The 264,200-nt window shown below is 39.9% G+C and overlaps 5 protein-coding genes across 9 annotated transcripts; 4 read left to right on the top strand and 1 right to left on the bottom strand.

The window, feature by feature from the left end:
- Positions 1-1,674: 1,674 nt before the first annotated feature.
- On the top strand, positions 1,675-54,621 carry RPGR (retinitis pigmentosa GTPase regulator). 3 transcript variants are annotated; one of them, XM_042788678.1, is made up of 14 exons: positions 1,675-1,849; positions 4,046-4,171; positions 10,708-10,800; positions 13,332-13,394; positions 14,953-15,111; positions 16,558-16,707; positions 33,732-33,890; positions 42,798-42,953; positions 43,497-43,621; positions 44,761-44,943; positions 45,842-46,007; positions 47,344-47,447; positions 49,276-49,341; positions 50,326-54,621. In XM_042788678.1, the coding sequence occupies exons 1-14, from the start codon at positions 1,804-1,806 to the stop codon at positions 52,720-52,722; spliced, it is 3,993 nt and encodes a 1,330-aa protein (XP_042644612.1). In that variant the 5' UTR covers positions 1,675-1,803; the 3' UTR covers positions 52,723-54,621. The 3 variants fall into 3 exon arrangements, with proteins under 3 accessions (XP_042644612.1, XP_042644611.1, XP_042644613.1); XM_042788677.1 differs by having other exon boundaries at positions 50,323-54,621; XM_042788679.1 differs by lacking the exons at positions 13,332-13,394; positions 14,953-15,111 and having other exon boundaries at positions 50,323-54,621.
- Positions 54,622-62,365: 7,744 nt separating this feature from the next.
- Positions 62,366-73,275, top strand: LOC116961524 (histone H2A.Z-specific chaperone CHZ1-like). Its single transcript, XM_042788271.1, has 8 exons — positions 62,366-62,426; positions 62,986-63,081; positions 67,254-67,348; positions 68,404-68,490; positions 68,527-68,640; positions 68,853-68,892; positions 70,159-70,247; positions 71,284-73,275. The coding sequence occupies exons 1-8, from the start codon at positions 62,366-62,368 to the stop codon at positions 71,491-71,493; spliced, it is 792 nt and encodes a 263-aa protein (XP_042644205.1). The 3' UTR covers positions 71,494-73,275.
- A 7,497-nt stretch (positions 73,276-80,772) lies between these two features.
- Positions 80,773-131,390, top strand: SRPX (sushi repeat containing protein X-linked). 2 transcript variants are annotated; one of them, XM_032992779.2, is made up of 10 exons: positions 80,773-80,940; positions 109,891-109,950; positions 116,317-116,508; positions 117,122-117,298; positions 123,452-123,578; positions 125,547-125,668; positions 126,371-126,550; positions 127,012-127,145; positions 128,455-128,576; positions 130,850-131,390. In XM_032992779.2, exons 1-10 carry the CDS (start codon positions 80,871-80,873, stop codon positions 131,028-131,030), a joined length of 1,365 nt encoding a protein of 454 aa, XP_032848670.2. In that variant the 5' UTR covers positions 80,773-80,870; the 3' UTR covers positions 131,031-131,390. The 2 variants fall into 2 exon arrangements, with proteins under 2 accessions (XP_032848670.2, XP_042644758.1); XM_042788824.1 differs by lacking the exon at positions 109,891-109,950.
- Positions 131,391-136,773: 5,383 nt separating this feature from the next.
- On the bottom strand, positions 136,774-231,305 carry SYTL5 (synaptotagmin like 5). 2 transcript variants are annotated; one of them, XM_042788990.1, is made up of 18 exons: positions 231,018-231,305; positions 205,444-205,950; positions 188,805-189,020; positions 177,023-177,138; positions 175,543-175,666; positions 173,494-173,619; positions 168,995-169,151; positions 167,272-167,401; positions 165,362-165,468; positions 160,670-160,762; positions 156,546-156,611; positions 155,402-155,580; positions 154,446-154,548; positions 152,132-152,293; positions 147,874-147,982; positions 146,231-146,366; positions 143,486-143,694; positions 136,774-142,873 (listed from the first exon to the last, which is right to left on the bottom strand). In XM_042788990.1, the coding sequence occupies exons 2-18, from the start codon at positions 205,560-205,562 to the stop codon at positions 142,731-142,733; spliced, it is 2,295 nt and encodes a 764-aa protein (XP_042644924.1). In that variant the 5' UTR covers positions 205,563-205,950; positions 231,018-231,305; the 3' UTR covers positions 136,774-142,730. The 2 variants fall into 2 exon arrangements, with proteins under 2 accessions (XP_042644924.1, XP_042644925.1); XM_042788991.1 differs by lacking the exon at positions 156,546-156,611.
- A 15,697-nt stretch (positions 231,306-247,002) lies between these two features.
- On the top strand, positions 247,003-255,665 carry DYNLT3 (dynein light chain Tctex-type 3). Its single transcript, XM_042788934.1, has 5 exons — positions 247,003-247,277; positions 248,485-248,526; positions 250,427-250,550; positions 252,271-252,348; positions 253,428-255,665. Exons 1-5 carry the CDS (start codon positions 247,248-247,250, stop codon positions 253,502-253,504), a joined length of 351 nt encoding a protein of 116 aa, XP_042644868.1. The 5' UTR covers positions 247,003-247,247; the 3' UTR covers positions 253,505-255,665.
- Positions 255,666-264,200: the final 8,535 nt, after the last annotated feature.

Raw genomic sequence — 264,200 nt, 5'->3', positions numbered from 1 at the left:
TTTTGCAGAGAGGGGCTTCAGCAGCTGGGGCACCTCTGAGGGGGAGCAGCTCCCACCCTGCTGCACCCCACCATGCCCAGAGCTGCATCTTCCAGCAGTATGTGTCTGCTTGGACACCTCGGACAACGTGGTGTAACTGGACCCCTGCCAACATCACTTCTGCTTCGTCTGCGTGCAGTGGTCGTCCAAAGCCAAAACCAAACACCCATTCTATAAACAGCCTTTTCCATCCATCCTGCAGTCAGTGGTGGTCAATGAAGACTTCAAGGAGCACGGTGGCTGGACAATCATAGACGCTGCTGGTTATTCTATCCTTTCCCTGTCATTCCTTGTTCAAAGACCTCCCTACCAGGTCAGCCATCCCACCAGCAGAGATACATTTGTCCCACTTTGTGACTCCCACCTCTCCCAACCAGATGTTAATCCTCAAACAGGATCCCACAGTCACAGAAACCAAAACCCTAATGCAGACACCTTCTTCTCATGAATCTTCCTAATCATTTCATAACCCATTTATATTCTTGGCAACCACAGTACCTGGTAACTACAACTCAGACATCACTTCACAGAACAATGTTTGTTTAGTTTTATTTTGAAGAGCTTTTGATGGATATCCTCTCACTCCACACTTAGGAGAAGCAGTTAGGGCAGAAAGCATCAGAGGGATATTGGGGTTCACAGAGATTAAATTCCTGCCTCATGTAGGGGCTAAAATCACAAATGCTTTCTGTTGACTTTTGAAAACGCAGCCACCCTTATTTGTGTGTACTTTTATGAAAACCTCATCTTATGCACCAACAATGGTATTGATTAAACTCTGCATAAAACACGGCTTAAATTGGTTATCCAGGCTGCCAGCTGCAGCCTCTACTGCAGTACATCATCCTGAAAGCAAGACTTTTTCTTTTGGCAAGGGATGACCTGGCACATCTGAAACACACAGGAAAAGCAAGAAAACAGAAATCTCTAAGTGACCACAGACTTTTTTTGAGGGAGGAAAAAGCTCCACTTGGAGTTTGGGAATGTACACTAAATATGGTTAAAAGGCTACAAGCCCCCTGACATACTCCAGTGGGGTCTGCACAACTGCCATCATCTAAGTGTCCCTGGCTGGGTGGATGATTGAACATCTTCTTATGAACCCCATCAGAAGGCTTTACATGAACATCTATCTTGGTGAAAGACAGATCATCAGAGGAAACTATTCTTTTAGGACAGCAGAATCCCCATGGTGACGAAGTTTCTGAGTTATGCTCTGTTCACCCGGCTGAGGCAGGGCAGCCTCTCCAATCACTCAGCAAAGCAAGCAGAAGTGTCAGGGGCCTCGCTCGGCTAAGCGGGGAGCTCAAGGCAGAGCCCCGGTGCCAGATGGCAGCTTCGGGAGCCGGAGGCAGGGACAGGTGGCAGAGGAGGCAGAGAGAAACGATGCCCAGGGAGATGTAGAAAAGGTGCCAGCAAAGCAAAGCTCAGCTGGAGGCGAGACTCGCAAGGGGCCTTCAAGGGAGGCGACTCTTCCCGCCTCTCAGCACCCGGGAGCCCCGGCCTGGCGTGCGGCGGCCGCTCTGTGCTCCCGCCCGCTCGGGGGCAATTTAAGATGGCGGGGCGGGAGCACCAGTCCCCGGGTGACCGACCCGCCGCCGGCCGCCAGGGGGCGCGCCCCCTCCCCGCCCGGGCCCCCTGGCGGCGGTTGGCCTCGCCGGCCGGCGCGGCGCCGCTCTCTATGGCCGTTGCCCGTGGCAGGGCCTCTGTTTACTTCCGGCAGCCCGGCGCCGCGGTGCATGGGGCGCCCGCCCGCCCGCCGCCATGGCCGAGCCCGAGCCCGCCGAGGAGGATGAGCTGCCGGTGCCCGGTGAGTGCTGCCGGTCCTTCGCAGGGCGACGGAGCTGCTGGGCCGGGATGGGGGGGAGGTGGTGGGGGGAACGGCCTCGCCTGCCCGTGTCGTGCGTCGTGGTCGTCGTCCCCCCCCCCCGCCGCGGGGGCGCTGGGCGCCATCACCGGCGCCCCAGCGGCCGCCCCCCCGCCCCGCCCCGCCCCGGCGCGCGGCCGCGGCCCCTGGTCGCTCAGCGCGGCGCTTCGCGGCCGCCCCCGGGCTGTGGGCCGCCGGCTCGGGCCGGTGTCTTACGGCGTCTGGGGAGAAATACGTCCGCTGACGTCAGAGATTAGACGGGGGCAACCTTGCTGTCGTCACCGGCATGGTGGAGTGGCTCATGTTAGGCGGGCGGGGATTTTTCAGTTAACGAGTTTTGGGCTGTGGTTTGACCCAGGGTGACTTTTAAACAGTCGTTCGGTGTCGAGACAGCAAAAACCTCATTTATGTTCTGTGGAGTTTAATTTTATGAATTGGTAGGGTTTCATTTCCAAACTGATGGCTTAGGTTTCAGTTGTGAAATAAATGAGATACAAAGGACGTCTGTGAATTAAATTGACTGCTTTTTGTATACACTGAGTTGAGAATATGCGTGTATTTTCATATTAATGCTTCTGAAAGAAAAATGAACCAGAGAGCTCTACTTTGGCACGAATGCCAAAGAGATCCCTGTAAGCATGTTCAAATAGGCAACACAGCTGGCTGGTTGGAGATTAAAATTTAAAATAGAGTTTTCAGATGCCTTTTAACATGCCTATGGTTACAGGTGTGTCTACATAACTCAGCCCTGTCAATAAAAGGCTCGAATTCGTCTGCACAAGGCTTATTTTTAATAAAACAGTGAAGGTGAAACACTTCTAGAAGGGTAGTAAATGCAATTTCATACATATCTGTTGAATCTGATCCATGAAATAACATGTCATTTGCAAATACGGGAAACTTTTGCATTAGAGAATCATTTCACAATGAAGGTCAAATTTGCAGTTTAAGAGAGAACTTTTGCTTTTGGAGCTGGGGTGCAGACTGTTGATGAGTGTTTTCATTGAAAGTAAATACACAGAGATGTTTCAATGTAACTATCAAATTATGTGTAATTTTCTAGCAACAGTGTAGTGTTACTGTGTAATCATAGTTTACATGTTAACAAAACGTCTGCAAGGAAAAGATTTGGGTTTTTCTTTGTTTTCCAAAAAATTATTATATGCCTAAAGCAAGATTTGACATTTTAAAATAGGAGGTGCTTTGCCACATTGTCTGCATGGCTTTTGGCAAATTATTTAACTTGTAAGTTCATTTATTTTCCTGTAGAATTAATGTTTTCTGTGTCAAGCCACATGCTTAACCAAGAGGTAAATAAATGGGTAACATTCTATGTTGTAAAACAACACTGCTGACACTTTTGAAAGTGAAAAGAATTGAGAAAACTAGACAGGTTACAAGGGCAGAAGAACTGTCTGGACTTTATTTTAGGGTGGGGGTTTTTTTGTTAGTTTTGTTGTTGTTGTTGTGGTTGTTGTTGTTTGTTTTGGGTTTTTTTTTGTTCATTTTTTTTTTTAGATCATGGTTTTACCATCAAAGCCAGTTGTGCCAGCCCATGTTTGGAAGGCTGAGAGTTTCTATATTAGGGGGCCATTTTTAGTGCACATGTATCTTTTCAGATGGGTGAGGAAGAGTGGTCAGTTCAGAGCTTGTCATCTCTTTACAGTGTGTGTCTGTCTCTCTCTAAACCAATTTGGAAAACCTGTTTGAATTCAAGTATAAATGTAAGTGAGAATTGTTTGTCTTGACCTGCTTTCAGGATGAGCTTTTTATTTTACTTTCTGGGGGGAAGTTATTCAGAGTTCTTTATTCTTTCTTTTACACACCTACTAGTTTTTCTTAGAGGGTAGTGATAAAGTATGTTAGCATGCTTTAAAATAAATTATTGTATCCTCAGAACACCGTATACCAGCAACGATACCTATTCTGTTGGCAATTTCATGGAGGCTAAGAAGAATCAGAAGGACTAAAATGTGAGTCCTGGTCAAACAGAATAGAAGAAAACACTTCAGCCATTTTTAAAAAAAAAGAAGATGGGAAACTAAAATGTGCAATTGAGTTAATAGGAAATTACTATTTCAAAATGTATGGGGCAAAATTTGTTTTCAGTAAAACTGACGTTATTTTTTTGTGTTTTAGAATCAGGTGCTGTTTTCACATTTGGAAAAAGCAAATTTGCGGAAGATACTCCTAGCAAGTTCTGGTTCAAAAATGACAAGCCTGTACTTATATCATGTGGAGATGAACATACAGCTATTGTTACAGGTCAGTGTTATATATTTGGACAGATTGGAAAGTTATGATTCTTATTTGAATCCTGAGGTAATAAATCAACTGAGGGTGTGGAGAGGAGAGAGGACTGTTCCGTGGGAACTGTCAGATACCTTTGAAATTAGTGTGAGGTCACTGGAGGTTTCCACAAGACGTGCCCAGGAACTGTCATGATGGAATCTGTAATAACTGAATGTATCACACAGGGTTTCAAATAGCATGACTGTTCAGCTTGAACGTTTGTTATGAATCTGACACTGTTCAGTAGGCAGTCTTAAGTATAGAGGTTTGCAACGTGGAAATAAACAGTATCTGTTGAACACAATCAACAAGTTCACTAGGAATCTGCCTGAAACAATAGATAAAATTGTATCTCTGAAATGAAGATTTGAATTACTCTTAACTGTCAACTGAAGATAACCATTGAAAGAGCAACTCAGAAAACCTCAGAAAAATCCTACTAAAATCAGAAATAAATTGCAAAAGCATTCAAAGAAGCTCAGGTGAATACAGTGAGCAGTATTAATGTTTATTTTTATTTGTTTGAAATGATGGAAACTATACTAATTGAAGAATTAGTTTAATTTATTTTACATGGAAGGGGCTACTGTTGTTGATAAGCATATGTGTCTATCGTATTGACAGTTAACTGCTGATAATAAAACTTTGTTACGAAATTTATATACATATTTTCAGGACTTTTTTATTGGAATGTATTTGTTCCTCATCAATGCCCAGCTGGTCATTGTTCATTAAATAATCTCTTGAGGGTTTCTTGCCATGTTCCCAAGCAAAGTTGAAGATGCTGAATTTTTAGAATTAACTATTCCAGGCATGATAATAAGAGTATAGATTTTATGGACTGCAGAACATCTTAAGGTGAAATTATAGAATTAATTTTTCAAGCCTGACTTCACAGAAGATTTATTATGCTTGAATAGTTTATTTTGAACAAAACTTGACCTTTTTTTTTTTATTGACCCAGTTCTATTAAATTGCCTGTTGCATAAAATTTATCAGAATGTAACCTGGGGCACTGTGACATTTTCCTTTTGAATTTTTTTTGATACGTCCTTTTGCATGTCCATACCCTGTTTGAAATAACACTAGTGTAATTCTTAGTTTTGACTAGTCAATTTAAATTGCCTCCTTGAGTTCCCCCAGCATATGCCTGTGCCAGCACTGTTACCCTAATCAGCAACAATCCCCTAATTCCCATGGCACTGTAATAGTGGCCACTTAGATAAAGCTTTTGAACAAGTCAACTTGCATAGGTTTGCATGCAGTGCCATTTCTCTACTATTTCCCCCTCTCCTCATTATTTTAATATATGCAGCATGTTTCAAAAATGTATCTGTAGCTGGCCTTTGCTGTTGTAGTGTGCAGATACATCACCAGGAAAACTTACAGATTATCAGATCTATATTTTCTCAGAGCTTTTGAGAAGGAACTGTAGAAGCACAAGTACACGGTTTCTTTGGTACCAGAAAGTTTTTGGGGACATTGTAAAGTAGAGGCAAAAGTGAGGGCAAAATACTGATCAACAACAAGCAAAGGTAGAGAAACTGCAGGATGCCTACAAAAAAGCGAAGAATGGAACCAGAAAACCTTTGTCCCTCATTTGTTCTTCACACCTGTGCATGCCCGTGTGCACCTCGCATTTCTGCTGTTAGATGGAGTTGGTTTATACGGTGGAATTACAGCCCTTGGTGAATGACACTGAACTGCAGTAACACCTGGAATAAAAGCTCCATAAGTGCCTACTGATAATGACTTTACTGAGAAGGCTACAGACCTTGTGGGAAACCAGGAGCTTCTTGAAATCCAGCTGAACCTGACCTGGAAGAGATAAAAGACAAACATCACTGAGGAAGGAAAAGTATCTCAAGCAGGTGTGTGTTAATGCATGCTTAATTTTATTTTCAGTATTTATTTACAGGTCACAAAATTTCTCCCTCCTTTTTTTTTTTCACCCCCTGGAAGAGGTAGTGGGACCTATGTATGTGGGGGACAGTGGGAATATGAGGTAGATTCAAATCTAATAGAAATATATCAGTTTTACGCTAATGTGTCTCAACAATCATAAGTAAAACAATCACCCAAACTGATACAAAACATTTCTTAAACTGATTTTGAGCAGGAGAAATAGCTACATTGAGCACTAGCTACATTGAGCACTGAATCTTGACCAAATGCAAGTGAAGAAAATGTACAGGAACTAATATTTAGCATTCAAACAAAATATTTGGAAATTTTCAAATACTAATTTAATCTAATCCAGCATCAACATTCCTGTATGACTTTTAGGAATAAAAGCCTAAAGTAAACACAAAAGCACTCTGTTCTTTGGCTTTCTTGGTCAGGAGTTGAGAGACCAAAATTTTATTTATGTACTGTGGCTATGTGATGGAATGGAAAGGACCAGTGATAGTTTCTTTCTGACTTTGAGTTGGCTTGCTGAGCTAGTTGGAGAAACATTTTCTTCTCCAGTTTTGGAGTTTGGGATTGAAATTTGTGTTTCTTTATTGCTTTGCTTTCTATCTTTAGCACAATTTTCATTAAAATGTTCAAGCAGGAATTTTTTTAAGTAGTCTTTAGTTCTTTAACACAGTCATGAGCAGTATGTCTTCCAGCATCACTTGTAATACGTTTAATAATGTTTCTTGATCCATTTCTATGTCTTTTGGCCCAAGAATACTGACAGTCCAATCCCTGCATCTTCTGTAACTTCAGGCTTTGGAAATCAATTTATTCATCTGGTTGTGAGGTGGTGTGAAGTAAGTGAAGTTCTGCATATTTTTAAGAATCTCCTCCCAATACCTTTATATTAATTTTCTTTTGTACAAAATGCTTATAATGTTCACAGCTGTTTTACTGTTTATTTGCCTTGATTAGAGTATCCTAGGCAGCTTGCCCAAATTTGATTAAAGAGATTGATCCTGTTCACAGGGGGGAATATGGTGGTGAGGGAAAACACATTTTCTGAACTCAGAACTTTGGAGAGAATTGAAGCCCCCAGTGCAAGAGGGTAGAAGGAAAGAAAGGAGTATCAAGTATAAAAGTAGGAGTAAAAAGAGGTGTGTATGGAACCGCAACACGGTAGTATACTTATAATTTTGAGTTTTCTAAGGCATTAAACATTCAATAATTTACACCAAAGAGGCCTTGGAATCTTTCCAGGTCTTTGGACACCACCTTCCTTCTGTTCTTTCTGCCTACCAAGAGGCCATCAGAACACGGCACGTTATCTTTTGCATCAGCTGCAAGGGGAAATTGAGAGATTAACACACATTTGTGTTGCTCTTTGAAATGTGTAGGAGCAAGCAACATACTGCACTGTTTTTGTCTGTGTTATGCTAAATGTCCCAAGCGTGACTGTTCCTATTGTTCAATAAAGCTTTTATTTTGAGAATATCATAACTTGCATAACAAAACTGATGTCATTCCTGTTTTTATGAGATGTATTTGAATTGTATATGAATTTTGAATGAACCATTAAGGTAGTTTGTTCTACAAAATAGCATAAATAAATGAAAAAAAATCATGGTGCCTGGCATATGCTACTCTGTCCAAAATATTACCTTCTATGTTTTTAGATACAGCTTCTCAATAGGATCTTGTAATAAATGCTTAGAGTCTGTACATTGTTTCCCCTTCATTTTCTTCCCACACTGATATAATTTGGAGAGCGGGGGGGGGGGGGGGGGGGGGCAGGGAAGGCAGCAATATGTAAAACATACCTTTAAGCACCTGTGATAGAAGTACTTTACTACCTGCTATTATCATGAAGCATGTTGAGGATTTCAGCTGGTATTTCCTAGCTGCTGAATGAATGTTTTTAGTAGCACTTCATGAAACAGGGCAACACATGACAGATGGGGCTCCCAGGAATCACAGTTGTGATAGCAGCTACTCATATGAGAAATGTGCTGGTTAGGAAGCACTCTTCCTGAAGTCTCTCACAAAACCTGTGTTCATAGAGATGTAAGCATCTCGTGGCTTCCCTCATAGCCCTGAATTAGTGTTGGTGAAATATCTGGTGGTGATAAGCCACTGCATACATACTTTGGAGAAATACTCCAGTCTTGCTCAGAATGAAGATGAAGACTGGTGTTGTAAGTATGTTTTCATCACCAAAACAGTCTGAGTAGCCTCTTTCTTTATATCCTGTTGTTTCCCTTCTGCCCAGAGTCATAATCTTATTCTGCCAGACCTGTCTTCTGCCAGCCCTTCCAGATGGCACATGGCCATAATCTCTGTATGTCAGCACAAAAGTGGAAGCAAAGAAATGAGCAATCTGAGTTTACAAAGTTCTGAAATATGATCCTTGCCTATTTGCTATTGAACTAGCTCTCACCTCAGTGCATCTGTGGTGATGAGTGGAGATAACTCAGTTTGCAATTATGAAAATAGGGCCTTTTGCATAAAAAATTCTGTCATGTTTCCTGGCCAGCTTAGTTTTCATCATGCCTGCTCCAAAACCTGATTTGCTGTACAGACCCAAAAACGTTGCTTAATTACTGTCATTTGTTTAGGTTCCTCTAGAGTGCCAATTAGTTTTCATTCACTGTCTGAATTACCTGCTTCCCAGTTTTATTTTCTGTTACACTACTAAGCGTTGGAAGCCTGAAATTATAAAGGCTGTCACTCAGTTGTAAAAGAATGTAAAAAAATTCCTCTCATCTATTCAGTTCTTTGACTTACAGAGCAAAGCCTGAGAGTTTAAAGACTGGTATAAGAAACAGCAGACTATAGGATGAAAAGCATGACCTGTTGGAATTTTGAATGGATAAAAGAGAATGTGCTTGAATTGAATTACGGCAGCTTGACATCCTATTCCCACAGGAATACTGCTGTCTTATAAAGGGAGCTAAAAAATATAAACCAAGGATACAAGGAAGCATATACCAATATAGAATGCCATTTGCTAATAAAAATTGTTTCTGTTAAGGTGTGTTTTGATCTTGGTGACAGACAGCTCTCTATGTGTTTTGACATAATTGCATTATCAAAATTGGGATGGTGATATAAATGCTATTAGTAAAACACCATGAGCGTAGACTTGACCTCAGACTTCCTTCACCCTACATTCAAAAAATTGTCAAATCTAACAATTTTATTGCAACTTTACTAACAATTTCATTGGGACTTTAGATTCTAGTTACAATTAGCTGTTGGTGGCTTGGTTTTGGGATTGGTTTTTTTTAACTATGTGGTTATATTTAAGAAAATAAATGGATTTTTTTTTTTTAACAGAGTAAGTATTTTTTGCTATATTTTAAAATTTCAATGCCATATTTCAGAGTCTCTGTAAGTCACATTCAGAATCCTCCCTGGGAACCTACACTACTGAAGTACAAACAGCTATAATATCTTGGCATTATTATGTGGAATTGCTGTTATGTGTTGAGTTCATGTGATAATTGTTGATGACTAGGGTAACAAAGTTTACTTATGTGACAGCCTTGTGATGGAGTCTAACTCACAAAGCTCTGCAGACCTTCATCAAAAGTAAACAAACTCCTTTTAAAAGTTACAAAAGGTTTTTGGTTTTGTTTTTTTGACAAATCACCTTCTACTGTTTTGCAAAGATTTCTGTTGGAACAAGGGGTTTATCTTTGGGTGTGAACTTTACAAAAGATTTACAAAAGGTAATAGTTTAAAAAATGCAATTAAGTGGAATTAATTAATTTTAAGCTATTGTCAGCAGTCGGTTTTGGCTGTCTAGTTTGTATGCATGATGACCGAAGTTTCATCTGTTCGTACACCATCCCTTTAAAAAAACACTGGTAATTCGGAATTGCAACAGTTCATTGTTTGTAATGGTCAAACCTGCAAGTTCAATGACGTCATACCAGTTTCTGAAATATGATTCTAGCATTGCTTCTGTTGAAGACTTGTAATCTAATGTTTGCATTTAGGTTTACAAAACTCCCTGACGGCACAGTGGTTTTATGCATTCCTTCTTTATGTGCTGAGTAACAAATTAACACAATTTGTGAACACATTTGAAAATTTATCAGAAACTATATTCTGTAGAAGTGCAAATTTGTAAATCATTTCAAGAGAAGACATTTAGCAGTAAAAGAAATAGCCCCCTCTAAACAAATGAAATAAGCTGAATATTATGAATTTGTTTTAATTATATAGCTGCATTATTATTTCCTGTCTTTGGGGTAAAAGATGTGGGTGCTCAGTTAAATGTGCTGTTATTTCATAAGTAGGCTTACAGATACTGAGGTTTCTGAGCTGCAGGATCTCTCCAAGAGTACAACATTTTACTTTCTGGAGAGCATTTTATCTGTGCTAGGGACTTCTTACTAGGGGTTTCTTACTTAATGCAATTATTACTTTTGTACCAAAAAACTACAAGGACATAAATTATTGTTTACACTTAAGTATTAAATTGCCTAATCTTGAACCTTACATTAAGAAGGAAGTAATAAATAGCATAGTGTGTGAATGATCATCTTGTCTTGAATGCGGTATTCAAACACTTATATAGATTCTAACTGTGCATTTTTTTTCAGGAAATGGTAAACTATACATGTTTGGCAGTAACAACTGGGGCCAATTAGGACTAGGATCAAAGAACACTGTCAGCAAACCAACATGTGTTAAAGGTTTGTTTAATTTTTATTTTTTTGTCTTTTTGAAAAGAGACTCTTGTGAAAAGGTATTTTATAAGATGCAGTTCCAAAAGAACTGATTCTGCCTTCTTTACTTGTCATGTGCAGCATATTACTGCACAAACTCATAAAGGTAGCTTAAAAGAATCCCTGGCTGATTTTCCATCAGTTCCAGATTCTGGGTCCTTTTGCATCTGAAGATTACACAGAATCCTGTCTTTTTTGAAGGCTCTCATTTTATGTAATATTTGCCTTTTCTGACAAGCCGCATCTTCATTGTGACTGCAAAGACATTAATCAGATGTGTGGTCTCTGCACTGTTGTCTGTGTGTTAGAAATCAGAGTTCCAACAACATTGTGTATCCTTTGTATCACTTTTGTCTAAGCACCTGTGTAAATGAAAAAATCTATCAGTAACTTTCTAGAAGTATTGCTACATTTTTAGCAAGTATAAGAAGTGCCCAAGGAGGCATGAATATTAATATATTTGTATGAAGCAGTAAAATAAACGCCCATATTCTTTCATGTGTTGTAAAATATGTTTTCATTGCACTGTTATCTTCTTGATCTTTCCTAGACGGTTTTATCTTATCAAACAAAACTAAGTCAATACTTTTTCCATATCCCCTTGCTTATGTCAAGTCAGATCTATCCCATTAGCACATTTCTTTTCACCCTTAAATTTATCCTCATCCTTTCTGCCAGCAGGTTGATCTGTTAGCTTTTTGTTAAAAACAAATTATCCTGCTTGTTGAAACTCTTTTTTCCATGATTTAGTTTATTCTACTGTCCTTCATCTGTTCCTCTCTCTATTTCACTTCAGAGGGAGAATGCAGCTACTCTCAGATTCCTATCTTCTGTCAGCCATGTGAGAGATTGATTCTTACCTTGTCTTAAATGGATTGGGTTTTGTTTTTACTGTCAAATTGCAATGATGAATAAAAGATGAAGAGAATATGACAGCAATTCAAACCAGGCATGGCATCCATTGAAAAAAGTCACAAGGGGGGTGTCTTTCTTCTCTTGGCAGTAGGCAGCAGGAGAAATTCTTGGAGCTTTTCTCATTAGCTTTCAGTCATCACTTGGCTTTGGGAATGGGGTTGCAAGGACACATTTCAGTTTCTGCTTGGTGCCAAATGGTTGTGGCTGCATGTTTTCTTAGAAAATATCTTCTGGGACTTGACTAGAGACTAATGAAATTGGTTATGAAAAATTGCCAGCGATGTCATAAATATAGCATGACTCATCAAATACAATTGATTAGCCTAAGTGGGAGGAAGGTTAGGGAGCACAGGCTTCTGAAGAACTGATTAAGATCATCTCTCAAATTGGAGGCAGAGTTTTGGGATATGAAGCAGCAAATTAAGATTGTAGCAAGAAGCCAACATTCCAGCCTGGAGGTAGTGGTAGGTGTCAGATAGGGTAGGCAGGAACCTGAATTTGGACAATTTATGTTTGTGTCTGTGTGATAGACCAGAGAGAGTTCATGGTTAAAAAGATAGATTTATTTGGTGACTTGGTAGAAGGTACTTTAATCTGAATGTTACAGAGCTGATGAAAGTTGATTTGGAAGGAGTGAGAAAAGGTTTGTGACAGGGATGATAGTTGTTGGCTTTGTCATCAACTAGTGCAGTGGAAAAGCAATTAAAGATATGTTATGTAAAAATAATGCTGTTTTAAGAGAGTTGTATAGGGCACATGAACATGGCTGAGAGAAGATAAATTGTTGGCAGTGACCAGGGATTGGAGAGAGGATGGAAAAGTTGGTGAGATTTTTTTTCCTCTGTTTCTGGAGTGCACTTGGTATGGGAGAAAAGGCACGTCTATGTTTTTTCTCTTTCCCACCAAAATAACTCTTGAATCCCCGTGCATACATTTCTAGTCTTTTACAGTGACCAGACTGCAGAAAAGTACGTGCAGTGGGTGGGTAGTGATTGAGCTGAAATTGAGACAGGATGGTATATGCAAAAATTTTAGGCACTAGTCCAGATAGGACTGGCCTTAGCAAATTGAGTTTAGTGATCAGTAAGAGGAGAGTGCAGAGCAAAAGTCTAGCAAAAAAGGTAGCTGTGCATAACAAAGGAAGATAGGGATGATAAGACAAAAGAACAGCATGATTTTAAAGATTTAAGATAGCTGGAAAAGCCTAAGAGGGAGTTAAGAATAGTAATGTTAATGAAAACTGAAGACAGCTTTAAGCATGCATTTTGTCCTGCAACTGGATATGTTCGTCGAGGCATATCCCAAAAATGGTAATTTTGGGGGAACGTGGCATTGTGATGAAGTAGCCATCATCAAGTTAACCAGAGTGTCAGTTATAAGTTTTTAAGGTCTATATCTGTTTTCTTTTTCTGGGGCAATCTTCATTTAGTAAGTCATGTGCTAGATTCAAACAAATCTTGTAATCATTCTTTTGGTAAAAATAAAAAATCAGAGCTTCTGCTACAGCACAGAACATTTTGTTGTTGAACCAGCTATCAGCTTGTTTATAACTTTTCCCCCCCTCCTTTGGCTTTAATTCATAGCTTTAAAACCAGAAAAAACAAAACTTGCTGTTTGTGGAAGAAACCACACTTTAGTTTACACAGGTATGTAACCTATATTATATACATATTAAAGGTAGATTTCTTCCTTTGCTTTCATGAAAAATTACATTAGGAACCCCAGGAGTGTTGAGAAAGGAAAAATAAACAAAAATGGGACTGTTAAAACTTCGGGTTTTGATATCCAGTTCTTTGAATGTTTGACTTATTCTGGGCCAATGCATTTATAAAATAATGTTATATAGGAGTTTTCTATCAATAGACAGATTAAAATATTTCTTGCTGGCATTTGAGGTGTGGTTAACAATTATCAATATTTAATTTAAGCCCTGTAAAGGTATATTAGTATTTTTTATGGATCTGTACTCAAATTTACCTTTGACAAGTAATTTATCTTTGTTAGTGTGAAGTTATATGCTTGACTAAATGTAGTAGAACTGAATGTTTCACGTCTTCAAATTTTGTCGCATTTTGGTTAGACAAAATAGTCTGCCATTTCGCTGATAAGTTGCTTTATTAAGCTATAAATAAAGAAACTGTAGATTTAAACTAAAAAATAAATTTTTAGAGAGACAGTATACAGAGAATTGATGCAAATTCTTGTCATGTTTCTAAAATTTATGTAATGGAATAGGCATCTTTGTGGTTGCAATTCTTTAGCTTGTTGTAATGTTATAAAGAGGATTGTTTGATTATTAGGAGGTTTATAAATGTGGAGACCCTGAGCATTGTAAATAAGACTATTAGAGTAAACCAGAACATTTTAATAACAGTTGAGTATGCAAGACTGCACCAGGTAAATATTAGTCACTTTTAGTGTACACGCTGGCTAGATAATTTGTGGCCATTTATATAGCAAGGACCATTTATAAATTGCATGTTGGTTGCTTATCACGTTTGTGTCTGGATTTGTGTTATTAATGGGCCTTATCTTCTTCATCATAGATGAGCACTTTAGATGTGAAACATAATAAAATTAAAAATGTAGATCTTAAAGTTCTCTTAAGTTGAAGATATTAATCATCAGCTTTAACTTAAAGATTTTAAAACTAAAGACATAGTTAAAGTGATTTAAAAATTAAAATGAGTAAAATATTTCTAATAAAAACCTAAGCAAAAATCTATTTCGTTCACAGTACTCAAAACTATGAAATTATGCATCTCTTTAATTTATGTACTAATACGACTTCAGTTTTCTTGCCTGTGACATCATTCACCATCTTCCTCCTGTTGTATACATTATTTGGGGAAAAAGCTTTTTCTGGCTGCCAGGGCTGCTAGTAGTAATTTTCTCAGACCTCTTGCAGAACTTCAAATTATATTTACTTTTTATATCAGTCTCCAGAATGATGGGAAACACAGTCAACCTAAGTACATATAAGGCCTTTATAAAGTTTTGATCCAAGCCTGTGCAGGAAAGGCTCCTGGCTAGCTACAACAGAAACTGCAGATATCAACTTGAGGATATTTCAGGGCAGTAGAACCCAACTTTTCTGTAATGTTTTTCCATCGAAAATTAAATCACTTGCTCCAGTTTCTCTGAGTTTTTACACTGATGAGAATGTCTTCATTCTGTGTATTACATGTGCTTTTCTGTATGCAGAAAAAGGAAATGTGTATGCTGCTGGAGGTAACAGTGAAGGTCAGTTGGGATTAGGTGACACAGAGGAAAGGACCACATTTCATTTAATTAGTTTTTTTACCAACCAGCACAAGATCAAACAGCTAGCAGCTGGATCATACACCTCAGCAGCAGTAACTGGTAAGAGCAACTGCTAATAAATCTATTTATGCGTGTCCAGCATGGTGTTCCAGGGAAACATTTATTCCATCATTCTGTCTGAATATGTGGGTGTATTTTCTATGCCTCCTGTCTTCTTCCCTAGTAATTGTAGTCATTTTTTGATAGCCAGTTGCCTATTTCAACACAATCTGGTAAGGTATGGCAGTACCGTTAAATTCCTACAATTTTTGTGGACGTAGACCTTTTCCATGAACAATGTCCTGCAATGGGAGCTCAACCTGTATTAGTTTAGTAGGAATCCTTACAAAAGAGAGACAGTATAAATACCCTCAAAATGGGGAAAATCTTCAGTTCATTTCCAGGGAAGTCAGCTACAAAATATGAATCTTATGAAAAATAAATTCCTCTAATTCCACTTCTTACTGAAGTTGTTTTGGTCTACTGGTGCAGGCTACACAGCTGTGTCATTGCTGAGAGAGACCTAACCTATGACTGATTTCTCCAATGGCAAAATTACACAATTGCAACGTGTTGAAATACATACAGTTATAATACTTTCAGCCATTGGATGGGTCCTTTGTTACCCTATAATGTGATTTCTCAAGTTTTGCTGTAAAGAAGCTCTTTCTGGACATGTCTAGGACAAGTTTTTGAGGCTGTCATTTCAGAATGTGACAGAGAGCATAAGAGTGTATGAGAGAGATGCTAGTCTGCTCGTTTGGTTTGTATTTTTTTGTGGAAATTGCTAACATTCTTCTGAGATTTGTAAGTCAGCTTTGAATTATTCACAACTTACTTCCCACCAATAAAAAATAGGTAGAGAGAAGACCTCATCTCTTCTAGAAAAATCTAGAGATTTTTCATGTTGTTCACTACCTTTTGTTTGTTTGTTTTTTTACTGCTGCCATTGGTCTATGTGTCAACAGAGCCTGGTCTTAATAAACCTGAAACAGCTATTGTGATAGTTTAAGGAAAACAAAATGAAGCTGGGCAATATAATAATCTGTGAAGAGAACTAAAGATAAGGCAAGAATAAGTGGGATGTGTACCAAAGTGAGAACAGAGAATAAGTTTAGAAGAATGAGAAAGTGACTTGCTACTAGAAATGAGAAGACGCCTTAAATTCACCATAATGTTTTCATACTGACTGCTGCAACTGAACTGTCTTACACACTCAATCTTTCTCTTTTTGAAGGAATGTTTTTGCATATTACTTTTCCTGTTGCTATTTATGGTCTAGCATCAGTTGATGACTAAGTGTTCTGTGTCACTTTTGAAAAGCTTAAGGAATACCCTCTTACTTCTGACTGTTTTGTTGTGTTGTGCTAAATACCATTTTATGTCCCTGAGATATGACATTTAGTAGTATCATACACAGAGTTTATGAACTGCTCTTAAATGGATAAATTACCTTTTTATTAGTTTTGGTTTTAAATCTGTTAACTATGTGTGACTTCATTTTAGAGGATGGGCAGCTTTTTGTGTGGGGTGACAATTCGGAAGGTCAGATTGGCTTGGCTGATGAAGCCTGTGTCAGTGTCCCTTGTCAAGTGGATGTTGGAAAACCCGTTTCCTCTGTATCCTGTGGATATTATCACTCTGCCTTGATAACAGGTAAGAGAATAGGAATAGTGGTTGGTGGAGACAAGTCAGTGATTGTCAAATTGTTGTCTTTGTAAGGGAGCTAATGAGGGATTCATTACTTTTTAGACTAGATATGCTGTAGTTGTTAAAAACTGCCCATGTGGCAGAAAATGAACTATATAATTTTGTATCACGTAGGAAGATTTTACCAGAGACAGGTTCTCTAAAATGTGGTCCTAATTGATCTATTTGGGAAACTTCTATGTAATCTACTATATAATTGTTTGTTATTGCTGAATTAACGGTACTGTGAGAAAAAACGACAGTTAATTTTCTGCATTTGCACGTTGTTGTGCAAGAGTATATTAGAAAGAATGACTATCTTATCACATTTTATTTTCATGGAAGTTATGACAAATGTTGTGGATTAATACTGTGGTTTCTATAATTCAACTTTTTCTTAATCATTTTTTTGTAGTGATCAAATAATAATTTTCTTCAGAAATATAAATATTGAATAGCCTTACTATGTTTTGAAGAAAAATTAATCTCACTTGCTAGCAGTGCAAGATTGTTGTCAAAGTTTGGTGTTATGTCTTAAATTTTAAGTTTTGAAGTCAGTTAAACAGACAGTATACAACATGAGGGGAAGCATACACTACAGTGAGCTGGTGTCTGATCTCCAAACCAACCCATCTCTGCATTGTTTTCCACCTCTCTCTTCCCGGTGCTCTGTTGATTTCCAAAGTGATGATGCCATTCATTTTTTAATAATGCCAGTATGGGTGAATTTATCAGTCAGTATTGATGGTATTATGTATGAGCAGCCATGAATTCCTCTCAGCCATATAGATTTACATTATTAAGCTTTATAGTTTAGTCCCCTCAGAGTAATTAAAGATTTCAAAGGATCAATAGTTTTGATTGTAAAACTTTTAATGGGTAACCAGGAGCTGAGGTTACTTGATAAATGTTACTTTTCCACATATGATATCTATATACCTTTCTGAGAACATGCTATTAACAGAATGAGAGCTTCCTATGGTGAACAAATATTAATTAGGGGTAATGCTGGTAGTGTGCAATTTTCATTACAGATGCTTCATTACAGTAAGTGAAGTGCCTCTGATCAGTAGCTCAGCACCTGTTAGGAAATCTACAGATTTCTGAACTCAAAATAAATTAAAAAAAAAAGATCCTTACTTCAAGGATATAGTAAAATGTGTGTATTTCTCCTTAGAGCCAAGAGCTGAAGCTCTGACAAGACTGCAGTGGGATGTGACAAAAGCTCTTGTTAGAAGAATGGTGGAGGACAGGCATCTAAGAGCAAATAGAGAACAGTGTGTGCCAAGTGCTCTAAGAAAGTGGAAACTTTTAATGGAGGGGGATGAGAAAAAAGGATTAGGGTAGCAGCTGGGTAAGAAAAATGGAGCCTCTTAAAATATTAATAGGAAGATGAATTGGTTATCACCTGTGAAAATGGGGAGTTGTTGAACGTGTTTCTGTTTAAACAGGCCTGGGTGAGAGATGGAAAATCTTAATTTTCAGCCTTTAGTGTCTGTAAATCCTCTACAAACAGGGCTTCAGTCTATCTTGCTGAAACTACTGACACACAGATGGCCTCTTTTGTGGTAAAGGGATAAATATATATTTATTATTTTCCTTTAGGCCCTTGCTGGCAGTTTTATTTGACTGATACTTTAACTACCGTAGAAATATAGTGTTGGACATCCAGGTACTTTTACTGAATTGATCTTTTGTTGCAGTAGTGTCACTGTATATCCAGACAGTGTTTAAAAACAAAGCTTATGCATTAAATCTAACTCTACTGTAGTCACACAATTATTTTATCTGTGAAGTTAGCCATTAAATTATGAATTTGGAAGGTCTGTAAGCTAAGTACAAATGTAGTTACCTTATTTTCCTTACAGCTTAGTTAGGAAGTCAAGGCACTATGCTGTTAAAAGATTTTGTTCAAAAAAGGCAATTATTTTATTAGGATTCTTTTTTTACTAATGGAAAACACTTGCCTGTAGGACTTGCTAGACTGGCTTAGAACAGTGGTTCTCATCCTCAGTATTCTGCCTCTGAGGGGCAGAACATAGCAAACTGGATAATTATGGAATATTGGGAATATTCATATTACAGGGATAGGAGTTTTTTTATCTCAAATTACCAGTTAGTCATTGAATTATGCCTTCAAGTATGTTTCAAAGTTTGCCTAGCACAGGAAGTTTTTCATGTATCTTTACTGTATGGTATTATCTTGTATATTAGGATTTAGAGTGATTAGTGTTATTTTTAATATGTAGTTTTGGAGGAAATAGCTGGAAAAGAAAGTGGTTCTGTAATTCCAGAAATGAAATTTGAACTGTTCAGGTGAGTGTATAATCTGTATTAATTCCCACAACATCAATAAAATATACCAGAGGAACTTTTCTAGATTGTGGTTGCTGTTGCTATGGAAGAAATGGGAGAAACACTGCTAATAGAAAGATTTCAACACCTGTAATTTACCGGTTATTAGAATAGAATTACTACATTTTGACTTTTTATACATCAAATATTATACTGTCTTTAATAATCAAACATAGTTGCAGATATGGGTCCTGATACATGTCAGGCTGAACTGATGAGACTACATTTTGACTTTTTAAATGTCAAATAATATACTGTCTTTAATAATCAAACATAGTTGCAGGATGTTGGTCCTGATACATGTCAGGCTGAACTGATGAGCTTGGCACCATATGGTTCCCTTTCTTACTGTGTTATGGTTGATAAGAGCTGTATACTGTCTAAGCAAACTGTTAGGATAACATGCATATCCGTGTTAAAACTAAAAGGTTAATGAGAATACTGGAATACATAATGTGGTCACAGAGTGCCCTCTCCAGGGCAGGATGCTCATTAATAAGAGCCTATTGAGAAAAAAAAGTGGTGAAGTATGAATGCCAGCTTTTTTTTTTAAAAAAAAAAAAAACTAAAGTTGTTATTTCTTTGAAACAGCTGTTTTTAAAAAGATTTTTTTTAGTAGGTATTTGTCTTTAAGGTGTTTAAGTACTATAAAGCCAAGTGCAATGCCAATGAAAAGTAGAGTGGAATCCTGACACAAAACTTTAGTAGATAAAAGCATATTTTATGGAAATTGTATAGCATTCAATCATCTGAATTTGTACTTCAGTTCTACAACCCTCTCCTCACCCCTGAAGTTTCTCTTATCTAGTAGTTCCAAAAAGACGATTTGTCACCTTTCTTACTTTTCCTTTTTAGAATGCTTTCTTTGCAATGATAATTCGACTACTAAACGTCAGTCACCTGTATTCTACCACGTACACGTGGGCCCCACTGATGCCAAAAGTCATTGTAGAATAGAAGAACAGAATATATCCTGAACTATTTTTAATAAAAAAGTTGTGAAATTTAGACTAGACACAAGCACAGGCAATGGCTAGCTCGTTTCCATATGCAAACTAGGAAGCTTGTCTGGTTATTCCATGTTTGAAAGATGATTGTTTGCTCCCTTTTCCTCTCACTTCGCATTCCTCTCCTCTCACTCAAGAGGGGACAGTTTTACAGAAAGCATTAAGCTTGGCAAGCATATATAGCTCATTTGTCCACTGGAGGAGATGTAGAGAAGGAGAAGCCAATGTATTTAACCACTATTCTGGTGTCTACAGTAGAATTAAATTTGTGGAGCCAGAAAGGCATTCAATATATTAGACCTCCTCTGGTGTTTCCCCCACCTGAACTGTTACCGTAAGCAAGGACAACATAGATTCTCACTGAGAAGATGTCTTTTCATAGAAAGCTTTGCAGGTTCCTTGAATTCCTTTTCTTAATGTAATTGTAATTTTTTTTTTCAAGATCAGTTTTAAAGATTGTCCATTCCACAAACACTTAAATGCTCAGTATTTCAGCGTTTGAGGTGTTTTCAACCAATTTGATCTTGAATAATTTTTTTTTTTCCTTCATTTATTCAGTTGATCATAGAGTGATCCAATTCTTTTGTCTGCTTCCCTCTTTTATCACTAGCTAGGTCTCATATCTTCTCTCATCTGCAGAATGTGCATTTGCCTATAAGGGGCAAAGAGTTTTCCATTCACTTGCCCATTTCCTTTACATGCTTCTGTGACTTAAAATTTAGTGATACAGAAAATGTACCATACTAGGAAAAGTTCAACACATGAGAATGTGACTCTCATGAGAGGAGAAAATGGAATAAGCAGGTTCCATTGTCAACAGGATGTCCTTAATGCAGATGTACTGCACACATACTGTACTCAAAATTTATCTGGGTTTGACTGGATTCTTTTTATGCTCAATAGCTATTCTTCATAGTTTTTAGACTACTGTTTGCCTTAAAGGGATGTGTAATGTATTCAAAAATTGCTTTAATAAATGGTTTTATCTTTGTTAGCTGGATTATTAAGTTGAAAAAAATGTGATGAACTTGATTAGTTTGGGAAAGCAGTGGAAGCTTGGCCATTTTAATCTCTAATCCTATTAATTATGTTATAAATTGAGACCACAATGGATCATAATCCAATTATAATTTTATTAATTATAGCAAGTAGAATATGAGCAAAGACAGCGCTGGACGACAGGGGAGTCTGCGCTCCGCCAACTGCCGTACTGATCAGTTCAAACAGTTCCTTTTTTATACATTTTTACATTCGTGGTTGTCTTTGATCAGTACCCCTTCTGCTTGCACAAGTATCTGGTTTGTGTAAGCAATTGCGGTTATCTTGTCTCACGCGGTCATCTTGTCTCACAGGTTATCTTGTCTCACACAAGCGGTGTCTGGCAGCTATTTGCATAAGCAGTTTTTCTGTCTTTTGCCGCCTAACCTTTACATTGAGCTTAACATAAATTTCAATAAACAATACCCTTAGTTCATAGTTTCTTACAATCCCCCCTTTTTCTTTTATCCTATTATTGTTTATTAGATGCTACTTTCATTTTCGTCACTGCAAACAAACCTTTTTCCACAATTCCAACATTTATCATAACACTCTCAAGATAATACCTTACAATTACAATCATAGTTTTCACGTGGCATAACGCATTCACAACAATCTTTTCCACCAGGAAGCTCCTAATGGATCATCCCACCATTCTGAGTCTAACATTGAGGGTGTTTTCAGAGCACCATAGGTAAAACAGCTCTTATTCTATCTGCTATGTGCAGTTGTCGCCTTAATGTTTTTGCCATGTGTTATTTATTCCTTGCTTTGTTCAGTTAATCCAACAAGTTGTGACCAACATGCAATTTGCTACTACTGTTTCACCTGTTGGTGTTAAGCAAATTCGAGCTGTGTGCCGAACTGCACAGTCAACCATACTATCAGACACTCTGTAAACAATAATCAACAATTTATTAGCAAACAAGAACCTGAAATAATTAACTGTATAACAATCCAGCAAAGTCCCACGCGACACAATCAGAAAAAGTAAGAACCAAAGATATCAGCACTGTCCTTTGGATGTTGTCCTTCGATGTCTTGTTACCCTTACTCACGGGGCGATAGCGACAGAAAGATAGAGTCCAAGAACAACAGTCACACGCCGCGCGGTAACTCCTCTGATCAATAACATTTTCTTCTTTGAACTATAAGTCTGTTTCCATCACCTCATCACGGTTTCGAGGGCGTCTTAGTTGTCTTCGTGATCTTGGAGGATTGGGGGGAGGAGGTGATCTTCTCCGACACCAGCCACGAGACATTCCCTCGCATACCGCGATGGCAACGACAGTCACCACCAATATAATGAAAAATCCTAACAGCAGGCCGGCGCACACGGGATCGTCCCCTACTCCCATCTTCCCAAGATTGCAATCCAGCGGGATCAGTAAGATTAGTGGGATAGTCCAGCCCCAGGCTAGCGGCTTGACCGAGGAAGGTCCAAGTGCGCAATGAGCGGAAGTTTCTCTTCCACCCAGAATGCCTGTGCTGCCTAGATCTGGGCGGGCCTGGCAGTTGTTTTTGCCATCCGGGTATAGCCGAACTTTCGAGACCCTCCAACAACACATGCGCTTTGGACTGGGGGCGTGGAAATCCATTTTCCTGCTGCGTATGTGGACCCTGACTCCTGATCCCTACAGACCAGGCAGGTTCGCCACTCGCGCTCTCACTCTTGTACCTCCGATACCGCGAAAACAATGGAGCGTGCTTATGCATGGGCAGCAATTTATTGTGCAGCCTTGATGTTGGTAGCCCTCACTTTGTTTGCCTTTTTACTACATATCTTTTGCCCTTGTAAATGTTCCTCTTTCAAGTGCCCATGTAGTTGTATCTGCTTATGTAAACCACCATCTCCTTTGGTTAACCATGTCGAAAATTCTGTTATAGGTCTTTTCGGCGGTTTTGGTACTGGCTGTTTTACTTCTGTCACATCTTTTACTTGGATTCTCTTCTTCCCACTAAAAATATCTCCATCCACCCTTCTGTCTTTGGGAAAGCAAAGCCACTCTGATGTTGGACATAACAGTAAAGCACTTGCTGCACAAATTTGCCACTATTAAAGCAAACCATACCAGGATGATTAGCAGAGGTCCGGTATAACATATGCTCCCACCTCTCATGCCTATGGGGTTGCAGCCCACAGCTGAGAAAAAGGTCTTCTTGGTGGCGAGCACAGAGGTTAACCCGGTCTTGCCCTCTACTGTTTAACAAATCCGTGTGTTAAGAGTTAGTCAATTCAAGTGCAGCTCCTTTGTAGCCACTTCCTTTGTTTCTAAGCAAAGCAAAATTTTGGCACTTTCCGATAGTGTCCTCCCATCAACTCTCAGGGACATCACAAATTCTGGGGACTAACCTCTTTTTCCCCGTAAATCAAGGTTACAGTTCATGCCCCTTCCCTATACAGTTATAAGACAATTTTCTCCATCTGCAAGAAATACCACATCCGGTAACACATTTCACATTCACACAAAACCCACGCTTCATGACATCCATGCATACACTCGAGACAAGGTATTACTCAATTAGGTTGATTTTCTAGCAATGCCTAATTGACTCCAAAATGCTCATAATCTCACATGTCTGTCAGTTAATGCTCGGTAAACGCCAGCTTTTCCCTGACAGTTTTTTTTGTTTGGTTTTGTCTGTTTTTTTGTTTTTGTTTCCTTATACAGCAAGTAAGTAAATGAATAAGTAAATTTTCACAGTGTTACCTCTGAACCCAGTCAAAAACCCAGTCAAACCACTGGTTAAGAGTCATTCAATCCCCTCCTGATGAATTTACTTAGTCCTTTGAGGGTGACTTGTAGTTGGTCAGTTGATGGTACCACAGTCCACTCCTGAGGCTTTTCCACCGGTCCTTTTCCTCAGGAGGCAAGAGTCCACCCCTTTTCTTTTGTTCGGATCGCTGTCTCGGTGGTCAGCAGCACCTGAAATGGACCTTCCCACTCGGGAGTTAATGATTAATCTTTCCACACTTTTATCAATACCCAATCACCTGGTTTTACATTGTGGATATTAAAAGCCAATGGTGATATTTGAGGCAGAAGTCCTTTCTTTCTCAGTTTCATTAAAGTGTTACCAATGTTTCATTAAAGTGTTACCAATTCTTATTACATACTTTCTTACATACTGATCTCCTACTTCAGGGATGACAATATCCCTGTCATTACTCATACATAGTAATCCAAACATCATTTCATAGGGAGAAATACCCAGGTCTGTTCGTGGCTGAGTATTGATCCTTAATAAGGCCAATGGCAGGCATTTAATCCAAGACATCTGAGTCTCAATCATTAACTTAGTCAAGGTTTGTTTTGAAGTTTGATTCATTCTTTCTCCTCTTCCAGAACTCCGAGGATGCCATGGGGTGTGCCATGCCCATTCGATCCCTAAGGCTTCAGATAGCTGTTGTATATAATTTTTAAAATGAAATGTGTTCCTCCGCCCAAGTCTATTCTTTCTATTAATCCATATCTGGGGATAATGTTTTCCAGTAACACCTTGGATACCATGCTTGCCATTGCCCTTGGTGTGGGGGATTGCTTCCACCCAATGAGTTAAGTGAGCCACTAATACCAACAAATACTTCCACCTTTGTATTTAAGGTAGCTCTGTTAAGTCTACCTGGAGGCTTTGTATGGCTAGCTCCTATTCCCCAGCCACCCTTTTTTTTTTTTTTTTTATCTCATTACCTTTTTGTTCACTTTTTAACAAATCAAACATCGATCAACTAGTTGTTTAGCCACCATATATATATTCCTATACACCCATATTGTCTAAGGAAATGATCACAAAGTGATTGTGTTCCCCAATGTATTTTCTAATGTATTAATGACAGAATTTCTCATGATCTGAATTTCTCATGATCTTGTTTTGTTTAACATCTGCCTTCCATCTGCTAAAGTCCATTTTCCTTCTGAATCTTTTCCCCCCTTATTTTTAAGTATATCCTTTTCTTGTTCTGTGAAATTTGGGGCTAAATTCTCATAATCCCCTGGTATTATTACCAATAAAACTACCAATGATGATTCTGTAGCTGCTTCTCTGGCTACTTAATCTGCTAAATTATTCCCCCTTATTTCCATTGATGCTCCCCTCTGATGTCCTTTCACATGCACAATTGCAATTTCTGTGGGGAGCTTCAGGGCTTCTAAAACTTCTCTGATCAGCCGCTCGTGTACTAGCTCCTTCCCTTTTGTATTTATAAGCCCTCTTTCTTCCCATATTTTTCCAAATGTGTGGACCACTCCAAATGCATACTTTGAGTCTGTGTACACTGTCCCTTCCTTATCTCTCAAATATACCAATGTCTGTTTTAGGGCATAGAGTTCACAGACTTGTGCTGACCACCCAGCAGGTAATTTCCCCTTTTCAAACACTTCCATCTTCTGCCTCTCGATAATTACATAACCCAATATTTTTCCTTCTAGGCATCGAGAGGACCCATCAATAAATAGTTTTTCTCTATAGGGCAAAGGTTTATTTAACAGATCTTCTCTTATTTTCGTTTGATAATTTATAAAATCCAAACAGTTATGCTCTGGTTCCTAAATATCCTCCCCGATTCTCCTCCCATAATTCTAGTAATTTAACCACTAGTTTTCCTTCACCCAGCACCACACCTATTCCTAATTGCACTTGTAAATCTCTACCTAGCAAATTACATCCTACCCCTGGCATTAACAACAAATCATTAACAGCATATTGATCTTCCCCTTGTATTAACACATTCTTTATAACTGGGACCAAAAACCCCTTCACCTTTAGCCCCTACAGCCCAAGTTGTATCTTTTACATAATCTTCCTCCTGGGGTCTTAATTTCAAATTTATCAAGGGCTCTTCTGTTGGTATATCCCCCAGGAGGTAGAGTCCCTGACACCCCTAGTGATTACCACCCTCATCCTGTTGGGTTACTTCAAACACCAACAGGTCCCGTATTCTCTGGGGGCATTCTTGTTTATAATGCCCCCCCTCCCCACAATAAAAACATTCCCTTGTGATTTCCCTAGCCAGTGGTGCCTCTTGGTTCCACCTTCCCTTTCATTCCCTTGCCTGTTTCAAATTGTGATTTCCCGTCTGAGATTTCTTGTGTTTATTTCTAACAGTTTCTTGTGCAGTTATCATAATTTTAGCTTTAGTTTTAGCCTTTTCTTCATCCTTCCTAATATCTACTTTCTGTGCTTCTCTCAGGAGTTCCTCCAGACACTTATTATAATGACCTAGAGTCACTCATATCTCTCCTCCGCTCTTGTTCATTCTGATTCCACTGCAGAGGGGTTACAGGGAGTTTCCTTTCCCCGGGTATCCCCTGCTGATTTTCTCTCTCCCATATCCACATTCCAACCGTTCTGATCATCTGTCTTTCCTCAGGAGAGAAAAAAAAATTCCCGTAATCGACTGCATCTCCTCCCATGTATATATATACTGGGTCCCAAAAATTGATCAATCTTCTCTGACAGCCCCACAGGGTCCTCTAAAAACCTCCTAAATTCATTCTTATACGCCCTCACTTCTACCTTAGTGAGCGGCACATCCACAAATCCCATCCCCCCTTGAATTCCTGCCGCTGGGACTTCCCCGCAAGGGATTAACCCTAGCCGCCCCGTGCTCCCTTAAACGATTTCCCTTAAATCATGTATGAGCCGATATTTCCCATTTGGTTTCTTTACAGGCAGAATGGGGGTGTTAAAGGGTGACATACAAGGCTCTAAGATTCCTTGTGCTAATAATCGATCAATTTCTGGTTTTAATCCTCTCCGTCCGTCTAGGGAAATGGGATATTGCTTTACCCTCACAGGTATGTGGGGTTCAGAAACTTGGATTTTAATCGGTGGGATTTCCAGTCTACTAATTGTGTCCGGAGAGTACCAGACATCGGGGTTAATTTGTTTTTGCTCATCCACGGTCAAAGGATAAGTAGACACTGTTAGCTCTTGATTTTTCACTTTAATTTCTAATTGTAATTCAACAATTAAATCTCGTCCTAGCAGATTAAATTCTGCTTCAGGGACGAGCAAGAGTTCACCCATTCCAAATTTATTTTCAGTTTCGAATACCACATTTTTGATTTTGTTTACTTTAAATGGTTCTCCTTTTGCCCCAATTACTTGTACTTTTTCCGGGGAAATTTTACATCCCTCAGGTATTTGTTTAATAGTCGATTTTTCAGCCCCAGTGTCTACTAAAAAGGTGAACTCTTGTTTATGGGGACCTATTTTTAATTTTATCAAGGGCTCATGATGACTCCGGTCCCCTAAGATATAGAGCCCCTGGCTCTCCTATTCCGTTTTCAATATTTCCTCATCCCTGATCCTTTCTCTGCAATTCTTCTTTATATGTCCCTTCTTTCCACAGTAAAAACAACATCTCTGTTCCTTCTTTACTACTACGTTCCCTTGTTTCGTTCCAGCAGATCTGTGTTTACCAGTTCGTCCTTTACGATCCTCTCTGACCGCTGCTACCATCATTTTTACTTGTCGCTTGCTGCTCTCTTTCTCTCACCTTACATAGACTTTCTGAGCTTCTCTCAATAATTCATCCAACCCTCTATTCTGCCAGTCTTCTAACTTTTCAATCTTCTTTCTGATATCTTCCCATGATTTTGCCACAAACTGAGTTTTGAGGAGTGCTTGCCCTAAAGGGTCGTCTGGATTTACCCCAGAATACAGCTGAAGGGCTTTCCTCAGTCGTTCCAGCCACTCAGTAGGGCTCTCATCTTTCTTTTGCATTTCATTAAATGCTTTATTAATATTCTGGCCACAGGGTACTGCTTCTCTAATTCCCTGAATTACTATAGTTCTCAGGTCCTGCATATGAGTTCTATGCACCGGATCCTGATTATCTCTATTAGGTCTTTGGAGTGGCCATTTAATATCCGCTTGAGGTCCCTGGGCATGTTGAGCATCCCACAGTCTCATTCCTGCTCGTCTAATCATATCTCTTTCCTCGGTAGTAAATAATTGACCAAGGATAGATTGCATCTCATCCCAAGTATAAAGGTTTGGTCCAAAAAATTGATTTAATCTTTCTGCCACTCCGAGTGGGTCCTCAATTAAGTTTCCCATCTCGGTTCTTTTAAAATCTCGTAGGTCAGCCGAGTTTAGGGGTACGGAAATATATCCGATCACGGGTTGAGGTCCCCCCATGGGTATTTCCCTTAGGGGGTACATCTGAGCTGCCCCTTTTTGGCTTCTAGTTACACGTCTAGGAGGAGGGGGAGACTCTTGTTCCGACTCCGGTGGGGGAGTGGGCGCTCTGGGGACCTCTGGAGGGGCTGTGGGAGCAGGAGGGGAAATGTAAGGAGGGGGGGTTAGAAGGGTTTCGTCTAACCCTTCCTTCTTTTTCTTTTGTTTAGTTTATTTCATTCAGCGGGTAAAGTCTAGCTCCCAGTCTTTTTAGCCACACTCCCGCATACTGACTTTCTTCCGGGTTAAGGGGTTTTTTATTATAAACCCAGAGATTTAATTGTTGCCTTATCCAATCTTCTTCTGACCCGCAGACTGGCCAAAAGACATTTTTAGAAATCTTCTTCCCTCCCCATATCTTAGTACAATATTCTATCATTTTCTGCTTATCTTTCCCTAGTGTTCCAGGGAAATATCTCCAATTGTCTAAGATATATGCCAGAGGGGTATTCTTAGGTACAGTGGGTACCCTTCCCATGGGAGTCGAAGGCTTGCTGCCCTTCGCCCCCATCTTCTGGATTATCCACAAACACACACTCACTTGCTCCCCTTGTTCCTGGCCCAGTCCCTCGCGGGAAATGGGAAACGCAGTACTTAAGGGTCCGCACTCGCTTGGTTCAGTATATCGAACCTCTCATTCGTTATAATCCAGGAAACCCAATCCCGCCCGAACGGTAAACCCGCGAACAAATTCGCAATATACTTACGCATCCTGCGTCTTCGTCCGGACTCCCGTGCACAGAATTTTTATGGGATTTTACCGGTTTCTCCTTTGCTCATTATTCTAGAATTTAGGTTCGTCGGTAAGGATGGGGTGGGCTATCAGTCGCGGGGCCGCGGATTGCCGCGGGGCGCCTCCCCGGAGGACAGAAGCCCACCGTTCCTTATCCGAGTCACGGCACCATGAAATTGTTATAAATTGAGACCACAATGGATCATAATCCAATTATAATTTTATTAATTATAGCAAGTAGAATATGAGCAAAGACAGCGCTGGACGACAGGGGAGTCTGCGCTCCGCCAACTGCCGTACTGATCAGTTCAAACAGTTCCTTTTTTATACATTTTTACATTCGTGGTTGTCTTTGATCAGTACCCCTTCTGCTTGCACAAGTATCTGGTTTGTGTAAGCAATTGCGGTTATCTTGTCTCACGCGGTCATCTTGTCTCACAGGTTATCTTGTCTCACACAAGCGGTGTCTGGCAGCTATTTGCATAAGCAGTTTTTCTGTCTTTTGCCGCCTAACCTTTACATTGAGCTTAACATAAATTTCAATAAACAATACCCTTAGTTCATAGTTTCTTACAATTAGATCATGATTGGATTAATATTTGCAGTGCAGTAGCATTTAAAAAGAAGTGCTGGTCTCCTCAAAAGGAACTGCATAAGTAAACTCCCAAGTGCTTTTGGTGGCTTATCAGCTTGTTCCTAGAAATCTATGGCAGATACAAGAGTTTTAAAACAATACTTACCTTCCAAAAAATACAGGGTTCTTTGTGTTGTTTTTTTTTTTTTTTTTTTCTTTCTTTTCATCTATAATCCCTAATAAAATCTCTTTTTGTCAATGGAACGTTTTGGTTACAGGAAACCTCACATTGCAGTTGATTTTTTTTGTTGTTAATTGGGCTACTGTTTTAGAATAGAAAATTAATACTGCTGCAAATAACTGCAATGTTTCAGCCTGTTCAGAGTATTTCTGCACATAGGTATAAGAATAGAGATCAGAATTAAAACAGCAAATCAAACTAAACAGAGAAGTCTAAACACAATCCATGGTTTAGAAATGAAACGAAATACACTTTTCTGCAGCTGAGATCATTTGCTGTTTAAAAAACATAGACATCAAAATGACTGCAAAACACCTCTTAGAAAAGAAGTGTAGAAGAATGCAACAAGGGTATTTCTACACAGATATATGCAGGTAAATGAAGTGTTATAATATTATTGGGGTAATTAGTGTGTTCAGGAAGAGAATGTCAGAATGATAGAAAAAATCAGGACAACTGGGAGGATGTGGTTACACCTCTGATGCTAATAGTTGGGAAATACAGCTGCTGTCCTGTTTCATTGTCTTGCTGAGGAGAATGTAGCTCTGTGAATAGACTGTGCGTGGCTGCTCTTAATAGCCTGAGCCCTGTGAAGCCCTGCAGGAAGCTTGAGATTGAGTAAAATGGTATTATTGTCATTCCCTAATTGCCTCGCTGTGCAGTTGGAGCATTCAGTAAAGATAAGAAGTCCGGTTGCTAGTCTTAGTGGCCCAGGAACATGATACATGACACATCTCTGCCATTGAGAGAGGCAGAAGTGATCTCAGAAAATATAGAAGCCATATAAAATAGTCTGGCATTTCTTTGACTAAGGTAGAGGATAAATTCTTAGGTCTTGTAAGCTTTACAAATAAATATTGTGACATCAAAGTTAGATTCTAAATCTTTGGTGAAAGTACTGGGTTACAACTTTATGTTGAGGCTTAGAACCAATTTTCCATTTAAAGCAGGGATTTGGCTTTTTTGAAAAAAAATCTTTTTATAGTTTTTACTCTTTGAATATATCATACATTTTTTTCAGAACTTTCAAGTTAATTGGTAAATTTATGCATTTAAATTAATTTGAAGGTGACATGTTAAAAAATGTATAACCTCTTTTTTTTTTTTTTTTTTTTTTTTTTTGTCCTGAATGAACTTTACTGTAAAATAAGAGTTGTACTTCAAATTCTCCTTATAGTCAAAATTCACTGAAAACCTATTCTCAGGCTTCCTTTGAAGAAAATAGATCATTATGGTTTTTGCTTATTGTGGACTGTCGATACCGAAGGTAACATACATCACAGATCAACATGACTGCTCCAGAATTACTTAATCTGAGAGAATGGGAGAAGAAGCACTGCTTTATTAAAAGACATAGTAGTTTAAGGCTTTTCAGACTGACTCAAAGCCCTTCTGATGGAGGGTCCTGGCAAAAGTAGTCTGTGCTGCTCTGTTCTGCACCCACGGCTGTAGTCATTGTGTAACACAAAGTAATCAAGATCCAAGTGCCACAAAGAAAAAAAAAATATACATATATATATTGCTGGCAAAAGAGTTTTCCAGGAAAAACATTTTGAATCTGGTTTATCTATTAGATTTACCAGATGACATAAATGAAAATGTATTACTAACTAGTTGTCCATAGTTATACAAAATGAAGATGCGGTTTTGCAGCCTGAAATTCTTGCTCAGTTTTTATTCATGCAAAAGGAAATTTTAAATGAGTGTATTGCCAGAGTAAAGCTCAGGCAGATTCAATAAAAAATGAAACATTTCTTACTGACACCAGTTTTTACTTTCTCATCATCAGAATTAAAAATTCAAAAAGATAAAATTCCTTTCCTGTCTTGGCTTGGTATGCCCAAGTTTTAATAAACTTCAGTTCATCTTGAATCATATCCTTCAATTTTTATTAACTTGTTTTTAATAATTTGACTGATCTCATTTGCTTTTTAGAATGCATATGTAGGTTCATTTTCTCTACATTTTTATTCATAGGTTTACTTTTAGCTATTTCATATTTCCTATTTCTTTGTAGGCTGATTTTTTTGGCCATTGCCTTTGTCCTTACATTCCAAAATTTTAAGTTGTGGCTGACAAAGTGCAAGGAAAAATCAACAAATGTAGCAGCTACTCAAGTGGAGGAATATTCACAAAAGCTAACAGAAAACTAGTAATAAGCTTGTTTTCTTATGCTCTGGCTATGTTTAATGGAGAGAGAGGTGGACTTCTCTAATCGTCAATTCTGAACACCTAAATAAGGCTACAGCTTTGAAGCTTTCTTTGAGTTTATCTGTTTTCATTGGAAAAGACCAGCATTTCCAAGGTCAACCCAACTTTCATGCTGGAGAGGAATTCATAGATTTTTAATAAAAATATTTGTGCATCATGCAATAGTAATGCCTCTAAATGCTGTAAAAGTAAATTTCTGAACACTAAATGTATCTCTCTTAAAGTAAAAGTACATTTTGTACTGAAGTACAAATCTGCATGTTTCCAAAAATATTGTAGATAGGTGCTTCTGATGACTGAGCTTTAATAATGGAGTATATGTCTGGGGTTTGTTACTATGTTGATTAATAACTGTAGCTATCTCTTTGAATTTCCTTTAGCAGGCAGCTCCTACACTAGTTTAAACATTTCTTTATCTTGGACTAGCTCCATGTGAGAGGTTTTTTTAATCCTTGTGTTTTGTTATATCCAACTGGGATTAAAACCAAACTTTTTCTTACATAATAGTTTATGATGATTTTTTTGCTAAGTAATTTCAAATTCAGATTGTGGGCCACATTTTGCGGTGAGGACACTACTTCACAGGTAATCTTTTTCAAGAGTAGAGAACACTCAGCTATTAAATTGAAGCTTTTCTGGAAGTATGGAAACATTGTCTACCTAAACCTCACTCTGACTTATTAGAATAGTTGGGGGCCCCTTAGCACAGAAACTCAGAAATGTAGATGTAAATAAATCTAAAATGTAGATAAATGTAAAAGATACAGATAAATATAGATAATTTGTAAATACAGCAATAGAAAGTATATTTTACATGTTCTCTTTTTTTAACTATGGTACAAGGATATATAGAATGTTGTACTGAATGGTAATTCAGTCTTACATAGCAGTGAAAAAGCAAAGGGAGTGATTGGAAAAGGTGAAACAAAGGAAACTTGACAGTAAAATGAATTAGTCAAATTTGGGATTGAACAGTTTTTGAACTGGATTCTTAAAAATTCTGGGCAAATGAGAAGGGTCTTCTTATATGATTATGTACCAGATCAGAAAGAAGTTAAAGGAAGCAATCTGTAAAGACCTCTCAGTAATTCTTTAATTAAGAAATTAATTCTAGTGGAGTTATTGCTATGGAACCACTGCTATATTCCTGTTGTTGGATATATATAGCACTTTTCTTGCTGTACAGACCACACACAATTTCATGTCATTTACTCTACTTTTTTATTTTTTTCTCTATATCTTACAAGAAGAAAGTGTGGATATTCCATCAAAATTCCATGTAAAATTATTTTCAGTTTTAATTGAGATTCTTACAAGCAACTTCAGTTTACATAAATACAGATTACAGGGGGAATTATAACCTCTCAAAAGCAGGACATATATGGGTTTGCTTTTCCCTTGACTAGATTCCTTGAAGGCCAAATATTGTGGTTCTCATCTTGGAGGGGACTAAAATTTAGCCTTTTCTCATCCCGTCAAAGCAGACTGCTTTGCACAGCTGTTTGGACATTATACATATATGTTCAGTTATCCCATGATGTTCATATACTTTTATATCTTACTGATGCGTGTCTGCAGCAGTCTTAACATGGCATCCTTGTTTCTGAGTGCATGCTGGAAATCCTGCTCTACTCTGTATTTTCACAGGAGATGGTGAGCTCTATACCTTTGGAGAACCTGATAATGGGAAACTGGGATTATTGCCTGAGCAGCTGAAGAACAATAGAGTCCCACAGCCTGTACTGGGAATTATGGAAAAGGTTAATAAGGTTGCTTGTGGTGGAGAACACACAGTGGTGCTGACAGGTATGCAATTTAACTAGCTTTTTTAACAGCCCTATAACTTAATTGGTAATTTCATTTGACTTCAGAGAATTTACATCCCACTGAAACGTAAGATGCTGTAGTGATCCTAACTGGCAGACCATTGTACATCAAGGAGGTAGAAATCCACATAACAGTTAACCTAAGTACAGGCCTGTACTATGCATATCCCTTGGCTACAGAATAAATTTAACCAGCTAATTTTAACAGAGGAGCGTACAGGCAACTCTTGCTTGGTACCACTGGTTGCCCCACTTACATTCCTTGCCTTTATCTAAAACTTCATCAGCAAGTTCCCATGTGAATGTCCTTTTTATTTGACAGTATAAATGATGAATAGAGTTGTTCTGCTTGTAAGAAAATCCTATAAGAGCTCAAATGACCAAAATGGGGTAACTTTCCACAGATGGGCTCTGTGTAGCATGCTGTGCCTGGCTGGAGACCTATTCAATCCCACACAGCTCAGGATTCCCAGCATCTGAAGGGATATAAGATTATTGATACTATCATCTTTTTCTTTATAGTCTTAGCTCCAATAAATAGCATTTTAAGAGATACTTTACAAAGTCTGACTGCCTTTCTAAACTGGACTTGTAACAAGCCAGCACCTTCTACTGCAACAAAGATGATGGATGTTTCTTTCCTCTGAGGAGCTTGAAAGTGGTATTGGTGTGAGGGGGAAAATTTTAGAGGAAAGATTCCGTTCTGTAGTAAATTTAAATGATCTTGAATATTTAGGAAGGTATTTAGGAAGTCACTTTTTAAGTAGCTGTCTGTTAATAGTGATGGAGATGCCCAATCTATTGGATCATAGAATCATAGAATGATTTGAAGGGACCTTAAAGATCACCTCGTTCCAACCCCCCTGCCATGGGCAGGGACACATTCCACCAGACCAGGTTGCTCAAAGCCCCGTCCAGCCTGGCCTTGAACCCTTCCAGGGAGGGGGCAGCCACAGCTTCTCTGGGAAGCCTGTGCCAGAACCACCACCCTCACATGAAATAATTTCTTCCTCATGTCTAACCTAAATCTGCCCTCTTTCACTTTAAAAGCATTACCCCTTGTCCTATCCCTACACTCCCTGATAAAGTGCCCCTCCCCACCTTTCCTGTAGCCCCCTTTAAGCACTGGAAGGCTGCTATCAGGTCTCCCCGGAGCCTTCTCTTCTCCAGGCTGAACAACCCCAACTCTCTCAGCCTGTCCTCACAGGGGAGGTGCTCCAGCCTCTTGATCATCTCCATGGCCCTAATCTGGATCCGCTTGAGCAGATCCATGTCCTTCTTATACTGGGGGCCCCAGAGCTGAACTCATTACTCCAGGTGGGCGTTTCACAAGAGTGGAGTAGAGGGGCAGAATCCCTTCCCTCAACCTGCTGGCCACACTTCTCTTGATGCAGCCCAGGACACAGTTGGGTTTCTGGGCTGCAAGCACACATTGGCAGCTCATATTCAGTTTTCCATACACCAATACCCCCAAGTCCTTCCCTGCAGGGCTGCTCTCAATCCACTCACTTGACCCATGTGCAGGACATTGCATTTGGCCTTGTTGAACTTCATGAGTTTTTCACAGGCTCACCTCTCAAGCCTGTCAAGGCCACTCTGGATGGTGTCCCTTCCCTCCAGGATCTCGACTGCACCACACAGCTTGGCGTCATCGATGAATTTGCCGAGGGTGCACTCAGTCCCACTGTTCACATCTCTGACAAAGATGTTAAACAGCACTGGTCCCAATACTGACCCCTGAGAAACACCACTCATCACTGCTCTACAGTTGGACATAGAGCCATTGACCATAACTCTCTTGAGTGTGACCATCCAGCCAATTCTTTATCCACCAAGTGGTCTATCCATCAAATCCATGTCTTCCCAATTCAGAGGCAGAGATGTCGTGTGGGACAGAGTCAGATGCTTTGCACAAGTCCAGGTAGATGACATCAGTTGCTCTTCCTTTATCCACTAACGCTGTAACCCCAATCATAGAAGGCCACCAAATTTGTCAGGCATGATTTGCCCTTTGTGAAGCCATGTTTGGTGTCACCAGTCACCCCCTTATATTCCATGTGTCCTAAAACAGTTTGCAGGAGGATCCGCTCCATGATCTTGTTGGGCACAGAGGGAAGACTGACAGGGCTGTAGTTCCCTGGGTCTTCCTTTTTTCCCTTTCTAAAAATGGGGGTTATGCAAATAATGCAAACATTTGTCTACATTTCAATGCCTTTGTCTCTCCTCTTCCAGCAACATGCAGTCTAACTCTAGCAGTATTCTATGTCATAAATAAATTTCTTTACATGAAATCAGCATTATCATTATTAGGAAAAAAATTACCATAAATTTGGGGCTAGCAAATGTATTAATCGTAGTATTATTTTATGGGTTATAAAGTGAAGTTCTGCAGAAAAAAATTATTATCATTTTTGTTTATTTTTTTAACCATAAATCTGAAGCCAGCCAGTAGATACTTTGTTTTACTGGTATTTCATGTGATAAAATTTCATTATAACAAATGACTTCTAGAGATTTAGTAGGAAGATACAGACCTGGATGACATCATCATTATAGTGAAATCTGTACAAGATCTAGAACAAAGAGACAAAATATAAATGCCGAAAAAACAATTACAGTGAAGAAAACACCATAATAAGTAATTTTCTTAGTATGTCAGATTCACTTGCCTATGGGAAGAGATTTTGTAGTAGAGAGAATATAAGAAATTCAGTGCTAACTTAGCTGACAGTTGGTGATCAAAGCATTAAGTGTGAGAAGATCCAGTTGAGTCAAGAGAAGAGGAAAATAGTATCCAAGATCCATCTGAGTCAAGAGGAGAGGAAAATAATATCCAGCAACAAAACACATTTTCCTAAAGATTAGCAGTTGTTGTGTTAAGAGTAAAAGGTCAGATGTTCTTTAATGTGATACAGCTGTGAACTTCAGTGTAAGACACTTTGAACAAAAGAGTAAAGGATGATGGGAATACTGTCTCAAGTGAAATACATTTCGTCAGGAGTGTTAACATACAGAAATTTTTCTGACTCAAAACAAAATTTGGGGAGAAAATTGGGAAAAGAGATAGATTTGGACACTGAAATAATTTAAAAGTGAGTATAGCACACTTGCATTATAGGCTTTGCACCAGAAACTTAACTTGAAATCAGTACTGAAGTGTATATTGCATCTTGAGATGAAGTGGCATGACCACAAATTGAGAATTCTCATGAGAGATATGTCTTTAAAGGGGGGTATAAGCGTTTATACTTACTGTAAGCTAATTTTCCTAAATTAAGGAAGCAGTAAAATTTTGAAGAAATACTGAATTTCGTGTATCATCTTCTGTGAAAATGGGTGTTGCTTGACTTTAGTAACACAGTACATACTGATGTGATTTTCATCTTTTCAGGGTCTTACCTTTTTTTCAGGGTGTGTCATTTCAGTCTTAAAAAAATGAGTGAGTGTCTGACTATTGTATATTCTGTTTCATTTATCTCATTTAACATAGGAATAGAATAGGATAAAATGTCATACAGAGAGACTGTTGCACATCTTGGCTCATTTCTTGTCATCAGTTCTACTTAGAGTTTATCAAATTAGAAGAAAGCATAATCCAGTTACCTTACTGAGTATAAGGCAAGTTTCTTCCTGACTGTCATACATAATTAGACTATTCCAAAGCACTTCATTTGATTTCTTTTTTATGACTGTCTTATCTATTCTATTGGCAATTTTGTATGGTAAGAATCACTGTTACTGGGTTATTAAATCAAGCTACTGTCTGGAATCTCTCCAGCAAGTATCAGAGTAAATGGTAGAAAGTATATATTAAAATAATTCTTTTCTTTTTTTTTTTTTTTTGTTCTGAAACTCCAAAATGGGAAACTCATTTTTTTTTCCCCAGAGAACAAAAAATTAAACTGTTGAGAGCAATGATTTGAAAAAAAACTCCTTAAAGGTAAAAGGTTTTAGAAATGCTGAATATTGTATTGAAAACCATCTTCTTTAGAAGTCTTATTGTTTCTTCTGCCTTTAATATTTGCGTTTTTTCTAGAGAATAAACAGCATCACAGTTGAAAATTCTATCACACAAAAGCTTTCTCTCACTGTAGCAGCACAAACTCATTCATTTCATGACAATCAGCCAGTTCAAGGAGATCATATCCTCATCCCAGATGACTTTTCTCAGAGACTAAAAAAAAATGCATCCACTACCCACACTGCTTGCAAATGCTTCCTACTGAAAATGAAAGCTGTTGGTATCGTCACTTTCAAAAGAAATATGAAAGAGCAGCAATCTCAATTTGCATACTTTTTCAATAAAAAAGTGAACTTTTTTTTAAAAAAAAACATGGAGTAATAATAACTTGTGAATCTAGAAATTGGACAAGAAGAAACAGATGATTGGGAGTGGCCTTAATATGTTCCAGTTTTTTTCAGGTGATCACAGATCCTCTGGAAACAATCCTGTCTATAAAAGGATATATTGCCTCCTTTTATTCTCTGAAAGGAAGGAAAGCAAAGATGTCTCTTCAAAGGAAAAAGTGAAGCAGTCCTTTGACAAAAGATTGTTTGACATAACAATACAGCACATTAGTGTGTTAGTATGTAAAATGTTGGATTTTTCATCTTCTGTCTCAAGGTCTTTGAAAAAGAAAAGAAAGTCAAGATACCCTTTTGAAAGAAGATGAAAAGGGTGAAAGAGATCTACCTTTTCATGACAGAACTGACTGTTCAAACATAGGATTATCTAGATTTTTCAAACTATTCTTAAGTCTGTATACTGTTAATACTGAAATCCCCAAATCCCATTACTAGCTCTGGTAGAACTGAGTATTGTGTTGGCAGCTGATTTTTACAGTAACATTTCTCAGCATAAGCTGTTTAAAAATAAAGCTATTGTAAGAGTGAATTGCCCATTGGCATAACAGTAGTAGTAATAGTAAAACTACTACTAATAATGATGTTCAAGGGAAATTAATCTATATGGAGAGATTCAAGCATACCTGTTTCTGGTTTTCTTCCATGGATTTTTGACTGTCTATAGCCTTAAATACATAGCAAAGAATTCATGAATCTCAAAAACACTCTTAGAGCTCACTCAGTTCTTTCAGCATGTGTTAAAAAAAAATCTGAAAGCTGTATAGATTTTTTGCCTAGGACTATTTTATTTATAGTGACAACAGTCATGGAGATTAAAGAACGGTTACATAATCCAGAAGACGCCTGCAAAGGTGGAAGATACACAGTTGCAGGGAAATATCTCTGTTCTTCCAAAAAAGAAAGTGTAGGAAGTAAAGGAGAAGCAGTCGCAGGACTCTGGTACTGGAGGTCACTTGGAACAGTGAAGCCATCAGCTTCTGTGCAAGCTCTGAAACCATTTCTCTTCATCCTTCAAGTGCCCTTCTCATGGGCTGCTGCTGCTGTGGCGGCAGCAGTTCCTTCCTCAAGGCCAAGACAGGACTCGTCTGTTTCTTCTGTGTGCTGCTAACACGGCCGAGCCTTTCTTTGACTCACTGATGCACTGGAGGCAGTGCTGCTTCCCTCATGCTGCTCTGGCCACATGTCTTTCTCCTCCCCTTGCACCACTCTGGTGCTGCTTTGGCCATTCCATAGGGAGACTATATCAGCAAACCCCGCCAAAACCTGGTGAGCTCAGCTGGGCTGGCTCACCTCATAGCCAGGTGGGCAGCAGAGACGATGCAAGTGGGGACTCAAGAGAGAGAATGGGGGAACAGGATCTGCCCTTTTGCTGGCAGCATGTTTTATTTGTCTCGCCCAACCATATTGTTACTGGGACTGAGGACAGTAAGAAAGTGGTGACCATGAGGCCATATCCCCTTTTGCATTCATGCTGTAGGCAAATTCATTTACAAATTTGAGTTCAGAATGGTGAAATTGACCTCTGTCATTTTATCACTAAGTCTCTGAGGTTGCTTTGCCATAGACTTCTCTTTCCATGTATTTATAAAAACAGATTGAAGAAAATACCTCACTTCTACTAAATGAGATTATTACAGAGGTTTGGCTTCACTTCTGCACCAAAGCAGTGAATCGTTTAAGAAAGGTGTAAGGTTTTTGTCTCCCTGTGTCTTGATAATTGAATAATAAGCAAATTCAGGAGGAGCAAAATTTAGGTGCCCCTGGTGTATACGGGCAGTAGAAGAAGTCATTCTTCTTATTAAGGCATTATAACCCCGTTTTGCATTGGCCCATTCTCCTCATTGTCAGGACAAACAGAAGAAAGAAAATAGTTTCCTATACAGTTAAAGTTCACACAAATAGAAAAGGTATTGACTGTTTCAAGCTAGGATTAAAGAGAATGTGAAAAAACTCCAACTCCACTCAAAATAACAATGTTAATCAGATAAAGCCATATAATTTGAAAATTACAAAATCTGCCAGTTCTCAAAGAAATGTTAAGACAAATGCAGTACTTCTAAACAGAATTTATGGAATCAGCGACCCTGAGAAAGTAATTTACTAAAATGAAGATGAGACTTTGGTTCACTTAGAGAAAGCTCCTATCTTTCAGGTGTAGTTTCTTGATTCCTATACAGAAAGTCTAAATGTTACAGCAAATTTCTTACTTGTTTTACTTTTTAAAGAGCCTAAGTGTTGCTTTCTTGCACTTAAATCACCAGCAGAGGGAGCTTTACTATTACGCTTAGTAAAAAACTCAGCTTTAAGCTTTACTCAGTATTTTTTATCTACAATCTGAAAAATTATGAGACCATTGGGCTTTTTTTAAGGTGTGAATTCATGACATCTTAATATGGAATAATTTAAAAGGAGCAGAAAGGGCAAACCCTTTCACAGAAAGAACATTTCCATACGTACTGTTACAGTATTTTATTATGGTTCCTTTGAAATTGGAATGTTCAATGTAAGTTAGTAGGTGTCCTATGGTAGTAATATGGAATCTGGTCTGTCCTCTGCTTTTTCTTTTCCTGACAGTAGTGAAGGATTAGTTTGAGAGAATGGTAACATAATTTCTTTTTAATATTTCTCCAGCTTGTGGCTGCTTTGAGAATTTGGTTGCACTATATAAACTACTTCTGCAGTACTGAAACTTTGATATTTCAGTTACCCTGTTTCATTGACACAAAGAAGTTCTCAAAAAGCAGATTCTTTGTCGATTCTTGTTCCACACATTCTGCTGTGGATGCCCACTCCTATATTGCTTTTGAAAACTGTGTGAGATTTTGGAGTTGATGGTGTTGTCCCATAAGTGGGATCGTTCACCCGGTGTGCAATATGCCAATATACACACAGAGCAGAGGTATTTTATTTATTTCATGTTTGCACAAAGATGGGTGCTAGGTGGTAATTCCACAAAGCAAGCGCGCTGCACACAGACAAGATACATATTTATACACTTAAAACTACATGAATACATGTTTGTTGTAATGACCAGTGGTTAGTTTCTTACTACTTTTTTCCTCATTGGTTAACAACATACTTCATCTCGATTTAAAGTTACAGTGTCTTTTTATTATTCTGCACAAACTCAAAGGGCGAGGGAGGACAAGTCTTTCTGGTCTTAAATTGAATCAGTGGTCACAATCTCCCCTTGCCATCTTTACCTTTCCCCCAGTTACCATAGATTTTTGCCGACTTTACGCTTCTTTGACATTTACTCAACTTCCAACACCTTCTGGGCAGGATGTTCTCTTTACCAATCTTTCAGTTCCTCCTCAAGGGCATAGTCTTCAGTAAGGCCTGCATTGTTTACACAAAGTAATCAGGCTTACATAGTAAAGCCATGACTCCCTGTCCTCCTTAGAAGGTTTAAATGTAGTATGTCTAATTCTAAATTAAATAGTGTCAGTATAACTTAGGCGCTTATCCAAACATATTATTTTACATAGGTAACGTTTATCTATGTGGCAGGGGCAGGCATGTTCTGTACCATGTTCATAACAATGATGTAGTGATATATTGCTCCCAAGTCTCAGTTCTTTCTGCTTGATGTAGAATATTTTTTGTCCTTCCCAATCTTTCCCAGGTTGTCATAACAATTTTTCAGGTACTTTAAGTAGTACTTCTCCATCTTTTCCTTTGTTCCCTGCATGCAGAAGAAAATGGAGCAGGGAATAAAATTCTAGGAAAACTTGTCCTTTTCCCCAAAAATGTTAGTCTTTGAATTTCCATTTTAAAGCATGACCTCATCAAGATTTCCAAGCTTCACAGTCTTCCCCTGTTGTGATGGAGTGCCAGGGTTGGACACACCAAGAATCTTTATTGCTTTGGAGAAGCTCTTATTCTTTTTCCTGGCACAGCAAGTCCATTAAATGGACAAAATACAAATGTGGAAAGATTATTATTCTGTCACAAGATAACACAATTATAGTGTTCTCTGTATTTAATTCTGGGCTGATTTGGTAGCTGAACAGAATACTGAAACCTATTCTGTTATTGTTCCAGTCTCTTCTTACACACAAATTAGGACTGGTTTAAAGAGGTCTAGTCTATTAAATTTAATGTCATACAGTGTACCTGCAGGTAACCAGAAATTAAGATAAGACTAATGTACTTGAAAATGCACATATATGTAAACGTTGTAATCTTGAATTAATTGCAATATGTAAACTCCCATAAATTTTTTGTTGGCTGATATTTTGTGTACATATGATCAGTGGATTATTCTGAAGTTATGTTAAAAAATGTATTGCATATTGAACCATTCAAAATTATTTTCTCTACATATTTTAGTGCTTCATTTCCTGTTTCTTATTTTGTTATTACTTGAGAAACGTAATTGATTAGTTGATACGTTTTTTAACTGATAAAACATTGCTTTTTTGATACTGATGTCATTTGATTTCCATTTGTCTAACAGAAAGCAGGCTATAATATATCTATCTCAGCATATTTGTTGTTAACTTTGTCTGTACATTTTCAGAGACAGATGTATATACTTTTGGACTTGGACAATATGGGCAGCTGGGACATGGTACTTTTATTTTTGAAACTTCAGTACCAAAGTCTGTAAAACACTTGAGGAAGCATAAAATATGTAACATTACGTGTGGGGAAAATCATACTGCTGTAATAGCAGGTATGTAAGTGAAAAATTCTGAAATGCACTTCCAGCTACTCTCTGTGATACTGTAAAAGCTTTACTTATAAAATGAGCAGTAGAAGAAGATACATGCAAACTTGCTAGTTCTAAAGGTTAAGTGAGCAAGTGAGAAAGACAGATTTGCGATATTAGGAATTTCTGTTTCATAGCCATACCATGCACAGCTCTGTACCTAGTATATCCTGGGGAATTATAACCTCGTAATTGTGCCTTGCTAACGAGTATTCTTGCTTAGAAGCCTTTATTTCTATGCAATTTCTATCTTATTATTTTGTTGGTGGTTTGGGTTTGTTTTTTTTTTTTTTTTTACAAACTGTCTAGGCTAACTCTCATGTCAGTACTTTGCCTGAAAATACATATATTTTTTGATCATATTAATCTGTTGAAAATCCAAAAATAATTGTTCAGGCTTTGCTTTTGGAAGAGAAATACTCCTTACTTACATGATCTCTTACTTTGTAATGGTTTTGTCTTGGTTTTATATTGAATCTTTTAATAACATCTTTTTTCCACATACAGAGAATGGCCTCATGTTTACTTTTGGAGATGGGCGACACGGCAAATTAGGCCTTGGAGAAGAGAATTTTACAAATCAGTTTGATCCCGCTCTGTGTTATAACTTCTTGAGGTTCACAGTCCTTTTGGTAAAACTTTTGTTCATGCTTCTCAGACATCAAAATATTTCTCTTTTTATGAAACACATTATTAGCGAGAGTTGAAATCTCATTATAGAACTATTTCTTTCTATAACATTTAATTAGTAGACAACACAAATTGAAAGAAAAAGAAAATGATACTTGCTTACCATACTTTTCATGTAGTTTAGAATGTATTTGGCTTGGACTACACATACAGGCTGCTTTTTAGGGTTTTATTCAGTAGTGTTATGCTATAGTGCTTTGATCTATAGAGCTGTGGTAGCCTATAAAATTAAGTATTTGTTGTTCTTAAGTTGTTGGCAGTAGGGGGAAAAGAATATCTGTTCTGAAAATACCACAGTGTCATCTTCTTAATTTTGATGATTTGTACAGTGGGATAGTTTAAAGCCTTAAGAAAATTTGAGGAATTGCTTTTTTGAATCCAGATGTGATGAGAAGGCAGAAATACTCTTTTCTCTTAAGGGCATTTTTTTCATCAATTTCTTGAGATGTTTTAGAAATAAATGTCAGAATTTCCAACATCAAAAATGAAAACATGACTCAGGATTGAGCAAAATTTGGGACAAAAGTCTGTTGATCACTTCTGTTTGTTTACTGGACTTAGAGCAGAACTTAAGGAGGTTTTACCAGAAGTGGTAAGGGGTTTAAAATTTTTAAAAAGTGAAAAATCTGATCTTTATGTAATTATACCTTGTCTATTGGAGGGTGTAGGGCTTGCTTTACATTTTGTAGATTTTGTGATAAATATCTAGGTTTGTATCACTGAAGCTATCAGTATTGTCCACATTTGACTTGCATCAAAATCATTATCTCAAATCTCTTGAAAATCAGTGGAAATTGCTTTTTTCCATATCAGTAATTTGATAGTCCTATCCTGTGTTCTGTTCAATGCAAATATATTGTATTTAAGTAAGAAGAAATGAACATAGATCACTAGTCATTAATAAATTGAAGTACTTTTATCTTGCTAACATCATTAGCAGCTAAATTTGTAGCAGTTTAATATCTCTTACTTTTATTATGTTTTTCTTATAATCTAAGCCCCTAGAGATGGTTGTAAGAAAATTAGATACTTGTATTGATACACACAAATTAAATAATCAGACCTTTTTTTGGTGCTGTAGGTTGCTTGTGGTGGTTGTCACATGCTAGTTTTTGCTGCTCCAAGACCTAAAGGATCTGAAGCAGTACTCCTGGAAGATATATATGAGAGCCATTTGACTGCTACTATCTCTAAAATGAGTGGAGACTCAGCACTAACAAACACCTTTCAGCTAACATCAGCACGAATGCGACGTCGAGAGAGGGTAAATTCAGAGCTGTTTAGAGTTGTCATACTTCTTTTAGGAAAGCTAAAATCACAGCATATACCCAGCAGATAAATATATCTCCTTAAAATACATGTTTAATTTTAATGTATAAAAAGAGGAGTGAATACCTACTCTGGTCCCAAAATTGATGCAGGTAGAAGATAGGTATTGGTCAGTTTTACTTGATTATTTCTATGAAAAAGACTCAAATTCATTTTCTGTTTTTTTTAAAATTCTAAAATGTACAGCCTGTTCCTTTGCATTTTTAAAAATATCTTAGAAATATTTAAAAAAAAAGAACAAGAACCTGATTCTTTTTATTTTTCCCTGAGAGTCCTTGCGTATATTAAACAAATTACTAGTTTATAAAATATCATAGGAGAAAGTTTCACAATCAGCTTAAAATGGTCCTAAGATCCTGTAGCTGCTTAAAATAGTAGTTTCTTCTCCTTTATCTCGACTACACATTACATGTGATTTCCTTGAATGGCACAACGAGTTGGATCATTTTACTTACCTGTCTGAAAGCTAACTCTATCACAAAACCACATTTATTTTCTGAAAATATGTTGTTATTGTGGATTAAATACCTCAGTGTTATTTGAGAGACTAGTATGTTCATTTTAAATAAAAATCAAAGTTATTTTTCTCCTTTGTCTGTATTTTAAGACTGCTTGATATTTTGGTGTGGAAATGACCTAAGATATCCCACTATATACCTCTCCACTTTTTAGGACTACAAATAATTAAAATATTAAAGAAATTTTGTTTTTGCTTTGTATAAGAAGTTACAACACTATATCATCAACTGAAAGAAAATAGCACTGTTAAGTATGACACATTGCTTACATTTTATTGTATTCTTATTCTTATTTTTTTTTTAAATTTGCTAAAGGAAAAGTCACCAGAACAGTTTATTCGAATGGCACGAACTTTGCCTCCCCTGGGAGAAGGCTTCTTAAAATCTTCACTGCCTGTGACTAGCAACACTAGCCCACTCTATTTTTCTGCAACAAGTCTTCCTAAAGCTAAACCTATGAAGGATAGAGAGCATGAAAAAGGTGAAGTGTTCCCACATCTTGTTGCTGTTTTCTAATAATTGTGTAGTTTGGCTCTCATCATTTATAAACAAATGCTTAGTTTGAACATGAAAGTTCAGTCTTACCTCAAGAGGGTCTGGCAGCATAGAGACATGAAAGTTGAGAAATGCATACAAGAAACTGCCTCACACTGTTCATGTTTGGAAAACATCCTTAAAGATTTAGAGGAGCACTGAGTGAAAGAAAAACAACTTCTAAGTTGTACCTATTGTTCCTCAAGCCTGTAGAAATAGGACTTCACAAAAATACCATCATGTTAGTGACCACTTTCCCCTTTTTCACAAAAAAAAGAAAAAGAATTACAGGAAAAAAAAATTATTAGGAACAATCTTAAAGATACATGAAGACCTACAAGAGACCTTGGATAAGAAAAGAGGTTCTGCTAATTCTTACAAGATCTTTATTCTTCACTTGGAAATGCAAAAGTACTCTTTACTCTCTGTAATCTAAGATAATAAGGATTTGCAATATTCTAGCTAATGCAAAAGCCAGGATAACAATGACACTGATACAGCGCTGGACTTTGCATAGATTCTCTAGAGCAGTTCTGGACTTCACCAGGGTTCCTGGGCATGTGTGATTTCCTGGGAAGAGCAATGCTGAAGAGTGCAGAATGCAGTTATTCCATGTAAAAGTTAGCTCAGAGTTATTGAACAATCAAATCCAATTTGAAAGTTATTAATTCAGTTAGAATTAAGATGATAATTTGTAAAGCTGCCAGCACGTCCATTAGCATTTCTGGTTCCAGGAAAGCAATACAGTGAAATTTGAATTGCCTTTAGAGTCTTCCGAGGCCTAAAACCTTAGGTTTTGTGCCATATGAAACTGGTCATATACTTGATGAAGTGGAGGTGCACCTGAAAATGATGTAGGTACATTTTTATGATGCTGCATTGGAGTTAAACTGACTGCCTCTCCATCCATTACACAGATAATGTGCAATGTAGGTAATACGACTGCAGGTGACTTAGTCTAATTGGTACACTATTATTAAAGAGATTATCCAAAAGAAGCTTTGTTTTGTGTAATATCTATGCTTTGAAAGTCTGCAAAAATGGTCAGAGATCTACAGTGAACTGAGGCCAGATTGCTGAACTACCTATAATGTAATACTGACAAAAAGGAGGTGGAAGTGTTTTTGTTGCGTCTTAGACTTGGGGAATGAGGAATCTCAGGACTTCAGTCCTATGTCAGTAAAATAGAAATAATCTCCATTTTACAAGAGTGTCATGTTCTGTTTGCTATGTATTGCTTGTTGCTATGGTATTTGTTTACTTCCCCCTATTTTACCTTGAAGAAAAGGATCATCAAAAAGATAAACCTGGTGAAGGCTCTGCAGAAGATTCAGATAATGAAAATAGTGACAGAAACCTTGGAGATACAACTGACATCCTAAATATGGTAATAAATTCCACTAATGAATATGTGATTCAATCTTTTTATGCAGGGGAAGAATGAAGAGGCTACGTCATCTTTCAAATTCTAGTACAGAACACCTGGCTAGCCCAGAATGTCATATGTGGCACCAAGAAGTACTGACATAATGTTAAATGCACGTGCATTTCATGTCATCATTGTCTAATGCTAAAGTTTGTTTTCATTTTCCAAGTAATGTTGTAATATGAGATTGAAGCAGTCCAAGTAGTGCAGTCCCTTCCCGTGCTTTAGCTCTGGATATCATAAAGAAAAGAAGGACACTGTATACCACGTGGTGATCTCTGTCTCTGACCTTCCTCTTCTCGATAATTTCCAAGAGAGAATTGCAGGAAATGAAGCAGAGAGCTGTCTTTTCCTGTTCTGAGAAGAGCTTTCTTAGTACAGGTGAATCATATTAAAGGGAAGACCAAAATACAGACATTTTGATTATTTAGTGATCCTCAAGCCTGTTCCTACATATTTCTTTTATTTAAAAAATATGTTCACCTCATCACTTGTACACCTTTCCAAAACATTTTGTTCTCTCAGCAGATAGGGTATGTCCTGGCCTTAACACAGTGCACTGGAAAGAGTACTGGGTTTTGTCCTTTTTTTAACTTCAGTGGAATGGAAACAAATGAGCAACAGTGGATTCGCCTCAGATTATGTTGTCAGTTATGCTTGAGAGATTGCACATTTTACAGGAATTATGTGTTTGTACTTAACAGTACTTAGTGATTTAACAATCTGTTTGTGCATACCATTTATTTAACAGTTATAAAACTTTATTTTCATTTTCAAGAAAAAAAATTTTCAGCTGTGATGCACAACGTGGCCTTCATTAATTTACTGAGGCATTATTTATAACATACTACACACTGTATGTGCTAGTCTTCCTTCTCCTTTTTGTTTTTGTACCCATCATGAGTAATTTTTTAAATGTTTATCAGAGTGAAACAGTAAGTCTTAAAAAAGTCTGTCAAGGAGACTTGTCAAAATACCAAAAAAAGTCATTGCTCTTCTTGAATCTGATTGAAAATAATCTGTTACAGCATAGTTGTTTCAATTTTTCTAAACTGTAACAACATTCATCTTATTGAGAGGTGTGACAAGAGGAGGAAAAACCTTTAGTATCATATTGATGATACAGATTCTTGGGAGTCAGAAACCAGAACTGTCCATGCTCACTGCGTTGAAAAAGGATATGGTGGTTAAAACATAAGCAGTTAACAAACAGCAGTAGAGAACGTTATCTTGTCATTTGGAGTGTATGGGAAGGGATGACCAAAATCTCATTATACTTGCCCACCTAGTAGTATTCTACAATGCCTTGCCTTTTATTATTTTGCTTTATGTTGAAGAGATAAAAGCATTAGATTCCAATGAAAATTTCTGCTATGTAATGTTTCTTTGAACATGTGCTTTCAAGGCTGTGGTATCAAACTGGATGTTAAGTTGAATTTTGTGATGGTAAGGGCATAACGTGTTATATTGGTAGCCACAACTTCATGGTGAGTGGAAGGTGGATCTAAAATGTGCTTGTGGGCTGTAAGAGAGGGCATGTAACTCTCGGTCTCTATAAACAGTGTAGGTGTTGACATCTAAGCTGGTTACCACTCTCTCTTTATTAGCAATATTTGAGGGAGTGGAAGTGAAATAGGCAAGTTGAGTGATCGGACAGATTTGTCTCAACCTTACTGTTCAATAATATTAGAATGTTCATATAATAGCTCTGATTAGTAGAACTGGGCTTTGATGCCACTTTCCCTAATAGTTATATTTATTTTTTTAATAGAGATCTTATTTTTTGCAGACACATGCAATGAAATTGAATCCCAGTGACCAGTCCTTAAAACTATCACCACTCCAAAAACAAAAGGTATGATGTTTAAAAGATCTATAATTCTTGTATTATCCTTGTACGTATTGTTTTGCTTTGAGATTTGAAAAAGCTAGGCAAATTTCATAGGTCTCCTCTTGATAATTTTCTGAATATCTATGAGGTAAAATTCTAAGAAGCTGACTGAAGCAGGCACATAGAACTCATATTCAACACAGTTTAAGATGAGATTATATAATACTTCTCCAGTTTAAGGAGCAAGAGGCTATCATATATCCTTTATAACTTAAGCTGATAACATATTTCTACTGGTTTGTTGATATTAAAACATTTTAATTGACTTTTGCGATACAGTGTAAGTAAAGATTTTATTTACAGATATTCACCATAGAGTGTATTTAAAGGATCAATAATAGAGGGTTTAATTATTGAATGAAAATACTATTATATTATGTTTCTATTTCACTCCTAAAGTGATCACAGCATTTCAGCGTTTTGGTACATTTAATTATAATTTTATTTTATATTTATAAAATTATTCTGCAGAACTTGTTAAATAAGTGTAAATTTTAAAGCAGAAAGACAACAGATATTCAAACTTATTAGAAAGAGCATAACAGTGAGTGCATCAGAAGATTTCCCAAGGGGAAGGATGGAGGAAGGTATAAGAGAACTGTGGTTCTTTCCTTCTAATTGCACAGCTTCACGCATTGCGTGTGCTTTAGCTTATGGGACATGATACAGGCTGCACAGTTCTTACAGCATTCAATCTGAGTGCTTGGATAGTGAAAAAGGCGTAGTAGCACATTTACCATCAACAGAATGTTATATTCTTCTAATATGTGCACTTTTAAATTCATTTCATATTAAATACTCTACCTCTTATGATATCTCTTAGTCCTCTCACACAAATTGTTTCTTTTCTTTTTCAGATATTTTTGTAATCTTTTTCTTTTGCTGCCATTTGTCCTTAATGCTTTCTTTATTTCTTTTTAATTTTCTGCTTCTCATTTGGAATAGAAGAACAATAAAAATGTGAAACTGAAAAGAGATGGTAAGGGTGGGCTGAAAAACAAGGATTCTGATTTCATGAAAGAGGGCTCAAAATTAGACTTCGGGTCTTTACAAAAGCAGTCTTCACTTTCAGAATCACCAGGACAAGATTTAGGAAAAAGTAGTGACTTTATAGGAAAGCCTGTGGCCAAAAAAAATACAGTCAAAGGTAAATCTGAGCATACACAATGTGTTAGTATGTTGAAAAGTGGTATTCAGCAAATTACTAAGAACAAACACAAGTTAGTGAAAAGGGGAAAAGAATGTGTGGAAAATACTGAATTTGTCAGAGGGAGTGTAATTTATAATCTTCCCACTGAAAAACAAGTTCTGACTGAAAAAACAAAGTCTTCCAATAAAAAGTCAAAAGCTGTTAAATCTAAACAATCCCTTGAAATAGATGTACTTCCTTCTGCATCTAAGGATTGGCCCCAGAGTGATTCATTAGTTGAACAAAAATACAGTCCTGTTAAAAAGCAAGGAAGCCAACAAGCAATAGAAAGTCAAAACAAAATGAAGGATATTGTTGAAAATTCTGATAAATGTGTAAGAATATTCGTCAGAGAAGAAAATAGTGAAGACCAGAGAGGGCTTAAAAAAAAGGATCAATTTTTGAAACAAATAGCTGCAACTATGTCATCATTTTCAACTGAGGAAAGTAGTAATGATCTCCCAAAATATGTACTTAAGAGTAGGGAAAAAGAAGACAACTACTATGAAGGCAGAGAGGTCCAGAAGGCAGTGAAAACAGTAGAAGTGAAAGGTTTGGACTTAGAAAAAGAACACAGTGATATTGAGGAGATGCAAGCTACAAACAGTGAGAAAGAATATGTAGAAGAGACTGGTATAAAAAGCCTGAATGAAGAAGAAACAAACTCTGAAGCTAAATCTGATGAAGATGGGCAGTTAGAAGTTAAGAATGAGGAGGAATCTAATCAGGAGAGTGAAGGCAGTGAAAAGGGTGAAAGTGAAAAAGAAAATCTAGACGAAACAGTTGACAGTGAAGGTGAACTAGGGGAGGAAGAAGAGAGTGAGGTTAAAAAAGATAGAGATGAAGTTTCAGTAGAAAGAAATGATGATGAAGAGGAAGAAGATAATGAGGAAGAAAATGAAAGAGAGGAATCACAGGCTGAAAGAGACAATGAGAATGAGGGTGCAGAAGAGATTGAAGAGATTAATCGGAAAGATAGCAAAGAGCAAGGAGATGAGGAAGGCAGGTTGTTGGAGGAAGAAGAAATGCTGAGTGAAGAAGAGGATGTGGAGGAGGACTATGCAAAAGAGGAATACACTGAAAAAGAAAAGAAGGGACAAGTTAAAAGTGAGGGAAGAGATGAGAGTGAGGAAGGAGGTGAAGATAGAGAGGGGGAGGAAGAAAAAGAGGTAGAGGCAGAAGAGGAAGGAGAAGATGAAAAGGAAAATGAAGAAGAAACCAAAGAAATGGAGAATGAAAAAGACAGAGAGGGTGAAGAGGAGGAGTTAGAAGAATCACTGGCAGAAAGGGAAGAAGAACAGGTATCCGAAGAAGAACAGGAAGAGGAGGATGCAAATAGGAGGGTTAAGGATGGGGGGGAGGATGGAGAGGAAGAAACAGAAGAGGAGGAGAATGAAGTTGAAGGGGAAAGAGAAGATGAGGAAGAGGAAGGAGCAGAGGCAGAAGGGGAGGAGGGGGAAGAAGATGAAAACAAGGAAGAAGAGGAGTGGGAAAATGAAGGAGAGGAAGGAGAAAAAGAAGAAGATGAAGAAGAGGGAGAAGGGGTGGAAGAAGATGAGGTAGCAGCGGAGGAAGAAGAAGAGGGAGAAGGAGTGGAAGAAGATGAGGGAGCAGGGGAAGAAGAAGAAGAGAGAGAAGGAGTAGAAGAAGATGAGGGAGCAGGGGAGGAAGAAGAAGAGGGAGAAGGAGTGGAAGAAGATGAGGGAGCAGGGGAAGAAGAAGAGAGAGAAGGAGTGGAAGAAGATGAGGGAGCAGGGGAGGAAGAAGAAGAGGGAGTTGAAGATGAGGGAGAAGAGGGAGTGGAGGCAGAGGAGGAAGAGGGAGAAGAGGAAAAGGGAGGAGAGGAAGAAGACAGGGAAGAGGGAGAAGAAGGGGAAGAGGGAGAGGAGGAACAAGGAGGAGGAGAGGAAGAAGGCGATGTGGGAGAGGAGGAAGAAGGAGGTGAAGAAGAAAAAGCAAAAGGTAAAAGAAAAAATTATAGTAATCAGCTTCCACAAAAGGAAAGCAAAACCAGGAAGCTGGAGAAGACACAAAGTACTACTTTACCAAACAGCTCTAAACAAAAAATGAAATCCAAACAGCATGTAGCAAATGGTTTACATAATTCAGAACTATTTTGGAACAATGTACTACCTCATTATTTAACACTAAAGTAGCATAGTCTACTGGAGATGCATTTTAAGCCTATTCAGCGAACTTTGAAACTATGGCAGATTGATTTTTATTACTTAAAAAAAATTTAATATTGTCAAAATACATTATTATGCATACACTTTAAGTGCCAATTTACTGAAAAATACTGAAGAAAAGATTTAGATTTGAGAGGCTTTTATTACAGAAATCATATAAATTGTTGATACAGTCATTTACACAATCATCTTCATCACATATGACACAGATTTTAAAAAATAATTGCTGAGGAAGCAAAATGTGTTTGCCACATTTAAATTATAATGCCATGCTCATAACATGAATTATACATTGTAACAGTGTAATCTTCTTTGCCTTTGAATCAGATTTCTTAAGATAATACATCCATTTTAGTTGCAGGATAGATTATTTGTTAATGTGCCTTATATGAAAGAAGAACCAATAAATTATCAAAGGTACATAGTTTTAAGTTTTGGTATCACTCCATATTCATTCTCCCTACTTTTTTTCTGTTCATATATTGGTAAAATATTTGAGTACTCTGCATTAATTAAAGAAAGGACAAGTTGCCAAATTTACATGGGTTGGTAGATGGGAGGTATATGGAAATGCAGGCCTGGGTAAATGGTGGCCTGGGCTTTTTCAGAGGCCTTAATGTTGTTTTTTTATTTTGGTGTGAGGACACAATTATGTACAAAAAGACAAACACAAATCTCAGAATCTGGCCTAGATTACATTAGAGTCAGAATGCATCTGTTTAGGGATAATTTTTGACTATCACATTTGGTGATTAGATATAATTAAGAATTTGAAAATATTTATTATTTATAAATCTTCATAATTATTTACTTGTTTATACTGTGCAATACAGAAAAGATTATGTATCTGCCTACAGAAGACTACACTACATTAGTCATCCAACTCTTAGGTTCTCAAGGAGGGGAATATATTTTGATGTGGTGAGAAGTGTACATATGTTTTCAGGATCAGAGCCCAAGCTTCTCCTTATCGGAGATTTGTGTTTTTCCCTCCTAAAAATCACATCTGTGATCTCCAAAGAGAGCACAATGTAATAAACCAAGAAGCCAGATGTACTAGTAGAGAAAGTGGCATGAAAGTCTGATTTCTTTTTTGAAAAATACAAAGTATGTTAATACTTCTGGAGTTCCCTTAAAATACACAAGTAAATCTTGCAAATTATTGTTGTAAAGTATTGCATTGCTGTCTGGACAATTAGTGGTCAAACTGGCAAAAGTAGGGATAGGGACTCATCATACAACATTATTACTTAAATACCGTGCTAATGGGTGGTCTGGGAAATTTTTGTAAAGAGATCTCAGTATTGGTATTATTTAGAAAAATAGGTATTTAAATCCAATTTGAAAATGAGGACAGGAGAAGAAAGGATCAAAATGAGTAAGTGTAATTCAATAAAAGTGTTAATGGAATCAATACTTCTGTTGAGATTATGAAACATTCTTAATGTTGTTTTGTAAGATACTGGCATTAAACTATCTTTGACACAGTGTCTCCAGAATTTATTTTCTAAAAAGGCTGTAGTAGATTAATAGTTTGCCAGTAGATTCGAGTCCAGTTCCATCCTTCCTACCTCAGTCACCCGTTCCATATACCCCTTCCTTGCTTATGAAGGTAAGATTGCTTTCAGTCCTGTGCTGTGCCTAACTGTAACAAAAAGTTAGTCCAGTGACTGTATTTTGTCCCTGTGAAATTTGTCTCAAGCTTTGGGATTTTCTGCGATACACTGTCTTGACATCAGCATGTATAAGTCTTTGGAAAATGGTAAGTATCCTCATATTCTGATAGAGTCGAATATTTTAACAGTTAAATGCACTTCCTGAGAAAACAGCTCTCTAACAATGGAGTCCTCGGTTATTTCACAGAAGGGCTATGTTATCACTGAGCTGCTGTGAAAATATTTGCTTTTGAAACTAAGTAGAGCTAAGCTGTGTTATTTTATTTTTCTTAGGAAAGATTAGGATGTTACTGTGACTAAACTTAGAGTAATATTGAAAAGTATCTTTATAGGCCTAAAACCATGTTTCTTGGATATGACATCTACTTACTTGTGATTCTAAAACTCAGCTTTGGAAGAAACTCAGCTGCGAAAAAAATCTGTTATTTCTTGTGAAAAGTATTTGCTAGACTGAGGGAGAAAATAGTGAGAGCACTTTGAAGCAAGTGATTTCCAATTCCACGCAGGAATGGCTCTTCATTTACTGTTTGGCTGTAGCTTTTAATCTAAATCCGTAGCCAAGTGGGGGACCATTTGTTGTTCCTCTCCTAACATGGGCTGATAGCATAAAGCTTCCCAGGAGAGTAAAGAAATCCAAGTTACAGTCATCTCCTTTTCTTTGTTTTGTCTGGATGAAAATTCATTGAATTGAGAACTGATTTTATATTTTTTTGTGGATCATTCCTGTGGTAGGGGAAAAGCAGAGCATTACTCCAGCACTTCTTAAGGGTTTTCCACAGAATTGTTACATAAATTGTACACTGTGCCAACGTTTCTGGGCTTTGGGGGGACTTTGGAACTCCATTAGCATAATGAGTGGAATTTTGTTTAGTTTGACTCTTATTGGTTTATAAAGTTTGGTACTTGTGGTTTTGTGGAAATTCAGTATGTCCTTGGTATTTATTATGGGATACAGAAAGATTTATTTGATGTACTTAAACAACATGGCAGAAGTACTCCTGAACTAGTTTTTAGTACAGAGAAAAAATTCCACAGTAGAGAGAGAAAACAATAGAAAATTGCTTAGACCAAAGGTCTATCTAGTCCAATATCTTTTTTCTACCAGTGGCAACTGGTGGATGCCTGGCAAAAAATACAAGAATAGATCAAACATGTAGTGTTACTTCTCCTGTGTAATCATTCAGTATACCACATGTATTCAGTATATTCAATAATGTGTGGTTCGGCAGATGTATCTATTATATTTAATAGCCATTTTTCTTCCATGAATTTCTTTCAATCAATTTTTAACCTATTAGGCATCCAGTACATGTTTTGGCAGACAATTCTTGGATCACTTTACAGGCTGTTGGAAGAAGTAACTCTTTTTTTTGTCTCGAATCTGTATTTTGGTACCTTCATTTGATGTCTCTGTATTCTTGTACTAGAAAAAGCATTTATTCCCTCATGATTGTCATGCAGAAAAACTGTTCAATTATGTGGCCTAAATCAAATCAATATTGAAGTGGTTTATTGATCTATTAATAGCAGTTAATCATCAATCAGCCAACTACCCATTCAAGATCAAGAGTGGCAATACAGCAAGTAACAACACTAGACATCCATAAAATGTTAATAAGCACCTGCAAATTTCTAAGCGTCCTTCTTCAGCTAATCTCAGAAGTTTTAATCCCCCTGCACACTCTCACATACATGTTCACAGAATTATATATGTACATACTGCCTTTTACACCAGGCATGATTTACAAGCACATATCCCATTTTTGGGGGGTGGACTGCAAGTTGCTCTTGCCCCATAGCTGCTGTTAGAGATGAGGATGCTCTAGATTACTTTTGAATATGCTGTAGCACAACTCTTCTGTTATGTCTGCAAAATTTCAGCAGGTAAATTTTTCCATTATATCTGAAAACATCAAACTATTAATTTGGATAATAATTTTCTTTGCATAATTGATGCTAAATAGCAAAAATCTTTTTCTCTAAACTACAGAAAATGTCTGGTTTTCATTAACACTTTTTTGTCCCGGTGTCTTATCTGGATAGGTACATGGTTATTCTTTAGAATGGGGCCTTTAGGAATCATGCAGAAAAGGGCATTTAGTTTTTGTTTCCATTGCTTTTAGCTTTTTTCCCTAGCTTTTCTTAACTTTAGCCATCTTTTAAGATAAATTTTAGCTTACTTTCTCCAAAGATGACACTATCTTGTAGATCTTACACCTCAGAATAGCAAACAGTCTTTTTATTAATTGAATTTCTGGTTTGAATCTAGTCATTTAACAAAAGTATTGTTAAATAAAGCATAGCATCTTTTTTAGCGCAATCTGAGTTTTTTCTTAGTGCATATAGGCTGTATTTATGAACTGTGAACTCACCTAAACTTCTGTGTATTGTCTTTAATTTTATGATGAGTATAATGGGAAGCATAATCAAGCTTAGAAATAACAGGATCTTCAGACAGAAGAATGTTGTCAGACCTGTAAAAAGGCAAAAAATGGGCAAAGTAAATGCAAAAGGGCAAATTCTCAACTCATTTCTAAATGTGCAATTCAAATAAATGACAGCGTTTAGTACTGTGGCATTCTATGAACAAGTGAGCAAATACTTCGCTTGCACAAATGGCAAACCTATAGTTTTGTCCTCAGTGAAGTTATGAGCATGTTCATGATCTGAAATCACTCACTGAGTTGTAATATTTTCATAATGGAGAGAGATGTTAGCTTCTGCATATTGAAAGGATTTTGGAGAGATAGCTTTGGCATCAGAATATTGCACTGCAGAGAGGTACAGAGGCTTTATTTTTCTATTGCCAAAAGAAGAAGAAAGTACACTTAATCGCTGGCCTTTTTAAGGATTTGTGATAGTGCCTATTGCTTCTTTGCTTGGCAACCTCATGCTATAATAATTTATACAAATATTAATCCCTTTATCTCAAAACATCATAGTTATGAAAATATGTATTATCAGGGCCCTGAAATATCAAGTGTAAAGATATTTACCATCCTGGCTTTTATAAATGTCCCAGTGTTGAAAAATCAGACATCACTCTTTTTCTGTCTGAGGTGGGTTGCAGGGCAGTTTCCTGGAATGTCCCAGGTTCAACATTACAGGTTTAGCGCTTTATAATTTCTCATGAATACCCCACCTTTCACACAGATTTGCATTTGTGGCTTGTGTGAAATGTAAATTTATGGTTTAATATTGAGAGTAAGAGAGAGCTAAACAAAGGTAGCTCTAAGCAGAATTTTATATTAAATAAAGCCTGTATCTGCACCTGTACCTGTATGGATACAGATCACTACTATTGAAGAGTAATATTTTCCACTCCCTGTGTACCAGTGATAATACAAGAGCCTGTGCTTCAGGGATTTCATTCTGGGAGGTCATTCATTCAACTGGGAGGTCAACAATAATGACCAATCTAATACAAGTTTGGGATTGTGAGCTACCCTGGCAGAGGCTGGTTTTCTTACAGGAAGTTTAAAATACTTTCATTCTATCCAGCATCTAGCCAAGGCACAAAATGACTCTCATAATTAGAAACACAGCAGCAGAACTGCTGCAAAATTTAATCTCTTTTACTAAGCGCTTCATTGTCATCTCTGAGTAGAAAAAGTACAAAGCAAACCTGAATGTGTCCTGTATCAAGAGTACAGAAAGATGTTAAGCTGTGCTTTAAAGCTGGCCTTCAGTAGCTGGTGTAGACCTTTCACAAGTGCCAGCATGATGCGAACAATTCCTTGGGGAAGCTGGTGGGACTTCTGTGTTACTAAGTTTTGTGTGCCTTGAAAAATCTGCCCATACAAGATGAGAATGGGTTTAAAGATTATTGATGGTTGTACAGAAGTGGCCACCTTCACATCAGAGTATTTTCAAATGGGGCATCTCCCCTGAGAGACCCAGTCTTGCAAGCTGTAGAGATTTTGGCAGTGACTCACTGGGCATCCCTTTCAGGAATGTATGGAGAACAGACCAGAGAATCTTGAAGAACCTTCCTGCGTGCTGTGGTGTTATTGGTGAAAATTTGCTTTTGCCCGTAATTTTTTTCCAAGCATTGAATAATAATCAGCATAATTAAGGCAGGATTTCAGTGAAAAGCACGTGATTTTGGAGAGACATGCAGTACTCTAAGCTATGTGGCATAATAAAAGCAAAAAGCAGTGACTGTCCTCATTCACTTGCAAATAAGTGGGAGCTGCATGACAAACTCCAGACCCTAGAACTTTTTTTCTATAAGAATCTGGAAAAAATGCACAAACTGAATCCAAGTGTGGGCGAATATTCCCAAGTTAGTTTTTCTGTGTGTCTGTTAGCATTAAGAATTCATTTTATGTAGCATAATATCTTCCAGAGACACACTAAGTTTTTGAGATAACGTCAACATATTATGATTTGAAGTTGCTCATTATATTTCATCTGTTTTGCTTAAGTACCCAGGACTTATTTTGGTATGCTATTTCCAAGTGACTGAATATTAAAGGGTATTTATGTCACTATGTAAAATAGCTCATGAGATTATACTTGAAGTAAACAGTCTCCAATTTGTTTTATGATTCTTCACAAAACACCTTAAAAATTCTTTCTAGTTTTAGAGAGTGTTTTTTTTTTTTTTCCTTTTCACCCTGGAAATTGATATTATTTATTTGTTCTTCAAAGAAAGCAACCTGTTTGGAGAAACTAAGAGTACTGTATATGGAAGCTGTAGTACATGTGAGCTATTTCAGATGTGGGTTTATCTTGGGGAATAAATAATAAAAATTTGCTCTGAATTGCTGGAGAAAAAGAATCCTTTAGATAACTATTTAAATTGATTCTGTAGTGAATAGTCAAAATCTAAAACAAACCTGGAAGTACAAATACTGTCTTTTTTAGAATGTAGTTTTGCATTAAAATTTTATACATTGGTAAGTGGTTATTTTTACTCAAAAAAGAATGCAGAGATGTATCTTTCTTCAGATATACCTACAGCAGCAAGCTGGCAACCCACAGAATAATTACACCAAAGCCAACCAAAACAATCTTTTAAGATAATGACATCAAAAAAGGCCTGTCTACTACTGTGTAATAAATGTCAATGTACTAACTCAGAATGACACCTAAAGTCTTAGTTATTAAATGTAATCAGATTAATTCTCTTGGTGCAAAATATATGCAGTGACAGCCTGTGACGAAAGGGCACAGATCAGTGTAAAGTTGTAAGTCCTTGTGTTTGGATTTTAGTAAATAAAACATATTGCGTAGCAGAAGAAGACTTAGGAAAACAACAGTGAAAAATTAGTCTGCTCAATCAGTTTCTAACATTATTTACAGCTATACATTCACTGTTTTATTCCATTTTTCTCAAAGTGACACTGTCCTGTTGGAGGATGCAACTGAAGTATCACAAATACTATTGTAGTAGTTAGTCTAACATTATTTACAGCTATATAGTCACTGTTTTATTCCATTTTTTTCAGAGTGACACTGTCCTGTTGGAGAATGCAACTGAAGTATCACAAATACTATTGTAGTAGTTAAGTCATCACATATTCAGGGTAACCAGTGTATCACTATTTGGGCATCTACTGCTTCAAAACATTTTCTTCCGTCATATTTACAAGAAGTCATAACTATCTTCAAAGTTCAATCTTTGCTTGACATGTAGCAATGGAAACTCATGCCTGACATAAAAATGGTTTCCAATTGTTTCACTGTTCTCACAGTGTACCTGAAATTATGAGCTCAGCATTGCATTAGTATTCCAGGATACTTGCGTGACAGAAGCATTAAGGGACACTTATAACTATGAGGTAATCAATGTCAAGTGCTCCTGACATAGAGTTGTACAATTAGGAAACCAGTGTAACCTAGTGAAAGTACAAATGTTAACTTTTAGACAAGTTATGGTGACAGGCTCCTCTTTTTACCGAAAATTCTTTTAAGTGTATTCAGCTGAACTTTTCTGGTTTTCTCCATGACAATACATAAGGAAAGACTAGTTTGGCTTGTTGACTGCCTTACTGGTTCTAACTGAACGAATAAGCTGTTAAATCTCTCATTTGAATACTTTCATTTGAGTACTTACGTCTCTGAATTTTGTCAGTCATCAAACTGGACAGCTTTCTTTAGTAATCATTAAAGTGAAAGATACTTCTCTAAGGTTTAGAGTAGCTGAGCTAATAATTTTTCTGTATTAATAGCTACAAAATGAAAGCCCAATCCAAATTCCTGATAACAAATGGCTAGCGCTATGTGAATTTTAAGATGTTAAGCTTTCGCTGTAACTGATAAGTAAAAAACTACAAGGTACGTATCTTAGCTTTACTAAGAGTTTTGTCAGGCACTGTTTCCAGTCACTTCACGTCAGATAACTTGAAGTCATGACAAGATCAGTATCAAAATAGTGTTACATGCCTATCCATCCATATATCTCTAACCCACAAAGGGTAATCAGATCTATTTTATTTTTTTTTCTCTCATCTGCATGTAAAATCATGGTTAATATTGTTACTTTAAATGTTATTTTAGTAGAATGTTAACACAGTGGATTTTCCCAGCATGAACAATTCAGGAGTGATACTGATGTGCACTAGTATCTTGGAGAGCAAAATATTAGCTAGTGGGGAATATGATTCCTCTACGTTTTCCACTCCAGTCCTGCATCAAAAATGAAGGATGGTCTGTAGAAATATATTTTGTAGTTGTCTTTACCAGTGCTCTACAAAGTGTTGTTCAGTCCCATGTGACAGCGTTATGCACACTGACCAACCTCCTCAGACCTGATACCCATCTACTAAGACTCTTCTACTTTCTAGTGAAAGTCCTCCTAGGTATGTATCCCATTCAGTTCTTGTATGGGCTTGTAAGAGAGCCATGGCACACTTTAGGGCATCTAAAGGTAATGGGCTGGACAGGTAATGGGAGAAATTTGTTCCTTAAATGGTTAAAAATTCTGCTAAGCAATCACTGTTTTATGGCTGCTTGGCAGAACAATACCAAGGAATAAGCATATAGCTACCTACCTCATTCTCAGCTCTCTAATAGTCTTCTCTGAATTTTTAACAGTTTCCAGGGCAACTAGAAACAGAAATATATTTTCTGTAAGCAAGAGCTTCCCAGAACTATCCATTTCCAAGCGGCACACATAGTAATTACAGATTTCTCTTCATCACTGAGTTATTGTTGTGGTTTGAGCCTGGTCAGCAGCTAAACGCCACACAGTCGCTCACCCACCCTCCCCCCACTTGGGAATGGGGAGGGAATCGGAGGGGCAAAGGGAGACTCACGGGTTGAGATAAAAACAGTTTAATAACAGTGACAGAACATGCTGACAGCAGTATCAACAGGTAATGTACCATACAGCTGCTCACCACCTGCCGACCAACACCCACCTGCCCCCAGCCAGTGATCCCAAACACAAAGGCCCCACAGTCACACTCCAGGAAGTGAGAGCCCCTCCCAGCCCTCTCCTGCCTTTATATGGTGAGCACAATGTCACATGACATGGACTATTGGCCAATCAGGGCCCAGCCCTCCAGCTGTGCTCCCCCCGCCCCCGCACACAGGTGAGGGCACTGGGACCTGGGGAGCCCCTGGGGTCTCAGGGTGCTGCAGCTCCTCCCGCTGCCAGACCAACGGGAACTCTAGGCCAGCCCCAACCAGGACAGTTATCACCAGATTTTTAAAAGATCTGCAACTAAATTTGTCTCATCAGTGATTTTGAGATTTTCTTCCCTAGAAACATAAAATGGTGGTGGCAAACATAAAATATTTTGACTTCTTGAGGAAGCTTGGAAAGATACCATAAACATTCCCTTCTGAAATGCTAATTATGAACAGTTTGTCTGCCAGAGCTCAGTTTCCGTAAAGTATGCAGGAGGGATCCACAATCAAATAGTTATGGCAATATAGAGAAACCTAGTTCACAGCTGTCATTTGATCAAGGTCTACCATCAGACATGTCTCCAGTCTTCTGCGAGACTGTCTTTCAGCCAGAGCATGACAGCAGGGGAGACAACGGTATAGAACAGAGTTAAATTTTTTCCCCTCTCTCCTGTAGACATAGGACCACATTTTTATAGAGCACTGAGAAATTAAATATCTTTATAAACAAGAGGAGCTAGAGATGTGCACACACCTGCAGGGCTACGATCTTATTGGCATCACTGAGATGTGGTAGGATGACTTCTATGACTGAGGTGTTGGAATGGAAGGAGACAGGCTCTTTAGGAAGGACAGTCAGTGGGGACGAGGAGAGGGGGTTGCCCTCTTGTCAGTGACCAGTGCATGGAGCTCTGCCTGGGGATCGATGAGGAGCTGACCGAGAGCTTATGGGTCAGGATTAAAGGGAGGGCAGGGACAGGATGCATTATAATGGGAGTCTGCTACAGGCCACCCGACCAGGAAGACTGAGGAAATGAGACCCTCTATAGACAGACAGGAGCAGACTCATGTTGACAAGCCCTGGTCCTCATGGGGGACTTCAATCACCCCAATATCTGTTGGAGGGACAACACAGCAGGGTATAAGCAATCCAGGAGGTTCCTGGAATGTGTTGATGATAACTTTCTTCTCCAAGTGATAGAGGAGCCACCAAAGAGAGGTGCCATGCTGGACCTTGTTCTCACTAACAAGGAGGGGCTGGTGGGCAGTGTGAAGCCCAAGGGAAATCTGGGTAGTAGTGACCATGAAATGGTGGCGTTCAAGATTCTTAGGGCAGCAAGGAGGGCACACAGCAAGCTACCCTGGTCTTCAGGAGAGCAGAATTTAGCCTCTTCAGGGATCTGCTTGGCAGAGTAGCATGGGATAAAGCCATGTAGGGAAGAAGGGCCCAAGAAAGCTCATTAATATTCAAGGATCACCTCCTCCAAGCTCAGGAGTGATGCATCTTGACAAAGTCAGGTATGACCACCAGCAGGCCTGCATGGATGAACAAGGAGCTCATTGACAAGCTCAAACACAAAAAAGAAGCCTACAGAGGGTGGAAGCAAGGGCAGGTAGCCAGGGAGGGATACAGAGAAATTGTCCGAGCAGCCAGGGATCAGGTTAGGAAGGCCAAAGCCCTGATAGAATTAAATTTGGCCATGGGTGTCAAAGATAGCAAGACAAGCTTCTGTAGGTATGTCAGTAATAAAATAGGTATGTCAGTAATAAAAGGAAGACTAGGGACAATGTGGGCTCTCTCCAGAAGGAAATGAGACATGGCTACCTAGGATATGGAGAAGGCTGAGGTACTCAATGGCTTTTTTGCCTCAGTCTTATTGACAAGTGCTCCAGCCACACTGGAACACACAGAATCCAAACCTGATAAGTTCACTGTAAGCAGAACCTGTGGAGCAGTATGGTAGAAGTTCAGACATTATACATCTGTAAAAGAGTAGTGATTTTGTACGCATAGGAATTGTACATAAGTCTTTTAAGTTCTATAGGGCTACTATGGGATCTTGGTGTACAGTTTCTGAAATGCTTTAACTATGTTGCGGATGACATCGCACTAATTGTGCTCTGCTTTTTTATTCAAGTATGCTAAATATGTGTCTACCTGATTCTGCTTTCCAAATGATAGGTAGATTCTAGAATGCTGACAGTAATTTTGTACTTTGATAAAATGTTGTTTTATTCTTAGAATAGTAGTATTCTAAGTCCCACTGATCAATGTTAGCTCTATAAAGAAGCAGAAAAAAAGGTCTTTTAAAATGTTATTCTGTGACAAATTTTCCTAGCCATTTGGAGCATTTAGTTCTGATGAGATTTTCACCAAATTTACAAAAAAAAAAAAAAAAAAAAAGTGCTCTTCCTATCTTTTTAAATTTAGCATTAGACTGTGCTCCTAGGAAGTATTCATAAATAGCAAATTCTGGTTTTCTTGGTTACTATCTATAGGTTTAGCTGCTAGCTTAATGAGAATTAGAGTGCTGTTCCTCATTAGACCCATCATTATCTGTGCAAGAGGAATGGTTTTGAAAGAAAATAAGCTTTGCATTTCTTAAATTATGTTTTGAATATTTAGATGAGGAGGAAAACAGTTGTCAGTGGATAGAAAGCTGGAGATCAAGTGTGCTTAGAGATGAGGCTAGAAGTATAGGTAATTTCTGAGACTGGATTGTGTAATTGAAAAGGTGAGGGTTGGAAGAAGAGCTTTTTTCGTATCAATTTGATTTTGGGACTGATTTTCATGTGAATATGTCATGACTCTTTACTATGTAATTAGGAGAAGTTCCCCTCTCAGAACTCAAATCCTAACTACTTTTATTGCCCATACTATATGGAACATAGGTATTTTTGTTAACTGCTTGACCAGTAACTCCGTATTAGCAGAGCTAGAGATACTTACACGTGCTTATAAAATGGGATAAACATTTTCAGTAGTTCAAAGCTGGACTAAACTCTTCTTTTACTTTTAGCTGTCTTTACACATTTTGCTGTGTTTTGTAGATGCATGTTATTATGTAGTGTATACATTCCCTATGAATCTTAAATTTCTTCCAGTGTGAAATGGATAGATTGAATCCCTTCCATGGGCCATAACTCTGCTAAATATCTGTGAATGCTGTCTCAATTTTGAAGGAACCAAAATAGAAAATTCTGGCTTTCTCACAGATGTCTAAGTAATTCCATGTCAAAGAAACATACAGTCATAGAATGGTTTGGGTTGGAAGGGACCTTAAAGGTCACTTGGCTCCAACCCCCCTGCCATGGGCAGGGACACCTCCCACCAGCCCAGGGTGCTCCCAGCCCCGTCCAGCCTGGCCTTGAACCCTTCCAGGGAGGGGGCAGCCACAGCTTCTCAGGGCAACCTGTGCCACTGTCTCATCGCCCTCACAGGAAATAACTTCTTCCTTATGTCTAATCTAAATCTGCCCTCTTTCACTTAAAAGCATTATGCCTTGTCCTATCCCTATATTCCCTGATAAAGTGCCCCTCCCCAGCTTTCCTGTAGCCCCCTTTAAGCACTGGAAGGCTGCTATAATGTCTCCCCGGAGCCTTCTCTTCTCCAGGCTGAACAACCCCAACTCTCTCAGCCTGTCCTCACAGGGGAGGTGCTTCAGCCCCCTGGTCATCTCCATGGCTCTAATCTGGACCCACTCAAGCAGGTCCTCTGGAAGACTGAGTGTCAGGATTTTATCCAGTGGAAGGTTTTTACATTTTTTACAAAGACAAAATCCTGTGCACGTGTTCTCTCTAAACACTTCTGTACTAAATATTGCAGTGTACCCATATTGGTACAATTCACCTCTACAAGATAAACTCTGCCAATGATAAATAACACCACTTCCAAAGGAGTTTAGACAAAAATGTTTTCAGATTTTATTGTTCATTGGTCCTGAGATGTAATGACATGTAAGAAGCAACCTTTTCTGAGCCCCTAGAAAAGTGGAAGAATTATTATCTCTTGCTTTCCATCACAGATGCTCGAGTGTATTATAGAAGAGTCGAGCATGTAAAGAGTTTGTCATGTTTAGCTTCATAATCAATCTTCTCACTAAAACTAAAAAAAAATATATATATTTTTGAAAAAAAAAATATCACACCCTTCTGAAACCTGTTGTCATTTTCCTCCCTACCTGTTTACCTGTTGGAAATGCCAGGATACAGGATTCTTACCATGGTTGTGCTTGTTCTTAAAAGACTTTCCATTGTGCAGAGCCCCCAGGAAATGACAGTAGGATTCGCCACTGGGAATCTTTGTACCCTGTTGCTGGGAACTTTCACAATAGTGTGCCAGGGCACACGACTGAGTAGTCATACGAAACAGTGTGCTCCACCCTAAATGGTATTATGTATGTTGGCACTGCTGCTCAGTCTGCTTGCTGTGTGAGAAGAAATTAAGGGTTATCAAGCGTTGGAACAAGGTGCCCAAGGGAGTAGTTTAAATACCTCCCTGGAGATATTTAAAGGACATGTATATGTGGCACTTAGGGACATGGTTTAGTGATGGACTTGGCAGTGTTAGGTTTATGGTTGGACTCAATGATCTTAAAGGTGTTTTACAACCTAAATGATTCTACAATTTCAACAAAATATTTTGCACTTCATTTACTTTTGTTAGAGTTGAAAGCAGGTTGCCTTTCTCACTGTTTGGAGTAAAACACACTTACTGAGACGGACTGGAAAGGTGACTGGAAGAAGCCTTGGTTAGGGAAATACCGGAAGGTAGCTGTTAGGAGAAGGTCTTTTCCCCAGTAGGGTGAGCTGAAGCATTCATCTGTTGCAAAATGCCGGCTGTTTGGATCACAGTTGTGTTATGCTACAGAAGAGACTTTCTACCAATGGTACTTGGTGATTTCTGCTTTTATTTAATTGCTAACATTTCTAAAGCTGGAATATGTGGCAGGCAGTATAATGCACTACCAGAGTTCCTTCAGTTTCCCAGGTGTGCTCTGTAGCATCAGCGTGTGATTAATGTGTAGCCTGGACTCCATGAAGGATTCATCTTTGCTGCTAGCCCATTTCACAGCGGTTCTCAGAACATGGTGTGTGCTGCGCAGGTACTAGCCACTGTGGAGAACCACTAACTCTGCTGCACATGCTGGTATGCACAGTGAGGCTTTTTATCCAAAGTTTAAAAATTTGGTCTCTGAAACTGCAAAAGGCACCAGACAAGCCTGTGGACAATGGGGCAAAAGAGAACAATGAAAGTGGTACAAGCTGAATGTCTGTGGTATTGTTGTGATTCTTAATTACAGGTGTGCTTAAAGTGGTGGAAGGCTTCTGAGTAAGGTCCAAAAATACTTTGCTACATGGTTAACTTACCCAGAAGAGTACAGACCAGGAAACAACTAGCTTATTAAGCTTTTGCATACCTCTCACATTCTTGGCTAAGCAGCTTTGTGTTCCAACCTCTAGAAACATTAGCTAACGGTCTCCTGCTGACTAGCAAGTTACCTTCTGATGAGCATGAAAACTATCATTGTGGAGACAACAAGCAAAAATTCGAAAAAGTAAGAGGGAGTAAGGAAAATATTGACAAAAGAAAGGAGACAGCATTTGGACCCAAGTATACAAAGATATTCAAAATAAGACCCATTCCTCTACCACACTTTCAAAAGAGCATGCAGATCATTCCCACCAGTTCCCATCATGACATAGGCTGCAGCGGAACCGAAATGTTTTGTTGTTCAGGTCTCTTTTAAAATAAAATACTAGTTCAATACCTATATTTCAATCAATCATAGAAGAAAAACATCAGAATGCAAATATGTAATAGTACATCTGGGCACTCTCACGCAGTGATAAGGGTTCACTTGATTTGACATCAGAAGTCCATTTTGGACTTGGTTTAGGCCCTTATATTTCTGCAACTGGAGGGAGAATGTTTCTCTTTAAAATACTGTACTTCATCCTGTTATAAATACATAAATGGCAGAGTAATGACATACTGAATTGAGTAATAAGGATATAATCGGTTCTTTTTTCTACACATTTTTACAAAAATATCATTTGCGCTTTTTAAAATTTATTTATAATACCCCTGGCTGTTGTATTTTACTTTATTGAAGTTTTATCCTAAGCTGAAACTAACTTAAATTCAAATAATAGCGTCTATATTGAATCGGATGAATCAGAACATTGTATCTGGTATTGTTTTATTAGTTTTCTTGGGGAATAGATTTTAATTCTTTTTCTCAGTGTTGGAATTACTACTGCTTGTGTTACTTTTACATATTTCAAACATTTAAAATAAGTATTTTGTTTCCAAAATCAAGCTTGTTTCATTGTTTTTCCATTAAGGAGACCCATGTTAGCAAAACCTAAAAGTCAGCTGCACTCCTAACGTTCACTGGAGGTCTGTTTATTTAAAATCAGTTAAGATTAGCAACCCTCGAATGAGGGCTTCTTTCTTTGTCCTTACTCTATCTACTCCTTGGAACATTTTCTTCTGAGTTTTCTTGTTCTTAGACAAATTATGATGTATGATGAACTGGTGTAGGATGAGGACCATGATACCATTGTGCAGCGTAAGTTTCAAAATTATGTTTTGGCCATTTTGTCAAAGGAACGAAACTTGTCTGGAGATGAAGACACTGATGGTGGTGATGATGATGATGATGATGATGATGACAATGATGATGACGATGAAGAAGTAGAAGAAGGAGAAGAAAAAGAAGAAGCAGAAGGAGGAGGGGAAGAAACAGAGAAAGAAGAGGAAACAGAGGAAAAATATGAAAAGGAGAAACATAGTAAATCACCCAAGGGAGAGAAAAGCAGTAATAGCACAGTGGAAACTGTTGAGGTAAAAGCATTTATTTCTATTAAGTTATTGGTCTATGAAAGAATTTGGTTCTATAACTTACATTGGTTTGAATACAAGTGTAGTTATCCTGGAAATGCAAAGTTGTTTTTTGGGGTGGTTTTGGTAGAGGGAGGAACACATATGTAAGTGTTAAACATTTTATTTTTCAACAAGTCTGAAAATAGAGATTTCATTGTTTTGTCTCTCTATAGACAGGAGGGACTACTCAGAAAGAGACCATCATTCAGCAGGGTAAGGATACAATTCCTAAGAATTGGACCATTATGGACATTCTAAATACAATCTCTATTATAAAAATACTGAACAATACAGTTATTGTCAGTATCTTCAGAGGTGATGAAATTTGAGAGGCAAAAAAACATTAATAATTGTTAATGATTTGAAAGAAGAAATTACTTTTCACAGTTACGTATTGGAGGAAGTCCCTGAGGACTTTCTTTTAGCAGGACTGCATCTTATTTGCTAAGCATAGTTCTAGTTGTGCAGTGGCAAAGTAATGGTAATTGTATTATCTCTCAAGCAACTTCTTTATGTGCCGTCTTTCTTCACTTCAACAGAGAAGCTTGTCAAAAGTCCTTCCCTGTCAACTGACATTTCCTCATTATGTTCACAAACAGATTATTTTAGGTGAAATGTGGTAATTACTGAACACTGTTCAGAGATGCTGGAGATGTAAGTCTGGATGTTGCTTGCAGTTAGGATGACAGTGTGAGTGAACTGTATTTTAGAACTTTAGAAAAGCTGGGGAGCGTGAAGTTGGGTGCCCTCTATGCAAGACAATTAAAACCCACTTCTTTTATTTTATGAATTCTGGAATAATCTATAATTGTTCTTTTGAACAAAAATAACAAATGTGGTATAAAAACAACCATTGCCTTACTACTGAAGAAGCTATGCCATTTATTTTCAATGTTATAATGGAAATAGCTTGTCCAGAATGGATGCTTAAATATTTTTCCATCATCCAGTGATCTGGAAGTTTGGATATTAAGGTCTAAATTTATATCATTCCAAAGGGAGTATAGGAAAATTTAAACACAGGAACATCAACTCAGATGGAAAGTTCTTCCTTTCCCAGAATTGTTTCTATGGAATAAAATTCATGCTGAACTGTAACTCCTGCCTTAAAAGTCAGCTTTTCTGAGTTAGAATAGCCTTTCAAAATCAGTGTGCAAGACATTGTCTTCTGTCAGTAGGAGCAAAACTATGAGTGTCAAGTCAAAACATTCTATATAATGTCACTGCCATAAGTGCTGTGTTCTTGAAAATCGAGCATCTGGAGAATAATACAAGGACATTATATACAGAGTTTAAAAAATAAAAACATTCTTGTCAGGCTGCACATCAAGTTGAACGGAATATTCCAATTGCTTTTTTTTGTAAGATCCTCATTTTATTTCGTGACTTTTCCTTCAAAAATAATTTGAAGAACATTTTTTCTGCTCTTAATTTATAACAATCAGAAGGAAGTTAATATGAAGTTTTATATTATTGTAGAGAAAGAAGGCACTGACAATCACTCTGTGAACAATTCTTCAGAGAACAGTGATGACCAAATAACTGGAGGAATCTTTGGGAGGAAAAAGGTATGTGGCCTGATTTTCCTTATAGTTTTACCAGTGACCAAGAAAGCAGTGGGCAGTTACCAAACGGAATCAAATACCCCAATTTACCTGATCTGCATAAACAATTAAACTGCTAAGCAACCTGTTCCTTCTGTTTGAGGTTTAATTTTATTTTGTGATAACTTAAAATTGTCCAAATAATTGCTCTATTAAAATAAATCATAGTACTTCTGTCAGTAGAAATGAGATAAAGCCCATTATCACTGTTCATGTATAACATGCCCATAAAAGACATGGTCACATCAGATTTTGGTGAGGTGAAAACTTAGGACTTGATTCCTATGGGATGCTATTTAAAAATATTTTTCATCATCTTTCTCTCTGAAAGCAGCAGCTGAGCCAGTTGACCTTGTATCTATTTTCAGTGTGCACTGATTTAAAGAGTGTGCTTATATACATATGTGCATATTGAGGAGTACCTTATATGGAATTTCTTACAGGTTTAGGATCCAAGGGCTTCTGCAGAGACTGGCTGCTGTTTTTGCTGTTGAACAAAGACCTTAAGTACCAATTAACTTTAAGCACATGTTTAGTCTCACTGACATAAAACCACATTGTCATTAACTTTAATGGGACTACACACGTTTATAACGAAGTGTATTAAGCATTTACTGCTCTGGGACTTTGCATATCTGAGCCTCTATTTTTACCTCAGACTCGTGTTTGAAAGAAACACAAAAAAATTTGCACCACTTGCAATATTTTGTACAAAATGTACAGTGTGTAATTTGACAAAATGCAATCATTTTAACTTCTCAGATTTGTTTGTGCCATTTTGACACAATTCAAATATTGCACCAGAATGTTCTCCAGTAACATTTTTTAAATAGTCATTTTGTTTTGAAAAAAATATTTATTTTACCAAGGAGAAATTTGTGACCTAAACTGACCTTGATATATACAAAAGGCTTTGTGTTTTTTTTAACCTTGAACATCACAGGTAACTGTTTTGGTCATATTATTTACCTGTTTTTTACTTCAGTTTTCTCTGTTTAAGCAAAAGCCGTTGACAGGCCAAAAGAACATATGTAGCAGAAAGGAAGATAGATCTGGAAATCTATTACAGAGTGGACAAGAAAAAGAAAAGGAAGATTTATCTGGTGAAGACAGTAAAGATGAAAGCCAGAATAATACTTTGGAGAACTCCAGGGAAACTGTGACTAACCAGGACAGAAGGATGAAATCTTCTACTTGTATATTACTCTAACACTGTTAGAGTACGTAAGAATGTGACAGTCTTAAAGCACATAGTGCATTTTTACTTGAAAACAGTTACAACTCACTAGAGATGTTGACGGTTGCTTTTTTGATTAATTGGATTGCTATGATTTTAAACATGTAGACCATTTTCTTTATATTTATTGGTAATTTTAATAGTTGCAATTGATATGCTTATCAGCATCTTGCTGGACTTCTGTGGCCTTAACTGTTAGTATTGTAAAACAAAATATATTTTTTTATGAGAAAAGTTGAATACAGGCATTTCATGGTTTTTGCTAAATAATTTTATTCTGTTTCATTCTACAGAGTAACACTTTCAGTATGATACTCTTGCAAAATTATAATATTTGGTGTAAGATATTACTTGGTTTAACAACCTAGGTATTAATATTGAAGTTGACATTTTAAAGAGGGTACTCAGTTACTTAGAAATACCTATGCCTCTTTGTGTTTTGACTTAGAAAAATAGCAATATAACTTCCAAGTTAACATGCAGGCCGTTATTGAGGAGGTTACTTCAGTATGTGCCTAATTTCATATGTGGCACTCGTTCCACTGGAAACAGTACCTAAGAGTTGTGTAAGTATGTAAGTAAGTATCCTGCCAAATTGGGACTTGGAGAAACCTTTCATTTCTGAGAGATGCTGAACTCTCTCCTGCTGAAATCAGTGTACGCTGATGGGACACTTTCTTCACAGAATCAGGCCCAATAAAAACTGGACATCCTCACTGGTGTTTCAGTTGGATTCTAATCCTATGTTCTTTCAACATCCATACCTTAATGAGTCTCTAGTGAAGCTTTTCTTACAGGAAAATAATGTAGCCAGTTACTATGGAATACATTGGTATGACAGACAGATCATTATGGGCTAAATATTCATGTTTTTCTCAGGCAACCTGGCTTTTTTTCAGATGGAGGCTGAGCAGCAGGAGTAATGAATCCCATTACTGGTATGGATAAGCAGTATGTTTGGGTTTTTAATTAGTCCAAGAAGCAGAAGTAACAAACCCACTATTTTAATTACCAGCATTGCCTCCAAATAAAATTTGATTTCTAAAATTGTACTCCAGACAAATAAGAAATATAACCCTTACCATGATGAATCTGATCCAGCGTCTATGTTTGCCTCTAAACTAAAAACTAAGCATACTAGAATATGCTTATTTTTTATGAATATAGACAAGCTCTAGCATAAATATAAAATACATAATTATTTCTAAACCGAGTACTTTTCAGAATACTTTACAAGGGAGAGATTGTCTTTGTAGAAAACCAAGGAAAACGTTACTTAATTTCACTGACATATGAACACATTTTAATATGCCTTTGGCCATATTTTGCCTTTGGATTATCAGTTTTCCTAGTTTCAGACTCGCTTAAGTTTTATATAACAGAAGTGTCTGGAGTTGTATTCGACCTAGAAGTTGATTCAGCCGAATGCTTTGTCTCTGTAAGTATGGCAGGTGCCCAGATTCTTTCACGGGGCCTCCTCTGTGCTACAGTTAGCATCATACTAAAAACCTGGGTGCTTGGGTGATCCTTTGCCAGAGTTAATTGAGATCCTTTTGTTGCTCTAATTTTTCTTTGGCCTACTCTTGAGTTCTGCAATGAATCTTACATGAGCTATTTTTTCTTTGCCAGTATGCATTATATTTACATATTTTCTTGTTTTCCTGAATGCACATGTTGTTTCTGTTCTACTTGGGTACTGTTGTGAATAGTAAAAAAGTGGAAAGGGAGAAATAAAGTAAATAGTGTCCTCCGTAATTTAAATAAGCTTTAATTATTTTTTAAGTGGAGCTCAATCACACAAATTGTTACTGTAAGGACAATTTTTTTTTTTTTAAATGTGAACTACTTTAGTGAAAAATATTAAAGTGGGAATTACCCTTAAACCTAATGCTACAGAATTTTATGTAATGGACTCTAAACTGATGTACACCAAAGGAAATTCAGGGATTTGTACATTTATCTGATCCATACACTTCACTTAAGAAGAAGCAGGACCAAATTTATCCATTCACATGTCTTTTTTTTTTACATGTCTTCCTCGGTAATAAAAAAGTTTAAACAAATAAAACAATTTACATGTACATGCATATTAATTTAAAGGGGTTTTTAGCAAATTCACAATCCTTATGTTAAAAATGTAAGGGGTGTTTTATTACTGAAAGGCTTTCATCAACTGATGCGTAGCAAAAATTAGAAACATTTATAGTACATTTTTCTCTGTTTTTTCGTACTTTCCCAAAGATAACTGTATCAACTTAAATCTTTATTTCTAGATTTCACAGCCCTGTCATACAGCAGAGATTGTGCTTTAGAATTGCAGGTTTTCTAAAATTTCTCCATCGAACCTACCACCAGGTGGAGTTTGTGCTCTTCGAGGGTGTAACTGCCTCGTCCCACCCAGCCTGTGAAGCCAGACATTTTCCTTCCCCTGGCCCCTGAAAAGCAGTTAAAGATAATCACTCTGTATCAAATCTTCTGATTCAAAATTCTTTGACAGCTTTATGTTTTCTGGCATATCACTTTTGGTGTTAAAGTACTCTGGTACCTCAACATGTTTATATAGTGTATTTTTAAAATTTTAGACTGTTTATTTGTAAAAATATAAAGTCAGAAAACTACAATTATTCATGTGTCATGTATTTCTCAATTTATACATAGATGTTCAGTGGTCAAATTCTGATACATAAAGGTATGTCTAGGCATAGGTGTTTAATCTAAAAAGAAGTGCTATTAGTTCATCTTGAATACATATATATGTATATGCACTGATATATATACGTGTGTGTATCTATTTATATGAAGATACATGTATGTATAGACATATGTAGGTAAGTGTGCATGTATATGAATGATTAAATGTGTACCTCCTGAAATTTCCTTTTCATCCATATATTGACATATGGATGTTTATGGATTTCCAGGAAGCACGGGATTCACTTATACAGCTACTGTTCCCATGCAGGTTTGTGGTGACTGAAGTAGACAAGAAGAGAACACGCTGTTTGGACAGTATTTTATATACCCAAAGATGATGATGATGATGATGATGATGATGATGATGATGATGATGATGATAATAATAATAATATATCGAGTGAACTTTATAAATTTTGAGTTTACAAACTAGGTCCAATCTTTGTCCCTGAGGAAGATTTTAAATCATGCTGTTGAAATTAGGGAATTTGAAGGAAATTGAGTTAGTATCACAATGGTAAACCCCTGTAAGTTCTAATAATCACGTGTACACAAGCTAATCTTACATGACTGTTGATAAACTAAGTAGGGGTTTACTTAAAATGTACTCATGAATAAGACACTAACTTGTCCAGCTTTTGACAACTGGCTTTTGACATCTAGCATTTTTGACATTTACTTAGTATATGAGAAATGTCTTCTTGCACGCGAAGCCCATCCATTCCCTAGTCCTTTTCTGTTGAAATTGCTGGTCAGACTCCTTGCTGACCCAGCAAGGGGTGGTTCTTAAAGCAGTATGGTTACACTACCACTACCCATCCTGCTATCACTACTCTCTACACCTAATACCCCCAGGTGAAGGAGTAACGCTTCACTCAGATTTATGACATGTACCTAGCATCATAGACGCTTAACAACACAGGGGAAAAAAAAGTTCCAAAAATACCTAAAATATCTGAGTTAGCAGTAGAAAGGAAATCTATTTGAGTTAGATATTAAAATCTAATAATGACCACATTTAAAAATACCCAAGTGTTGTATAGGAAAATGATAACCATTTACTGCATCCTTGGACTATTTTCTCTCTTTAAAATATAAATAAACTAAATTGCCTTGGAGTGTTTTTAAGAGCTATATTATTTATACTCTTCACACTCACAGGGGTTTACAACGTTTTCACACCCTGACATGTCTAAATTCCTTTAAGAACATAAATAGTGTCCTGAGTAAGTGTGACAAGACCACTATCAGTGGTGAGAATGAGAAATTAATGCTTTGGTAGTAGCTCTGCTTTGCTCAGTATCTCATACTGATGAGGTCTCAAACTTCACACATATTTGCCTTCCAAAACCGTGTTGGAATTACATTTTAATCACAGTATATAATTACCAGTCTCTCTTCCAGGACCAGATAGTAATGACTCAACAAAAGCATTGCAAAATCTAAAGCTGGCTAAACTGTTGTTCTTTTATTTGTACACAAATCTTTCATTTTCAAGACCATTCTCATTTGATGTTGAAACAGTTTAGACACAGCTGTTTCCAATCACACTCATCAAAAGCTGAATAGATATTAACAGTTGCAATTTTAAGAGATGTTAACATCTTTTTTTAAAGTAAAAATACAGAGGCTTTGTTCTTCAGTATATCTATTAAACATTAAACCATGTATCGGCTTATATACCACATACTTATGCATCAGTCAGCAACTAAAATGCAATATTGTCTTCCCCCCAAAATTTCTGGTTTGCTGGCTACCTAAGACACTCTGTGAGTAGGACATGTGCACCCCGCCAGATGGAAGGAGGAAAAGGCAACTGGTGTTCTTGAAGACTTGCTACGTATGTATACTATCTATATGCTCTGTATGTGCCTGACCCAGACTTTCATGTTGAAATTTTCCATAGCAAGGTTTCTGGTAGTGGAGAAACTGAGGGCAAGTTAGTCTAGCCATCTTCTTCATGGCATTGCTGGAAGGGAGGGCATGAGGCACCACTAACTGGGAAGATCCAAGGAGCCTTCTTCAGATCACCGATGTAGGGAGCACAGAAGTGCTCAGGGATGGAACACACAGAGAGTGCTGCCCTGAAGAACAGCTCATTTCCCTTAAATACGTTATTTCTACAGGGCAGTATATTTTTGTGTGGTTTTGTCACAGAGTGTGCAATTAAGGTTTAGGTCTGACCTAAGAAAGAAAATTATTAGGACGTAACCTAAGATTGTTGTTTCACACGAGAAACTGTTTGATCATCATCTCTGTTATTTAAGCTTATAGAATAAGAATTTCCATTGGTCTACATCCTTCTGACAATTTCAGCTGGTGATGCCTTTTTGTAGGCTGGCCTCTAGTGTTTCTTTCCTGTCTGTCATCTTAGGAAAACCAGCTTTCTGTTAGAAAACATTAATCTATCACTTAAAAATGCAGAGTGAGCGAAGTCTTTTTGATGGGCATGCTACCTGCAGCAGAGATGCCTTTTGAAAATGGCACTGGCGCACCTACTCTGCATGAACTGGAGCATGTGTGCTGGCAGCGGGGTTTCACAGGCATGTGCTGCCAGCAGCAGCATGGCAAGATGGGGGAATTTTGTCTGTCATTCCCCAGACAGTGCTCTACCTGCCTCTTTCCAACCATGTCTTCCCCCAGCTCTTTTTTGCCGCCTTTTCCCCTCGGTGCCTCCAGTTCCTCACCACAGCAGTGCCTGCAGCAGAGTTTCGCTTCCTGCCCGTTATCTCCACAGGTCAATCCCAATCTGTGCTTCCATTTCAGCCTCCCTCTCCTGGACTCTGTCAGAGCTCCACGAAACGTCCCAACGCTGGAGTGCACCTCACCAGCCTGCAAGCACCCACAGTGCCCCCAGGGCGGGGTGTTAACAGGGACCAGCGTCCCAGCAAAGTCCATAAGCAACATCCAGAGGGAAAAAATTGACCCTGGGAGCTGGCAGTTACAAGCAGCTGGAAGTAGGGTCTGATAACAGCAAACATGGAGCAACAAACATGTATTTCTAACTGTTTCTGACAGTAAACATCATAAGAAAGTAATTCATAAACTTCAAGAATTGTAAGAATTGCATTTTTAAAATTATTATTTTAGGACTGTTTCTATTTCTGCAGATATTTATGTGAGTAACTTTACATATTAGAGCATTCTCATTTGCTAAGGCTATTCACCGGGCAAAAAACTCTCTGTAGTTTGGATTGGGCCCCCAGTTTGTCATCCACTTATCATGACTAATCAAATCTTAGTTGGGGCTTCCAAAACTTAATTACACACATCTGGGTTCTTGGGTTGTTTTTTTCCTTATCATTCTTTTACTATTTGGAGAAAAATGAGACATTCTTACACATTTTCATCCCATACTGTTGCTTAATTGCAGTTTTGAAAGTTCTCATTTACCTCTGAGCAGTCAAAAACTGAATCTTCCATGAAAAGCAGATTGGTTGTTTCTTGCCTAATGCTAGTAGTGCCTGGAACTCCAAATAACCACAAGCTTAAATATTTGGGATTTTTTCTATGAAAATTGAAAGCTGAACTGTGAGGAAAAAATGACCAGGACTATGCTTTCAAATTCAATAAATGTGACATTTGTTTAATACATTCCTAGTTCCAAATGCTTTCTCCTCTTAAAACGTCCCTTATGAAAACTACATTACAAAAATCTAACTTGTACTACAAATTCAAAAAAGATTTTTAAAGATGCCTTGAACTTGTCCTTCAAGCCCCAATCTTCTGGTTGATTTCAGAGAGCTGTCATTCTAACAAAGACATAGAATAAGGGTTACACTGCAGAGAGAAACTCCAGAGTCAGCTTGCATCTGAATGAATGCACACCTCAGTACTGGAGTGTTTACAGGGCTAATTTCAAACAAACCAGGAAGGATACATTCATACAGCTAGTTATGCTTGCCCTTGCATCTAAATTTGAGCTGTAACTTGCAGACTACATAAACTCAAATCTCTTGCCTTCCTCAGGGCAGCTAGAACTCCAAGAGCTGGATACTAGAGGAAAAGCAGCATCCCAGGCGAGCTCACACACAGTGAGCACAGTAAGCATTGCAGAAACCTCAACAGTTGACAGCCAAGACATCGTGAAAACCAGCCTCAAAATGCCCGTGGTTAAGCTGTTTGAACGGATGGAATCACACCTACCCAATCAGGAGCAACACAAAAGCAGTTTAAAAACTCGTTGGTTACAGTGAATCAAGTGGGGTGCATGCCTGTAGTGATCTGGACACCACAGCAGCAGTTAATTTATTGTACCTACAACTGACGACTTAGCTTCTCACACTGACAGGCTAACGAGACAAGGAGGATTCATCATCACTGCCATGCTTCTGCATGGTGGTAATGCAGTTTTTAAATGGCTAGAAAAGGCTACCCAAGAGAGAGGTTGTGACCCCTAAGGTTCGGACGATATTGGGACAGCTGATGGAGAAGCTGCAGCTGCATTAGGACTTCTGCTGGCAACGGCTTCTTGTACAATGCTATTATACTAGTACAGACCTTATATTATTAGGAAGAATATCTAAATGAAGGCCAGTGTTTTGGAAATGGGCAGCTAAAAGGACGTACAGGAAGAGAATATGAATCCTTAAGATCTGCTTCTTCAAGTACCTCTATTGTTCCAGCACATGCGAGTGTTCAACTTCTACCAAAGCCTTGCAGCACTGAAAACCTACAGAGATTATCACTATTTATAACAGTTTTCTAACTTTTTACTTTAATCTTTTTCTATTATATCTGTGCCAATAATAATAGCCTAAAGCACTCCCTTTTCTTTATTCTTCTGCTTTCAGAGTACTGTTGGTCTTTTTAATCTCTTCTCACATGGAAACCTAATCTTTCATTAGGCTGTTAGACTGCGGTGGCTCACATGATACTGCTGTAGGTTTTGGGTTTTTTGTTTGTTTGGTTGTTTTTTTTAAATCAAGGTGATCAAAACTGAATATCGAAGCCTAGAATATTCAAGCTGTACTGGCACAAGGCAGAGCACAATCAGCTTGGAGAAGAGTTGGTCCTGAGGACCCGGTACCTCCCCATACTCACCCGAGTATTTTACTCAAGAGCTCTAGCCTGGCCCTGTGGGTGCAGGAGGTACACTCACCCCTGTGCACGTTTCAGTCTCAGACACCAAATGTAGCGCATTCAAGTGAGGAGGCTGACTTCAGGTACACTCCTGATCCAAACAAAAACTCTGATGAGAAGAAAATGTTTTGGAGAAAGCTCTCAAACACCATGCCCACCACATTTTTATTCTCATTACCAGCAAGATGCCATTTTTCCCTTAGGCCACTTTGGTATAGCCAGCCTCAAAGGCTAGCAAAATTGGCACCTCTTCTGTTTCCAAAATAACATTTCCCCTTGAGATGACTCGCCTCCTTCTGAAAATTGGTGTCCCTTATTTTTAAAGAAATATTCCTTTACTTACTAGATATTATTTTCCCATTTGTCAGTGCTTTGCTGCAAACAGTGCAGCATGCGGGTGAGACTCTGGAATTCCTTGGGATCTCTCCCCCTTACTGCTCCAGCATGCAAACCCTTCAGAGGTGGGACTCTAGCCGGGGCCAGCACTTCCCCACACCTTCAGCAGTTTATAGGACCCATTAGATGCTACCTTTAATAGTGGGAAGTGAAATTTAAAAAAATAATACCCAAGCCTAGCTGCAGTCTAACTGCAGGGTTGACAGATCTCAAATCAAAAGTGTTGGAACATACGATGCTCTGCCTGAAGCCCTCTCTTCTGTAGGCTTGTAGCGACTGGGGAATTTGCTTTCATCTGGAAGGCGGAAAAAAAGCCTCCAGTGTTTGTGGTTATGGAAGAAAGCCTGAAAATGTGACCCCAAAACACCCTAGCAGCTCAAAAAGTTACAGGGAAACGTGAACACTTCGACCGTTTTTTTTTTCAATTCATCTCATGATCTGAATCATGAGGTCTTGAAGGTCGAAGGCCGGCCTTCTGCAAGCCGCGGAGCCCCCGGGAGCAGCCCACCCCGCCTCCCCGCACTGCTGCCCGCACACCGCCCCGGGCCTGCGGCCGCAGCCACGGCCACGCCGGGCGGGACGCGCCGCTGCGTTCCGAGCGAGGCCCCACGCAGCCGGTGCAGGCTCCGGGGACAGCCCGCCTCTTCCCCACTCACCGCGCCCTGGCCCACGGGGAGCCCCAGCGCCAGTACAGGCGAGAGGGTGCAGCCGGGGCTCCCTCCCTCCCTCCCGGCCAGCCCGGTGCCGCCGTTGAGGACGGCCCGGCGCAGCAGGTCGGGCACACGGCACCGGGCGGGGACGCCGAGCCCGGGCACTCCCGGAGGCCACGTCGGAGGGGATCAGCCCCTCGGTGGAGGGGGGGGGGGGGGGGGGAGTCAACCGCGGGCCACACGCCGCCGCCGGAGCCCCGGGGGACAAGGCAGGGGGTGAGCGGGTGGCAGCGCGTCCCCCGTCAGACGCCCGAGCCCCTTTCCCGCCCGCTGCCGCCGCCGGTGCCGGCGGGAGGCGAGGCCCGGCCAAGCGGGGCGGGGCGGGCGGCCTGCCCCGGTGGCGGCGGGAGGAGGAGGAGGAGTCTCCGGCGGCGCCCGGGAACCCGCTCGGAGAATGTCTCCGTCCCACTCCTCCTCCGCCTGCCCCTTTGCCGCGCAGCCCTCAGCCGGGAAGGGCCGCCGCGCAGCATGGCGAGCCGTTGGCTGCGCCTCGCCGCGCTGCTCGCCCTGGGCGCCTGCCCCAGCCTCCAGTACGAGGGTAGGGAATGGGAGGAAGGGGTGGAAGGGAAGAAGGGAAGGGAAGGGGGCGGCGGGGGCCGGGAAGCCCCCCGCGGCGGGGTGGGGAGCGCGGCGGCGGAGCCCTCTCCCGCCGCCGGGCAGGGGCCGCGCCTCGGCCCGGGGCGGCGCTGTCCCTGAGGGGCGCCCGGCCGGAGGGCCCCGGGGCCGGGAGGGGCCCGGCTGCCCCTTCGCTCCCCGCTCGGAGCGCTTTGTCTCGTCCGCCGGCTTGTCCTTCCCCTCAGCTCCAGGGGAGCCTCGCAGTCCCGGGTTTTTCGGCGCGATTCCAACTTCGGTCTGTTTTGGGGTTTAAACGGGCGGAGTGCAGGTTGGCGGCCGCCCGTCGCGTTTTCACGCGGGGCATCCCGTTTGCATCTCCGTGCCGTTATCCTGGCAAACTTGGGGAGAGAGGACACCCACTCCAAGTTGCTCAGGTAGAACAGAGACTCTGTGTTGTCCTGAATGTCAGAGTGGGGAGCGAGTATATGTCTGATCTACCAGCCTCGGCTTCAGGACCTTGGCACCTACAAGCCATTCACCAGCTTTTGTTGCCCGTGTGTGACTGCGCACGCAGAAAGACAATCTCAGTTTTCAGTGTAAAAAAACCAAAAGGGTGAATCTGTCTGGGTTCTTACACTGATGGTGATAATAAGTATGCTTATGCTATTTCGCTTCTAATTACTTGCATTTGCTTTAGCAAAATTTGAAATAATCTGAAATTTAGGTCCATTGCCATTGCAAAAGGAAATTGGCATGTAGATCTGTCTCTCTTAAAGCAGCTGCATCTTGTCAGATTAAACACTGCTGACTTGGTGGACATTGCAGGCAAAGCCAGTGTAAACTGACGTGCAGTGGTGGTTTAACAGGTGTAGTCAGTGAAATTTGTGGTCAGCACAGAGCCTTCAAATTAATTGGGTATTGCCTCGAGCTGAGGCGTGTTACTGCGGGTTGCCAATGAAGAGAGGCAGTGTGCAGGTGAGAACAGTGCCCAGCACAATTCACAGCTCTGCGTGCAGAGAGCTTCTGTCTGAGGGTGGTACCCGTTTTTTGTATCTAGGAGCTATCCCTACTTAAGACATAGTTCTGCCCACAGAGGGGCATAAAATGGTATAATGATGGCATTTGTGCGTTGAAGTTAGCTTTTCTTATTTTCGTTGGCATGCTTCGGGTGGCTGCTTTCCAACATGAAAGATGCTGGAACACACGTTTATGCTCTTTCTTCACAAAACACGAAGGTATTGGACACATCAGTTGCTAAATCAACAAAGACAACAGAAGTTTCTGTCCTGGCATTTCTCTGAGGACTATTGTACTGCCAAACTCTCTTTATTTTCTTAGGAAGATGACTGAATGCTTTACTTTGCGGTTCATGTGAATGTTAGTCTTCAATTAGTTTGCAGAGGATGCTAATATCCTGTCCTCTTTATTCCTAAAAGGCCAAATGTAACTCCTCCAATCTCAGAACTCCAATTTTTGCATGTAGTCTTCAAGGTGGCTGCACAATAGCCTGCTTGTTTCAGCTTTCACTCATTTGAAAGTCCAATTTTCTTCTTATGCTTAGTGTTAAAGGCTCCAAAGAGCTTAAATCATAAGCAGCTGTATTCGCAAACCCTAATAGAAAGTTTTCATGTTCTATTTTCTTGGTTGTTTGGTTTTGTTGTTTGGTTTGGTTTTTTTTTGTTTTTTTTTTTTTTTTTTAAATAGAGAAAATATATTGTTTCAAATCTTTATTCTCAATATGAAATCTAGTGAAACTGTAAATAGATATTTTCTTTAGTGGTACCATGTTGGCATGTAACTATGCACATTAGGTACAGGCTGCCATTAAGTAAGCTAAAATGGACTTCTTCAAAAAATATCCATGGGATGTGTGTGTATGTGGCCCTCCCGAATGCATTTTATACATGCATGTACTTTAGTGAACTGTTACTAGGAACTCGACGCTTGACTATTTTGTAGACAAAGCCAAACAGTCTATTTTGGATTCATACAAAATGCTTATTTTCAGTAGTAGGTTGTTACCTAAACATAAATAGTCTAATCAGCTCTTGAATTCATAATTTGATAACACTGAAGTTTTTAGTGGTAGAACATTTGTGCTCCATAACCCAAAGACTATGGTGAACACCACACTGAATGGAAATATCTTATATGCTGTAATCAGAGTTCTGTGATCAATATTTGATGGCAGGCAGTAAAAATCAAGACAGTATTCTGTCTGTGAAAAAGTCATTGAATTAACTACCTCCTTAGCATTAGAAAGGCAATTGAAAAATACTTGAATGCTTAAAATTCTTAAAATACTTGAAAACTTTTGAAGCAGCTACAGTGTTACCTGTAACTGTAGTTTAAAATGTTGAAAGGATGCCCATGGCCTTTTTACATTGTTCCATTCAAAGCTGACGATGCACTGACGAAAACTCTCTGATGGCACCACTCAAAGAAAAGTCTGTCAGCTTTTCAAGAACATGTTAGAGATGCACCTTTTGGAAGTTAAAACAACTTCCTTTGGGACCTTTGAGCTCTAGTTTCTCATGGTTTCTCATCAGGTGGTTCTACTCCTCCCAAAGCTTTTCCCATTTTTTTCTTTTTTTTTTTTTTTTAGCTGTGAAAAAACAGTGTAGGTCCTTACCCTGTTGGGCTCAGGGAGAGTACTGCTGACCATCCAGTAGTGCTGGGTGAGGGTACAGCTGTACATGCATACGTATAAACATACAGAAATCACTTGTTTGGTGTTTTGGGTACATGGAGATGAAATCAAGTGGCACTGCATGGTGTGAGACTGTTGGACTCGTGTCTTTACACTTTTAGTAGATGAAAGGAAAAGCTAATTATGATAACATTAATGGGAAGCAGTTACGCTGCATTAAAAAAGAAATTGCACATTGGAAAAGGATATTGGTGTGAAGGGACCATGAACCTCAAGAGAGATGCCATTAAAATCACTTAAAGACTATGTAATATTATAGAACCGTTTTCAAAACTTGTATGAGAATTAATTCAATGAAAAACAATATATCTGTGTGGTGTGCTTGTAAACACATGTATATGTTTGGATTAGATATGAGTAGACGGAGGTCTGTTTGGTAGTGGAAAGGGTAACTCTTCTCAAAGTTGCACTGTAGAGCAAGGAGTGCATCTGTGAGTGAGACTTGAGTGCTTCAGAGAGAGGCAGTCCTCCCCCAATTGAGTTTGTACTCTAAATAGACAAAGGATTGGAGGACAAAACTGAAGGAAATAAATATTTAAGGTTGTCTAGAGTCATATGGCAGGCTTTAAAAAAATCTGGCATTGCAATTAATAACTTGGTTTCCACTCGTAGCTCTTATCCATCAGACCAAGCTGCAAAATGTTCAAGAAACAGTCTCCAGGCCCCTGAGCAGCTGGTGTTCTGCGTTGCCAAGGGTGGAGCCGGTTGTGTCAGCTGAGGGTTTTTTGGTTTTGGTGTTTTTTTGTTTGGTTTGGGGTTTTTGTTGTTGTTTGTTGTTTTTTTGTTTTTTTGTTTTTTCTCCTCAAATACAGCTTGCTATCTGCCTATTAATCTTAGGTGACAGTCTGTGTGGAAGTACACACGGGATCCGCTTGTGTGCTTTGTTCTGTGGGCACCAGCCCCTGAGGCGGAGGGCGCTGATAGCGAGCTCGGGGTGGACACAGGCCCGGGTGCCGTGCGTGCTGGCTGAGCACGGAACAGAAAGGCAGCGGCTGCCCTCAAATTGCTTGCAGTCCAAGTACAAGACAAAAACCAGCACGTGAATACAAGCAGATAAGTATGTCCTAAGGCACAGCTTTATCCAAAGAGTTGTGCTTTGGTTGGGTCAGCTCCCTCTAAATAAGCTCCAGTTGGCTCAATGGTTGCGTATGAATGAATAAGACTTTGAGCAGTAGAGAAGCCTGATAGAAATTACAGCCTCAAGTGACCTCAGATGCAAAAGATATGTCATGTTTATATCAATAATGTTAACTCCTCCCCTGGCGCTGCTTTCCTATCTTGTCGTGTGAAATGGGCCATCTTCACAAGCTGTAATAATTCCCTACTGAAAACTCCTGACGGCTTTAAGCATTATCAAAGCACTATGTTTCTTTCTGAGTGGTCCTTAAGTAATCAGATCATCGCATCCTCCGTGCTAGGACTGCTCAGACTGCTCACTCTTCAACAACACCTGGGGCTTCGGTGCAACTGAAATCTCTAGGGTGAGATCACATAAACGAAGATTGAAAATCAGAAGATTTTCTGAGGTGCTTTTGATGAGTTTCTCAGCTATCCTTTTTCTTGTGGTGAAATACACTTTGCCAAAGAGCACAGGCTAACTAACTGCATGTAAGAGCTTGGTTAGTTAAGTGTAGGCAAGCATTGTAGATGATACAGGAGATGCAGTAGAACAATCAACAATTCCTTGTGCCAGCAAGCTATTGTATCCCTTTTATAGTTGGTCCACCGCAGTAGTAAATGCGAGCAGACGTGATACGGGCTTCCTGAACATCTACAGTGTATAAACGCAGTGTTTATAAAAACTTGCACTTGAGATTGCCATCAGTACAGGTGGGGCTCTTGTCTGTGAAAAGTGTGAATGAGCATATAACTTGGAATATCAAAAGCGTCAGTTCTTAAAAGTTCGGTAATGTTGAGATGTGTTTTACTGTAGTCTCCTCATCTCTCAGACACTTGAGACCAGTAGTTGCAAATAAAAAGGAACATTACTGAAATACTTTTTTTTTCCTCCCACTGTAGATACATGAATGAGATGAGTACCAGTGGGGTCAAATCTGTGGCTGATGAAGGTACAGGGAACAAGAATTGGTTTGCTGTTGTATCAACGTTCAGTTAATATGCCACTAGGTTGAAAATTCAAACTGCATATATGCTATATAGCCTTAGACAAGTTGCATAGAGTTACTTGTTCTTCCTTGCTTTTCCCCAGTGGAGATACCTGTGTAAGAAGTCTACTATGTAGATAAGGTATAAAAAGTCTCCTACATAGATACTGCTGTCCACTGATTTACAGGAAGAATGGCGTTTGGAAATGGGCATGACTTTCAGCCCACACTGTCAGATGTCTTGATGCACAGTTGATAAACCATAATTGACTGAAGGCAAGAGAGTGTGTGAGGAACATCATTTGCATGGGTGTGCGGTAAAGACACGAACGATAAATCCTGTGTTCTTGTGTTTTTTCACTCCATGTTGGAATTTCTTGCAATTCAGTTACCACAGGCAGACCATCTTGGAGGGGTCACTGAAATAATTGATAAGGCACTAACTAGGTTCTCTAGTATCTTATAAGATGTATAAAAATATACTCAACTTTTTAGGTACTAATGTGTTGGTGCTAACTCTTGAGACCTGTACTGTGCTGCCATATGTGAGATGAGGTAGTGTAAGGGTCCCAAGACTGTCTTCACTGGGAGAAACTGTTTCTGAGGGAGGGGTCCCCAGCCCACTAGCGTGATTGTTTAGAGTGGAGAGCAATGAAGAGGCAAACACCAGCACTCCCATCCCTCCCTACCTTCTCCTTCCTCACACTACTAATCTTTTGTCTGAAAAGCACATCAGTGATCTAATACTTAATGAAATTGTAATGTATACTGTATTGTAATATACTGTAATTTAATGTTATCAGTCTTTGTGTTTTTCATGGTACTTCTGTGAAGCTTCTGAAGTAGAAATGTTTTTTCCCCAGCTGGGGTAACAAATTATATGTTCCTTTAAATACTTGGCTAATTTTTCTGTTTCTGAAATGACTGTGCTTGTTGGTTGGTTGGTTGTGTTTTGTTTTGTTTTTTTTTTAATTTGCCATTTCAAATTATGTTATATGTTAAAAATTATGGTATGCTGGAGATCATCTGTTTCACAAGGCGCTCACATTTTTTTTTAGCGCAGTAAATGAACAGCTCATCATACATGGCTGACCAGCACTTCTCTGCCACTGTTTCTAACTATGGATTATATTTAAAGGAGCACTGTTAAGATTGTTCAAACTGAAAATTTATGCTTCAGTACCTTGAAAGCAGCTCCAAATTAGAGGTTTTAAGTTTAACTATTCTGATCTTTCCTGTAACTTGAAATAGCCACTTAAGAGCTCTGAGTTTGAAACCACTTCAACTTGTCATTTGGCATATCTTTACGTGAAGAGGGAAAGGATTTTTGTATTTCTTGAGACTCATGGAAATAAATTAAATTTCCCCAAGTTAATACACATAGGAAGCTCAGATTTGCCACTATCTTCCTTTGGTTTGCCTGAACAGTCTTGACAAGATTTTGTTGTGCTTGAGGAAATAAATGGTGTCTTTGCCATGTACATAGCTCACAGAAATGTGGGAGGAGTTGTTACATGGAGAGTAAAGCTCTCTCAAGTGCAGCACCAGTATGATAAGAAGTCCTTCCCCTAGACACCATTATCCAACTAGTGTTTCTTGGCAGCTGCAGGGATTTTTCCTGAGGGAAATGTCTAAAATTACATCCCCCTCTTCAGTTCCATGAAGATGGAGGGAGAACGTGTTTAGCGTGGGAGTGCTTTAAGAGCCTCCTACCAGCATGCTGAAGTGAGTCTGTCAAAATACCTTGGTGCTGGACTACTGTTAAAATGAAACTTTCCTGCTAAAAGGCTTATTTGAGGAGAAAATGTTGCTCATGGGTTCTTGCTTGTTTCCTGAACAGAAGTTACTGGACTGGCTGTGCTGCAGTTCCCTGGTTTTGCTGACTAGCCTAGCCTCACCAATTCCTGATTTTTATGTTTCGTGCTATTTTTGTGCTTTCTTCTCTAGCACTTAACAGGTGCTAACTTGCAAAAGCAGCTACTTCATGTTCCTTCATATCCCTCTCAACAGCATCTCTTTTCTGGTTACTTTTGGGAGTTGCACTTTCCTTCCAGAAAATATTAGACAACTGTGATCTGTTTCTGCTGATCAGGGTGGACTTCCATATTCTCTCCTTGGCTGTTCTGGCCTTCCTCCTGCCCATCCCTGCTGCCTGACTCCTGGCGTGTAAGACCTTGGGCAGGATCCCTCACCTCAATCCCTGTTTGTTCAGGTGCTGATGCGGGAGGGCCCAGGTCTGGGCCCTGGCCAGGGCTCCTGGGCACGTCTGCACTACAGGAGAGATTTCCAAAATGGCATTTTCCCAAACCTGCTCTAATTCTTGTTTTGCATTGCTGGAAACGTATCTTCTTCTCTCAACCAGGCAGCAGTTTTCAACTCTTTCCTACTGTCTTGCTTGCATTTTTTAACTTTGCTCTTGACTTTGAGGCGGGCTGCCCAGCTTTCTCATGTTGCCCCTGGGTGTGAGGAATGTGGTGGTTCCACATGTGATCTTACTGGCAAGTTGCTGCAAAACCCCCAGGAGAGGGAAGCCACTGGCGAGGCCAAATGCAGACATGGCGCTCATAAATTTATCCAGGATGTCTTCCTTTACTCTCTTGTGCTATTTGGTGTGAAATAAGCACTGAGGGTGGAACCCATGTCATTGCTTTGGATGGTGCTATGTCTTTCAGCTGGCCTTCTGTGGGTCTTTACTGCCCTGGTTTCATCTGTCAAGCGTTAGCTCAGCAGTTGGGAGAGCTGCTCTCCCCTCGTGGCAGTGTGCAGGGCAAATTACAGGCTGGGAGAGGGAAACATCCCCAGCTGTGTCAGAGCACTGAGCCTCTGCCAGCCTGTGCAACTCAAGCTGGGGGCAGCTGGTAATTTTTGACAAAGGTTTTTTGCTGTTTGAGCAGACACAGTTTGTATAACTTAGCGCTTTTTGCTTATTCAATGAAACTGTGTCTTCATCTGAGAACAGATGATATCCATGGGGTTTAGGCTACCTACTCTGAGAGACCAAGTTTTGCACAGAGCTCAAAAAGAGATGAGAATGCTTGAAATGATGCATGTTCTGGGTTGCTCTTGAGAGACGGGTCATTATGAGCTATTTTCAAGGGGGGAAGGGGAAAAAAACCTGCAACCAAAACATGCAAGATGAGTATCATAAAAATTCTTGATTGCATTCATTTGTTTGAAAGTGGTGAGTAAATATCTACATATGTGGATATATATCTTTGAATTGTGTAGTTTTTGAATTATGACATGCAGCTGTGTCCTTCGGGGGAGTCACAGAAGAAATTTCTGCAGCTTTGCAGGAAAATATATAACAATACATTTTATGTAACTGCTATCTTTTGCTCCAGATCTTGCAGTGGGTAAAAACATACATGTGTGAGAATGTTCCACATATGCAATTTGGATTATTTAGAAGTTTGTGTAATAAGGAAAGTTTTTTTGAAGATTCTGAAATTGCTGTGGCCTTGTTACAGAAGGAAACCCCCTTTTTTTCCAGTTGTGTAAAATTTAAAATCAGTCACAACTCTGAGTAGACAGGTTTTCTTACAATTTGAGCGGTGTGATTGAAGACATCTGATTTTATTCTTCCATACTTCTCGCCCTCTCCTTATTCTTTTCAGGAAATGCCATTGCCGTTTAGAGTACTGGATTGAGTTGTGTTGTACATGTATACACTAAGAATAGCATTACAGTTCAAAAGTAGTCATGTATGCAGTCTTCTCCAGCAGTGCCTTGTCATGCTGTATGGTTTACCCAAAGCCTACACTTAACCAGTGTGGCCAGGCATCATGAGTCACTTAGCAAAGCCTGTCTCCTTTTAGGCCGTACCGTGAGAGTTTTGACCTCCTAGGGCCCGTGGTCCATCCTGGTGTCCCTCTGAGGTCTTTCGTCAGGCTTCCTGACACAGACTGGCCAGATGGGGGAGACGCTGCTTCTGACTCCTGCCTCAGAGTTAAGTTATAAGCCTGTGCCAATTACACTTTTCTTCGGAATTGTCAACTTCAGGACAAGACATTTAAAAATAATTACTTGATTCAGATCTGCCTGTCTTTAATCCATCCGTTGTGGCTCTCTAGTTACACTGTGTCACTCATAAGTAAAACAGGCCAAAATTAACATGCCTCTATACAGCTGTTCTTGAAGATTAAAACCACATTGGCTCGCAGACGTTCACTGTTCTGAGGTGCCCAGAGGCAGATACCAAAAACAATATGCCTGGTGCTGAGTTGCAGTGACAGTGAAATGTTTAAATAAAAAACCTAACCCAACAAATAATAAAAAGGTCTTTCCCGTCCTTTACTGTTTGGGGAAAGGTATGTATGCAAGTGCCCTGTGCTGAAAGAGAGGTACCTTTCTTATTGCTGTAGTAAGGAAAAAAGGGATGACTTTCTGAAGGTGTTTTTTGTGAAGGCATTTGACTGGTAGTTTGCTTCAACTCTGTACCACTGATTTCTTTTTGTGCCGTTAGGCAGCTGATTAGCCTGTGCCTCCATCCCCTTTGTAATATAGTTTGTTTGGAGAGCTTTGACTGAACACCTTCATATAAGGAGCAGGTACTGTTATTGCTATTGCATGTGCAGTGCATCATGTTAAGTACAATTGTGTGGGTGTGTTTAGTTACAGAACTGTTACCTGTGCCTGGTGATGGTTCTGGACATACCTGTGTGCTCTTCTGGCTAGTCTTTCCATTGCCCTTGTTACTGCTTCAGTTACAGCTTCCAGCTGTGCCTCCATTTCGGTAAGTATCAGGAACCGCATTTTGAGTTTCTCATTGATACTTGACATTTATCATAACGAGATAGGAAATACGTGTCTGGGAGAAATGGGAGATAATAGTAACTGTAAACTTGATTTGACTCTGAGTTCAAGGAAATTTCCTGTGAAATGCATCAAATCCTGAGTAGTTCTGTAATAACAGAAGGCAAGTTTTGTATAAATGTCAGCAGTGCTGTTGGTGTATCCCCAATACCTTTTTGTCCTTTCCACCAGCACACTAGAAGTTTGCAGTGGTTAACTGGCTGACAACTTGTCATCCTTTTGGAAAATATGAACACCTGAATTGGTTTTTGGCTCTGTTTTTAAGAGAATTGCTACCAATTGGGGATTCTGTGCCTCCTTCCAACTGAATGTCAAAACTAAGAATAATAAACTGTACCTTTAGATGACTCCAAGGTATTTCAGACCTCTTGGGTACCAGTAACAGCTCAAGACGTGCACTGCAGCCCTGTAAGTCCTTTTGCTTTATTCTTATCCAGAATAATCCTTTGCATTATTTTTGTCGGCCAGTTTTTAGGGAAATCTTCAATATGTATCATACTTATAAAATTACCAAGACATTTTAGCTATAGCATACATTAAAAAAACATATACTGTGTGTGCAGTAAGAGACAATGTGTAACTCATCAGAAAGATAATATGATTGATTTATAGCTAACTTCCCTGTTGGAAGAGTAAACCTGTTTGCCAAAACAGATCAGTATGAACTGAAAATAAGTCCTCCGTTTGAATTATAAAATATTTCCATATTTGTAAGCCACTCACAATGAAAATGGGGTTTGATTAATTTGCAGCGGGTGAATGTCCTCTCTAAAGCACAACCCTGGCCTCTCTTTTCTACCTTTAACAAAGCTATTTTGTATTGCACAAAGACAATGAGGAGGCGGGGCAGGGAACAGGAAAATTCATATTGTAATACATGACACATGAGAATAAATTAATATATTAGTAATGGTTTTTGTGGTATAGAGCCTGATGGCTCTCAGGGTTCCAGTTCACACTAAGTCATGTCGTCCAGAATGTTCTCAGTCTCTCTTGGATGAAGACACTGTGGTAATTGGGACTGACAAATGGCAACAGAAGTGCGCAAAGGGAAGACATAAATAAGACCTTGTGATTGCATAGATCAGTTATTGCACAATTTAAATAAACTTCAACTGGAAAGCCCCGTGTACCAGTACTGTTCAACAAACTGCAGGCTCTCCTCATCACCCTCCTCCTAAGCCCTTGTGAGAGCTGATGCAGCAATTTATGTTTTGGATTATGTTTGTTCAAATGGTTCTTTTAAAACTGTCCTATTTAATTCTTAGTCACTTAGTCACTTCTAGTTTCCACTGTGGAAGGAGCTGTGAGGAATCCCTGCCATCGCAGTGAAATACTCTGTGTGTGTGTGTGAGCAGGGGAGGAGGAAGGCTTGGCAGGCTGCATGATCCACAGCAGCTTACAAGTTCATACAGGGTTATATCTCTTTTGGACTTTTAGTTTTCAACTGCCTCCAATAAGAGTGCTCCAGCCCCGTAACAAGCTCCTGAAAATTTCGGAAAGCTGGATCATGATTTACATCGGGGATCTGGCTGATGGACTGGTCCTGCTAACAGCTTCTTGCTGCAGCGAGTTGGTGAGAGATGGTTGAAATGACCTGTAATACAGCTGCTTTTTCCCAGAAACCGATTTCTGTTTTCAGAGCTGGCTGGGTGAGGGAGTTGGACCCAGGGAGCTTATTGTCTGATCTCGTTGGAGGTTGCCCTTGGCCTGATTTCTTACTGGCAAATGTTGACTTGTCTCAGGCTGCTGTTGAACTGGTGCCTTTGCAAATATCTTTGCAAATAAGAGATGCTGAAAAGCCTGTCCGCGCAGAGGGGCAGAGCGGTGAGAGGCAGATGACTGGATAGCTGCCATATACAGCTTGTGTAACCCCTTGCCTTCTGCCAGGAGTTGGTGCTAAATGTAACATCTCGTTTTCTTTGATGTAAAAAGGCCGGTACAGGGCTATATAAAGAGTGGAGGAGTAATGCTTATTGTCTTGCACACAAGACACACCGCACTGTGGAACTGATTGCACAGCATGTTTCCAATTTTGCATATCATAGCAAAATTTCATAAGAAAGAAGGGAAACTTTAAATCATGAAAAGAAATCAACAAAACTCAAAAACATATTTATAGATAGGCAAGTGTGTGGATCCTTTGCTTATTACTTGGACTATCTGCAGTGGAAATCCATGTGAAGTCTTTCACCATTTTTAATGACACAGGATCAGATTTGCAAGTAGAAGGTGAGAGCACTAAATCAAAGAACACGAGCATTTGATTTTATGTTTGTGCCTGGGTGGTCCAAATCATTAAACCTTTTTCTAAAAGCTGTGCAGTCTCTCCAGCTGAAGAGATTTTTTTTTTTTTTTTTTTCTGTGAAACATTGTGCCTGGTAGACATACATAGAAAACTGTGGAGTTGATGTTTTTTGATTATTTAAAAAAGAAAAGAGGAGGAGGGGATAGCTTTCAGATTTCTCATTTCTACATAGAAGACTTCAGGGTTAGTTCTGTCCTGGTGCTGTGAGGGCTGGCAGTGGGACAGGGAGCTCCCCCAGCAGCCTGGGGGCAGCGAGCAGAGCTGGCACGGGGGCAGCTCCCGCTGCAGGGACAGGGAGGCTCCCAGGCCAAGCCAGGGGCCCCGATGGACGACAGGCTGGCAGGGTTGGAGCTGGTGTGAGCATTACGGGGAGTGATAAGTCTCACATGTTTGACCTCCAGCTGGATTTTGGGTTAAATTCCACATTATTTACAGTGTATTAACTCTTAGTAACAATTCAGGCAATAGTTTATTTTTTCTGTGAGAATTATTACTAGTTTAATACTTTTTGTGTGGATTTTTTTTTTTTTTTCCTCCACCACTGTATTTGAAATGCTCCCTTTTTACATCTGTATCTCCGGTCTGTATGACACTTGCAGGTTGCCAGTCTGCCTTTAATGGCAAGCCCTGAAATCTCATGAGTTTTTCAGACTTTGATGCTTCTCTGAGGAGGAAACAGTGAGAAATGCAATGGCATCCCTATCCTGTCTTTGAGACAAAACAACTGACCTTTGCAGTATGTCCTCAGTTTCTTTCAGTAGCATAATATTTTAACACTGAGAAGAAACTTGGTGTGGCAAGAATACAAATCCATAAATAGGTTATTTAAAAATGACTGCTCTCCTGTGAGCTTGGCTTGTTCTTTCTGAGAGCCTCTAGTTGCCATCTTCAGGACATTTATGAAACGTGAGCAGTTTTTCAGTACTAAACTGCCTTGTGGACAACTCAAATGCATAGAACTGGCTATTAAAGGATTATATCCTAATTAAGTGAACTGTGACCTCAGTAATTTGAAGCTGTTTGCCAGCTTGCTTGCTGGAGCTGGTCATTCCTGCCAGATGTTGCTCATCAATGCCAAGTATCAGCCCCCCGAATGAAGGGACCCAGAGCGTGTCTGTCCTTAGGTAACGCAGCTGCACCGAATACAGCACGATGTTGTATTTCCCTCCTTAGCCCTGCTGCTTCCCAGCACGCCCCGTCCTGATGTCGGGGAGACTGGGGCTGGACCTGGCGCTGCATTTCCAGGAGCTGAAGGAGACTGGGCATCATCCTTCTTGCTGAGGACCGTGGCACTGGACACACCCTCTCAGTATCTGCTCTTGGCCTTGCCGGATGGGAAGGATGGGGGGAGGGAAAGGTGTCCTGCTGGATATTTGGTCATGATATGGTGCAGGCGAGAGGAGGAAGGAGGTAGGCACACATGGTCACCGTTGCTGTCACCCCGCACTAGCTGGGGATGTACTTCTGGTTTCTGCTTTCACTGCCTGGCCGTGTGGTGCGGAGGCTCTGCTGAAGCTGGGAGGGGTTGCCAAGGGAGAAGAAGCTCATGGCATTTACTGCAATGACTGGGAAAAATCATGCTTCCATCCTGTCTTCAAACTCATACCTTTTGAAAAACCTACAGGTTGGTCACATATGCATTCCCCTTCTCTCCAAAAAGGTTTCTTTTAGGGTCCCATTTTAGGTCCTCCAGTAATCTCTGCTGTTTCTGGTAGTGGCAGTGGATTTTCACCGCCCTTCTCCCTCTCCTGAAGGAGCAAGGTGTAATTCTGGAAATGTGGATTCAGCATGTTGGGGTCATTAATTTCATTTAAGTTATTATATTGGTATTGCCAGGTTTCTCTTTGCCTTAAACCAGCAGTTAGGGTTCTAAAGACAGGAAATTTATGTTGATTTCTTCTCATTTACTTTCTAGTTTGTGTTATTTGAAGCTTCCAAGCATTGTTTGGCAGTATGGCTATATACTTTTTTTTTTAATATAAAGCTAATGAGTCTCACAAATCATGTAATTTCAGCAGATATATAATTTAAAAGAATCACCAAAAGATCAAAGTCTATTGTATCAAAAGCCATCAATCAGTATATTTTTTGGTAATACTTTCGTGGTATGCATGTATCATTAGTAAAACTGGAACATCTAAGCCAATATTCTTACAAATGACCTTGGTAACCACTCTTTCAGAAGGAAACTTGTTTACTCTCTTGTTTTTGATAGAAGTGAGAACTTCGAGAATATCCTTCTAATTAGGAGCTGCCACTGACATTAGTATTAATGAAAAATGAGCAAGGATTTGGAGGGAGTATCTCAAATGTTCCTTTAAAATCTAATCAACATTATTTTATGCTGGCTGTACCAAAAGAACTTCTGACTCTACCTTAGGATATGATTAACATTTATTATTTTAAACAAAATGAACAAGCCAGTTCTCATCAGTTGGTTTCTATAACTTCTGTATTTTTGACTGTGACCTCCTTATTAAATACTGTTTGTTTTGAAGCTATTTTTAATACTGGTCTTCAGAGTTCCTACCTCCTGAGTCTTGACGGCAGTTTTTTACTTCTTCCTTCAATTGCTTAGTTTGCTATTAAATTTTCAGTTGCTCTGCACCTCTTTTTTTTTATTATTTTTTAAAATTTCCACCTGTTTTTCTGTCATCTTTGCTCAGTTTTTGATCTGCTGACTGCCCTATGTGGCTCTGAGTTGTTCCTTTTGCTCTCCCTCCCTAGTGTAATGTCTGCTTTTTCTCCTTCATGCTGCCTTTGCAAAGCACTAGTAAAGCATGAAGAGTCCTGGAGCCCTTAGAAATATCTGTTTTTCTTCAAAAGAAGGACCTCCAGTATTAATTCCAACAGCCCTTAATGCTTTCGTCTGTTTGCAGGGTGTGTGCAGATGTCAGATAAAATAACAAATTTTCTAGAGCAGGGACTTTGTAAACCGATGTTTACGCTTCTAGTTTCTCTAAAAGGAAGCTGCTCACACGGAAGTGAGATGTGAAGTATACTGTGGCAGACTTCTCCTGGGCTGCAGTCATATTTATTCATAAGAAAATAACTAGTGAGAAAATGCAGGCTGGCAAGCTGAAGCTAACTTAGGGAGAAGTTCTGCTTGAGCCAGTTGAGGATAATGAGCCACAGCAGAAGATCTTTTTTTTTTTTTAAAAAAAAGTGGTGACTTAAGCAGAGAAGATAAAGAAAACTTGCACAGGAGGGAAGTCCTCAGGGTAGAAGTCCTCAAGGGAGCTTGCTGCCAGCATAAGGGTTTACAGTAGGTCTGTGTCACTTCTGACACCGCGTGGTTCCACTTACTAAAGAGCAAAAGGAAATCACAGTCAGTGCCTTCACATTTTTCCACTCCCCTTCTGTTTTCTAGGAACTTATTGAAGAGTTTCCTATGGATTACAGGCAGCTCCTGATACTAGTTTTCAAGTGTTGGTGTAGTGTCTGATACTTAAAGCTGAGATTTTTTTTCCTCATAAAATCTGAAAAATATTTTTTAGATGGCAGATTCAGAAATAACACGTGACTCACGGATAAAGAGAAGAGTTGTGTATCTTGTGCTGTAGTATTAAAAGTTAGGTACGTAGATGTGCCTGTTTCCAGTGTCAGCATTTAAAAAAAAAAAAAAGAAAAAAAAGACTTCTTCCATCTGTCACTAATTCAGAGTAGATCAGGATTGGTTTTCAGTCTCTTTTTTTGAAAAGTTAGCCCAAAGTCCACTGCAGCTTGTCATTAAGGAGACTTTCAGCTTAAATGTTCTTTACTTAACCGGTTACTAGTAGTTCTACCTCTTTAGTTACCAGTAATACCTCTTTTCAGTCCCTTATTGGCCTTCTATAGGTAGCCTCCTGTTTTTCTGCCTTTTCAATCTGTTCCTAAAATGTAAGCCTACACTAGAGGCCCTATAATATCTTAATATAAAGAAAGAAAAGCATATCAAGTATCTTCACAGGAATTATTTCTCTGGATCTTAAAAGACAACAATTTCATCTATAAGTGGTAGCAATTTTTTGCCTCTTTAGAGTCCCAGTTTGCTTTTCCATCTTGCAGCCTTCTAGTGCATCTAATAGTGCGCCTGCCCACAGTGTACCCTGCCATCTCATCCTTTCCTCATTGAAGAAACCTGTGAAACATTGTGTTTATGTAGGGCTTTATGTGTAATTCAGGCTTGATTTGTTATAAACTGAATTTCATAAATTTCATGAGAAAAGTCTAAAAGAAAAAACAAACCCCAATTGCTTCTGCTTAGCATGGGAGGTAGCAATGGCCTGTGAGAGCCCATTGTGCTAGAAGGGTTTGTGCCACAGGCAGGGGCTTGTCCTCAGGACCTGCTGTCATGATGTCGGTGTGCCCTGCCATCAGGGGTGGAAACCACTGTGGCATCAAAGAGTGTTCGTCTGAACAGGGTTTCATCTCAACGCCTGCGGTAGTCTTTCACCCATTTAGGTAGCCTGGACACGGACTAGTCAGTGTGGCTGTTGTGTGAGGGTGGCTGTTGACTTCACTGGTACGCAGCTTACCCGCTTTCCTGGAGGGCTCCAGCCATCCCAGCTTTTAGAAGATTCTGATGAGACCAGGTACGCACAGCTGAACGATGCTGTTGACAGACTTGTGCTGCTTTCATTCAGTGAGGTGAAAGCTCTCAAGATCCCTGCCAGCCCATCATTTCCTCATGACTCTAAATTCACACATCAGTTTGATTTTTAGGACGTGCGAGTAAGATCCATCAGCAAAGCAGCTTTGGAAAGTGCCTCTGGGCACTGGTCACACATATTCATAGGGAATCACGCAGTCTCCAAAGCCCTGGCAGAGGAGGAGGTCTTGCTAGCAGGGTGCAGGTGGGCAATTCTCAGCTCAGGCTGCTAAACCACTGTGGAGAAAAGGGCCAAACATACCTCAGCAGTAGTAGTGCTGTGAGAAGCTAGCCTAGGAAGCAGAGGGCAGGTTGGAGATGTGCTGCAGGGTTATAAAATAGCTGGAATTTCCTCAATTGTCTGAAACTTCATGCTGAGGGAGATTAGGCTGTTGTGGTCTGTTTGACCAGTGACAATGCTGTGAATAATTGAGATGAGCTGGTGTCTGACAGGATGGGACAGAGCCCGGGTTTAGCTGTAGACAAGTATTAGTGGTGGACGATGCTGTGTGAGAGCAGCAAAGAAACCAGTAATGCTTACAGATGTCCAGACCACAAGCAACATGTGGACAGCCTTTACAGAGCCTCTTGTAGTTCATCAGGCAGAGAGTGCAAATTCTTCTGTATCAACAGCTGCCTATATTTTCCATGCACAACCCCATAGCTGCTGTAAATAATGAAGGCTTTGCTTTCCTGATATGCTTAACCTCTGGCTTAGCTGTGTATGTGCTCAGAATAGCAAATATGTTATTATGCAGCATGCAGCTGTGGTAGCTGTGTTCTATGTAGATGTAATGCAGTCTGTTTACCTTCCTTAAACCTATTGATTAAAGAATTTACATTTTAGTGTTGATAACACTTTTCGTCCTTTATTTGGTAACAGTCTGTGGTACTGTGACTGTTCCTGATCATAAGGAGAGATGCTGCCAGTAGGTTTTTTTTAGCATTATTTATTGAAGAGTTCCTTAAGCAAAAATCAAACTTTGAGTTCCTCATGGCCTGAACAAATGAAACATTTTTCTCCAACCTTTTCCCTGTTGGTCTCCTGCTGGCATAAGTAGCTGTCATTCCAAATATTCAGAGATTTCATTGTTTGCCTGACTTTTGGGGCTTTTATTTTGTTTTGCTGGATTTCAGTTTATTGCAAGATCCTTATCAGGTGGAGCCCTTTAAAAGAAAGGCCAGATGCTCTTGGGCCTTCTCTTGCCAGTTTAAAAAAATCACAGAAGCTGACTTCTTTCTCTACACCTAGTTATTTAAATGTTTGATTTGGCAATGAGTCCAAACAAAAAATATTGGTCATGCCGAAAATCAGAATTTCATGAGAACACTCTTCATGTATGCAATGTTCAGATTTTTCACTTTGAGCTAAGCTCCCAGCTTAAGCCCTGTAGCCCATCTACTTGATGAATCATTGTGATACCTCGTGGATTGCACTGCTCCGCAGTCAAGGGAATGTGATCTATGTGGGAAATAAGGAACAACACAGGAGATGACTGATATTTCCCGTGAAGATGTACCAATGTCAGCTCCCAAGTATATCTTCATTATCTAGTTGAGCTGCTTTTTTTTTTTCCACAGAAATCAACACTGTATTTTAATAGCAAAGGCCTTTCATCCATTTTTGTCTAGATTTTCTTTAAATGAATTTTCTGTTGAAAACCAGCTACATATATGTATATGTATTTTACAACTCTGAAATTGCGTTATAAGCAAAAGTTGATGAAATCCTCACTTCCCATTGAATCACACAAAATGTCACATCACAAGAGCAATCCAGAGCAAACCTGAATTTCCAGAATTAGGATTCTGGAAATGCCTCATCTGTTTTCATTGAATGTAAGGACATAATTTTCATTAAGGATATTATTTTTTTTACAGTTTCAAGTGATAGTATTTAAAAGCAGTTACCCAAGGCCTTTGGTCGTTTTATGTGTGTATACTGCAAGCAGTATTTGAATACATCACTCATCCTAATACTAAACACACAATTATAGTAAAAGCAAATGTATTTGCAATGGAGCAAGATACCTGGGAGCAAGCAGCCTATGACTGCACTAAGGTTCCTGGACCATATGCATTGTTGGCAAAGGTTTTTTGTAGCCTCTCGTTAAGTCTGTCAGCTTTTCCCTTGACTGTTGCTGTGTTACAGGACTTCTGCCTGGGTTGAGTCAGAGCCACTTGAACAACTTCCACTTTTATTGCCAGTATGCAGAGTGAAAAATAAACCAAAATCAGCAGTGGAAAGTGTTTTGCTTTGGATTTGCTGTATCTAAGATATCTACATATGTATATAAAAAGAAGCAGAGTTGAATTGTACTTTACAGAGTTTTTCTGGACTAACGTTGACTTCTTTGTCCATGCAGTTTCCATCCCACCACTGACTTTTGTGAGAATAAGCTGCATGGGCATGGTTGCGTACTTCTGGATATGTGACTTCATTGAAATGAACGAGACACCTTGTGCCAGTAGTGTTTTCTTTGTCGCACAGTATTTGCAAGCACTTGAAATTAGTTTTATTTTGTTAGCTGACTTCTATGTAAGCAATAGTTTTCTCAACATGTGTAATTAATCTGTTTTGAAACACCTTCATGGCTTGGTGTCAACTGCAGAGGTTTTTCATAGTCACATTGGGTCACAGGGAGGAGGGAAGAGATTATCTTTTGGGAGAACTTGTGCCTGCATTTTCCTAGTCAGATTCGTGATTTCTGTGTAATTGGATGGTTTTATTTCACAAAGCATAAGCTACTGTTGGCATGCAAACTCCAGACATCTCTGACCTCTTTTGAACTTGCTAATTCTGAAGCTTTCTGTTCTGCATTTCAGTTGTGCTTTCATTATGACAACTTTGAAAGAACTGGTCTTTGATGGAATCTTGTATGAAGGATCTCTCTTGAAGCAAGTCAAAACCTGTGCTTTAAAACATGGTGTTTGCATCTTAATCAATACAGAGACACAGTGAATTAATCTGTGTATAGCCCTGAGGGGATCTTCTTGGTATGGGATTACTTTCTGTGCTTGAAAGACCTTACACCTGTGAGGAATAAAAGCACAACAGTGGTGTGGATCTTGTGGGTGTGCATGGAAGCTCAAATATGTGCTATTGTGGGTATTTCCATAAGTACAGGCAGGGAAATTTCTAAATATCCCTGGAAGTTAATCATCTGGGCTACTAAACTGCACATAGGATTATTAACTTGGTGTGGATGAGTGAGCTGTGTTTGGATTCAGGAACATGCCATGACTGTCTTGATATCCTCTGTTTATCAGTTCACAACAACTCTTGCTGAATACAAGATTGTCAGGTTTCTGTGGTTTAACTTGCTTTCCCGTGAATTACAACGACAGTTGGGACTACTGATTGAGTCAAGCAGGAGTCTGAACAGTGGTGTGGCCAGTGGGAGCATCCTTTGAGGAAAGAAGAGGGCAGATGATACCTTTTGAGTTACTGTGCATGTTGAAGACTGCTTAACATGAGCAGTTGCCATTAGATTCTCTACATTTAAACGCGTTCATTAATAACAGTTGCGTTTCTGTATCAACCCGCCTGTAGGAAGATTCAAGGCGAATTAGTATCTCTGGCTGTTTATTAATTGATTTGGCTGACCCTTCCTCTGCTATTTGTTCTGCTTTGATTTCTGTAACAAAATAAATCTTACTTCTGTTTTTTTGGTTTTGGTTTTTGTTTTTTGGTTTTTGGTTTTTGTTTTTTGTTTTTTGTTTTTTTTTTAAAGCGTTATAGACCAGATGCAACAAAACACCAGAGTGTGCAGGGAGTTTTTCAAGAAATACTGAAATCCCAGTGAAGCTAATGCCATTTATGCATGGGCTTGGCAGAACTGGGGCATAATGTTAAACTGGTAAAGAATGAGATGAAGAACCTGGCTTTCCATTTTTACTACCATCATAAAATGAGTGCAAGTATTTTTACACACAAAGTAGAGCCCTCTAATGGGAAGGTCATGACCAATTTTGGTGCCTTTTCTGCCACTTCATGTACATCTTACAGTCTTCTGAGGTCTTAGTGTGACCTAGCCTTGCCATATTGCAAGAAACTCTGCAGTCTGCTGCACATAAAGCTAAGTTTTTAAGTTCATATGTTTCATATGGCTTCAGGTACTGTGGAATGTAAAACTCCAAGGCAAAACACTGGAGGAACTAAATCCAGATGTTACAGACTTATTGGTGAAAACTGGTCATCCTCTTCTTAGACATTCTTAAACTGATCAGCTGTTTGAATATGGAAGGAATTCCAAAGTGCTCTTCTCTTTTTGAAGGATAGATCGCGTGTGGAATAAGACTTTCCTTTCCTCCCAGTATCAAGAGTAGTGCGTTCCTACAGACCAGAGAAGATTTCATCTAAGCTCATTTAACATATATTGCTTCCCTGTGTGCAACACACAGTGTCATTACAACTGGTTTTTGGTTTGGTTTGGTTTTTTTCACTTCGTTTTCCTTTTGGTTATTCTGTGAAATTTGCCATGCAGCTGAAATTGGAAATTGCCACTGTATTCTTAAGGCTGTTTTTTTTCTGTTCTCCATTTCTGAAACACATATTTGAGTAAAGTCATGGAATCACAGAATGTTTTAGGTTGAAAAATACCCTTAAGATCATGGAGTCCAGCCATTAAACTAGCACGGCCGAGCCCACCACTAAGCCATGTATCTAAGCAGCACGTTTACATGTCTTTTAAATACTCCCAAGAATGGCAACTCAACCACTTCCCTGGGCAGCCTGTTCCAATGCTTGACAACCCTTTTGGTGAAGGATCTAAATCTCCCCTGGTGCAACTGGAGGCCATTTCTTCTCATCCTGTTGCTTGTTACTTGGGAGAAGAGACCGACAGCCACCTCGCTACAACCTCCTTTCAGGTAGCTGTAGAGAGTGATAGATCTCCCCTCAGCCTCCTTTTCTCCAGGCTAAACAACCCCAGTTCCCTCAGCCACTCCTCACAAGACTTGTGCTCCAGACTGCCCTTCTCTGGACATGCTCCAGCACTTCACTGTCTTTTTTGTAGAGAGAGGCCCAAAACTGAACAGTATTCGAGGTGCAGCCTCACCAGTGCCGAGTACAGGGGGACAATCACTTCCCTAGTCCTGCTGGTCACACTAGTTCTGACACAAGCCAGGATGCTGTTGGCCTTCTTGGCTACCTGGGCACACTGCTGGCTCATATTCAGCTGACTGTTGACCAAATTGGTGCTATATTTAAGCCTTCAAGCTTCAGTAGAGCATAAACTGGAATATTGACTTTTGCTGATGATTTTTACAGTATGTACCTCAATTTTAAGTAGTCATTATAAACCCTGAGCAAAAGAGCCTGAGAAAGGAAGGGAAAAAAAAAAAAAAAAAGGCTTAGGAAACTCAGTGGCATAAATTGACAAAATAGTATCACCTAAAAAATGTGAGCTTTTATAATGTATTCTGCAGGACTGTAAATACAGTATATATGAAACTCTTTAGTCTGTCTGGTGCTAGACTAGGAAGGAGAGCACCGCTGTTCAGAAAAAAGCCCTTATTCCAGCCTAAGTGCTGTAGCCTCTTGTACTTCAGTGCCTGAACTTGTTCCGTCTCAGAACAGTAAACTGTAAAAGGTTTCCGGTAGGTTTCATGAACTATACTGTTGCTTTCTTTAGCTTATTTTCAGTTGCTCCAACTCAAAGTTGAGAAATTGCTATGTCCGTCCCAGGAAAAACAAGTTTGCATAGCTATTCTGCCTCTTATAGCCCACTTTCCTTCTTTTTCCCAATTATAAAGGATTTATAGCACAACAGCATGTTAAGTGTTGTTCATGGACTCACCTGTGTATGCAGTGCTTGCCTTGGCATGTTCTTGTGTCCTGATTCTGCCAGCAGACTACACAGGTGACCCTTTGCAATGGGGAGAGGAGTCTTGTATGTGTGACCCTAAATTTGCCCAGGTGAAATCACTCATAATCAGTGGCATCAAACAGTGGAGCACCAGAGTTCTCATTCCCTTTATCCATGCAGGTAATCCCAACAATTTTGGTGAAGATCTTACAATGAATAATTCTGCTAAGGTTTATGAGCAGTTGCAGGCTTTAATGTTATGATTCTCTCTTACTGGTACTTTGTTTTTCATTTTAACTTCTTTTTAAATAAATCTTTAAGCCTTCTACTGGTATTGATTTTTCTTTCGTGCATTTTTATTATTATTTGAAACCTTCCCTTGCTGCTGCTTGTCCAAATTAAAAGAGCCAGTGAGATAATAATCCCTATAATCTTTGAGAAGTCGCGGTGATTGGGAGACATCCCAGAAGTCTGAAAGAAGGCTAATGTCACCCCCATCTACAAGAAGGGCTTAAAGGAGGATCCAGGAATTCATAGGCCCATCAGTTTTACTGCAATCCCTGGGACAGTTGTGGAATGAATCCTCCTGGGGGCTATCACAATTCAAATGAAGCATGTGATTGGGAAAAGCCAACATGGATTCACCAGGGAAAGTCGTGCTTGGCAAACCTGATCACCTTCTACAACAAAGTAACCTGCTGGGTTGATGTGAGGTGAGCAGTGGACATTGTCTATGTGGATTTTTCCAAGGCTTTTGATGTGGTTACCCACAGCCTCCTTCTAGGGAAACTGATGTGTTAGGATCTGGACTAGTGGTGGGTGGGGAACGGGCTGACAGGCCGCACCCACAGGGTGGTGGGAAATAGCCCTTATTCAAACTGGGAACCTGTCACAAGCGGGGTCTCCCAGGGATCGATATTGGGCCTAATCCTGTTTAATATCTTCATAAGTGATCTGGATGATGGGATCAAGTGTACTCTGATGAAGTTTGCTGATGATACCAAACTGAGCGGGGAAGGGGACACCTGAGAAGGGAGAGCCACCCTGCAGGAAGACCTGGATAGGCTGGAAGAGGGGGGCTCACGAGAATCTTACAAAGTTCAACAAGGACAAGTGTTAGGCCTTGCACCTGGGAAAACATAATGAAGGAGTGCAGCACAGACTGCGATCTACCTGGGTGGGGAGCAGCTCTGTGGGAAGGGACCTGGAGGGTCCTGGTGGACAAGCAGCTCAATATGAGTGAACAGCTGCAGTGGCGAGGGAAGCCAGCAGGATGCTGGGCTGCATCAACATGGGCATCACCAGCAGAGATAAAGAAGTCGTCATCATCCCACTCTATTCAGCACTTGTCAGGCCACACCTGGGATACTGTGTTCAGTTTTGATGCCAGCTATACAATAAAGATGTGGAAAGGTTGGAGAGGGTCCAGAGAAAGGCCACAAAGATAATCAAAGGCCTGGGAAGCCTGTTGTATGTGGAAAGGCTGAGAGAACTATGTTTGTTCAGACTTGAGAAAAGGCAGCTTACAGGAGACCCTGTCACCATGTTCCAGTATTTGAAGGATGGCTACAAAGAAGATGGAGACTCCTTTTTTAAAAGGAATTACATAGAGAAGACAAGGGGTAATGAGTACAAGTTACTCCTGAGGAGACTCCCGTTGGACACAAGAGGAAAATTTTTCACAATGCAAGCAATCACCCACTGGAATAATCTCCCCAGGGAAGTGGTGGATTCTCCAACATTGGACACACTTAAGTTTCAGCCAGACAGGGTGCTGGGCCATCTTGTCTAGATTGTGCCTTTGCTAAGAAAGGTTGGAGCAGATGATCCTTGAAGTCCCATCCAACCTGGTATTCTATGATTCTACGGGTGAAAATGCTTGGTTTCAGGTTGGAGAACATGTAAAATTTTTTGTTGTTTGTAGGCTCAAGATGACTAAGCAATTATTGATAGCCCTTCCAGTTCTGGAGACCTTTGATGTAGAAAGGCAAAATGGAAAGGTTGTTCTCCAGTTAAAGGTTAATACCATGTAATACCTGAAAGGTTTTTTTGTGGAGGTTACCTACCGGTTAGAGAGATTTTGCCTGCCGTGGCCTGAATTGGTGTGCCTGACAAGTGTGGTGAAGTTTGGGATCTTGTTGTCTCAAATAGTGCCCTTCTATCTGTTCAGGGATTTGCGGTGCATAAAGGAGTAATGTACTTAAGAAAGTCATGTTTTGAGCAAAACTGAGAGACAGCAGAAATCCTCTTAAAACTTCCTCTGCAACATGGTAGCATTTCTCTTCCTTCTCTGTCTCAGCAAGTACTGACAAATTGATTGTTGCTCTTGTGTAGCAGCTGAAGTACTCTCCTCTTAAAGCTTTTGCAGACTTATTAACAGGCAAAGGGCAGGATGATCAGATCCTAGAAATATAGGAAGTGTCTTGCTCAATACCTGTTTTGTATTTAATGTATCTATCTTGTATTGTGTGCAAATATGAATGTGTCATTGTAATTTGTGCTCATTCATGAGCTCTATGCTTATACGCTCCGCTTCCATCCCTTTCTTTTTCAGCTGACCAAGGCCCCTGGCCAGGAGACCAAATGCTGGGCTGTAAGTGTCAAAATGGAGCCATCTTGAAAACTGAGAATAGCAGCCTCCACTGGGTGTAGATTCTGGTACTAAAGCAGTGGAGTACTTCTTCAGATGCTTGATATTGATTATAAACATATGTAATCAATTTTGAGTGGGTTTAGGGTTAAACAAGTGGTCTCCTTGAGGCTGGTGAGACCACTCTGGGAGATACTTAAATGTTTTACTGAATGAAAATTGGTTTGAAGGCTGGCATCGGGACACTTGGAGTGGATCTGGAAACCACAAATCACAAGTAAAACTGATCCTGAAATAGTCTGATTTAGGTTTTGCGCAAATGGGTAATTGTTGTGTGTCTGAGTGTCCCATTAGCTTGCAAGTTTGAACAGTAGAAGTAAATGTGTTCTCTTCATAATGAATTCTTCTTGTACAAGGATTTTTACTTCCTCAGAAGGCTTGCCACCTTACTGTCATAGCTCCTCCTGCCACATCTGGTAGTTGTATCCCTGGATTTACTCATTCAGCACAATCTATTGAGTTCATGGTGACAGCCACTGATACGTTTTCGACTAGGTTGAGTGTAGTTTCATTAAAACTCTATGCCCTAATAAAACGTATGCAAAGAGAAAGCTTTCCTGTGCATCCCCTGGTTATAAAAATGTGATTTTTGTGAATGAAGAAATCTTTTTTTCCTAGCATAAACAGAATCGTCTAAGACCATAGATTAATCTCGTAATAGATTAATCTTAAAGTGTTAATTCATGTGTTTTGCTTATTGTCTGCCAGAACAAAATTCACAGCTGTTTTTTGCAGGAACCTGCTATACCCTGAACTGTGATGTGGGACATCTGTAAAGCGTCTTGTTGTTCTTGTCATTCTTCCTCAAATGTTTCTTCCTCCAGTTTTTGTACTGTGATAATTTTAGCACTTCCAGTGCAGAACAATGCTTTGTCCTTACGTGGCTTCGTAGCTAATTTTGAACATGTGTGAAGCAGGAATACTTTGTTTTGTGGCTGAGAAAATGAAGATGAAATGGCAGTTTGCTCAGGACTGCTCGTGGTGGCACCAGTGGGGAATGAGGCACCAGGTGAGGCCTCATGGCTGCCGGGACAGAAGCCATTTGCGAGTGGGACAGCTTTGCTGGTGGGCCGCTGCGTAGCGCGGCTGTGCGTACCAGATGCGGTAAGGACAGGTCTGTCAGAGCCATGTGGGTGGGTGCATATGGAGAGAGGTAGTGGAGAGGGCCAGGTCCAGGCATGCATGAAGAAGGGCGTGCAGAGACAGGAGAAAATCCAGCACCTCTGGGTGGGGTGGTGCTGCAGCGTCTGGGACAGTGGCAGGCTGGTGTAGATATGTCCTCCCACAGCCAGCCTGGATCTTCAGGGACAGCCCTCTGGATTAGGTCGGTTCTCCCTGGCGTGGCCCCAGGCCACTGGGCGATGCCCAAACTGCCCTTGGTACCCCACTGAGGCCCGGCATCGGCCGGTGGGTGCTCTGCGAGAAGAGGCGGCAGGGAAGTGGGAGCGAGATCCTCACAGGATACCGCAGCATTGACCTCTCCCATGGTTTCCAGAGCCAGGCCTGTTGTGGTTATTAACACTAAAAAGACACTGCTTGTTAGGAAAGAAACCCAACTGGCTTCTCATTTCAAGCTAGAAAATGAGCTGGAAATGGGAGATATCAAACTCCATGAACAGAGCTTCATTTCAGGGCAAGACTATTGAATAACTCCTTAAGGCCAATTTTTGTTAGAAGTCTTTCAAAAGCTTTTACTTATTGTCTAAGGAATGGGAAATACATAAGAGTTCACATAGCTCTAACATTTACCAATTTAAAATTAAGTCGATGCACACTAAAATTTGGACAATTAAGAGTGATAACACTGAGATAACAGTTCTGTAACCCACAAACTGAGTAGTTAGGTAAGGGTATCCCAATGTCTGACAATAATTGATGCTTAGAGAGGTGTTCATTTACATACCAAGGTCTTCATGAAGCCCTCAGGGATCACAGCTTGCTCTTCATGTTATACAATCAGACTTCAAGTGCGACAAAGTTTAATGTTTTTATGTTGAGAAGTTTCTCAGATGTCAGTAACTAGGCATCAAAAATTCAACCACAAAAATATAAATAAAATAGAAAAAATCCAGAGAAATGGCTTCTAAGTGATAGGAAGCCTGTGCTATATATAAAGCCCTCAATTTCAGGGGAGAAGCTGCTCAGAAGTTCACTTCATTGGGTCCCAGTTCAAAGCCTTCTAAAAATTGGTGGAAGGATCCCAGAGGTAACAATAAGCTTTGAATTGGGCCCAAGGTGAATTGTGGGATTTTGCTACTTTTATGGTACATGTGAACAGAACTCTCTTGATTTTTCATATGCAGGAGCCTAAATGGTTCATAAAGCTGCAGTATGGGTTCAAGATTTTGGTCTGACGTGGAGCGCACGCATCTGCCACTTCGCTGCGGTTCCCAGAAGGAGCTGCTGAGTGCTGCAGGCTGGCCGTGGGTCCTGGGTGCTAGTGCCCAATGCGCAAGTAACACAGCGAGAAGGGTCACAGGAGATGCAGAGTCTCATCTCCAGGCAGTCCGAACCCTCATGAGCAGTGCTGCAGCTGATGCTGTGGAGGGCACTGCCCTTCTCTAGATGCACCGTATGCACTAAGACTACTCCCATGGAGCAGCTGCAGACACATGGGCTAGGTTTTCCTGAAGCTGGTAGAGTAAGAAGTAAAGTTTTACTGGTTCCTGGGCAGTTTATTTTGTTTTTTATAAGAAGTGGAATCTGTTGACAGATGCTGACAGTAATTTGGGGGAGACAGATGTTGTTTTGGTAGCTTTTTTTATCCTTATGCTAAATCATCCTAGCCATTAACGTCTCTTGGCTTTGATTTCTACAGAAAATTTGTGTGCTTTGCACATGAAGTTAGTAGTTTATTGAGATGTCTGAATTATTTAATCTAGCCTAACTTTAAGCAGCAGCTTGTACAGACCATGGTCTCAGACCTCAACAAATAGGTGATGAAATATCTCCGTAGCTGTAAATTGAGATACCATGTGTGAGAAGCTCCTGTAGCATAGGACTGAGCCTCCACAATACCTGCCTACTGCATGCAAGGTTTTTAGAAAGATTTCTCAGAGGGGTAATTTGTACGAGCCTTTTCTTGAAGAAGACTTACCTAGAATTTAGACTAGCATGCTCTGAAGCTGCTGATTTTAAATAGATGTCGCTTAAGGATAATTTGGAGGCTTTCTTGCTGACTGCCATGTTTTATTGATGGATTACTTGAAGCACTTGGTGGTACTCCAAACGGTTTCTGGTTTTTATAAATCAGTTTCTTCCCTTATTTTAAGCTTTTAACTGTTGCACAGGTTTTTAAAAGTACAGAACTATACTATCTCTCTATTTTGAACAACCCCAGAAGACTACTTGATACCAAACTGTGTTTTTGATTTGTGTGTAACCTGTGTTTGCAGGTAATGTACCTCAATATTTTGTTGTTGGTATGAAGATAATACGGGTTGTAAAATAGAGTTGTTCTTGTTATGCACATTTTACTTTTGCTGTTTGGCCTGATAGCTGTTAGCAGCCGCTGACACTGTGGAACCACTTTATAGTGAAACCTTTGATGTGCCCCTTTACCTGTACCTACTCTGTTACTCTCCACTCAATAGATCAACTTCATGGTAGGTGGGCTTTCCATAACAGGAGCTGTGACTTGACATGTGCAACATAGCATTGCACAACATTACTCTAGGAGCAGTGAGAGAGATTTACTATTTCTCTTGATTATCAAATCAATTGCCCTTTCCAAATTCACTATAAACTGGGTCTGATGTGAATCTGAGCTTCAGAGAAGCCCGTGCTGATGGCAATGCATAGATTATTGCATTCTAATCTTGCATGTCTTTTTGCAAAGCTTTCTTTTATTCTTAATTTATATTTCCTTTCTTGCTGCAGTGTTTTTTCTCTATTTTGTATTGTAGGATCGGGATACTCACCCCTTGAAGATGACGAAGATGTGTATGCACGCAATAGATATAAAGGTGAATGCTTTGCTTATGTGCTAAAGAGGATCAGTTGATTGCTGAGAGAAAGCCTTGTTCTTTCTTTTTTTTCCTTGATTATAAAATCTTGGTGATCCAGCTCCATGGTTTTTCTCATGGATTTTTAGATCCAGATATAATTTCTAATTTTTGTTAACAAGTGGAAATTGGAGAACAAGTACTGATCACCACTCTTTTATGCACCTGAATAAGTAACTTTTGCATTGCCTTTGCTCTTGGAAGATCAGGTTGTTAAATCATGAAAATCTAGGAAGAGCTTCTCTTTCTTCTTCATAACATCCTAACAAAACCATCAATGATAAACTGACTCAAAACTTGCACCTGCTGATGGTAATGTATAGAAATACATGCAAGAGAACTTGATTTTCATTACTTTTTTTTCCATAAATTTTTTTGCATTTCAGGTTAACCTGCTACCTGAAATGCCAAGTGAAGTATGTTTAACAAATGAACATATACATTCCAAAGCCAAATTATGTAGCTAGATGAATGAGTGAACAGACTAGCATGTTTATAAATCAAATACAGATTTCTTTCCTATTCTAGAAGATTTTGACATTCAGCGAGATTAAGAAGTTTTTTGCCACTACCAGTAAATCTTCAATTTTCTGTGTCCATTTTCTTGAAAAGTCTGCCTCTGTCTCAATATTTCTCTCCTCTGCCAAAAGCCTTCAGACTCCTAGACAGTAAAGAAACTTAGCTGTTCAATTTGTCATTTTAAATGGTAACTGTGTTTCTTTTTAGTAGACTAATCTGTGGACATGCTAGAGTTGTAAGGTAATAATTTTAATTACTTTAAAATATTGGGCATTGGTGACTTGCTGTATATTATTGATTCTCTGCAAAGAATCAATGGGCATTGTAAGAGGTAAGTCATAAAGTAATTCAGACATTTATGAAGAACAAAGAGGAAAGCACAGATGCTGTGTTACTGTTTTCATAAATGCCTTATGTTCCTCCCAGCAAAACACTTGAGTATAAAATTTTGCTTTCAAACACATGCAGAAATATTTCTCTAAAGCTTTATTTAGGTAAACTCATTTTTCTTTGCCTTTTAAAATGTAACCTTTGCAGACACATAGAAAAACCATGCCAGAGATTATGAAGATAAATCAATGCCAATCGTGCCAGGGCAGGCAAGTAGTTAAAATGCGGATTCTGTATTAATTGCTTTTATATGGTGATCCAAAATGGTTTATGCTTGTGTCAGCCAAAATGTCACCAGGGTAAGTGAAACATAATGACTCATTCACACACATATTAAAAACTGCCCTGAGTTTGGAAGCATTACTGCCAAATGTTGAAGATCAGACAATGTGAATCTAAGAGTATAAAGCATTGGAGTAGAAAAGGCTCACTCTTCATTAGCATACTTACTTCAGTTGATACTGGGGGGAAGGGGGTAGAAAAAGACAAGGCAGGGAAAAATGGGCTGAGTGGCCACGTTCAGAGCTTCTCCTTATATGTGCAGTCCAGCATTTGGGTATAGTCCATTATTCAGCAAATAAAACTTTGCAGTAACAAATAACTATGAATTTTTTTAACTGATGTTAACAGACTTAAGCAACATTGTTTTTTCTTTACACACATGCTCACTAAACAGTGCAAATGAGCACACAAATTTGTTCTCTTTGGCATCTACAAACAAAGCACTGTGGTTTACTGTGGAGGGGAATCAGCCTCCTACCAAATCCTTTTGTCTTCATTTGGATGTCGTTCAACTTGCTCAGCTTTCCAGAGAAACATCACTGACACTTTCTGTGCCCGCAGCATTTTTAAAGAGTTTTTCCCTTCCTCCTTGGTGAACCCTCAGCTCTGTTGGCTGGTATACCAGCAAGCAACAGTACTGGTCACTCTGCATGCTGCTTGTGAAGGAAATTCTCAGCTGAGGCTGGTATTTAAACAGGATGGAGGGGTTGAGGAAAATTATGATCCAGAAAATGCTTTTCTTCCTGCCACTTGGCATGACTGTCCTTGGATTATATTTGATGAGGAAAGGCTTCTCATGTTCATCACAGCTCTTGTGCCAGTGTTCTGATGATCCTCATTACAGTATTTGAGAAAACATATTAGCAACGATCAAACGGTTGCCTTAGCCATAGAAGCAACATTGTGGCTTCAACCGTTTCTACTTGCTGCCTGTTTTCCAGTGGTTTAAAACACAGGATTGAGTCTCTGAAATGTTTTACTAGGTGATAATGCAGGCTATTGTATCACTGAGGAACGGTGCAAACGTTCTATTAAACAAAAAAACACTACATAGGTCCTGGTACCTAAAAACTCAAATTTCAGTTAGGTGAACAGAGCCCAGATGGTGAAGCTCCAGAACAGGTGCCTGAGAAAGCTGTAGCTTTTCTTATCCCAAAGCCTTCAGGAACACAGCTGATCTTGCCTTGAGGCAGGGAACAGCTTGTGTGACCTCTCGGGGCCCCATCCAGCCCTAATATTCCATAAATACTCCATGTAGCTGCTTAGCCTTTGAAAACCAATATGTGCCTTCACTTAAAAATAAACAAACTTTGATCTAAAACTTTGTTGTATCGTTTGATGTGCTTTCAGGCACATAAGCTTTTCAAGTTATCTGGGATTTTATTCAGTGATATCAGTTGGTCTGAACTCAGATATTTGCCCCCTGTAAACCTTGCCTCACCCACTTTCTTCTAATCACATTCAGTTCTAGAATAAGCATAATAATGGTTTAGATCAAACAGATGTTCCTCCTAAACGTCTTGAAGTTATCTGCATCCAAAAGTGTGTCTGTTTTTGTTTTTCCTTCTAACAGTATCATTTATTCCAGTAAAAGATATATTACCCCTTCCTAGGAGCATTGCTTTGTTTCTCTCTGTAGACCACCGTGGCTGCAACAACACCACAAGAAGGGCTTTTTCAGTATTCCATTTGTGCATTAAACTGCATTTGTTAGCATGTTAGCCACTTTTTTTCAAATATATGCGCAGCTGTTTACTCAAGGCAAGTGTGTTTGAAAGCCACAAAATTTTGCAGAAAAACTTGGGCAATTTGCAATACCTGAAACAGCCTGCTTTGATTTTTTTATTTTTTTTTTTTTTTGTTATTAAGCCTCTTGATGATGTTGCAAAGTGTATTTGTCGTAATACCCTTCACAAAGGAAATCAGCCATGTGCATTTGTACCTTATATATGTGGAAAACCTGAGGCATAAATATCTTGAACTAATTTGCTGAAGGATTACCTAGATGGCTGGGGCAATAGCTCAGCCTACCTGAGTCTTCATCCCCCCTGTTGTGCCCCTTCAATCAGTCTCCTAGCACCTTCGGGTTTAAACCCTTCTGCAGAAAAACTGAGGCTTTGGGGCTTTTATAAATTAATAAAATTGAAGTTCAGGGTCTCAGGGTGTTAGAAGAACAAGCGGGATACAGAAGTTTGAAATTCTGGGAATGAGACTTCTGGGGCAGAGATCATGGAAGAGCTGTGGTTAGCTCAGAAGGAGGAGGATTTCTCCAGGAGGTGAAGGAGACAGAGGCTGCCTCTCTGAAACCAACACACATGGCTTCCCCCAGAGAGTGGTCAGAGGTGATGCTTGAGGCTGCAGCAGTGGCAGTGGGGTAGGCAGCTAAGGAGGCTGCAGAGATGGGTGCTCTTACTCATCACTTCAGCAGTAGCTGACTGACTTCTATTCCTATTAGGCTCACACTCCTTACCTGCTCTCCCAATTTTAATTTGATTCACAGCAAGCATGAAAAATGTGAGCCCCTGTGATGCAACCCCTCAACGAAGAGGCCCAAGACAGTTGATGTTGGTTTTTGTTTTTTTTTTTTTAATGTTTTTTGGTAACTAGGATAGAGATTAGAGTGAAGGACAGGAAATAGTTCTATAAAAGAAAAACCCAACAAAAAACACACTCCACCAAACTACTTTGCCTGATTGTAAGGTAAATAGTGGAGGATGTATCTGACATCCAGTACTTTTAGAAAACATGACCACAAGTGGAAAAAAACAGATACAGGATGATTGTGTGGCTGAGCCAAAATGCTGAACTGCGCTCTGCCCCTAACCTGTGTGCTGTCAGACTGGTGCCTCAGTTACTGTGTATTTGGTGACACTGCAAACAATGCCACTTAGACATCTTTGTATAGGATTTTCACATGTTTTGGTGACATACAGAAGTAAGCATGTCGCAGTACGATACGACTGCTTCAGAAACGGACTAGTCTAGAGGAATATGCCCTTAGTCTAGTAAAAAACTTGACAATTAGTCTCTGATTTTAGTCCTCAGATGCTTTTGTGTTGATTCAGGACCAGCACTGCAAAATGTAGTTCCCGTTGGGAAAGAGTAAGTATGTCCTAAAGACATTGTACACTGAATATAAATATCCCAAGTATGATAAATATAACTGTACTGATTTTTGTTTGTTTATGTGTAAGGCTGGTCCAAATTGTGTAGAAAAAGATATATAGTAACTACAGGAATTAGGAGGTAGATGTGAACATCTGCCAAAGATGATTGAGAAGTTATTTTTAAATGTCTTCTGTGACTTTGTAAGGATGAAGGCAAAAACTCTTTGTGTTTTGTTTGTTTGTTTTCCATCTTTCTTCCAGACTTCAAAAGTTTTGTCCTGTAAGTCCCACATGTCACACATTGTCACACAGGATTTCAGGACCTGTCATCTTTCTCTGTTTGTCTTGCAGTCCCTCCCTTTCTCCCTCCCTCCCTCCCTCTCAATATGTGCTTTTCGACTGTTGGAGCTGAGAAGGGGCAGGCTTAGTCACTCCTTGTGTAGGAAACTCCTACTGAGAAGTAGGAGTTTTTCTGCCTGCTGCAGAAAAAGCACAGCTTTCTTGGTGTGCCCAGTTGTTAAAGCTAAACAAAGACTTTGAAGCTTTGGCTGGAAGTCTCCATTTGATACTGCACTCATCAATATCACAGTATGGTGTTAAATCCTCACGGGAAGATGATACCCATATCCTGAGTATTTTAAGGTGTAGCCCTGACCAGTTATTAAAGATTCGGTTTTATGTGCATGTGTTTCCCTTTTTCCCATGAGTTCAGTAAGAACATTAGCCATGAAGTCCCAGCCAAATTCCAGCTTTCATCTGACTTGGCAGATCCATCCACATCCCTGTCCTGCATCCAGAAGCGACTAGAAAGTGGTTCTTGTACTTCAGGCTACATTTCTGTGATATTAGGGAAAGGTAGTCCTCCACCCATCTTTCGAGGTGGAGAGTATAACACATGAAGTCCAGACCTTTGAGAACGTTTAGAACTGGATTTAAATTTCTGCAGCTTGGGTTCCCTTTTCTGAATAAGTGCTAAGTATACATTATGTTCGTGAATGAATGTCAACACCCTCTGAAGGATTTGCCAGTAGGAAGTGGAGGGGTTTGTTCTGTCAAATCTGTGCATCGTGCCTGAATGCATGTTTCCCTCGGAAGCTACAAATTACTACGAAAGAGAAGAATAAGGTCAGGTCTTTCTCAAAAGCTCTTCACTTCGATTGGGCACTTGCCTTCAGATTTAAGTATGTCAGTGGCATTGTGCCCATTTGCTGGTAGAAGGTGATAAAAAGAGCAGTTTGAATGTTTCAGTGTGGCACTGCAGAACTGCTGGAGAACAGCAAGGGAGCTGCCCTTTCTTACACTCTTCATGAGTTCCAGTTCAGCCTTAATCCTGGGTGCTAACTTGGAAAGTAACTTTGGAGCTGTGCTTAAACCCAGAACGGTGGTTCTTACATGTGGAGGTTGTGCACAGACGGGCTTGACATATTGGCAAGAGGATTTATGTGATTTTAAGTCACATCCTTTCTAACCGTGGGAGAACTTGAAGTATCGCAGAGTTCAGTCAAGACAATGTCCTTTACTGCACAAATTATTATGGAAGATTTTTTTTTATTTTAAATGGTCAGTGAGAGAGCTCAGTGTGGTAAAGATTACAATTACAGCTAGACCAAAGGTGTTCCTAATGCAAATTTTTGTTACCAAGGAGAAGCTAAATGTATCCATTTAAAAAACGAGGCAAAAAAGGTCCGGTTGTCATCAAACTGTCCACATGGTGGCACACTTATTCCATGGACAAAAACATAGACCACACACCCCACCCCACACCCCAATCTAATGGCTACAATCTTTAATGTTTGTAACAAAAAAGAGCTGCCAGTCTTTGAAAGGCTGACCTTTTGGTGTATGAGATTTAGGGCACCTTGCTGCACTGTTACCTCTCCACTTGGAGGATTGGTGGCTTTTTAAATACGACATTTTTTTTTCCCCCATTTCTTCTCTGTGACCTTGAATAAAAAAGTGATTTTATGTTCGTGTCTGACCTTTTACGTTTTGCGAAGTACTATGAGCGGTTTTTTGTTCTCTGTGCTAGAAACACCGTGGTGCTCCCCCATTAAGGTGAAACATGGTTATGCAAACTGCAGGACACCTCAAGGGGAATATTACAAGAATGTGTTGGGGACAAGATGTGATATTCGCTGTCAAAAAGGCTACGAACTGCATGGCCCTCAGCAGCTAATTTGTCAGTCAAGCAAACGCTGGTCTGGGAAAGTTCTGTGTAAACGTAAGTAGATATGAAATCCATGTGTGCGGCTTGCACCTCAGATTCAGCAAATAATAAACTTTATGTCTTTGAAACAGTGATCTTGGGTTTGTTATGTGCATTTTAAACATTGACAGTATACTTGGATATGATTATTGGCTTGTTGCTGAGGACATTACAGTGGTACATGGCATAAGTATCATGAGTGGTACAGGTACTCTTGCAGAGGACAAAGATAGGGAACACTTTGTGAGTGTGGGATTTTGATTTGTGGGTATAATTTTATGACGGAGCCATAAAGCTGCTTTAAGATATTGCCCATCTTGGATTTTGTAAGCTAACACAATTCATATCAGGTGGCTAAGTGGGCACTTGCAGTAAAATGTTTTCTGAGAAGAGAGGAATAAGTACTTGTCATCTTTTTCTCATACAAATATTGCATTAGGCCACTGCATATATAAAGTTAAATTTGAAATACAGTTAATAAGAACAGTGTGAAAAGCCTCAGGTGGAACATGAGTTTCTCCCCACTTGTCATTTGCTAGCTGCATCCTTATTTCTGTGTAATACCCCACATTCACATTACTCTAAGGAGGGATAACAGGTTTCCAGAAATCTTTGGTTTCTGTTCCAGAAAAGCGCTGCCCCACCCTGTCCATGCCAACCAACGGGGGCTTCAAGTGTTTAGACGGTGCCTACTTTGGCTCAAGGTGTGAGTACTACTGTTCACCAGGATACCAGCTGAAAGGCGACCGTATAGTAACGTGCATGGACAACAAAGTCTGGAGTGGCCGGCCAGCATCCTGTGTTGGTAAGTAGGATGGTTAGTCTGCATCCTGGAAGGTGTACATCTTGAGGTACCTGCTGGTACCCAAGTCCTCCAAATGAATTCCAAAATGCTCCTTTATCCAGTTCTTGGGGGAAAAATGCAACTTTTGAGGAAGCAGAAAACAGGTTTCCAAGAGATACATAGCGTTCCCTGTCACTTAGTACTTTAAGTCCCAAGTGACTGTCTTCCTTACACATGCTATCAGGTCCAAGCATTGTCACTTTAACAGACGAGGCTGGTGTAAATGGTCAGTGCTTTACAATGCTTGTAATACCCTTCACTGATCTCCTGGGTCTGAAATTATTGTGCAGCTCTGTCAGTGTGTTCTCTCTGCTGGAGTCTGTCCTGCTCTCTGTAACTTAATGATAAAACAGGTCTGAAACTAAACCGTCTGTCTGACCTCCCCTGTTGCTTTTCTTTCTTGGGATTATGGTTTCCAAATATATCCAGGGAATATGAATGGATTGTCGTTACCAGAATGGTTGCAGTGAGCTAAATTAAATTTCAGCCTAGTTCATGTTAGTTATGCCAGCAATTCTCATTATGTAGTCAGTGGTCTCCCGGGAACTTCAGCTAGAATAATTGGTTTTATATACATGAATCAAAAGAGAGATAAACAAATACCGATATTTAACTTTCCTTCCTACTAATGAGATTTCAGCAGATAGTAAAGTCTCAGCTGCTGCTCTTGTTTCTGGGAAGTCCCTGATGAAAGGTTCAACAGCTGCCCACAAAGAAAAGTATTTTTTGGCCATCTGAATTGGCTACCAGTAATTTAAACTTGTGGGTGGTAGAGTATTTATGCTCAGTGTTCTCTGTGTATGATGACTTGGTTGTCCTCAGAATGCCTGTGGCTCAGTCTAGGTTAGCAAATGGCTTTGGAGTCGCCACTGTAGCCTGACGTTCGTAGAATTTTGTTCAGGTTTCCTGTTACTTTGTGTTCTACAAGTGTAGAAGTGAGCTGTCTGCTTAGTTCTAGACTGTTCGTGGTGTCTCTTATTTTTATTTCCAAAAACAAGCCTTCTGCTTCTCAATAGTGTGGGTAGAGGAAGAAAAACAAACCCTTTTAAGTTTGGGAATGATAAAATGTTGCCCTCTGTATTTCCTGGCACTGAGGAGCTCATCTGTTTGCAGCAACAGGGTGCTTACTACAGACAATGCTGTTGTGCAGAGCAGAGTAAACAAGTATATCTTAAGCAAAAGGAGGCTAAGTTAGCACTAACACTTCTTTCTGATTGCAAAAATCCAGGATAGTTGTTGCATACGGTATGATTGCAAGTCCCAGTAAAAGTAATACTATTATTTAAGTTCTGATAACACCACATTACCAGAACTTAAGGAGAAGATGCCTTCAAACCTTGTGTGCACACAGTTCTTATATGCAAATAGTGAGTTACGCACTTGACTGTTTAATAAGTCTATCTTTTGACCCTTTTTTGATAGGTAGGGTAGAGATTTTTTTTGTGACCAGACGTGACCCTAACAATATAATGCAGTTTGCAATGGAACACATATTTCTTATTGTAATTCAGTAGTTACAGAAAAATCATAGGTGAACTGCAGCCTACAGAAGCTTACCAGTGGCCAGGAGAGAACTGGCTGAACAGCTCACTTTTAGCTGAGGAGTAAGTTAAGGTGAGGGGAAAAATTAAATACAAAGGCAAGGAGGCTGGTTTATTTCTTACTTTAGCATAGGAGCAATTAGTTGCACTGTGCACATTAGGGATGTTACGTGTGATCATAGGCATGGGCTGGTAAAGTTCACGTCATTGTGAATAGGTAGGGAAGTGGCCTGGGGACACCACTTGGCATCAAGTATGGCAAAATTACTGCAGACCTGAATTTATAATCCTCTTGAAAACAAGGGGCTTTTCTGTACCCTTTTGTATTGCAATTGCACTGCTTAACATTTTTGCACAAAACTATGTGGGTTTCACAGTGCAGTAGGGAAGATCTGTATAGGAAATGCATAAAGCTAACATCATTGCTGAAATAGTTATTCATTAAAAGGGGGAAAAAAAGATTATTTTTTTAATTAAAGAAAATTTGGTATGTTTTAGCAGTTACTTACAGAAGCCCTTACAGACAGTGAGTATTCTGTCCTAAAAAAACAGACTGTCTGTCCTCTGTCCTCCCCCGTAAGAGGAAGGATATCCTTCCTCTTGCTGAAATAACTTTGATTAAAAAGATCAATGTACAGGTGCTTTTAATCTTGTTAGCAAAAATGCCAATACTCACTTGAATAATATTTCCATTATATCCTTAATTCACTGTAACATAAATTGAAATAGGTATTTTCCTCTAGAAAACTGAAAAATGTCACCTGTTTTTTCTTCTATAAAGGTTTCATTTTCCTGCTGATTGTATCACAGTAAGTGTGGTAAATGGCTGTCACTGTGCTAAGTCATCCTTTTGTCACATCCTAAGACTGTATTGATAGGTAGTTAACTAACAGCTTCCAACTGTGGATGTCTGAAACAAGCTTTGCACTCTGAGTCATTAATTATACAGGCCCTGATAATGGATGTTTTGAAATACAGAGCAATGTCTTGTGGAGGGGGCGCAGGGAGAGCAGGACAGTGTTTTTTATTCTATGATTTCCAGTCTCTTAATTTCTTTACACTTTTGACACAGGCTAATGTTTTGAATTCACTTTCAGTCATCGTTTAATGTCATCAGCAATCAGCAATAACAGTGTGTTTATGTAGCAGCAGGCCATTTACCTGTCCCATATGGATGCTTGAACAAGCAAGCAGTGGGCATTCAGTACCATCCCTCTGTTATTTCCTCTTGTCATCCCACGTTCACAAGAAAATAAATGCAAACCTTTAACAGACTATGAGAAAGGCAGTTAACAAGCTCTTTAAATTCTGTTGAAATCATTAATATGGCCAGTCTCAGAACTATGTTTAAAAAATAAATAAATGTATCCAAAACCTATTTGAAAACTGAGCATTTTTCTCCACAAAGTTCAAAAGGTTGCTTTAAAATTTGGTATCCTCTGCTGACCTCCTGATGCCCTGTCTGCAATGCCACTTCCCCGCGTGGAGCCAGAGTACCAGTTGCTGCTGCCGAGTAGCTGAGAAAAGCAACAACTTACGAGAATGTGGCTGAACAGCACCAAATTTTTTATGAAAACTCAATTTCCCTTCCCATGATTTAAAACTTGCAGGCAAAATTCACCCATTTAGTACATAACACTCCTAAACATCTTAAATAGATCCGCTTGGCTTTGCTTCGGTCTTTCAGCAGTGATACTGTAGTAAAAACATAGGACTAGCCGTACGGGGTCAGACACCTTGTGGCATGTCCTGCCTCCAGCTTTGCCCAGGAATGCCTATTAAATGAGAGAGTCTGGCAATCTGACACTTACAGGATGATTTCTCCCTCTGATAAAACCTCCCCAGCAGTCAGCACTCCTGTGCCTTCCTCCACTGGGTTTGTTTGGAACCAGTTCAGTTTTCTGACCTGCAGGTGGGCACCTTACTCATGTCCTATGTCTTACTGAAAGTTTTTTGGGGAGTGTTTCAGTTTTGTCACTTGCGCATTTGCCTGAACATTCTCTGGTCACCTTCTCTGCTTTTAAATGGGTTGGTTTTTTTTAGACCTGTCTTTGTTCTGCCAAGCTGTGGCCAAGGTGCTTAATATGCTGTAGATTGGTTTCGACCTTATACAGGGGCATGAGGCAAAAGACGTGTGCTGTTTGGTTTAACACATCCCAGTGGCCACTGCAGTTAAAGAGCCTCTTTGGTAGACAGCTGCTTTCTCTGTTCAAAGCAGTTATTCTGGTGGGGTTCACTTAGTGCCTGTTGGATGCTAAGAGGCAGCTGAAATGACCAGACATCCTTTTCAGGAATTTCTAAGTCCAGCTAAAAAGGCTGCCTGGCCCCAGGGATGCTTGGTGAGTCGGTTCCCACAGTATCTGTATTGTGTGTCTTTACAATGTGGAAGTCCAAGCCAATTCATACCAACCTGTCTTCTCTGCGCTAAATAGCATAATGAACTTGCTGATTAATTAAGTGCTTAAAACATTGGGTCTTTAAATGCCGTTCTGTCTTTTATACCAGCATTATGTTTATTTACTGTATGCTGTCCATAGCACAACGGTGAGCTGTCACCACAGTAAACTAACCAGAGCCAGAATCAGCCTTGATGAGACTGGGTTATTTCCTACCCTAATTCAGCTACACCGGGTGGTTATTGAGAGCAACATAGTTTTGTAGAGGAGGGCAGAGCCCTCGCTAGCTGCGGGGTGAGCAGGTTTCCACACATAATGGGAAAGTACCCTAAAAATAAGGGAGCGAATAAGAAACCTGAGGAAAGGAGGCAAAGTGCTCCCTACAGCCAGAGTGGATGCTTGAAAATCCTGCTCATTTGCATACTGTAGCAGATGAAGGAGAAGGGGTGAACTGAACTCACAAAGTGAAAAAGTTAAAGAAGTCATAAAGAAGAACTAAGTGCCTCATGTATCTTTAGTGAACGGTGTTCCTGTAAAGTTAAGCTTCAAAAGCTGCTTAGAGGATTCTGCTGTTCGTTTGTGATTGCTCCACTCCATGCAGTGGAAAGCCACTCTTGCTACCTTCACTTTCCAGCAGGATCTACAAAGAAATCAACAGTTATCCTCCCAATAATATAGGAAGTTTTATACATATTTCCATTGTTTATTTACCAAAAAAAAAAAAAAATCCACAAAAAATGAGCATTTGTGTAAGGCAGTTTGTAATATTCCTGATGTTTTCTGAATAACTTTGGTATGACACTTTCCTGTGCCTCCCCTACTCCCTCCTGTGCAAAATTAAGACAGGAGCTCTTCCTATGAAGTGCCTCTCAAAGCTGCGGTGTTTGGGGTTGGAGGAAAACTCTTAGAGAAGAAACAGAGATAAGACACTTTTCAAGAGACCCAGGTTCTTGGAATACCATTAAAAGTTTGAAGGGGCTATAGCAGGGCTGCATATGCCCTAGTTAAACTGGTAGAAAACATTGTGTGTTGCTTGTAGACTATGAGGGTCTATGAAATTATTTTGTATATTTAATAAAGACCAAAACCTTTTCTCATTGCTATTTTTTTTAAAGAAATCCATATTGTACTTTTTGTTTCTGCCCTGCAAATGAAAAGACAAGGCCTGACACCCTTTAAATTTAAGCAGCACTTTAGGAACTGCTTTCTATTTGCAGGTAAAGAGCAGTCCTGTCTCCAAATTTATAGCTAGTATATGACTCCATGGATTCAGACTTTATTTTGGGTATAACCAAAGCAATGGCAAAAAAAACTGAGGCTAAGCTATTAAAGATAGATTCTTTTTTTTTTTTCTTTTTTTTTTTTTTTTTAATTAATGATTGTGATGATGTTTGGAGTTGGTCCACCCATGTATTTCTAGTACACTGTCAGGATTTGCAACTGAAGCAGCTGAAGATGAGTAGCTGTGCATCCCCTTTGTCCCCCATCGGGGTCTTTTATCATCACTACTGTTCTTTTACTCTTGAATAATAGTCACAGTGTTCTGGTAGCAGCTAAACAAACTTTCAAAGCTTAACCCAGTCTACTTTGTGGTTTATATTACCTGTAATGCATTACTGTAAAAATTACTTGAAAAAAATCAAATGCAGCAGCAATTCCCTGTTTCTCTTTTTGCCATTGCTGCAGGAAAAATAACTAAGAATTTAACAGTAACATGCAAAGTTATCATACAGAGAGAGATTCATATTCAGTGTGCTTTACAAGTGTTCTTAATCACAATATCTACTGCACAGATGAACAGAGAGGCAGAGCAGATTAACAGAAGGGTCAGGCTCCTTGCTGTACAGTCTTGGGTATCCCTCCTTGGAGTTCAAAGCTAAATACAGTCAATTTGTAGATACTGCTTTTTAACTGGAGACTAGATAAAGAAAGTTATAACTACTTTTAAATTAGTTTTTTACATTGGGTGGGGTGATTGATCATCATCATCTCTTACTCTTCTAACATAAAGGTGAGAAGTACAGGCTCCACCTGCCTTGGCTGGGACGGCTCCAGCGTTGAGGAGGCCTGCTGAAGGTGGTCCTGAATTACACTGACAACAGGGCAAAAGCTGTGAAGAAAATGCACAGCTGTAACACATGCACATGTGCCCATTTCTGTGACGTTTATTTCAACAGACACTGAGCCTCCGAGAATCCAGTGCCCGAGCGTGAAGGAGAAAACTGCGGAACCCAACAAGTTAACAGCCAGAGTGTTCTGGGACACCCCAGAGGGACGGGACACTGCTGATGGGATTCTGACAGAGTAGGTGCAAATCTGTAAATGTTTGCATTTTCTCCTTTTTGTTCACGGGGTCCTTGGTTAGTAATTCAGCTGATGAGGGTGGCCAGGTACCCTCGACTCTTAATTCATCCAAGATGCTTATTTATAGCTGTCACATGTCAATGGCCTGTAAACATTTGCATGTTTAATTGAAAAATTAAGAATTGACAATTTGAATTGTTCAGGACCTGGTCTGTGGAGGGGTAGCAGATTGTTGTGGTTATTTTAGTGCTGATAGAATGAATGACAATAGCATTTTGACTGCACCTGTCAAATTCTCCAGAGCTGCTTTGTGGGTCTCTTCTCATACACAAGTTTTCTTACAGGAAGTTACCTTTTATACATAACAATGAAAAGCTAATATTGCATGGGAGGTAGCAGCAGAGGCAATTTTGTCTGTTTTTAAAAAAACAAGATGAATAGTGTCACAGAACAATATCTGCAATCATCTTTAGGCTTCTTCCTGAAGTAGTGTTGAGTACTGATGTCACAGCATTTTGCTGTTACTTGTAAAGTAATGCCTCTCGTTTGAAACTTAGGGAGCTTAAAACATTGGATTTAAACTTAACATTTTCTTCAGAATTTCCTTGTCAATTCCTATGGTTTTACAGTCATACTTTCCAGAAGATCAAGGTGCACTTGTGATGGTGTCACTGTCTCTGATTTTCCCAACTTTATCATGCAGGATTTCTGGCAGTCTATCTAGATCATCATCATGGAAAGAGTACAGAAAATCTGCTTTTTTTCATTAAGCAAGTTACATATTTTAATTCTATATTAGTGGACTGGTTAAGATTAAAATCTCAAAGTTGCAAGCTTAAAGATGTTTACAGTTTTAGGTGAATACAAAAAAGCTGTTGAAAGACACGGTGACATTTCCTTTTTATTGTTACAGTTTAAGTAATATCAGAAGAAGAATTCATGACACAATTAAAAAAAATATTGCTGTTAAGGTCTAATGTGATAATTCTGTGGCAATTAACAGCATTAAAAAAATTTAAGCCTGATAAAATAAAAACTTTGATAAGTGCCACAATAAAGAAATTCCAAAGTCTTATCGATGAAATAATGTCTGACAGGCAAAATAAATGGGGAATATCACATGTGGACTTTGCCACACGAGTAACTGTTCCCAGCTCCGAAGAGGCTAGCTGTTGAATCTGTGGAAGCTTTTCCATAAATCTATTATTATAAAATCTTGCTAAACTGTGATAGAGTGCTTTCCTTAAATGCACTGGGTCCTGCAATCCCATGAGTTTGTAAGCTTTCCCATTACATGGAACACCGCTCAACCTCACTGCTTCAGTACTGAGGATACGTTTAACACATCTGAATTCTCCGGACACATTTGCAGGATAAGAACAAGTTTGAGATGAGAACACTGCTGTGGATCACCACACGCTTCTGCTGTGACAATAAATCTTGATTTCTGTTCCATTTTTGTACATTAGTATAGTCACTGGAGCAGTGCAGAGCAGCCAGGTGGAGTACATCCCCATTGTTGTAAGAGGCTGGACGTTTTCTTACACTCCACAGGCTCTGGGTTACACTGCAACTCTGGTAGTGGATTGTTCATGATACAAAATGAGGGAGTCTCTACTTTTTCTTATGTAAGGAGAAGGAAGCTGAATTCCCTTGGGCATGACTGTGATGCTTGGCAACACTATGGATTGTCTTAGAGGAAGTGAGCAGGCTCTGCCCGCTCTGCTTCCCTTGTCTCAGCAGGGTCGGACCCTTCTGTATGACTCCAGGGTGGGCTGCTTGTAGACAGTTCAAATACTCTGGTTGCTGCTGCCCAGCTTCTTCCTTTGCTTACTCTCAGTCTTCAGTCGTGCAGCAGAGCCAGACAGTCTTACCATGCCACAAATGTTACTGTTCAGGCTTTTACAGCATTGCCAGTAGGAAAATACTGGTAAATTCATGTCTGTCCTGTTTTATCTCCCATTTTAGTGTTATTTTGAAAGGCCTGCCACCAGGGTCACATTTTCCAGAAGGTGACCACAAAATCCAATATACTGTATATGACAGAGCTGAAAACAAAGGCACTTGCAAATTTCTTGTTAAAGTCAGAGGTAAGAATGATGTTTTACCCTATAAGTACAGTCACTGATTTACATCTGGCTTAGCAGGCAATTTGAGAAATATCCTCATTTCTATATTTGTCTGCATATGTATGTATATATAAACTGTATGTTGATGCTGAAAAGGAGAATATCATCTTGCTCAAGACCCTGGGGGCCAGGCCTGCAGCAGGGTGGACAGCCCGCACTCCACACATCGGGGAAGAGCTTCACTGATCTGTGCTGCCTCCAGCTCCGCACCCCTTCCCTCCCGTTGGCTCCTGCCTCATACTTAGCTTCTGAACTGCTGAAACAAGTATGCAGAGGTGTTTTTTTAGCTGTAACTCACATCCATCAAGCAGGGCTGCCCCTTTCATAAGTCCAGATCTTGAAATCTGGAGTTGAATTTACAGAGGTGAAACCTGTATGTTTCAGCTTCAGCTCTCTTTGTGTTCCATGACCTTTTGTTACCATGATACCACAATCACATACATACACCTATTTAGCTGTATCATTTTAGTTTACGTATGCGTTAAAAAGGGGTTTTTTTGTTTGTTTGCTTATTTGGGGGTTTTAAGTGCATGACTCATAATATAGAAAGCAAACAGAATAATGTCTTCTATATTGGTATTCCACTGGCCATGCTACCCTTAGTAACAAACAGAGTTTCATGCCTTGTCTTTTTTTTTTTTTTTTCCTCCCTCTTGCTTAAAGTCAGGCGCTGTGTGAAATTAAATGTCCCAGATAATGGCTACATCAAGTGTTCAGGTGATGGAAATAACTATGGTGCTACATGTGAGTTCTCCTGCATCGGTGGCTACGAGCTGCAGGGAAGCCCAGCCAGAGTATGCCAGTACAATTTGGGGTGGTCAGGAGTGGAGCCAACCTGTGCACGTAAGTGAGTATTTCACCACTTCACCAGAAGGGCTGCCAGAGCAATGGTTCTTCTGGCAGTGAGAATTTGGGAAGGGGGTGTGGAATGGAATACAGCTGCAAACTTTAATGCCCTAGAGGTAAGAAACTTATTATCTTTGTTTTCTCTGCCAGTTTGCGCTTACAGCTGAAGCCTTTGCCACCTTTGGCTGCTCCTTCCTAGGATGGTGATGGTGCCTCACAACTGATCATGTGTTTTAGCTCAAAGCTGTCTACAAAATTCCACATTCTGGAGGCAATCCAACTTGCAAGCCAGAACAGCTTAAGATAAAATTGTTGGCTTCAATGAAGCCAGTATTTCACCCGTATCTTCTGTATTATTATTTCTTGATCTTGTGCTTCTGCTATCTAATAGTTTGTGCTTTGAGAAAGAGATCTGTTCTCAGTATGCTCTATAACTTTTGTTTTAAATTTAATTCTAGCCATGAATATTAATGTGAATGTGAGGACTGCAGCTGCACTTCTGGATCAATTTTATGAGAAGCGGAGACTGCTAATTATTTCAACGCCTACTGCAGCCAACTTCTTTTACAGGATGCAGTTGGGAATGCTGCAGGTAAAACAAATTTCAGGGGGGGCTGCAGCAGCTGGTGGGTTTTTTTCTTTAAAGAAAGACACAAGAGGACAACCTCCACTGTTTGATATAAATCCGCAAACTTCAGCTGTTACATTGCAGCCACTAGAGGATCTGGCTGAAGCAGTACTGGTTCTGGATGAATCATTTTTACATGGGTTTGAGTTAAAGCATCTCCCCAGTCTCTTATTCAGCTCTGTTCTAGATTGTGGTGCCTCTTGGCAGACCAGTCGCTGAATACCAGGCAGTTCTGTCGCTCTTCCATCTTTCCCAAATTAAATATTAACTTGTGCTCAATAATAATTCTCTAACTCAGCTCCTAAAGAAGTTGAAAAAAACCCAAGCCATCCAGCACTTCAGTGGTTGCAGTTCATGCAAACCAGGCTTATAGATTTTGTATCTAAAATGCAAGGAAGTGAAAATAGCTTCAGAAATAACCAGTGCACCAGCAAACAAAGGACCCGAGATTCATCCAGAGTCATGGAGATAGCACTAGGGTATTTTGTTCACAAAAAAAAAAAAAAAAGTCTGGTAATTGTCCTTCTTATGTGTGGTAAATGTGATGGTCTTGTTGGGCTCTTGCTAGACTTAGGGATGCATCTCAGGAATGTATCTGTGTCCTCAGGGAAAGGAGCCAGTCCTGTATTCTTTCACAGAGGCAAGTGCTTCTATCTTATTTCTTTTCTCACAACGGTAACAAAATTCAGTATAAATGGTCACTGGGATATGAACGTGATGATGTTTTAGCTACTGACTTAAGTTACAGTTGTATTAAAAAAAAAAAAAAAAGCAAAGTTTTTCTTTTACCCAGTTAGATTAACTTGGCAAGAAAATTCAATATATTGATTAAAATACTGAATTTAATGGTTATAGTACTTTTCCCACTGCTTGACAGTGGTCAAACAAGTTGGCATGAAAGAAAACTTTCTGCAGTCAACTTCCATTTCACATACCTTGCTTTGATTGCCAAATTAGATTACTGGCACAATGCTTAATACCCTGGCATCTTTTTATGTCATTACAAAGACAAGTTTATATTTCTCCTAGGTGGTCTCTGTGTGTTGTTTTTCTTAGAGTAATTACAAATCCATCATTTAACATTCCCTGGAGTCATGAGGCTCTAGTTCTTTGCAGTGAGAACTAAAGACTTTTCAAAGTATACTCTCATTTCAGTTTAAACCATCTCACTAACGTAAGAAGATCGAACTCTTTATGACCACTCTCTGCATGCTCAAAACAAGCCCTGTTCTCTCACTGGTAACTAACACACCTCTTCTTTTAACTCTTCCAGCCAGCACAGTGTGGTTTAGACCTCCGACATGTTACTGTAGTTGAATTGGTCGGTGTCTTCCCAGCACAGATAGGAAGAATAGGTGTAAAGCTGCTGCCCCCGTCACTTGCCCTGCAACTCAGGTAAAGTAAACTCTCACACTATTGTGTTTGCATCTTAGCATATATGATGTAGTGCTTTTGATTCCCTGCATCTTACTCTAAATATACATTGATGAGTAAGTTTTAGGATTAATTTGCTCTCTATCTGTGTAATAGCTGAGCAAAGGGGTTGTGACCCATTTAAATGTGAAACAAGCTGAAGTCTATGCCACTCTTTTTCAAGTGCCATGTCTTCCTTGCCCCTTTGCTCAAACCGAGTGAATTTCTGAATTTATGTGAACGCCCTGTGTATCCTTTTGATCGGGTTACAGGTCTATACTTTTGGGTGCTGCCACTGGAAAAACTCCAAGTCTGTCAGTATTTGTGCTGGAGTTGGTCTGATGCAGTCATGACAGGCCGCGGTCACTTTGCAGGGACAGCCCTGGAGCAGCTGCCAGCGCAGCCCCAAATGGCAGCGAGAGCTCATCTTCTCTGCAGGGCTGCTAGTGGCTGTGGCCAGGCCAGAGGGGGAAGCAGGGGGTGCTCTTTGAACTCCCACGTGTGGAAATGATAGGGGCAGTATTTTAAAGGGGAAATTATCTCAGCCTCCCCTGCCTGACTACAACATTCAGCAGTTTTCCTGAGGTGCCTAAACTGTTTTGACTTGGTTTTAGACTGGCAGGGGGTTGGTCTTCGCTTGAAAAGGAGACTTCAAGTGCCAGCATTTCCCAGGGGACAGGAGGACTACAGGAGCCAAAAGTGAAGGCCTCGGTGGCAGGAAAAGTAGTAGTTACTTAGGAAAAGTCCAGGACCATTTTAGGCAACATCATCTGTGATATATCTGAGAAGATGAAGCAGGTTTTAACTGGAGACTATAAAAAATGCTGACAAGTCAGAGAGGGTTTTTTAGACTGCAAAAAATAAAAACATTTGTTCTCTATAAAAGGAAAAAGAGAGCACAAGGAGCTTCTCTTTTATTCAAAAGAGTAAAAGTACTTTTACTAAAGTTGAAGTGGTTTTCTTGTGGCTCTGTAGAAAATAATAAGCTTTGGTAACACCAGGGGTCACCTTTAATGGAGCTACATTTCAGAAACTGGGATGGTATGACCTGTTCTGCACTCAGTGAAAGTTAGTTTTCCATTTTATTTTTTTTCCTCTGTTCTTACTGCAATGTGTGAAGTATAGCAATCAAGTTCTGGGAAGGCACTTAAATCAAAATAAAACTCACCCTTAAACACCCTGAATAAAGATGGTGTCCAGAATTGCCATTCAGTAAACCAGTGGGCACAGGTACTGTAGTTAAAACTTTGGAAACCTCAGAAGGTTAGCATTTGGATTTGTAGAAGGTAAGCATTTTATTTAGATGAAATGAGGCACAAGAGGAATGTAGTTTCCTATCACCTGCATCTTAGCTTCAAACTTTATTTTCATTTGAATTTAATAGCCAAGCTCCCTAATTGCAACAAGAAGGTGCCTAGAGCACTCAAACTTGTTAGAAGGCTGAGGATGGTCAGTTTTGATGCTTCACACCTTACCAACATCCCTCCCAGAGCCTCCTCTTCTTGACACCTTCCCTATTCTGTCACAGCTGCCTGAATTTATTTTTCCCACACCAATGACATTGACTGACAGCATGTCTAAGGATCTTCTAGTACACTACTCCAAGCAAAAGATGAAGAGAGCACCAAGGGTATACTTTTGTTACTGTCGCACCTCCAGAGGAGCTCAAATGACCCCTTTTACCACTTGGAAGGAGAGGACTCTGACATGATTAGCAGTGGCTTTTGTTCTCCTAAATTGGAGTTATCACTGGGTAGATGGTTATTATTGGGAAGCAATGAAAACTAACTCCAATAATTTTGTCCTGCTTTTTCTCATTGTGATTCTATATCATGTGGCAGCCAAGAAAGGGAATAATAGTCTACTTGTAACCCTAGCTCCATCACAGTGGTTTTCTTTAGGCAATGTATGTAGTGCTTTTCTTTGTCTTATTTTTTTTTTCTTCTTTTGTGCTAGCAATAGGTAAGGGCATGTGCTATACTAACAGTCAGAGGTGTGATAAGAAAACAGATCTGAGTGCAGTTACCTTGACCCTTCCCTAACGCAGAGGTACAGCCCACAGCACATGCAGACACCCGGCTCTCTGCCCAACTTCTCCTTGTTGCAGCTGGAACAAATCGGACCCTGTATAGCCCCCTCTGACCATCCCTGCCTTCCTCTACTTAGACCCAACATGCTGGTTCTGCCATTTATTGGTTTGAAAAGCCCAGGCAGTAGGTGATGGGCCTTAACAAAACAAGTTCCTTATTTTGCAGGCTACTGCTGAGGATCCCCCATTACAATTTCAACATCGTGGTGATGGACAAGCACGGAATGGACAAGGAACGCTATCCTTTCCCAGCAACACCAGCTGAGCTCTTTGCACTTATTGACAATTTTCCCTTGAGAAAAGAAGAGATGAAACTGCAAGCAGAAATTGGTCAGTCGTGTCCCTAATTCAGGATGGCAGAGCTTGCAGTTGTCAGTGAATTTTTTTTAATCCATGTAATTCTCCCCTTGGTGCTACACAAAGCATGGCTTTTTTCATCACTGATGTACAGATTTTTTGTGTGTTTTAAGTCTATCTGGCTGTGTAGCTACTCTGCATAGAAGCATGCATGATGCTTTCTTGTACTTTCAGCCATCTTTAGATAAATGTGTACGTAGGATTACTACCCAATGGAGTTTCTTGTACAGAGTGTGAAGAACTGGGGCACGATTCTGGGAGTTTATTTTGGATTTTTCATTCAGTGTAAAATTGGGGTTTCTTTCTTACTGTTTATAAGTCTTTTTATTAATAAAATATTGTTTTGCAAACAGAGAGTTGTCTAAAATTCCTCTTGAAGATGGAAGTTGATAGATTAATTCAAAAGTTGGATCAAAATACCTCTCTGAAAACCATTATAACAGAGACATTAGCCTCAGATTGGAAGTGTACAAGCAACCCAGCAGTGTCTTTCAGTTCCACTAACACGGTCAATCGCAGACACAAAGCATAAACTGAAGGCAACACAGGTACCCGTTTTCAGCAGCAGCAAGGAAGAAGGAGCTGATAGCAGGAGGATGGAAGTCACTGCCAGAAGGAATATGATAAAAGAACAGTAAGCAGTGCAGAAGATATGAAGTAATTCCTAAAGGCCACATACTGCAAGTGCTTCATAGAAAAATATGCTCTTACCTGGTATGGCTCTGCTTCCGGCTTTTTGTGTCCGACAGACTTGGAGTAGCAGATTTCTTTCCCCTCTTCATCTTAGAGACAGACCAGGCTGTTGATTTGATGGCAGGGAAGCATTAGCCCCAGGGAAAATTCATCAAGGATTTTTAATTTCCAGATCTGTGAAAATACTTCTTTGCAAGTCATCACTTACAAATTAACAAAAATTATTTCCTGCTTAATAAGAAGTGTTAGGAGGCAATCAAAAAAGGAAAGAGTTTTCTATTGTTTTGTTATAGACTACAGTCCTGCCAATCCACTGCAAAGAATATACATCGTGCATGAAGAATATAAGCATCAAAGGAATGAAAACTGTGAGTTACAGGATATGATGCATAATCTGACAGGCCTGAAAAGCAGCACTCCTGCGTCTGTGCTGTTTATTCTTGCCACTCAAGAGCACAGCCCTGTTTTTTCAGCCAAATGCTTGTTTGTCTTTGACCATAAGGTAGATGATTGTTTAATTTTACAGATTGATGTCAGCAGAGGAAGAGTTTATCAGCATCTTTAAAGCAGTCCTTATCAGAATTCAGTCTCTCACACTCGCTGAAATTACAAAATCTCTTAAAATGGTTGCTTCTGCAAGTGAATTAATGAGGGAATGAATGTGGAAAGAGGGAAGTCAGCCCTGACGCTAGCTAGCAAAAGCTAATTTGTGGTCTGAGGCGTGACAGCACCAAAGAGGGGGTGTGTGGTGGTAGGCCCTGTCTTCTGAACGGGATGGTCTGCTTCCAAGAGAGTTACAAGACTGCTTACTACATCCCCGAGTCGGTATGAAAGCATGGCACAGGCCGGGTGGTGACTCCCTGCAGTGATGGTGCCAGAGGCAAAGAAGATCTGGATACACCCTGAACTCTGCAGGTCGTGCTGCCAGGTTTGCAAGGGTGAGCAACCAGAGGGCAAGGGAAGCCCTGACTGAGCTTTGTGAGTATTGCTGTTACAAATACAATGCAAGGACAGGGTTGGTGACAAAAATCACAGAAAGAACATTTCTGTTCCAGACTGGACTAGACAAAAAAGAAAGTCCTGGACTCAGGATTTTCTATAAAGCCTGGACTATAAAGGAGCAAGGAGGGTAAGAGCCAGTATGCTGATGGGCACAGCTGTACCCCAGCTTGCCTCTTCTCTGCTGCCTAACACCAGTGGTTAGGAAAACCAGACGTGGCCAAGCACACCAAACCACTTCATGCATGAAGTGTCGCACGTGGAACAGAGCCTGAGGCCACATCCATACACATACTTCCGTGGCCACAGTTCTCTGGCAGGCATAAGCTTATAGCATGAGTGCACAGGTGCACGGGATTCTTTTTTTCCCCCCTCATATTCCTCGCTGAAAAAGCACATAAACTGATTTCCAATGATATAAAATCTAAGAAAAAAAAAATACTGTAATATTGCAATTCCAATCCACTGTTGCTCCATTTTGCTTTCTGTACAGAATCAGTGCATCCAGTCATCTTTCATGGCTGGGTGAACAGAAGTGGGGGTTTACAATTGCCACCATCGGGAAAGTGATTGCAATCACTAGGCTGTTACAGGAAATTGAACTAAGTGGAGGAGAGTGCATGAGTGATTGGATTACTAGTTATTGTTCTACATGGAACATCTATTAAAATCTTGTGATTAAGAAAAGCTGTTCTTGATTAGTAATACGAGGTTTCTGGCATTTTCTGTTGTACATTTTTGTGGGGAACAGTGAAAAACATCATGTGCCATCTCTGTTTTGGAGACAAATCAGCCTGCATGTATGCTATGCAGGGATGTGGCAGATTGGCCTTTTCGGAAAGGAGTGTTTGAACAAGGGACTTAGTATTTCTGGGTTTAGCCCAGCATTTATATATTCAAATAAACTCCAAATATTCAAATATACTCCAACAATTAATCCTGTAGATTTTTGGTCCCAGAAAAGCAACACTCTGTAAACAAGGTGCAGCATCTACAGCAGTGCATGTGTTTGTGGTTGTTTTTTTTTGTTGTTTGTTTGTTTGTTTGTTTGTTTTTTTTTAACAGAAAATTCAGCTTCCTCAAAATCATACAGGCTGGGGTCTTTGTTGTACTACCAACATGGCTCTTCTTGTCATAGTTCTAATCCTACCAATGCTGTCAAAATTCAAATCCTGTTCAAAACATTAATTTTATTTGGGAGAATTAAAGACTGTTTCCAAGAAGCAAAATCTGCCATGAGTCTTGCCCTTTCCACTCCCACCTCCAGGCAATTCATTGCAGGAAAGGTGACAGATCAGAGTGTGCGGATACAGCCACGGCCTGGAGGTTCCTACATCAATCAGGAGATACTTTTCCATTTTGAATATGAACCAAAAGACCAATAATTTTAGACCAGAAAAGAATTCATGTTTCTGTCATACAGTATCTTGCAAACAAAACAGCTGGGATAAATTGTGGGAAGCAGCAGTTTCCCTTGAGCACAAAACAATTTTGTAAATAGCTGATTTTCCCCAGATCCTACCCAAGAAATCCACCTAATTTGATGAGAACAACCCCTGCCGTCACACACCTCCTCTACACCTGCAGAGCAGAGATAGAATTTACACTTGCACATCCCTATTCTTGAAGTTCAGACCATCCCCCTGGGACAGAAAGCTGTTTTAATGAAAACACCAATGACCCTTACAGCTCTGCACTAAATGACTACAACGTGCAGTTTCGTTACAGCTCAGTACTTACATAAGAGCATGAGTCAGACTGCATCACATAATTAATGAAAACACAGAGGCTAAAAAGTAACCTGAAGTACATTTAAATGCAACCCACTTTTTAAATTGAGGTGGTGAAATAATGGAGCTTAGGCTGTGCAATCTCAGCACTAGATTGCTTCCAGCCACTCACCTCGGTCTCTGTCAGTGCTGTACATCCGCAGAGAGGGAGAAGGGAGCGAGTGCTTCACGCCATCAGGAGATGGCACAGCTCCCCTCAGCTGTGTAGCTGCTGCCCATTTCTCTCCGTCTGTGGCTGGAGGATGTTTTTACGGCAGCTCGGTGAAGGGATGAGTGGGGAAGCATTTGCAGACACTGGGAGGCAGAGAGCAGCAAGGCTGCCTGGGCTAGAGAAGCCAGTGAGGAGCAGTTGTGGACAGCACCTGCATTTCTCTGCCTCTTTTAAGCCACGATCCAGCTGCTGCAAGCTCTGTAAAATGCCAGGGAAACGAATGGGAAAGCCACTGTCCATGCAGAACGTGCTAGTGCATATCTAGGTACCACCATATCTCCCATTGCCACCCATTCACCCAAAGTAACCAGGACCTGAATTTCAGTGATTAGGTTGGCCAATACTTCAGATTCACAAGGAGAACTTGGCATATATCACCTCAAAGAGAAGGGGAGGAGAGACTGCAGTTCAATTGTACAAAAGCTAAAGAGATGTATTCCAGAACCCAGAGTAAATCCCTAAGTCCAGTCCCAAGCAAAGGTACGGAGAGGGAGCAATGGAATGGCAGGAGGGCTCCTCCCCACCTGCAGCTGCCTTCCAGTTTACTGGTATTTGGCCTCCCACCCCCATAAAGGCCAGAACCAGCATGGTGACAAGCTAGACAGGAGTGGTGTGAGGGCAAGAGAGCCAGCTGCCTGTGCCCAAATCACACTCAGAGACCAGTGAACCCCACTGAGGTGGTCTCCCCTTAACCTGGGCAAAGGAACCCCACCCACTGAGCCAGACTTTCAGACTACAGCCAAGTGAGCAGAAGCAAGCACCGGGCCAGGGCCCAGCAGCACTTTTTGTCTCCTTGTCCTGGTTTGGGCTGGAACAGAATTAATGTTCCTTTTTGGTAACTATAATATTGCTCTGTTTTAGTTTCAGCACTGGGTTTGGTATGAGAAGAATGCTGATAGCACACTGATGTTTTCAGCTGCTACTGAGGTTTCAAGGACCCTCCAACTCCCCATGTCCTGCCCGAGTGCAAGGGCACAGGGAGCAGGGAGGGAGCACGGCCAGAGCCCCCGACCCGAACTGGCCAAGTGAAATATTCCATATCATGGAACGTCATGCTCACTATAGAGAGGAGGGGTGGTCGGGAAGGGGGGCTCGCTCTCGCTTTCGGGATTGTGATTGCAGTGTCTTGGTATTTCGGGATCACTAGCTGGGAATGAACTGGGTATTGGTCAGCGGGTGGTGAGCAACTGCACTGTGCATTGCCTGTTTGTATTTTCTATTGATGCCATTGTTTTCATTTTATTACCATTATTAAACTGTTTGTATCTCAACCTGCAAGTCTCCCTTTGCTCCTCCAATTCCCTCCCCCATTCCCAGTTTGGGGGAGGAGGGTGGGTAAGCAGCTACAGGGTAGTTGGCTGCCGACCAGGCTCAAACCACAACACTCCTATAGTTTCTCAGACATTTGGAAAGGGACAGCAAGACACAAAACCCCAGGGAACCAGAGAACCAAAAGATGATGCAAGAGAGCCCTCAGCCTCTTAGATATCAGTTGAAGTGAACACAACTCAGCTGAAAGTATAAATTGAGTGATCACAGAATGATCAAATGTTTTCTGGTTTTCCATTAAAAAAATAATCAGGACCAGTAATTACAGAAAAGCTACATTTTGAACATATCTAGATTTTCAGGTGGGCAGGACCTTGAACTAGGGAAGAGGTAGGAGATTCGGAGATGGAGGGGAGGACCTGCTAAACAAGCAAGGTTAAGGCACATGCAAAATAATTCCCTAGCAAAGGGGAAGACAACACTGCATTTCCCTTATTCTTAGATTTATATGTTAAAAAGAAAACAGGTTTAATGCTTACGAAATAAAAAATAGCTGAAAACCACTTGAAGTGTAGAAATTAAGACAAGTAAAAAAACCAGAGAGACACTGTCAAGGGAGTCCCATCTCTGAAGACATGCCAGGCCTCTTGCATTATTCATCATATATAAGTAAAGTAATGTCTTTACCTCAGTGAAATAATATGGGATATTCCTGAAAGACATGCTTATAAGTTTGCTGTAATGCATTTTAGGAGAGGCAAGGACACAGCAACATGTTTCACTATTTTAATTTTAAAAGATAGAACAATAATCCTGACAACAGCTGCAAATGTATTACCAGTTACCTTTGTCCACAAAACTGAACATAGAGTGCATAGTACAAAAATGTTCTGGGCAGGAAACATTTTGTTTTGTCTAAATTTGGGCAGAACTTAACATAATGCAATGCCATTTACTGCTACTACTGTTCATGTCCAACAGAATAATTAAACCAACAGCTAGCAACAGATTTTAAGCAGAACAAAGACAGAACAAGGGATATGTGACATTCTCTAATTGCTGCAACAAATGACTACACTTGGCTTTAGGGACACCTCAACAGTAGAACTACCCTCAAAAATATACACCAAGGTCTCAGGAGCAGTAACACACAGCCATATAGATGTTATTGCCATAAAGCAGAATTGCTGAAATAACTAATCTAAATAAAGAGCCAAGATGCAGCAAGTTTCAAAACAACCTAAAAAACACCTAGACAGCAAGTTGAGAATCACTTTCCAGTGTGTCAATATACACGGTATCATTAACACTGTCTTATTAGCACTTATCAAACAGCATTTGCAAACATGAAATCACCAGGCAAGAAATTCATGGGACACAGTGGTAAGGTTCTGCTAGCGTGCTTCTCGGCATCTCCTGCTGAGTTATGCTGAAAGACATCACTGCAAATAAAAGTCTGCATCCTATTTTGGAATTCATCATATGCTGTACCACCATTTATCTAGAGCTCCCAAATGTTAACACTGTGTGTAAAAATACATAAATAATCATTTTTAAAAAACTATTTAAAAAAAAAAAAGTTTACAAAGTGCATGGACCAGCTCTCAGGAGATGGTTATTTCTGTCATTGGTGCAAAGTGCTGAAAATCAATACTGTACATTAGGGAAGTATAATTTCAGTTTTTACCTTGTATGGATGAAAATAAGTAGGGCTATCACTTAACTGCTGCATGTTGCCTCCTTCCAGATACTGGAGATTAACGTTCAGGTAGAACGTTCTGGTGAGGGTTGCTGAACTGAAGGGAGGGATGAAGTGAAGAGAGACTTTTGAAAAGATTCAGGTACAATCCTTACTATCTTGTGTGAATCCACCAACTAGGCAGCTGTGTAAATAGGACTCAGAGCTCTTTTCTGAAAGTCAAGGAGATCCAAGCAGCCCTTCTCTTCACCACAGAGCAAACCACAAACCCTATGTGCCTGAAGCTGGGCAACATGCATACCCCTTCAGAAGCGAAAATTATGCCAGTCTAAATGTAAACCTCCTGTTACCTCTCCTTATAAATTTGCACCAGTGGATACCCAATGGCTGCTCTGCTGTTGAGTATAGTTGATATTTTGCAGAATACAATTTAGAATAATTGCACTTGTCGGGGCCTAATCAGGCAGAAAAATAAAAACAAAAATTTAATACATAAAAATGCTTCTTTCATGCTACCTTAGCATAATCTGCATTGTTAGAAGCACAGCAGAGTAAGTTTCCAGTCTAATGCACCATGATCAAAACATACTTACCATCCCAATGCCTTCTTCTCTTAAACCATCTGCTAAAGCATCCAGCTGGGAAAGAAGGATCAAAATGTGGCATCTAAAAGGCATTCAGGGGAGGCAATGGCACTTGGATTAGCACAGGAAGATGGCAACAGTGTCCTTCAGAGTCTTTGCAGCTTTCCTCCCACACTCGCTCAGACGTAACACAGTGGAGGTGGAGGAGATCTGGAGGCCATTTCAAACCTATTTTAGCCTGCTTTTGGCATCTAAGCATGCAAGCAAGAGCATCAACATTTAGAAGCATAAATTGCATACAGAGCTGATAAACTGAGCAGAGAGACTTCCAGAGAACAGGGCTGGACATCAAAGTCTGATGGCAGGGCTTGGAGAGCCCTGAGCATCAGCTCTGTTTGATGGATACTGGCAATAACCACACTGTCTAAAGATCTATTTACTGGGCTCACTTGGCGTTTTACAGTGAAAGCTGAACTTTTATTATTCTTTAATGGGTCAAACCTTCAAAATCTAATCACAAGGGGGAAGAGACCGTGATGAAAGCCCTGTAGTTACCTTGCTAGAATAATATACATCAGAGTAAAATGTACTGTGTAACACATTTTCAAAAACCACTATAGAGAAGATTTCTTCGCCACTGATACATCTTCAGTTATTCAAGTTTGTGTGGGAAAAGACTTTAGAAACATCAGCTCTGCTGTGTCTGTTTACTCAGGGCAGAAGTTTATGAATCAATGTTAAAATTGTGGCTATTTTCTCCTAAAAATTAGCCTTGAATAAGCCATTCAGGCATCTTCAATACCATAAACATACATACAAAAGGAAGGCTTTAGCATAATTCCTGGCTGTCTTTTTGTTCAGCCTGGTAACACACAGTACATGATGACACACAATTATAGGCAATTAATTCAAACATCTGGGAAACAAGAAATCACATCTGCAGTTAATCATCTTGTGCTTTTTCCAAACCATAAATCATTTTTTTGTAAAGGAATAGAACAAAGATAAGAGATATAATTAAATGTGACATTTTCCACAAATCAGATGCTTCCTACAAATGTGCCAATAACAGTATAGAACAGCAAATCTTTCCAAATTGCTTTAGTGTTTATATGATACTCATCATCTCTCCAAGGCTCATTTGAGGCAGTGTGATACCTATTATATGCTACCATAATGCAGAATAGTCACTGCTAGCCTTGGAGGTAATCTCACTGTACTACTGCAAATCCTACCAATGGCAAACACCACTGCCTTGGCCAAAATTACTTCCCAGGTGAAATTATCCCATTCATATGCTGAACTGCAGTTGACACATACAGTCTATTCATAGGCCAGTCTGTAATTTCACGTGCAGGCTCAGAGTGAAATTTTGACCCTTTGGAAGGAAAAGGCAGAACTTAAAGCCCGTGTATGAGCTGGCTGACATCTCCCAGGTGAATCCATTCATCATAAACTCTATCACAGGATCAGAATGGGCAGAAGCTGAAGTAGTGAAGCACAGACTTTTTCCTTTCAAAGCAAGACTTGCTTTAGCTAAAATGTTCACACTTAGAAGGTTAGAAAATACCATTCAAAAATTAGGCAAACTCTTGTACTCTATGTAAAAGTAAAAGGTTTAGTTCAGTTCAAAATTATTTCAAGTTTTTCAATTTGGCAAGAGAAAAAGGTGACCATTTTGGGAGGATATTTTGTGTTTTTATTAGTTTTCCCATTTTCACCATCAAAATGAAACAAAACCAAACCATCCAACTGCCCAGTGTTTCTCTACAACTGTAGCTGAAATTTTACCTTGAAGAATCATTTTCTTCAGATTTAACAAGCTTTATCTTTTTGAATCAACTTCCAGGAAGTAAAAAAAAAAAAAAAAAAAAAAAAAAAAAAAATCAAGCTTGAAGTCTCCATGTCAATATATTATTATTTCCAAAACAAATGCAGGCTTGCAGTACAAACAACCAAGACAACTTAGACTGATTCTGTTAAAGAGAGAGGTAGTTTAGATACTAAAACTTAGGTTTGGTTTCACATTAGGGGATGCTGATACCAAAAAAAAAAAAAAAAATCTAATACTTAAAGACTATCATGATAAGAAAAAGGCCATAAAATGTGTTTCACATTTGTGCTCTAATTTATCAGCTCGAAGCATCTGCAGCACAAAATGAAAAGCCAGCTAAAACTAGACTAGACTTGCTTCACTGCCCAATCTGAGCAGGACTTCAGAAGAAAATGAAGACTAGATAAAGAAGAAAAATGAAGTCAGTTTTCTTGAGCAACTACTGACTTTTGGTTGCCAAACTGAGATTCTCTAATGGAATTTTATTTTCAAGGATGACTCAGTAATTTCTGAAAATTGTGGGTCTCAAACTGGGCAAGCAGTATCTCCAATGACTTTTCAAAGTCATTTCAGAATTTTAATAGAAAATATTCATAATGAAACAAACTAGTTTATTAAAAGTAAGACACTATTTTTAACAAAAAGTTTTTATCTAATAATATTAGATTTTTAAAAGACTGTTTGTAAACTTCCCCACTGTTTCAAGCCACTCAAGCCAAAACCAGTATAAAATAACTTAAAAAAAAAAGGGGACATTAAATTTTCAGCTTTTTGATTCAGCTCTAAATACATGTACATAGTTGTACACTAAGACAGCTAGAGATGTCAACATGTCCAGCTATAGTTACTTAGCTATGAGTTCACATTCTGTTGTTCAATCTAGATTTCTTGTAATTTCTGGATTGTGAAGAACAACATTTGTATCTCTCAAACAAGCTAGATTTTATGGTCTTCATTCTTCACCGAAGTCTTTGAATAATATAGTGTTTTGATCTAAAGGGAATGATACATTCTTTGAAAGTCTGTTATTTTCTAGTACTTTATGCGATTATGTTTCCATATATTTCAGTTTGTTTCCTTAGTACTAATACTATATTGCTTCCAAAAATAAAACATTTGGGGAAAAAAATAAAATTGTAAGAATAGCTACAGACAAATTTACCAGTTCAAATAGGAAGCTGTGTTCTAATTCTGGAAAATTCAGAAGAAACATTGTTCACTCAGTTTATTGATCTTCCTTTGTCTTATACCCTGAACGATCACAAGCCAGGCAATTATGTTATTCGATGTTGCAAGCAGGCATGTGCTGTCCTTGAAAAAACACTATAATCCTGTCTCATGGTAGGAGTAACCCATCGCTACTCAAAACAGCATGCTCTTCACACATGACCTGCCTAAGTCCCCAAAGGATGGGGGATCTAAGTAGGTGTAAAATCACTTTAGAAAACCAAATGGCAAAGTTACTGTTGAATAATTTTCACGGTTAATAAGATTAAAGACTGAATTGGCCAAAACCCACTCTTATCATTAAATTCACTGTTAACTCCCAGGTGAATGTTCAGGAGAGAAAAAGTTCCACTCTGGTTATTAATTAACGTGTGTGGGGATGCCTGTATGGGATCCCAGCCCATTCAGAGAAAATTCCAGAGTCATGCAAGTCATTCTGGCATGTGCTTTGATCACATCACTTCACTACACGATCTGTTGAATCAGGGTCTTAGCTAACTGTGTCCGAACCCAGTATGTGTCTCATCTCAGCGACTCATCAAGTGGTGACAGGCATGTGAACATATTGCCTATGTTCAATGACATCAGAAGATCTTGGCTAGAGCTGTCAACTGAATGAAAAACCCAGTCATACCATGTAGTTGTGGTAAATGTTTGGGGATTTGTTATGATTTATTTTCATTAGAGGCTCTTTGATTACATTGAACCAAGTCTGCCTTTTATACAGTGCATTAAAATAACCCAGAGATTTCCAGAACGCCAGCACTGTACCCCAGCTCACCTGCTGCCTATTTCTAGTGTGCACCACAGTGCATTGGCCTTCCTCGGGGGGCTGTTTGGTCCCAAGCCTGCCATCCTGCATGCTGCACAGCCCAGCGAGCAAACATGATAAAGAAATGTTGCTTGTTACCCTTCATAACATTATGGCTTTTTATCTTTCAAATACCAAAGCAGAAACTCTCTCTGACTCTGCTTGTACTGTATCACTGCTGTCCTCTAGGCCATCTTTGACCCAGAAGGAGATATGTAAACCAGACATTACTTACTAAATCACTAACTAGAGAATTTGATCACTCTGTACCCCCCACAGACAGAGGCGTTCATTGGCTGCACACCAGTCACCAGAAGGGACAGAGAAAGCCAGTCCGATCTCTGAGCAAGGTCAATTTCTCACTGGCTCCAGGAGAAACATAATCCATACAAGGAGCCTGGATTAAAAATGTGTGCATGAAAGTGCAGAATGCATTAAAATCTCACTCAAAACCTTAACATCCAAGGCAAAGAGTACAATCCTTCCCCACTTTCAAATGGGCAAAGTGTCAAGAGTCAAAACACCATTGAAGTCAGGAGTACCTGTGGTACCCCCCTCAGTAGTTAAAGTCTTTCAGAGCCTGCGTTTTCCCATGCTGGATCTCAGCATTAATATCCCCTCCACAGGAGCTCCAGGGCTGTCAATCATCTGCTGCCAGAGGTGCTGCTCTTCCCCTTGAGAGTCCATCCAGTCAACCTCCTTGCCATTACTTACACCTGGCAATTACAAAAACATGAGACATTTTGGCATATTAGTAAGCAGTTACTTAATATCCTTGATTGTTCCGTCCAACAGCGTACAAGAAAGCTGACAAGCAATTTACACTACCGCCTGTACAGGGAGATACACTGAAAACAGGTATCTCCTGGAGAGCACCAGTTTCTCATAACACTCCTTTGTGTCATGTGGGCAAAGGCTCACAAACCTCCCCACTCTGCACTGCAAGCAACTTTCTCCTAGCAGAGTAGGAACGGGCCCACACTTCTTCCATATCACACCATCGTCAGCAGAAAGGCTGCTGCTGAGCAAAAGTAGTCTCGTCCTTCTCACTGGGACACTAAGAAACACTTCCAAGGTATTCTACATTCTTCTACACTGCGCAGAAGTACAACTGGGCACCAAATTTTTGTGTCTCACTCAATGAAGGGAAGTACTAAATCATCTACAGATTAGCCACACCCTTCTCTCCCTTTTCAATTTCCCCAAGTTCCCATACACTTTCCATTCATTCAGTAACATTTCTGTCCCTCATATACATGAATCCCACTTGGGGTGGGAAGGAGGAGAGCAGAATAACAAACACAGTCACCAGTCAGGTGGGATCTTACCATTTCCAGTGCTCAAACGGACACCTCCCAGAAAAATATTACTGGAGAGCGACTCCTTGTCCCACACAGTCAATTCTAGGCAGACGTTACGTATATCCCTTGAATTCAAGCCACTGAAGGCAAAGGTATGATTCCACTGGGGGTTCACACTCTTTTTTATTATGGGAGTTTTGTGTTTTGTAGTTTTGCTGTCATCTGGGAGTAGGTATCTGCAAGTTATAGAAAAGGAAAACTGAATACATAGATGGATTGTCACGTAATATTCATGAAGAGTGACAATCATGTTGAGGTTCAAATGGGATCAAGACCCCCTCTTCCCTCCATTATTAAATTAAGCATATGCCTGAAGTGCATATTTTGCATTTGTGTTCCATTTGTACTTATAGTTACAATGTCAGTTATCACCAGCAGAAATGGGAAATAGGTCTCCTTGTCCCGAATCTTGGGTCTTAACAGCAAATTTCTTATTTCAGTGAGGCTAAATATAAACAAAGTCACCTCATCCAGTCTCCCTCTCAAAGCAGGACAGGAGGTCCTCCAGAAACTAAATGGAAATGGCTGATAGGGTATAAACTTCAGCAGGTTAGCATCATTAATTTGGGTTGCCTAAAGCCCTGCTGAGTGCAGAAATACAAATGTTGTAAAGTCTGACAAGCTCTTCACATTTTACTTTTAGTGAAACTAAAATAACTTAATACTCTAGTTGAAAATCAGAGGTCTTGGCAAATTTTTACAGGCTGTACCTTCACCTTCAGCAAAGCTAATGGAGTAACTTGTGATTGCACATAAATACTAAAGGGTCAGACATACAAACAAATTACACTATTAGACCTTGGATCATTAGACCAGGATTCTTGTGCAGGCTTTCAATCGACAATAAACATGAGCTGGTTTACTGCCGTGGGTTAACTGTGGACTAATCTATGTCAAATTACCTCAAGCTAACAGTGCAGATTAGACCACTGCAGCAGCTCAGCTGGTTCATGGCAACTTGATTATGCCTTTGGCCATGACACGACAGACCAATAGTCCAAGGAAAACACACTCCAGTTCCACTGTACTGAATAATCCATGTCAGCAACAGCAGACACCACTAAGTAAAGATGGTCCAGAGAGTTAATGGCCACACACTGCTACTGCTAATGTAAAGAGGTTTTGACAACATTTTCTCCCCGAAGCTTGTTGCAAGCTACAGGTGGGAACAAGCTGTAGTGGGATCAGACAGTCTACTTTCAATAAAAGAAAATGCCTTCACATATACCAGTCAAAGAGAGATGACATGGGAGAACAAATACATAGAAAGAATAGCTCAATTGTCTTCTACATAAGTGTATGAGCTTAGTGGTAGTTTGAAGCACACTACCAGATCAAGATAAATTTTCAGCTCCTCCAGGGAACTAATGGCAGGATGGTCACCACTTACTAACAGCACTCAAACTGTTACACTAATGAACTACAGCATATCTAAATATTAGCAATTCTGAAGGCTACCATTGAGAGCAAAAACTGGCAAAGAAAAATGTTTTAAGCGATCCAGTATATCCTAAATATAGTATTTCAAATGCATACCTTACATATATGAAAAATCCAATATAATGAAGCAATGCAGAATTATGTTAATTTTATTCAATCACAAGTATATCCTATATGTAGAATTTTCTTATATCATTTGGATTGTGACTGTCCAACTCAAAATGCTGCTTATCTTAAGATGCATATATGCTGTAATATATATATGTACGTGTATGCATACAGGCATACAAGTGACACAGGTCTTAGATTTTTCAAAATGATGCACCTTTAAAATTCAACCAGAAAGCCATCAGAAGAGAATTTTTAAATATCTTCTGTTAGAGAACAGTAAGTCTTAACAATGAGACACGAATTAGAGTTAAGACACTATAGTTTGAAGTCAGTGATAGACGTCCTGGGAACCTTCAGGGTTTTAAATGGGCTCCTTGACAGTATACTACAGGCCAAAGAGCTTTGCCAATTAAGCACTAGAAAAAAAAACCAACACAACAGAACTATTTATAGTATAAGAGAGAAAAATATTTTCTCATTTAGCATATTTACTTGAAGCAAAACGGAATTTCCTCACACAAACAATGAATTTTCTCTTTCTGCATGTTTCAGGTGACACCCATTAGAAAGAACCTCAGCTTGATGGACCATGCCAGATTTTACAGATGCTCTTTGCAGTTTTACAAGGAATCCAAACAGACTCGTATATTCCTGAACGCAAGTTTCTTATTCAAGACATATTCTGCCTATTTCCTCTTAGTGAAAAATATGTACTGTTACAATTTCCTGAAAATGTAAATGTCACCATCAGATCAGGTATCATCTCCAGACAGAGAGCCCCATTTACAACTTCCTGCCTCTAGGAGTGGTGAATATTCACCTATCTCTCTCTTGCCAACTCAGTGGAAGTGCCTTCTTTTACCAAACATTATATTCTATAACAGCATGCATATTAGCAAACTGGATACTTCTGTATGAATGGTTCTGCTTCTTGACTGATTGATATTTAAATACAATTGTATTTAACCACTGGGACAACTCATACCGCTCTGCCCTTGTGACACAGCATCCTTCTCTTCAGCATACCATTTTCAAGGTGTCAGCTGCTTTTCAGCACTGGCACTCCATGCACACATATACAGATATATTGAAAAAAACTGGGTCGGACAAAATATGATTCAGTGCAGCCATTAAAAAAATGGGGAGAAAAAAGCCACAGACCCTTTCACAAAAGTGTCAGACGTGCCTCCTGATTTCACTGCTGTTAAATTCTTTGCTTCTTTGATGAGGACTTCTAATATACCTCCAGATGGCATGTGAGAGTCTCCCTTTTTTCCTTTTTTAAAGCTCTTCTTTCCTATACATAGAACAGAATTGCAATATCATCAGAAATAATATATACACTGCATGACTGATTTGGAAATATAAATTGTCTTGGCTATATATTTTTTTTTAATCATTTACTGCAATGGGATTAAAGTATTCCTTATGAGGAGATTCTGATTCTCTAGGGGTAGAGACACTAATAAGGCAGGGACAGAAGAATCACTTCATAATTGACAAAGAACCTGACCACATAAATAGCTAGTCCTTGCTGGACACAACAGAGTGCTCTATCTGAAGTCCTGTCTGAAAACAATTATTCATGGATTACTATGCTGAACACAAAGAACTGCATGTCCTATAAGTCCTACCCTCTTTTCAGAATCCACTTCCACCACTGATGTTAAGGCAGCCCTATACCACAAACAAAAATGCAAAAATCTAAAGCTTGAAATGCAGAAATACACCATACGTATTCCATGTGTAAGGATGCAGTGCTCCTTGGAAACAGTGACAAAGGACACAGTGCTCACTGACACACCACTGCTTTTGAACAGCAGCATGAGGACACGTGTACTTGCTGCTGCTGCGCATTCTAAGAGGCTTATCAGCAGGGATCATACACACTGATTCAGGCTGAAAACATCAGAAAAAAAAAAATTGGGAGAGGTGTTAAAATGTACAAATTTAAAAAATGCACATAGTGCACAAATCTGGACTTCTCAGACAACAATCAGCTTTTAAGAGAGAAAACCTTGGAATTACTGCTAGCAGAGGGAATGTAATCTGTCCAAACGAGAAAGAAAAAGAAAAAAGTCTGATACATCTGCCAAATCCTAACGCTAACAAGCAGTGCCCTCACTAAGACAGTGATATACCTGTGTCTGGTATATCTGTGTACACTCAGATGCTATCTAATGATTGCTTTCACTTCAGATGACTGCTGTTCCTCATACTACTACAGTGCAAGGAGTTAGTAACTCTTTTCTGCTGTTCATTGTTGATGAAAATAATGGCTTACTCTGAAGAAATCAAATAATATTTGGCAGGACTGAATTACAACAGTAATACAGTAAAACTGAGCAGAGGTAAAGCATTGTGAAAAAAGGGTGAAAGTGAGGAGATAGGTAAGCTTCAGGATAATTAAGCACAAAGAACTAAATGAAGTCTATTACTTTGATCAGCTATATGCTGTATATAACTAGTGGAACAAAGAACCCACAAACTACAATGTAGACAATTTATTTCTATGTGGCTGTCCTTGATCATGTTATCTAATGTCTGAATTTATTTTAATTAGGTCACTGCCACGCATCAACATTTGACTGCACACTCTTCTTCCCTTCTTTTTCCTTACGTTCAATGTAAGGGGAGAGGATAGAGCAGAAGAAATACTTACAGTTCAAAATTTCCACAGCTAAAGACAACGAGCATACATAAGTATGATTTCAATCTTCACTAATACCATTAGTTCACCCTAGGTGCAGATTTTTAATACTCAGAGAGATGTTATCATACACTGCCATTAACGTCTGCTTTACCTTGAAACTGCCCTAGGGGAAGCATTAGGTTTCTGTCTGGGGGAATGTAACGTAAAACAACTGTCAGTTCTCCTTTATATTGAAGCCCAACATCTGTTGCAACCTCCACCTGGAAACAAACAAACAAAACAAACAAGAAATCCAGCTAAGGTTAATCATTCACCTTCTTTTGATTTTAATTCTTTTGCACCAATATAGTGTTTGAAACATTTCTTAGACCCATCAAGACATACCAGCCTACTTTCAGATAATTAGACATTCCAAATTGAATGCAATCACATTTTAGAAAACTTTATGAGCTAGGAAATGCAAGCTCTCAGAAGAATAAAGCCACACAGCATTAGACACTGTTCAGTGAACATACAGAGGAGAGAGATATCTAGCATGAATAAGTGAAGCAAACAAACAGGAAAAAAAACCTCAAATGTATTTCTGGACATATAAACTGTAGCTAATTTAAACTGACATTCAGATCTTATCTCCCCCAATCAGGATTTTAAACCATAATTGGTTTAGTGTACTTTAGAGGAGTCACTCCTGAGTCACTCTTGAAATGGAGGCATTGGGAACCAAGGTGAGGGAAGAGAGCAGACTCCTGCTCTGAAATAGGAAAACTTATTGAAAACTTATTTCCAGTCTCCTTTTCCACACAGCTAATATTTCTGCATCTTTTCATTTTATAAATGTTTCACTCTTGCCCGGACAGAATGCATTCAGTGTTCCTCAGAGAATCCTTGTTAAAAGAACATTAGGCCTTCACTGATGTGTGCTGAGCTTCCATTCGCATTGTAAGAAGTTGGAAACTACATTTTAAAAATAACAGATACAGCACAGAGAGAACATGTTATGCCAGTTCAAACTGACTTCTAGAAAAATCAGGTGCAGTGAAAAAAGAAGTCTTGTACATTTACATTAGAGATCAGGTCTATGAAAAACTCAGGCATGTGCTAACCTTGCTCAGTGATGCCCAACTAATGGAGGTGGGACTACTCAGATGCTCACATTTCTGTACCTGCTTTAGGCTTAGGTTTGGGTACAAATCAACAAATCTCCCTGATCTCTCAACAGGGGCAAAGCGCATGTATAAAGAGAGAGGGCCCTTGTGTGCTGAGAGATACACCAAGATATCACACAAGACTTTAAAGAACTGATTATAGATGAATGCCTGGTCAGTAACAGTATTTCTCTGAAAATGCATTCAGCTTGTTTCCTGACTACCCAGGAAGGTCAAAATTCTATTATCAAGAGAAGGCAGAACAAAAAAAAAAAAAAACAAAAAAAAAAAACAAAAAACCACCAGAAATACATACGGTGATATGCACAGAGTCAGCATTGCCGTCATATCATAGACTCCAGGCTAAGGCACTAAAAAGGTTTAGCAGGGCTAAGTCTGTACAAGGATGGGACAGTGAACAAGGCAATTTTAGTGATAACAACATGGCCTTTTTGAGACTTCAAAGCGCTTTTACAGCAACACAGGCATTCCTGCACTGACCTGAGAAAAATGGTCCTGTCTCCACCACTGCCAGATGCCAGTTGCTACAACAGAGTGTCCTGGTTGGGGCTGGCCTAGAGCTTCCCGTCGGTCTGGCAGCGGGAGGAGCTGCAGCCCCCTGAGACCCCAGGGGCTCCCCAGGTCCCAGTGCCCTCACCTGTGTGCGGGGGCGGGGGGAGCACAGCTGGAGGGCTGGGCCCCGATTGGCCGAATAGTCCATGTCATGTGACATTATGCTCACTATATAAAGGCAGGAGAGGGCTGGGAGAGGCTGCCACTTCTGGGAGTGTTGCTGTGATGGCTTTGTGTTTGGGATTGCACTGCTGGGAGCAGGCAGGGTGTCGGTCGGCAGGGTGGTGAGCAGCTGTATGGTACATTACCCATTGATATTGCTGTCAGCGTATTGTTCTGTTACTGTTATTAAACTGTTTTTATCTCAACCCGCGAGTCTCCCTTTGCCCCTCCGATTCCCTCCCCGTTCCCAAGTGGGGGGAGGGTGGGTGAGCGACTGCGTGGTGTTTAGCTGCTGACCAGGCTCAAACCACGACACAGAGGACAAAAGAAAACCTCTAGTAAATGGCTGTGAAATAATTTGCACAACATCTAAATCTTGCCAGTCAGGCAGCTCACTTATGGCTTAAAAAGTTTCCCATAAAGGCAACAAGGATTATCTTTTCTGTTCTACTGGTGGACAAGTGATGGTGTAAGTTCTTACGTCAGGAACAATTTGTCATCCTCTCCCCCAAACCCACATATAACATGGCTCTAGACTCTGCTCCCTCTTAAACCACAGAACTATTTTCTCTTGGGTTTCTGATTTAACCATGCTCCTGCTGACAACAGACATTCGATGCTCATAGAACAAACAGGTCTCAGAGTCTCCAACCATTTCACCAGAACAGATAAATGATTAATGACAGAACAAATAGAGTGCTGTAATAAAACCTGGGAAATGTTTCACTGCCACTCCTGTCTCTATCAGGCAGAACATGTAATTTCCACATGTATTAATCTGTGCTTATTCTTAAATTCAAAATGAAATAATTGGTATTTAAAAAATAAAATCAGATCTTTGCTGATCAAAAATCTTAGCAGCATTTTAAGTTTAGAAACATTATTTGTAACAACTTAGAAAGCAGACAAGACCAATTCTGTGTTTGCTTTCTTTGGTAAAAAAAGAACTAATGTAAAAATCCTTTTAATGGATTTGGAAACAATCAGACAACACTTTCCAGCTGGAATGCCTAACACCTCATTACTTTTTTCCTGAGCAGGAGAGCTTCATGACTGTCTTTCCCATCCCCCCATCAGGATTAAAAGAAACCATACATGCACACACAAATCCCCAAAGATTGAAATGAGATGACAAAGAGGCTACTGCATGGTAAGAAGCACAATTTCAGACCAACACTGGATACAAGCTGCAAGCAAAACAAATACTAGATGCGTATCTTATTGTTGTAGACTGGTGGGTACTAACTAGGGCAACGTCTGACACCAGCCAGAGCTATGACAGAGTACGACTTAGACATTTCTCCTACTTTAATAGCAGATCCAACAACAGCAACTTACACGAAGCAAGCTTGTGAGGAGGACTGGTAAAATCCTAGCCTGGCCACAGTGCTGACTGAAACATGCTTGTCATTATTAGACACTTTTTCTTCCTGGTCTCACCTTGTCTGGACCATAAAGGAAGAGCTGATGGTCACCCTTATTAAAGATGAACTAGGAAACTGGGAATGATCTTCCTTGCCACTTACAAAGTGTGAGGTGTGTAAGTGTTCAAAGAAGAGACCAATTTCCTTATGTATCTTCTGGCAAATTATTTAATAAAATGTAAATTTGTGATAGTTTATATGTAAGCTTCACAAAGGACTAGACCTAGAAATTAATTATACAGCAGTCAGATCCATCTCCCACCTGAGAGAAAGGTACCAACCAAATACTCCCTCCTAAACCCCTGAATGTAACACTATTTTCCTAAAAATAATGAACATAGAGCAAACAAGTCATTCGAGTCTATCTCCATATCACTTTCAGTAAAACCTTGGATTTTTCTGCAGCAAGAAAAATACACTTTCTGAAACGGCAATCTAAACCGATGGAGTTTCTTGGGAGTCTGGCTGCTGCAGGAGCAAGGCAGAGGCCTTTAAATCTCTAGGTTACAATAGCTCTTTGAACCTTTTCCAAAAACAAACACCTTTTCCAAAGCAGGGGATGCCCTAGAGACAGAAGTCATCCTATCCTTAGCTAAGTACACTGTAAGTCCTGTTTCACAAACCAGATTTGCCTGCTGAGAAGCCTTATCTTGCACCTTCGTAGTTAAGGTGAATAAGAGACTAATAAATCCTTTTGCCACAGCTGGAAAGTGTGAGGCACTTCGAACTGAAAGAAAAAAAGATCTATTTCTTTAATAAACTGTTAAGGGTTGGGTAGGGGGCAGTGATAGAAAAGTCCATTGCATTATATGATAACTTTAAAAAGTAATCAATTTCTTTACTAGGTCATTTCTCCACTGCAGTTTATTACAAGATGAAAAGGTGGGGTTTTCTTGTTTGTTTTTAAGTAGCCAATCACATGTAAAGTTTTCATGAAGACTTTAAAACCAGTATGTTTTGATTGAATAAAGAACATAAATACTATTTTTATTACCATATTAGACACTCAAAGTAAACCATTTTATAAACACGTTCCAAAGGAAAAATAACTAAGCCTTGCTAAATTTGCTTTGCAACACTTTCACCAGCCCCTGGAAACACTTACCTTGGGCTGGAGCAAAAACCACTCATCGCCCTGATTTTCAAAGTTCCAGGAATCTAATGGTATTTCCACCTCCCCAAGGAAGCTGTTGTGTCCAAATCTGTCATAGTGCCAGACAGAAAGCTGCAGGGTCCTGGTTTCTAGCTGCGTGTGACTGATGACATACTACCAACAGAAAAAGAGAAAAAGAAACTCCCAGAATAAGCATAAATATAGTTTCCATGAAGCCTTTTACAGCTTTAGCTCAATTTCATGAAGCCCACAGCAGCTAACAAATGAAGCATGAAAGAGATTTGTTTTCTTTGCAAACAAGATTGATCTAGCTAGAAAGCTCATAATATTAATGTTAAATCTAACTCTCCTCTTTGCAGTATGCATCCAATGGTAATTAAAGTCACTATCACGGTTGTGTTTTTTCTGTACTGCTTACTGGGTATTTATGACTAAAAAGTAAATTACAATGCTTAAAACTATGATTCTGTTAATTTCTTCAAGTATAAAAAAATCACCACCAAAGTTTAGTTAGTAATAAGAAACCCCCTCAGGTTCTTTCATCCCTAAAGACAGTCTGCTGTACACTACTTTGTAGAAATCGTGTCCTCCTCTCCTTTTCAATTGTATCTTTGTAGCTTATGAAAAACTGTTCTGAAAACAAGTAAAACTGCATCTGCAAAGCATTCACCGGGTGTCTGTCTTAGTAACCACTGTTGGTATGAAAGCTATTAAAAAACTCCTCTGAAGAAACATCATATTCTAACAAACACACAGAAAATTATAAACAGCTGGAATTCTAGCTCTGCACATTCTGCTTTTAGCAAAAGGCCCATTAATGCCCTGAAATTCACCCTTCTCCTACTGTTAGCTGAGGAGACCCAGATGTCATATTTTTTGCATCAAGAGCAACATCTGGACACTAACACCTATTCTCCAAAAGCTGAAACAGTTAAATCAGTTGGCGAGCCACACAAGTATTCATTTAGATATGTCTACAATGCTTAAACCTAGATGCCAGCAGTTCCACTGTGAGAGATGTCATATTTAGCAACAATGGAATAAAAGTCAAAGAGGGAAGATACAGACAGTTTTAATTATTTTTCTTCTCTAATAGTAGTAGCAGTTGGAACAAATAGATTTAGCTCTTGCTTACCTACTCACAATTCAAGCCAGCCCTCTTGTTACAATCTGCATTTTTAGCAAGCTGCTAGGTCCTATCTTCACCAAGTTCCCTACTAGCAAACATGTTTAGTGCTGTGTTCCTTGCTAAATAGAGTCTAACATCTTTTTTTTTCCAGTTCAGGCAAGTCTTAACTTTACTATAAACCATTTAAAAGTGAGGCTATACAAGAGACTCTCCCTTGGCAAGCACTCTAGCCAGACCAAGTGTGTGTAAGACTGCAAAATGGTTTTCTAGCCAGGTTAAACCAAGTATACGGGCCAGGGAACACCTATTAGACTCTATTATAAGAAACTTATTTAAAGCATCACTGAAATTAGAAAAAAAAAATATTTCAGAATAAACTAAAAAGAGTTCCTGGCCTCATGACATCCAGCTGGGATAACTCTCGTCAACTGACAAGGAAGGGGAATCACCAGCAGCCTTGTGGTCCAGGTGCCAGGCAGGCAATGAACTGGGCAGAAATTCTGCCATTCCCACTTGCACCACAGAGCCAAGGAGATGAATAAGCAGCTTGTGAGGAGCTCAAAATAGTTGGGCCTCTGTAGTGGACGTGGGTAAAAGGCAAGGAAGGAAAAGCCTGGGTGCTCTGCTCCACCAGCCCTCAAGTAATTTGTCACTGTCTTTTGCAACAGAAAATTAACTTCACCACAGATTTTTAGGAAGATAGTGAAGCTGTTGGCATTTTCTCATCAAAGTCAGTTCTGCTTCAAAAAGAAATTAAAGCCCCAAGAGAAATTAAAATTTTTCTGCAAAAGGATATTTTATCTTCAAAAATCACTTAGATGGGAAGTTTTAATCTAGCTCCATTTCAGCATTGGTTGCTAACCTATAGCTTACAAAATCTTGAAGGTGCTTTTAACATCTCCAAGCTCAGGTTAGACAGGAACATCAGAAGTTTTGAAAGAGATCTATGGAAACTAATAGAAGCTTTACCTATAAAGGGGAGAACCAGACAAAACCACTTTCTCAATGCTGAAAGCCAGAAATTACAACTCATAGGCTTACTAGACAGTTTTGCTTAATACATTGCTTTTGAGGCATCTCTTCCAAATTCTAATCCCCACACTGGAACACTTATAGAAAACACCTGTGAACACAAGTAGAACATTCATCACAGTCTTAGAGAGACAGTGTTCTCACCTTCAGCGTTTCATTAAAATCTGGATCGGTGCTGTTAGTTTTAATTTTGGTCTTCCGTTTACTTTGGCGGGACTTATCAGGCAGAAGGTATGATTTGACATATCTGTAGATCAAGTAGTAAATTATTAACAAGGAATAGAAATGACCAGTTTGATCAAAGACCTCATTGATGCATCAGCAACACATACAAAGAAATTAATTTTTGCAGTCTAAACAATGTCTACTTGTAACAGAGAATATGTGAAACATGGAAAGGCACCATCTTTACAAACACAGCAAATATTATTCATAGAGGATCAGAATAACAAAAGGCAGGGCTAAATGAATTTACTCAGAAATGCAGAAAGCTTTCCTAACACTTTCCCTTTTGTAGTATATGACTACTGACTGGTGACATATGAAAATACATACACTGAAAATGCAAGAGAATTAAAAACTTCATACCTTGCATATGATAGGATTGCACACTATTAGAGACACTAATTGTTACTTCCTAATGAGAGAATTTATATATTATACTGAAAACTATAATGAGATACTCAGAAATCATGGTCTGTGCAGAGTGAATCTATGTATGCATGAAACTAAAGTTATCTCTATCCCTCCCTGCCCTCCAAGACATCACTCCTTTCATATACTTTAGTTTTGATTCTAGAAGTAAGAAATCAATTCAGCCTCCCTATTCCTTCATCTTTTTTGCCCTTTTGCAGAGACTACTATCAAACAGATTGATAATTTAAGTAATCTTATTGTAGGCATGTGTTAACCTAAGAAACATTTGAAAATGCATTTCCCACAGGGAATCCAAAACCAACCATCATCAAAACACTGGCTTGTACCAGCGGGATCCTATGAGTTCTCAGGCTCATATCACAACCCCGAGCTACATCACTGCATGTGACGTGGTGGAGGACACCTCTAGGAGAGCATAAAAGGAAATTCTTCTCTGTGCTTACGGATCAGTCCTTTGTTTCTTCTCATCTGCAACAGCCAGGTTTCTGCAACTTTTTATCAGGATGTTGAGAGCACCTGTTTTGTAGCTGTAGTTGATGTTCAGAAGGATTTCGCCGCTGACCTTCACGTTGCCATAGTCACCAGTTTCACTATATACACTCAGCATGCTGTTAATGCTAGTCTAGAGGGGGAGAGAAAAAGGACTCAGAGGCTTAATAAATTACTTATTTCCATGAATCTGCTTTTTTCATACAGTCACAGCCTTGTAATATTGTCACACTTGTTAGGACTTGCTATGAAAACAGATATATCATAGAACAGAAATACCACGTGCTTCTCTTTGATGTAAAAGGGAGTAAAAACTATAATTAATAATAGCTTCAACATCTAGACAGTTGATGTTTTTCCATGCAGTACTCAAGCCTATTTATAAACATGACTAAATCTAAATTACCACTATTTAATTCATGCATGAACTGAAGAGCAGACAGGCTACATAAATTGTAAGCTCAGGTAAGTTCCAAGCAGAAAAAAGGAAAAAAAAAAAAAAAAAAAACAACCCATCTTTCTGACTCAGCTGTCCACCTAATTTTTACTGAGTCTCATAAGACAACTGCTGACAGAACCATTAGAATAAGTTATAAAGGTGCTTCCCATAATGGAGATGGTATAAAAACATGTTTGTTTAAAGCAACGGCCACCTCTCACTAGTAATTATAAGAGAATAAGCAAAACTCCATACCCTACATTTCAGCCATTTTCCTAAAGCCAAAAAAGTTTTGCAAAAATCCCACAAAATTTACTTCAGTGCAATATATCACTTCCCAATATCTTTTTTTCACTCATACCATACAGAGTATTGCTGTGAGGATTTCCTCTTCCAGAAGATTACAATTAGGAAAGAAATAAAAATTTTTAAAGAAAACCAGAGTAATATGCACACTGTCAGAACCAAAGGCATTCAAGAAATCTGGTGCACATTTTTTTTTTGAGTCCTTGAGCAAGATAGCTTGAAAACATATATAACCATCTAAATCCTAACACATAGGAACCTCACAAGACACACATGTATAGTCTTCAACACAAAGGAAGAAAAGAGAGAGGAACCTTAAAAGCAATCTAAGCAGAGGATTCAAGAGAACTCACAGTATCACCGTCTGTTTCAGGCACATTTAAATACGTCCATTTTCTGTCAGAGCCTTCTGGGGAGTTCTTTAAAGAAGGAAGTGTAAAAGGTTAAAAGAAAAGAGCATTAGGTAACTGCAATAAGAAAGAATAAGTGCAGTGATAAGTCTTTACCTATATAGACAGGTAAAGGAAGTTTATATTGCAAAGCCATAGCAAGCAAGAAAGGAAAAGGTATCACCAAATCAGAGAAAAGACAAGTGTTTTCCATATACTTCAGGCATTGAAGGACACATGGTTCAAGGTAATGTAATAGAAATTAAGTATCTGCTGTATCAAAACAGACATATTACACTTTAGAACAGCCAACTCAGAAGATTTAGATTGGATTGTATTTGGATTTGTCCTCATTTACGCCTGCATAAAGTCAATTCTCACTTAAGCTAGTCAAAAGCTAAGCATTTATGTATTTGTAGGACTGGTGCCTTTGCAAGAAATCTCAGTTTCTCTGTGGAGTTTGTAAGAATAGATAACAATGCACACAACTGTTTACACATTTTGGGGAAAAAAAAAAACAACAGTAACAGAATTTTGAGGGAAACATTCCCCCTCTCTGCTTGCTAGAGCAGTATCTGGAAATCTCACCAACGAGCCCAAGGGAAACTACATCTTGATCTACCTCCCTCCTTATCAGCTGCAGTCAAGGCTAAGAACAACACAGAAAGAATTGATCTATGGCAAAACTCAAGTCTCTGAGCACCCTGCCTAAGGGCCCTGCAGCAAAGAAAGCTGAAGGAATAAGTAGGCCTGTGTCAATGTGGTAAACAACAACAGATGAAAAACGTGAACAAGCAATCATTATCCATAACGTTAATTATATACATCATGTAGGAATAATAAATTGTGGGTGGGGTTTTGTATTTCCACTGCCACCTTTATCCTTCATTTTTAAAAAAGAAAAATGCTTGTCCTTTTATTCCTTTGTACAATTGGCTGAAATTCCATGAAGAGGACTGGTGAAAATTGCTGGAGAATTAGCAACAAACACTGCCAAACATGTCATATTTCCTTCTATTCCTAACATACCTCAAGCTTAAATTCCAGCCTTTATCATTTATGCATTTCCACCCACCTCTAGCATACATGAAAACGGGTATCCTTGGCCACTGTTAGTGAACTTAGCAGTCCCAGTATCTGCTACAAAATGCCTAAACTACCCTTGTAACAGGAAAGTAACAATTTGTGTGCCCACTTAAGAAAATGAACAAGGTTATACCAACACAAGGAGTTAGATGAGTTGTTCTTTACTGAATCCAAATATTCTTTTTCTTGATATTTAGGTAAGTGGGCAGTGAGGGATAAATGATTGGGAAAAAAACCCCACAGAAAGTCCTAAATAAATAGATGACCTCTGACCCTAGAATTTATACAAACACGATTTCTGAATTGCTTACAAACCACAAACAAAATAACACAAATTTAGTAGAAGTATTTGATATACTTGACTTTTTTCCCCCACAGACTCTGTTCTGTGGCATTTACATTGGACACTACATATGCTAAATGTAATGTCCTTAAGAAATCTACTAATTTTCTGGTTTCATAAGCAGTAAACAGCTACCACATATGGAGGATGCGGAGCCTCATTTTAGTACTTCACTAAGAACTATATTTGTTTGCACCTTATAGCTGCAGTAAGGCACTGGAAAAATTCAGTCTTACTGATGTGATGGGTCTTGACAACAACACATTAATACGTTCATATGTTTAAGTAGAGGAATCGGTGAAGGATGCAGGGAAATCTAAATACACAATTCATGTGTTAGCTTTGGGAAAATATGAAGCAAAATATCCTAATGCTGAGATTCTTGTTCAACGCCACTTGCCATTTCCATTTTTGCTCACTCATGTTACAGTTAGATTTCAAATATATTTACCCTTTGAGATACTTCTTCCTTCACCTCAAATACTAATTGTCAGAGTACCCATACTGTACTTTAAGCTCTCATATTCAAAAAAAAAAAAAAAAAAAAAAAGAAAAAACAAAGAAAACCCATGCAGTTAGAGTCTACTGTTCATTAATAACATTATTTCAGCATGACTTAACAGTACACAGTCATTTGACAGGTAAGTACGTGAAAAAAATCCATACAGTGCAGAAGGCTCAAAGGCTTATAAAAAGCAGAGTAAAGGCAAAAATAAGAGAGATGGGCAATGTTAGTAACACACTCTCAGGGGAATAAAAAAAAAAAAAAGAACCTGTAAAAAATTGACCTGCTCTTGCAGGGAGAAGTAGTTTGCCATTCACAACTTCACCAGTAACATAGCATGCAGTGACATTAAAAAATCACGTTATGGTGAATACAGAGAAATGAGAGCACTGAAATGTGAGATTACCTCAAACCTACAGAACTGGAAAAGCTGTGCTCTGCTTAAGAAAAAGGTCAAAGGGAAATCTATAGCAAAGGACAAAACCCAATACAGAGACAGAATGCTGCCTGCAGCACACAGAGGGAAAGCTCTCTAAATGCAGTTCCTCAATTAGTGGCCGAAACAGAGAAAGCACTTAAGCACTTGCAACCCTCATATCAATATTAAGAGGAAATAAAAATAATTCTGTCTATAAAATCCATGGGATCAGCAAGCATTGGAGACAATGAGTCATAGTCAACCTCAGGCAAGTGGGTCTAATTAGACCAGTGTCAACAGCCTATATTTGCTCAAGTCTGATTTGGTGTGAAGTTCCACAGGTCTCTGTTGTGCCTGTTTCTGTGAACGACACAAATCAAAAGGGGAAAGGGTCTGCACATGGCCAGATCTAAGATACCAAAAATGCTCTGTGATGGAAATTTTCTCAGACCTTTCATCTCTGCAGGTAAGCCAAACTTGGATTCAGTCAAGTCCATCTTTTTGAGATCATGAACTTCAGCGGGCATTCCCTGGTCCCTGCTTGCGTGCGGAATAATGGGGATGCAGTCTAGAAAGGACAGTTCATTGCTTGCTGTCACAGATCAAATTTTCTCTTCCCTTCTAGCACACAGACTTATCTTTCCATCTGCTTCAACTCTCTCATCCTTCACCTGGCATTTGTGCAGTTTTCTATACTGTATATGCTGACCAGAGCTATTCTTAGGCAAAAGTCATGAAGAAGAACGACCAGAGAGGGTTCTGCAACTTTTCTGAAGATGCTATCCAGCTGCCCACATCCTAAGTGTCAGATACCAAAAATGGGGTACACAGGAAGTAGTCATAAACTAGACATGTTAAAAGCTACTTTTATCATCCATTTTCTTTCCCAGTGAATAACAGACTGCATAATGACAGCATAAGGCTTGTTATACCAGTTTTGTTGTATCTCAAGCACTTTTTACAACCTGCTGTCCATTTAAAATGCAGCTGTCCATTTAAAACAAACGTTAAGTTGCAACAGTTAGACAACCACAGGACTCAGACATCAGATTTACGGTATATAGTTTGTGGGTATGACAAGAAACAAAAGGATAAAACAGAAAAATAGTACAACTATTGCAGAAGGTAGAAAAGTAGTTACCAACCCAAATCCCCAAGTATCTCCCTCTTCACTGTAAAGAGAAATACTTTTCAGATGTGAGTGGCATAGCAATCATGTCATGAAGAATGGGGAAAGCTGTGTTGGAGGGTGGACAATGTTGCCACAGAAATGGTATGTATACAAACACACAGATGAGTGTTTGTGTCCCAAGAACCTCAGCAATCAGAAAATGGTTTGAGAAGAAAATGGTTTGGAAGATCCCGCCACAGCCTTGTTCTCTTCATTTCAAGTAAATTAAGATTAAGTGCTCCTCTGAAAAGCTGAGCAATCATGTACTGCAAACACCTATGGTTTACCTTCTCCACATGCCAGCTTGGTAGTAACCTGATCATGTAAAGAACTCTGCTGATGAGTATGCAAAATGGTTTTCTCTTTCCATGAGCTACAGAAAACAGCATTTTAACTTTGAACAGCATTACAAATACAACAGCAAAACTATCTAAGTGTTAAAGGATGTTTCTCAAGGGCAGGATGAAAGATGATCTGCTGCTAAGTGGTATGAAGTTAAACTCTTTGGAGGAACAACAGTCTTTTCTGGAAGGAAAAAACATGTGTCTTCTACTCAGTATCTTACTGTTAATAATCCACTTGTCAAATGTCCACGTTGCCTTGAATAACGAGAGGCCACTACGTCATCAATATCTTCTTCTGTTTCATCCATATAATCCTAAATGACAAACAGGAATTTTAGTCATCATGTTCTGCTCTGGTTTTGGTCAGCCTCTGTCATTTAGTTTTGTTTCACATATTTTCCACTTTAGGAACATGGTGCAGAATGCATTCAAAATTCTAACCTCTAGAGAAATTTTGATTTACATTTTCCACATCTTTGCACAGGCACACAGCATGAGGGGAAAAGACACTGTTACAGTTTTAGGGTTCAACTTCTTAAGAACTGTAATACTTGACACACATACTTCATATCTTATTCTGTAGGCAAATACCTTTGCATGGCCAACAACTGTGCACATAAACAAATTCCACTTCAATGCCTACTGACAATCCCATGTGAATTACCCTACTCTGCTTACTACTATTTGCATTCAAGAATTCAGGTTTGGAAATCTTAGAGGGATGTGGTAAGAATTTATCACATCTTAACAAAAGAAATGAGTGACTTAAGGTCCAATGCCAGGGGATCGTTGATGCTGGTTTACCTGAAGACATTTGTGGCCAGAAGCCATTAGATGATTGATTTCTTGGTTACAGTCCAGGTTCCATATTTTTACAGGACACATTTTTTACAATCCAGCAATCCAGTTTTCCAATTATTATCCACATTTGTATCAGTCACACACACATGGACAAGCACAGAATTTGCATTACACTTGCACCCTTTCATGCTGTCTTTGGTGACAGGTGACAATTTTGTGAGTAGGATCATTAACACAGACCCACTTTCTAACAGGCAGTGCTGAAAGCCTAGGTTATTGTCAAACCACATGGGAAGAAATCTGTCCTGTCCTCATACACAATGAATATATTTGAGAGGTAAGCAAAAAAAAAAACAGTTGATGTGCATGTTTTAAAAATAATTAAACTTCCGTATAATTTTAATGATTTTAATAATTTTAAAAATAGAGGAAAAAAATCAGTAATTACATAGCGTCATATATATCCTTGAGTTTTAATAAGCAAGACCGAATTGTAACATCCTTAGTTTCCAATTTTTAAGCACAGCAATAAAGCAAAATCAAAAAAGAAACTTAAAATCTGATTGGTGATTGTAATAGGACTCTCAACCTTTACTTAAAGTTACAGAACAAAACTGCAACAGACAGCTATCATCCTATTAAGTGTAGCTTGAAAATTGCAAGTGTTTCCTTAAGCCTTATGCAGGTATTTTGAAAGACTGCTTTTAGTTTTAATGGCAGTCAAATGTTCAACTTCCTTGTATCTGCTTTGCATCTATACAAATCCCACGTGGTGACCAACCTCTCTATTGCTCAGTTGCTCTCCCTCTCTTAAACTAAGAAGATAAGTATTGTATTCAAACTCAGGAGTCTCAAAGACTTCTGTGCTAATCAGGAAAAACAGAGCAGAGAAGAAATGCTGCTGGAGAGCTGAACTGTCACAGTTTATGTAAAGATCTGCAGAGAGTTTGTTGTTAGTAGGTATAAAACTGTTACATCTCTTCTTTGCTCCTTGTGACTGAACTGAAATAAAAACAGCTGAAAGTGATGCAAAATTTTCTATTACTACTTTCCAACTGTAACTGCATATTTAATATTGAGCCGACGGAAACAAGGACAAACCATCACTCTATTTGGGTCCAAAATTTACATATTGAAGCAAGCATTATTCTCAGCTTCATGCTCTTACAATGAGCTTCCTCTGCTGGTCTCTTTTTCCAATCTATTCAGGCCACTGTTACCACCCCACAGAAAAAAAGTCATAGATATTTTATACTCTAAGGAAAAAATACATGGAGACCTAGGCACAACAGAGTAAACTACTTTCAGGGAGACAGATAGAGCACTGAATCCTTTAAAAGTAAAAACCAAAAAACTAAAATAAAAACAAAAAACCCCCCCACCCTTCAGTTCTACTCTCCACACTGACTTCAGAGTTCAGGTGACATACTCAAGTTTAAAATTTGGCACAAGAATACATAACTTTCCTTCTTGCCCATACAACAGGAAGAAGGAAGTCTGGTAACACATGCAAAACACTTTCCTTTACACTGCTGTATACATACCTGTAGACTTTAAAATAAACAGTGTTACATTTTTATTCCTGAATAATTAAATACAGGACAAAAAAGGCAACATCTTCAGACTGAGGTGTTTCATGTCTGGATGCTCAAGTGTAGATACCAGCTTCACAAAGGGTCCTAATGACAGCTAGCTGACTACCAATTTTTGTCTGCAAGCAGAAATCTAAAACTAAAAAAACACGGTTAACATTTAACCTATGCTCTTAATTCATTTTGCACCTCAATGATTATACTTCTCAGGAGGTGTTACAGAACTGCAAGTATATAATTGGTTAGCGTTATTAGCTTATTAAAGTTAGAGCTAGTAGGATATTAATCTCATGGTCTCCAGTGGGGGTTATAAAATGCACGTTATCCAGTTAAGTTCTAATCAAGCAGCTGAGCATGTAATGAACACTACTTGGTCAGGAATTCAACATACACCTCTAGATAAGGTGCTCACACTTGAACACAACCCTACATTTAAACTGGTTTCCCATACTCCTTGATAAATATGTACTACAGTATGTGGGTTTCTGGGGGTTGTCCCTTTTCACTATCAAGTGCAATGTTAAGTTAGAGGAGCAAAATACCCATTCAATTTTATAGCTGATCTCTCTGGATGTGTTTTCCTGATAAAGCTGGGAGCAAAGCAGCTAAAAGCCTCTTCCCACCCTTTCAGCCAATAAATTCCAGCAGTTTGCATATCTTATTGACACGTGGCATCTCCCACACCACTGCTGTCAGCTCCCATCACCCAGGAAAGAGACTGAAGGACTTGAGCTACCTTTACCAGCCTGCAGGGAGAAAAGGAACTATAACTTTACTCAGGCTGCAGAAGCTGTTATCTTCATCAGATACCTTTCTTTTTGCCTCTTATACTGAGCACCAAATAAACTAAACTTCAGGAAGAACACAACTTTTCATCTCAAAACACTGCACCCATAATGAATATAGGGAAAAACTCTGACGGACTCCTGTGAGTCAAACTACCCTAAAAAAATACGGTAATACTAAAACTGTTGAATGCAATCAATTGATTTCATAAGACAAAGCAAGCAAGAACACTGGGTAGCATCAGAGATCTCTGCATCCTGTTATGAGTGAAGTTTAAAGGGGAATTAGCACTCTCACAGACCCTGGAGCAACTAAGTCAAGGTTATGCTACAAGAGAGGTCTCCTGTGTCAGCAAAGAAGCTAGAAAGTTGCTGAGATGCAATCTGAAATTTAATTCAGAGTCAGCAAGAAAGAAAAAGAGGAAAAAAAAAACAAAACAAAACAAAACAAAAAAAAAAAAAAAAAAAAAACAAACAACAAACACCTCTGAATAAGAGGAAGACAAAAAAAATCAAATAGAAAACCACTGTGGACTTGGCATCTCTGGCACCTGCCTCAGAGAAATCCCTAAGTAATAACTACTGCACCCTGTGCAATTAGAGCAGAAAACTGTTATAAAAATATTTAAAGTTTGTATTTTCTTATTTTATGCTTTTATTCTGCAATATTTTCCAGCTTCTTCATCAAGAACACATCCTTTTTCTTTACTACATTAAAAAAAAATCCACTTATTTTTGAAGTTTTTCTTCCACAGAAGTCTGACACACAAGAGAGGCTTTTTTTATTTCCTTAAAGATTACCTCAAACAAAGCAATGCTGCAGGCAAATTCACTGAGTGCTTATAATCCAAGAAACAGATGGGAATCTCAACATGTTGTTTCCCACCAAGACATAAGTATCAAATGCTACAAGAAGGGGAGAGACCTCCCCTGGCCAATGTTCTTCTGGAAAGAGCGGATGGTAGGGAAGGACTATGACAATAGACAAAATGCATAAACCATAACAGAGAGAGTCATGGGGTTTTTTAAGCTACAAGTACACATTTGGAAACTTTCTGAACAAACTATGATTAGATGAAGAACTATTTAAATAACTCTTTTTTTTCCCCTCAGGTATATTTAACAAGCTTGGAAATTCTTTTATAGTATTGATGCACATCTGCAACTTGTGTATCTTGGATATGTGCGTAAGAGGAGAGGGAAGCTGTGCAACACTTCAGGAAAAGAAGCCCATAGAATACATAGAAAAAGGCATGGAGATGTACAGGACAAAACAGTCAACATGAAGAAGAGGCAAGCAAAAGTGACAGAACAGAAAGCTGGGGCTTCGTTTGATAAAAGTATATTTAAGGGGAAAATCAAAACAAGACAAACATTAAAGCCTTTAAAAGTATAGTATTTCTCAGAATCAAAATTAAAATCTAAGAAAGTATGAATTAAGAGAACTTTGGAGCATGTGTAATATAGTGCTTGAATTTAATTTTCAGGCCAGATTTTTTTCACCTGCAAACTCAAAAAACAGCAAGTCAATAACAAACTGTAACTATGACTATTCATTGGAATCATTCTACAGCCAACATACTCAGAAAATGAAGGTGTTTAAAAGACATTAATTATCCCTGAAATAATGCTCTGCATTACTAATATTTTACATAGCTATACATACAGTGCTGATTTCACAAGACTGAACAAATGGGATTTCCGCCAGATAAATATTTACATATTTATAACTCACCAGTTCCTGATCTAAGGCACTAGGAACAGATTTGCTTCTTATACTCAAAGTATCCTCATTTCCTTCAGAGAAAGATTCACTCAAATCTATCTCAGATCGGCTACGATCTGGAAAATAAAAACAATTAAAATGTTTGCTACAAAAATATTCAGTTTCATCTTCCACAGTTTAATAACTGTTGTCTCACACCCCGCTGTTTTTCAGGAAAAAAAAGCCTCAAAACAATATTTTCTGATTCTGTCACAAACTCTATGACAACTGAATGTCAATATGATAAATGGAAAAATATGCTTTCTGATGCTGTTCAGCCTTCTGGCCAATACTTTTTTCCTTTGCCTTATTTATTTGCTGTAATTGTCTCCTGTGGAAGATACTATAGATCAAGCTTTTGACTTTCTCTGGTAGGCCTATCAGCCTAGAATATTGCAAAACTTGTGGTCCAAGTGTTCACAGTGATTATCACATGTTCCAACACCACTAAACTTTCTCCATCATCTGCTTCAGAACTAAGCAGCTGGGGATATAGATGGACATAGGAAGTACTCCTGTCTTTACTGGTGTTCCCTGTACAGAAAGGAGGAGGAAGCAAACAAGTCTTGAGACCTGCACAAGTTTTTCAGTCCTACAGGTCTCTCATCCACTCTATAGGCATATTAGATGTCTTGGAGATTTTCTTAGTCCTCCCCATATCAATCTTTTGTGTGACTGTTCAATAAGTTGAGAACAAAAGAAGAGGAACAATACTTTAAGAATCCTGCAGGTAGGAACCTGGAAAGTTTCTACCTGGGCTATAGATGATGTGACAGGAAAGGTCACTCTCCTGAGCTTAATGTACTTTATGATCCTCCAACAAGGAGACAATGAAGAGTCTGAGGCCCATTCCCAGGTTGCCTGCAATTTTGCTCTGTATCCAGCTGCTTTGGTAACATGAGGCCAGTTCTTTTCCACTAGGAAAACCTTTATTTTATAAGGTAGCAGAAACAGGAGAATTTTCACTTCATCAAGTAGCAGCAGTCTGTATCACCTCTGCCTGGAGTCACATTGTGCAATATTCTCAAAGAAACTCTGATGCTTTCAAGTTGGAAAAACTTAAGGTGAAGAATGTTATATCTCCTTTGACTAGCTCTGTGGGATACACCACTAAGTTTCTGCTTTGGGCTAAATTCAGCTGAAATAAAAGCGAAGCCCTGCTGCATTTCAGAGAGAAACCTGTAAATCTGAGCGTGCTCTGTTAGCCCTGTAAGAAGCTGACCGAGTACCTGGGAGAAGCAGGAGTGTGCAGGGTGCTCCTGCCTCCTGTTTCAGACAGGAGAAGGAGGATCTCCACCCACTCTTGCAGAGGGGCTCTGACAGCACCTTCCTGTGCAAGCTTCATTTACCTAACAGCCCCCAGTGAAATGAGGTAAATTGCAGAAGAATCGACTGGTTCAGTGCATCATGTATGAAAATGAAGTGACATGAAGTCTGTAAGGGACTTGTTCTGACAGCTCATTGTTTCCCAAATTTTCTTCTGGGCAAAGTGGGTGTGAAATGTAATGGCAGCAGCACAATAGTATTTTAAACAGATTGCAGATAGGTAGTATTTTATTGACCACACAGAGAATGGTTTAACAATGTGCAATTAGGAATGAAATCTTGTTACAACTCTAAGAGCATGTGATTTACCTAATACTATCATTGTGCCAACATTACTGGGGTTAGGATTACCATTTTTTCAAATGAAAAACTTGTGAAATGGTATAAACTTGGTTAGTAAAAGGGAAGAATTTTCAGAATAAATATGAACACATTTATGAAACTTATATCTGATCTTTCAATGTACTTTAAATACAAAAGGAGCATAGTCACAAGAATAGGAATAATCCTCTGATAATAAAGGCTGGCAGAAAGAAGGATGACTTAATACTTGCCTGATGACAAAGATACCCTAGAAACCGCAATAGAAGGTGTTCCAGATGCTTTCCTAGAGTGCTTCTTTATTAAATCTTCAGGTACACTTTCACTTGCTGGAATAATCATGCTATTTTCTAAGCCAGTGACCTGCCGAATAAGAAAAATGCACATCTCATAAATACAAAAAGTGAGCTTAATTCACTAGCAGTCTACAAAATCGTCATTTCTGTTAGCTCCCAGAACTCCAAAGCTACTTTAGCATCCAGTCTATTACTGAATATATTTAGATTACAATTTAATCTGCTTTGCTTAGCACAGATCATGCATAAAATCTGCACAAAAATGTGATTCATGCATACATTCTGAGTTTGCAACTGAAGAATCAGAGCAATGCATCAGGAATGACAGTAGGGAAGTGAAACACTCAAATCTATTAAAAGTCCACTTAGCTTGGAAATTGAAAAAAAAAAATAAAAAGAAAGATAAAACCTACTGTTTTTATATCAGCATAATTATTTCAGTCAGAGCAAAACCAAACAGACTTGAACTAATTAAATTATGACAGTATAACCCCTTAAATAAAGCCAATATGCTTGATATCATTACGACTTTTTGCCTTCCTGTAAAAGAATAGCTAACAACATAACTCCACCTAAATTAAATGGATTGGCCTTTTTCAAACAAATCTAATGAACCTGAAATCAAGTCAGTCTGTGTGTCAACAACAATATAAATAAAACAACTATTAATTTATTTACAACTCCTGAGACTGCTCTTCATATATACTAACTCATTTTTTATTAGGAAAGACAATATATTAGACCAAGTATTTGGAAGTTAGAAAAAAAAAATGACACATTCAATAGGGTTCTGATCAAAAATGCTCATCTACTTTTTTCCAAACATTAATGGCAAAAAGCAATACTTCTGACAATAAATTTTGGTTTCTTTGTACACTTAAGTCATGGCAACTTAGAATAACCTGCTAGCACAATTCTGATTTCTTAAGAGGAGTGACTGAAACGAATTCAGGATGGGCTTCTCGGTGCACAGCCAGGAGGAGATGCTTGACAAACAGGCAGGCTGTCTGGGAACAAAGCGTGTCTGCTTGTGGCTAGATAAACCACAACCTTGTGCTTATTACAAAACAGTCAAGGCCAGCTCAGATGTGGCTGCCTACATCCCAAGAGGCCTAACAGCAGGCAAGAAGAATCTCATCTTTCATTTTGATATAGCATCTAGCATCCATTTTGTGTTATGCCATAATTTATGCAGAGCTTAGTGTCCAAATCCAGAAAAACCTAAAATCAGTATGACCTGAATTTCTGCAAGTGCTGAGCTTGCAAAGTTTCCGTCAGAAGTCAGTGGGATCATGCAGGACCCTGCATGCTTGAATCACATCCTTCGTTCACAACACTTACTCAAGGCCCTGAAGTGCCAAAAATGCTTACTACCATCCCTTGTGCTTCACAGTTCAGAATCTGTAACTCATTATGTAATGCTGGGCATTATCAGCAGTTTTTAGACAAAAGAAAAATGTCTGCCAAACCAAACCCCACATCGCTGATAGGGCATGACAAATTCTGTTCTAGTAAACGTCTTCACTGGTCCCAGCTGAATTAAGGAAGAAACAAAATCTTCTCTGTCCGGCTTGTCCTTTCTGGGCTACAAATTGATCAAACAGGGCAGATACCAGCCAAGTCATCGTGTTTGGTGTCAGCTCTCCGTCACTGTGCTCACCCTGCTGTAATCGGCAGTCATGCTGCGCACGCTGAGCGCCGGAGACCGCGGGAGGGAAGGTATGGAAACATTGCCTCGGCTCACAGGACCCGTGGCCCCTTTCAGATGGCCTGCAGCGGCCTCTGCATCACTGCTGTTCAGCGAAAGAGTGCTCCCTCTGGGATGGAGAGAAGAGTATTAAAGCATTACTTGCTCTGAGCAGACCAAGGCAGCCCATTTAGCAAACCACTGCACTGGTAACAGTTTACTAGAGTAACGTTGGCCTGGATGAACTGTGATCCGCTCACTGCAGGGAAATGGTCACCTGGAGAGAAAAAACACAGGCAAAGGTGAATTACAATTACTTTATACATCCAAGTAATACAGGTGTTTTCAGCACTTCTCCCAGAACCGCGAATAGTCCTGAATGTCCAAGAGCTCTTGTCCAGGCCACAGAAGCTGCACCCATCCATGTCCACATTGCACTCATTCGCATCTCAACAGCAGATGCAACGACTCGTGTAACACTTCCTAGCAGGCTACTCCTTGGTTTAAAGGAAAACTCCAACGACATGACAGTTCTGGCCACTTCTGCAGCCAATGTTAATGCCAGCACTATCTCCGGAAAGTCTAAAACTTTTGGCTATCCTGCTCTCCATCCTCTCACAACAACTTGTTCACTGTTCTATCGATATTGCAATAATGACTCTTGACCCAAACTGGTCAATTCTTTCAAAAAGCTCAGAAAGGAAGGAAAGTTGGACAAGTCTTTCTGCCAGGTTTCTTGTGACAAAAAACCATCTGTGATCAGCATAGCAGAACCCAATTGCTGTCTAATACCACAACAGGCAGAAATTTTCCCATGGGATACTTTCTATTAGAAAATACTGATTAGTCCATGTGAGCATTGAGGGTTGGAGAGGATAAATTGTTGCACTTTTCTGACCTTTCGAAACAATTAAAATTATTTTAAAATGTATTTCAATGCATTTCCAATTAAAGTTTTATTTTCATTTGAAATTTTATTTACAGTAAAAATACAAGTTCTTAGCTGATCTACTCTTCTTTCTACACAAACACCAGTTCAAACTTTTGCATTTTTCTTCGCAATTCAGAGAAATCTCAAGAAGTCTTGCAGGATAGTAATAGTTCTGCATACATTCATACTTACTATTTAAATAAAAAAAAAAAATAGTGGTAAAGAGGAAATGATGAAGGAATTACACCCTTTTCATATGGAAAATACTAGTGTCAGAGATAAACAGTAGTGCAAATTTGATGGAGAAAATTTTTGGAACTTCCAGTGTATTTTCAGCCAAAAGAGACTTGCTTAATGTGTTTCAGATTTGCAGGCTTCTTCATTGTGCTGGGCAACAGCTGAATTTCATCTTCACTTGGTTTAGGCTGTCATATCATGTTTAGAGTAACTGCCATAAAAATTTTCTCTACTACAATGGAAATTTTTATTAGAACTACTGTTGAACTGAGAAAAAGTACTCTGGAACACAAAAGCTCCTGTCTCACCACTACATTAAGCAGTGAGCACAGCCTCTGAATCCACATCCATGGAGTTACTGAAAACAAGGAGTACAAAGGAAAACCAGGACTGTCCACAAATATTGGGGAACCATGTTTTTGTCTTTTAGTGAGCATATGGTAACCTTTTTAACAAGTACTATCCAATTCCATATATTGACAACAGTGGAGAATGCATAATAAACATGCTCTTTTGTATGTGCACTTCACATACATGCACTGCTACTTTCTAATTTGATGAGCTAGTGATCAACAAATCCTACCAAATGTGCTTTGGTTGAACTTTAGTCCTAGCTTTTTACATAAAGATGCATCTTTGATGCTGCAAAGTCAGAAAAATCAAGGTTACTGGCTGTCATCAGTATTTTACCAAAGCTGCTGCAGTTAGATGCACACACCTTAATTTCCAAACCTGCTAGTGTATGGAAACTAGCCAAAACATTGAAAACCTGAGTTTTATTGAATGTCACGTCACTTTTGATGGATTGTTGTAACTTTGTATCACAAAAATTATTGTTACAGATTTTTTTTGCTTCACTGTGTAAACTAATGCAAATCAAGAGAACTGTTCAGAAGTAATAGTAAAAAAAAATAAGTAATAAAACAGTATTACAAGTTCTGCAGGAATCATAGGCTGAGCACTTGCACAATCAAACGTGCTTACACAGACCTTATTTCAGTCTGCTATTAGAGAGACATTGAACACATTTTATACATATAAATTAGACAACAAAAGAAAAATGTAGTTATAAGGTGACTATGCCAGGCATTTCCATGTGGTAGACAAGACCTCAGTATGACAGGGTAGTGTGCCTGCATAGATGAGCCTGAAATTCCTATACTATTTTTCCTAGAAGTATCCTGATGCAGCCTCCCAGTTCATTCAGCTGCAAAATCAGTAAACATTTTTGCTGGAGTAGAAATAAGCCAGCTGAAGAGATGAACTCATGGCCTGGGAGTCCCTGTTCCCAGTCCGGTACACTTTCTCTTAAACAGAAATGTTTAGAAATAATAAAAATTCTCTCTTGGCTTCCCTGCTGGTAGGTGAAATACTACCACTCTGACAACACAACTAAAAAGATGAAGGCAATATGCAGAAAAATCTAGGACAGCTACAGTGTCATAGGATGTTGTTATATTATTTTAATTTGAAACTCAAAACAGTTATGGAGGATAATCTGGGAAGCTTTGCTATTATTTTTATTAATTACTACTCAGTTATATAAATTAACAATAGATGAAATACAGCAAGAATCCTCAGACACCTAATTAAATATTTAACCACGCATGTACAAGACTGGAATGTTCATGCCTCTAACTAAGAAATATAAGCTGCTCCTCAATCCTTTCACAAACCAATATTTAGAAAGTGCCATATCTTCCATAGACAGTAAAATAATTCAACCCCCCCACCTAAAGCATCTCATGGCAACACAGCTGGGTTACTACATACTTTGACACAGGACACCGATTTGGTCAGGTGATGATGAGAAGACAGGTAGAGAAGAAAGTTGCCACAATGACTCAATACCCCTAATTTAGTGAATCCCCCACCGTGGCTCTGGAAGAAAGCTAGAAATTGTTGCTTTATGTGGAAGTCAAGCAAGGCAATCAAACATAAAGGCTACTTTTATAGACTACTTCTCTCTATTTAGCCTTCTCAGTCTGTATACAGAGCTTATCAGGTGCTGAATTCTACTACCCCAAACAAAATTATTTTGCTTAATTTATGGTTAACTGCATGATAACTTTGTTGCAGTCTGGCACATGAAAACAGCTGCACAGATATCTCACAAGCATCCCTTTGTCTTTATTCTGGTAAACTCTTAGAGAAAGTTACTTAATATTACATAACCTTAGTGTTAAGCAGCACAGACTATCAAATTCCTGAGGTTTTGACTATTAGACCCCTCACTCATTTCTATTCAATGAAAATCAAAACAAATACATAAAACCAGCAAAAATACTATGTCTGGTCTCATAAAAGTCAGGTATGAATCTGGTTAGATACAGAAGGCCTAATTAGCTTAGTGAAAAAAACTCTAGTGACCGTGTGTTGATTAAAGAAGAAAACTAGCTTTAAAGCTGATTTGTCTAGTAAGTGCTGTAGTGAAAAAAGGCCAATTTTCAACTTTCAAGATCACCACCATCAACTTTAGGCATGCTGCAGAACATCCAGCAATTAGGCTTTTGAATTGTAGATAAAGGGAAGCAAGTTCTTGATTAAACAAGACAGCTCATCAGTAAGTGAATTAAACTTCATGATGTTCCTTTTACCCGATATCCTGTATACCTATTTGGACTCTCCCAGGAACACCATTCTGGAGCTAGAATTTTCTGTTCAATCTTACAGCAAATTATTCTTAATTTCCAATCCAGATTGTAAAATTTCTAGGTGTGTGCACCTGAGCAAAGAATGTGGGTCTACATCCAGTATAGACTATCCAACTGAACAAGAAAAACTTGAGCTTTATTTTGAAGGTGGGATATGAGAGGAACTGTTGCATCTGGCATTTTATAATGTTATCAGAGGCAATAACAGAGATCTCAAACTCAGAAGAATGATAAATGGAATTCTATTAGAAATAACTGGGACAATAATCATGGAAAGAGAAGGGCAAACAGAGACGTTGAAGAAGAAAATATAATTTACAATCAATTAACACGTCATTCCCGAAGAAAAGCCTTGGAAAAAAGGGCCTCATTTCTGTAACATGAACACAGATCATCAATTAAAAAGCCAGAAAACAAAAAACAACATACTGACAACAATTACCAGCTGAACACAAGGAGAGAAAAGGAAGATGGGTGAAGATAATTTTTAGGCTTTCTTCTTTTCTTTGGATAATTTTTTTTTTTAACATAAGCTCTGCTTCTCAGATAGTATTAATGTTGAGCATTCAAAGACACAGTGCAACACAGAGGACTGGCATACACCCCTATGTGAATCCTGGCATGAGCTGGACTAGATTTCTGTTGCTCACCTCTCAGAGCAAGGCGTTGACTTGCCACTGCGCAGACTTCGGGTTTCAGCTTCTGAGCCTGTGTTCCTTTCACCTTCATCTTTTGCATTTGTAATTTCTCCTTTGGCAACTGCTCTAATTACTTTCCTGATGAAAACAGGAAACAAAAGATTTAGAAGTAGTAAGATTTTTCCCAGGAAACAGCAGCCTGACGAAATACTGTGATGTGTGCATTCTATTAGTTTCATCTGTGTGACCTATGGATAGCTCTGAATATAAGGGTCAATACAGCACCAAATCTGGTATTCAAACTGATTCATATGAACAAAAAAAAAAAGCGTCATATCTGCTATGAACTGCTTTTCAAGACAAAAAGCATTAAAACATCCCTCCTACTCAACATGGTCACTTCAAGCTTTGACTCAGAAGTGCCTTTTGTGAAAATTCCTAGTTTATTTTTTTTTTTTTACAGCTTATACACAGCCAAGTATTTTTTACTAAGTATGTGTATTTTCCCCTAACAAATTACACTATATGTATTTTCTTTTAAAGATTTTTTTGCAATTTCTACAATTATATGTCTTAATGCTCCAAACAAGCTATTTTCCAAAAACATGGTATCATCCCTTTACAATGCAACATGTGGCCTAATAAGACAGAAATTAAATAAAGTTTTGAAAAGCAGTAGTATTCTTCATAGACTTACAAACAGCAATAGACTGTTAAGTTAACCCATGACACTGTCAGTAGGAGTCGGACCCAAAATAGCTTTGCTAAAATAAATCCATTCATGAGATATATGAATGTGGAACCTGAGGGAGGAAGGAGGAGCAAGGAAGGAAGAGGAGGAATAATAAAATGCTTCTAAGAGAGGCCACAAAATATACCAGGAAAAGCAAGCCTAATTCTTGTAGGATTAAATTTTCTTTATGGGGCATGCCACTGCCAGAAAACATTTCAGGCCACAAACTGAAAAAGGCTGAACAGCACTAAAATAAACAACAGACAATTATAAAAAAATAGTTGTTTCTCATAGGGGAATATGACTAACAGATTTGCACATAGGATTTAAATGAAAAGAGGATTAGAAAAGCAAACATTAATGCACTTCCTACCATAGTTATCAATTAGCATGATTTAGAGCAACATCTAGGTCCTATTATAGCAGATTCCCTAAGCTCGTTCTTTCTTTACCTTAATTTGAAAAGCCAGAGGCATTCTGATGCTCTTTTCCCCAATATTAGAGAGATAAATCACTCATGTTAATTTGTGGAGTCACTGGAACAAATAATTCCATACTCGGCTCTCCTCAGAAGTAAAAAACCTGTAGAAAGCTACCTGTCTACCCTGTATTTAGGACCCATAATAAAATGTGTTCTTTCCTCCAACAGAAACAAAGTTTTCCAAATACCAGCCCATGGAACTCCAGACCTGATATGAACATTCATCCAATTTTTCTCCCCATTCACCCAGTAGCCTCAAGTTATGTCCAGACACCACTCATTGCAACCATATATCCAATGCCTCTGTCCATGTCCCCTGAGGGCAAGCGAGCGCTCCTCTAAGGGCATAGCCAAACTGGGGTTACACACACCGAGACTGTAAGATGATCAGTAACATATCTGGTGATTCACTGTACACACGCACAAAAGAGGGGCACTACTTGACTGTCAGACTGCATTTGCTACAGCTAGAACCTAAAGGAAAACTTGACATGTGAGCAGAACTGACCAGTATACATAGATAACAGGCCCTCCATGCAGTATTTTTCGCATTTGCTTCTTCAGCAAACCTGCCTTTAGGGACACTGTTAATTCCAAGTATAAACAAGAAAAATCCAGGAGTAAAATTGCCTTTTTTCTGCTACCTTTATAGCTGAAGAGTAATTACTGCTGAATTTCCTAGGAAACAGCAGTCTAATTATAATAAGTATGCTTTTAAACAGAGGCAGTTTCTAAATCTGGGAAGTTTGAGGCTGATGTGGAATGCTGCAGAAACTCAAAAGAATATCCATCCAACCATATACAGCTGTTATTTCGATTCATCAGCTTCCAAAAGAAAAGGCTTTACCCTAACTTTCTAGGTCCACTGAAGATTGATTTATGCCCATTTGTGGAAGAAACAGGTACATCTGGCTTTTTTTCTTCATTCTCTTCTTTAAAGGCTCTTCCTTCATCCTTACTGGAAACCGTATCTTCAGTGGAGGGGGAAAGAAAAAAAAAGTGTGAATGTTTGCATAAAAAAGTCAGCACGTGTCAGACAACCTACAAAAATAGATTTTTCCATTTTTCAGTATGAAATAAAAGCATATGATAAAATATAACAAAAAAAAACTTGGGGGGTTCTTTGGCTTTTCCTTTTAATAAAAGAAAATAAAACTTTAAGAAGCTTGAGATGTTTCTCATTAACAACTCTTGTCTTGAACTACGCTTCTGAATTTATCATTAACAACATTTAATAACCAAAGGACCTGAAATATAATTTTGAAATGTACAGTATTTTCTGTGTTAAGTAAAAGAGTGTTTTCCTAATTAAAACATTTGTTCAACTAGGCACAAGGTGTAGGAAGAATGGCTTAAATATATTTTTTTTAATATATCTATGCAATAAAGTAACAAGTCAAAAAATACTCAATTTACCAGGCTGCATAATATCAAAACACAAAGAATGTTAGATATTTGCCAGTCTGACAGCTTTTGAAGTACAGTGATACGGGCAAAATCAGCATTTTGCCAAGCAGGATATTTGCACCAGGCATTTTTCCAATGGCAGTAAACCAGTCCCTCTCCCTACAAACCACTCATACCCATCACCTTCCTATTGACAGTGATAAACGTTACATCTGAAAACAGACTACCTAAATAACAGCTTCTGTGTGCAGTGAGGCAGTTAAGTGAAGGCAGAAGCATCACCATGCAGGAAAAACTCCTGTTTCTTAAACCAGTGGTCCTGGGGTACCATTCAAGGTACCACAGCAGCTCACAGTCTTGGTACACTTGCTGTGCTTGGTCAAGACAGCCAGACTGTTTACTGTATCTAAAAAGTGCAGCTGCAATTTATTGGAGATGTCTGGACAAAAGGAAAGTCAAATGAGAACTTACGCAACTCATGCTCCAACATACAGCACAGGAGTTAACATTTAGCTATCTTACTCAGAGTTGAAAAGGAAAAATTGAATACTTTTTACACATCACCATCACAAATAAAAGAGAAAAAAGATTGGATTTAGATCTCTGCCTACAGCCAATTAACTTTTAGAGCATCTGCTGCTGGTTTTGCAGCTGAATAATACTGTCCACCTGTTTGGACAGTGAGATTTTAAGCAGCTCTATCTCCACAGAGATACTTCTTCATTCATCTATACTTTACCTTTCCTATACATTAATCATTCATAAATTACTGTACAGTAACATCCAAATACTGAATGAAGATTAAAATACTGATTATACTTACACCTTCAACTGTGAAGAATAAAATACAAGTCAAACACTCTAGAAACAAGGTTTGAATGTATTAAGTACAAGCAAAACTCTCTCTTGTGGTCCCTTACCTGGGAATTTGCGTAGGATAGACTGTCTGACAACATCAGTACCAAGAAGATGTGATTGTTTGAAGCGCTTTGCTCTTTCTTCAAAAAACCATTCCCCTGTCACTATCCGTAGCTGTCTATATGGGGAAAACAAAAAAAGCCAGACACATGCACATTAACAAACTTGACCAACCACACCTACTGTTTAAAGCCTTAGGTCATCAATCAACCATCATGCTCACAAACTCTGGATAACACTTACACAGTTAAAAATAAAGAGTAAAGAGATGGATTGCAAAATTTGGGATAGTAGGACATGTAGCAGTGTCCTGGGTTTGAGTGAGTGGTGGGGGTTTTGGGTAGCAGGGGAGGGGGGTACAGCGGTGGCCCCCTGCGAGAAGCTTCTTGAAGCTCCCCTGGCTCCAAGTTGGACCTGCCTGTGGTGGAGTGGGAGGGACTCAAGTTGGAGAAAGGTTTGTGGAGAACTTTCCATGATGAAGCAGAGGGAAGAAGTTCCAGAAGTTCCCCCCCTCCAAAGATGGAAGAAGCGGCAGCACTGACTGCACCCCCCCATTCCCTGCCCCTGCGCCGCTGGGGGGAGGAGGTAGAGGTATGGAGAGCAGAACTGAGCCCGGGAAGAAGGGAAAGGTGGAAGGAAGGTGTTTTCAAGATGTGGTAATGCTTCTCACTGTCCTACTCTGTCTGTTAAGGGTTGTTGTTATTAATGTCTGTAATAAATTTACATTCTTTTTTTCTTCTTCTAGCGAGTCTGTGTTTTGCCCGTGACCATAATGGGTGATTCATCCCTCCCTGTCCTATCTTGAGTCCAAAGCCTTTACTTATTTTCTTTTTCTTAGCACTGGGGGGGGGGGGGGGGGGTGGGGGTGGGGGAGTGAGTAGCTGTGTCATGCTCAGTTCCCCTCTGAGCTCAAACCATGACAAGCAGAAAATTTGTATCATCTTGTCTTGTGAATGAAAAGTAAATTTCAGTACATGGAAATTTACTTGGCAAAAAAGTGTTTCAATCACTTTTACCAGATTTCTGCAGAAAACATGTAACATACTATCTCCCTAGTCCTTTGGATAGTTAACTACTCAACCTCACAGTTTTCAGTATCTCTAAAATTATAACAGATGTAGAAACAACATAATGGATGGAGAAAAACACCCACCAAAGATCCTGCCAGCCAAGTCAGCAGTTCACAGACCCAGCATGGTTATTTACAGGTTACTGCAAGCCTACATACATTTTTCATCTCTAAGTTTCAAATGCTGCCACTATATGTAGTTTCTTCACATGACAGTGCTGTTTTGAATTAGCTATGTGCCAGAGGTTCAGAGTAATGAACTTTTGTTGTTGGTACTGTTCTGGACAATGCTGCTGCTTCTGTTTTCAAATTCTCTTACCAATACCAGCAACAAATAAATCCTGTATTGGCATTGCTGTTTTCCATTGGTGTATTTTTATGCTGATTGTGAGCTTCCTGAATTAGTTTCATTATTGTAAAGCATCACTATTTCTACTGCCTTGCTGCATACACTTGATGACAAAAAGCTACTAATCATGAATGCTTAAATAAAAAGCAAACAAGCAAACTAAAAAAAAAAAAAAAAAAGGCAACATTAAGAACTGATTTAGCTCCAGACGTATTCCTGATTACTTTATGCTTGATAAGAAAACTTATTTTTAAACCTGTACCAGAAAATAAATCATCTAGTCTCTTGGGCATGAAAATTCCTACAGATGGATTTAGAGCATTGATCAATATCTTTGCTATTAAATTACTTTTGAGTCATGCCTGAATGAAGAGTCTTACTTGGGAAAATACTAAAAATTACAGAATAGAATCCTGCCATTGGTTAAAAGACCCTAACATCATCAGTTCTTCCTAACCTATTAATGAATAATGCACCTTTGCATGAGTCATTAAAAAAAAATTTAAAAAAATCAAAATCCAAACCACATGTCCTCAAGCACAGAAATAGAAGATTATTGCCCTATCTTGTTGTTGCAGACTCCTAGCGACAAAATCCTCTATATTTCATCATCACAATCAGTCAGTCATTATACAAGGCATTAAGTAAAATCTCCATGTTTCTGCTCAGAATTTTAGAATTGTTTTTGTTAGACACAAACACTGGAAAGGATTAACTGCATTAGAAACTATGCAGTCTGGTTATTATGAAAAACAATTTTTCTCTAAATGTGTATTTTCACAATTCATTTTCAGCACCCACTTCTCTGTGCAGTAATTTTTATACCAAGATTTACAGCAAGTTTAATGCTTTATATCAAACCATAAAGTCTGCAGACCTTTGACTACGCTATCATATTCCATTGCAATATAAATTACATATCACATTCGCAATATGAACTACATGGTTCATTCATTTTTTTTCCCCTCAGTTATTCCCATGTTTGACCATAAAACACAAGTGCCATTTCCCCCTTGGATAGAGATTTTATTCATCCCTAATATTTTACCAGCAATGCTTACCTTGATCAAGGTCAGAGAGGGCACTCCCCACTCCCTCATCCAGACAAGCACCTTAACCCTTCTCCAAGTTCAAGACAACCTGAAGGAGGTGGTGTGACCTATGCCCAGGGTTTCAGCAGTGTGGGAGGCCACCCCACACAAAGCTATGGGCTTCTACAAGCTAAAACTTCTAATTATTTCCACACCCAACCTTAATTGTGTCATCTGCCTGGGCTGTTGTGGTTCATGGAGGGGCATCCCTCTTCCACAGGGTCCTTGGAGAGCTATCTCCTACATTTTCTGCCCAGATGTGAACAGTGATGAGGGAAAGAAACCTCTCTGGTGCCTCCTGCATCACAAATACCCAGGGGAAATCAGCCTAGGTGGAACGGTAGCTGAGATCAGTGTGTCCGCTTGTCTTATAATCTGATGTGGAGACTCAACCCTGCAGTAGCAGGACGAAGGGCTCAAAGAGGGTCATGGGGTCTGGCAAGATCAAAGGAGCTTCAGTCAAGGGAAAGGTAAGTTAGGGCATCTGTGGGAGGAGGCCAGGAAGGAAGAGGATGGAAGGCTTCTGGGTTATACAAGAAAGGATCAGAAGCAGTTCTGTTTGCGGATTCAGGGAGGAGGTCCTCCCCCAGCATCCATCCCTGGGAGAGGGTCTTCCTCTCCTCCACTCCACTGTAGTATGAGTCACCTGCACCCTTAGAGCTCACCAGCAGTCTCCCTCTCTCCGTCCCCACTCCATTCCATGCCACCTGAACAACCTCTCCTACTCCTCCCTCTGGGACCAAAGCAGTCTGCAAGATGGGAAGGGTTGGCACCAGGCTGGGAGTGAGAAAGAAGTACTGTGGAGAGGAATTTCTCTTCCTCTTGCCATCCCACCCCATACTCATCTTCCTCGCAGCCATGCAGGGAAGAGATAGATTAGTCTATTTGGGCAACAATGGTTGATCCCTATATTTTCTGACAAAAGATAAATAAGAAATCTGCTTCTCTTACTAATTTCTCTCTGCAGGCTGTAATCTGCAGCCATTAAGTAGCCTCTAATTACACAGCTGGTGCACTCTTGCTTAGCCAAAGAAGTTCAGGGTCATCACCGTGTGCTCTAGCAAACACAAACTGGATACTCAAAGAAAGAGGAGGGTGCAAACAATCCCTTTTGCAGGTCAGAGTGGACAAGGGAGTGTGACAGCCACTACACCAAGTGGAGCTGAACTGTGTGCCAGTTCAGCTAATGATGGTAAACTGAATTGCCCATCTTCTTCCTCAGGCTGATATTTTTAAGCAGCAATAAGATTCACATTTTAAATTAAGGTGTCAACTTCTTGGCAGGGCCACTTTGAGGAGTCCCACACCCATTCTACTCTGACTTCACAAAGAGAACCAGGTCTGAGGTAAAACACAGACAACTCCCTCAAATGAGGCACAAACCACAGTAAATGGAGTATTGCCTTGTTTTAGTCAAGTGCTTCACCCCTCTAGCCAATCCTGTTATCCACAGTGAAAGGGAAAATACAACAGCCATCAATAGCCAGCCAGTGAGCATCACATGAAGCAAGTCGAGAGGCCTCAACCTTCACTTCAGACCTTCACCCTTATTATCATCAATGTTACTGTCAATCTTGGGATCCTGACTTCAGTTGACAGTCCCCTTCTGTTAAAATGTCCTTACCCAACAGATCACCTCTACAAAAATACCACATTCTAATGAAATAAGGGGAAAACCCCTAAGCTTTGCAACTCTAAATTTCTATGCACTAACATTGGATGTATTTTTCACATACTCTGAACAATTCACAGAAAGCCTAGTGTTCGTGTTATCTTAATCATTCAGTGCATGTCAGGAGTACCTATTAAAACAATTTTTGTTCTACACATAAATAGAAATGAATTTAGATTAAATGACTGCTTAAGTCTCTGACTTGAAGTTTGAATTTCGTAATTGCATTTGACATTCTGAATCAAAAGTTGAAGAGCTAGACCTAAACAGTCTTATAATAATGTTATTTTAATGCATTTGTAATTATGACAAAAGGAAACTATCTGCCTTAATGAGATAGTGCACCCTCCTTCTACTTCTGATGCAGGACTTAAATGAACCCTTCCCATTTAAGTAATTGTTTCAGTGGGAAAAGAAAAAAGGTCATTTACACAACAGTACATCAAATCAGTGCTTGCAGGTTTGGTTTTTGCTGGTTTTACAATGGGTCAAAGGTACATACTGACTGTAAATCACAGTACGTGCATGCATTTTCTTTACTTTCTCAGTTAGCACGTAGCATACAGAGTAAAAAGCAGGTATGTATTCTACCAAAACAGTGTTTAGACTAGCCTTCCAAGGGTTGCAACAGATGCAGAAGTCAGTAGCTTTAGAAAGAATGAAAACAGTGTTATAAATTGTAATATCAGCAATTTTTGCATGATTGCTCTTTCTTATACTCAAAACAGCAAGGAAAATTTTAAAGAAAAATAACTTCCAAGTAGCTAGGTTTAGTAACAAATATTTTAGGTATCTGCTAAAGTCCCTATACATTAATTACTCATCCACCTACTCACATCATCGTATGAGAGGGAGTACATTACAGCTCCATGCTTCTCCCTCTATGATCTCCTACTAAATGGATTACCTTCACTAACACGCTGCCCAGTTTAAAAATGGAACATGGCCCATGGCCTATCCCTGCCCAAAACTCGAGTTGTCTTGCAAAAATTAGAGTGGAAAATAACACTTCATGGTTCAATGCCCAATTATAGAAATCCCATTTAAGATGGAAAGTCCCAATTGTTACTTTTAATAATTTCTTTTGGGAGAAAACCCATGCTGGTAAAACTTTCACTTTCCATTTGATCATCCAGATAACCCACATCCACAGTAGAGGAGAGAGATTTAGTCTATCTTCCTTTCTCTCTCCTGCTCCTCAAGTTATTTTACTTCCTCCTTGGGAGTGAAATTTGGAAAAAAAATGTCAAGACCAAACGCTGACTAAAATGCAGCCTATACATGAACATACCAAAACATACACACTCATCTTTGTATGTATTCAATTTCACAGAGTATTTTCTATAACATAAATTAATTCCAGAGTAATTTTTAATATGCTGAGAGACTATTAAATGGAAATTCTTGACCCTATTAAAAGAAGGCAAACTTGCTTAGAAGTTACTAAAATAAAAAGAAATCTGAAAAGAATTTGCATACTAGAACATATGAAAAACCTCTATTTTTAGGCTCCTAATGGGAATAAATGTTACTAAGATACTGATGAATCTTCATGACACTTTAAGACAGCATAATTATTTCAAAGATGAAGATGAATTTCCCATTACTGCTTTGTTCTGCTGTAATAATTTGGGCTACCTAGGCATTTTATCTTGCTGAAGAACTCAATCAAAATAAAGGCATTGTTTGCAGATATCCAGGCACATTCATAATAAGAAATACAAACAGCATCAAGATCCAAAATCAGCTTGTCAGCAGACTGCTTGAAGAACTTGATTTCCTTCACCCTACTGATGATTTTAGACGCCAAATTTAAAACACAAACTGATTACATTTTATGAAGATGCAGGGAAGAAAATTACCTTAATGGCAAGTTTTTCTTTTAGTACCTATGTTTGAAAGCTCCTGATGACCTCAGTTCCTTGAATGCAAGGAATAGATCACAAAACTTCCTCTTTCATCAAGCCTGTCACTACATACAGGCTCAATTTACCTCGTTAAATACTACACATTGTGATCATCAAACACAAAATCACATAAATAAAGTCTGGCTTGTTCTGTGCCCTCAGTAACCACAGAATTAGGAATCTGGCAGAAAACTTAGCTCCAACTCTTCCTGACCTTTAAACGCTTTGTCTTGCAACTTTACAGTCTAGCTGGTTGTAGCTCCCATGGGGGAAAGAAAAACCCAGTAAATTTCTCTTCATGGACATTCAAGGGGAATATCCTTTTTCAGTAACTGTAAATTATAAGACAATTTATATATAAATCTCAGTTTTTATATATAAACACTCAGTTAAAAATACTGATCAACATCTCTCACTATTTACATACAAGTATCTTTCCTCAAATTCACTACATCTTTTTTTGAAAGAGTTTTAGAATGTAATGAATGTGTTGTAATGACCTTCCCCATCACCATAAGTTGTTTTTCGTACAACTCTGACACAGGAGAAATGGCAGATAAAATGCTTTAAAAATTATTTTGGAAGAGAGATGTCAGATTCACCTGTTGACAGATGAAGGTGCCTTAGTTGACAGATGAACAGATAGTCCGTATTATTAAACAAACTGGTATCTCAATCCTACAGCTACCATCATGCTACTATGTAATTTTAAAAAAATTATTCAGAAAATACTACTGCATTTTAAGAATGTGGCAAAAAATTAGCATCTTGAAGTTACCTGATCCTCAAGTCAAAGTCAGCATACTTGCAGTTTGTTGCCATAATTTTTTTTTAGTAGCTGGACATAAACCCACCTTAAATGTTAAAGCAATGATAACATTTGATCCCAGTCTCTGTGACAGAATGTCCTTTTTGGGATACTACAGGTATCTCAAACTCCTGTGCTACGAGTGGATAAGCAGGACTCAAGATGCTCAGAAGGAAGGAAAGGTCAAAATGTATTAAATGAAGCAACAGGAAGAAGCTGACTGATATTATCTACATTTTCTTTTATTGCCATAAGACATTTTTTGTTTCAGCAACCACTTTGGATTATCCGTGTAATTCAAGGGATTTCTGCAGTAATGAACACACTCAACACCCAGGATCAGACCTTTCGTGACCAATATCAGATGTAATGCAGTAGAGGCTTTCCAACAGTTCTGAAAAACTTTCTTCTGAATGTATTCCTGCAGGTGTAACTGATGACCATATAACAGAACTTGTACAGGTTACCCCATTGGCTTATGCAGAACTTAACAGACATTCTTGAAGATAATTTTGGCAGGTCAAGAACTAGTATAGCACCAAAACTGGAAAGAATTTACAAAGGCCACAAATCCTTCTCCCTGGGGTCTCACAGTATGTATGACAACATACATATACATTATAACAACAGTTTAACCTGGCTCTGCTAATGGAACAGCACAGCAGGTGCTGGAGTCAATACAGATACCAACATTAACTCAGTCTCAGTCATCAAGGTTGCTAAAAGAAAAGGACAGAGGCAAAACCAAGTTTCCTAACACTTTTTGCGAAGCTGCTAGCATGGTGAAACAATCCATCTGACACACACAAACACTGTATGCAGATCAATGCTACAGAGCTAAACATTTTTTCACCTCCTCCCGCCTTTTGTTTGCTGTTTATATAGCATAACTGCTTCTTAACACTGGATTCTTATTTTCCTTTCCTTGCCTTCAGTTTTTAATCTTACCAAAGGCCCTACTCGCATTAACTTAATCAGCTTCTCCTTCAAATGTAATTCAAAAAGCCTAAAAATCCTGATCTTCCCTGCATTTTCTCACTTAAGTGAAAGGAAAGCAGAACTGAAAGAATTGAAACTAGAACTATGCACAATGATTTAACTGAAATACCTATCTCAAAATTTCATCTCTACACTGCCCACACAGAGGATAATCTGTGTATGCCCAGAAGAGTAAAAGCCATTTTACAGATCATTAACTGTCACCATAGTCTTGCAAAAACACTGCATATGAACAAAAGGGAAGGACAGAGAAAGATTGCAATTTAATAAAGATATCCAACACTAGCAAAACTCTAGCACTTGCAGAGTTTAGCACTTTGCAAACAAATTACACCATGGTTTGTAATAACTTAAAGGCAGGCTTTAACAAGATGATGATTGCTAAAACCACTGCTTGGCATACAGAATTGTGACACAATCACAAGAAGAAAGTGGCATATATTTTGAGCTTACATCATCCATCTTTCAGCCCCAAAACAGGACCATCTTTACTGATGTCATCATTCCTGAGAGAGGTTTATCCAACCTGTTTTTAAAACAAGATTCTGCAACCTCTCTGAGTTATATCAATATTCGTCCTACCTAACCTAAATCCTTTCAGCTGCAATTTAAGTATCACATTACTTTTCTTATCCAAAGTGAGTACGTAGAAGAGCCTGTATGCCTCCTCAATACAGCTGCCTTTTGTAGATCTAAAGCTCAGTTATTTTCAGTTTTCTCTTGCCTAGCCCAAACACTTATGACTCCCTCTATTACCCTGGATATAATAATGTGTGCCTAGCACACAGTGTGTGTGCTAGGATCATTATTTTCTGTTAAACTTTCTTCAGCTGGCCAACATGAAGTATGCTACACAAAAATAGGCAGGTACCTTACATAAAAACAGGATTGCATCATATATTTTACAGGCCATAATTCTTCTTGTACATCCCTGTGTGATGCTGGACTTTTCTACAGTGGAAAACACTGTTGATTCATGTTCAACTTTTCATTCAGTACAATATCCAGATCCCTTCTTAAGGAACAGCTGCATAAGCTTTTTTTATCCTCATTCTATGTTTCTGCAGCTGTGTTTTTGCCCAATTGTAGTACTTCCACATCCCCGTAGGGAGCCACCACTTGCTTTTTCTTCAAACCACTTCTCTAAATTGTAAGCATGTCTTTGAATCCTAATCCTGTCCTTCAGCATGCCTCTTGCACCTCTCCATTTTATGTCACCTGCAGGTGTAACTGGCAAACTCATCTGCTGCATTGTCAAAGACCTTAATTAAAATACTTAACAGTAAAGAGACAGGAAATATTCTGCTGTGTATCACTGCCTGCTTTTCACTCAACTCTGAGAACAGAGCTTTGTAATTTTCCAGGCAGGTCTGCAATCACACTGACAATTTATTCCAGGGCATAGCTCCCCTTGTTTATCAGCTTATTAGAATGGCACGAGACAAAGCATCAAAAGCATCATTCAGCTAAGTCAAGCTATAAAACATCAACAGATCTTCCTCTAATCACGAAGTCTGTCACACTATCAGAGGAAGAAATTATATTGGTTTTTACTATATTTGTTCTTGAGCCAGCTCTTACTCATCGTCCTGTCATCTACCCTTGGCTTTTAAGCAGCACAGCAATCATTTGTTTCGGTATTTTTAGATAAATTAAAGGTAACTTGACAGGGCCAACAAATCCCTTGTTCTTCCTTTCTTCATTTTTAAAGAGTAGCATTGTGTTTGCCATTCTCCACTCTGTCATCGCACCTGCACCCCATCATTTATGAAAGGCACAGCACTGAGTTCACCTCAGGAACTGGCTGAGGCAAATTACAAGGAGCTCAGCCAGACCCCTACAAATTTAAAATAATTTCTCAAAATCAAGCATTTAAATATGTTTCATCTTAAAAAGAGGTGAGACATTGTCCTCTGGATGCACTCCCACTGGCTGCTGAAGAAGTTAACGCATCTAGCTAAAAACAGATGTTAAACTTCTAAAGCTGGAGTTAGAAGACACAAACCCTAAACTCCATGTCCTGCTGTATTAATTTTCACTAACAATCTAGCTAGCCAAAATCTGACATAACTAGTAATTTGGGTTCACTCTCTGATACAATATACAAAAAGCCTTATCTTCCTGATCTCATTAGTTTATTGGTTAAAAAAAAAAAAAAAAATCCCTTTGCAATTACTCTGATTCTTTCCTCCTTTAACATGCTTATTTCATCATGTCTTTTTCTTATACCATCCAGTTCTTGCATCAGAATATATAACTGTTATTACTCAATACGCTTCTCTTTTCATTCATGGTTATTTTACTGAGTCAAGCTACAAAGTCCCACATTACCATACCAGTCAACTGAATTATTCTTCCAAGCATATATGAAGTAAATATATTTGAACATATGACATCTCTTTTTGTTTATTCACTTGATATCCTATGTTAGAATAATGATTCTCTGCTTTGCAGCACTGTGATCTGCTTACCCTTTCTCCTCCATTCCCCATGCTCAATATTCTAACTGTGAAAAACATGAAAATTAATCTATCTCTTTTTGTTTTCCCTCCCACCATGCCACAATTTACTTCAGAACACTCACTAACAGAGACGTTAGAAATACATCCTTCTCCCTTCATGAGGGGATAATAGAATCATAGAATGGTTTGGGTTGGGAGGGACCTTAAAGATCACCTAGCTCCAACCCCCCTGCCATGGGCAGGGACACCTCCCACCAGACCAGGTTGCTCCCAGCCCCGTCCAGCCTGGCCTTGAACCCTTCCAGGGAGGGGGCAGCCACAGCTGCTCTGGGCAGCCTGTGCCAGCGCCTCACCACCCTCACAGCAAAGAATTTCTTCCTTACATCTAATCTAAATCTACCCTCTTTCAGTTTAAAACTGTTACCCCTTATCCTGTCACTACACTCCCTGATAAAGTGCTCCTCCCCACCTTTCCTGTAGCCCCCTTTAAGCACTGGAAGGCTGCTATCAGGTCTCCCAGGAGCCTTCTCTTCTCCAGGCTGAACAACCCCAACTCTCTCAGCCTGTCCTCACAGGGGAGGTGCTCCAGCCCCCTGATCACCTTCATGGTCCTCCTCTGGACCTGCTCCAACAGCTGTGTGTCTGTCTCGTGCTGGGGGCCCCAGAGCTGGACACAGGACTGCAGCTGGGGTATCACGAGAGTGGAGCAGAGGGGGAGAATCCCCTCCCTCGACCTGCTGGCCACAATTCTCTTGATGCAGCCCAGGACACGGTTGGCTTTCTGGGCTGTGAGTGCACACTGACAGATCATATTCAGTTTTTCATACACCAATACCTCCAAGTCCTTCTCCTCAGGGCTGCTCTCAATCAACCCACTGCCCAGCTTGTACTTGTGCTTGGGATTGCCTTGACCCATGTGCAGGACCTTGCACTTGGTCTTGTTGACAGTATACACAGAAAAAAAGCAAGGACAGAAACACAAAGTGCTCAGACTCACAATTTTTACATCTCTTTCCTTACAAATCCACCTACCATGTCAGTTGGAAGATAAAGACCTCACCTGTTGTTAATTCAGCTTTGTTAATTTTGAATTACTCATTTCCTACATTTATGTCTTCATAATGTGAATAGACTGTCTCTAGTTTGTAACTGATATTCTGTCTTTTTCACAGTACTTCCCAAAAACAACCAAGGATCTGTGATGATTACAGCTTTCTTTAGAAAGCAAGCTAGTTGAAACTGGCTTGGAACTGGAAAAAAGGATACTACAAAATAGTGCAGCAAATAAAACCATCAGATAAGTCTCCTCCCTTGTGTACTTGCTATTCACATGCTTTTGTGTTAAGGGGATGCAAAACTAACACAAGCACAAAATTACTTATTCAGTGGTAATCTGTAAACATGTTTACAAAAGCTGCACAACTTACGCAATCTTGGCACACACCGAGCACTTCCACTGTCCATCAGTTCCCACTACACGACATTTATTGCAAACTCGAAGTTTGCAGGCTTGACACAGGTCTCCTCTGTCAAAGATTAAGCCCAGGCTTTTCTGACAGCGAACACAGACCCTGCTGTTGTCCTGTTGACAGTGACGGTTTCCACCTTTTCTTCTCACTTCCAGAAGCTCATTCTTTAATTTCCTGGAAGAAAATACATTATTTTAATTTGGAGATACAATTCAATGATCTGTAAAAACTTCTTAACAGATTAAGATTTAGTGCTAAAAACTATAAGACACAAATAAGTACAATACAAATGGGGGTTTTATATTTGCTGTATTTTTTTTACACACATATGACAAAGAAGAACATATCTATCCTCCACCTCTCAGACGTGCAGTAACTACAGACAGCTAAGCATTTCTGGACAATTGGTAAACCATCTTTGCTTGTCCCTCATCAATAATTCAAGTCATGCTGAGCCTAGGTTTACAGCAGCTCAAAACTGGGACTGTCCTGTGAATCCACAGAAGGGAAAGAAAAAAATTTTCCTGTAATTAGTGTGCATTTAATACTATGCCAGTGTAGAGTTAGCTAAGAATGCATATGCAATTCTGCACTGGCTATTCAAAGCCTAAGAAAACCCCAAACCAAAATATATAGATAGATAGTGGTGTTATGCTGTGATGCCACAAAAAAAAAAAAAAAAGAGCATGTCAGTTCAAATAATGCAACCTGCAGATTACCAGTTCTACCACTGACTCTGCAGGATAAAAATATTTGCATTTAAGACCTAATTGTGAAGGCTGCAATTTCAATGGTGCACAAGTCCTTAACGACAAAATAACTGTAAGTGAGATTTAAATACTATACTTCAAAAGAAGGAATTTGAAGAGAAAGAGTCAAGAAGGATGACAGGAGAGGCAGTTTCCTATGCCTATTTTCCCAAACCAAGGACTCAAGCAGGACTCCATCATAACCTAAAACTCTCACTAATAGCTATTCGTACCTTGATTCCTTGACCTCAACTCCAGAGCTTTCCCTCCTGTGCCACAGCCTCTAGCTCTTACCCCTCCCACCCAATCCACAGAACCATCTAGGTTGGAAGGGAATATTGGAGGTCACCTAGTCTAAACTCACAGCCAAAGCAGGACCAACCAGACTGGGTTGATCAAGGCTTTGTCCAACTGAATCTTGAATAACAGAGTAACTCCAATTAAAGAGTCTACAGTGTCTCTGGGCACCTGTTCCAGAACCTAACTTTACAGGTTTTGAAAAATAAAACAAAAACGAAAAAACAAAACAAAACAAAAACCCAAATAAACAAAGAAACAAACAAACAAAAAAAACCCCAACATCTTCCTAGTATCTAACCAGAATCTCCCACTCTCCAGCTCGTTCCCACTGCCTCTTCTTTCACTGTGTATGTCTGAAAGAAGTCTGGCTCCCCTTTTTCTACACCATCACACCAAGGACTTGAAGACAGCAATCACATCTCACTTTTGCCTTCTCTTCTGAAGGTTAAGCAAACCCAGTTCCCTCTGCCACTCCTCTACGCCATCTGCTCCAGCCCTCCTATTCATCTTGACGGCCCTCCAATGAACGTGCCCCAGTATGTCAATGCCCCTCCTGTTCTGGAGGGCCCCAAACTGTATTCCAGATGTGGTCTCACAATTGCTGAATAGAGGGGGATAATCACTGGACTCGACTGCTAATGTAGTCCTCTATGTGGTCGAAACTGTGATGTCCTTTCAATACTTCTCAGCTGATGTTCCATTCACTCAACCCCCAGGCTCCTCTTACCCACTTGTACACCTCAACCTTTTCAGTAAACAACCTACAGGTCCTCTGCTCACTCCAGGCTCTTTCCTGACTCTCCCCTTCCAACAAATCCCTCCTATCTTAAGCTCCTCCATCCTTTTAAACCCTTCCTGCACCAAGGCCCCAGGTCAGTTGCTAAATTCTTTCAGTTTTACATGACTGGGTGTCACTGTGTCCCCATTACTCGGTCCTTCCCTACCCTCTCTTTCATGCACTGCCATCAACCAAGAGCCTCCAGAATCCTTCTATCATGAAGCACTCCAGCTTGTTGAAATCACAATCTTTGCATACACATAGATGCTTTAAGGGGGATTTTAAAAACCTGGCTACTGGCCTCACCTAAAGACCTGTAAAAAGGTGTCAGGAAGAAAAACACTGGGAAGCTAAAACCAATAAAAGATTACAGGTTGCATCCCAATGAAGAAGACCGGGAGCGTTGCTTAGGCCACCAGGGACTAAGCTCTGACAGATTTAGGTTATTTGTGGATACATCGCCTTGCTAAAAGGTTGGCTAGCATTTTGCTTCCCACTGGGATCCCACGAACAACAGCTGCTCTGCAGCCACTTGGCCTGCGGATGCTCAACCTCTGACAGCTTTTGAAAAAGGGCATGTCCAATCCCTCCAGGCAGCAACTACAAATCCTGTCAAGCGTTTTCCTCTGCTGGTCTCTAGCCAAAAGAGATTTCTTCATTCTGCTTTGGACTCTTCTCCCACATTCAATCCAAACTGCCTTTCTGTCATGCCGTAACCTTCAGAAGTCTGTCTAGGCTCATGAGCTTTCCTGGTACTTAGCTAGTTGTTCTTTATTGATTTATTGATGATTTATATCTATATTGATAGTTTACTGATTGCTTCTTATATCTACGTACTTCCTTCAGAGATACACTTAATTACAGGTGCGTGTCCATTTTCTTCTGTCAGCCAGCCAGTTCCAAATGCAGATGGGTGAACTGCACTACAGCAACCACCAATTTCACTGCAATATTGCCACTGTGCACAGGGAAGGCAGGTGATCACTACTTTTACCACCCCCTCCTTGGACTTATGTCCTAAATAAGCTTGTCTTCAAACAGCAAAAGTCTGCTTCTTCTGCTTCTTCTGGACTGAGAACTAAGGGCAAAAAAGCTCAAAACCCTGCTACTAGAATGCTTTTGACCACACCATTTTAAGAGAGGTACCACATCATTCTACATGAATAACAAATACACCTTTCAGTGCTTGTGAAGACATCTAATTACCAGTGAGGTTATGGTCACTTCCATTTCACTAAGTATCAAACAACATTCACAAGATCCTTGGTGATTTATTGACAAATTCACTCTGCTGAGAGGACAGACAAAGTACTGTGCTACGTGTTCCTTTTATTTTAGTACAGCCACTTTTAGTACCAACTAATCTCAGGGTAACTTGTTAAGACTGGATCATGCTTTCACACACTGAGAGGTATTTCAGCACTTTCCAGGTTCACTCTCAAAGCCCTCCATTTCACAGCTCAGTGTTCTTCTTCACCAGAAATTCTTAATCTGGCCAATACTTGGTGTTTCTGTCCCTCTTATCTACTTTCTGTCTTCCTGGAGCTTGCTGAAGTCATCTCCTTGCCTCTGCACTGGGTCCACCCCACTGAACAGTGCTCAGAGCTGCAACTGGGAACACTGCTGTGAGAAGACCCAAAAAAAAGAAGAGGAAGGGCAGATCCAGTTTGCACCTGTCACCTGGATCACCACCTTCAACTGCACCCACAAATTTCCATTCTACTTTTCCCTGGATGCTGACAGCAGACAAGGACACTGTCCAACAAGAGTCCTGGGACTGCTCCTTTCTTCCATGTGGCCTCTTTGGCATCTCAGCCACTCCACCTTTCCTACTCACTTCTCATAGATCAGCTCAGTGGTCTGACTTACTAGTACAGAGGTGACAGCTATGGTTTATGTCTAAGTACGACAAGAAAATACTAACAGATTCAGCTTTACTCAGCTTCCCCACACATCTGCATCTGTACTGGGTTTACATGGCAAGGTTTTGGCCACTGGGGATCTTCAAGGGTAGCCTCTATGAGATGAAATCAGGGGCTGTGCCTTTGCAGGCAGAGCTGGTTCCAGCTGGCTCCAAGAAAGGCCCACTGCTGGCCAAAGCTGAGCCCATCAGCAATACTGGTGCCACTTCTATGATAACACATTTAAAGAAACGGGGAAACTATTGCACAGCAGCTGTGAAAGAAATAAGGAAAACGTGAAACAGCCCTGCAGACACCAAGTCAGTGAAGGGGGGGGGGGGGAGGGAGGGAGGGAGGAAGCCCTACAGCCCATGGAAAAGATCATGGTGAAGCAGGTTGTCTCCTTGCAGCCCATGGAGGACCATGCTGGAGCAGACACCCACCCTGCCTGTGGAGGACCTCACACCAGAGCAGGTAAGCATGCCCTTAAGGAAGCTGCAGCCTGTGGAGAGCGCCTACTGGAGCAGGCTCCTGCCAAGAACTACATCCCATGGGGGACCAACACAGGAGCAGTCCGTTCCTGAAGGACTATACCACCGTAGAAAGGACCCATGCTGGAACAGAGGAAAAGTGTGAGGAGGAAGGAACAGCAAAGAAAAAGCAGTATAAACTGACTACAACCCTCATTCCCCATGCCCCTGCACCACTTGGGGCAGGGGAGGAGATTGAAGAGTCAGGAACAGAAGAGTGAAGTTGAGCCTGGGAAGAAGACAGGGAGGTTGACGGGAAGGTGTCTTCAGTTTTGTCCCTGCTTCTCTGTATACTACTTTTTTTTTTTTTTTTTTAATTGGAAATAAATTAAATTAATTTTCCCCAAGTCAAGACTCCTTTTGCCTGTGGTAAGCAATTTCCCTGTCATTATCTCAATTCATGAGGTTTTTCATCTTATTTTCTCCCTCTGTCCTGGTCAGGGAGGGAGAGGATGGCTTGGTGGGTGTCTTGTCAGCCAGTCAAGGACAACTCATCAAGACCTCCTTTTCCCCTTCCTGTCTGATTGTTTGTTCTGAGTCTCCTTCAGCAACAAAAACAGCTTACTAGTACTGGGGAGACAACTTAGTCTCTGGAGGAGAAGAGGGCAAATTAGCCTTAAATGCTCTGCGCACAAAATATTCTCTCATTGTTTACCCACCTCTTATCAGAGTTTCATCTGGTCACTATGCCATAATAATAACAACTTACTTGCATTTGAAAATCTTGGAATTTTTGAATACCTTCAAAATTCTGTCCCCTCCTAGTCACATGATAATTTCAACATTAAAATCACACTCCAAAATTTAAAAATTGTATTTGGTTCCTTGGGTATGTTCAAGCTTCTCTCTGCAACCACAAGGAACAGGCTTCCTTCCTCCCTCTACTCATTCAAAATGAAAACTGAGAGAAATCAGATGCTGTGGGCTGTGAGAAACACAATAAAGTCTGAGTGCTTCTGACAGTAAGATAGAAACCGGTAACACAGAGACATTACTATTTCAGCTGGAGCACAAAAATTGTCTTCAGCTAGCAGGACCAGATTCTTATGAACACAGAGTATTGGTCATCCAGTCATAAGGGAGAAATTGCAAGCACAAGAGTTCAAGATAAGCAACTGGATGCCACAGGTCCTTCTAGGTTCCTTGAAACACAAGAAATAAGAGGGAAAATATTTCTGTGGCACAAAAATCAGAGAAGTGCAGCCAAATAAATACACCTGAGCTCACTTAATTTCTCAGCTAAATACTATTTCTCACCATAAAGCCGTATCTTTTCAATAAAATAACTGGTTCTAAATAAGAATGTGTTTAAGTTTATTAATAGGGAAAATTCTTACGATAAGTGACAGCATTAGGAGATGAAGAGCATCTGCAAGAACAACTTTACACTGTACTGTCCCAAATGTTGTTAAGGTTTTTGGAATCATTTTTACAATTAAATGCACCCACTGTTATATGCTTAATTCTAAAATCAGCATTCAACAAAACCCTACTCGGTAACGTCCTATTTTGAAATAAACAGAGGAAAAGAACCGTGAGAACTTGCCAAACTGCTTGAAGCACAAGCTTCTTCCCTGCCCAAGCTTCAGCTTTACAATGCTTAAGGCCACAACACAAAATCACAGAATAGTTGAGGAAGGGATCTCTTGAGACCAGTCTAGTCCAACCCTCCTGCTCAAAGCACAGTAAGTTATATCAGGTTGCCCTGGATTGTTTCAACTACTTCCAAGGATGGAGATTCCACAACCACTGTGGGCAGGCTCAACCAGTGTTCAACCACCCTCACAATAAAAATATTTTTTCTTCTGTTCAGATGCAATTTCCCATATTTCAGTCTGTGCCCACTGACTCTTGCCTTCTCTCTGGATATGACTCAGAAGCGTCTGGCTCCATCTTATTTAATCCCCATTAGTAATTTATACACATCGATAAGATCCCCCTGAGTCTTCTCTTCTCTAGACTGAACAGTCTCAGCTCTCTCATTCTCTCCTCATAAGATACTCCAATCCCTTCATCATCTTTGTCTCCCTTCACTGGGCTCACTCCATTAAGTCACAGAATGATTGAGATTGGAAGGGACCTCTGGAGGCCAACAGACAATTGCCCAAGACTAGGTCCAGACAGCTTTTGATTATTTCCAATGATAGAGACTCCACAAACTCCCAGGGCAACCTATGCTAGTGCACAATCACTCTCACAGTGAAAAAGTGTTTCCTGGTGTTCCTGGGCATCACTGAATAGAGGCTAGCTTTGTCCTCTTTGCGCCCTCCCTTTACGTATCTATATACATTAGTAAGATCCCCCTAAACCTTCTCTTCTCCAGGCTAAGCAGTCCCAGCTCTCTCAGCCTTTCCTCATATGAGTGATGCTCCAGTACAGTATAGTCCGTACTTCATCTCTGGTAACATCTCACTGACAAACTGGTGACGTCAAAAGTCTTGCTAAAGTCAAAATAAAGAACATCCACTGTTCTCCCCTCATCTACCAAGCCAATTATTTCATTGTAGGTTATCAGGCTGGTCAAGCATGACTTCCTCTTAGTGAATCCATGCTGACTATTCCTGAGGACCTCTTTGTCCTTCATGTGCCTGGAAGTTGTTACCAGGATTAGCTGCTCCATCGTTTGCCCAGGGATTGAGGTGAGGCTTGTAGTTTCCTGCATTTTCCTTGCCTTTACTGAAGATGGGAATGACATTTTCTTTCCTCCAATCCTCAGACACCTCTCCCAACGACCATGATCATTCAGAAACTGAAAGAAGTCTTGTAAGGACATCAGCCAATTCCCTCAGCACTCATAGATACATCCCATCATGGCTCATGGACCAGTTATCTGTCCAATTTCTTAAATGTTCCCTAACCTGATTCTCCACTAAGGGCAAACATACTTTTGCCCTGGACTTTTCGCATGATCTCAGGGAGCTGGGACTCCTGAAGACCTATCTTATCAGCAGAGTCTAAGGCAAAGAAGGCATTGTACACCTTGGCCTTTTCCACATGCTCTGCTGCTAGGTCATCTGTTCCATTCAGCAGCAGGCCCACACTTTTCCTAGCCTTCCTTTTGCTGCTGGTGTACCTGTAAAATGTTTCTTGTTGCTCTTCACTCCCCTTGCCAGATTTAACTTCAGGAAGATTTCAGCTTTCCTAACCCTATCCTTGCATGCTTAAACTCCCAGTCCACTTGTTCCTATTTCCACCTCCTGTATGTTTCTTTTTTATGTGGAAGAGGTAATCCTTCAAAACAAACAACACCTGTCCTCCCCCTCCTCCAAAAAAAAACTCGAACCAAAAAACCCCACCTGAGCCAGCTCTCCTGGACCTCTCTTCTTCTCCCCAGTACAGTCTCCTAAGAGACTCTTCCCATTAAATTCCTGAACAACCCAAAATCTGCTCCCCAGAAGTCCATAGTTGTGATGCTTTTTGCTTTCTTCCCTCCACTCAGAATACTGAACTCCACTCATGGTGATGACAGCAAGACTGGCCCAACATTCACATCTCTGACTGGTTTTTCTTTGTTGGCAAATATCCTGTCCAGCAGAGCATCTCCCCTTGATGACTCCTCTATCACCTTTGTCAGGGAGCTATTGCCAATGTACTCCAGAAACCTGGATTACACGTGTGCCCTGCTGTGTTGTTCCTCCAAGCAGATATTAGGGTGGCTGAAGTCCCCCACGAGGACCAGTGTCTGCAAGTGTGATGCTTCTTTTCAGCTGTATGAGGAAGTCTTAATCTATTACTTATTCTTGGCCAGACAGACTGTAGCAGGCAACCATCACAACAGTGTTCATGTTGGTCACCTGCTAATCCTGACCCATAATGCTCTCAACTGACTCAATGCCCTGGCCTGTCTTTCCTATAGAGCCTATACGTGTATACATCTACTGCAGCAATCCATCTGTGTGTGATTAATCCCACTATATCCCATGATCCCAATGAGATCACAACTCTACAACTGCATGCAGACTTCTAATTACCCTTGTTCATTCTCCATGCTGCATACGTTTAGAGCACAGGTATTTTTGAGAGGTGCCCAGCCACGCTGATCTCCCAGAAACAGCATCTGCTTATCTGTCCTCCTTATTTACATGGATATGCTTGGCATGGGCCCCCTTCCACCCCATTTTATTGATTACAAGGTCTCTCCTGTTCACCTCACCCCACCTAATTTGTTTGCCAACCTGGACCACCACTTCTTTACTTGATCATTGGTCATTCTCTCACTCATCTTTTTCACGGCAATCATATTTACATTTTTTATTCACTTTTGCAAAGACCTGGTCAATCACATACCACAGAACTAAAGGGGCACATACAATTCAGTTCCAGTTTCTTCTGGGACTTGAACATCTGCATGCAAAACAACAGCTTGAACCTTGCCCAAGTGTCAGGGTAACTCAGAAAATTAATGTTGCTAATCCTCAAATCTCAAAAGGGTTAAAATACTAAGCACTTGCGAAGTCTCATTTTTCATACCAGATTTATTTCCAGTGGCTCATTTTTACTTAAAAAAATAAAATCAAAAGTGACCCACTGCATTTCAGGAAACCCACAGACACTCTGGTGCCATCTTTTCAGTAATTATCAGTGCATCTTATAGATTGCATCCAGATGTCTAATGCTGAAATAAAATCTTTATTGAACTCCTTCGATTGCAGCCTTCTCCCTCCCCTTTGAAACTTTCAGGACCTTTTTTTCTTAATTAGAAGCATCATTGGACACAAAATTCCAATTTAAAATAAGGAAATCTCTATCAGCGCAAATCAATAAACAGTGCATTTTTAAATAAAAGCTTGCTTATAGATCAACATGTTGAAAAAATTATCAATGTTCTTTTAACATTAACAAGGCATTATTCCTAGTATCCAGAAGCGGTGATTGCAACAGCATTTTCCACTGCTTATGCAATACAACATCTTGAATTCTTATCAGATGATAGTTGATCTGCCAACAGTATGAATTCTGAAAAGTGTTTGCTTTCTTGTTTTTTAATACAGAGCTCCCTATGATGAATTTCAGGGAACTGAGATAAAATAAATCAACCTACAGCTGCTCTGCTCACTTAATCAAACAAAATAGAAACATTTAAAAAGCAAGCAAACAATGTATGGACAGACATACTAGATACGAACTTTCTTTTGGGATTCTTTATACTATTTGTTGAATTGAACTACTGATTGACTACAACAAACATGTTCAGATCTCTAAGAAAATAAAGAACGAAATGTCTCAAGGACCAAGAAGAGGAGGAGGAGGTGAATGATTCATCCGAAAAAAGTCCATCATCATAACAGCCTCTAAACAACCACAGCCTAGCTGCGCTAATTACACAATACTGGAAAGGGATAACAAGTGCAGAGGTAGCTGGACTGACTTACTGCTACTCTTTATCTCCCAAGACAGGAACCAGCTGTATTATAAATACTCAATTTCCTTTTGCCATTCTAACATTTGAACTCTCCTTAATTTTAAAGGAATCTAATTAACCATGCAGTTAGATATTTTTAATCTCAAATATTAAACAAGAATTAGTCTTTATCAATCCTGTCCAAGTAATATGAAAGAGAAAATAAACTCAGCGGAAGCTAATTTAATAAGCTGCTGGAGAAAAAAAAAAAGCAAAAACAAAAAAACCTATCATACACTGAAGTTTCTAAACCATCTATTACAACAGCTGTTTGATAGAAGGTAGCTATTAAAAATAAATTTATTACTGCCAAGGATAGCAGAATATTTAACCATTCCTCTAACTCTGAATTTATATTAGGATACCTCTACTGGCTAAGAAAATATGTCAAATGCATTGGAGAAGAGCTCTGTTGTAACTAGTATTCCAGGTAACGCTGAATGACTTAATATAAGCCTTTCGAAATGGGGTCTAAAAGGCCCGTATAAAATACCAAAGAAGGAAACAAACAAACAAATGAAGACTTAGCCAACACCAAATTTGAGAAATGACTCAGATCCTAGATGAAGTCCATCTAAAGAATAAATCTGAAAACTTGACGCCTCGAAAATATGAGTAAAAAATTGCAGGCAGCAAGGACCGCAATTCTACAAAACCCAAACCAAGGAGAAGCAAGGAGTCATAGCTCCTGGCATGGTTGCCCACCACCTGCAAGAGGCACAAAAGAGGCCCTAAAAGATTCTGACTCTTCCCCACTGATACTAAAAGTCACAAGGCAGTCAGAAGTGTTCATTCCCTCACACAGGGAATCTCCAGAGACGGAATATTCCCGAATCCTTATAATCTGGCAAAGAAGCAGCAACAATGAGATGCATTAACAAATCCATTTTTTCCTAGTAGTATGCTTTACCCTAGAGAACATTAATTCCCCAAATATAGAAAAGTATAATAGCTATAGTGCTGCAAGAGGCAAGACACTCACTGCTCGAGCCAGTAACTTAAATGAATGCCATCATTTTCTCTAACCCTGTAGGCATGATCCACTTGCTTCGAGTCAGGTAACTTTTTTTTCCTAACATCACAATGTTTTTTTTTTCAGTAGGATTTCAGAAAATTTTTTACTTTGAAAAATTTTTCTATTTCATCTCCTCTCCTTTTTCAAAAACCAGTCAAATGCAACGGCATACATGATTCCTCAGTTTGACTTCCAAATTTCTCCTGCATCTTCCTCCTCCCCATTTCGAAAATCTTTTTAGTCTTAAGATTTGAGCACCAGAATCCAAGTATTCTTAATTTTATTTTGCCATTCTAAATTTCCAGAGTTCAAAGAGTCATAAAATATTCCAGTAAAAAAAAACTCTGTCCTCAACCAACTATAATTAAAGACTTCAGTAGGAAAAAAAGTTTAAATATATGAAATTGCTCCAGTCTTGTAACTGTTTTTAACAAAGTTCTGTTTCCTGCACAGATGAGTTGACACATCCTCCTTCTGAAGCTGTGCAGCTGTTAACTTAGATACTGGAGAATTTTTCTGTGCAGGAACTGGTATCAACATATTTCTGGAGGCTGAGGGAAAAAGGAAATTTCCTCCCCAGATTGATTCCCAGTACCTCCTCCAAATTCAACCAGACTCCCTTCACTGTCTGACACAACACATGGAAAGTAACAGTAAATATTATTGACAATTCACAAAAGAATGGGCTATTACCAGCTTCCACTGAGATCTCTTTGTATTGTAAAATCTAGCCATTTGAGTACCTGAGGTATTTTTTAGGTTCTTATTTTATAAGCACAGATTTTCACATTTTGCTTATGAAACAGATCTGTATGATAAAAACTTTCTTAAGAATATCCAAGAATGGAGGTATATTGGTGACAATGAGAGGACACAGGGAAAGGCAAAGATTGAATGCACAAAATAAAAGAGAACAAGGCAGAACAGAGACCGGTAAACAGAAGGAAAGGAGGCTGGGAACTGAAATTATATTGAATACCATAATGATGATGAACTTCCACAGATGAGCCTTTTTCTGAGTAACTCCCTCATCTTCTCAATTAAAAACTGTTACTAAGATTATTTTTTTTTTTAATAAAATAAAATGCAAATTGCTTGTTGCTTGCTTACTAGTCTTTGATAAAACAAATTGTACCCAGAGTATGAGAATTAATCACCATCAGAAGTTCTTTCACCAATGGAGGATCTTCATTCTTGAAGAACATCAAAGAGCAAAACAGGCATCTCTACCCTTAGACCACTGGCAATAGTAACTTCTTTTGATGGCAAAGTCTCTGATTCAAAGAGTAACAATGCGTTAAATTCACTTGACAAACAAAATAGCTGCCAGGCAAGCAACTTCCTAACTTCCCATACACATATGGATGAGCAATACGTTTTAACACTCTTTCCTTCAAGTATTCATAGGCAATTTTGCAAAAACACAGACCATATACCAACTATATACTATCTTGCAATCATTTTGTGCTTATAACCAAGTCCAAATGTATACTCAGCAGATACGTCAATTCCCATTCCCATCAACTCAAACTTCAATTTTGCTTTCTAAAGTACTTGCCTGCAGTTACCACATGGTGGTATCCACGCTAACAGTTTCCCCTACATTGTAATGAAATTAATACCCTAAATTGCTTCTGTAGATCTCTTCAGAGTGATGCGGAGATGCCTTTTTAGTTTACTGAAAAAACAAGAAAGCCAACCTTCTTTGTCAATATAGATCTGGGGCCAATGCAATTCTTACACAACTTCTGGCAACCTAAATTCCGAGGGAGCAATTCAAGTAATAGCCCAATAAAGCCTTCTCCTTGGAAGAAATTATCATGTTCCTTCTTTGTTTTCTCAGTTCAGCAATTATTACGCCGGTATCTCCTCTTCTGAAAGCACGGTGTCCACAGCTTTGATTTATAAAGAATGAAAAGAACCTTTGTACTTTAAGCGCTGTCTAGGAAAACAGTCAAGGTAAGAAAGCAATGGACATTAGCAGCATGTCATTCATGTTTACTCTGTGGTAGCATAATGATACTAAAATGAAGAGCTAGCTCCAAATGCAAAATGCTGCGACCATCAGACCCAGCTCCCTGCGTAACACCACAGCTGGGGTGATGCAGTGGGGCTGCTGTTGGCACAGAAGCAAACTGACAACAGTTAGATGAAACACACCTTGTATATCGTACACCCCTCCTTTCAGCAAACGCATTCTTTCAATTTAGTATTGATTTCATAACTGGTGACACTACAGATTAACTGTGATATGGGTTTTCATAAAAAGGGTCTTAAAAGAACAAAACTACTTTAAAACAGTAGAAGGATGGGGAAAATAAGGAAAAAGACATGTTTCAGTCCAAAACATTCAGTTCAGACTGTCTTGACTGACATTATCTGGATGTAAGTTTCTTCCAGCAACTCACATGTTAAAAATTCCCTACTTTTTCACCCTCAGTATGGTTAAGTTCACTATTTTTAGCTCTTTTGGCTCTATGTAATTTAATGATTTCACTCAAATAATCTTAATGCTTGGGAAAAAAAAAAAAAAAAAATCACGATGGTCATTCCACTAACATCAAAAGCAACATAGAGAAATATTTAGAACACAGTAAATTACTTGTGCAAATGATCTACAAACAGCTTTAAATCAATATTCAAAGAAAATTTCCAGTCACAAGATACACACTGAAGAACATAAACCTTAATATTTAATAAGCAGGTTTCTTATTTGTATTATCAAAATCAGACCACAGAAGGAATACTTGCTGCCTTTTGTGTTTCTCTCATATGTAATATTTGAAATATTTGTACCTCAGATACAAATACAAAAATGGCCATCTGCACTCCAGAACACAAGTATGAGTAGTGATAGTGAAAATAACTCTCAACAGTTTTATTATTAGGACATCTTCCTACACCTATTATTGCTTTCATGTTGAATAGTGTCCTGGTTTGGGCTGAAATAGAGTTAATATTCCTTTTTGGGGACTAGATGAGTGCTGTGTTTTGGATTCAGCTTTGGGTTTGGTATGAGAAGAACACTGATAGCACACTGATGTTTTCAGCTGCTACCGAGACTTCAAGGACCCTCCAACTCCCCATGTCCTGCCCGAGTGCAAGGGCACAGGGAGCAGGGAGGGAGCACGGCCAGAGCCCCCGACCCAAACTGGCCAGTGAAATATTCCATATCATGGAACGTCATGCTCACTACAGAGAGGAGTGGTTGGGAAGGGGGTCTCACTCTCACTTCCAGGACTGTGATTGCAAGATCTTGGCATTTCAGGATCACTATCCAGGAACAGGCTGGGTGTTGGTTAGCAGGTGGTGAGCAACTACATTGTGCATTGCCCATTTATATTTTTTTTCCTATTATTGTCATTGTTCTCATTTTATTACCATTCTTAAATTGTTTCTGTCTCAGCTTGAGAGTCTCCCTTCACCCCTCTAATTCCCTCCCTCATTCTCAGGTGGGGAGGGGGAAGGGTGGGTGACCAGCTGCAGTGGTTGGTTGCCGACCAGGCTCAAACCACAGCAAATAGAAAGACCTTTTTAAGTTACAATCACTTTTGAAGACTAATAGAAGCAGAAAAAACAATTCTCAAGATAGATTTGGAAACAGTGGAACAGATTAATAGAACTTCGTCAGTACAGTGTACAAGTAAGCATCTTGCCAGAATGAAAAATGCCTTGAAAATAAATACAAAGGGACTTGTTCTTCTGCAAACTACTTCCATAAAATATATAACAGATTGCACCAAAAGGAATTCCAAAGACAACAAATGTTCCTCTGAAGTATACTTACACACCATAATTAAAGATATCATTGCCAAGCTGTATTCAGAAAGAAAAATTATGAAGTCTCCTAGGAAGCAGTTACCCACCCAGTTCTTTATAGTTTGTGTATCTTGGAAGCCTTTTACAGACTACATTCCACCATTATCAGGCACAATATAGTTAAGTGACAATTTTCCAAATATACTCTGAATCTGAAACCAGTTGGTTCATATACAGGTGCTAGAAGTATGCATAAGCATGAGATTGCATCATTAGTTATCCTAATTAGCATTATATTTCAGATTAGCTTAATTTGCAGTCTTTTCTTAGGGTGCTCTTTCCATTTGTACCAAAACACAGATAAGCCAATAACACCCACTGCTTTACTGAATGGCATCCTGCAGAGGTGTCTTGGGTTCTCAAACTCAGTAGGGTTTGGCAGAGTGGCTTCCAGTGGTGACCAAAAAAAAAAAAAAACCAAAACCAAAAAACCACACAAACAGAAAATTAAGGGGTTTAAGGCATCATGATAAAAAAACAAACAAACAAAACCAGCAATAGCAACAAACCTAAACCAAACAAAACAAAAACTCACCACAAAACCTCAGGAGTTTCAACTTTCCACCTGAGATTGTGAAACAATGCTAGTAGAAAAGAAAGCTTCCTGCGGGTTTGGGAAGCTAGTGATCTAATACACTGCTGCACTTCATACAGACGCCTTGAATTGATGACTACTGGCAGCACATCACACATTTCCAAGGTCACCACCTTAGAAAACTGAAATACTCTGAAGTGCTTATCCTATTACAAAACAGAGCACAATGCCTGGAACAAACAGTGCTCCATCTGTCTGCTTGTGTTCTGTTTTCTTCTTCATCTGACAAATCATGAAGGAGATTAAATGATTAATTTCCCCACACCACCATGAAGCAGCACCTTTCCTTCCAGTCTTGCAGCAGAAGCAGCAACCAGTTTTAGCCCACTCCATTTAGAAGAGCCACTACTCTTTCCCAGTTAAATGGGCTGCACACCAATATGGGCATTGCACTTAGACTTGGTTCTCTCAAGGCAGCAAGACTTCAAAAATCAGTGACTAACTCTGTATGGATTTCCAAATAATAATTTTATATAAAAGAAGCCTCAGCAGGTGCTGAACATACATCTCTGCAATGAACAATGTCTAAAATGCTTTTTAGCAAATGAAAGGGAAGAAAAATGCAGCCTGGACTTGGAATGCACGAACAGAAGCCAGCAACGGCTGGAAAGGTTCCCTTTGTCATCCATTACACTCAGCAGCCTTGCCAACACCAAGTGGTGCATACATCCACAAAGCCCATTTCTCAGAACCAATACTGTGAGTTTAAAAGGGCATCAGGGAGAAGCAGGAGGAAGCAACAACATACTAGAAAAGCATATGAACATTTGCAGAACTGATATTTACCTGAACTAACTGAATTTGACTTCTCTAAAACAGCTGACTCTGCCTGCCTCCACACTGTTCTCTGAACTTTGATTTTTACCTTTTGCTTCAGAAAAGAACATATGGACACACCCGAGTCTCTACTTCTCCCATCAGTGACTTTTGAGATTCATACCTGAGATTTTCAGTTCTATTTATTAGTAAATCTAACTAATTTGTAAAATGAAGTGTCCTTCCTCATCCCTATTCTGTAAGTGCTGCAACAGAAAGAAAAAGGTCACTATCTCATATTTGCCCCATGTTGTACAGCCATGTTGTACAGAGGCAGATGCCTACTTTCTCGCCCTGTGGCACCTTCCAAACTTCTACTGCAGGCAGCTCTGAAGGCACACACAGCCCCTCTCAGAGAAAGAAAATTCAAGAGCCTTACTAAACCCTTCCATTCACAGTGGGGAAATTCAGCCAAAGTGGGCAAAATCTATAGAATCTGAAATTTAAAAAAACATTGCTCTACATTTTTGCTCTCGTTATGTTTTTGACTCTTGCCTTGAAGCAATGGACATAGTCTTTTATTCAGAGGACCACACTAACAAGTAATTTTATTCTTAACACACTTTGACTTATAAATTAACTATGCCACCTCCCAACACATCCTTCTGAGGCATCTAGAAAATATTCACCAGGTACCACAAAAATATCTGTACTACAGACCGTATTTTTAAGAGCAGTAATAAAAAATGTTACCTTATCCTTTTATCTTCTACTTTCTTCAGATACTCATCTCTCTTCAATACTCCCAATATTGTTTCCCTTTCATGTTCTAACAAAAATGACAAATTGATGATCTCCAGGTGCTTCGTCATGATTCTCCAAGAGCCACTCTTTCAATAACTGCTTTGCCCAATCAAGTCTTCCAATGATTTATTTGCACAAGTCCAAAGGCACGTTTGTGTCAGTTACAAGATGCACACAGTCAAGAGGTATTTTGAAAAATGCTTCTTTAAGTTAACCGCGTGTCAAGATTGTATTGCTTTGCCTTCCAGCTATGCAAGGAACAAAGGTTTCTTCTTTGTTTCTTCCTCAAGGGAGTCAGTCATCTTCCTCGGTACTGAATGCACTTGTGTCCTGGCTGATGCTCGCTGGCACACTGCAGGCTTTCACACTGCATGCACAAGCAGCTTCAGAATCAACTTCCCAGCATAATTGTAGTTTGGAGCCACAAAATAGCTGTGTATATTTATTTCAAACTACCTGAAAGTCAAAACAAACAAGCATAGGTGACTTCGACATTACCATCACAGTCTGATTTGAGAAAGGTTTAATCTAGTAATGGTTTGAGAGCCACCAAAGTTGCAGCTATTGTGTTCAGGGCTGCAGTAACATACCTGATGCTGAAATAGCCCAGTTTTTCTGTCTGTCAGATATCCAATATATGCGTAACAACCAGCCAATTGACATTGAGATTTGGACTCGTCTCACCTTCCAGATTTTCTTCTTTACTATGAAATTGCTATTCAAAAATAATAGATTTCCTAACCAGACACTGCCTAGCTGCTGAAGCTTCAGCAAATAGCTCAAAAGAAGCTCGTATTTGTTCAGACAGGATTCCTTCTAAACACATTAAACTCATGACCTCTGCCTAGGTCATATTCTAGACCACAAGCTAGCTGAAGTACTAGCAGCAGCTAACTTTGCATAAGCCAAGTTTTCCCAGTTCTTAGATACTGTTAGTCTTGCAAGGCTATCTTTTAGGACTGAAAATAGTGCAGATATCTTTACCCCACCTGAAACGAAGCAGATGTCAGAAAGCCATTGTCTCTGCATCCTACTTCACTCCTGCCTGATTGGACAAATTCTGTGTTGAAACTCTGATACTACTGCCTTCATTCTGACATGTGCTGGTACAAGAGGTACCAAAACATGACCTACCTACAGGAGGAGACCATCTGGTTTAGCTCCCGTACCTTTTGGGGTAAGTGGTGGGCATTTCTGTTATACACATAGTTGTTAAAGAACAGCAATAGCAAAACCAGCAGGAGCACTTGCTCTATGGAAAAGGAGACTAATAAGTAATGAGACACTGTTTTTAACAAACAGTTAAGACTTCCCTGCTTTAGACAACACATGATTAGAGATCAGGCCTGTATTTTACAAGATTTAACAGGAAAATTTTCACTTCTCCTGCACTACTTTTTGCTCTCTCTCTAAATAGTCCAGTATAAATTAGCTACCAAAAGCTGAATTATGAACCAATTTAGGTTTTAAAAACAAAAGAAGTAGCCAGCTTTTTGAAAGTGACAAAGATCCTTTTAACAGATTTTTGATGTTTTATTAAGCAACCCTGTGGCTGGTTAGAAAGTGTAGTTGTTTTCATCCTAAACTGAGTTAAGATTTCATACAATGGAGCATTTAAGAAGCACTAAAATGAAAATTAGGACACATGGTAAAATGAAAAGCCCTCTAAAAGTACAAGGCTCAGTTCTAATCTACATTCAATACATTGATAGGATATTAATTTCTTAAGTGACAGTATAAGCAACAATCTAATATTGGACTTGCAAAGGAAGTGGTAACGAAGGAGGAATGAATGAAGTGACACAATCACAAGACAGCATGTAAGTGAGCCTCTCGAATATCTGGCTTTTTTCCTTGCCTCATGCAACGGGCTAGAATTGCTCCTTGGGACTATCCACATGCTTTTCCCATTTTTCTTATCCCCATCAAAAGGGATTTCTAGTATGGAGTCTTCCTCTCTGAAGCTAATGTTGAGGGAAGATACATTACAAATAACACATTATTTTTAGCACATGGCAGCAAAATTAGACACAACTGAACAATAAGGTGCAGTTTATCCTGCAGTATACCTTCATCCACTGTACACAGGTACCATGTCTATCCAGAGAGTGTTTGCTCACCCCCTCAAAACAAAAGAATTGCATAAGGCTTGTTTGAGAGGGGAAAAAAAAAGGGGGGGGGGGGGGGGGGGGGAGAAAAAGCATTACAGTGGGGAAGAACATGCGATTTATTTTTGCTAACTGCTCGCACAGTTGCTTGTGACAATTAGAAACACAGCACCCCCAAAACTAAATCTTTGTGAGGGATGTTAGCCGAGGGCTACAGGAAGCACAGTGAATCCACTGCAGTCAGCTACATTTGTAGCTACCCCAGGTACAGCGACCACTATTGTCACTGCCGCATGTATCCTGATGAACCCAGCAAATCAACAGCTCCATTTGCACTTCAAAATGCTTTTCCCTCCTCCCCCATCTACTCAAGAAGGAGGAAAAGCATCCTGCTCCCAAGAGACAGAGGCAGAGGTGAAAGGAAGAGAGATGTACAGAATAGGAATTACCTCTTTTCTTCAATGACACTATCATCAAATTGCTTGATGCAAGAAATTACTTCCACCAACAAGTCATTATGTTTACTTATCCAGAAGCACCAGTACATGGAATGATTTAGTGACTCAGCAACAGAAGCAGAATTTCCACATGCACTGACTGCAGTGGTATGGGAACCATGACATCACCTCAAGTTGCTTGAGTGAGAGAGCCTTCACCTTCTGCTGGTGGGACAGGCACAAAAAGTATTTCCATACTGGTAAGTAAATTCCTACCAACAGCAGCCAAATGTTGCATGGCGTGCTGGACTGCAATTGACTTTTGCCACATGAGAAGCTGAGATATCTTGTCTCTTGAAAAGGAACCAACCACTGTCCAAACCAAAGCTGCACAAGGCACAACGGCCAGGTTGGAAACTCAGCAGGAGCAGGATGGATGGTCCTGCTGCCCCTTACACATGCTGCAGGAGGCCACAGCTGCCCCGTCCCAGCTCAGTGCTGGCACTGGGTATCACAGTGTGCTGAATCTACCAGATCCAATGCGCTCAGCCTTGACACTCAAATTAAGAGAGGCATGTTTCATATATGCCCTGCTTAAAATACACAAATCCTCTGTATCCTTAGTTCACTCACATGGGGGTCTGAAATAAAATTCACAGAACCATAAGAATGGTTTGGGTTGGAAGGGACCTTAAAGATCACCTAGCTCCAACCCCCCTGCCATGGGCAGGGACACCTCCCACCAGACCAGGTTGCTCACAGCCCCGTCCAGCCTGGCCTTGAACCCTTCCAGGGAGGGGGCAGCCACAGCTGCTCTGGGCAACCTGTGCCAGTGCCTCACCACCCTCACAGCAAAGAATTTCTTCCTTACATCTAATCTAAATCTACACTCTTTCAGTTTAAAACTGTTACCCCTTATCCTGTCACTACACTCCCTGATAAAGAGTCCCTCCCCAGCTTTCCTGTAGCCCCCTTTAAGCACTGGAAGGCTGCTATCAGGTCTCCCCGGAGCCTTCTCTTCTCCAGGCTGAACAACCCCAACTCTCTCAGCCTGTCCTCACAGGGGAGGTGGCTCCAGCCCCCTGATCATCTTCATGGTCCTTCTCTGGACCTGCTCCAACAGCTGTGTGTCTGTCTCGTGCTGGGGACCCCAGAGCTGGACACTGGACTGCAGCTGGGATCTCACGAGAGTGGAGCAGAGGGGGAGAATCCCCTCCCTCGACCTGCTGGCCACAATTCTCTTGATGCAGCCCAGGACACGGTTGGCTTTCTGGGCTGTGAGTGCACACTGACAGATCATATTCAGTTTTCCATACACCAATACCTCCAAGTCCTTCCCTGAAGGGCTGCTCTCAATCCCTTCATCCCCCAGCTTCTATTGATACTGGGGATTGCCCCGATGCATGTGCAGGACCTTGCACTTGGCCTTGTTGAAACTTGTGAGGTTCACACGGGCCCACTTCTCAATCCTGCCAAGGCCCCTCTGGATGGCAAAACTAAAATGGCTTCACTAGGTAGCCACCAAAACAGTCCACGTCCACAGTTACCTTTTATCTTTTCTGAGGCCCACAGTTGTATGGAGGTCTATGACGGTGGAAGGAAGAGATGGATGGCCAACATTAAGTCTAATAAAATGGCAGAAATACATTAAATACAGAAATACATTCTTGTCATACCAAGAAACTTTAACAAATGTAAAGCTTACCATGTTGAGTGTGTAATGGCCAACTTGTCTCTCATCCTGTTTCAACTTAAGCATACTGCTTGCAGAATGCCATATACAGAAGCAAGAAAAACCAGCTTCACTTCCCAACCATTTGTTTGCAGAGTGCACACACCCGGGTAGGCAAACTAAGTGCCAGCAGGTACTGAAGCACCAGGAAATGCTTGTTACACAAAATCAATACATTTTCAAGGTAAGAAAGAGCGACTGAAGACAGTGAAATCAAGTTGCAATAAAAGAAAACCAAATCATACTTGTTGAATGTGATCTCGGTTAATGACACATGGATTAGACAGAGAGCTCTAGTCAGTATTACAGTGCAAATAGTAAGCAGATTCTTTGACTAAAAACAAACTTCAAAGATCTTTAGATATAATAGCTGGAAGATTTATGAACTGGCAAGTCACATATTGTATTTAAGAAAGGGTCATATATAAGTGGCAGCAACATTATTTGAAGAGACATTAAAAGCACAGAATACTATTATACAAATTTTTATCAGTGCACTGGAACAAATACAAGCCGAGAGAAAAGCTGAAACTGATTCTTCAAGTCCATTTCTCTAAGTCATGTAGCATAGGTGTGTTTGACTTCAGAGTAATCAGAAGAACTCAGATTCATTAATCAAACAAAAACAGTGGATTCAGAAGCAGATAATTTTTTAGGTCAGGCACAATTCCAGGTTTCTCATAATGTTTTGGCAAAGCTGTCACATACCTACAGGACCGCAGATCTCTCTACAACCACAGTCAGTGCCTTCGAGCTGTATCTAGTTTCTAGCACTCGTGTAATAACATTTCAAAACCAAAATTGTAAGTGCTTAAAGACTAAAGCAATAATGTTAAAGCTCATGAAGTCTATGAATTATTCCACATAACTGTGTAAGAAAGCACTAAATTAACATTCCTGATTATACAAGTAAGAGAGCTAAGACTAAGCTCAGCACTGCCAGTCTGAGCATTCATTAAACTATGCTCCTACTACAGGTCTCCCTCTGCTTGTTTTTCACCCCTTATTAAAAAAAATAAAAATCTTCAAGTAACATGAAAAAGCATTTAAAAAAATGTTATCTGTTTCCTTGTTGTAGAATTTTAGGCTCACACAGCTGATAAAATGGTCAGGTTTCATACTGCATGCAAGAGGGAATAGCACTGCCCAGTGAAAGCTCCCTAAGGAGTACACTGCTTTGCCGCTACCCCCAGCAACCTTGTGTTATTTTTCAGGTGTGTCACGTTGGGAGAACGGCAGCGTGCATGCAGGCAGGGAAGCAAGTGCACAACAGACCAGAGGTAGAGAGTACACCAGACTGTGTTTGCTCATGAACACAAGACCACACTCCCAGAGATCATACATAACAATTAAATAAGAGAATTTAACCCCTTAGATGATGCTTTGGAATAAACAAATATCTAATAATCTTCTCTATATTACACTCCTTTAGCTAATATACTTACAAGCAGGAGGTAAGGAACAGGAAGAATGACACAACAGGGTGGCAACGTTTTTCTTTGCTTTGCTCATCATTGAGTAAACATGGTACACTTTCCTGGCTGAGCATTTAACCTCCCAGGGTAAGAATGGAAACAAAATTCAGTGCGTCAGCTTGCAAAATTAAATGAACTAAACGGATACAAACCAAAGAATGAAGAAAGGAAAAATATTTTTCTGTTGTTAAGCAAAAAAACCTGCAAAACTATGCAATGTTAAATCATCCATGAAAATATGACTTAGGGCTTGAGTCATCTCAATCTTATTGCTTAGTCACAGTTTGCATGAAGGCAGTATTCATTCAATACTGAACTTTACCTTAATATGTTTAAGTTATTCCCTGTGTGTCTCTACTTTCTGAGATGAAATGGAAAGAAAAACAGTGAACTGAGGTCTAGAATAGAACAGATTTATACACAGTTGCAAACCAAGTTCTAATATGCACCTTATACACAGGTGTTTTTTTGATAGCTGGATGAATTATAAATTTAACCAAGACTCACAGTTATAAATTTTAACTGTGACAAGTTGTGGAAAGTTTATCAACTCTTTACTTTTAAAAATCTGTAGCACCATTTCCCCACATTAAAATAGGCATGGCATTTGGGAGCAATAAATCTTTTCATGATACTGAGTTCTCTTAGAAATAGGAAGCAAGCACAGTGCTATCAAGTTTCCTAACCCTTCTTTCTAATTGCTAGCATTTCTTACAACTATCACCACAGTGAGTTTAGAAGAAGTTAAATTAATATATATTATGTTATGACATCCTTGCGTTATGACACCAGGATGCATGGGACAGGAATGAACTAGCACACACAGAACACCTGAAAGCCACTATCTCTGTTACTGGTCAGCAGCTGCTGCTCCATTACCTAGTGATGTCTTATGTCCATCCTCCTTAAACACCCCGGCTCCTGTTCACTGGGCAGCAGCCATCGTGTAACTCTGTGCGAGACCCCGAGCAGTGGTCTGTACTGCAGCGCTATTACAGGAAGCTTCATCTGACATGAAGTAGAAAATGCATGGTAAAACAACAGGATTATTTTCATTACTTAACAAGATGTTCTTACTAAAAAAAAAAAAAAAAAAGTATCAGTTTCTTCTAGCTGCGGCAAGTGATTGACTGAAGTATCAGTAGGTTTGCTTGATTGTTCTTCCCCCAACAGAGGCTTCTAATCAGAACATACCAGCAGGTATGTTCCACAGAAATGGATGAGGATTCTTCAAAAATTTCAGTAGAAACTTGTTTGTAAGTCTTCAAATTCAAACGTTTTCACTAATTTGCTGACTTATGAGTACTCCAAAGAAGGTGCCTTGACTTTACCAAACATTTCATTTTGCAGAAGAACTCCTGACTGCCAATCTGAGGTTTAGTACACTTGATAAAATTCTGTCATTGACTTTGCTTTCTTCATGAATGAAGAAAAATTAAATTATCTCCAAGCTTTGCAAGAGGGCTGCAGGAAGATTGCTGAGGAACTGCAACCAGGCTGCAGAGCCAGAGAAGAGGGAAACTAGCATTTAGAAGAGCAGCCATTTGGAAAAGCATCCACCTAGCCAGTGAAACCCCCTCTGGGTTTGGGCAGAAGGGAACCCAGACCTTGCATGTGAGTGCTTTGAATGAGGAAATGTGCGTGTGGTGTGCGTAGGAGGTGAGAAATCCACTCCTCCACTATTGCAGCCTGTTAGATGTTAAGTGCTCATTTGCCTTTCTGCAACAGCAGTACAGTGTAGTAACTCATTATACATTACATGTGATAATAACTTTCTATTTGATTTAGCATAGCAACTGGATTCAGGTTTTAATGAAAGTAAGTAAGTTTGTTTTCATTCACATTGAAGGTGTATAATCAAGTATTATATGACTTATTTCTATAGAGGCGTGAAAAATCTTTAGGAGACTTACCTGCCCCAAGGCAGGGAGGTGGGGTAATCTTGGACTAGATGATCTTTAAAGGTGCCTTCCAACTCAAGCCATCCTATGATTCTGTTCTCTGATCTCTCCTATTTATCCTGACCTAGTCATCCCAGCCCCACTCTATAAACAGAGATAAATAGGCATTTCTGGGGCATGACTCACCTCATCTTCATGAGAAGATTTCAAAAAGGTCAGAGGAATCATTGTATATTAGCATCCATTCCTCTCCACTGACTGTGAAGGGGATGCAGCATGACTACCACAAATGCAGACATACAAATCACATGAGCAAATGCATCCTGCTTCTCACTTGTGGTATAAAATGAGATGTTCACAATGACACCTGTCCAGAAACCTACCAGATGACATAAACCCACTTAATCAGAAAGTGGGATGAGTTTGGAGTGCTGCCTTGGTTTATTTTTCATTAAATACAATGCTACAATGTTTTCCTCTACAAAGAGCAAATAAAGCTAACGGGTCACTTTTAAATCTTGCCATGAAATGCATCATGTTGTCCCAGTGTGTCTACCTCAAAATGAAAATGGCTGGGAATTCTGCCTTTGTAAGGATATCAGTTTCCAAAATTCTCATGGCAGACAGGAAAGAACCCACAAAAATCTAGATAGAAAATGTAATCTCACTTCCACAGGTTACATCACTGTCTCTCTGAAAATTGGGTTGTGCATCAACTATCAGAGTCCTGGGGATAACTTTCAGCAGGGCAGATGAGGTAGTGGAATACGTGGAGGAGGCTTCCCTCTGATTCCCGAGGTCAGATCTGTAACATAAATGTCTATCCAAGACAGCTCAAAGTAATAGCACAAGGCCTGTGGGGAACAGCCATGCATATCATCTATGACAGATGACCAGAACTTAATTCAATGAGAAAAAGAACTACATGCTGCTATATGATCTTTTAACACCCCAATGAAACCAATGAGCAACTTCAGCAAAAGCCTAGATAGACTGCCTGACAGCAGCATACACAGGATTGGCATAATTTTTCACACACTGTACAACAAGCAAAGAAAAGTGACAGAATCCTCCAAAAATACTGTTCATCAAATGAAGGGAACATCTGGGATGGTTTTCTTTGTCATTTAAAATGTCTTTGCCCTCTCAGCACAGCCCATCCAGTGCCCCTGATGTGTATGTCCTGAAAAAAGGGCATTCATCTGAAGTTGCCAGTGTTGAACTCTGTCTGGCTTCAGTCTAGTTTGCACAAAAAGCAACAGCAGAGCTTTGGCAGAGTCTAGCAAGCAGCAGCCAGGCACAGGGCTGGAGGAGTGAAGTTCAAAGCTGCACAATGGATCACTCTGTGGAAACTGCTCCAAACTAGAAGGAAGCAGATGTAACTGCTAAAGATGACTTTGTAGGACATGACAGAAGATACAGATTTCCATCGGAGACATACCTTATGAGACCTGAGGCTTTGATCCATCTTTTTAGCAATCTGAATTTTCAGAAGTAAAGACTACCTAACATATACTGTGCTGTGATAATTTACAGTAACTGTAAGAAAAAGATCACAAGCTTTCTCATCTATCCTTCTGGCCATGACCTGTCAAGGCCATTCTATAATACCAGTGATGCTGTACAAAGAGCAGGAACACACAGAAGCCCTCAAGAAGCAGCTGCTACTCCAACACAGACAAGCCCTCAATTATTTCTCCTCGCTTCATATTCCCTTTGTTACAATACTTGATATCTCTCTCCCTCTTTCCAGCTAGATGTGTAATTCCAGTGGCTCTAGAAGCAAAAATATTCAAGAACCTGGAGGTGGGCTTCCAGACTTTCTACCTCTCCTAGAGCTACTCTTCCAAGCTCTGGGAAGAACAGGTGGTGGGCACATGCAACATATTGCTGGGACACTAGCTTTTAGGTAAAAGGGCAAAAGAGAAATTATTCAGGAGAAAGACTGTGCAGAGCTGCACTCACAGAATATTAATCATAAGGTGACCTTTCTGTAGCAGATTTCTGCCTCCTTTAGGCTAAGATTTACTCCAACAATCTGAATATTAAGTGCTTTGGCCTTTTGATTGCATTTGCAATATAGACAGTTTATGCCACTTGAAACAATATCAAAATGTATCATTATTTGAAGGCCAAACTACTCACTGGTCTGGGTTTGAGATGGAAAGCACAGTTGATGCGCAATTCCAGTAGGAAATCTGTGAAAGATCTTTCAGAGAGTAACAGGTCATCTCTGAGATGATCTGGTGTACACAGAGTAGGCAACCAAAGGCTGCCAGCATGGAAGGGATGGTGGCTTCATGTCTCCACCTAGAGAGCACATCTCTAAGATTATGGGGACATAGTCAGAAGATACTAGTAGTAGTATCTCTTGCTGCTGCCTCTTGCTAACCTACAGAAATCAGCCCATCACAACCTGACCCATAAAGCCAAGTTCCTCATGTACCAATACAGCTTTTAGAAGCTAAGGATATGTTTATGGAAACCTGGTTAATAATTTATCAGTGTGATCAGAGTTACATTTTTCCAGTGATAAAATGCTGGATACCCATTTTCCACAGCTGATCATTTCTCCTTACATACCATGTGCAGCAACTACAGTTAATAGATGCCCTCAGGGAGTATATAGGAGTGATAAGGACAGTTTTAGCTTGGGACTAGTGAAAGGTTATTAGGATTTTATCTGTTTGATCATTGACTCAAAGCACAGAGATTTGGGGTAGGTTTTGTTATTTTCCTCACATTTATTAGTATGTCATCTCATTGTTGCACACAGCTCATGCTCTTCAGCCTAGCAAGCACTCTCAAAAGGATTCATGCATGTACCTTGCCTGGAGCACATTAGCTTATATTCCATGAAAATCTGGAAAAAACTCCCCCTACACGATAAACCCAGATGGTTGAGGAAGACAGAAGGACAGAAATTTTTCTGTGATAAAATCCAGTATTAGATCAAATGATCTTCACAGTCCACTGGTATTGAGACACCACTCACCAGCAAATACTGTCCCAAGTTTCCACATGTACACTATTGGGTACTGATAACCATCTGGGTCCCCTCAGAGGCTGCAGAGGAAGAACCTGTCAGGACTGGAAGACTTCTATTTTATGACAGAAAAACAAGCTTCGCCATTTTATAAAAAGTGCATGATTTTGATTCTATCTACATCTTCATACTTTCCTTTATCATTATTGCAAATCAGCATGCTCAAACACACACCTTTTCCTCTTTTATTTAAAGCCCCTAAAGTAACGTTTCCAGAAACCAGAGTAAATAGACGCTAACAAAAGGAGGTCTTGGCAAAAAGCACTTTCTGATCATCCCTAATTAATATTCTACAATAACTCGTGTCTTTACCACTTGTTAATACCAGTATTATTCCAACCCTCAGCAATTAAGCTTGTGTGCATGCACAAAACCCCTAGGCAATTGCTGATATATTGTGAATGCTATTCCTGGGATTCTTCAAGAAACAAAACAAAACCCCCTAAGTCATGAAGCCTTAGTCACAGCCTGCAGTACTACACCAGACTTTCAACTGTTCAGCACCTTAAAAATGTGTCAATTTTTATTCCGCTCACTTGGCAATATGAGAAAATACACAAACACAAATGTTATTTTTCATAGGACTCCTGTTCCATTCAAGACACAGGAGAGATAACGGCAAGGCAGCTGCCCAAAATTTCTTTCAAGTTTCACCATTCAGCACATAGCCCATGTCTCACTCCTGAATACGGATTTAATATAAGACTTGACGTCTTCTATCATAGCTGTACACATGTATCCAAGTACCTCACAAACACTGATTGATATATTATTTTTTTATGTATTATCTTAAGTTTTAGACAGAAAAGCAAAATCCTTTAAGTTAATGACAGGACAGGAATGGAAATACTTTGGTGACTTAATGTATCTTGATGGTTGGACACTCCAGCTACAGACAGTGTGATTTTTCAAGTACACTGAGCATCCATAATCCCTGTGATTTTAAAGACACTTATGGACTCCCAGCACCTTTGAGTGTCAGGCCCTGAAGTACAGAATACTTCACCTTTTTATAGAGAACAAGAACCCTTCACTCTTTCTCTTCTTTCCTTACAAAGGCTTCCCTATGCCCTCCAAAAAAGCCACAAAATGTCTTTTTTATGGGGAAAACATCCACATTTATCCATTACATATGTTTTTATATATATACACATACCATTGCAGAACTGTAGAGCGATGATTCTATTTAATATAAAGTGATAGTGACAGGTAAACTGATAAACTGGAAAACCAGATATAAGCAACATGATTAAGATTCTATATTCAAATTCAACAGGGTATCTAAAATCAACTGGAAATCTGAAACTGTTCTCTACAACGTTTTTTTAAAGGCAGCAGCACTACTGTAAAACTAATAATTTCCAACAAAAGGATAGCAAGAGACACTAAGAAAGTCAGCCCCAGAAGCTAAATAGCCTTTCCAGCTGTGAGATGACACCTTTTTGGAAGACATTAAGGAATACATATTTCTATAAACTTTTTTTACACAAGCTTTTAAAAAAAAAGATGCAAAACCAAATCCAAAAAAATCAAAGTAAAGCTTGAGTAAATGGGATTAGGACTGTATAAAGCACAAGATAAAGGAATAAAATCCAGCTAATACTATATATTACAAACTGCTGTTTGAAAGCAGAAAATATAACTAGAATTTAACGTAAGTAACATAACTGTCTTTGCCACATACGAGCTACTGAACAAAAAACATATCCTTGTAAAGAACACACCTCAGGCTATTAAAAGCATATCAAAAGGATAAAATATCCTCCTGCAATCTGAGGGGATTGTATTTAGTAACAGATTATTAAACCTTTTACTTCTCAACTGCTTCAAACTTAACCGAAAAAATACAGACCAAACCCAACAACAGAGGCTATCCTGATCCCTTTTATCAACCTGCACTCTCTCTGTAGGGGTAACTCAGTGTTAAATACTTGTTAAAAATAGTATTTGAAGACAACATTGTCTTTAGTACTTTAAATCATTACTAAGAAAACAGCAAGATTTTACTGAAATAGCAGATTACATCAACCTTAGAAAGGGCAGTTCCTTCCCCTCTTAAATGACTGTTACTTTTTAGCAAATATATTCAGATTTAGTCTTCTTCCCTACACTTCTTCACCTCTCAAATCTATAAACAAACTACCTGTAGCAATACTGAATAGTCTCTTAAAAATGGAAGCAGCATCCATTTCAAAACAATACAGAATGGCAGATGGAAGGAATTTCTAATTGAATTCAGCATTGTTTTGCAGCCCATTTGATCATGCAGCTCTGCAGTGCAGTTGTGCCAGTCCATAGGTCAAACACAGTATGAATTCAAACAGTTGCAGAGAGACCACAGGATGCAGAGCTGTTTGCATATAACATCCTCAGTAAGGCTTCCTGACATAAGGAAACTTGTGGTGTTCAAGCAGGGAAAACCACCCTCTTCAACAACAACAACAACAGTTTAAACTTTCCTTGAATTAAATTAGAGTTTGGGCACTTTCCTTTGGTGCATAGCAGGGGGAAGTGAAAAGGGGCGCAGGTTGAAATGTACTTTCCTATGAAAAGGATCAATCTTTAGATCATTAAATTTTATGACCAAGACAGAATTAACTAACTTTGATATATTTTGGCTGTGTTACCCAGTAGATTTGGCAAACTAACAAACAGTTACACTTACTACAGTAATGATCACTAATCTGTTGAAAATAAGTGGATGGTCTCTCTCTACTGTATAGTTCAACGTTGCTAGCAGTGCACCAAAAGACTGACTGCACAAAGACACTGAAGTTCAACCAGCTGCAAAAATAAAAAAACTTGCAGAACTGGTGTGCACACAGAATGGTAGTGATATATTTTTACTTCTTCATGCTACAATAGGATTCGAATGTCCCACTGCTGCAATGGCCTACGGGCACTACCGAAAACCTTAGGGAACAAATTTTTTAGTTTCACGTGCATCAGTACAAAAAGTTATCCCAAGATGTACTCCACTGTATTAATGAAAATCCAAATCACAGTTAAGCCTCTTATGCAAGGCTCACTCACAATTCTTCCAGTGTCATCTGAAAAATCAGAATTTCTGCGCACAGCTCAAATGCAGATACAACATGAATTCCCACAAAAAGGAATTAAGTTACTTCTTTATAGCAATGACCTGATTTCTCAACAGCAGCAACCGTTTTTGAGGGGAATCTTACCATCAGAGATGCAGACCTACCAAATCTCATCTACAAGATTCATTCACCTCCCATCTTAGGCTCCCTTATTGTTATTTCTCCCCCACAGCAACACGAGTGCTTTCCCCTGATTTGTGAACTTGCATGAACAAATGCAGCTGGTCAGCTCATCATACACCTGGCAGATGAGATAACAGGGGAGGATAAAATCTATTGTGCTGGACCACAACATCGCATCTCTCCTGGCTGTAACCCACCAGGAACCCCAATCGCCAGGTGAGTTTCCTTGTGCAGATCCAATCCCTCCCAACAACCTGATGTGCACAGGAAGCATCTATCCCACGGCTCAAGGCAGAGGTATGTGTTCCCATGACACGACAACAGATGCAAGCCTGCACATCAGAAGAAGAGAAAGCAAAGGTTTGGAGATGGCTTGGACCGAATACATCCTGCCCACAAAATCTGATTTGTTTCACTGGGCCAAACTAGCATCTCCCTGGGATTGCAGGCAGATCAAGGAGAGGCTGCCTCTGGCTAGTCACTGAGGAGCTAGATGGGAGATGATCTCACCCATGGGATGTTCTCCTCATTGTTTGTGAAGGGAGTAAGCCAGGATACTGAAAAACATTGTGTATAAATTAAAAAAAAAAAAAAAAAAAAAAAAAAGCTTAATTGTTCATACACAGTACAAATGTTTGGAAACAGGGAAGTCCTACCCATGAAGGCAAAAGGAGAGGCACAGTTAGATTTCCAGGTCTCTAGGTGTGGACTAAAATTGATTTAATAAATGGATCCACTGATCCTAGATGTATTGAGTGCAGGCCTTGCTGCTGTTACAAACCACCTGACAAGAAGATTACTCACAACCTATTGTGAAGACAAAGTGAACAGAAGTATCTGAATGCTTTTGGACCCTGGAACATACCCAACAGCCTGGAGAAGTAGGTAAGAAATCAGGGTTAGGTGACCACTTCATTGCTAGATACAGATTACTCATTGTCCATGCTGCCACAGAACCAGGTAAGTATGACTCAGGCCGTGAAGTTCACCAGAACGCTGGGAAATACATAATACTCATATGCCATATGCATTTGCGTATATAATATCACATGAAACTATTCTCAAAACCCATCCATCAATTTACTTGCTCTGACATCTTGCTTGTGTTGAGCTCTCTGAAATTGTCATCAGCTTTTCAAATATTCTCTTCTCCTGCAGTAGCAGGCAAAGCTTACTATAATTTATTTAAAGGAATTTAAAGATAAGACAGGTTTAATATTATCTGGATATCTCTAACTCTTCAATCAGATTGTGTATCCTCAGTAATTTATTATAGAAACTTCTAAAATAAAGGTTCCATCTATAGATGTAATTTCCATGTAAGTTATTATAAAATCCCCAAATTCTTGGGAATTTCTTAAACACTTTTGTTCAGTGATACATTGTCATGTAAATCATCAGATCATCACTGCTCATAAGAATCTCTATCACCATGTAAAAATACAAAAAGTGATAATCCTCCAACAGGAAGAGCAGGCTGGTGCTAAGAAGAAACTGTTTCCACCACATGTAAACCACAGCAGATCTCTTAGCTTCTCTGTATTTCAGCTCCCAGCCTACACAGGGACTACTCCTTCTCTTGTCTCAAGAGCTTACCTCAAGGAAAAATACATCAAGGATCATGAGGCTTACTGACATTACGGTTATACCAGACATTTCACCAAAATGCACACATTATGTCAAATTGCTAACATCCTTCATTTATTTTCTGTGGCAAATAGGTTCCCTTCTTTTTTGGTTTGATTATAACATTAGCTGGGCTGGGATGCCTTTCCATTAAAAACTAACCAGTATTTTTTTCCATTATAAAAGGTCATTTTCCTAACAACTTTACCAAGTTACCTATCAGAGGGGAAGTTTTCCATGGTACTTACACTGATGTTTTGGGACATATTTTAGCTAAAGTTTCTGAAAAGAGCAAGAAATAAAAGCTACCACATTGATCTTACTTTGTCATAGGTGTAACAATTTTCATTTTCACAAATTCATATAGAAGTTGTAGGAGAGGGACTTCAAGCTTAAGAGCATAGGAAGCATTTTCTATTATGGAATATATTTCTGCAGATGCTGTTAAAATTTATCTGGTTAAAACCACATTTTAAGCTTGTAGAGAAAGGCACAGATCATACAAGTTTGATAAAGACTTGCTAGAGCTACCAAATACATGAAGACAGAAATCTCACAAGGACCAAATTTGGGCTGATTTTGAGGGAACGGGAAGAAAAAAACAACAAACAAACAAAAAAACACAAGCCACAAAATAAAATAAATACAAAATGCAAAACAGCTTAAATGCAAAACATACTGGGCAACCTTATCTATAAGAATAGCTGGTCATGCCAATTATAATACATCCAAATCAATTAATTCCATCTGTTTTCACGCTTACCAGAAGTGAGGGTGTTTCAAGACTTTTCCATAAACATGTGTCATCCCTTAAGCAATGAAATTCAAGTTTCTGGAACAGCTGAATCTATTTGATTAGCAAAAAAAAAAGGAACACGACACACCAAAACAAATAATTCATCTGATGACTTTCTTGTCTAAGTCAATACTATAAATGATTTAAAAGTTAATTAAATGGATAGATTGAGAGAGCAAGGCACTTAAAGCTAAAACTAATACTCTGGGGTACCCATACAGAAACAACTCCATTCAGGAGGTTTCACAAAATTTAGAAAGTTTGCTTTGATATTTAGACTTCCATCAGGTCTCTTAATTGCAATAATCCAAATACAAAGTTAACTGAGGAAGCATAGGGGCACTGGTTCCATTTGGCTATGGAGAACCGTGGGGAGGAAAATTAAGCTGGTGTTCAGTATCTGCCACATTCCTTCTGTTGTTTCAGAGTCAGAAACACCAGCCTTGCCAAACTTTTTTTTTTCCTGACATGCAAGCGCTCTTATGCTTTGCTTTCAGAGAACATGAAAAACTGCACTAGCAGAGGTCATGAAACCTCATTGAAAAAATATCACTGTTAATGGTTGAAAGTCTTAAACACTTTCTGCTGTTTTTGACTTGGCTGATTGCTCTCCTTCAGTAAGTGGGTAACCTGTCTGTCTTTGGTCACAGCTTCTCCCCCCTCCATGAGGTCTGCAGACACATATATACTTGCAGTAACAATACTTTGGCAAAGTAGTCACTCTGTCCTTAGTGCTCTGCTAGAATAAAAGAGTGAAGAACTATTGTACCAGGGGTTGGAAAAGGGACTCTAAGGGTGAAATAATTAGAGCTGTGAAAAATTATCTGGGTTTGCTAGAGCTTGAGGCAATTATTTTCTTTCTGTTTCAGCCATCATGACTGCAACAATCATTCTGTTCAAACTCACTCTATAATAAAACCTACTCAGACCCATTCGGTACTGATTTTGTTCCAATCCAGAACTACCGCAAGCCTTGGAAAGCCTACTTTGATTTTTCAAGCTTGTCATTAAAATCTGCTCCCCATGAACATGCGCATATCTCAGTTTCATGGGATTTGAGATTTCACAGAACACTAAGAACTATCAGCCTCCAGTTCTGTCACCAACCTCCAGCAGATTTCCAGATGCATAGAGGTGCACATATATGAGTGAGTATCCATGTGTGTGAGGGAATTAACCATTTAAATTTGTGTCTGGAAGGACACTAAAGAGGACTCCCCACATCCATTGTGTCAGACAGAATTCTTCATGAGAACAAAGAGCCCAATTTAAACTGCTTTAAATACAGGGATCCAGCTCCTCCAGTAACATAAAGTGAGATGTCTCTGCTGAAGGGAAAGGAATTGTCATTATATTGTTCAGTTGGGTTCAGTTTGGCTCAGGTCCATTCTTAGCTTCCCTTAAACTCAACTCTTTAATACCGTGCTTTGTTACAATGGTTAAAGGACAAAAAAAGGTCTCAGGTAGCCAAGGAGTTGGAATAAAGAAGCACAGTAGTCCCTGCACACACTGAAACATACTCTTCCTCTGCTAGAACCACTGGATACCTTTTCAGCCAAAGTCCACCAAGAAGCATAACTGATAAAATTTGTTTATTTCTGGAGAATCCTGGACATCTCAACTTCCACACAGCATTTCATTATGAAACTGTCATGATCATCATTGCTGAACTGTTTCTATACATTATCGCATGCTGATCTGCCATTTATGTTTCTTTATATGGAGAAATCAGCCTCTACTCCTGAAAGTCATACTATTGCAGTGTAACAAAACTCACAGGCAGAAAGCCAAAATTATGCTATACTATGCTGTGTGTTTATGAATCAACATTCTCAAACTCCATCAGGTATTGACCAGAGGTGCAGCAGTAGTAAGTTGGGTGGATCAACTCTGTGGAATTCCTTAAATAATAACAGAAAAGTTGTAATGTATTAATAGTCAAAGCAAAGAATACAGTCATGGTCCCTTAATTTAAGAATGCAGAAATTTTGTAATACAAAAGTAATTGGCATCTGGCTAATTCAGAAACATTTGCTTGAATGATGACTGACCAATTGAAAGATTCTTCTTATTTTTAGGAAGCTGTGCGCTCTGCACATTTTCTTTTTGCACTATCCATATTCACTGGTAAACAAAGAATATCATATCACAGGGAGTACACTTTAATGTCAGGGGTATTTTCAACTGCTATTTTAAGATACTCTTTTTCAAAAAAGCAAGTTTCTGTCTATGTTATGTAGCTTTTAAAACCAACTACAAGCTGCTTAGGTATATTAGGTCCTTCAAAACTAAACAGAGAAACCCACCAGGAGGCAAAGAGAAATCTTTCTAAACCACAAAAGACACAGACTTAATCGTCACTGGCCTCCTGCTTATTCCCTCTTACCCCTTGAGAGATGATATTACATAATCCTTCTGCTGCCACTCTTTTGCCTAAAAACTGTTACTTGGTTATGTGTGTTGGTATTACAGTAAAGGAAAATACCTTATGACCCCATAAAAGGATGCCAGAATTACTTACCCCCTAGGAACCCAAACATAACACCTTTTTAAGAACTCATATATATATTTTTTGGTGCTTTCATTCCCAAAATCTTGTTCAAGTATCTGCTTACAACACTGAAAGACTATCTTGTTATGTAATTTATCCTTTATGATTTACAGGTCTTTTGATTTTCCTCCCCAAAACAAAAAAGTAAGTGGAAAGATAACAATGGGGGATCTTACAATGACAGCAAGGCTCAAGATGATTTGCAGTAATGGAAAGAAAGCTTTCAGCCTTCTCTCACGGAATGTATACACTAGTAACTGAGCATTACTTCACTGCTGTTCTCAAGCATAACTGAAGACAGCTGCATAGTTATCTAACAAAAATTTCTGTTTGAGCATCAACTTGAGTTTTCTATGTATATGAACATACACACCTTCATTCTTCTTGAATAAAGCTACAGCTTTCATACTATACAGACTAACGTTAAACTTCTGAGCGTCTGATTGTCTTGACCCATATCATGCTTGTGCTCTCCTCCCTCTGAAGGCCAAGTGATACGGTTCAGTCACCTGAGGCGTGCAGTAGACCCTGATGTGTTCTCTGCCCACCATCACTGCATCTTTACCTGAAGTCAAAAGACAAAACTATCAAATGACTTCTAGCTTTTGAGCACAGGGCAATCAAAAAAACATGTACTACACACAGCACTTAAAACAATTCCACTGTAAACAGCATGTGCAATTATAATTCTCTTTTTTTTATTAATTCATGGGGGTTTCAAATTTGAGCTGAGCTGTCTGTGTGCTAGTGATACATCTTAACACACACTCCCCAAACTTGCAATCCATGCTATATTGTCTGATGGCTATGTCTTTGGTATCAAATGTCACTCAGATTTAAGGTTAAGAAACACTTAGTGCTTTTCTAATGTTACTTTTTCAATTAAAGTGAGAAAGGTCAGGCTAATAAAACATCATTTGTGATACTTCTATGCACGTTAAGGTGGCATGCAAGACATAGCGAGTCTGAATTGATCCAGAGTATGCTTAGAATGAAGGTAATGAAATTAATCTATCTCTAGTAACAGCACTGACTTAGCTCAATCTCATCAGAAGCCAACTTGTGAATGGGTGCAGAGGTTCAATGAATGAAAGCCAGAATCTTCATGATGGGAACAGTCACAGGAACAGGCCCAAAGAAAAACTGCACTTGTTCAGAAAGAGGACTTTCAACCAGAGCATTTCAGTAAAGCAGCAGAAGGCAAAGACTTTTAAAGCAAGGTAAAAGAAAACCCACAGCTCCTTTTTTTTTTTTTCTTTCACCCAGGAGCAAGTCCTTCAATTTTCAGCCTGAGAAAGAAAGAGCAACATGGCGTGGCAAACTAACATTAAAACATTTGCACAGAATTAATCAGGAGTTCATAATTTCAATTCAGATATAAACAATATTATATTAATTATTTAAACACTTAATTGAGAATGTGCACTTTCAGAATTCATGTCTCAAATCATTTTGACATGTTTCTGCTCCCTTCCACAACAGAAATTAAATGTCATCGGAAAGGTCATGGTTCAAAGTGATTTCAGGACAAACTGCAAATTCCTGCCAAATCACAGACTGTCTCATTAAAATAATATCTTAAGAAAAGGTTTGACCAGGAGGGACTTGTTTAAACAGCACCATCCCATGATAAGGTACAATACCCTTAAAGATTCTCCCAATCATAACCAAAACAAACCTCTGCCTAAAGACGTTTGGGAAAAACAGGAAACCCAAAAGGAATATTTTTTTCTAGCGTGAAATTATGACAGCCCAAATACTGGGAGGATGCACAGTTAAATTTGCCTAAATGGCCTCCATTCAGGTTCTTCACTTAGAAAAGCCAAAGCCAAACATATACTAATGAAAGCACAGTGTTTACAAATGCACCAGCAGCAGCACAGCGTGCAGAATTCCTCACACCCTTGTCTTCCAGGGCACTCCTTACTCACCCCAGCGACAGCCAGATGTCATTTGTGTTTGCATAGGTTACTCACACCACCTCACTCACTTCTCCACCTTTCTTTGCTGCCATAATCATTTCACAGCAGAAACAGTAAATACCAAGAAGGTATAGCCTTCTCCCTTATTAGTTTTCTATCTTAACTAACAAATTGTTATTCTCCAGTGCATTAATAATTTTTCTTCCTCTAACTGAATCTTACTTGTCCATATTGTTCTGACAGCAAGGGTTTCAAAACTAGAGAGGGTTAAAAACAGTCCATCATAAACTAAGGTATGACCTCATTATTTTTTCCCCTTTAAAACTTAACACTGGTAATAACAATGGAGCGAGCTTTAATCTAGACAGAGATGCCAACAGTTAATGGGCATTTTCACTACTATTTTGTCTTCATCTACTTAAAATGTATCTATAGACCAAAGGGATAGAAATACTCCTGGGGAGAAGTATATACTTGTACTTTAACTCCAGAGCATAACAAAAGTCAAAGCAGCTGTTTATAGTTGGCAACTGTGAAAAATGTTACACGAAGCTGTATTGCAATTTTTTACTATTCATCTCCAATGTAAAACCCAAATATGTTTCAAGCCTACAGGTTTTAAGAATACTCACCTTCATCATATTCCAGTCTTCTGGATTACTTTACACAAGATGAAGATTCCCCACTCCCAATACAAATTTCACGTTCTCACCTGTCCATAACGACTATTGCTGCGCTAATGCCTACAGTGAATGGATGGTAACTCCTACACCAGATCTTTATTTAACTGAATGTATGACCCATGCTTCTCTTAGCCTTCTGAAGTCACACGTGTATAAGCACCTGGCATCGTTAGCCTATTTACTGTCTTAAGCAGGTTTAATATTGTGAGGATGGGAATTCAGTTTCTTACTTCCTCCATTTTTCTCCTCCCCAACCCATAAGGCACTAGGGATTTTGTGCAAAGACTCAGGAAAATGAATGAGGTTTTAGAAGCAGTATTAAGTACATCTTTTCCTAAGTCTGACCTTTTCCACAGTTCTCCAATGCCCTCAGAAGTAAGGAGACAAGCTCAGATTCAATTCATATACAATTGCTCAAAAAGCTATCAGCTGCACCATGTAGTAACTGCAAATGAAAAATATAATCTCCAGATGACAAATGGCTTGCTTTCAAACAGTGCTTTCTCCCAGAAATCTGTCTAATAGCAGAATCCTTGGAAACAGTGTTCCCATGGTCATGGACATTTGCTTCCATGGTATTCAGATAATACCCTGCAAGTTTCGTACCATACATATAAAAAAAGCATTTCCTTCACGCTCCCTTCTCCTCTTCAACCCCTGGAAATGCATTGCTGCTATATACAATTCCTACATTGTCCCCATTCCTGCAATACATTACATAAAATCTTCGAGACATTCATGCTGTGAACATGTTTTCCTCCAATTTGCTGTTACACAGCTACTTCCACAGTTTGTGAGGCTGTACAGATGAAAGGTACGTAGTCTCATCCAAAAGTTACCAGAGTCCCGGTGGAGAGACACTAATAAGTTCAGCTGCATTCAGATCACAATTTATCCCAACACAAAATGTAATCACTCCTAAAGGCAGTCATCCTCATATGAAATCACTGCGATGAAAGGTAATTTCTCACCAAAAAAAGCTATGACAAATTCATCTGGAACCAAGATACAGAGCAACTGAAAGGAGAACTTACATGTCAATGATGATGGATGCCCCAGAGAATTTAAATATTCCAGAGATGCACTGATGTGGAGATGAGGAGCGACTCTCTTAAAAATAAATAAATAAAATGCTCATTTAAGGAGATTCCTGTTAATATGCATTTGTGGAATACAGTACAAGCCACAATGGAATTTTGCTTCATTTCTGATATCCAATTATATCTCTAAGAAATACAGAAAGCATACCCAGGGAAAAGTTAGAGTGAAAATAAAAAGGTACAGGTTGGAGTAATTGAGTTATAAAGAAATTTCAGTTCAGGCTGAGATAAAGATAAAAAAAAATTAAGTTCCTGAGCAATTGATTCTGCTCTGAAGCTGTGCCTCAGCGTATGGAAACCCACACAGAATGGGGCCATTCAGTCACACCTGGGACACATTAAGACAGAAACTTATAAAGCACTTTTTTTACAGCAGAGACAGTCGGTTTGTAACAGGAAGAAGGCAGAAGGCTTCGTTGGCGTATACTGTATGTATATGTTAATTGGTATACACTGTATGTATATGTTTATATGGTCTTTCTATATAGACAGATCAGAAAAACTACTCTAAACATCCAAAACCAAATACGTACATATCAGCTCCCTGTGCCTACCACAAATCCACCTCCTACCTACTGCTCTCGGACTCAAACCCATGCTGTTCCTCAAGGTCTGCTCTTCCAGCTGTTCTTACCGATTCTGCTTTCCTAAGTTTCCAGGCTCTGGGACAACACATCAGCACACTCATCCCCGGCATGAAGGAAGTCTGGTTAGAAGGCAGAGTAAATGTAGCCAAGGCGATAGCAATAGAGAACTGGGAACCCAAGTGCTCGGTCACAGAGCAATCCTGCACTGCAGCTGTCTTCAGCCATTGCTCTATCCAGCGGGTTCCTTTCCTCCCTCCCCACCCTGCAAGACCACATGTCTCAGTAATAGACAGCAGTTAATCATCAGATATGGAATCTGTCTCTCCTGCTAAGGAGATTTTGAGGAGAGAACATTATGTAATAACATGTTCTGTAGAAAGGCAAACAACTCAATGACTGCAACATCACACTGAAAATTGTTTAATAACATACTTCATACTTACTGCTTTTCCACTCTAAAAACTCAGCTACAGCCCAAAATTCACATGGCATTTTCATTTACTAAATATTTCTCCATCACAGAAGAACTTAAGATTTCAACTACCACGGAATCTATAAAAGTCAAAACATGCTAATAAGTATTTCTTAAGGGTAAACATAGTGCTGAAGACAGCTTAGAAACACTAGTACGTTAAATCACTTCAAATGTTTAAACACACTGATATTGTCTGGAAATCAAACCCACACCTCCAGCCTTACAAACCACATTCCTCAAACCTTACTCAGATCTACAAACAGCAACTCTCACCTTCCAGATCTTCACTGTAATTGCTTAGATGTAAAACAGAAGCACAGAGACCCCTGAATCTAATTGCATTTGGGGAATAATTTATAACAGAGATACACAGAAAAGCATATAGCCAAAGCCTAACCATTGATATTATCAAGCTCTTTTACATCAAGAAACCTGCAGGAGCAAAGGTAAGGAAAGAGAGTATATATGGAGAGTGTGCTCTCAAAGATGACACAGCTTTCCTGATTATATGCCTAATAGGGGCAATAAGTGTTCATTATGATCACCTGTTCCAGCCTCCCCTAAATATAGCCTGTAGGATTTCCCCATACTAAGTCCTGGTAAAAATGGGCCTGCCTTTAGAAAAATTATCCTTGGTTTAAAGTTTTTTAATGCTGAAAAACTTTATGAACTTATTAGTTTCATGAGTGCCGTTATTTTAAAAGACCCGCACCCTCTGTCTAGTCTCAGGATGTCAAACTTCAAGTTTCCAACACTGGGTGTTGCTAAACCTTTTCTCTCTTGAGTAAAGAGCCCATTCCTCACCTTAACACTTCTAGGCAATGATCTAATCACTTTTTTATTTCTTTTAGAGCCACTCAAGATAACATATGTTCTGAGTGGCTTTACAGCAGGGGGCTTCTAAACGTTTTTTATGCTGCAGTGGGCTGCACCTTGCACACAAATCTCTCACCTCAAGAGCATACAGCAAAACAGTAACACTTGTGCACCTCACAGTAACATTCCCACCTGCTCCTCTATCTTCTCACATTCACACAAAGAGCTATTCCCTGGCTCATCAACTCGCCCCAAACCTTTCCAAAAATCACTAACTGGAGCGCAGAATCCCCTAACTCACTATTCCTTGCGGTACAACTCCACACTGGGCATGCTGAAATGTATATTGGCTAGCTGCACTCAGTAGCTACAGAAGTAACCCAAACTACTTATATATAAGTAGTTCTCAGCCTCCATCATTTACTGCTTTCTTTGTTTAGTCCCGTCATAAAATGTAAATATAGTAAGTAGACTATCTTTTTCAAAGCAAACACCTGGAGGAGAACTTTAGGTAGCACACAGCCGAGTGATAATCTTCACCTGAGCGCCCCAGAGCCACTCACCTGCCCGGTGACCAAGAGGCCAGTGAAGCGCCCGTTCCCCACCGTCCCTTCCACCGAACAATAACCCCAACCGGCGTCCCTGCCAGGCAAGACCCACCGCCTCCACCGCCCCGGGAGGTACGGTGGAAAGCACTGAAAAATAAACCCCAACCGAACACACAAGCACCTCCCGTCGGGTTCCTGAGGCTAGAAGCAGCCGCACTCTGGGGAGGGGGGGTGCGGAGCCGGGTAGCGCAGCCCCGTGAGGGAAGGGCGCGAGTGGGGGGGGGGGGAGCCCAGGGCGATGCACCCGACACGGTGTTCGCCTTCCAGCGGGACCGCGCCGCAGGCTCCCTCCTCCTCCTCCGCTCCCTCGAATCCTTCTCACGGGGGAGGAGAAAGAAAAAAAAAAAAAAAATAAATAAATAATAAAAAAAAAACCAAACACAACAACAAACCCACCACCCCCCCAAACAGTTGCTACTAAGTAAGAAGGACGTACCAGGAACCTCGGGCAGGTGAAGAAAAATACGTGCGAGCAGCAGCATCCCCGCCGCGGCGGCAGCTGAGGGCTGCGGCGGCCAAAACTCCGCAGCTCGCCGGAGCCCGGAGGTGAAGTCCCGCTCCCGCCGCCGCGGGGCTCGGCTCCCGGCTGAGGCGAGGCGAGGCGAGGCGCGCACACGCCGCACCCAGCACCCACGGCCCCGCGCTCGCTCCCGCCCACGCAAGGGGCGCGGGTCGCCCGCGGGGGCAGCCCTGCGGCAGCCAGCCCTCGCCCCTTCCCCGCCGCGCTCGGGGGTGGCGGCTCGCCGCCCCGCCGGGAGGGGAGGGACGCCGAGCCGAGCCGAGCCGCGCCGCGCCGCCGCCGTCCCCCCCGCACCCCTCCAGCTGCTGCCGGGCAAGCCCCGCCGCCCCGCTCCGCAGCGGCCGCCCTCCGGCAGCGCCGCTCCCCGGCGGGAAGCGCCGGGATGGAGGCGGAGGAGGGGGGGACGGGGGGGGGGGAGGGTGTCACTCCGCGGCCACCCCTCGCCCCTCTCCTCCCGCTCCCCCTCGGCGCCCCGGGGGCGCGGGCGGGTGCTGCCTCCGGGGTACCCCGCCGGGACCCCACCCCCCGCCCCGCTAGAGCCGGTCCCGCTTCGGTTTCGGCGGCGGTTTCGTTGCGCGGGGCCGGCAGCGCAGGGGGCGAGTCGGTCATTTCTCGGAATGGTCTTGGAAGGGGGGGGGGGGGGGGGGGAATGGTATTTAATTTAGAGTTTTAGGGGGTTTCAGCCATTAGAAAACAGGAGCTGTATCTGTTCCGTACACTGGGTGAGGGAAGCGTCCACAAGGTAAAACAGTATTGAGGTGTATAATAAATGACATTTGTCGTAGCTGTCCTCCCTATAGCTACGTACAATAATTCTTAAGCTTCATGACCCTCGCTTTTAACGTTCCAAGTGAGCTAGACTTAGCAAACAGCTACAAGTATTACAAAATATTCCAGATTTCAAAAGTAACTAAGCAAAACAGCATCTTGATTAATCCAGATGAATTGAATGATTCATTCACCCTCATAGGCATCCTCGGGCACCTGAAGAGCTCACATAGCAGGCATCTAAGAAAGATAAGGAAACTAATTTAGCACTTATGTGTGTTTCCTAACACGTTAAAATATGGGTTTGAAACTGGTCCAGTAAACAAAGGGAGGCCACATGAAACTACTTAAGAGCTTTTCTTCTTCACAGCTGTAACCGACTTCAAAACTGATCTAATTCTAACACTTCTGAAAAATACCAATGCATGCAACCTAAATCTCCAGCTCAGCTTTCACACGTAAAATTTTAGCATAAAAAATACAGTTTTTGCACAATAGCAACGTAATGTTATTTGTTACTTTCAAATTCCTAGTGTTGCATTTTTAAGAAACTACAGTGCTTCCATTATTCCAAATGATGCGTATGTTGGGAAGTTTATACTTAGGAGGTACAGTGTTTACTTGGTTAGTATATAAAGGCAACACTTTTAAAGACTAATTCGAGTTGACTACATGTTATACTCGCAACACCCTCCTTTGACTTGTTCAGGAAAAGCTATTGAAGGAATCTGCTATAATTTAAGTGCTCAGGTATGCCATTTTGTCTGTAACAACCAGAATAACAAATTGGTCTCTATAACAGTATGACTCATTATCAAAAAAGATACATGGGTGAATATATTCTGTAATCCATGACTTAATTTTAAGTATTACAACAACAGCTGCAGATTTATGTGGTTTTTTACCTCAAGGAGAATTTCTGAGAAACATCACAAACCTTTTGTGTTTCTGAGGGGATAGAAAGCAGCCACTCGTAGAGACTGGAGGCCCCATATTATTTTAGTAGCACTGCTCCATACCAATCCATATTTATTAAGTACCCTTGGTGATCCACACCACATGAACCAAGGGCTTTATAAACCAGGATTACAGAAATCTGTGGCCTATTTAGAACAAAGATAAAGTATTCTTGCTATTATTTCTTTGGTGACTTCAATCTCCATCAGTAACACTTGCATCACTGTAAAGAATTACTGCACTGTGATCCCAGGCTGCAGCTTTATTAGGAATGACTCGCAGCACTCATGGCCCTTTTCCTGAGTGCTGTGGCAACTCGTCCTCTGCAACAGTGGTTTTCCAGTCAGTCTTCTTCTCTGGATACAGAAATGCAAACTCCATGCACCAGAAATCGAAGAACTTAAACACGTATTGATATCCTAGTTCACACAACCACAACATTTTCTAAATGTGAGGAACTTGCACAAATTACACATAGTTCAGTTCGATAACGTTAATGAATAAAACCTAGTTTGCTTTCATTTCAGGTAGCATTATAGAGTGCTCTGCGAGCTTTTATTTCTCTTCACCTTAATCTAATCTATCAGTAAATATCAGAAAACTAGGCTATTGATGCCATTTGCTAAACCAAAAGGTTTTGAGTAAGAAATCATGTGGCATGAAATAGAAAAGAGATTTTTTTAATGAACACCCGTAGCCTGTTAACAGCAACAGCAGCTGTTGGATAACTACGTTTCACTCCTAAATAACACAGGTGCTAGGAGTGGCATTTGAGAACAAAATATTAAAAGAAAGCTTTGTCAAGGAAGCTGAGATATGCAAGTTCTCATTGCACAGTTGTGGGTTAACTCCCTGGGTTATTTTCCAAAAGCATAATTGTGGCCGTAATGAAGAGAGAGGAGTGTGTCTTAGTTACTAACTCTTGTAGCTTTGAGCTGTTACTTGGTGGAGGTCATCACAAAAAAACTCAGACTTCAGCAACGCCTTCCATCACTCAGAAAGTTATGGAAGCTACTGCAATATGAATGTCCTATTTCTGAGTAATTTTTCTCAGTGGTTTGAGATCTCGTATGCTCTGCATTTTAAATTATGAACTTTTTGGCATTTCTGTAAAAAGGCCCCCTGTTCAAATTTTAATGTGGCTTGTGATACTGATGTGCTTCTCTCTACCACCACTGAAACGGGGAAAAAAAGTCAGATTTATGTTTTGAAAAAATGCCTGTTTTGATGCACTAATGACTCATATGGCAAAATAACATTTCAAGAAGAAATACAGTAACTGCTGCAGAAGCAATAGCACCCCTATGTTTCTTTAAACCATTCATCAGCTCATTCATCATTCCTTGAGAGAAGACAGGTTTATTCAATCAATGTTATTATGTCTGCGGTTTTAATTTTATTAAAATATATTTGAATTCATTTCAGGCTGTTCCTTCACAATTCCTGCTTGATGAGTGTGTGACATACAGGGTTTGTTGGAATTTGGCATAACCCTGCTAGCTATGTTTTTCTCAGTGTGCATCATAAATGTTCATGAGACCAGTGCAACCAAGTAGCCACAGGATCTGAACCCACCTGCTTTTCTTAGGACTTGGATTTTTTAACAATAATATTGGGCTGCAAGTCAGAGGTTCTCTTCCCTGAACTTACTTGCCCCACCATTTTTATTTATGCAACATGAAGTGGTTTTCTTTTTAAAAAGCCAATAAACTTACCTCTGAGAGAAAAGTAGTATTTTCTAAGCTGCATTACAGTTATTCACTATCGTCCTGGCCTTCTCTTCCTCTCCCTACCAAACAAGTGTTGTCAAAAGCAGGACAAGGATGCAGAAAATGTTATACAAGAAGAATGAAGCCTTCTCTTGTACAAGAGGGCAACATTTTTGAAAAGGCAATTGTTTAAGGTTTTTCTTAATGTTAATTACTACATGAACAGGAAAATTGTGTCACAGGCTTAGAAATGAGAAAGGGGGAACCGATATCGTTAGCTGTTCTGAGACAAGGCCAGTGAAAAGATTTAGAAAAGCAGGTATTTTCAGAAAGCTTTTCAGGGTAATTACAGAGCCTCTCGTTCTTTTTAAAGAAGATAAAAGTGGACTTAGAGATACACCAAATGCATCAACACCTTTGTACTTCTCTTTCTCACATCATGAAACAAGGAGTCTACTTACTGCTTTTCTGTAGTGCATTGAAAAGAAACACACTTATTGGTGTCTCACTGTGCTATGTTAAGCCAACATTTGAACTACTGCCTAGAATGAACACAAGCAAGCTAAGGGAATGCTCTTGCAGCCCCTGTTACTGTGTGTACTATTTACTTAGATGCTTATTTTGGTGTCAGCTATGTCATTCTTTGCACAGGCAAGAACTATGCAAAGCGAGTAACAGCTGTAGAATGGAGTGCTGCACAAAGAAATGTTCAGTTAACATCCAGGTGCCCTGTGTTCCACAGCAGGGCATCGAGAAGTGTTCCTCAAGGCAATGCTGAGGGAACCATTAAAAGGACTTGAACATATATGACACACCTGCAAAGCATAAACTGGGAGCACAACATATAATTTAATCTTAAACGTACCAAGGTACTTTTTAGAATTACTGTTTCACTTCAACATAGCTAGCTACAGTTCTATCAATTAGCAAATCCATCTGTAAGATATCTGTATTTTTCACAAATGTTTTATTGCAAAGAATTTTAATGGCTTCTACAAAATACAGAAACTTTTCATGAAAGCAGCTGACTTCCTATATATAAAATTTGTGAGATTCGTCAAAAAGACAATTCAAGTCACCTAAATGTTAGTGATCATCTAACTAATTGACAATTGACAAGATTTAGGACTTTTTAGAAGATGCAGAGGAAAGAACCAAAAGCACCACTAAAATTCCACACAATAGGCAATGAGCAGAAACAATCTTCTAGCTCGTTAATTATTTTTTCTCACACTTAACCTCAACATTTTCATTAGAGCTGTAAAGAGTTATGCCATTTCTTCTAACGAAGCCTCCTAAAACTCTACAAGATGACGACAGTTACTTTGTCTGAAAAGGCATACACAGGACCCTTAGATCCTGTCAATAATATGAGGCTTGCAAAAATTTCTAGTTTCAGGCAAAACTCTTCCTTCTCCCCTGTTTGCTGTCCTTGAACTACTCTAGAGTGAAGATATTTTACCAATGTCTTTGCTTAATCTTTAGTCACTGTACCATTTCAATATATGCCAACCAGAAAATTAATCTATAAAACTACAGGGTCCATGCACTGGATTAACATAGTGTACCAATTGATCCTCAGACTTGTCTTTCATCTGTGGAAGTATTCAGCCACCAGCAAAGATATTTGTTAACACAAACACCAACCATTTAAAGCAGGCTTTATATGCCAATGGTTTCCATTCTGGTAAAAAATTGAAAGGATATTTTAGCTCAAATAAATTGGTTCAACTTGTCCTTGACAGAAAAACTGCCTAGGAAGTGAGAAGCTGCATTCTGCATTTGAAACAGGGTTTGGAAAAATAACTAAGCAGGCAAACCTGTATCTTCACAGTGAAAAATACTTCAGTTTATTTTATAAAGGAATTCTTCACCCTTTGGAAAACTCAAAGACATGGCAAGAGTCACTAATTTGTCTTTCATCTGCGTTATGTTTTGCTCAAAGCACTTGTGCAGTTGTAGCCTTATGAGGTAATTTTTGCTAAGAAAAAAGCTGTCATCTTGATTTAAGTGCTTCTTCAACATGGTTTAAGTGACTTACAAACACAGCCCAGCTGTGTTGCCTCAAACACTATAGAAAGGTAATGTATTCTATAGACACTTTGCTACACAGACATCCATTTTTCTCTTTGTAGAAAGCACATTTTCCAAAGTAAGTTCTGCTTCTTGGAGTCCTTAGGGCACAATCACATCTCTTTGCTGTCTATGCCTCTCTTAGCACATGAAGACAACTGCTAGTCCCTCTATTTCCAGTTCAGAGAAGCCCTTTAGTCCAAAAGATTAGTTTCTTTTCATGCTTTTCTGTGGTATGTTGGACAGTACTCTGGGCAACATTTTTTATTGTTTCAGCCAGAATGGTGAAAAGGGATGTCCAATGTGTCTTCCCTTTTAGCTGGAATAAGTGTTCATTGACTTAAACCAGGACTGTGACAGAGAAGAATCAATAAGATTTCTTGCTGCCTAACAGTAGCTCCTAGTACAGGTATAGACAATTACTATATTAAAAAAATATTAAAAAAAAAAATCTTTCAATATCTGGGGAAAATGAGCTCATGTTTGGTTAAAAGGCTACGTTTGTCTAATAATTTGCAGCCACTGAAAGGTGAAACCTGCTATTTACTACTGTTTTCTCTATTCTTCAGCGATGTTCTCCCTTGCTCTGATGCCTGTCTGACCTCTTAGCAAGCCAGCACAAAAAACAAGCAGAGAGTTACTCAGTTTTTGTTGCTGCTGGTTTGGTGTGCCACATCCCCAGGGTAGGGAGCTGATGGGGGACTGGAGCCTCTGCCAGCGGCGGCAGGGTTGTGCTGTTGCAGAAGGAAACTGGGGGAAGAGGGGCTGGGTTGCTCCAGATGCGGGCACCGAGACTTTACATCAGCTCAGCTGTCCTGTGGGGTTTGCTCCACCTTGAAAGTAATGTGTGTTTGGGGTTGTTCATTTTTTTTTTCCAAATAACAAGAGAAAAATAAGATCAGCAAAATGTAAATGCATCCATGTAACACTCTTGACAGTTTTTAATTCAACATCTAGTGGTATGCATGTTATATCAGCTACATTAAGAACAATGTCAGGAACGCATCCCAGTCCTATAATGGTTATTTTCACCCCAGTAAAGCAAATATCTTAAAAGATAAGTGCTCTGGGCATGGTAAAGAGACACACGTTTTATTTAACTTTCATGCAATTAAGGTCTTGCCTTCAAGAAAAGGATAACAGTGTGCCTGCTTTTTCCAGCAAATATTACAATATTTCTAAATTATAAAAGACAGATTAATCATTTTTATGCACAGTAGACAATAACAAAATTCATAGACTAGATGTTTTTAAACAAATACTTTTTAAAACAGCTCTTATTTTTACTTAAATGTTTATACATTATAAAACCTGTCATCTTCAAACATGAATGTTGTAGGAGTTTTTGGATACAAGCTCTCATAATTGATAATGTTACAGCAGCATTATGATGACTGCTTGAATAACATTTAAACCAGCACTATATTCCATGCATTTTAAGATATTATTTCATATCGTTTAACAGAAGCAAATGAAGAGTTAGAAACGTGACCAGGCAGCCTTGGTACAGTCTGACGTTCACCCAACACACTGACTGAACGTCATTTTCTTTACCACACATTACCACTTACAGAAATCTTGACAAATAAAACAGTTGCCTCAGAATTCAATCAAATTTATAAGCCTTCATAATCATATGAAGAGCCTCACTAAAACTTTAAATTTCTGGTTCTCTGACTTCAAAGGTTACCCATGTACCTAAGTAAACAAAATAGCAATTGATAATTTCAATATAGGGATCACACATTGTTCATGAACCATCTGTGGTGAATTTTGATTTGTAGGAGGAAGTAATTCAATAAATTTTGAACAAATAGATCTGGAACCATTCTAAACTGAACCCAGCCAATTTTTCTGTTTGTTTGGTTTTGGTTTTTTGGTTTTTTTCTTTTTTTTTTTTTTTTTTAAGTAAATAGACTCACACAATTTATTTGCTTTAAGGTATTTATTTTTAAATTTTGATCACTAGCAATTCCCACTAAATTGCCTTGCACATTGTTTTGCTAACATTTTTGGAGAAGTAAAATATATTCTACAGTGCTCATTTGATCTACTTGGGAAACCAAGTCTTTTCCACTCACACTAGAGTTATATTTCTAAATTCAGAGCTATTGCTATAATTGGTCCAAAAAATGTTAATACAGAATAATGCTTTATAATGATGTAAAAAATTAGTAATATATCCTAAATATAGTGTCCCTCACCTCTGATGAGTTAGATATATTCTCATTTCCTTATCTTACTGGAACAAAGGCATCACTTTCAGAACAAGACAAAAAAGACATAGGATGGAGAATGCCTAGTCATATCATCTGTGCTAGGTCTTTGCTTCATTGTTCTGCTCTTTAGCCGTTCATGCTGTTCCTGTTTTGTATTTATCAAATCATGAGAAAAAATACTGAAGTGGAACAAATTATAAACAACACATGTATCTTCCTCTCATGCACTTAGAAGTTGACATTCAAAGGCCTTCAGGTAATCCCTTCCACCCTTCTGCCGTTTTGTGTCTCTAATTGCCGAGTGTTACTGAATAAAGGCACTCTGACAGGTATTCTGTAACACTTACAGAGTGCAGCTAGCAGTTTGGACAAACGTGTTGCTTTCAGATGCACACAGGGAGCCCTGCCTGCCCTAATCTGTGGGTGGTGGGTGTGCTGGGCTGCCAGCCATTCCCCCCCCCCCCCCCCCAGCCACTCCATCAATCCCCCTCCTCAGGGCAGGGAGAGAAAACGATGTGGAAAAGCTCGTGGGTCAGGATAAAGACAGGGCAATCACTCACCAACTACTGTTATGGGCAAAACTGACTCAACTTTGGGAAAATTTGTTTAATCTATTGCCAGTTAAAAATAGTGTAAGATGGTGAGAAACAAGGACAAAATTAAAACCACCTTCCCTCCACCCCTCTCTTCTTCCCAGGCTCAACTTCACTCCTTCGTTCCCGACTCTTCTACCCGCTCCCCGCCGAGCGGCGCAGAGGGATGGGAAACAGGGGCTGCAGCCAGTCCATAACAGCTCCTCTCTGCCGCTCCTTCCTCCTCACTCTTCTCCCCCCCTCCAGCGTGGGGTCCCTCCCGTGGGGTACAGTCCTTCACTAACTTCTCCAACGTGGATCCTTCCCCCAAGCTGCAGTTCCTCAGGAACTGCTCCAGCGTGGGTCCTTTCCCAGGGAGTGCAGCCCTTCGGGAACAGACTGCTCCTGTGTGGGCTCTTCTCCACAGGCCACAGCTCCTTCCAGGAGCCTGCTCCTGCGTGGGCTCTCCACGGGCTGCAGTTTCCGTCAGGGCATGCCCACCTGCTCCGGCATGGGGTCCTCCACGGGCTGCAGGGTGGGTATCTGCCCCGGCACGGCCCTCCACGGGCCGCAGGGCACAGCCTGCCTCACCGTGGCCCCCTCCACGGGCCGCAGGGCACAGCCTGCCTCACCGTGGCCCCCTCCACGGGCCGCAGGGCAATCTCTGCTCTGGCAGCTGGAGCACCTCCTCCCCCTCCTTCTTCACTGACCTTGGCATCTACAGGGCTGTTTCTCTCACATTTTTTTCTCGCTCCTCTCTCTCACAGCTGCGACACAGTGTGTGTTTTACCCTTTCTTACACACATTATTGTAGAGGCACCACCAGCTCAGCTGAGGGGTCCAGCTTTGGGCAGCGATGGGTCTGTTTTGGCACAAGCTGGGGCCATCTGTATCTCCCATGGGGGCAGCTCCTGGTGTCTTCTCACAGAGGCCACCCCTGCAGCCTCCCAACCACTGCCAGCATCTTGCCACGTAACCCAGTACAGAAGGTTTGCACCATTATTTGGGACCTCTACACCAGCACAGGAGGAAACAAAACAGGAAGTCAGCTGTGTTAAGCTGCGAGCATGTTGTTCTCTCCCTAGGTAAGAGTTTGCCTATTTCCTAAAAGCATCAAAGAGAGAACTGTCCTCAAGGACCACCTATTGATTTCATCAACAAGCCTGAAACCCTTTATCTCTTCCTTTGAGGCTAACATTTGTATTTTAAACCTAGAGAGATTAGTTAAATGTGCCACAAACTTTTCTTAAGTTTAGTACCAAGGAAAATATTAAAGAGCTTGTTCCAGGAGAGCTCTTCTTCATACTCCCCTCTCCCCCATTGTTTTCTCCTCAGCTTTAATTTTGGAGAGGGTAGAAGGCTTTATAAACACAAAAATATCTCAAGCATCCTTAAGGGCAGGTAACAGCTTCTCCTGAAGTAGTTCAATGAACTGATGAATTACTGCCATGCACAGCATCATTCATTTCTTCAGGCAGCCTCATTCTACATTTTGTTAGTGCCTCATCCGATGTTCATTGAACAATTCTTCTTCTTTATTGCCAGATATGCTTGGTGGTAGTAGCTGGCTGCTAGCTCCAGTGTGTGCATGCAGTATTGAGCTGTGACGTAGGCAGTAGATATTGACCAGTGCAAGTCAGTTTGACCATGTATTGTTTTGTCTTGTCATAAAAGCAACAACAAATACATTGCCTTCAGTGAACAGATATCCAGTTCCCACAAATTACATTTAATTTTTAAAATTTAATTTCTGCCAAAACTGTAAGGTCTGAAACATCAGCATTTCCCATGGAATAGAAATTCAAAATGTCAATCAGCTTTTATCCCAAGTGAAATATGTTGGTATAGTTGCCTGGGCACAGGGACATGACACTGTTCTGTCTGCTTCAGCTTAGGAAATCAAGGAGGCAAGTGCTCTGCTCCCCTTCCAGCTCAGTAGTTTATATGTTGTGTAGGCCAGGCTTCTGACTTTCCATATTAGAATGGTTGCAGCATTAGTTTGTGACAAGCCTTTATAAAAAACTCAATCTTAGGGTGGCAGGAAGGGGTGTGACTTTTTCTAGATGCTAGAGTATCTTTCATTTTGCTAGTGGGATTCACAGCTGTTTGTTGACCAGCAGAGGCATTTTGAAACTCAGACACACCCGACTTCGTGTTCCAAAATGCTCCATGCTGGCCATCAACTTCTTGTCCCCTCCCCACCATGCTTCTCCCATTTAATCTGTCTGTCTCAGGCCTACTCTGTCCATGCCATTTTCAGATATAACACTGTCCCTCAATTCTGCTTCTCTGATGGCAGCTTTTCTTTTAAAGCTGTTGAGGTTACTCCCTGCTGGTTGCTCTCTGGTCATCTGAACATACAAGAGTTTTCAGGAGTGCTTGAGAAAAGAGCTCCAAGTGCTCTCTTATAGTAGCAAGTGCCACAGACTCATCTGAAGCTACTTGGTGATGTGTTGCAGCACATTAGAGGGGCCCTGATCCACTGGCCGTGCAGGCCACTGCCGTGTGTATCAGTGTCACAGTTTTGCCTGGGTAGCATGCTCAGGGTGCTGTGAGTCAGGGGATCTGAGCATGGGAAAGGGAAGGTATTTATTTAACACGCTTACTCCCAGGATGAAATAAGGATGCCACCCAAATCCACATCAATACCTGGGAAACAGAAAGCATTCCCATAAGAGGCATAGCCCTAATGGCCTTCAGAAGCAGTGGCTGAACGCAAAGCCTTGTTGTGTTCATGGAGCTAATGGGTAGAGCACAGACTGGCAGCATATTCAGTACAAACAGAATTTTTACTGAAATAATGATGGTGACCTCTAACAAACTTACCCTAGATATGTGCAAACAGTTTTCCTGAGATTTATAATTGGATCTGTTTGGGTGATTTTTCACAAAATTCTTCTAACATTTGCTCTTTGGATGGTCTCCGTGCCAAGTAAGTTTTTTTTTTTCTTCTAAAGTATAAAGGTACTAAACGTTCTAAAAATAAGATGCTGTAAAAATTGTCTATCTTCTTACTATGATGAAAATAAAATATTTTTTTCCTTAGATTTATTTTAGGAAGCATCCTAGCCAGTTCTTCACTAGTCTCCCAAAAATATTCAACATGAAATAGCAAATTACATAGATTGTTTTTGACCAAGCATTCTCAGTAATTAAATGGAGTCTTGCAATTGAAAGTCCTAAACAACTAGCAGCAGTAATACCAAATGATGTATAAAAATTAGAATATTTTCCGTATCAACACATTAAGGAATTCATTCTTATTCCTTCTAAAGCTCATAGTACCATACTTTCAAAGACAAATAGCACATAAATCAAAGCACCACAGTCCATAGTGCAAGTAAGCATGTGCTTTTAGTTTGTTCCTTTGAAGAGATTTCATTAGATCATTTGCTTTTACCAATTATGGTTTTATTGCACATTTTAAGGATGTGTAGCATCAGAAAATTATATATAGTTAGAAGAGATATCTAATGAGTAAAATATTGTTGCTTCATTCTTATTTCAAACATGTCGTGTAAGCTATGCTTACAGAAAATAACATTATAAAAACCCAAGTGATATTAATCGTGAAACAGAATTTAAACTTCCTATTTATTCATCTATCAGATGTCATAGCACTAATGTTAATGTTTTGGATCATTTAAGTAGGTAAGCCACTGCAGCGGGTGCTATTCAAACTTCTACCTTGATGTAGGTCTTAAACACTGATCACAGACAATAAATATTTAGTGCATCTAACAGTGGCAGCTGGTCAAGGTTAACGCTAAAATCAGCTGTGTAAATTGTCATATCACAAAGCTCATCTGACACATCAAAACAGCCTCCAAGGAAGCCAGCATGGACTTGCAGTAGAGCCACCCCAGCTCGGGACTGGGCAAACACCCCAGCTGCCGAACGGGCCGACGGCAGCACCGCGTGGCTGCAGGAGCAGCAGTTCCAGCCCCACACTTTGCCCCATTGTGCCGGGCTACACCACTTACACAGCTCAGTGCCGTGCTCCTGTTCTCACTCAGGACTGCAATGGGATTTTGCAGTACCGCGCTGGTTCCAAAAATACAGAGTCCACTTTGACACACCACTTGCAGCTATGGAAATAGCAATGTCTCTGACTAAGAATTTTTGAAACAATTGTTGAGTGGGCATTCAGCTCTTCAGAGAAATTCTAGCAAGTCACTGCCGTGCTAACATGCCAAACATCCCCGACCAGGCCAACAGAGAAGATGCCATATTGATAAGCCCAAGAGTCCATCTAATCCACCGCTCTGTTCCCTGCGGTTCCAAGCAGTGAGTGCGAAGGAAGAGAGCAAGAGCAAGAGCAGCACACGCTGATCCTTCATCCAGCACCTGGCCACATGTAGCTTAGGAACTAAGTCAGAAAAACTAAATATCAGAATTCTACTGATTTTGTATTCAACAGTGTAAGGTAAGTGTGAAGGTTTGAAACGTTTACAACAGTTTAAAGGAAAAAGGGAGAGAAGAGGCATACTATTTTAGCTGCGTTGGTATTCACAGGTTTTACCGCCTCTGCTCAAGCAGCGGAGAATCTGCACAGCCTGCATGACTGCCACCTCACAAGTATGCCAAATCCTCTTTAAATATTTTCTTTCTAATCAACAAATTATTTGAGCTGCTCTGTTTATTCTCTCTTTTTAAGAGCTCCTGTTCTGCATTTCAATTATGAAAGCCTACAGCTCTTTCAAATTTAGGATTGTATTTCTGAGTCACTTCTTTCAGCACTTTCCACATTTCCTATTACAATTCACAGAACTTATTATACTGCCAACCATTTACATTTTCCAATTTACCATTCACAGTAATGTAATAAAGAATTAAGCAATGTTATCAGGTAACTCCCCTTGAAAAGAAGTGTACTGGCTCCTTGTTTCGATTTAGCATTGCTCTTGTGAAATCACTAATAGCATTAGTCATTCTCAGGGAAAATAAGAAAAAATAATGGTGGTTTTGGTTATTTAATTTAGATAAAAAGTGAATCTGTTAAGAAAAAAAAGGAAAATACACACTCAATAGTTGTGAAAGTGGAATAAATGTAAGTCTAAAACTATCTCAAAAGATGATTTAATACCTCTTCCTCTCTAAAGGCTAGCTGGATGCCTGGCAGACGTTATCTAATGTGTTATTGATCCAGTAAAGGTGATTCCAAACCAGGTCTGCTTCGGTGCTTTATTACTCTTGCACTTCGATGTTTTTTTCCCTATCATTTAACATATGTCTCCCTGAGTTCAAATTAAAGCCATTATTTCTTGTCCTACCTTTTATCATACATTGGTCCATTAATCACCTTTTTCAGTACTTCGCTACACAGTCAGAGACATCTACAAGGAAGGCTGAGCAAGGGATAGAAAACAAATGCAGTTCCTCTACAAATCACATTTTCTAATCTTCCTTTTGGTCTTGCTGCCTTCAGAAAGAATTATTTTTCTGTCTCTGTCCCGCCATCATACTGGGCTGAGAGTTACATTCGATGTCTGATCAACACCAAGCAGAACAACATAACTGCCTCTTGTGCCCTTCCTGGGAATTTTTGATGTATTTAGTTATTTATAACATCATACTTGGGCTCCTACTTATTGTGACTCCATATTTTTTTTTCTGCAGTGCTACTACCTAGACAGTCCCCATTTTGTATTTGTCCATTTGATGTCCTGGTTTTACAGATAGTATTTTATATTTTTGATGAAATTTCTTCTCATTGATTTCTCCAACCTGTTCAATATTTTTAACTTTGATCCTGTCATTCAATCATGTCTTTCAACACGCTGTCATTAAAAAGCTTTTATAAGCATCATTTTTATTCCATGGTTCCACTTATTGTGACTAATACTGGTTAGTTCTTGGGGCAAAACCCCACACATTTTCTTGCATTTATTCCTCCTACTTTGATAACCCTTTATTAGGAATGATTAATCAACCCTTTTTCCCTAGATTATATATTCTTATGTGGGAGAGCATAAAAAGACACATTCACTACAAAATAACACACCTATTTATTTCCTCTTCCTCCATTAAACCAGATGTCCTACCAAAGACTAAAATCAGATTATTTGACATATACTCTTGACAAATCTGTGTTGGCTGTTCATGGGTGATACTGGGTGTTTATTTCTAAATACTTCCTGGATTAATATTGTTTTGTCATTTTGTTATTTTTCTAATGGCTCTCTGGATGTTGAGCTGAGCCTGATGGACTTGGAATTTCCTTAGACCTCCTGCTCTCCTCCTATCTGTAAAGGGTAGTGGAGAAGGAAGGACAGACAATTTTTTTGCATTAGGACCTATACACATACAGTTATCAGTCATTCAGGAACCTGCTCTATTTTCCATGGAATTCACTGCAAGGAGTGTATTTCTTTGACTGTTTCTCAACAGAAGTGAAAAATAGTCCAGAAACTGTTTTCATTTGATAGTATACTGCATCCAAAGATACAGATGTAAAGATGTATGATCTCTGAAAATACAGAAAATAAAAAATGAACAGGATCCAAGGGGAAGTTACGTCAGCACTGTTAGCTTTGTCTACAGCATGCCAGTGCATATACAACACGTTTTCACTAGGTTTTATTTCTTTAAAAAATAAACATGCAGTTTTATCCCTAGCTTATGCCACAAAAATACTGCAGAGGTCGCAATACAAAAAACTTTATACCGAAGGAGATTTTGTTTCATGTGTTCTCCTATGACTACATCCATCTGCGCTTGCTCACAAAGATCTGCTCTTAAAAAGATTCAGTCTTCATGTTCAGTCTTCTACTATATCCATTAGCAAACATTAAACATGAAAGCTAGTTTGAGAGCAAGGCAATATAAAAATGTTTAGCTTTGCTTCCTCCTGTACTTTCATGTATTTCCAATGAGTGTACAATTAAGACTGAATGAGAGACCCTTTTGTAAGGTAAGCATGGATCTGTCCAAACATACGTCACCAGGACCGAAACTGGGAGCGGGGCAGCCTTGGTGCTCTCTCTCATTTTCAGCCTGCTTTGGAAATAACAGGTATCACAAGGTGGGAATCTCCACAAGACCTTCTCCCAAAATAGAAAAGCAAAACAAAACAAAAAACCTCACCATTTGCAAATTCTGCATTGTTCTGTACCGTGTCTTCCCTGTTTCCCAGGCAACTTCAGAGAGATAGAAGAAAGATCAGATGTACTTATGGAGTCAAATAAAACTCAGTCTCAATTCTTTATAATAACGTGGAATTAAAAGAATCTGAAGTCGTAATTCGCAATTATTAACTTATAATGGCAACTTCGTGTCAGATAATTGGCATAAATTCCTTCAGAAACAGAGAGGAAAAAAGGGAGGGGGAGGAGGGAGAGAGGGCAGGGGTATTACTGCTCCTCTGCCGGAGCCGCTCCTGTATGAATTCTCTATGCCCAGCGAAGGGCATACATATAGCAATAAAGTCACAAATAAACACTTCCCCGCTTTTTTGTGCGGGGCTGCACAGGCCCGGCGGCAGCACCCGGCGCTGCCGAGCGCCGCCAAACGGCTCCGAGAGGCGGCCCCGCCGCCGCCGCCGCCGCCGCAGCGGCCGCCTTGGCCAGCCCCGAGCGCCGGGGGCGGCTCCCGGCCAGCCCGGCCGACACTCCCCGCCTTTGCGGCCCGGCATGCCCGGCTCCAGGCACCCGCCGGCCCGGGCGACCCGGCCACCGCTCCCCGCCCCTCCAGCCCGGGGCGAGCGCCAGCCGGGTCACCCCAGCGCCGCCCGCTGCCGCAGGAGGCCCCGCCCGGCCCGGCCCGGCCGGGCCCGGCCCGGCGCGGCGGAGGCGGAGCCGCGCAGGACTCGCAGCCGCTGCCGGAACAGCCGCCGCCCGCGCCGGGGCCATGGAGGAGTTTCACCCCCACAACGACGAGGTAGGGGCCGGGCGGGGAGCGGGAGGGAGAGCCCGGCGGGCGGGCAGCGCTGCCCGGGGCCGCGGCCCCCGTCCCCCGGGCGGGCTGCAGGCTGCGGTTGTGCGGGGGGGGCTGTGCTGGGCGCCGCGGCCTCCCGCTCCCCGCCCGTCGGGCACCCGCGGCGGGGAACGGGATGTCCCGGGGCAGGCGGGGGCCGGCGCTGCCCGCCGGGCTGTTACCGGCCGGGCGCCGCTCTGGGAGCTGGAATTCCCTGGGGGGGGAGAGTGGGAGCCGTGCCGGGGGTGCTGCCGCCCGCTGCGGTGCTGTCAGTCTGCGGCCATTTTTCTTGATACCGCTCCTGGAAAAATAAAATCAAAACCGTAAGTGCTGGGCCCGGTCTGCGCTGCGGGCTGATACCTGTCAGCCAAAACTGAGGAGCCTTTGCCTCCCCAGGGGGCCTGATTTCGGATCTCTAGCCACTAGTTTTCATTAAAAAAAAAAAAAACAAAACAAAACAAACAAACAAAAAAAAACAAACAAAAAAAACCCAAAACAAACCCAACTCGTAGAAACATTGTCCTTGAGGTTTCTGTTCTTGCCCAAGTGTTTGAAATTGATGGCTATGAAGAGGCAGATGGCACAATGGCCTGTGCTGTGTTTCCTTTGGAAGCCAAGCTAAATGCTGGAGAGTAGGAATAAGCAGAAAATAGGAGATGTTAAAACTTGCAAGCTTTTTCTGCGCTTGAGGAAGTTAGTTGGGTAAGCTAATGACTGTGGAAAACAGTCTTTTTGGTAGTAGGGTTGTGAAATCTTGTGTTAGTGTTTAGCAGCAAAGGGCAGCCCATGGGTTAGTAAATCTGCGACTACAGTAAAAACCCCAACTGAGGCCCAGAGGTAAGGATTTGCCATTTAGCTTTTTGTCATAGAGAATATTCATATGACAAGCATAGACACTGGTGGAATTTAATCTTTACATAAAGTCTAAATTCAACCTGTTTCCAAGCTCACCAAGGCCCGAGCTTTTTGGACTCGCTCAAATGTGACTAGCAAAACAATGCTAAATAACTTATGTATGGTGCTGGGGAAATAAGTAAAATTTTAGAATTATATTAACAGATTATACCGTACAAATAACCAGACACGGGACCTGATCATTATGTGTTACTTAGAGTAAAACTGTATCATTTGTTTCCTTTTCTATCAGAAATAATAATAATTTTTATTACAGATGATCTTCAATGCTGATGAGGCCCACAACATAGTTAAGGAGGTAGGTTTTAGCTAACAGCTGTGTTTCAAATAAATTCTTCACCTTACCTTGCACTGTAGTGAAAGCAGTTACTTTCATTGGCCATCCCAGATAAATTCAGTCTTATATGAAAGTATAATTTATATCAAATAAAGATGGAGTTTCTTTTGGAGCTGTTTTAACTTGCATCTAAAAATTGCTGTCCTCAGCTACCTAAAGAGGAGAAGGTAGATGAAAGAAGAGAGGGCCAGAATTCGGATTACAGCAGAAAGATGAAGGGCAGCAGTCACAGGTTGCAAGGGAAACTCACTCCAATTTTTTTAATTTTTTTTTTTTCCCCCTTTATCCAGCTAGAAAGTAGTTAATCACTAGAGAGGGCACAGGGAGAGATCGTGGAGTCGCCATCCATAGACGTTTTTAAAACTTGACAAGGCCTCAAGCAACATGATCAAACTTGGAAGTTAGCCTTGGCTTGAGCAGGAGGTTGGATGATGTGAGCTCATTATTCTAGCAATGCTTTTGAAAAACAATTTTTATACAAAAAGAGTGGGCTGAAAGTGAGTGGCCTGATGGTCTAAATTAAATGCCTAGTAACTGGAAAGTGATTAATGAAGAGCCTGTGGCATATGGATGCTGTCAGGTTTTGCAGGGAAATCCCATTTTGATAAAGGAATTCCTAGAGGGGCTCTACGGGTCCTTCCCTACCTGCCCTGGCAGGAAGGGAAAGGGCTGCACTTTTAGAACTGCTCCAGTACACAACAGCACATTCCTGGATGTTAGATAACAATTCAACCCTTTCTGTAACTGTCCATGCCTTGAAAGGCCAAATACAGTATGACAGAGTCTCCAGAAACTGGGAGTAAAGCCAAGTGTTTCTGCCTGTGATTGAAAGCTTAACCAGAGCAGAGGAGCTCTAGCACTGGGTACGTTTCTGGAAGGACCAAAATCCCTGAGGGATCTTGTTGTCCCTCTTCTGTCTCCTATTCAGTTTTGTGAATGTTTGTTTCCACTGAGTCCTTTGTCCAGCTTTATACACTGTGTTTAGAACTAATTGGGCTTTTTAAGATCTAGGGCACAAGTCTCTTACACAGTCTGTTAGTGGGTGGTTAGTGTGTGGGATTCACCTTACTGAATCAGAGAAGAACATAGTTTTATTTTACTTACCTTTTCCAGGTGTGCCTTTCTTAACCAAATTTCTCAATTTTAAGAAGTATCCATCAGCACTGAATAATTCTGTATTTCTTAGGAGCAGAGAATGCAGTTTAAGAGTTACAGTTATAGAGAAGGCTTTCTTTTAATTTTAAATGTAAGCAAGGGTTGGCCAGTCTGTAGCTTCAGGAGAACATGCAATTTTCAAGCAGTTCAGATATTTCTTGTGCTGCAAGATATGACCCTTGAGTATCTTTCACTCTCATGTCTTCCTCATCTTCTAAGCTGGGGTATGCATGTCAGTGTTGTCACTCTAGCTCTGAAGATTTTGGTATATTGCTTGCAGGCTCTGAAAGGTTAGCCAGACCAAGCTGACGTTATTTATTTGATTAGTACCATTTCCATTACAGTAGCTTCTGAAAGCCAAGCTGGAGTAGACAGTCATTAGGAATGGTGGGATGTGTTAGTATATTCACTGGTAAACAGATCCATTCACTTAACTTGGTTCTTAAAGCATACAGCTAAGGTCTTTCCTACAAGAAATATTCAGGAGCCTCATTTTTCTCCATGTAATAATGTGGTAAATATGTAATAAAAATAAGTTTCAACGAAGGTCCATTTTACTTCCCATTCAGCAACTGATACCTGATGAGTTCATGTGATTTAAAGTAATCCAATTGCCAGATAAAATTCCTCAGGTTATGTGAGAAATTTTAAACCTCTACATTTTGACATATGTCTACTGTAACTTTTTTTTTTCTCTTTATTTTAGTGCATAGAAAGTGTTTTAGGCAAGGCAGATTATAATCACAACAAAGTCAACCAGTGGACTGCTGCTATAGTAGAACAGTCTCTGACACATCTGGTAAAACTCGGAAAAACATATAAGTATATCGGTAAGTACAAGCAGTCATACTTCTACCACATAGAATCACAATAAATAAATACTGAAAGGTTAATTTGAATGCAGTGCTATTTTCAATAGAAAGCTTTAAACTGTAAACAAAGTAGAGCAGATACCTGAACTCTTGCGTTACACAGATTTTTAGTAATACCTGTGGTAAAACCGTGGCAGTTTCACCTGAGCTAAGCATACTAGCAACACTTGGCACAGAACATGACACATTACACAGTCTTTCCAGACTTAAGCGACCCCAGAACAGTTATATCAACATTTTGGTATCAGTTCAAGAAATAGTTGCTTATCTTAAATAAAATTTTCAGTAGGATTAAGCTTCCTGTAAATACAGACATTTGAAAGACTTTAGTCCCATATGCTAAGTCGTGTTCCATTATATTTATATGCATATCTGTGGGAGGGAAATGGAAATAAGTAGAAGTTTAAGCTACTTTGGTCCTTTGTGGAGTGTTGATGTAATAAATAATGATGTAATAAATAGCAAGTGTTCTGTTCTGTTTTGAAAGTCTTGGATTCAGATTGTCACTGGTTTTATGACCACTGCACATCAGTCTAGAAATGCTGCACCTTACTAGAGAGTGGTTTCAGAGAGCAGTCAATCAGTACTTTTGGAAAACAACTAATTAGGTGTGACTTTTGCAGGTGCTGTCCTCACAGATACAGCAGTCCTGTTCTGAGGTGCACATGACACAAGCCATATCCAAGTAGTTTAAAAGATAAAAACCATAATCCTATTAGCAAGCATTTTGTTAAAGCCATTGTCTTTATGCGAGTAAAAATAATTGTGAGATGAATACCAAGTTCTTGAGGAGAATACTAGGGGCAAGGGGGTTGTCAAAAAAGGTTTTGACTTAGATGAATGCCACCTGCCAGCCATTTGAAAACATAATGCAGGCTTGAGTTCAGAAGAGCTAAATGATTCAGCTCTTCTGCTTTAATAATTAATTCCTTGATTTTATGACTGTATCTTATCCCAAGCACAAATACAGGCTAGGTGATGAGTTGATGGAGAGCAGCCCTGAGGAGGACTTGTGGGTGTCGGTGGATGGAAAACTTACTATGAGCCAGCAATGTGCACTTGCAGCCCAGAAAGCCAACCATGTCCTGGGCTGCATTAAGGGAAGTGTGGCCAGCAGGTCGAGGGAGGGGATTCTCTCCCTCTGCTCTGCTCTTGTGATACCCCCAGCTGCGGTCCTGTGTCCAGCTCTGGGGCCCCCAACATAAGAAGGACATGGACCTGATTGAGCAGGTCCAGAGGAGGCCACAAAGGAGATCAGGGGGCTGGAGCACCTCCCTTGTGAGGACAGGCTGAGAGAGTTGGGGTTGTTCTGCCTGGAGAAGAGAAGGCTCCGGGGAGACTGGATAGTGGCCTTCCAGTGCTTAAAGGGGGCTACAGGGAAGGTGGGGAGGGACACTTTGTCCAGGGGTGTAGGGATAAGACGAGGGGTAACAGTTTTAAACTGAAAGAGGGTATATTTAGATTAGATGTAAGGAAGAAATTCTTTCCAGTGTGGGGCACTGGCACAGGTTTCCCAGAGCAGCTGTGGCTGCCCCCTCCCTGGAAGGGTTCAAGGCCAGGCTGGACAGGGCTTTGAGCAACCTGGTCTGGTGGGAGGTGTCCCTGCCCGTGGCAGGGGGGTTGGAACTAGGTGACCTTTAAGGCCCCTTCCAACCCAAACCCTTCTGTGATCTTGCAGTAACCTGTGCAGTCATGCAGAGGAGTGGAGCTGGTCTTCACACAGCAAGCTCGTGCTTCTGGGATACCACAACTGATGGTAAGTTTCCTCACTCAAAAATCTGTAGTAAAAGAAATGTTACTTATTGTTCAGTTGTAATAGTTAGGTTGAATGTTTTCAAGAGTGTTCGTAGAAGCAGTAGCTTCCAGCACTAGATGCTTGTTTACGTTCCCAGAATTGTTTTGTTAGTGGTCAGTGCCTGCATTGAGCAATTGCTTTGTAAATTATCAGAAGCAGGAATAGAAATGCCTTCATTCTGAAACAAGAGTCAAAGCATTTAATCGGTAACCATAGATCGGTTGAAGGGGCAGTAAAATGTTGCTCGCAGTAAATGCAAGTGAGTAGTCCTAAACATATTTGCCTGTCTGCTGTAAGGGACAGTGCTACTTTGGAGGAGAACAGAACCTGGTAAAAAAATAGAAATAGTTTGACTAACAGTATGTGTTTCAGTTGCTTGACTGTCAGCCAGGCTCTGGATGCATTTTATTGCTTCTAAACTAGTTCTAAATGCATTTTTTTCCCAGGTTCAGAGTATCATGGGGAAAAAAGATTAAAATAAACTTATGTCTGTTACAGACACAGAAAGGTCTTTTTAGAAGAGGGCACCAAGATATAACTTTAAAATAGAGATGGCATCAGAAAGTCAACCAAGGTTAAAAAAAAATAAAATCATAAAATGAAGTTGAGTAAACAAGTACCTTGGCTTGTAAGGCATTGATACATTGATACAATAGAATAGGAAAAATTACAGAAAGTAAATACACTAGAATGTATTTGATCCAGTCTTTTTTCTGATTTCTTGTCTGACTGTTTTGCCAATTTCAGTATGAAATTTTCAAGGATTTTTGCAAGTCCAGCTTTTAAAGAGAGATACTGAAATTTTGTTTTCCTGGAAACTGTCTTGAGCATACAAGACTCATGCTAGGTAATAAACAATGTACAAGTTAATAAAAATATTTTGAGGAGTTTAGTCTATTTATAGCCAAGATGACATAATAGTACTTACCTTAAATCACAGCTGAATTATTCATACTAATTTCACATAATTTACACTGCAATAAAGTGAAGGTAGTAAAGACACTGAAATTCTATTTTTATTTTGTAATATTCTTTTCTAGGAACCTGCACAGTGAGATGGGAAAACCGAACAATGAACTGCATTGTCAATGTGTTTGCTGTTGCTATTATCCTGTAGCTGACTGGAAGATAAATACAAGCAACACCGAAGCCTTTAAAAAAAAAAAAAAATCATCATATACATGGCTAAATATTTCAAACCATTATTGTGTTTGTGTGGGGAGCATACAGAAGTTCTCTACAGAGAGCATACAGTCTAAGCCAGTTCTCATAGATTATCTGAAAGCTAGCAAAAAATTTAATATATATATATGTATCTATCTAAAGAGAAAGTTTAGTAATTTAAATATTCAGAAGTGTGCTGATGAGAAGATACCACGAAGATCAGTAGAATTTCTATCAAAGCTAATATCAAAGATACTTTATTCAAGAGGAACAAAACACATCAAAACAAAGGAAAGGTCAAAGGGCAAGCAAGACCTCTCAGGATTATAGTGCATTTGGGAGCAAATTATGAACACAATTCAGAGTGGATATACTGTAAACAATACTGGTGCCTCATGTTTGATTAAACAAAACTGTCACATTGAATGCTGGTGCTTGTGAAATTGCATGAGCATCACATTTCGATCAAGCATCAACATTTACAGTGAAATTAAATCCAGTTAAGCTTTTCCCCTGGAGGCAGAGGATGACTTCGCTTGGACAAAGGTGAAATATACCCAGTCCTAGCAGAATTCTAAGTTATCTTCAGAATGAAAAACATAGTATTTGTTATCGATTCGGTAAAACATGCTGGGGATCAGACATCACCCCTTGATTAATAGTTTATAAATCTGAAAACATTCTGAAGGTACTTAAATTTGATTTTATTCCACAGCTACAGAATTTTTGACAAGCACTTTATTGATTCTTCATGCAGTAGCCAGGAGCTAGGGCAATAAGACTGGACCCACGATGCTCAAAGTAGGATTAAAGTGTTTGGAGAGAGGGCACACAAATTTCTAGAGGCTCTTGTTAGCTTTGAAAGCATTTAAAGTAACATGTCTGTTCTTTATAGAAGTGTTTCCTATGTTCTCTAGGTCTAGAATTGGATCTTAGTCCTATGAAGTAATACAGTTAAGTTTTAAGCACTAAGAATTCCCCTCCTGTAAAGATTTATGCAAGTTCTTAATTTTGCTCATCTGATGAGTCTTAACTTGAAATATTCCACGTGGAAGAAAAGCATTTGCACACATGCAAGTATTTGCTGGATTGGGGCCTACATTTTCTTTGATTAATGCACAAATTGTATGATAAAGGGATGTATCAATACCAAAAATGCCTAAATGATTGCTGCCACTAAGTGGCAGCTACATTAAGTTGTTTTCTCAAATGCTGCTTAAGATTAGAATTTTTTCTTTATTACTGTGTGTCTTTGGAAGAGACTGGTAACTACCTAGCAGCTACCGTAAGGCTGTTTTGGATTTTAACAAATTAATATTAAAGCACTGTTATGCATTTTTTGTTTTGTTTTTGTTTTGTTTTTTTTCAGATAACTGACTCTTAGGGCATGTAGCAAGTGTCCTGTACAAAGAACAAGCTAAAAACCATTCCATTGCTTAAATTGTGTATACATACAGCTAGTATGAGACTACAGAAGGAATGTGTGTATGTGTAATTCACAATACCTTTCAAAATATATTGCTTTGCAATCATAGAGTTTTGCTTTTACCTAAGTGCAAGTAACATCAATACTGTAATACTGCATTTGCCTAGCAGGCAAGTGTAGCGTGAAGATGTATGTGTATGTTGTACTGACCTTCAAATGTATAATAATTCAACATTATTTGGGTTAGGACAGCAATTTCTGAAGTAGGTATGCATTCTGAAGTATGCCAGCATACAAGATTTGAGTTGTGGAACTGACAAAAATACAGTAGTTTCACTGATATTTGAGATAGTGCAAAGTGAAAAAGTAAGTGGGGTAGCAACTGGAAAAAGGTTTGGTACCACAAACTGATACAGTTTAAGAAGTGGGTGAGTAAAAATAGCAGTGGCTGTTATCCCCCTGTAATGGGCATTTAGGTGCCATGGCCAGAAGAGATATTCCAAATAGCCACTTGTAATCTTATTTGGTATTTTTGGTTTACTTGAAAATAAGATGCACTGAGTAAGACTATCAGTTTAATGAGGCTTGGTGAAGGTTCTGCTGCAGAAGAAACCTAGAAAATGCTTAATTATGAGACTGCTTAATTTTTCTTTCTACCAAAAGAAAATAAAGTTTGGCCTTAGTTGTATTTTTGCCTTGTATTCTTGATCAATATAAATAAGAACTGAGAAAAATATTCCTCTTACTTTCCTTCACTTGTATACAATAGTGAGAATTTGGGAAATTTTTTGAAGTTGTGTGTCCATTTTAGAGACAAGGCCTGGTCAAATGCTAGTTCTCAGACTTGGCTTAATTTCTTACACCTCTTGTCTACTCAGACCTCTTCCTCTTACTGCTTCTTTTGATGATGCAAATTAAAGTTTTGTTACTCCAGAAAGATTATTACGAAACTCTGGGAAAAGTTTTTTCATTCCGTATCATATCCTAGTGAATTTAACTTCTTTCCCATCTTTCTTTTCCCCATCCTCTCTGGGTACAAACAGCTTCTAACATAACTCTCAAATGCTGAACACCATTAGTTGCTTTTCCAAGTAGTTTGTTTTCAAGGATAAAACTATGAATTGAAGAAAACCCACAACAACACTTCAATAGTATTTTCTATCGATAGAATGTTTTCTCAGTTGTTGCAATCAGGGAGATGAGTTATTGTTAACAATGGGGGTCTTATTAATGGGATGGAAAAGTTTGCATTAAAGTATAGCCCATATGGACCTATATGTCCCTACATATGATTTCATGGCAAAAGACACCTGTTTTTTTTTTTTCCCATACAGATTCTGTTAATCTAAACAGAAAAGGGTGAAAGGAAAAGTGAGGGAGTGGATTCATTACTTTTTATTGCCTGCCAGATGTCTGTCAGTAACTTGTTGCCTTTCTGATGACTGTCTTCCCATTGCACTCAACCTGATCAATGAAACAAGTAAAAATCCTGGTATGTTCAATTTGAATTCATGCAACCTAAAGCACTTCACAGAAGCCACTGAAATGCCAGCTTGTGGCTAGCCTATTTAGAGTTGGTCAGGAATGTCAGAGCACTATTTTAAATGTGCCATAGAAGAGAACATTAACTGCTGGTAGCCTATATGCGTTAGTACAGCAGTTGCCATATACAAAAATAGGGGTTTGTTCTAATACAGACAGCGGATCCAGTAGTGAACAGTTTTTACCTGATTACTGGGATGCACCTTGCTGCTTCCTGCACAATCTGACCGAGCTGTTTTGTTCCCTTTAAAATCAGAGAGGGATTTTTCAGCACGGTCAGTGTGACACAAGCACAGAGCCAGATGACACCCCAGTGTTCTGCCTGTGTGTCAGCAGGTCATTCCCAATTCAAAGCCATCACCGGTTTGTCTCGGGGAGTATCTGAGCTCAGGTGTGGTATTCTGTAAATGCAGCAATAGACGCAAAGTGGTTCCAAAGCTATGTGGTCACATTTACACTGTGCTGCACGTGAGCTGCTCTACCCCGCCGGGTCTCTGCCGGGTAAGGGGTCTGTGGACATCAGCTTTTAGGTGGGATGGTTTCTCTCTTTCCCCCCACAGTGGAAGGAAGGCTGCAGCCGAAGACTGCATGCTCACCAAAGGACATTTTTCTGCTCCAGTGCTTAAATCACTGTTGAGTAACTGGAGGTTTTAGCTCCCACGTTCATCAAGTATCTGTTTTCAAACACGGAAAATGTACTGTTACAGCAACTTTGTTACATAAAAGCTTTCTAAAAAAGGAACATAGTGCTAGAGTGACAGCTACAAACACCCCTGTAACTCCCATCCCACTGTCTGACATAAAATAACTTGAAAAGGAGAATCAGGGTTACAGAAGTACACCTCACCAGTCATTACGGTTTGTGTCAGGCACTTATGCAAAGAAGCTACTGGGGCCACATAGCACAAGTGCATGAAGGAAAAGAGACATAAAGGCAAGTTTCATAGTGATGCTACCATAATAGATAGTTTTACTGTATCTGTAAGTTAATTACAGAGTTTGTAATCTGTGCTTATGTAGCTTCACAGTGTAGAGACCACAAAGGATTCAGAATCAAAGCCATTAAAATCCCCCATCCACAGGGGAAGGTGGCAAGATGGACTAGCTGGCTCAGCTGCAAGAAACTCAAACTTCTTTCTAGTCAGCAGGTTCTCCTCCTCATAGACCTATATTGGATATAATCAGAATAATTTCTGAACAGGACCTCCCAAATCAGAAACATCATCATATCTGCAATCCTCTTCCTTCCTCCCCCCCCCCCCATCGTATCTGTAAATACCTTAGGAAGAAATTAAACATTCTCTGTTGTTTGCTTTTGTAGAGTTTACTGAAGTTTTTGAGGCAGCCTTTATTCAGTGCTTGTTCTTGACCACCTGGGTAAGATTAGAGGTTGGGGGAGAGCGGGATGAATGAGATTAATTCCTTGTTTGACAAAAAGTGTGATCTTTCTAGATATAACTACACACACACATATACACATATTTATAAATATGTTAATCCCTTTTATTTATCCTTTTCCCTAACAATTTTGAGTCATACAGGAATAGTTTTGTTCATTTAGAATTCCATCTCTTGTTGGTTATTTACACTTTAGCAATGTCTAGGTATCAAAACAAGGGCTTCAACAGCATTTGTACAAACACATATCCTGGCCAGAGATAATACAATTTAGCATTTAGATATTAGCCAGGAAAAGTGAGAGGGCTAGGAAGCAGTAAGGCTATGACTGCCTTTATTGGTACTCACAGCACTCTGCTTGAGGCAGTCACAACTTTATCTCAGCTCAGGCAGTAACTCTGGGGGCTTGTTTTCTGTGTGGGCTTCTACAGTGGCTGTTGAAACTGGTCTGATGAAAGGACACAAGAATCTCCTGCAGGGTTTCGAGTGATGTCATTTGTTAGTCTGATATGTTTTCAAAAATAGGTAAGGACCTCACAGATCAATGCTGTAATAGCTACATAGTGTTCATGCCCGAGTTGAACATTTTAGGAAATGAACCTTAAGCAAACTGTAACCAGAGTTGTAGCTAGATGGTCTACTAATGTGAACAAATATAGTTGCCTATTTCATGGCACTCATTATAGGTCCCCTGAATGATAACTGAAATGATTGTTTATGGGGAGCAAATCTGCAAAAGCTGGCTTTGGAAGGGAAGAAACTGAGTAGTTCTAATTTAAGGTTTCGAGCTGGATCAGATGAGGCTTAGGGATCAGTGCTGACATCGTCCAAGCTTATCTCTTTGTACTGCTGCTTTGACATCTTAAGCAAACTCAGGCAGTTGCCTCGCAGGGCAGTGGTGTTCATGTGCGTGTGCGTGCGCAAAATTTTGGCTTCCTTTGAGAAGGAATATATGCTTCCTGCCCCGGGCTTAATGAATCGCTCCATGAGAAGCAAACACAAACCCCTCCGAACATGCTGCTCGTGCTGCCGCCGGCGGGGATGCCTTTCGCCTACCTCAGCTGGACAGCGCAGCCTTGGCAAGCCGGGCTTTAGCCGAGTGGGCGCGCCCACCTTGGGTGCTTTATCCTGAGCTGCCACCCCACACTGGTTGCCCAGTTACGGGCAGCCTCACGGCAGTAAATACTGAGCTGGCTGCCTTGAGCACACGCGGGCTGCCTGCCCCTCCGGATTTCAAGGCGGGCACAGCCACCCCAGCCTCTGGCATCCGGGATTTTGCGTGTCCGGGGGTGCCATGCCCCTGCAAAGGAGCCCGGGCGGCGCGGCCCCCTCACGGCTGCAGGCCCCGCGGAGGCCGCAGCCGCCGGCCGCTGGCGCCGCGGGAGGGCGCGGCCGAGCTCTCGGCTGCGCCCCGGCCCCGCTCGGGCTGCCGTGAGGGGCCGGAATCTCCCGCGGCCGGGGCGGCGGCTTGGCCCGGCGATGTCTGAGGCGGGCGGGAAGGGCCCGGGGCCGAAGCCCCTCCGTCTTCCCCGGCCGGCGGGTCGCGGCCCGGGCGCCCCCCGCCCGGGCTGGGCCGCGTCGGGAGTAAAGGGCCCGTCGTAAGGGGCAGGCGCGGCGCCCGGGATGAGCGCTACCCCGCCCGGCTGCGTTTCACAGCACCCCTGCCCAAATCCCGGGGCTTCCCTGCCGGGGGGGGCTGCCTGGCAGCGGCTGCCGAGGCCTGGCCCGACGGAGAGCCCGGGGCCCCGGCTCGGTGCCGCTCCGGGCAGCGGGGAGCCGTGAGAAGGAGAGGTGGTGGGAGAGCGGTCAAAGGCCGCCGCTGGCATGGGAAACCACCACGGTGGAAATACCCCAACTGTAGTCTTAAAAGTAGTAGTAATAACACATGACAGTAACTTACAAAACAGCACGGGGCAGTTATGGTTATGCCATTCCTCTCGAAATGTATGTTTTCTGTGAAATTGTCGTAGCCTCCAGGAAGCATGAGACTGCAAACTGTCTGTCATCTCTAGCCAACAGATCCCCCACAGACGCCTTTCTTACTTCCCTACTGGGAATTCGGGAGTTACGGCAGTGGCAGCAGCTGCCAGCTGTGTACGCAACAACCACCAGCCCATGTCCTGACTTTGCCTGGTTTTGTATTAGCTGTTGGGCCTCATAAAAGTAAGCTTTTTGTAAACATGCTTAACTATACATACATACATACATACTTTTAATTTTAGTGTTGCTACTATTAAAAATACTTTCTCTTGAGAAGAGACATGGTACTGCCATTCATGTGTTAGACCACAATAGTAGTGATACTTATTGATACTGAACAGATGTTGGGGAATTAAAAATAGCATTGGTGTTATATATTGCCCACCTCATTCATTCACCCACTGGAGCTGGTCAAGGGACTGTACAATCTTGTAAAAATTTGCATGATGTTTTCTCTTTTATACGCCAAACTTGAAATGGAGAAAAGCAAAGAGAGACAGTGTGAAGGGGCATGGAAAACACCGACAGCTGAAACAGAAACTTAAGAAAGAATGAAAACTTCCAGATTTATTTTTTATTTTCCACATAGGAAGATAGTTTAAATGAGAGACAAACTCCAGCTCATAGGACCAACCCTGAAATGCAGCTGAATTTACAAAACCTGCTCTCCACCTTTCCCTTTTTCAGTAATTGGTTCGTTCCCTCAGCTCCTATCTAATTTCTTTGGGAAAACAGATTAAACAAATAAACCTAGCTTGGAAACCTAGAATTGATGAAACAGTAGCCACTGGAATGTGTGATCCTTGTTCTCCATGATGATAGTAGTAGTAGTATTGTTATTATAATGATGTTATGATTGCTGTATCACCTAGAAGCACTAAGTTGGGAACAATGTTCCAATATGCTGGATGTTATTCAAACATAAAAGAAAATCCCAGCTACTGTCTGAAAGCTGTTCAGTTTGACTGCGAAGAGAAAACTGCAATGGATGGACACAGGCAGTCCTAGGAACACAGGGAAGCAACATTAGCCACCTCAAAACCAGTGGTCCTAGAGAGGAATTTGAGTCCAACAGTTATCTGAAGATGAGGACAGAGATGAAGATCTCTGAGGAAGGTCATGGCTGAGCACGTTGATGCTGACTGATATGTCAAGGGCAACAACAACACGGGACTAGGGATCTGCCTACTTAGAAACTTCAGCCACAGCATTTTGAGAGTCGCACTGAGTAAGAAGTCAAACAGGAGAAGTTTTAAGATGAAAATGAGAGCATTGGCAATTGTAAAAAATACTTTTTCAGTTATAGAATGAAGAGAAGAAGGGCTGGTAGTTCTTGTTTCTAGCAAGAAATTGTTTTGATTAGCTTTTTAGAAGATGAGAGTATCCTTGAGTTGGGTGGGGAACAAGACAAATGAGGTGAGAGGTTCCCTTTGCAGCTTGTGTGGCATTTACAAGATTGCAAAGGCCAATCCTGGGCCACCTTTCCCACTGACATTTTCCTCGTTGGGAGTAAATACCTACTCAGCATGTAAGGCTGAGGTTTGCTAGCTTGCCCCAGCAGCATTTTCTCTGCTGATACAGCTTCCTTGTGCGGTTACAAAATGCAAAAGCTGTACCCATTAGCTGGCAATGAACAGTGTTTTCATCCACTGGTAGGGGGAGAAGAGAAAGGCCCAGCATCTTGAAACAAATTAAATGGCTGTGGACAGTAGCTAAATAAGGAGGGAACATCTGTTATGTCTGAAGGGGAAGTGGCCACCTTAATGGGTTACAGCTTAGTCTTTGCAAATGACTTGAAAGTAACATGAGGACTTTCAGAATTTTCTTGGTTTGGGGGCTAGTTTCTGCTGCTTACGTAAATACAGGTGTACCTGTTAAATTTTCCTAGTAGTAAGTTGCCTGTATCTATCACCACCTGACTGAGAAATGCAGATGTTGGGGGATGCTGGTTTTCCTATCCAGTCTCACAAGACAAGAGTCATGTAGTGACTCTCATCATCTCCCTCCCTGATTACTACTGTGCCCTTTCTGCTGGCCTCAAGATCCCCTCCCCCAACATTGCTCCAGAGATCTTATCTCTAATCTGTCACTGATACCTGTATCCTGCTAATTTATAGTTAACCACCCCACCATGGAAGGATTTAGGGCATACAAGTTCCTACAGAGTCAGTCAGTGCAGAAGGGGCTTAAGAAGGATATTGGTTTCTTGCAGGCTGTCAAGAAGGAACACTGGCAAATGATCTAAATATTCTAAAGTATTGGCCCTGTAATGCAATGCTCAGGCCAACGCTCGTACCGCTATGGTTATCCTGGAAGAGGGCTGCTCTCGAGAGCGGTTGCTTGGGGAAAAGCTGCTGGCACGCCCTGGGCAGCGATGTGAGGGCACACGGCATCCGAACCTGCAGTCCCCAAACGGTCGTTTCATTCATCGTGGTGGCTGTTACGGTGGTACCAGCTGAACGACAGATTAATGCAAATAAAGGCAATGGGGCATTCATTTAGTTACCACCAACAATGACTAACTTGAGGCAAGATTCCCTGGCTATGTTTGTGTAACACGGGCTTTGTTGCCTGCCTGTGAAATGGCAGGGAAAGAGCTTGCTTCCAGTGGCAGCAATAACTGTTGGGGAGAAGAGAGCATAATCTTTAGGGGTTTCCTGTAAAGTGCATGTGAAGTAATATTCAGTAACTGAGCATCAGTCCTCTGTAAGCAGTATTTCGTTGCAACTCCTGTTGCTGTCCTTTAAACTCTTATCATTATGTTTTGGTTTGTAGAGCTAGGTCTTTGCTATTGAGTGCTTAATTTGTGCACATGAGACAGACAACAGTGATGGACAGTGATCCACATATTAACCATTTGCAGCTCTATTACAGTGAGAGTATTTAATGCATTGTCAACAGATGAGAGGAACTTTCGTGATTTGAGGCAGAAGGTAGCTGCTGATGGTTTACAGGGCTCTTTTTCTGTCTCCTCAGGGGGATTGGCTCTAGAAAGTGTTTCTCACTGTTGGTTTTGTCGGTCCTTGCTGATTATTTCCTTGCTGCTGTCTGATCAGGGTTAAGGTCTCAGAGGGCTCATGTGAATTTGCCACCTGAAAGCAGGCTCAAACTAACATTCGTTGTCACAGATGAAAGTGAAATATGAGAAAAAGTCAGAGAGGACAAGAAAACCACAGCAGCAACTGTCTTCATTAGCTGTTCATGGGAGCTTTCCCAGCCTTGGGTCATTCTGCAGGGATATTCACTTATGCCCTGGCTGCATGGGATTGCAGGTTAGAAATCTCTTTGGTCTGGAAGGGTGGAGAGTCTGTGATATGAAACTGGACACTTGCTGTGCCAAAAGGCCCTGCTATTAACACCGGTATTGACAACTACATTTGGGGCTGTTAACTGTAAAGAGATGATGGCAATTGCTCTGTCCCAGTTCTTCCCTGTGCCATTTCTGCACCCAAGAAAATTCCATCAGAATTTTTTCGGTGCTCTCCATCATTCAAAGAAAAACCTTACAGAACCACAGTGCACTGGACTTGCATAGTCCAGTCTAACTCACAGGAGTGTAAAAAGACAAAAGCAGCATAAAAAGCTTCTACACTTTACTTCAAAGGTGACTTGTCCAAAGATGTCTCTGCAATCCATTTGTCCAGAAGGCCATAAAACTCATGGTGAATGATATTTGCATATTTTCTGTTTTTAACAGCAGTTGACCTACAAGTATAAAAATATATCAACCAAGAGTTATTTGCAGGGCACTTTGCTTTGTAAGTTGTTGCCAGAATTATAAAGCATCAGTTCCAAGGGGGAGAGATGCTCTGACTCCCCTTTGGCTTGCCTTTCCCTCATTCTCTTTCTCTCTCCCTCCCTCCCTCTATGATAATGCTCAGCAAGGTGGGTGGGTGTTTGGGGGGTGGAGTGAGGTTTTTGGCCATTTCCCTCCTCATTTCTGAACAATACAAATGAAATATAGGGTCAAATACAGATACATTTTACAGGATAAAAGTACATAATTTGTCCTACACACGCTGAAATACTAGAACAGAATAGCTTATAAATTTCTTTCATCATAGAAGTCATATAATGAATATATATATATATATATATATATATAATAGAAATCATTAAGCAGGGGGAGAGAATATTACAGGAGGGGACCAAAATAGTCTGTTTGGACAATGCAGAGGTGGCTACAGGCCTGGTCTCTTTGTAGTGACAGGGGAGGCTGCAGCTGAATCCTGTTCGATGAGATGCACGCCGTGCTGGTTGGAGCTGGGAGCAAAGCCCTCGTGCCTCTTTGCACTTGCAGTGG

Source organism: Tyto alba, unplaced genomic scaffold, assembly GCF_018691265.1.
Source record: "Tyto alba isolate M040663 unplaced genomic scaffold, T.alba_DEE_v4.0 Super-Scaffold_14, whole genome shotgun sequence".
Lineage (NCBI taxonomy): Eukaryota > Metazoa > Chordata > Aves > Strigiformes > Tytonidae > Tyto > Tyto alba.
Note: the sequence above shows the minus strand (reverse complement) of the source record. Positions and strands in the feature narration are given on the sequence as shown.

Excerpts from the sequence above, each read along its gene's own strand:
- RPGR (XM_042788677.1), top strand. The coding sequence starts at position 1,804 with ATGGCCGAGCCCGAGCCCGCCGAGGAGGATGAGCTGCCGGTGCCCG. Across the intron at positions 46,008-47,343 it reads GGATAGAGAGCATGAAAAAG|AAAAGGATCATCAAAAAGAT; the intron begins GTGAAGTGTTCC and ends TTTACCTTGAAG. Across the intron at positions 49,342-50,322 it reads CACCACTCCAAAAACAAAAG|AAGAACAATAAAAATGTGAA; the intron begins GTATGATGTTTA and ends CATTTGGAATAG.
- LOC116961524 (XM_042788271.1), top strand. The coding sequence starts at position 62,366 with ATGTCTCCAGTCTTCTGCGAGACTGTCTTTCAGCCAGAGCATGACAGC. Across the intron at positions 68,491-68,526 it reads ATGATGATGACGATGAAGAA|GGAGGGGAAGAAACAGAGAA; the intron begins GTAGAAGAAGGA and ends GAAGCAGAAGGA. Across the intron at positions 68,893-70,158 it reads AGAGACCATCATTCAGCAGG|AGAAAGAAGGCACTGACAAT; the intron begins GTAAGGATACAA and ends ATATTATTGTAG.
- SRPX (XM_032992779.2), top strand. The coding sequence starts at position 80,871 with ATGGCGAGCCGTTGGCTGCGCCTCGCCGCGCTGCTCGCCCTGGGCGCC. Across the intron at positions 116,509-117,121 it reads TGGGAAAGTTCTGTGTAAAC|AAAAGCGCTGCCCCACCCTG; the intron begins GTAAGTAGATAT and ends TTTCTGTTCCAG. Across the intron at positions 123,579-125,546 it reads GCTGATGGGATTCTGACAGA|TGTTATTTTGAAAGGCCTGC; the intron begins GTAGGTGCAAAT and ends CTCCCATTTTAG.
- SYTL5 (XM_042788990.1), bottom strand. The coding sequence starts at position 205,562 with ATGACGAAGCACCTGGAGATCATCAATTTGTCATTTTTGTTAGAACAT. Across the intron at positions 189,021-205,443 it reads GTAGAAGATAAAAGGATAAG|GAAATTAAAGAATGAGCTTC; the intron begins GTAACATTTTTT and ends ATTTTCTTCCAG. Across the intron at positions 156,612-160,669 it reads TGACAAGTGGATTATTAACA|AACTCCCCAGAAGGCTCTGA; the intron begins GTAAGATACTGA and ends CCTTCTTTAAAG.
- DYNLT3 (XM_042788934.1), top strand. The coding sequence starts at position 247,248 with ATGGAGGAGTTTCACCCCCACAACGACGAG. Across the intron at positions 247,278-248,484 it reads TTCACCCCCACAACGACGAG|ATGATCTTCAATGCTGATGA; the intron begins GTAGGGGCCGGG and ends TTTTTATTACAG. Across the intron at positions 252,349-253,427 it reads CTGGGATACCACAACTGATG|GAACCTGCACAGTGAGATGG; the intron begins GTAAGTTTCCTC and ends ATTCTTTTCTAG.